The following is a 274202-nucleotide window of genomic DNA, read 5'->3' as shown; positions in this document are numbered from 1 at the left end:
GGTTCACTAAACAGAACAGGTATACAGTGGCGGGTTCACAGAACAGGTATGCAGTGGCAGGTTCACTGAACACAACAGGTATGCAGTGGCGGGTTCACTGAACAGGTATACAGTGGCGGGTCCACTGAACAGAACAGGTATGCAGTGGCGGGTTCACTGAACAGGTATACAGTGGCGGGTCCACTGAACAGAACAGGTATGCAGTGGCGGGTTCACTAAACAGAACAGGTATACAGTGGCGGGTTCACTAAACAGAACAGGTATACAGTGGCGGGTTCACAGAACAGGTATGCAGTGGCAGGTTCACTGAACACAACAGGTATGCAGTGGCGGGTTCACTGAACACAACAGGTATGCAGTGGCGGGTTCACTGAACAGGTATACAGTGGCGGGTCCACTAAACAGAACAGGTATGCAGTGGCGGGTTCACTAAACAGAACAGGTATACAGTGGCGGGTTCACTGAACAGGTATACAGTGGCGGGTCCACTGAACAGAACAGGTATGCAGTGGCGGGTTCACTGAACAGGTATACAGTGGCGGGTCCACTGAACAGAACAGGTATGCAGTGGCGGGTTCACTAAACAGAACAGGTATACAGTGGCGGGTTCACTAAACAGAACAGGTATACAGTGGCGGGTTCACAGAACAAGTATGCAGTGGCAGGTTCACTGAACACAACAGGTATGCAGTGGCGGGTTCACTGAACAGGTATACAGTGGCGGGTCCACTGAACAGAACAGGTATGCAGTGGCGGGTTCACTAAACAGAACAGGTATACAGTGGCGGGTTCACAGAACAGGTATGCAGTGGCAGGTTCACTGAACAGGTATGCAGTGGTGGGTTCACAGCACAGGTATGCAGTGGTGGGTTCACAGAACAGGTATGCAGTGGTGGGTTCACAGCACAGGTATGCAGTGGTGGGTTCAATGAACAGGTATGCAGCCAGACAGGAACAAGTTAAGCCTAACTAATCTTTCCCTGAGAGACAGTCTGCAGCAGCTCGCCCTACTCTCACTAACGCAGGCAGCACACGAGTGACCGTAATGGCCGCCGCTGCCTGCCTTATATAAGGGGGGGGTGGGGCTCCAGGGGCTATTAGGCTACACTGGGCCTGCTGACTGTGATGTAGAGGGTCAAAGTTGACCCTCCATGTGCATTATGGGGCGAACCGAACTTCCGCAAAGGTTCGCCTGCGGAACGCGAACCACCGAAGTTCACGTGGAACCGTTCGCAGGCGAACCGTTCGGCCCAACTCTACTTGTGGACCAGGAAGAATTACCAGCTGCACTTGAGGACCAAGGGGGTGTTCATGACTGCACTGCATTCAGTATTGCAGCAATTAACCCCTCATGTTCCTTATGCGCAGCCAGTAACTGCTCCAGGCCCTAAGTGCAGCAACTATTTACTCCCCTGCCTGCAGCCCATTATTTTTTCCCCTGCCCCTTTCCTTGTTAATTGTTGTGTCCAGGACTTTCAGACCTGTTTTCTCTTGGCATTTCAAGGAAGTATCACTTACCACTGGGTAAATTGCTGCAAATGGGAATGTAACTAATCGTACACACATTACACAGTGTGCTCAGCGTTGCTTGTGACTCGTGTATAAGTCGACCCCTAAACTCTTATTTAGTGAATCAGACCTAAATTTCTAGACTTACAGTCGAGTATATACAGTAATTAGGAACTTTGCGCAGGTGGTACCACTCTATTACCAATTATACCAATGAGTTGCTAGGAATTATAGTCTCGCAGGATTGGACATTGCCACAGTAAAGTTCTGCCTTGTCCACTGCATCCCACCTGTGATAACATTTAGTGACTTGTGTGCTATTCTGCTGGGTGTAATTGTTGGACTGCTCTTGTGTATCAACCTGGCCTGATCTTTTACCTCCTGTTTAATTGCCACTTGGATAGACCTCTATTGTGTACCATGACCTGATCGTCCAGTCCCTTTGGATATCTTGTACCTCTGACCTCCTGTGTATGACCCTGGCCTGCTGGACTACTCTAGAGCTTGACAGATTGGTACTGCACTTTCCTTAGGTTTTCCGTTTGCCAACCTGGACTATCTGACTACTTTGCTTGCCCGTACTTAGCTTGAAGAGTAACTGTCGGGCATAAAATCAAAATTCAATTCTTTATTTTTATCTGGTAAACAAGTAATATGGATGCTAACCAGGCAATCCAAAAGTTAAAAATTACTAACACTTGTTTATAAATGATCATTCCCCAGTTTACCTGACTCTTGTTGGGTACATTGCCGCACAAAGGAAGTTGCAGAGCATGCTGGGTTGTCCTTTTTTGCTTCTCTACTTTCCTCTCAGACTTAACTAATGCAGCCTGATTGGCTGTAGCCTCTTCCCCCTCCTGTTTTCCCCTCCCACACCTCTGTTCCTGTCTGATTGGCCAGTATTTCTCATGCTGAGACAATGCACTTTCTATTGTAGAGCTGAGTGGGAGTGCCTGAAGACTGGGAGAAGGGCGGGCAATGCATACACAATCAGGCAGAGGAGAGTAAGGGAGGAAATAACATCAGGATTGGCTTCAAAATAGCCACAGTTAAAATGAGAAATGCTATGAATGATTTTCTCTTTTTTTACTATAGAAAAATCACTAAAATCAAAACATGGACAGTGCAATACAAAGTACGGTAAGTAGAGTAAGTATTTACTTATCTTCTGCTCTGCGCATCCATGCAGTTAAATCACTTAGGTAAAGCTTCTGTTTGAAAGCGCTGCCATCTCTCCCGCTGTGCAAGTATTTACTTATATTTGTGTTTTTTTCTGAGATAGTATGACTGACATCTCCTCTTTAACAGGGTTTTGGTCAGGAATGGTCGGAAAAGCCGATTTCTGATTCCGCAGAATCTCCAATTTTGGCCAATTCAGATTAACAATTCTGTGGATTTCCATTTTCCAAGTAGCGGAAAACGCACGCGCACTCAAGCACGCCTGCCTTCGGATGCGGTCACACAGCTGAGTGGAGGAAGATGCCGGGTACCCAAGCTGACCTTCGGGAGAGCCAGAACTAGCACTGGAACACTGACTAGGCAAGTTCCTAACAACACAAGAGTAATAAAATAATGACAGTCTGAAGTATGGAAAAATCTACGAAATGGTAAACTGTTGCCATGGTTTCCAGTAAATGACTTATTTTTTGTTCTTTAATTTTTTTTCCCACTATATTTGGAAGTCATAGTAAAATAAAACACACAGTAGCATTTGTGAATTGAAAAAAAAATGTAATATACATGTTTACACATGCTTATAAGAAGAATGTTTCTCCCAGAATAAACTGCACTCAAAATGACTTTTCTTATGTGTTCCTGTCGCTTACAGTAGGCAGTAAAGTTTTGACATCTTACAGGTTTTGGACTAGTCTATCTCCTCATGGGGGATTCTGAACATTTCCTTAATTTTCAGAAGCATTTACTGAACGTCAGTTGCTCAGTCCAACTACTACTGTGTTTCCCCTATTATAAGAGCTACCCCGAAAATAAGACCTAGCTGGGACGCTTTGTGTATGGGGAGTCTTTTACCGCACTTCCCTTGTGGCTGCATCCCCCTCTGTTCTAAGTAACTTTTCCGGTGTCAGCGGCAGCATAATATTCAGGCTGCCCTTTGACCCTCACGCTGACACTATGCAGTACGCGTTGCCGGGGCTGCGCTGGCGCTCTCCTTATGTCATCATGTGCGCCCGGCTGATGTGTTCCAGGCACACTTGATTATGACGAGGAGAGCGCTTCAGCGCAGAGCTGGCAACGCGTACTGCATAGTGTCAGCGTGAGGGTCAAAGGGCGCCCTCAAAGCCTGAATATTGTGCTGCCGCTGACACCGGAAAAGTTACTTAGAACGGAGGGGGACGCAGCCACAAGTAAGGTGCGGTAAGAGACCACACACCTCCCCATACACAAAGCGTTTACTCCTCTCCAGAGAGTAAGCCCCTCACCCCCCCCCCCCATCCCCTGAAAATAAGCCCTAGTACATATTTTTCCCCACAAAAGAATGTAAGACAGTGTCTTATATTCAGGGAAAGATGGTAGAATAGTGTGCGTGAGGAGGACAGCTAACATCTTTGTATGAATGCATTCCAGGCAGTGCTTCTGTAAAATCTAAAGGAGATATCGAGAATTCCCCATAAGGAATGGACTAGTCCAAAACCTGTCAGATCTGTGAGATTTTTACTACCTACTGTAAGCGACAGCAACATAGGGGAACAGTAATTAATAGTGTATTTTAATGTTGGAGTTATTTACTTCCCATAAGTATGCAGCGCTGGATTTGGACATTTTTTTCACTCAAGCCCAACTGTCACCAACCCCATAGTCACCCCCCCCTTCCCCAAACCGCCCTGTCCTGTGCACCACCCATCCTGTGTGCTCTCCCTGTCCCATTTGTTCCCTTAGTCCTGTCCAGTCGAAGCTGGGCCCCTTGACACCCACTCTTTTATTAGTTGGGAGAGGAAGTCGGAAAGGATAGACTTCTAACACGTCTGTACAGTTCCAGATCTACTTAGAATTAGGCAGTGTTCTCACTGTGATGTTCATACCTCTGGCCTGTAGTAGGCACTTTTCTACTTGTATCATTGCATAAGATTATCTGGAACGTTGTGGGTCGTTGATTCCTGTTAGCCCTTGCTAGGAACCCGGAGTGAAGACAATGCTCATGTAGAGGATTGGCAAATCATGTAAATAAACCTGGTTTCAGTTATCCTGCCTCCGTGACTACTGAACACAACAAAGTAGTGAGGATGATGGCTTTAGCTGTACAACAACCTGCACCTTTTCTTCCACGCCCCGGTGAGCGTGCAATGCACATCACTGCTTGGATTTGGATATTTGTAAATTAAAGTGGAACTGAAATAAATGAAAAAAATAAAGAGTTTCACTTACTTGGGGCCTCTACTGGCCCCTTGCTTCCGACCTGTGCCCGCACAGCCACTCACCAATGCTCCGGTCCCCCGACGCGGCTCACTTTCACTTCACGCAGTTCAAGTGCACTTCTGCGCGTGTCCTCGTTCAGCTTTTCTCGTACTGCGACTGTGCAGGACGCTTCTGACTACGGGAACGTGTACGAGGATACACCTGGCCAGGGCGCAGTGGAGGTTAACTTAGAAGTTGGCTTCCACTGTGTGATGAAAAGTGAGCCGTAGGGGGGCGAATTCGGTCCAGGACAGCGTGGGCACAGGTCGGCTGCAGGGGGCTGGCAGAAGGTAAGGTAAGGTGAGAATCTTCTTTTTTTATGTAACCACTTCATCCACAGGTCAGTAGATATACGTCCTCTGTGACTTCATCTAGGCCACGAGTCAGTAGATATGGGTTTTGTAGCAGAAGCAGTGCTGTGCAGGATTGGGCTTGCTCCTGTGCACATTTCTGGCACTATCTGATGCAGCACTAATTGGTGAATGGGAATATATATGTTTCCTGAGCTAATGAGATTGATTCTTACTATTAACCTCCTTAGCGGTATGGACGAGCTCAGATCGTCCATTACCGCCGGAGGCTGCCGCTCAGGCCCTGCTGGGCCGATTCTCATCAAATAAAAAGGAGCACACGCAGCCGGCACTTTGCCAGCCGCGTGTGCTACCTGATCAGCAGCGGCGAAAGAGGGTCCCACAGCCGCCAGAGCCCTGCGCAGCCGGACCAATCAGTTCCGGCCAGCGCTAAGGGCTGGATTGGTGGCGGCTGACATCCATGACGTCACTCCGCTCGTCGCCATGGCGACGAGATACGCAAGACAAGGAGGGCCGCTCATCGCGGCCTTTCTTGTTACTTCTGATCGCCGGAGGCGATCAGAAGTACGCGTCAGGAGCGCCCTCTAGTGGGCTTTCATGCAGCCAACTTTCAGTTGGCTGCATGTAATAGATTTTTTTTTATTAAAAAAACCCCTCCCGCAGCCGCCCTGGCGATCATAATAGAACGCCAGGGTGGTTAAAAATACTTTTTATTTTCTCAGTTCATAGTGAAAAATATACTCTGTAGCATTATTTCAGAATCAAATATCTTCACCATAAATTGTGACAGGAACATAATCTAAGTTTTGTGAAAAGCAGTAAGAATAGACAAACAAAATTTGTGTTTTCTATCTACAGTAGCACTTTTTATTTTGAAACTGGAATTAGTAAAACTGAGAAATAAATGTTTTTTCTATTTCTTTCTTTGTTTTCCCATTAAAATTCTTAGAAAACAAAATTGTTTGAGGGAAAACATGGCATACAATGAAAGCCTAGTTGTCTTGAACAAAACAACATACAGTGGCTTGCAAAAGTATTCGAGCCCCCTTGAAGTTTTTCACATTTTGTCACATTACTGCCACAAACATGAATCAATTTTATTGGAATTCCACGTGACAGACCAATACAAAGTGGTGTACATGTGAGAAGTGGAACGAAATTCATACATACATGTTTCCAAACATTTTTTACAAATAAATAACTGCAAAGTGAGGTGCGTGTAATTATTCGGCCCCCTGAGTCAATACTTTGTAGAACCACCTTTTTCTTTTAGGGTATGTCTCTACCAGCTTTGCACATCTAGAGACTGAAATACTTGCCCATTCTTCTTTGCAAAACAGCTCCAGCTCAGTCAGATTAGATGGACAGCGTTTGTGAACAGCAGTTTTCAGATCTTGCCAGAGATTCTTGATTGGATTTAGATCTGGACTTTGACTGGGCCATTCTAACACATGGATATGGTTTGTTTTAGTCTCAAGTCCAGTCTCAAGTCTTTTGCAGACTCCAAGAGGTTTTCTTCCAAGATTGCCCTGTATTTGGCTCCATCCATCTTCCTATCAACTTTGACCAGCTTCCCTGTTCCTGCTGAAGAGAAGCAACCCCAGAGCATGATGCTGCCACCACCATATTTGCAGTGTTAGTTTTCTGCCACACATAGCGTTTTGCATTTTGGCCAAAACGTTCCATTTTGGTCTCATCCGACCAGAGCACCTTCTTCCACATGTTTGCTGTGTCCCCCACATGGCTTGTGGCAAACTGCAAACGGGACTTCTTATGCTTTTCTGTTAACAATGGCTTTCTTCTTGTCACTCTTCCATAAGAGCCAACTTTGTGCATTGCATGACTAATAGTTGTCCTGTGGTGAGATTCCCCCACCGTCCAGAGTAATGGCCATTACTCTGGCAGCTCGTCCAGAGTAATGGCCTCTTGACTGCATTTCTGATTAGCGCTCTCCTTGTTTGGCCTGTGAGTTTAGGTAGACGGCCTTGTCTTGGTAGGTTTACAGTTGTGCCATACTCCTTCCATTTCTGAATGATCGCTTGAACAGTGCTCCGTGGGATGTTCAAGGCTTTGGAAATCTTTTTGTAGCCTAAGCGTGCTTTAAATTTCTCAATAACTTTATCCCTGACCTGTCTGGTGTGTTCTTTGGACTTCATGGTGTTGTTGCTCCCAAGATTCTCTTAGACAACCTCTGAGGCCGTCACAGAGCAGCTGTATTTGTACTGACATTAGATTACACACAGGTGCACTCTATTTAGTCATTAGCACTCATTAGGCAATGTCTACGGGCAACTGACTGCACTCAGACCAAAGGGGGCCGAATAATTACGCACACTCCACTTTGCAGTTATTGATTTGTAAAAAATGTTTGGAATCATGTATGATTTTTGTTCCACTTCTCACGTGTACACCACTTTGTATTGGCCTTTCACGTGAAATTCCAATAAAATTGATTCATGTTTGTGGCAGTAATGTGACAAAATGTGGAAAACTTCAAGGGAGCCGAATACTTTTGCAAGCCACTGTATATTTCATTTCTGTGTCATAAGTAGGGATAAAGTTATTTCTGATTAAATAAGGACATAGCTAAACTGTCAAAACTGCTCTGGTCAATAAGCGGAAAACAAGGTCTGGATGCGAAGTGGTTAAGTACTTGCTGCAAATGAGAATGTCTTACTTGATCCTGGAAAATGGGCTTTGTTAAGTCACTACCTGGGAGTGGAAGGACATTGTATATTTTACACTTTAAAGATAGCAGATGAAACCTATGCTTCAGCCCTCTTTAAATAATGTAATTGCCCCTAAAGTAAGTGTGGTTGCAGAAAGATATAAATTCCAATAACGCGGACAAAATTCTGGCTAATCCACAGTACTCTATATTGCAGCATTTACCTCTGTAACCTCTGAACATAACCTCACTGATAACTAATTAGAGGTCAGAAAACTCTTGCATAACTGAGAAGCCCTTCAGATTGCAGGGGGCAGATAATAAGTAAAAAAATGTCTGGATAGGAGCAGCATAAACAGTAAAAATAAACCGTGGTCATTAACTTGTGACTGTCAAAAATTTACACTTAAAGTGGTTTAAAACCCTAACATAATATTCAATAAAAACATGTTTACCTACTTTTTATATGCCATACGGTTATCATATTTGCATTTGTGCATAAGTATTATTATTCATTTAGAACTTATAGGTTTCCAAAAGTACATTTTTTTGCTGTGTGAGCTGACTTTGCATTTTATTAATAACTGGTTTTATTCGTTGTTGTTGTTTTGCAGGCAGACATGCTTTCAGTGTCTCTCTGTCTCCACCAGCTCCTGCACAGTCAGAGAATGTGTCACATTCCTCACTTGATACATTTAAGTAAACACAAGATAAAATTATCTAAAGTTCGGATGCGTCTGCAATTCACTGCACTCAACTTTCAAGCTGTGTGTGTAACCCTTCGAATGCTGGTCTAGTAAAAAAAAAAAATTCTGGTTGCATATAATATGCTGTAAATAATGTTTTTGAGCAAAGATGAAATGCAGAGTTATATTCCACTTTAAGATTTTTAACCTGTAGAATCAAAATAAGACTTTAATATTTCAGGAAAGTCCTGTTTAGGTTTAGCACTATTGTTGTTCAGTCTTGTTGGACTCTTTGCGACCGCATGGACCACAGCACCCCAGCCCCCTCTAGCCTCTACTGCCTCTCAAAGCCTGTCTAAGCTCATATTTGTTGCTTCCATGATACTTTATTGCCATTTCATTCTCTGCTGTCCCCTCCTCCTTTTGCCTTCGATCTTCTCCTATGCATCCTGCCTTCTTCAGGTTTGCTGTAGGTTTAATAAACTTATGAGATAATGAATTGAATGTGTAGTACAGCTAAGAAATAGAACATTACTAGCAAAGAAAATAGTCTCATATTGTTTCCAGTACAGGGAGAATTAAAATAAAACTTCAGTTGTTCTTTATGCAAAAGAGCTTCTATGAGCTATTCAACCAACTGGGTTTAACACAGTCCTGTTTTCTGAAGCACTTAAAGGAAACCAGAGCTGTAAATATCAGAAGAGCCGATACTTACCCGCTGCTTCCTCCAGCAGCATAAACACGTGTGAGTCCCTCGCCGTTCTCCCACAGTCTGCCATTCAGCCACGATCAGCTACGGTAATTGGCTCAGTCGGCTTGAGATAAGGTTTTACTGCAGGAGGGTTCAAAGGGTAATTATTTCTGCTTTGTTATATAGCTTAAAGGGGTTCTTTGGGGTGTAAAATAAAACACAAAGTGTCACTTACCTGGGGCTTCTACCGGCCCCCTGCAGCTATTACGGTAAGTCCCACGTCATCACTGAAGCCTCCACCGTTCATCGCCCCCGGTGACCAGCTCATTATTCGTCTAACTAGACTAATAGCTCTGCAGCTGCGCGGCAGTGGCCGCGTGCATCCTCGCTCCCGCACACGTTATGAGTTTACTGCGCAGAAGCAGTGCAAACTTTTCTTGTACTGCGCCTGTGCAGTATGCTCCCGTTGACGTGTTCGGGAGTGAGGACGCGCAGCCGCTGAGCTATTCACCTAGTTAGACGAATAATTAGCTGGTCACTGGGGGCGACGAACGGCGGCGGAGGCTTCCGTGACGGCGTGGGACTTAACCCCTTAAAAAGAGTGTGGCTTCTAAACTCCAAATATGACAGAATGATGCAATATTATAAAAAAAAACAACTATATACTTTAACTGAAAATTAAAAATATTAGACTCTTTTGTTTACTACTTATGTTCTATTCATTATCCATACTACATATACAATTCATTGTATTATAAGGTTTAGTTTTTCACTTCAGATTTGCATTAAAGGGAGTCTGAAGGCAAACCCCCCCCCCCCAAAAAAAAAACACAGATACTTACCTTAGCAGAAGGAAGGCTCTGGGTCCTATAGAGTTATCCTGTCCCTCTCCTGGTCCTGTAGTTCCTACGCTGGATCCCCTGTTAGCAGTCTCCGATTGATTGGTCGGAGACTTCTCTCTTCCACTCTGGGTGGGCCTCGGAAGTCTTAAGGAGCACTCTCTTGCACACTCGCAAATGCGCAGTACGGAGCCGCCCATGTTTGGGAGCACTCAGGCTTCCAAGACTTCCGACGCCTCCTGCGGCAGGAGATTTGAATGGAGGTGCCTGTGGGGGAACGATAGGATGAGGAGAGGAAGGGGAAGACTTTATAAGTCCCAGAGCCTTCCCTCTCCTTAGGTAACTATCTGTTTTTTTTTTGCCTTCAGATTCACTTTAAGGTCACATTTTCCTCGGCTGATGGTTTGTCCTTGCCTCGTGTCCAGCAGCCTAAAGAGTGTCCCGTTTCAGCATCTGAAGTCTTCGCCAAGGAAGATTTACACCTCTTGTCACTTTCTGCCACGGGGATTTGGATATAAAAAAAGAGCGCCCTGATTAATAGTAAACTGTTAATACAAGAGCAATTACATTGCTGGTAGAGGGGGAAGCTGGCACTGGTGATGATCCGTGGAAAGGTGCCATGACACTCTGCCAAGTTCTCATCCAAGAGCTGATTCACAGGAGGGGAGAGAGCAATGCTATCTATCTACTGGGCAAATGTGACAACAACTGTCACCTTCTCTCCATACCTGTCCTAATTATATACCCAATAAAAAGATCTGTAAATATGTCATTTCATTTCGGTGTTTAAAAAAAAAGCAGCTTCAGTGAACAAGTTAAACCATTTTAAAGAGGATCTCCTGACTTGTAGAAAATCCATATACACAATCCTGATCAGCGATAAGCATAAATTTCACGATGTGAAATGGTAATGCAAAATTTCAGGAAAAATGGTAACTCGTTTAGTCTGTAATTGTAATCAGGAACCATCATTTTGCATTTACACGTAATTTTCGCTTAATTTCATGACACATCCCCAATACATGCTAGTGTTACCAATTGCAGTCCACAAGGACCAGCACACTCAGGGATTTCTTTCAAACTTCATAGAAATCTTTATTGAAAAATGTCAAACATTAAAATACATGAGCCAACACAGGGACAATCCAGCAATACGATCACTGCTAAAGACGGTAAATGTCCATCAGTAGCTAAGTCCCCAGATAGACAAAGTGCGCTTGGCTTGAGGATGGGCTGGACACCCGAAACAGCTCTTAACCAGTGTCTGTTGCTGTGATGATTGGACTGCTCATACAATTGGGACTTGAGTCTACCCGACTGCTATAAATACTTTGTCTATCTGGGGACTAAGCTACTGACGGACACTTACCGTCTTTGGCGGATATCTTATTGTTGGATTTCCCTGTGATGGCTCATGTGTTTTAATGCTTGAGATTTTTCAATAAAGATTGTGGACTATTCACAACAATTACAGCACCCTGATACTGCGCTCATATGCTGAGTCAGATGTTATATAGGTCACCTCTAAAAAATGTTTTATATAAAAGATAATGAATCAAACATTCATCAAACATTCATATTACATGTGCTAAATTCTAAGTAAAAAACACAATAGCAGGCAGTAACCACATGTATAATGTCCTTGCTCATATAATAATTATCATGTAGGAGCGCTCTTCCTAGATGCGTGCAACCATCAAAATAAAGTTCTTCAGTAAAAATGGTTAAGCGCTCTTCTCTGCCTGTTCCTTCTTAGACACAGCAAGTATGTCATATAATGAAAAAGCCCCCCCTTCGGGTAGAGACTCACCAGACTTCTAGGCCTCCAAGGCCAATGCTCGCATTCGGGGTATTGGCCACCCCGCAGCCTCTCTGGCAGTCCTCTCTTGGCTATTCCCAGTCTGTGTAAGCAAAAAGCGGATTCCACATCGCGTAAAAAGTAATAAACTGGTACGCTTTTACGCGATGTGGAATCCGCTTTTTGCTTACACAGACTGGGAATAGCCAAGAGAGGACTGCCAGAGAGGCTGCGGGGTGGCCAATACCCCGAATGCGAGCATTGGCCTTGGAGGCCTAGAAGTCTGGTGAGTCTCTCCCCGAAGGGGGGGCTTTTTCATTATATGACATACTTGCTGTGTCTAAGAAGGAACAGGCAGAGAAGAGCGCTTAACCATTTTTACTGAAGAAAGATTGTGGACTGTATACTGGAGGTCCGACCTGGTGCTCTGGCAGACTGACCTTGCACCTCAGTTCATACTGTGGGGGAGCCTGGAGACCCCACTTGGACACTGTCACCAAATGCTACATATGTTAAAGTGGATCCGAGATAAACTTTTACTCATTGCATAACTGTGTTCCTTTCCTTTCCTCAAGCCAAATACTTTTTTTGTTTTGTTTTAATACTCTAATTCCCTATAAACTAAAAGCAAGAAGTTTTGAATCAGGATGATACCATTTATTGGCTAACTTAGAGATGGATAAAGTGAGCTTTCGACTTATAAAAAGCCTTCGTCGGACTGGTTCCTGACCAAAACTGAAAAACACAGCTTATATACACTGACATAAAGAGGAGAAACATTCTTTAGCAAACATAAATGTAATTAGATGCCTTAACTGTTACTGAGGAGGCTTTCCCAGGCATCCTATCTAAATTGATAAGATCAATAGAATCCTCAACATGACATAAAGCAGACTCTGGTGATGGGGAGACATTGTAAGTTCCAAATTCAAATGGTAACTGGCCTGGTTACATGCACCATTAATTCTAAGCTTAAGAGAATTGTGGCATTTAAAGCCAGCACATGAAAGCAAATAAAATGAATAGTGACAGTGAATTCCATCTTACACAGCATATGGCACAAAAATGAATGAAAAGATAGAAAAATTAAAAGAATTGTGGCATTTAAAACCCATCGTACCAGCACAAGAAGTTAGAGTCCTTGTTTAAACCATTTTCTACAGTTTTGAACCAATGTATAAACTTAGTTTCTTGTGTTAGTCTCATGTTTCCCGATTTGAAGCCACCCATTAATGCAGTGATGCAAAAATCGCTTAAACTGTGTCCAGGTAAACAAAAGTGTGTTGGTATTGGGAGATCAGTATATTTTGTAATATCCCTTTTCCTGCTGTTAATAGTGGATCTGTGGTGTGTCATGCGATCACGCAGTGGTTGACTTGTTTCTCCCACATAAATTCCTTTGGGGCATTTTGCACACATGATCACGTATACCACATTAGATGAGTCGCAGGAAAAGGTGCCTTGTACTTTGTATTCCTGTTGTGTACCTGGTATTAGTATCCTGTCAGTGGAATAGATGTGTTTACAGGTCCCACACTTTTTCCCTCGGCAGGGGAATGTTCCATTCTGTTCTTGCCTATTTAAGGCACTCCTCGCTATCATCTGCTTAAGATTGGGTGGCTGTCGGAACGCTAGAACGCTAGGAGGGGAGGTTCAGGGAATATCTTTTTCAGTCTCTGATCCTTGTGTAGAACAGGATGAAGTTCTTTTGCAATCTTTCTTAAGATTTCCAGGCGTGGGTTGTAGGTGACTACTAGTGGGACACGGCTCTCTTCCTGGCTCTGCTTGTACTCCAATAGCTGAGTCCTAGGGATGTTGTTAGCTTTCTTGATTTGGGTCTCAGCCATTAGAGGATTGTATCCCTGTTTTATGAAATTCTTCTTCAGGTAATCCAGGTGTTTGTCTTTGTCATCCTTGTCAGAACAGATCCGATTGCATCTTATTGCCTGGCTGTAAATTCTGGAATTCTTTATATGTTTGGGGTGGAAACTGTCATACCTGAGGTATGTGGACGATCCGTCAGTTTGCGGTACATGGACGTTTGTAAGCTGTTCTCTCTGATGTATATGGTGGTGTCAAGAAAGTTAATCTCCCTGTGAGAGTAGCTCAATTTCAGTTTGATTGTGGGATGGAAGGCCATGAAGTTCCTGTGAAATTGGATAAGATCCTCCTCACTTGCAGACCAGATGATCAAGATGTCGTCGATAAAACAGAAGTAGGCCATGGGTTTTATATGACAAGTATTCAGGTATTCTTCTTCAGTCTTTGCCATGAAGAGATTTGCGTACTGCGGTGCAAACCGTGAGCCCATTGCCACTCCCATTTGCTGTAAATAGAGGTCCTCCCCAAAATTGAAATAATTGTGGGTGAGAACGAATCTCATCAGTCCAGCAATTGAGTTTATAGGTGTGCCCAAACCTTGAAGATATTTGCGACCTGCCGCAATACCATCATTGTGGGGAATGTTGGTGTACAGAGACTCTACATCCATAGTGGCAAGAATGGTGCCTTCAGGCACTGGGCCAATGGCTGCCAGTTGGTTCAGGAGGTGTGTAGTATCACAGGAGCTCAGTCTGGGCAGGAGGAGGGGGAGGTGTTACTAGCCATTGATTTCAGAGGCGGGGGGGGGGGGGGGGGAGGGAGGAGGAGAGGGGACTGGATTTACACAGAGGCAAGCTGATAGCATCTCCTGATAGGTGATAGCAGCCTGTGACAAACAGAACATGTCTGCCCTCATTGTATCACAGGAAGAAATAATCATATTCTGTTGAAGCTGTTGGCAGCTAGATATGCTGTGTAAACTATCTAAACTTTAGGTAACATATATAGACAAGTTACTTGTTATCGTTAGTTTTTCATCTCGGATCATCTCAGAGAATTGTGGGTACAAGGAAAAAATTTATATTTCAGAAAGACCTTGTAGTTTTGAGAAAATCTGTTTGGTGATGTTTTGCTATAGCCTGCACGAAATTACATAAAAATTGATCAAAATCCAGGGGCTGTCCTTTCCCCTGGTCTCCCCTTCCCGTCCTCCTTATTGTCTCACTCTACTTCCCTTCCCCTCATTTCCTCTCATATCCCTCTGTTACCTCATTAGCTTCTCCAGCCCTCTGGAGACCTGTTAACAGAAGAGGTGCTCATGTTTTGTAAAATTCTATTCAGGTGCTTCTCTTTACGTTCATTGGCTTGTGACAAGCCGCTTAGTTGCATTAATGTATCCTGTTGAAACGCAATGCACGGTTATTTGTATCTTGTGTAAAATCAATAAGATATGATTTAAAAAAAAAAATGATCAAAATAACAAATGATTACACAAAATTAATTGAATTTACCAATCATTATTACGTATTGGACGCGAAATTTCACGTATTGATAATTGGTTGATTACAATCATTACTAATCCTGATGCCCGCTATTCAGTGGCGTAGCAATAAGGATGAACGTGGTTTACGTGAGCGCGTGTGTGACGTCATAAACGCATGTTGGATTATTATGGCTCTGTACAAATTAACAAGCTGACACATCATTGCATTCCAGCGGTTCTGGAGATGTGTTTAGCTTCTACGGGTACAATGGTTAATTTGCATATATTCAGCAGTGATGCAATGGGAGACATCTCGAGCTCACTCCAACCTGAATTATCGCAAATTCTTTCTGTTTTAGGAAAGCAAACTTTTGTTTTTCTTAACATCTTAGTAAGGGGGCTTTTAGGACCATTGTAGTCCCTTACACACTCCAATGAGTTCTGGGTCACCATGAGCTTGCTGGTTAGTCTGTACGTCACAAACGCACCCACGTTATCGATCATGACGGCCCAATGTCATGCAGCATTTCCAATCGATACATGCGACCAATATAACCATACAATAAATGCGCTGCCAACCTTTATCACTCTGAAAGGTAACAGAGTCCTGAAATTGGCTATAAAGTCCCACTTAAAAAGTTCCAATTAAAAGATCCACCACTGCTCTGGATGATCCCATCAGACAATTGCCTCAAAGGAAAACATAAAGATATATCATAGCATAGTCTGCATATAAGAGACTACAATACATAAACCAAATAGGGACCCTCCACAATTAGATAGTTCAGTGTCTCTTCAAGTAGGACACCCAGGACAATTTGGTGTAAACCCACCACCACCACCTGAAATACTGCTCACCTGATGTGGTAGCTCTCCTGACCCACAGACAGCACCACAAACTCCAAAGGTGTTCCCCTGGCAATACAGCTACGTCTTGTTATCTTCAATCCTCATAGGCATACAGTACACCCATATACCATCCCGCCATATATCAAATAAATACCGTGTTAGTCACTATATGTAACAACATTCATTACCACTGGCAGGGCTGTTACTTGGGCAGTGCAGGCAGGGCAACCGCTCTGGGAGCAGACCGGCAAGTAGCAGAAGGGGGGGAGCAGGCAGAAGGACATAAATGCTAGGGAGCTGGTGATGCTCAGTGCAGCCAAACGGAAGAAGAAAGATTATCAGCTCGATCACCTTCCTTGACTCCTCCTGAGTTGCCTGCGTCAGACGTCAAGTCATCATCATGTCACCACCGCGTGATGACACCTGATGTCCTGTAACGGTACTGCCGGCTGTCAGTGCGCGGCACCCATGCAGGAGTCGGCTTGCCGGGGCCCTCTTCGCCTGAGTGTTTTCCTGGTCCCTGCTTCCTCCTGGATGAGCGGCTGGTCACTAGTAAGTAGTAGATCTACTTGTGACCTGTGGCTGTGTGACTGTCCCCACAGAGTAAAGGTTCATGAGTCCACATGGGGGGAGGGGGCGCAATTTTTACACCCTCATCCTGGGTGCAATTTAGCCTAGAAACTGCCCTGACCATTGGCATACACATATGCGATAACCATATACAGTATATCCCAACAATGCATGTTCAGCTGTACCTAACCCGTTTTTACTTCTACAAAAACCACTCAGTTAAATATCCCACAAATAAATTACTATTACCACCTCGTGCTATGTAAGAAGGAATTATTAATAATATATACCAACTGTGGCAATTAATTCCCACTACCTAATCTCCAATGTGACACTGATATATACAAAGTATAAAATATACATATATGCATACATCACCCACCCGCCCTCCCATATCTTAGCAACCCAACATTGAGTATAGTCTCCATATACCCCACACATACATATCATAATAATGTGCCCCACACTATCTAATAGCATATACTGCCTTCCCCACAACTTTATTGTTGTAATTAATATTGATATAACCCTTCATATACACCACCCAAGTGAATGTGCCAACTTAGCCTTTTATTCAAAACTTGTCCCTTACATAACAAATTTTTAAATGTGATAACCACACTATCCAGTTCACCCAACCCTGTCAGTAGAGATGGCCCAAACCTCCGATTTTCGGTTCGCGAACTTTTGCGGAAGGTTCGGTTCGCGCGAACTTTCGCGAACCGCAATAGTCTTCAATGGGGAGGCGAACTTAAAAATTTAGAAAAATTTCTGCTGGCTGGAAAAATGATAGAAAAGATGCTTCAAGGGGTCTAATACCTGGAGGAAGACATAGTTGAGTGAAATACACATCAAAAGTCTCAGAACAAAATCTACATTTGACACAAAGCAGTGTTTTAAGGTCACTAATCTCATTGAATGTTCAATTGCAGGCCTATGCTACTTTACAACTTCAGGAAGTGTATTTCCTCCTCTCCTCCTTGTCTTGTCTTCCAGGGAATTGTAGTATTTCAAAAGCCAGCTTACATACCTTGGCTGGGAATTGAACCCAAGTCTGAGTGCATGGAAGGTAGCTCTCTTCACCACTATACCACCACCAACACTACATGCTGAAGCCAGCCTAGCATGTACCATTATGATATATCCAAGAGAAAAATGAGCTTGCTTAAGGATTTGTAGAATGTCAAAAGCCAACTCACATTGGCCAGGAATAGAACCCAGGCCTACCGCTCTGTAGGCTGCTATCCTAACCATTATGCCCCCAACACAACACACTACAATGCTACATGCTGAAGCCAGCCTAGCACGTACCATTATGATATATCCAAGATAAAAATGAGCTTGCTTAAGGATTTCTAGTATGTCAAAAGCCAACTCACATTGGCCAGGAATAGAACCCAGGCCTACTGCTCTGTAGGCTGCTATCCTAACCATTATACCAACAACACAACACACTGCAATGCTACATGCTGAAGCCAGCCTAGCATGTACCATTATGATATATCCAAGAGAAAAATGAGCTTGCTTAAGGATTTGTAGTATGTTAAAAGCCAACACACATTGGGCAGGAATCAAACCCAGGCCTACCACTCTGTAGGCTGCTATCCTAACCATTATACCACCAACACAACACACTACAATGCTACATGCTGAAGCCAGCCTAGCATGTACCATTGTAATATACCCAATCCCTCCGGGAGGAGAGGGGGGAGGAGGAGAGGAGGGAGGAATAACAATCAGCTAGGAACAAGCCTACAAGAGCCTAACTAAACTCTCCCTAGCAGAGTCTGTCAGCAGCTGTCCCTTAACTAATTACTGTAGGCAGAAAAACGACAGGAGAACCTTGCCTTTTATAAGGGGGGCGGGGCTCCAGGAGTGAGTGTAGTCTGATTGGCGACAATGTGCCTGCTGACTGTGATGTAGAAGGTCAAAGTTGTGCTCAATGGAGCATTATGGGGGCAATTAGAACTTCCGCAAAAGTTCGCCAGCGAACGCGAACCACCTAAAGTTCACCTGGAACCGTTCGCAGGCGAACCGTTCGGGCCATCTCTACCTGTCAGCAACCCCATTAACTAGATTAATCATCAGCTATGAAACAATTGATATCCACCTCAACATTGAGGCCGAGAGGCTGCAGTGTCTTCATATTAAATATCCACTGGGTCTCCAACCTAGAGATGTCAGGCTTGTCTGGTCAATGACTATAGGTCAGGCTGTATGCCCATATGACTGAACTGACCTATAGCCCAACCCGTAACACCTGCACAAACTACTACCTATCACAGAACTACAATAACCTTGCAGGTAGATGTAGCATACAGACTGACGGATAGTATCCACCAAACAGAAACAATAATAATCATACAAGGCACAGCATCACAAGTATAATAGTCACCTGAGGCCTGGAGGATGAGGCAATCCAGATGAGAGTCAGATGACTGCAAGCGGAAGGAATGTTCAGGCACTTAAGAGATAGCGTGGTCAGTACTAGCCAGATGTCAGTCCAGGCAGCATTCTTGCAAGTCCTTAACCAGGCAGGGGTTGATCCAGGCAGCAAACAGACAAGTCCAGGTACAATAGCAGAGTCGGCAACAGATAATCCAACAGAGCGTGGTCAGGATACAAGCAGTGTCGGCAACGGGTAATCCAATAGAGCGTGGTCAAGATACAGGCAGAGTCGGCACCAGGGAATCAATCTAGAGTAAGCGTGGTCAAGATACAAAGCAGAATCGGCAACAGGAGACAAATGGTTTGTGAACGCATACCCAGCAACAAGCCAAAAGCTAATGCTATCACGGGCGATGCTATCACATGCGGAGCGCGCACTGAGAGCGTATCCTCCGCCTGCCGGCCTGCGCAGCATGAGTCAGCTGCAGGGCCGGAGGCGGCATGCACATTCCTTACAAGAGATTTCTCTTGTCTTATGGCAACCACCCCATTTATAGGGCAATTTTTGTAAGGCAGTAAATTGTAATTAAGTTGGATACTTATCGTGACACATACTAAAATGTTTAGACAGACTGTACCTCCACCCCCTTTTCAATATTACGCACATGTTCAGATATCCTCTCCTTCAACTTCCAAGTAGTCCTTCCTATATATTGGTACCCACTGGGGCACCGTGCCAGATAAACCACATATCTCGTATTGCACGTAATGCATTTTCTGATCTTATATGTTTGCTTAGTTGGATTGGATTGGACATCTGTTCTCCTAGATCAGGGGTCGGCAACCCGCGGCTCCGGAGCCGCATGCGGCTCTTTTTCACCTTCGCCGCGGCTCCGGTGTCGGTGGCTGCGGCGCGCGTGACGTGTGCTGTCGCTGGCCGGCAGCCTATCAGAGAGGCCGCCGGACCAGTGCAGTGCAGGGCTTCGGGTGGCCATTTTCACGTAGCCCTGCAGTGTAATGCAGACAGGACGTGACGTAGGAAGAGGATCGTGGGAGTTGCGCGCCACAAGGTCCTGACCGGAGGTCGGGACAGGAGGAGATTGTGACAGGAGGTCTTCTGACTAGGTGAGTAAATGGGTTTTTCTTTTCAGATCTGCTGAAGGATTGTGCATATTGGGGTCAGGCCTGCTGAAGGATTGTGCATATTGGGGTCAGATCTGCTGAAGGATTGTGCATATGGGGGTCATATCTGCTGAGGGATTGTGCATATGGGGGTCATATCTGCTAACGATTTGTGCATATGGGGGTCATATCTGCTAACGATTTGTGCATATGGGGGTCATATCTGCTGAAGGATTGTGCATATGGGGGTCATATCTGCTAACGATTTGTGGATATGGGGGTCATATCTGCTAACGATTTGTGCATATGGGGGTCATATCTGCTAACGATTTGTGCATATGGGGGTCATATCTGCTAACGATTTGTGCATATGGGGGTCATATCTGCTAACGATTTGTGCATATGGGGGTCATATCTGCTAACGATTTGTGCATATGGGGGTCATATCTGCTGAAGGATTTTTGCATATGGGGGTCATACCTGCTAAGGATTTGTGCATATGGGGGTCATATCTGCTAACGATTTGTGCATATGGGGGTCATATCTGCTAACTATTTGTGCATATGGGGGTCATACCTGCTAAGGATTTGTGCATATGGGGGTCATATCTGCTAACGATTTGTGCATATGGGAGTCATATCTGCTAACGATTTGTGCATATGGGGGTCATATCTGCTAACGATTTGTTTTATAATGGTTTTGCGGCTCCCAGTTTTTTTTCTCTTTTCGGAAACGGGTCCAAGTGCCTCTTTATGTCTTAAAGGTTGCAGACCCCTGTCCTAGATGGTCTAGTTTTGAGACATGCATTAAATGTTCCACAGGGGAAGAAACCCACCTGACCCAATATACCACCCATCTGTACTTTTGGTCCATCCACATATGTAGGGACCAAAATACTCTGTAAATTATTTGCTTTCCTGTAGATAAATTTTAGACGAGGAGGCAAGAGATGAGCAAGAATTTGGTCACTAAGCAAAACATTCCAAACTCTTCTAATACTATTCTCAAGTGTTTTGTATTGGCTATTGTAATGCAATATTATTGAAAATTCATGTTCACCCACATCAGCCCACATCACCATTAATGGGGGCCTGGCTAGCAATCAGTTGTACCCTCTCAAGTTCTTCAACTTTTGTGTATTCATTAAAGCGGGATTGTCACCATAAAATTCAAATTTCAACAGCAACTGGTCTGAGTGTATTAAGTGATAAAGATGCTAATCCTGCATTCAAAACTTTCAGAACTTTTTCTGCTGTGTTATCACATACCTTAGGAGCACTGGCCCTTTAATAGCCATTGCCATTCAGTTGCATGCTGGGGGTTCTTTTTATCTATAATATATTCCTCCTCTTCCCTTTATTTCACTTTCTAGCTGTCTAGCTGAAACATGATCCCCTGCTCACTTGTGTTTACAAGCAAGGCTGAGGTGACTCAGTGATTGGAGGAGAAAAGAAGCAGACATATTTTTAACATCCTGTGTTTACAAATCAGCTTTCTGCTATGGCAGCCAGCTGACACAGCTGAGAGATCAAATTACAACTTGAAATTAATCACAGATGAGGGGAAATTAGACAGGCTAAACTCTCTAAATACATGCAGGGTACATTTCTATAGGCTTTCCGTGTGTCCTGTGCAAGATTTCAGGTCCACTTTAACCCCTTAAGCTAGTTGCTTCAGTTTACTTGGGGACATTTTTAAAACCTGGTGTTTAGCCGCCGCAAACACCTTAACATTTGGACATTAGAGCTACTGAGCTGTCAGGCAGCATATTTAGATCTGTGCCTGGAGGCGGGAAAGTTGTCATGGTAAAAGTGTCAATGTCCTTCTTTAAAAAAATAAATCATAGCTTCTTGTCTATAATGCTAAAGTCATCTACCCTTTGGGTTTATTCATCGTTTTTCTCTTTTAATTTTTAGTGACAGTTTAGCCATGATCAATGTACAGACATGCTATGGAGGAGAGAGAGAAGAGGATAAGCAGAAGGTGTCTCAACTTGGCAGCTAGCATAAAGACAAGGAATAGAGCGCACTCAGAGAATCAGTGGTAGGAAAAGCCTTTTGTACCACTGCTTCTCTGAGTGCGCTCTATTTCTTGTCTTTATCCTAGATTTCACGGCCACTGAGGTGGATTCTTGAAGGATACCCGAGGTGACATGTGACATGATGAGGTAGACATGGGTATGTACAGTGCCTAGCACACAAATAACTACGCTGTGTTCCTTTTTTTCTTTCTCTGCCTGAAAGAGTTAAATATCAGGTATGTAACTGGCTGACTCAGTCCTGTCTCAGACAGGAAGTGACTACGGTGTGACCCTTCCTGATAAGAAATTCCAACTATAAAACACTTTTCTAGCAGAAAATGGCTTCCGAGAGCAGGAAAGATATAAAAGGGGTCAATAATTCATAAAATTTAGCTCTGGCATACTTCAATGAATGTGTCATTGAGCAAAAACAATAATACAGTTACAGCTTAAAAAGAAGATTTAAACATAAAATAAAAAGTCGTTTTTAGGAGAAGGAATCATTTATTTCATTAGTTTATTTTCGCCAGGGGTGTCCTTTAAAGAGCAGCACCATTACACAAGCCTCACTGATCGCTCCTTCTAGCCATTAAAGTACCTACTTATACCATTGCATCTCAACTTGGCAGATTGCTAAAGAGTAGGCAGCTGACATCAAGGGACACCTGCACACATAGCAGACGTCATCTGAAACAATCATTAAAGTTGTTTCTAGCAATAAATGTCATTTGTAAGAACATATAGCTTAAATAGGAGCTCGAAACTCATCCCAACCAGTAGCCGATGCCCCCTTTGCCACAAGAAATCTACCTTTTCACGAAAAGATCATCAAGGACATCTGTATGGCTGATATTGCGGTGAAACCCCTCCCACAGTGTGATGTCAGGGCCATGGTCCTGACAGTTTGCTGTCTTTGAACCTTGTTGCATTGTGGGAGATAACAGCTATTTCCAACCAAAACCTTTTAGCCTTTCACATTGTTAGTGGGTGTGTTTATAGATAATAGCAGTTGATGTCTCAGTAGAGATGCTGACCTGCAGGCTCAGAATGTATCAAACAACATGAATGAATTACATGGTGAAAATCAATTGTTTCTTGATCTATCTTCTATTTTTTTACTTCTCACTTCGCATAGTTTCGATTTATTTTCCCCCCATACTACTACAGTGGGATGCGGAAGTTTGGGCAACCCTGTTAATCATCATGAATTTACTGTATAAATCGTTGGTTGTTACGATAAAAAATGTCAGTAAAATATATCATATAGGCGACACACACAGTGATATTTGAGAAGTGAAATGAAGTTTATTGGATTTACAGAAAGTGTTTAAATAAAATTAGGCAGGTGCATAAATGTAGGCACTGTTGTCATTTTATTGATTCCAAAACCTTTAGAACTATTGGAACTCAAATTGGCTTGGTAAGCTCTGTGACCCCTGACCTACATACACAGGTGAATCCAATTATGAGAAAGATGTTCACCATCATGGTTTAGGGGAAGGTTACAGAAAGCAGTCTCAGAAATTTCAGCTGTCTGTTTCCACAGTTAGAAACATATTGAGGAAATGGAAGACCACAGGCTCAGTTCAAATTAAGGCTCGAAGTGGCAGACCAAGAAAAATCTCGGATAGACAGAAGCAACGGATGGTAAGAACAGGCAGAGTCAACCTGCAGACCTGAACCAAAGACCTACAACATCATCTTTCTGCAGATGGAGTCACTGTGCATCGGTCAGCCATTTGGGGCACTCTACACAAGGAGATGCTTTATGCGAGAGTGATGCAGAGGAAGCTTTTTCTCCACCCACAGTACAAACAGAGCCGCTTGAGGTATGCTAAAGAACATCCAGCTTCATTTTGGAATAAGGTGCTGTGGACTGATGAAACTAAAATTGAGTTATTTGGGCATAACAAGGGGCGTTATGCATGGAGGAAAAAGAACACAGAATTCCAAGAAAAACACCTGCTACCTACAGTAAAATATGGTGGTGGTTCCATCATGCTGTGGGGCTGTGTGGAAAGTGCAGGGACTGGGAATCTTGTCAAAGTTGAGAGACGTATGGATTCCACTCAGTATCAGCAGATTCTGGAGACCAATGTCCAGTAATCCATGACAAAGCTGAAGCTGCGCCAGGGTTGGATCTTTCAACAAGATAAAGACTATAAACACTGCTTAAAATCCACTAAGGCATTCATGCAGAGGAACAAGTACAACATTCTGGAATGGCCTTATCAGTCCCCGTACCTGAACATAATTGAAAATCTGTGGTGTAAGTTAAAGAGAGCTGTCCATGCTTGAAAGCCATCAAACCTGATTGACCTAGAAATGTTTTGTAAAGAGGAATGGTCCAAAATATCTTTAACCAGAATCCAGACTCTCATTGGAACCTACAGGAAGCGTTTAGAGGCTGTATTTTCTGCAAAAGGAGGACCTACTAAATATTGATTTCATTTCTTTTTTGTGGTGCCCAAATTTATGCACCTGCCTAATTTTGTTTAAACAATTATTGGCACTTTCTGTATATCCAATAAACTTAATTTCCCTTCTCAAATATCACTGTGTGTGTCTCCTATATGATATATTTAAGTGACATTTTTTATCGTAACAACCAACGCTTTACACAGGAATAAGGAGGGCTCGAACCTCTGATTTTAGGGTCGCGAACCTCGAACGTGAATTTTCGCGAACCGCAATACACTTCAATAGGCAGGCAAACTTTCAAAAATTAAAACATTAATTCTGGCCACAAAAGTGATGGAAAAGATGTTTCAAGGGGTCTAACACCTGGAGGGGGGCATGGCGGAGTGGGATACACGCCCAAAGTCCGGGGAAAAAAATCAGGATTTGATGCACAGCAGCGTTTTAATGGCAGAAATCACATTGCAATGCTAAATTGAATGCATAAAGTACTTAACTTTAAACATCTTGCGTGTGTATACATCAATCAGGTAGTGTAATTAGTGTACTGCTTCACACTGACACACCAAACTCACTGAGTAATGCACCGCAAACAGCTGTTTGTGTAGTGATGGCCATGCTGGACTGGTGCGCACCATGGCGAGAGTGCAGGCCATGGCGGTTTTCAAGCCCATATGGTCACAGGGCTGAGGTAGCTCAATGATAGAACAACAGTGACTGTCCTTTCTGACAGGACGCTTGAGGCAGGGCAAGCCAGAAGTTGGATGGCAAATTGTGACAGCTCTGGCCACAGGTCAAGCCTGCGCACTTAGTAGTCCAGGGGTTCATCGCTGTTGTCTACATCCGCTGTTAAGGCCAGGTAGTCAGCTACGTGCCGGTCGAGGCGTTGGTGGAGGGTGGATCCGGTAGGGCTAAGGCAAGGCGTTGGACTAAAGAATGTTCGCATGTCCGACATCACCATGAGATCACTGGAGCTTCCTGTCCTTGCCTGCGTGGACATGGGAGGAGGAGGAAGATTACTAGCAGTGGCACCTTTATTCTGTTGTGCTGTGACATCACCCTTAAACACACTGTAGAGCATACTTGCCAGCTTGTGGTGCAAGTGCTGCATCCTTTCTGCCTTCAGGTGATTTGTTAACATCTCCGCCACTTTGTGCTCATAACGAGGGTTTGGTAGCATTGCCACCCAGTACAGGTCATTTCCCTTGAGTTTTTTTTATACGGGGGTCCCTCAACAGGCTGGACAGCATGAAAGACGCCATCTGCACAAAGTTGGATGCTGATGTACTAGCCATCTCCTCTTGCTCTTCCTCAGTGATGTCAGGTGAGTTTTCCTCCTCCCCCCAGCCACGAACAATACCACAGGAAAGGTGAGCAGCACAAGCCCCCTGTGACGCCTGCTGTGGTTGTCCTTCCACCACCTCCTCAAAAAAAACACCTTCCTCATCTGACTCCTCTTCCCCACACGACTCTTTTTCCTCCTCCTCCCCCCTCCTCTGTGCTGCCGCAGGTGTTGAGGAAAGGAAGAATGCATATGGGATCAAGTGACTGATGGCGCCTTCACTGCAACTCACCAGGTTTGTCACCTCCTCAAACAGCCGCATGAGCCTGCAAGCATTTCGCATGAGTGTCCAGTACATCGTCCAGAACAACCCTAGCTCCCCAGAGCATGACCTTTCACTGTAGTTGTAGAGATACTGGTTGACGGCTTACTCCTGTTGTAGCAGGCATTTAAACATCAGGAGCTTTGAATTCCAGGGAGTCGGGCGATCGCAAATCAAGCACCTCACTGGCAAGTTGTTTCTCTTCTGAATATTGGCCAAGCGTGCCATGGCTGTGTAGGACCGCCTGAAATGCCTACACACCTTCCTGGACTGCTTCAGGACCTCCTGTAAGCATGAGTACTCAGGGCCGGCCCGCCCATGAGGCGGGTTCCTCAGGCGGCAGGAAGTGGAGGGGCGGCACCAGACATAGAGAGGAAGTGACTGGGGAGAGGAGAGAGAGAGTGCAGGCTGCAGTGCAGACGAAGTCCGGCTGATCCTGTGTGGTGCCCGACCTGCCTCCGACCTCGTGCCTGCACACACACCGTGAGTGATCCTCCCCAGCTCCCCTCCGGCTCCGTCGAGGCCGCCCGGACTGTCTGTGAACTTCTGAGACCCGCCCCGCCGCCCCCCATTAGGCTGTGCACCCCCCCCTCGCCACCCACATGATGCCGCCGGGCCGGCCTCCGAGTCTGACGACTCTCCGAGCTCAGCTCTGCAGCCTGCGGCCTCTCCTGGCTGTATCCTCCTCCAAGGCTGTATGTGACGCTGCCTTTGGCGGCGGATGCCGCCCGCTCTGCCTCTGCTGCCCTGCGGCTGATTGTCACGCACGGGCGGCGACGTGACCCGAACGTGGGCGTGACGATGATGAGGCTGGCTCTGGCTGGCTGCCGTCTGCCACCTCCGGCCGCCGCTCACCGGCCCAGGCCAGCGCGAGATCCGAAATGGTGGAGGCGGAGCATGCCCGACGCAGGCCTCAGGCAGCCGTCTGTCCCCTGCCTGCCAGTGCAGGATCATGCATGCATGCATGCGGTGCGGATGCCCGCCCTTCGCCGCCGCCACAGATCCCCGGTGAGTGAGTCAGACTCAGTCACTCACTTGTCACTTACTTTGTTTGCTGTATCACTCAGGGCAGGCTTTTCTTCACGGTCGATTGTGTGGGGGATGATGTAATGTTATAATGTAGACATTAGGGGGGGGGGGGGGCTTGGCAAGGGGAAAAGAAAGAAGCAATGAAGGGGATGACAAAGTCGGGGGGGGGGGAGATGGGGGGCTTGGCAAATGGCAAGGGCAACAGAATCAATGAAGAGGATGACGGGGGGGGGGGGGGAGATGTGGGGCTTGGCAAATGGCAAGGGGAACAGAATCAATGAAGGGGGTGACAAAGGGGCCGGGGGGGGGGGGGGGGGGCGCCTTCACGATCTTTGCCTCAGGCAGCAGAAAGTCCAGGATCGGCCCTGTGAGTACTTATACACAAATCTTTGAATTACTAGATCCAGCACATGTGCCATGCAGGGTACATGTGTCAACTTTCCCAAACTCAAAGCCGAAATGAAATTTGCTGGCGTTGTGACACACCACGTTGCCGATCTCCAGTTGGTGCGGGGTCAGCCACTGATCCACCTGTTTGTTCAGAGCAGCCAGGAGAGCTGCTCCAGTGGGACTCTCCACTTTGAGGCAAGACATGTCCAAGATGGCGTGACACCGTCGTACCTGGCATGCAGCATAGGCCCTGGGGAGCTGGGGGTGTGTAGCTGGAGAGGAGATCACAGCACCAGTCGAGTAGCACTGCCACTCAGCCGAGGAGGAGGAGGATGACAGCGAAGAGGATGTAGCAGGAGGAGTAGGCGGATAAGGAGAGGAGGTGGAAGCAGGCCTGCCTGCAAGCCGTGGAGGTGTCACAACTAGGTGCGCTGCACAGCCATGTACTCCCTGCTTGCCAGCGGTCAGCAGGTTGACCCAATGTGCCGTGTAAGTAATGTCCAAGTAAGAATAACGACCGGGTCTCGACCTGGATTTAAGGCCTGATTGGCCAATTTTTATTGCATGTACCACAGTGCAAAGTAGCACAACGTTTCGACCACATAGGTCTTTATCAAGTGCTTACAGACTTCATGTGCAGTAACCATATATATAGACAGACTCAAATTAAAACACACCCCAGCAGGGGCGGGCACATTACTTAAAGAGACAGACCACATTATTCAAAATTCATAGGAAACATTTTAAATTGTAGGCCTCATTCATGCCATTAGGCGCAAGATTACCCAAATCATATATCCATTTGCTTTCTCTGCGTAACAGGGAGGTTTGGGGATCCACACCCTCCTGCGAGAACACCTTCTCCAGTATGCACCATCTCAGGTCACCCACTGCGTGTCCGCACTCGTAGAAGTGGCGACCTACGGGAGATTCAAATTTATCCTTACATTTTTCTTTCTCCTCTTTTTCTTTTTTATAGTTCCTAATACTACTCCTATGCTCGTTCATCCTCCTCCTCCCATCCCTGGTTGTCTGTCCAACATACCCCATTCCGCAAGGACATTTTATCAAATAAATCACATTTGTCGTAGTGCAGGAATAATTACCCTTGATCATAATCCGTGTCCCTTTTGTGGTATGAGTGACATAGTCACCCCGGATTATTGATGAGCAGTTCTGACAGTTCATGCAGGGGAACGTGCCTTTACGGCGTGGGATGAACTTCGCGGTCGTTGTACTAGGTCCTTTTAGATCAGCCCTCACTAACTGATCTCTGACACTTTTTCCTTTCCTAAAAACCATCCTGGGGGGAGAGTGGAATACCTTGGACAGCATCGGATCTGTTTCCACCATTGACCAGGCTGCACGTAGACATTTTCTAATGTCTGACGCATGATTGTCATATGTTAGAATGAATTGTACTCCATTCTGAGACTCTTTTTTACCATCCTTTCTCTCTCTCAACCCTCTTCTATCCATTCTGGCTACCTGAGCTGCAGTTTCTTCCACCATCCCTCTATGGTATCCTCTCTTCTCATAATCCACTATCATTCTTTTCGATTGTTTCTGATAGTTTTCGTCATTAGATGTAATTCTGCGGGCTCTAATTAGCTGACTTTTGGGGAGTCCCTTAATAAGAGATGGAGGGTGGCAACTGCTCGCCAGTAGCGCATTATTCCTATCTGTATCCTTGCGGAACAGATCTGTCTCAAATGCACCCCCCTTGATCTCTATACTCACATCCAAAAATGCAATTTGGTGGCATTATATTCAATCGTAAACTTTAATGTATCATGGCAGAGGTTGAGACCGTTAAAAAAATCTAATAAAAGTCGCTCAGGCCCTGTCCAACAAAAAAACAGGTCATCAATGTACCTGCAGAAGCCCTTGCTGTACTTCAAAAAATTATCATTCTCCAGCATAAACCTGGCCTCAAACTCTGCCATGTATACATTAGCCAAACTTGGCGCATATGGGGCCCCCATAGGAACTCCCTGAACCTGCAGGTAGAAATCTTGACCACATCGAAAGTAATTGGATCTCAAACAAAATTCCAATAATGTTACAGCAAACACCATTCGATCCATATTTACATTTTCCTTTTTTTCAAACATGTTTCTCACTGCTGCTACACCCTCAATATGAGGGATATTGGTGTACAGACTTATTACATCTAAGCTGACTAAAAACGTAACATCGTCTGCCGTCAATTGTTCCAAATACGTCAAGAAATGAGTAGTGTCTCTCAGACATCTGGAGTTGGACCAAACCTCAGGCTGCAAAATCGAATCTATATACACTCCCAAAGGTTCCAACAATGAATTCACTGCAGACAGAATTGGTCTGCCAGGCGGGTGCATTAAATCCTTATGGACCTTGGGGAGTGTATATAGCACAGGGACCCTATAGGTATCCCTTTTCAGAGCAATCGCCAATTCACTAGAAATTAGCCCATCGTCATACGCTTGAGATAGCAAAGTCTCTATCTCCTCCTTAATGTTCAATAAAGGGTCACTTTGCAATCTTGCATAAGTTGAAACATCATTCACCTGCCTCGCCAATTCTGACAGGTAATCGACCCTTGATTGAGGATACCATAGAGGGATGGTGGAAGAAACTGCAGCTTAGGTAGCCAGAATGGATAGAAGAGGGTTGAGAGAGAGAAAGGATGGTAAAAAAGAGTCTCAGGATGGAGTACAATTCATTCTAACATATGACAATCATGCGTCAGACATTAGAAAATGTCTACGTGCAGCCTGGTCAGTGGTGGAAACAGATCCGCTGCTGTCCAAGGTATTCCACTCTCCCCCCAGGATGGTTTTTAGGAAAGGAAAAAGTGTCAGAGATCAATTAGTGAGGGCTGATCTAAAAGGACCTAGTACAATGACCGCGAAGTTCATCTCACGCCGTAAAGGCACGTTCCCCTGCATGAACTGTCAGAACTGCTCATCAATAATCCGGGGTGACTATGTCACTCATACCACAAAAGGGACACGGATTATGATCAAGGGTAATTATTCCTGCACTACGACAAATATGATTTATTTGATAAAATGTCCTTGCGGAATGGGGTATGTTGGACAGACAACCAGGGATGGGAGGAGGAGGATGAACGAGCATAGGAGTAGTATTAGGAACTATAAAAAAGAAAAAGAGGAGAAAGAAAAATGTAAGGATAAATTTGAATCTCCCGTAGGTCGCCACTTCTACGAGTGCGGACACGCAGTGGGTGACCTGAGATGGTGCATACTGGAGAAGGTGTTCTCGCAGGAGGGTGTGGATCCCCAAACCTCCCTGTTATGCAGAGAAAGCAAATGGATATATGATTTGGGTACTCTTGCGCCTAATGGCATGAATGAGGCCTACAATTTAAAATGTTTCCTATGAATTTTGAATAATGTGGTCTGTCTCTTTAAGTAATGTGCCCGCCCCTGCTGGGGTGTGTTTTAATTTGAGTCTGTCTATATATATGGTTGCTGCACATGAAGTCTGTAAGCACTTGATAAAGACCTATGTGGTCGAAACATTGTGCTACTTTGCACTGTGGTACATGCAATAAAAATTGGCCAATCAGGCCTTAAATCCAGGTCGAGACCCGGTTGTTATTCTTACTTGGACTTTGCTACACCTTTGGTGGATACGGGTGTGACTGGTCGACTCCCTGGTAAGAAACACTTATCTGGGTTGAAGTATTAAGGCATCTTGCTCTGCCGTGTAAGTAATGTACCTGCCCTGACCGTGCTTTGCAGACCAGGCATCTGTGGTCAAATGAACCCTTGACCCAACGCTGTGTGCCAGAGATGACACCACTTACCTTTCAACTTCATGGTACAGTTTGGGTATCGACTTTTTAGAGAAATAATTGCGGCCTGGTATCTTCCACTGCGGTGTCCCAATTGCCACAAATTTTCTGAAAGTCTCAGAGTCCACCAGCTGGTATGGTAACAGCTGGTGAGCTAACAGTTCCGCCAAGCCAGCTGTCAGACGTCGGGCAAGGGGGTGACTGGCAGTAATTGGCTTCTTCTTCAGCTCAAAGATTTCCTTCACGAACACCTGGCTGCTGCTGTGGGCAGAGGAGCAGGAACCGCTCAAAGTGAGAGGCGGAGTGGAGGAGGGTGGCTGTGAAGGTGCAAGGTAGAAAGCGGCTGAAAATAATGCACCTGAAGGAGGAAGAGGAGAAGGAGGGTGGCTTTGATTTTGTGTGCTGCTTTTCCTCCGGTGGTCTTCCCATTGCAGGTTGTGCTTTTTTCGTCATGTGCCTTCGGAAGGCTGTTGTCCCTACGTGGGTCTTGGCCTTGCCACGGCTCAATTTTTGGTGGCAGAGAGTAAAGATGGCATTGCTCTCATCTGCGGCAGAAACACACAAAAATTTCCACTCCGCTGAGCCCTGGAACAATGGCACTTTGGTGGTGGTGTCAGCAGGTGACGTTGAAGGGTATGTTGGCTGGCTGTCCATAGGTGGCAATACATGGCGCCGGACACTGCCATGAGCTGTTTCTGATGACGAGCTCCCCCTGCTTCTTTCAGCAACTCGTATCCTCCTACTCATCTCTGACTTCCCCTCTGAACTGTCCCCCTGGTCATCATGTCTATTAGAATCCCACGTGACATCCATGCCAGTATCATCATCATAATCATCCTCCATAGCTTCACTTGTATCAGACACCTCATAAACTGCACCAACGGCAGGTACTTCATCATCCTCCTCACACCTTACGTCCATAGTGCCGCCTAACTCAGACATAGGAGGAGGTGTAACTTGCTTAGCGCCTTCATATTGTTGAAACAATAATGGCTGTGAATCAGTTAATTCCCCACCAAATAACTCCTGCGAAGTGTCAAATGTAACGGATGTGGTGCTTGTAGTAGCGCTGGTGGCTGCGGAAGATGAGGTGTTCTGTGTTAAATAGTCAACTACGTCCTGACAATCTTGGGAGTTGATCGCACGTGCTTTCTTCTGAGCACTGTATTTTGGTCCAGGGCTGCACAAAATCACGTCAGCATGACCTCGAACAGACCTGCCAGGTGGCCTTCCTCTGGGACTGCCTCTGCCTGTTGTTTTGTCCATACAATGTGCAGTCATGCTCACACAGGTGCAGTGAAAAGATATGCAGTGACTGCTGGTAGAACAATGTGCAGCTGTCACACAGGTGCAGTAAAAGATATGCAGTGACTGCTGGTAGAACCATGTGCAGTCACACAGACAGGTGCAGTAAAAGTATGCAGTGACTGCTGGTAGAACAATGTGCAGTCACACAGGTGCAGTGAAAATGAATGCACTGACTGCTGGTATGTAATACAATGTGCGGTCACTCACAGGTGTAGTTACTGGTATGCACGGACTGGTATAACAATGTGTATAACAATGGTATAACTGGTATAACAATGTGCAGTCACACAGACAGATGCAGTAAAAAATATGCAGTGACTGCTGGTAGAACAATGTGCAGCTGTCAGTCACACAGACATGTGCAGTAAAAGGTATGCAGTGACTGCTGGTAGAACAATGTGCAGCTGTCACACAGGCATGTGCAGTAAAAGGTATGCAGTGACTGCTGGTAGAACAATGTGCAGTCACGCAGGTGTAGTGAAAATGAATGCACTGACTGCTGGTATATATTACAATGTGCGGTCCCTCACAGGTGTAGTTACAGGTATGCACGGACTGGTATTAAACAATACTATGTGCAGCTGCCACACACACAGGTCCAGTGAAAATGAATGCACTGACTGCTGGTATATAATACAATGTGCTGTCACTCACAGGTGTAGTTACAGGTATGCACGGACTGGTATTACACAATACAATGTGCAGCTATCACACACACACAGGTCCAGTGCCAGTGAAAGGTATACAGGATCTTCTCAAAAAATTAGCATATTGTGATAAAGTTCATTATTTTCTGTAATGTACTGATAAACATTAGACTTTCATATATTTTAGATTCAAATACACAACTGAAGTAGTTCAAGTCTTTTATTGTTTTAATATTGATGATTTTGGCATACAGCTCATGAAAACCCACATTTCCTATCTCAAAAAATTAGCATATTTTATCCGACCAATAAAAGATAAGTGTTTTTAAAGAGAAACTCCGACCAAGAATTGAACTTTATCCCAATCAGTAGCTGATACCCACTTTTACATGAAAAATATAATGATTTTCACAAACAGACCATCAGGGGGCGCTGTATGACTGATTTTGTGCTGAAACCCCTCCCACAAGAGGCTCTGGTACCGTACGGTACTCTGGGCAAACTGCCACAATGTAACAATGACACACACAGGAAATGGCTGTTTATAGCTGTCTGTTAAAGCCAGAACAGCTACATAATCTGCCCACAGTAACAATGTCACCATGTAATACATGTCAGAATGTGAATCTGGGAGAGGAAAGATTTTACAATGAGCAAACTCTGACTAAATCATGTATACATAATTATTGTAAAAATTAAGCACCTTTTTATATTAAATTATTTTCACTGGAGTTCCTCTTTAAAACAAAAAAGTCAACCTTCAAATAATTATGTTCAGTTATGCACTCAATACTTGGTCGGGAATCCTTTTGCAGAAATAACTGCTTCAATGCGGCGTGGCATGGAGGCAATCAGCCTGTGGCGCTCCTCAGGTGTTATGGAGGCCCAGGATGCTTCGATAGCGGCCTTAAGCTCATCCAGAGTGTTGGGTCTTGCATCTCTCAACTTTCTCTTCACAATATACCACAGATTCTCTATGGGGTTCAGGTCAGGAGAGTTGGCAGGCCAATTGAGCGCAGTAATACCATGGTCAGTAAACCAATTACCAGTGGTTTTGGCACTGTGAGCAGGTGCCAGGTCGTGCTGGAAAATGAAATATTCATCTCCATAAAGCTTTTCAGCAGATGGAAGCATGAACCCACTTTTGAACCAGAAACAGCGGCAGAAGCGCCTGACCTGGGCTACAGAGAAGCAGCACTGGACTGTTGCTCAGTGGTCCAGTACAAAGTACTTTTTTTTGCATAAAAGCAACTTTTACATGTCATTCGGAAATCAAGGTGCCAGAGTCTGGAGGAAGACTGGGGAGAGGGAAATGCAAAAAAGGCCTGAAGTCCAGTGTCAAGTACCCACAGTCAGTGATGGTCTGGGGTGCCATGTCAGCTGCTGGTGTTGGTCCACTATGTTTTATCAAGGGCAGGGTCAATGCAGCTAGCTATCAGGAGATTTTGGAGCACTTTATGCTTCCATCTGCTGAAAAGCTTTATGGAGATGAATATTTCATTTTTCAGCACGACCTGGCACCAGCTCACAGTGCCAAAACCACTGGTAAATGGTTTACTGACCATGGTATTACTGTGCTCAATTGGCCTGCCAACTCTCCTGACCTGAACCCCATAGAGAATCTGTGGGATATTGCGAAGACAAAGTTGAGAGACGCAAGACCCAACACTCTGGATGAGCTTAAGGCCGCTATCGAAGCATCCTGGGCCTCCATAACACCTGAGCAGCGCCACAGGCTGATTGCCTCTATGCCACGCCGCATTGAAGCAGTCATTTCTGCAAAAGGATTCCCGACCAAGTATTGAGTGCATAACTGTACATAATTATTTGAAGGTTGACTTTTTTTGTTTTAAAAACACTTTTCTTTTATTGGTCGGATGAGATATGCTAATTTTTTGAGATAGGAATTTTGGGTTTTCATGAGCTTTATGCCAAAATCATCAATATTAAAACAATAAAAGGCTTGAACTACTTCAGTTGTGTGTATTTGAATCTAAAATATATGAAAGTCTAAAGTTTATCAGTACATTACAGAAAATAATGAACTTTATCACAATATGCTAATTTTTTTAGAAGATCCTGTACAATGAATGTGCTGGGCTTAGCACAGTATAGCAATTAGCAAGGGCCAGCTGCGACACACATGGCTGTGTCAGTGGCACACACACAAAAAAACCTCACAAGAACATTAGCTCTGAAAAGAGCTCTTTTTGTGGATCTTTTCAGCAACAAATATCAGCTAGGAGCAAGATACAAGAGCCTAACTAAGCTTTCCCTATCTCTGCAGCACGTTGCTCTCCCACTGCAGCACTGCAGAAGCACACAGAGTGAGAGAACATGGCCAACGCTGCTGCTTTTATACGGGGGGGGGGGGGGGGGAGGCTCCAGGAGGGAGTGCAGCCTGATTGAATCACATATCTGAAACAAGCATGCAGCTATTCCAGTCATACTTCAGTTAGAAACATCTGATCTGCATGATTGTTCAGGGTCTATGGTATAAGAGGCAGAGGATCAGCAGGACAGCCAGGCAATCTGCATAGTTTAAATGGAAATACATATGTCAGCCTTCATACCCCACTCACTTCAAGTGTGCTTTAAGTACAAGCATAATAGGATAACTGAATGTTCAAAACATTAGGTATCTATTATTAAAAAAATGTAATCTATAAAGTACTAAAATATTACCCAGCACTGAACAATACATTATTTAGAACTGTAGAATAGAAACTTTACATCACAATACCAAAATCTTGACCCTGGAGGGAAGAGGACCCTAAGAGGGAAATCTGACAGAACTGACAGGTTTCGGGCTAGTCCATCTCTTTATGGGGGATTCTTAGCATGGCCTTTATTTTTTAAAAGACACTGCCTGAAAAAGATTTATTTAAGTGCTTTTTTAAAAATAAAGAAAACTCTGAGAACCCCCCATGAGAAGATGGGCTAATCCAAAACCTGTCGGTAATGTCAGATTTCTACTACTTACTGTAAGTGACAGCAACATAGGAGAAATGTAATGTATGGCTCTTTTTACTCTGGAAGAAATGTACTTATTTGAATTTGTTTTACGTGTATTTAAAATTTTACAATTTTTCCGTCCTTTAAAAAAAATTAAACAGTTGGATATCGCTAAATAAGTCATTTTAGGAGAAGGAGGACAGATTCAATTATTATCTCACCAGTTTATTTTTACCTTGTGTTTCCTTTAAACCATATTTCCTTATTACCAAAGATCTTTGTGTACAGATGTGCCTGTTCACTACAAATCTGCCTAAGTTCACCTATTGTTTTTACAAAAAGGACCTTAGAAACTGGAAATGAGAATAATTTATAATTTTCCAGTTAGATTTTTGTTTCTTTTTTTACTATTATTCCTGTCTCTATGTGATTAAGTATTTTTTTTTAAATAAAGGGTAGTAATTACATTTTGTCCCCCTTCAAAACTGTAACTTGTCACATCCTTCCAAAGACACTCCACCATCTTCCATGTCAGGAGTTAACAGCTCTAGAGCAATATTAACAGCCCCCCCTCTGGCAGGGGGGGGGGGGGGGGGCGAAGGAAAATTAAGAAAAAATTGCAGGATCTTAATCAAAATGCTCCGAAGATGCGATAATTCTCAGCAAAAGGAAATTGCATCTCTTAAACACTGTAGAAACAAATTTCCGAGATGATTCTCTCATTTTTTTAAATGCGAATAACAACAGAGGGAACGGAAAAAAGAATTTAAACATCACGTTCCCCATCACAGCAGACGAAAAAGCGATAAATTATTTGGACCACGTGGCACCCTGAGATGGGTTTGTGACAAAGCGTGGAACAACTTGAAGGAGGGAGGGGGAAGAATAACAAGAAATATGAAAGTGTTTTTTTCCCCGGTGATGGGTGTAAGTAATGGGTGCGGAGGGGGCTGGGTATTTAAAGCAACATATGACATAATTCGTGCATCTCAGCTCATTCTTGCTTTCCCTTACCTCTGGGCTGCCGCTGACTCTATTTGTATTGTAATGGTTCAATTACGGCAAAACCCCACAGAGAAAATTATGGATGTTTGCCTGTATTTTTCTCCCCTAGTCTGGACAACTGGAGATATTTTGTTTTCTTCCCCCCCTTTTTTTTATGGTGGGGGTGGTGCAATTTTCTTTTTCAGTTCGAGGCTAATACTTAGAGAATGATTTTTTTTTTAAAATATTTTTTTGGTCCAGTGTGGTAATAGTGATTTGTATTCATCTGGTCTAAAATCTCATTGCTAATAGTGGCTTTTCAGGGAATAGGACTGAATATTTTTTTCAAGTGTTAAAAGGAAAATATTAAACTGTGTAGGTGTATTAGCTGCTATGGCGCGCATTTGTCATAGTTCGGGATTCTGATTTGATTGCAGCATGTTGTGTGCAGAGACTGCAAAGATATAATGGTCCTTGTAAGCATTATTTTTTCAAGCTACATGTCGGACCTCATTGAACAAACCCACAATTTCTGGTGATGAGCTGTTCACTGCTCTTTTTTTTTTTTTTTTGCAAAACTGTTGACTGCACGGTTTATTTTTATCAAAAATAAAAAAAAATGCTCTTGTGACCCAGGCAGTGGATAGAGATTGCCTGAACGGTTTGCCGGTGGACAGTTCCCGGCCGAAATTCATCTGTCCGTGGCAGTGTGCAAGCACATAGCACGTTCGACCGACCCCTATACCTCGTCATTGGGCTAAACTTTGACCCTCTACATCACAGTCAGCAGATACTTGGCAGCCAATCAGGCTGCACTCCCCCACGGACCCCCCCGCCCCCCTATAAAAACACAGCAGCGCCGGCCATGTTCTCAGTCTTCAACTGCTGCTGTAGTGACAGGAAGGGAGAGACATTGGCCTCAATTCATAAAAGGTTTTGCGGTGAAAAAAATCTGGGAGGGAAAATACCGCATTCTGTATTTTAGACCTTTGTGTGCTAATTCATAAAGAGATTTTCACAGCTGCCTTTGAAGTTCGGTAAATTAACGCAGCCCATTGAGCGGTACAGCTGAAGTGTGGCGATATCGCTCTTTTGTTACAAGCTGTAATTATGGTTCCCTGCACAGATGACTCACACAGACTTCGGCTCCCTGCACAGATGACTCACACAGACTTCGGCTCCCTGCACAGATGCCTCACACAGACTTCGGCTCCCTGCACAGACTCACAGAGACTTCGGCTCCCTGCACAGACTCACAGAGACTTCGGCTCCCTGCACAGACTTTCGGCTCCCTGCACTTTGCATTGTTAAGACCTCACCAGAGGTGTCGGTAACTTGTTAAGACCTCACCAGAGGTGTCGGTAATTATTGTCTGGTTTACCGCTTATTGAAGGCTTTATGAATTGACATTTGCTGACAATTTACTGACATGTGTTGGAGGTAACTACAGCCAAGTCGGTAATTTTCCTCACTGCTCTGTAATTTCAGTTTTTCATGCGGTAATAGCCTTTATGAATTGACACTTTGCTAAGTGCTCGGGAAAGTCTGCTGTTTTCAGCATTACCGCATGCGGTAATGCTTTATGACTTAAGGCCATTGCTGGAGATAGGGAAAGAGTTAGGCTGTTGTTACTGTAGCTATCTCCTCACTATTATTTATTGCTGAAAGAACCCCAAAAAGCCCTTTTGAGGGCTAATATTATTCTAGTGTGTGTGTGTGTGTGTGTGTGTGTGTGTGTGTGTGTGTGTGTGTGTGTGTGTGTGTGTGTGTGTGTGTGTGTGTGTGTGTGTGTGTGTGACACACTGCATATAGCCCACAGTCCCAGCTGGCCTTTGTAGTCCGCCAGCACACTCTATTACCAGTGCATATCTTTCAACTGTATTTGTGATTGAACTTACTATAGCATAGCTCTCTGTGGGTGACACACTGCATACAGCCCACAGTCGTAGCTGGTCCTTGTTGTAGTCCGCCAGCACACGCTATTGCCAGTGCATATCTTTCAACTGTATTTGTGATTGAACTTACTATAGCATAGCTCTCTGTGTGGGTGAAACACTGCTAGGGGCGTAGCAATAGGGGGTGCATAGGTTGTGACTGCAACGTGGCCCTTGGGTCAGAGGAGCCCCGGGGAACCCTCCCTCAACTTCAGTATTAGCTCTCTATTGGTCTTGTGCTCATAATAATCACTTCTATAGATACTTTGAATATTGGTAATCAATAACAAACTGTTTCCTATCCCCTTCTTGCACCTCTGATACTGTAGTTGCCATTGGCAGATGTTGGTGTGCCTTATCAATTGTTATGTATAGAGTGCTTGAGGGGGCCCAATGTAAATCTTGCATCGGGGCCCACGGCTCCTTAGTTCTGTCACTGCACACTGCATACAGCCCACAGTCCCAGCTGGCCCTTGTAGTCCGCCAGCACACTCTATTTCCAGTGCATATTATTCAACTGTATTTGTGATTGAACTTACTATAGCATAGCTCTCTGTGGGTGACACACTGCATGCAACCTGCAGTCACAGCTGTCCCTTGTTGTAGTCCGCCAGCACACTCAATTACCAGTGCATATCTTTTAACTTTATTTGTGTTAGAACTTACTATAGCATAGTTCTCTGTGGGTGACACAGTTCATACAGCCCACAGTCACAGCTGGCTCTTGTTGTAGTCCGCCAGCACACTCTATTACCAGTGCATATCTTTCAACTGTATTTGTGATTGAACTTACTATAGCATAGCTCTCTCTGTGGGTGACACACTGCATAAAGCCCACAGTCGCAGCTGGCTCTTGTTGTAGTCTGCCAGCACACTCTATTACCAGTGCATATCTTTCAACTGTATTTGTGATTGAACTTACTATAGCGTAGTTCTCTGTGGGTGACACAGTGCATACAGCCCACAATCGCAGCTGGCCCTTGTTGTAGTCCGCCAGCACACTCTATTACCAGTGCATATCTTTCAACTGTATTTGTAATCGAACTTACTATAGCATAGCTCTCTGTGTGGGTGACACACTGCATACAGCCCACAGTCGCAGCTGGCCCTTTTTGTAGTCCACCAGCACACTCTATTACCGGTGCATATCTTTAAACTGTGTTTGTGATTGAACTTATTATAGCATAGACACATGCTGGTAAAACAAGAGAAGACACACGGACACCGGGAGCCCGTTCTGGTGTAGTATCGCCGGGTGGAGTATATATGTTAAATAGATAGGAAATATACTCACAAACGTGGGTTGCTCCCTGAGGCAACCACTCGTGTAGGCCTGTAGGGAAAAAAAACATCCCTACTCAGTCTTTTCCAAATGTTATGGTCGATGCTCCTAAAAAAATGTTCGTTGGAGAAGATGGGAATTTTTTTGGGAATCTGAAGAAGGCAAATCCCTGCTTATATGAAATGTTCAAATTTAGACCTGGGGTTGGTGCTGCAATTATCTCCGAAATCACACAAACCAACGTAATACAGCCTAATAGCACATAATTTCTGCGGTTGGACCAGTTGGGGAGAGCGAGGGGGTGTGTGGGGACTGTGGCACCCTCATTCGCCTCCTAATGCTCTTTCTTTCTCCTCTATTTTCTCCTTTCTTTATTTTCTCTTCTTTCTTTTTCCTTTTCTCTGTCTCTATCTGATGTTATATGTTTCATAAATATGAAAAGAGCGAGGGGAAGGGCGCATAGAGGGGATCTGCCATATGTGACGTACAGAATAATATGGACTAGTTTAAACCCGGTATTCCATAGCTGCAGCTTTTTCAACCTGAGTTCTATGTAATATTCCTCATGTCAGCATCTAAATCAACCAATGGCGTCAATTCACCAGCGAGGATTTACTAAGAGAAAAAAGGTAGGTAGTTTATCTCATGAGGCATTTTAACACTCTGGAGTCAATTCACCAGTGTGAGAGGACAGAGAGAAAAGTGTTGGATAGCAGGGGATAATGGAGAGATATGCATGAGGAAAGTGTGAGAAAGCAGAGAGTTAGGTAATCGGTATTAATGATTTACATGGGATACTTTTCCTCTCTGTAAGCTTGAAAGTGAAGCATTGTGGGTAGGAGGCGGAGTTTTACCACTACCTGACCAGAGTATTCCCGCCTTTTACTGCCGGATCATATCATAAATCATATCACGAGCGAGTCTGAACTTCTTCACCACCTCTGTCTCAGTAAAATTATCAAGAACTGTTCTCTCACGAAAAATACGAGGGGCGATTAAACAGACCCTCCTCCTGCGCCTTCGTCTCCTCATAATAGAAGCAAGCTCTAAGGCCTAGTGCACACCAGAGCGGTTCGGCTGCGTTTTGCGATCCGCTTGCGGCTGCGGATACGCTTGGGTAATGTATTTCAATGGGCTGGTGCACACCAGAGCGGGAGGCGTTTTGCAGAAACGCATACTCCCGGGCTGCTGCAGATTTTGGATTGCGGAGACGTTTCTGCCTCAATGTTAAGTATAGGAAAACCGCAAACCGCTCTGAAAAACGGCACTTTCAGAGAGGTTTGCCAGGCGGTTTTTGTTACAGTAGCTGTTCAGTAACAACTTTACTGTAACAATACATGAAATCTACTACACCAAAAACGCTTCACAAAACCTCAAAATGCTAGGAGAAACGCTACAGAAAAATAAGAAAAAGCGTTTCAAAATCTGCTAGCATTTTGCGGATCTGCTAGCGGTTTTTGGTGTGCACCAGGCCTAACAGAATAAGCTCAAAAGGCTCCATCTTCCACAGCAGCAGCAACTGTGTGAAAACCACGATATCTTCAGGTTCATTCAGGGGATAAAGAGATGAAAAAATAACGAATGGCCACACCCCCTTTCTTCCCTGGTGACTTGTGATTTGGAGAAAAACTAACTACTAACTATCACTTATTTATCTCGTACTTATCTCACATTTATCTCTTGCATTTCTCTCTGTCGATATTTTCCCCTATACTTCTGGAGAATTGCTATTTGGAGATATCACAGGAGGTAAATTACCTCCCAAGAGATAAATAGGTTGGTAACCTCTGGTGAATTGACGCCAATTATCAGTGTACACAATCTATTCCATATTTTGTTGAAGAACTCTGTAACTGTGAGATATAACTTTCTGTATGTTGCAACACATGTATTCAAGATGTTTCTCTGTCGCTGTTCACCTTTTTCAATAAAAAGTAAACAATTACAAAAAAAAATGTTCGTTTCGCAGAATCTGCGAAAGTGAACACCCTACGAAGTAGGGTATATTAGAATACACTGGGTATGTGCAGGAGGCGGGCAAAAATATTTTGGTATCAGGATTTAGAAAGTAGATTAAAAAATCTCACTCTAAAGGAGTTGGTAGTAGTGGTACTAAAAGTTTCCAAGTTTATTGTAAAAAACATATAGAGCCCAACGCGTTTCTCGGCGTAAGCTGCTTCCTCTGGTCAAATACGTGGCGGCTCAATGTTGGATAAGTCTGAGTTATCTGACATTGAGTCGGCACGTAGTAGTACCACTACTACCGACTCCTTTTTTTTAACCTATTTTCTAAATCCTGATACCGAAATATTTTTGGGCACCTCCTGCACATACCCAGTATATTACTATAGCATAGCTCTCTGCGTGGGTGACACACTGCATACAACCCACAGCCCACGCAATCATTTGATTGCGCACACTGCTTTTACAACACTTCAGCCTTTTTACAACCATTGTAATATCACAACAGCATATCTCTCTCTGTGTGTTAAAGTACACAACCCAGTGATACACACACACACAGCTGCTGTGTATTTGACACTGATTGTGTGCCTCTTTGTGATTACACCACTATTGAATATTGTTAGCACTGTCAGGAGGTATTCTGTGTTAAAGTGGCACTACAGCGAAAAACTGTAACATTTAAAATATGTGCAAACATATACAAATAAGAAGTACATTTTTTCCAGAGTAAAATGAGCCATAAATTACTTTTCTCCTATAATGCTGTCATTCACTTACAGTAGGTAGTAGAAATCTGACAGAAGTGACAGGTTTTGGGCTAGTCCATCTCTTCATAGGGGATTCTCAGCTAGGCTTTTATTCTTTATAAAGGTATTCCCGAAAAAGAATTTAAACAATGATGCTGGCCAGCTTCCCTGCTCCCTACACATTTTTTTTGGGCAGTTAGACAGAGCAGATGAGAATCCCCTATAAAGAGATGGACTAGTCCAAAACTTGTCACTTCTGTCAGATGTTTACTACCTACTGTAAGTGACAGCAACATAGGAGAAAAGTAATTTATGGCTCATTTTACTCTGGGAGAAAATGTACCTCTTATTTGTATTTGTTTGCACATATTTTACATTTTACAGTTTTTGCTGTAGTGCCCCTTTAACTAGTCAACTAAGTCCTCAGAATTTTGGGGGGTTGAGGGTATATGCCCTCTGAACACTGTGCATTGGTGGGAGGCCGCACAAAACCACACCAGCACGACCTTGAAAAGACCTGCGGGGTGGCCTGCCTCTGCCTCTGCTTGTCATTTTTTCCATATTGGGGTATGCAGTAGTACTAACAATATTCAATAGTGGTAATCAATCACAAAGAGGCACACAATCTGTCAGAAAATTGTATCGTGTGTACCTAGCATAAGCCTCATAAAAACCCAGATATCCAATTTGCCATAACTACTTCCTTTGGTAATATTGTACATTTCACATTTTAATCACTCTTACTGTAAAGAACCCTTTCCTAAATAAAAGGTCTAAAACTTTTTTTCCTCCATGCGCAGATCATGTCCCCTAGTCCTTTGCACAAGCCTAGGGATAGTCCTCATTTGCCTCTTGAGGGATCCCTATGCAAACCAAGAAGCAACAGTTAAAACGGGGAGTGTGGCATAACAGACACAATTGGTAAAGGAGCCGCTCCCCCGCCTCCTGTATAGCGCGGCTCCCCGCAATAGCACGGCCGCAATAGCAGCATAGGGGGCGATATTATGGCTGGGAACGCAAAGAATCACTCGCGTTCCCATGCCTGTCGGCCGGTTATGGCGAACCCCGAAGTGTTCGCCGGCGTGTCCTGGAGCATCGGAGCGGGGCTGCAAGGGCACCGATCAGCTGCAGGGGGCTGGGGGAAGCCCCAGGTGAGTAAATCTCATTTTTTTAATAGACTTAAGGTTCACTTTAACAGTTTCACAGCATCAGAACTTTGTTTCTCTTATCCAAGCCTCATTTTTAGCTGCACAGAAGAAAACTGCCTGGGCATTTTCCCCTGATGTTGTGCAAAGCATGATGGGATTGTTCTCCTTCTGCTGTTTTGGCGCAATTTTTTTTTTATTTTGAATTTGAGATTTGAAGCCTAGCACATGCAGCTGGGAGGGGTGATCAGGACACAGGACAGTTGGAACTGTGTCTCATGCTCCCTGTCACCTCCTTTCAACCAAAAAGATGGCTGCCCCCATGACAAAGATGGCAGCCTCCATGAATCACAAACATTTGCCTGTTCTTTTAAAACAGTGTGGGTAAGAGATTATATTACCTATCAATTGTAATTAACATAACTAATGTAAGGCCTGGTGCACACCAAAAACCGCTAGCAGATCCGCAAAATGCTACCAGATTTTGAAACGCTTTTTCTTATTTTTCTGTAGCGTTTCAGTTAGTGTTTTGCGGTTTTGTGAAGCGTTTTTGGTGTAGTAGATTTCATGTATTGTTACAGTAAAGCTGTTACTGAACAGCTACTGTAACAAAAAACGCCTGGCAAACCGCTCTGAAGTGCCGTTTTTCAGAGCGGTTTGCGTTTTTCCTATACTTAACATTGAAGCAGAAACGCATCCGCAATCCAATATCTGCAGCAGCCCAGGAGTATGCGTTTCTGCAAAACGCCTCCCGCTCTGGTGTGCACCAGCCCATTGAAATACATTACCCTAGCGGATCCGCACCCGCAAGTGGATCGCAAACCGTAGCCAAACCGCTCTGGTGTGCACTAGGCCTAACTTAATGACAGTATGTTTGTTTAGGCTGAAGTTCCCCTTTAACATATCTTCTTCCTGTAAACTTTACTAACAGTGCTTGGTCATTAGAAAATGTATTTTTATAGATATCCTTTTTTATGAAATTATCAGCATTGATTTCAAAATGTTATTTTTTTTTTTTTTGCTAAACATTAAATTCTGAGAAATGTGCTGTATTTTATTTATCAGCTATTCCTTACAGTCAGAAAAGGATTAGGATGAAATGGGGCCCTAGGCAAGACAGCACTCACTGCTGATGATCACCTGGCTATTTTAGTAAGATTTGGTGGGGGTTAGCATCCACCAGGCCCCAAGACTCTCTCCAGGCCCTAGGAATCTGGCTAGGTTTACCGTGTGGATGATCTTAATGTAAGCTGAACTTTACTTTAAAAAGGAACTGTAGTGTTTTTTTTTACAATATTCATTCATAAATTAATTAGTCAGTGCCTATTGTAAAATTTTTCCTCACCCTAATTAACATTCTGAAATGTATCTCAGGTGTCCAGGGCAGTTTCTAGGCCACAGAGTTCCCGGGAAGAGGTTATATAAATTGCCCCTCCCCACACACACACACACACACGAACACACACTTAGGGCTTGATTCACAAAGCGGTGCTAACCTACTTAGCACGTCTAAAGTCTTAAGGCGCGCTAACCAGGGTGCTAAGTAGGTTAGCACCGGTTTTCTCAATTGAGAAATCCGGTGCTAACCTACTTAGCACCCTGGTTAGCACGTCTAAAGACTTTAGACGTGCTAAGTAGGTTAGCACCGCTTTGTGAATCAAGCCCTTAGTCTCGGGCACATTATTGCTATGCAGTAGCAAGAGGTGCCTTCCAGTATTAGGTAGCCCCCAATATCACTAGCCAGAAGCCCCCAGTATTAGTTAGCGGACGTAGCCACCCACCCTCCTTTTCCTGGAAGGTAGCCAGAGGAGCCCCAGTGTAAAGATGGCCACTATTGATCCAATCTTTTTCATACAATCTTAGTAGTAAAAAAGTAATAAATTACGTAGGCAGAAAAAACAAAGTTTTGCAAAACTAAAATCTTTAAATGGCTTAGGGCCCGTTTCCACTACACGCAGTGCAATGCGGGTACATAGCATTGCGCCCGCATCTGCCCCATCTCCTCCATTCGGGGGATAAGGAAGTGACGTGAATGGGGAGCGGAAGTGACGCATAGCCGCATCGCATCCCTTCGGCTCCCATTCGCAAATGGAAATTGGCCCTAACTGATACCTGTCATCTTCATGTTTACTATTTACCTGCATCAGTGTTTTACTTCTGCTAACATCTGGAAATATGCCTGAAGAAGGGGACTAGATCCCAAACAGCTTGCATAATTTAAAGGGGTTCTCTGGTATGTTTAAAAAAGCTAAAACTGACACTTACCTGGGTCTTCTATCGGCCCCCTGCTGCTGTCATGTCCTGCGCTGTCCTCTTACGATGCTCCGTTCCCCCGCGCCAGTAACCTGCTAATTATTCGTCTAACTAGACAAATAGAACTGCAGCTGCGTGACTGTGGCGGTGTGAGTCCCACTAGCATCATCAAGCGCTTACTGCGCCTGCGCAGTAAGCTCTCAAAGACAGGGCCGGATTTCTGCAAAGGCCTCAAAGGCCATGGCCTAGGGTGGTAAAAAAATCAGAAGGATAAAAGGGCGGCAGGACCTGAGAGAGATAAGAGGCTGCATGTCAAAATAAATCATTTCTCCTGCTCTCGAAGCCGCCCCGGCTTTGCTGAACTCACAGTCAGAATTCCAGAGCTCTGTGTATTTTCCTTACTTCTTGGTGTGCAATGAGACAGTGCTATCTCCTGAACATACAAGCTTCAGTTTAATGCCAGGGATGTAGAGAAACATGGATCACCAGTCTGTGACTCTGGTTGTAGACACAATTTCTTTAAAGAGAACCCGAGGTGTGTTTAAACAATGTTATCTGCATACGGAGGCTGGATCTGCCTATACAGCCCAGCCTCTGTAGCTATCCCAAACCCCACTAAGGTCCCCCTGCACTCTGCAATCCCCCATAAATCACAGCCCTACTGTGAGGCTGTGTTTACATCTGTAGTGTCAGTCTCGGCTGCTCCCCCGCCTCCTGCATAGCTCTGGTCTTTGCCCCCATCCCTTCCCTCCAATCAGCAGGGAGGGAAGGGATGCAGGCAGGAACCGGAGTTCTGCAGGAGGCGGGGAGAGCAGCAGACTGACACTATAGAGATAAACACAGCCAGCTCTGACAAGCTGTTTGTCAGCAGCGTGGCTGTGATTTATGAGGGATTGCAGAGTGCAGGGGGACCTTAGGGGGGTTTGGGATAGCAACAGAGGCTGGGCTGTATAGGTAGATCCAGCCTCTGTAGGCAGATAACATTCTTCAAACCCACCTCGGGTTCTCTTTAAAGAGACTCTGTAACATTCAAAACATCCCCTGGGGGGTACTCACCTCGGGTGGGGGAAGCCTCCGGATCCTAATGAGGCTTCCCACGCCGTCCTCTGTCCCACGGGGGTCTCTCCGCAGCCCTCCGAACAGCCGGCGACTGTGCCGACTGTCATTTCAATATTTACCTTTGCTGGCTCCAGCGGGGGCGCTGTGGCGGCTTTCCATTCCGAACTACACGGAAATACCCGATCTCATTCGGGTCCGCTCTACTGCGCAGGCGCAGGAAACTTGCGCCTGCGCAGTAGAGCGGACCCGACGGCGATCGGGTATTTCCGTGTAGTTCGGAGCCGACAGCCGTCAGAGCGCCTGCGCAGGAGCCAGGAAGGTAAATAATGACGTCACCGCTGCCCGGACTCCACGGAGGGCTGCAGCGAGACCCCTGACGGATGGAGGACGGCGTGGGAAGCCTCATTAGGATCCGGAGGCTTCCCCCACCCGAGGTGAGTACCCCCCAGGGGATATTTTTATGTTACAGTTCCTCTTTAAGGTAAACTTTTTAACAGAATTATTTCCACTTTACAACTTAGCTGGGCTAAACAATGTATTGCTGGTTCGACTCTGTTAATGACTTGAGCCATTCCTTCTCCTCTCTCCCCCTGGATTGTAAATCTTAAACAGAAAGATAAGGTTTTGTTTTTTTTCCTTAGAGAGATTTATGACAGCCCCTTCTAAGCTAAATCTTAACCCCTTGCTGGCTCATTTTAAAAGGCAGCAGTACTGTCTGCAGTAGTATGAGATAGACAACTTCTCTATAATTATAATTGCAAATGTACTGTTGTATACTTTTGTATTGTTACATTCTGTTTTGTATACCAAAAGTAATAACATATACTAAAAATTAAGAACAAATATATTTGTACCGTGTTGGCAAACAGTAAAAAAAAAAAACCTGTGAGACAATCAGTACAATAAATAATATAATATAAATGCAACAGATCTGTGATTACAGAAGAGCAGAGAGGGAGATGAACGTCGCTCTGCTACTTCATGCCTGGTACACACCATGCAATTTGCCATCAGATAGACGGGACAAATTGATTATTTCTGACAGGTCCAATCTGATTTCTGATCTTTTTTCTAATCGACTTTGTATAAGTGATCGGAAAATCGATTCAACCCATCTATTTGGTGCGTACCAGGCATTAGGGACTCACTGCTCTAACAGGAAAAACAATCATTCATCATTTTTCAGAGAGAAAACATTCATAGGTATACAAGAGTCACTAAACAGGCATTTCCTCCTGCAAACAAGTGATCGCTAGGGCTCATACACACATCAGACCATAGTCTTTGGAAAATGAAAGATCACAGACCAATTTTACCCCCTTCCATGTAGTATGAGAGCCATACTCTACACAGTCTATTCTATGGAGCTGAGCTCCCCATCAGACAGAAACCTTTGCAAGATGCTGCACACACAGATGCTGCACACATTCAACAGATCAGTATCTGCAAAAGATCTGTTCCTGCAAAAGATCAGTTCCTGCAAAATGCATTCATAGTCTATGATATCTGCAGATCCTCATACACACCTTGTTTAACAGACATTCATCTGCAGATCAGACAATCATCTGCAGATCTGAAGATCCATCCTGGTGGATCTGATCTGCAGATGAATGTGTGTTAAACAAGGTGTGTATGAGGATCTGCAGATATCATAGACTAAAGGTGCATACACACATCAGACCATAGTCTTTGGAAAATGCAAGATCACAGACCAATTTTACCCCCTTCCATGTAGTATGAGAGCCATACCTACACAGTCTATTCTATTGAGCTGAACTCCCCATCAGATAGAAATCTTTGCAAGATGCTGCACACAAAGATGCTGTACACATGCAACAGATCAGTATCTGCAAAAGATCTGTTCCTGCAAAAGATCCGTTCCTGCAAATTGCATTCATAGCCTATGAGATCTGCAGATCATCATACACACCTTGTTTAACAGACATTCATCTGCAGATCAGACAATCATCTGCAGATCTGAAAATCCATCCTGGTGGATCTAATCTGCAGATGAATGTCTGTTAAACAAGGTGTGTATGAGATCTGCGGATAGCATAGACTATGAATGCAATTTGCAGGAACGGATCTTTTGCAGGAACAGATCTTTTGCAGATACTGATCTTTTGTGTCTGTACAGCATCTTTGTGTGCAGCATCTTGCAAAGATTTCTGTCTGATGGGGAGTTCAGCTCCATAGAAAAGACAGTGAAGGTATGGCTCTCATACTACATGGAAGGGGATAAAATTGGTCTGTGATCTTTCATTTTCCAAAGACTATAGTCTGATGTGTGTATGCACCCTGAGTGTGTGTGTGGGGGGCGGTTGGTGGTACCAGGCCTAGGGCACTGGGAAGTCCAAATCCGGCCCTGCTCAAAGATGTGCGCGGGAGCGAGCACGCATGAGCCGCAGTTCTATTCATCTAGTTAGAGGAATAACTAGCAGGTTACTGGCGGTGGGGAACGGAGCATCGAAGGAGGACAGCGCAGGACATGACAGCTGCAGGTGGCCGATAGAAGCCCCAGGTAAGTGTCAGTTTTAGCTTTTTTAAATATATCAGAAAACCCCTTTAACATTATCAGTTAGCCATTAAAATGTATTACTTTTACGACATTTGTTTTTTCATCCAATCTTACTATTTCTATGTAATATAAGGGAACTGCCTAAATTATCCATTTAAAATATTCACTCAGTTTACCCTTCTACTACATAGATTTGTTAAGATTGGATGGAAAAGATTGGATCATTAGTGGCCACCTTTAGCCAGAAGCAGCCCCCCAGCATAGCTAGCCACAGTAGCCCCCAATATTAGGTAGTCGGATGCAGCCCCACAGTATAAGTGACCTCAAGAGCTCCCAGTATTTGGTAGCCACATGCAGCCCCCCACTATATAAGATGCCCCCCCAGTACAGATAGCTAGCCACAGGAGCCCCCAATATTAGGTAGTTGAATGCAGCCCGCAGTATAGGAAACCAAAAGAGCACAAAGTTTTAGGTAGCCACATGCAGCCGTCGCCCCCCCTCTCCCCCCCCCCTCCCAGGACAGGTAGCGAGAGAGTCCCCTCCCCTTGTAGGTTGTCAGAGAGCTCGAAGTGTAGGTAGCAAGGAAGGCCGCCCTGTAGGTAGCAAGAGAGGCCCCATTTAGGTTGCCAGAGAGCTCCCCCATTGTGGAAGTCAGCCCCTGTCTTGGAAGACAGAGAGCCCCCTCCTTTTGGGAGCTAGACAGCCCCAGTTTTGTTTGCCAGAGAGCCCCCATTTTGGTAGTCAGAGAGCCCCTGTTTTGGTAGCCAAAGAGCCCTCCTCCCACGTTTTGGTTGCCAGAGAGACTCCACCTCCCCCCCCCCCTTTGGTAGCCGGAAGGGGGAGACACATGCATAGTGCGCACTGCGCAGCAGTTGCATCTATGTTAGCTCACCTGACGGGATCCACGTGCCGTATTTACTTCTTGGTTCCACCTTGCATCCCGCTTCTCTCACTGGTAACATTTCCCCCTAGAGTGTGCTGTTATTGCTACCAGTGACAGAGACGGCATGCAAGAAACCAGGAAGTAAATGCAGCGCATGGATCTCGACAGGTGAGTTAACTGCGCACTCTGCATCTTCCCCCCACTGCTGTGCCCAGGCGAAGTTCGCGAACCCGGTTCGCGAACTGAAAATCGGAGGTTCGGGCCATCTCTACTCGTGAGGTAAATTATGAGGTAATTTGTGAGGTCATTTACCGAAAATAGCTATTCTCATGGAAATTAAGGGGCATGTTAGCACATAATTTACCGATCAGTTTAAAGGGGCACTTAAGTCTGTGGAGTTTTAATCACCTGGGGCTTCCAGCAGCCCCCTGCAGCTGTATTGTGCCCACGCCGACTCCATCAGATGCTCCTGGCCTCGCCGGCAGCCACTTCCGGTTTCGGCGACAGGAGCCGACAGGCCAGGAACGCGAGTGCCCTCTATGCTGCTATAGCACATGGCACATAGCATATAGCAGCATAGAGGGCGCTATTGTGGCTGGCCTGTCGGCTCCTGTCGCCGAAACCGAAAGTGGCTGCCGACGGGGCCAGGAGCATCTGATGGAGTCGGCGTGGGCACAATACAGCTGCAGGGTGCTGCTGGAAGCCCCGGGTGAGTAAAACTCATTTTATTCCACAGACTTAAGTGCCCCTTTAAGACCTGCCTGTATCTGGAGGTAAAGTCAATTTGTATGCATTTTGCAGTTTTTAGTGGCGTTCCTATTGCTGTTTTAGTGTTGTTTCTATTCAGGCTGCGTAATAGAAAAGAATAGTAGAAATAAAACTCCAAATATTTACTGGAATTTTTTTTTAATAAGGGATGCCTATAAATATGCTTTTCATAGGTTGCTACATAATCAAACACACCTTCCCCCATCAAAAAAAAAAAAAAAAAACTTCCAAAGACTATTCTAACTTATGGAAGACAATTAAAGGGACTCTGACCTGTAAATAAATACAAAATCGGAACTTACCTGGGGCTTTCTCCACCCCATCGTAGGTCGGGAGGTCCCTCGGCATCCCTCTGGCTCCTCTCCCAGGGCCTGGCCAGAAATGGCTCCCGGTGGTTCCCGGCGACACTGGGCTTGAGTGTCGGAATCCTTCTTCCTGATAGGTGACATCAGTCTTCACCACGTCGGCTGCCTCACGTCATCACGGCGGCCGGCGTGACAGTACTGCGCATGCGCAATTAAACCACGCAAGCCCAGTACTATCACGCCGGCCGCCGTTATGACGCGAGACGGCCGGCGTGGTGATGACTGACGTCACCTTTCAGGAAGAAGGAGCCCGACACTCGGGCCCAGTGTCGCCGGGTGCCATTTCTGGCCAGGCCCTGGGAGAGGAGCCAGAGGGATGCCGAGGGACCTCCCGACCTACGATGGGGTGGAGAAAGCCCCAGGTAAGTTCCAATTTTGTATTAATTTACTGCTCGGAGTCCCATTAAAGACTACTATTATTTATTTACTGCATGCTGAAATACCTCACTTTATGCATTTACCTCATGTTTTACCTCATGTTCGGAAATGAAGAAAAATCTTTCAGAATTGCTTAAAAAAAACGAAAATACCTCATAAGGTATTTTACCTACAAAAAAATATATAGCTACCAGAATTGATGCTATTATCTTTCCACCATCTCATTGCATTCTCCTCCCTGTAATTACTATACGTGTCGTCAACACCTCAATAATCTCAACCCACCAAGCCCACTGCCTGGGGGCAGAATAGGCCTCTGAGCTGTCATTCAAGCCTTATATTAACTCATCTGTCACATCCTGCTACCTCAGTTCAAAAATATATCCTGAATCTTTTACAAATGATGCTGCTAATATGCTTGCGCCCATCGTTATATCCCACTCTGACTACTGCAACATCCTAATCTGTGCCACCTCTCTCCCCCTCCTGACCAACTGATGCTACTGTTTTGTTTGTTTTGTTTTTTGTTTTGTTAACAGGTTAACAATACAGGTGAATCTCGAAAAATTAGAATATCGTGCAAAATTTAAATAATTTCAGTAATTCAATTTAAAATGTGAAACTAATGTGTAGACTCATTACATGCAAAGTGAGATATTTCAAGCCTTTAATTGTTATCATTTTGATGATTATGGCTTACAGCTTATGAGAACCCCTCAATATTCTAGGCTCAGTGTCAGACTCTATGTTGAAATCTATTGGATACCTCGCTAAGCTACTCTGATAAGGCGTGTTAACTTTGATAAGGCGTGTTAATGTTGCTAAGGCATGCTATTTGTCTTAGTGAATCAAGCCCATTTTGTTTACAAGTTGTGAAAATATCACTTAGGAGGAATCTCAGGTGAAAAAGTGTATTGCATATGGCCCATAGTGTGAGGGCCGTTTCCACTAGTGAGATGCGATTTCTTTGCGGAAAACGCATAAACAAATTTGCATGCAGTTGCGAATTCGTACGCATTTGTATGCAAATTTTAATGCGAAAATGCGTTAAAATTCGCATCTGTTTGTAAGTATGCGATTTTAACCATGTCAGTGCCTGTGTGCTTTTACATTGATTTTACACGAAAACGTGCGCAAATTCGCATGGAAAATTCGCATAGCGAAAACGCATGTGAATTTCCTGTTAAATACATTACATGCGAGTCGCACACTAACCTTGTGGTGTGTGCGAATTCTGATGGCTCTGCACTACAGATTTTTCTGCACAGTCCACCGCACAGAATTTCTGACAAGTGGAAACAGGCCCATTGACTATTATTGGCTATGCGAATCGAATCTGCATGCAGAAAACGCATGCAGATTCACTCTAGTGGAAACGGGCCTTTAACCAGCCCTTATAGTTTATTTTGCTAGCTGTGATGGATGTACGAGATTCCTTTCAGCATGTATTGTGTACACTCCACCTGTAAAAATACAGCTGCTTGCTCTTATTGCTTGCTGATGCGGTGACAGCTTGGAGCCCCAGGTAAGGGATGTTAATATCCTGATAGCATCAGCCACTTTGTTCCAGAAGTTCATGCAAGATAACTCAGGTTAAAGGTGCAGCATTGCTGCTTAAGATGCTTTGAGAGGTAGTGAAAGCGATAGGCTGTAATCACTTGCCATATGTAAACAAGGAGGGCTGAAGCTGGCCATACAGTGGCTATAAACTTATGAAAAAAGTGTGCTTAAAATAACTCAGAGGAATTTTAGTGAATATAACTGAATAAATAACATTGCTTATTTTTTACAGTATTACTTTAGAAATTACTTATTCAGTCTTTGCCGTTTGTAAAAAAAAATCTTTCCTCACCCTGATTTATAGTCCTACATTTATCACCGGTGGCGACATGGTTGCTGCTGGCAAGGTGCATCTCTGCGGAATGTTTGTTTGTTGTGTGTTCCGAAGGGAGAAGAAATAACACCTGGGCCCATATGCAATTCATTTTTTCACCTGAGTTTTCTCCCAGGTGAAATTTTCAAACTTGTCAATAAAATGCCTTTGAAATCACCAGCAAGCAAACAAATACTTAAAATAATTTTTATGGTACTTTTTCACTGACTTTTTGGTACTTTTTTTCATTGAAAAGTGCTAAAAGGTTATTATAAATCGAAGATGAAAAATTATCTCGTAGGAGAAAAAGTGAATTGAACAAGGGCCCTGGTCCCATATACAATTTTTTTTTCTGCTGAGTTTTCTCCTAGGAGATAGTTTTACAACTTATTTTTAAATAACTTTTCAGCCTTTGGAAATTGAAAAATTACCAGAAAGTACTATCAAACTTATTTTGAGTATTTTCTCCCTTGCTGGAGGCTTAAGGCTAGTTGCACACCAGGACGTTGCGTTTAGGGGACGTTATAGGGCACATAACGTGCCCCTAACGCAACGCCTGGTGCTCTCTGGTGTGGACGTCGGAGTGAGCCGCGTTGTGCAGCTCACTCTGGCGTCCGTGATGCCGTGATGCGTACTCTTGGACGCATGCGGCATCACGTGGTCCCGCCCGGCCAATCGCCGCACAGAGCGGCCGCTCCAGGAAGTAAACACTGCACGTCGCTGAGTGCAGTGAATATTAATTAGTCATGTGCCTGGCCGCTCTCCACTCCTCCCTAACATTACTGAGCATGTGCAAGCAGTCTAACACGGCTCTGCCGCCTAGAACGCACAGCATGCAGCACTTTGCTGCATTACAATGTAACGCAACGTGGGCACTGTGAACAGCCCACTTGTGTTACATTGCTGTGTGTTGGGGGAGCGTTACAGGCTGCACTAACGTGCGCCTGTAACGTCCCTGTGTGCAAGAAGCCTTAAAGAAAATGTATTGACAAGTTGTGAGAATATCACCTAGAAGAAAACTTAGGAGAAAAAGTTAATAGCATACGGGCCCACATGCAATTCACTTTTTCTCCTCCTAGAAGATAATTTTTCATCTTCTGTTTAAAATAACTTTTCAGTACTTTGCAAATGAAAAAGTACCAAAAAGAAGATTAATATAAGTACTATAAAAATTATTTTGAGTATTTTCTTGTTTGTGGTCTAATCACTTTGCATCCAGGCCTTGTTTCCCCCTTATGGACCAGAGCAGTTTTGACAGTTTAGCTATGTCCCTATTTAATCAGCAATAACTTTATCCCTATTTATGACACTTAAATGAAATAATTTTTTTTCAGGGCAAACTAGGCTTTCATTGTATGACATTCTTTCCCTCGAACAATTTTGTTTTCAATGCATTTTAATGGGAAAAAAAGGAAAAAATAGAAAAAACACATTATTTCTCAGTTTCACCAATTCTAGTTTAAAAATAAAAAGCGCTACTGTAGAATAAAACTACAAATTTTGTTTGGCTATTCTTACTGCTTATCACAAAACTTTGATTATGTTCTTGTCACAATTTATGGTGAAGATATTGGATTCTGAAATAATGCTACAGTGTGTATTTTTCACTATGAACTGAAAAAATAAAAGTCTTTTTAATGGTAAAAATAAATCTAATTAGCTCAGGGAACATATATTCCCTTTCACCAATTAGTGCTGCATCAGATAGTGCCAGAAATGTGCACAGGAGCAAGCCCAATCCTGCACAGTACTGCTTCTGCTTCAAGGCGTATATCTACATCCTCGTGGCTTAGATGAAGTCACAGAGGACGTAGATATACTGTAGTGGTGGATAAAGTGGTTAAAGGGCATTTTATTGATAAGGTGTGAAAATCTCACCTAGGAGCAAGCAAGAAAATACCCAAAATAATTTTCATAACGTTTGGGTACTTTTCCAATTGTAAAATGGTGAAAAGTTAATTTGAAGAGAAAATGAAAATGATCTTCTTTCCTTTGACAGCCTGTACTTGTATTACTGGGCCTACCTAACCAGCCCACCATGGCATGATCATGTATCTTGTACCATTTGCCTTGTATAACTTTGTGCTATGTTGTATAACCTTGTTACGTCTGTCATTCTTGTGTCATTGTATATATTTATTGTCCAGCGCTGCGTAATATGTTGGCGCTCTATAAATACAATAAATAATAATATCTTCAAGGAGATAACTCCGGAGAAGAAGTGAATTGCATATGGGCCCTGTCCCACATATGCAACTCTTTTGGGTCCCTTTACAAAGTTTTTATTGCAGACACTGTCTGACTTGCCAGTGCTACAAAGGCTGATTGAAAAATAATGAGTCTGATTTTTTTTTATTCACAATTAAATGACGCCAGAGCAGAGGAGTTCTGTGGCCCTTTTTCAAAATCCAATTTAAATGAACAGATATGTTCTAATCTTTTTTTAACTGTCTAATGTAGAAACAGCTGTGCTGTCTCTCTCCTGCTCCTTTCTAATTATTCGTCTAGTTAAACGAATATTGTGCTGCAGGAAGAGGCAGACCGTTTAGCAGCTGTTCCTCCCTGCTCTCAGCCTCTCCCTCCCCCTGCTGCACCTCATCTGATGAGTCATCCCTGACCTTTCTGCAAGCTCCAGACAGCAGGGAGAGGGAGATCTGCCTCCTGTGGCTTCAGCTCAGCTCATCTCTCAGCTCACAGCAGTACCGGGAGACTGTGTACTGACCGGAAGCACTTTACATTGCAGCCATCTTGCCCAAAGGTTTAAAAATTATATTTTATTAATTAAGTTAATTAAGATGGGGAATTATGGGGGAAACAGTAATATGTTTATTTTAATGGGCTGTAAATTCACCACAGATCTTCTTTAAGATGTAATGGGGCCCTATCTAAGATAGTAGATTTAGGGCCCCCTTTTGGTTCTTTTGGTAAGCTGAAGTAGAGAGGGCTCAGAGAAGGTGGCAGTTGGGCCCCTTGACACCCACTAAGCCCCAAGCACCTGCCTAGGTTGCCTGGTGGATGATCCTGCTCTGCTCCAGAGGTTTGATTCATTTTTCTTCCAGGAAGTAACATTCTTCACTCTGAATTTTTAGAAGTCGCCTTTGTGGTACCTCCTGTGCAGTCACCCCAAAATACAGTAACCCTCCTTGACAACTGCCTGCGTAGTATTAATGTGAACCTGAATCGAGTAAAATGATTTAAAATAAACACATCATATATTACATACTTACCTCACTGTCAGTTCCTCTCAGAAGCTCACCATATTCTTCATACCATGATTCCTTCCATTTCTGACGAGATTTTGCCAGAACTGAAATATATCAGTCGCTGTCAGTTATAACTGAAAGGACAACTGATGAGCAAGGTAATGTCCATATTTCCCTATGGCTCAAGTAGGCGATATTACAGTTTAGCAGTGTGCTTACCTGGAAGCTGTTATGGGGTAATGGCCATTTTCAAAATGGAGGACATTTTAACGTATTGGCACGGAGCACTTTACTGGTATATTTGTAATTGGTTGGTTCACACATAGTACATGGACGTTTTTTCCCCAGAAATGTTTTCACTGTGATTTGTTAGTAGAAAGTTGGTTTGTCTCCCTTTATACGTGTATTCACTATTTTTGGCTCCGGAGGGGATTTCTGACAACAGTCAGATTTAGAAGGTGGATTTTAATATGTTAATTCTTTTGTTGGATAACTCCTTAACCATTGATAAAGTTATTGGCGAATGAATGGGACGTGAAAGTTGCTCAGATGCAAAAAATGATGAATCAGCTGATTTCGGGGCACGGCTCTGACAGCCAAGCGCCGAAACTGGGGGCCGTCATAGCAGCAATACTATAATGCACACCCCGCGTAGTGGTAATTCGGGGCTCCGACGGCTGCCAGACCCCAAATTACATCTCCCTCTGAGTTGCCTCGGGGGGTTAGCGGCAGCAGGGAGAGCCATCATTCGTCTCTCCCCGCACCAAACTGAGCGATGCCGATATGACATGCACCCAAAAAATGAACAACCTTGTGGGCTTAAAGGGTCACTACAGCGAAAAACTGTAAAATTTAAAATTTGCGCAAACATATATAAATAAAAAGTACGTCTCTTCCATAGTAAAATGAGCCATAAATTACTTTTCTCCTATAATGCTGTCACTTACAGTAGGCAGTAGAAATCTGACAGAAGTGACAGGTTTTGGACTAGTCCATCTCTTCATAGGGGATTCTCAGCAAGGCTTTTATTCTTTATAAAGATATTCCCTAAAAAGGATTTAAACAATTATGCTGGCCAGCTTCCCTGCTCGCTACACACTTTTTTGGCAGTTGAACAAAGCGACTGCCATTCAATAAGTGCTTTTGAAATAAATAAATATATCCTTGAGAATCCCCTTTAAAGAGATGGACTAGTCCAAAACCTGTCACTTCTGTCAGATTTCTACTACCTACTGTAAGTGACAGCAACATAGGAGAAAAGTAATTTATGGCTCATTTTACTCTGGAAAAAAGGTACTTATTTGTATAAGTTTGCACATATTTTAAATGTTACATTTTTTCACTGTAGTGCCCCTTTAAGTTTTTAATATGAAGGAAAATGAACCAGGATAGAAAGGACCAGTGTGGTTTGAATTATAAAACATTTTTCTTATGGTTTGCGTGACTAGGGGTGTGGCGGGGGTCATGATCAGGGGTGTGGCAAGGGTGCGGCTTAAGTGTCTTTCTCATCTCAAAAAGTTGGGAGGTATGGTAACAGAGAATTCCATTGATCACAGTGGACAAACAGGACGCAGGAGAGGAGAAAGAGAAAGAGTAGACTATGAGGGAGGCAAATATGACATTTGTATGTTTATTTTGACTTTTCATTTTCAGTTCATGCTTGCTTTAATCCGAGATCCCTCCATGAGAATGAATCCCAGAGGCTGAGGCAGGTGGGAGGAGCTAAGGGAACACAAGCACCTTGATGTTGCTCTCCGAGGCTTTGCTAAGCGCTCTTATATATTGAGCCGTAAAGTTCATTTCACTTCCAGCTCACTAGATTCTAGGCCGCCTGCCACAACATCGCCAGCCTGAACCCACCGCTGCTATTTTTATTGTCAGAAAAATCAATTTCTACTGAATTCTTCTGAAAGAGATTGGCTTCTTCATGAATAAATACGGTATGCAGGGGGAAAAAAAAACTGTAAGAAGAAAATTTGTTCACAGGGGGAGCTGGAAAGCTACTTTGCTAATGTTCTTGCTAAACCCAGACATGCATTAACCTGCAGGGGATAAATATGTGTGCTGTGTCTTTAAGAGGAATAAAGGGGGGAAAAAAACACACAAACTCATGTAGGTGAGAGGGAGCTGAGGAAATTGGCTCAGTAGGTAGGACTGTTATTTAAATGCTGTTGGTACAAAAGTACAGTGAATTACAACACAGATGATAGTGCTGACAACTGCCATTTTATGCTGCTCCCGTCTGCATAATGGAGCTGTAATGCAGTGTGCGGCGGGAGCTGACAGCTTCAACCGCAGAGGGGGGGGAACCAGAGGTGACAGAGAGAGGGCGGGGCACCTCCCCGTCGCCTTGACAGATGGGACAGTCCAGCCCCAGAACCTGTAATCCCGTGATTTCTGCCTGACACCTGATGATTGGGATCTGCAGTGCTGCAGGCACCCGACCGGAGAAAATGCTGCTGGAAACTGGAATTAGAGAGCCTGTGATAGGTGGACACGGGGCGTTATTAACCCCGATGGTGAGCGCAAGCCTTCCCTCGGCTGCCACTCGCGCCGTGATGTTATGATGGCCTCAGTGGAGGCTGGAGGTTAAACCCATAATAGACTCCAGTGATGTCTCGGATGATAGAGTTGTGATCACACATCCTGAGGGGCTGCCAAAGCAGAAACCTCATGTGAAGCCCATCTCCATTGAAAAAAAATAATATATAGGACTTCTTGGTTATGAACGGTGTTAATGGGGCACAATGGCGAAAAATTTTAAAATTTAAAATATGTCCAAACATAGACAAATAAGAAGTACGTCTTTTCCAGAGTAAAATGATCCATAAATTACTTTTCTCCTATGTTGCTGTCACTTACAGTCACTCTTCACAAAGGACTGGCACCACAGCGAGGTATTATAGCTCTAATACGTTAATAGAACATGCAGTAATAGCAACCACAGACTGCTGTTTCGGCCAAACCTGGCCTTTGTCAAGTTGCGCAAAAACATTAAGGTTTTTGTGCAACTTGACAAAGGCCAGGTTTGGCCGAAACAGCAGTCTGTCGTTGCTATTACTGCATGTTCTATTAACGTATTAGAGCTATAATACCTCGCTGTGGTGCCAGTCCTTTGTGGAGAGTGACTATTGTGACCCCGTGGTACAAGGGTGGGACCAAGGCACACATTGATTCTCCTTGCCTAGATCGGTGCTCCTGGGTCCTTTTGTTTCTGCTGTCACTTACAGTAGGTAGTAGAAATCTGACAGAAGTGACAGGTTTTGGACTAGTCCATCTCTTCATAGGGGATTCTCAGCAAAGCTTTTATTCTTTATAAAGATATTCCCTAAAAAGGATTTAAACAATGATGCTGGCCAGCTTCCCTGCTCCCTACACACTATTTTGGCAGTGGCACAGAACAACTGCCATTCACTAAGTGCTTTTGAAAATAAATACATCCCTGAGAATCCCCTATGAAGAGATGGACTAGTCCAAAACCTGTCGCTTCTGTCAGATTTCTACTACCTACTGTAAGTGACAGCAACATAGGAAAAAATAAATTTATGGCTCATTTTACTCTTGAAAAAAGGACTTCTGATTTGTATATTTTTGCACATATTTTAAATTTTAAAATTTTTTGCCATAGTGCCCCTTTAAAAGAGGTTAGAATCTCTGTTGGGGTTTCAATCCACACCCTGAAACAGTTCTGTTTTAGATAGGAGGTGGCCCAAAAAATATAAATATTTAAAGAACAACTGTAACTGTAATGGATTGCGAAGATGCTGCCGCACGGTCTGGCAGCGAGGCGGCTGTCTCTGTGTTCAGACCGGCGGTTTCCGCACAGCAGCATGCGTCTGGTTTGTCTGAGCCTTCTAGTGCACACAGATGGAGAGCTACGCGCGCGCGCGCGCTGGGAGGCAGGACCTTTATGCCAGTAGGAGAGGGATCAGCTGATCAGGTTGATCAGCTGATCCCAGCGCAGGCAGTGATTGGCTGAAGAGAGCTGGGTGGCGCTGAGGAGCACTTCACTATATATAGATCTCGCTGGTCAGTCTCAAGTTGTCTGCCGTTGCGAATACATACGTGTGAGCACTCAGACCATAGTCAGATCCCACAGTGTGTTAGAACCAGGTGGACCTGGGAATTCACACTTAGCCAGATTACGCTTGTGTTATACTTTAGACCAGTTCCGGGGTGTTGTGACCAAGGACCTCACACCCAAGTTTAGGATTACTGTGTCATTGCTGTGTTATACTTTAGACCAGTTCCGGGGTGTTGTGACCAAGGACCTCACACCCAAGCTTAGGATTACTGTGTCATTGCTGTGTTATACTTTAGACCAGTTCCGGGGTGTTGTGACCAAGGACCTCACACCCAAGCTTAGGATTACTGTGTCACTGCTGTGTTATACTTTAGACCAGTTCCGGGGTGTTGTGACCAAGGTCCTCACACCCAAGCTTAGGATTACTGTGTCATTGCTGTGTTATTCTTTAGACTAGTTCCTGGGTGTCGAGACCACGGACCTCACACCCCAGACTAGGACTCTGCTCTATTTCTGTTATGACTATTTGCTCTGTCAACCTCTCTATTGCCTTCTGATTCGGTACCCCTGCATATCTGTCTTCCTGTTGCCAGACCCTGCCTGTACCCGGTTACCGAATCAGCCTTCTGTGTCTGTACCTTATCTGCTCGTGTGTTGCCGACCTGGCCTGCCCGACCTCCCAGGCTGTCACTCACTCCTGGAGTGCTCAGTCTATCTGTACTAGCAGTGACACAATTCCACCTAGTGTCAGTTGCAGCTAGGACTCCTGCTCCTCAGGGAGTCTGGCCTGTTAGCAGCCAGTGGCCTCTTCTCCTGGAGTCCCCTGGCTGCAGTACAGTCTATATCTAATCTCCAGATATTCCTGGTTGCCAGGTCCTCTCTATTCCCTCTCTCTAGGGGATAGTTCCTGCACTTCCCAGGGCCACCTGCCCCTTAGGTAGTTCTTGGTTAAGCTGCCTTTATCTCCCGCCTCTCTGGAGATAGCCTACTGTTACACCAAACACTTACACTTTATTAGGTGTTCAGAGGTTAGTCATACTTGTATTATTGGTGATTCTGCAGATCATCCATAATCAGGTATACATCTGTATTGTTGATTATTCTGCAGATCATCAACAATCAGATTCTCTCTGTGTGCTGACACCGATCGTTACAGTAACGTTTTAGACAAAAAAAAATTAGATACCTACGGGGAGGGAAGGCTCTGGAGGACTTGGATTATACAGGCACAACTTTTTTAATTGACCTGAGGAAGCGGGGGAGTACCCGTGAAATGCGTTGTCTTACCTTTTGTGTTGAATGAAACCTTTTTCTGGTATATTGGTGTCATATCATCTTCAGAGTTAAGCGATTGCCTCTTTTTACCTTCTATGGATATATATAGCTATGGATCCACTATAGATCTCCTGGCCACCTCCACCACAGTAACTAGTGGAGTTCTAGACCTAGAGGTTTTTTTTATAGCTTTACAGTTGTTAATTATAAAGTCTTCCAGGAGAGGGACCACTCAGCATCCAGTTTCGCCTGGACAACCGAGTGGGGACGTTTTTTTCTCCTGCAAGCTTATATGTTGGTTGTAAGGATTGCAACCTGCCTTTGTGGCTGGATAGTGTAATGGTTAAGGGCTCTGCCTCTGACACAGGAGACCTGGGTTCAAATCTCGGCTCTGCCTGTTCAGTAAGCCAGCACCTAATTGGTCAGAGGCCTTGGGCAAGACTCCCTAAAACTGCTACTGCCTATAGAGTGTGTACCAGTAGCTGCAGCTCTGGTGCTTTGAGTCCACCAGGAGAAAAGCGTGATATAAATGTTCTGTGTCTTTGTGAGTATATTTACTTGCACTTCCCTTTACTCCTATACGGTACTGCACCATTGGGCTCCCGGTCTCTCTTCTCCAGGGAGTTGCTGTACCCATCCTAGAGAACTTTGATACTCGAGTTCAGCATACACTCATTACTCCAGTTTTGATAATGGGCAAAAATTCCTTCATTCTGAGCGTAACTACAAATCATGGGGTCCCCCAGTGAAAATTTTATGGGTCTCCTCTAGGTTCCTCCCCTAGCGCAGCAAGGGCTTGATCACAAACCTGTGCTAACTGTTACCGCGGCCGTGGCCGTGCAAGTGCAAAGTCCCGCGATTGCGCACTATATTGTGGACTTTTGCACGCGTTATCGGCACCCGCGTTATTGCGCACAAATGTCTGCGATCGCACGATTGCGGGACTTTGCACGTGAAAAAGTCTGTGTGCGCCACTTCATGTGCTAACTGTTTAGCACGGCCGCGCTAACAGTTATCACGGGTTTGTGAAACAAGCACCAAACGTGGCCAGTATAGATTCCCACCCCACCAAAGCAATTGTTCCCAGTATAGCACCCGTCTTATAGACCCCCTCCCCAGCAATTGCGACCATCAATATAGCACCTACCTGGAGCAAGTGTGGCCAGTGTAGCAACCCTCCCCCATTCCCACTTGCCACTCCTACCTAGTAGGTGTGACCAGGGGCGCCTCTAGGCATAGGCAGTACAGGTAGAGTGACCAGATTTTTGTGGGTCCAACCTAGGACGGGGAGGGGGTGGGGGCGAAAAGTGGGGGCACTGAGGAGCGCGCTGTGACGATGACTGGGGGAGGGGCTGCGGGGCGAAAAATGGGCGTGGCCATGACATTGTATGGGCGGAGCTAACTTAATGATGTAACAGCGAGGCATAAGAAAGCAGTGTTTACACCATGATGTGGTCAAACGAGACTTTGCTTCATGGGTGTGCAGAAACTGTGTGATGCTAATAGTATACTGTAACCACAAAGCAGCAAACATAGCCATCTATGACCATTAAATAATAAATGTAGTAACCCCGGACACCAGAAAATAAACGCAATGGGCAACATGTCAGCACAAAATAAACGCAATGCGGGCAACATGTCAGTATAAAATAAACGCAATGCGGGCAACATGTCAGTACAAAATAAACGCAATGCGGGCAACATGTCAGTACAAAATAAAGCAATGCAGGCAAACAATTCACCAGAAAATAAACGCAATGCTGGTAAACATTTCACCAGAAAATAAACGCAATGCGGGCAAACATTTCACCAGCAAATAAACGCAATGCGGGCAAACATTTCACCAGAAAATTAACGCAATACGGGCAAACATTTCACCAGAAAATAAACGCAATGCGGGCAAACATTTCCCCTGGAAAAGAAAGCATTTACTCACCTGGCAGAAGTCTCCGGCCTCTGACGCGCTGCTCCCGGGACCACATTCCTCCTTCTCTTGTCTCCTGCGCTGACAGGGCTACGGCAAGATGGCGCCCGAAGCCCTGTACTGGAGACACAAATAGTCTCCAGTACAGGGCTCCGGCAGCCATCTTGCCGTAGCCCTGCTCGCCTGCCGGTGTCGGAACACCGGAAGAAGACAAGACACTAAGGAGGCTGGAGCGGGGCTGCAGGCAATGAACTGGCACGGCGTCTATAGACGCCGCTGCCAGTTCATGCAGAAACAGTGGCCAGAGTCCCGAGGCCAGGACGTCCCGCTGCTAAAAGACGTTTCCCGGGACCTCATGCTGCCTGGGACAGCCGACCTCGAATCCGGGACGCGACCCGGGCAATCCGGGACGTCTGGTCACTCTAGTACAGGCCATTGCCTGGAGTGCCATTGGTCCTGGGGGGTGCCATGTTGATGGATTAAGGCCCATCCCCACATTAAGCCCCGCCCCATGGGTGTTCTATTACTTGCTTCTGCTGCATCTACTTAGCGTAAGTTGCAGGCAGCTGCTACCTCTGTGCCTTGTGCATCCTTCTTTCCAACTTTGTGCCTCCCTCTGCCCCCCTTTGTGCCTCCTTCTGTCCCCCTTTGTGCCTCCTTCTGTCCCCCTGGGGGCCTCCTTCTGTCCCTTTTGTGCCTCCTTCAGTCCCCCTGTGCCCCTTTGTGTCTTCTTCTGTTCCCCTGTGCCTCCTTATGTCCCCTTTGTCTTTATTTGTCCCCTTGTGCTACCTCTGCCCCCCTGTTCCTCCTTCAGTCCCACTCTGCCTCCTTCTGTCCTCCTGTGCCTCCTTCTGTCTCCATGTGCCATCTCTGTCCCCTGCGCCTTCCTCTGTCCCTCTTTCTCGCCTAGAGTGACAAAATGGCTAGAGGCGCCCCTGGGTGTGACCAATACAACACTTCTTTTCCCAGCAAGTGATCCCCCTCTTCCCTGGCACCCTTTCCTTATACTGCATGGGAGCACTGTAACAATTTCCTGCTTCAAACACTGGGTTGGGTCTCCTTTTCACTACAGCTGCATGCTGTGCCGCATATCTCACTACAACCTCCAAGAGTTCCTGCAAGTCACGTGACATGCATTGGGAGCTGTATACAGGTAAGCTGTGCAGTGAGTAGCTACAGTAAAGGGAGGAGACCCAGCGCTGCAAACAGGCAAATGTTACACTTCTCCATTGTGCTACTTTGCAAATTGAGTGCAAACACTGGAGGAGGGAAAGGTGATGGGGAAGTGGAGTAGCAGCATCCTAGTCCTTGAGGCCCAATGTTGTTAGGAAAGAGGCAATTGTTATTGTCACATTCGTTTCTTCATCCTCTGACTGGAATCCTTGAAGGTTAAATTCTACTTTTATTAAGATAAATGAATCCCTTCAATGTCAATGGTATTTCAGCTTGCTTATGTAGTTGAATACAGCTGAATATACAGCTTAGTGTGTCACAGGCTGCTGCCAATCACTCAATTAAAGTGGATCTAAACTCATAACTTCCTCTCTGCTCTAAAAGATTAGCCACAGCATAATAACCTTGAGGCCTCGTTTCCATCTGTGCACTTCTGTCCGCTTTTCAGCAACATGTAAAACATTGATGTGCTGATAAAAGCGGACAGAAGCGCACTGGAAACAAGCCCTCTCAGGGCTTGTTCACATCTAGCCAATGCAGATGGCTGTGCGATTGGAACACAGCGCATGCGATCGCACGCCATCTGCGCCCCTGCGCTGCTGATCCCATCCATTGACAGTGATGGGATCAGCTCTGTGCTTCAAAATGCAGGCAGCAGTACGCAAGCGCTTCCCAGCGCATCGTACTGCTGCGCAGCGCAGTAGATGTGAACGGTAGAAGGGCAGTCTATGCCCTTCTGCCGTTCTTGCATTTCAGCACATCATACGCGCTTCCATATCCACACGGAAGCGCATATGATGTGAACGAGGCCTTATTAGGGGAAAACAATCTTCATTACTGTTTACAGAAACTCTAAAAGAAAACCCATGAAGTTTTAACTGGATTAACTTACCAGAGAGCACAGAAAGGGTTAAACCGAAGTCTTTCAGTCTTTTTCTGTGCAAGCTACTGATTTACGCTACTTATAAGGCTGATTACACTCTGGTGCAACTAAACAAATACCCAAATCTCAGTGCACTGAATTTCTACAACATTTATATGTGGAATGAAAACATTTCATTGTGTGCTGCACAAGAGTTCTGATGCTCTTTTAAGCAGGTGTGCAAACAGAGCAAAGCGGGCGCCTTCTCTTTGCAGCTAACTAGTCATGCAGGAAATTAGGAATTTCTGGACAGTCTGTACTCCAAAAAGAGAACTGCTGTCATGCTTACAAAAAAATTGCAATTTGATATTAGTGTCAGATTTTGAAACCAGATGTCAATGTAAATGTCAATTTAAAAAAAAAATCTGTTTAGGGTGACTTTTTTTTTTTTTTAGAGGAGTCTCCCTTTAATGCCTTTATGTGCCTTTTTAAGAGCTCCTCTACATGCCTTGCTGCCCACCTACTCCAGCGTCCGTATGTTTGTTTAGCCAGCCGCGTGTGTTTGCGGAAACAGACGAGGCCGCGGGTAGCGGCACAATTAGCTAACAAGTGGCTGTTTTGTACAGGATTGTGGTTGATGTGTTTTAAGTGGCCCGTTGAGTGGGAAATGTCTGTGCCAGCGAGCTAACAGACAAAGGCAAAGTGCATTAGGTTTTATTGGTCTGCTTTGCACACATGTGTCGCTGCTATATGAGGCAACGTCAATCCAGCTTTTTGGAAGCGGAGATGGCGGGGGGAATAAAGAAAAGCTTAAAAAATAAAAAGAGGAGAAAAATAAAAAGGCATGAAAAGATTCCTACCGATTCCGGAGATGGGATAATGGGCTAAGAGACCGCGGAGTGGTACTGACAGATGGGGCCCGCCATTGCAACATTTTTTTATTTTATACTTTTTTTTTTATTTGGAGAGAGGGATTGCTTTAAATAACAATACGTATACAAAAGCAGAATAAAACAGTATAAAATGATTAGCGAACTATCATATTGTTAAAGACATAATATGTTCTCCCTCCCCCCATCACAGCCAACTAAGCTTTTTTTCTGAGTACATTACTGCAATTTTCTGTGTTTGAACCCTCTCAAGGACGCTCTTTGCTGATAAAAGGATGTGTTTCTCAAACTGCTCAGCGTTAAAAGGCAAAATCGGAGATGGCGCTTGGATCAGGTGTAACTTGCGACCCTTCCCCTTTCCATGTCTGCATTCTGGTTAATTAGGTAATTAAATGGCTGCTGTACCCATAGTATTTAACCTTCTTGGCCTGGTTCATGTTAAAACAGCTTCGTAACGGTCATGGATGGTATGGATAGGTAAAAGTTTTATGGGGTTATCAGAACGGAATGTATTTAAAACTGACATTCAGGAAACTGGATGTCAGTTACAGGGGTCTTGAAGTGAAAGGAATATGGAGGCTGACATGTTTTTTTTTATTTTTTAATTTTCAACAATACCAGTTGCCTAGCTGTCCTGCTGATTCTCTGCCTCTAATACTTTTAGCCATAGACCCTGAACAAGCATGCAGCTGATCAGGTGTTTCTGACAAAAATCTGACAAGATTATCTGCATGCTTGTTTCAGGTGTGTAATTGGCTTTAGGTTCCCTTTTCGCTATTGAGCGGAGCAGTGCTTTTCAGCGCCGCTAGATTTGGGCGCAGCCAGCGCCGCCATAGACTATAAAGGGATTCAGTCTATAGCGGCGCTCAGTGAGTAACGTCGGAGCCGTCAGAAGACGGAGCCGAGGTTGCTTAAAAATCATAATAATTCGGCTTCATTCATCCCCCCACTATCCATGGTGGCCTGGAGGGGGAATAGTAATTAGTTCGGCCCGGACTTGTGCAGAAGCAGGATCAGCCATATACCGCTGTATCCTGCGCCCAAGTCTACCGGCGCCGAATTCAAATGTACTCCTATTGAGGAGGTATTCCCCTCAATTCCACTGATCTGTATCTTGATTTTTTCTCCCAGCCAATTAGGATTGTACATTTTGCTAAAAATTATTTTTATATTTATATTTTAATCGGAAAAATAAGAAAAAAATTGAAAAAATTGAATATTTTTGTTTTTAGCCATTATAGTTTTAAAATAATACATGCTACCATAATTAAAACTCACACATTTTACTTGCCCATTTTTTCAGTTTTGCGTCCATCACTAATTACAAGCTCATAATTTCAAAAATAACATTAATATAGCCTCTTGACATACATATTAAAAAAGTTCAGTCCCTAAGGTAATAACCATCTATGCATTTTTTTTTAATTGTAATTTTTTTAATGCATATACTTTATTTGGGTAACTATGGGAGAGTGTGGGAGGTAAGGGGTTAATTTTAATGGTGTATGTGTGGTATCTGTAGGTCTGTTTATTAAAAAAATGTATGTAGGTGTAATTTTACTATATAGCCACAAGATGCTCTTGCTTATAATCTTTCTGCACGTACTATTAGTACGCGAACAGGAAGTTATGTGTGGTTGTGTAACTTTCGGTATTACAAGGACCGCAGGCATCTCATTGATGCCGGTAATCATTGACACAAAGACTTAGATCAATGAATCGGAGCAGTATTCCAATTCATTGATCTCTCCTCTAACGTGTGGCAATGAGTACCCATACGGGAATGAGCGGCAGGCCAACCGCCGCAATAGGCGATTATCTAAATTCCTGAGCAGTAACTGCAAAACTGCAAGACGTAGATAATCCATCTCAAACCACATAAGTGGTTAAGGACCCATTTCCCCTAGGGCCAAATTTGGCACAAATCTGCACCGTATCAGCAATTTTCCCCTGCAGACAAGTCGGGAAACGCTGTGTCACGGTCACTTACGTGTCCAGGTAAGTCGGGGGCTACAGACTGGTGTCCGTGGGCGTCCTGGTGTGGGTGGCCGGGCTCCTGGGGGCCTTGCTGCCCGTGCCCGTGGGCGTTATGCGCGTTAGCATGGCATGGGCGTGGAAACGCGTCCATGTGGGTGCGGACGTGCGTGCGCCCGTACAGGGTGTCCACGTGTACATGCATTGATTGATGTGCACGTGCGTGGCATGATGCGTACTGACGTACGCATGCGCGGCGTGATGCGTATTGACGTGCGCATGCGTCGCGTACGTCACTTCCGTCCAAAGGCCTATTTAAACCTGGAGAGACTAACGATCGGTGCTGTAGTATTGCAGCTTGTCCGTTCGTGTTATTTGTCGTGTCTTCCGTGCTTGATCTTTGAATCTGTCCTCTGCTCCTGGAATGCTGACCCTGGCCTGGCTGATTACCCGCTCTGTTGCTGAACCCTTGCCTGTCCGACTATCCGCTCTGATACTGACCTCTGCCTGGCTGACTACTTGCTCCAGTATTGGATCCCTGCTCGTCTTCGGATCTGCTTCACTAAAGAACTCAACTTGTGCAACTAAGACTGAGAAGCCTACAATTGAACAGTCATCCTCTGGGGTTACGACCTGCAGAATACACCAATCTTGCTGCAAGGTCATTGCACAACCCCCGTGGGAGTGCCGGAGAGTCAGTTTGGTCACGCTTCTCGACGTCACACCGGCTGTCTCACTAGCGCTCCTGCTCCTTGTCTCCCACTGGTCCCTGTTTCATCCTCAGGGCCTGGGGGTGGTAAGTCGCAGGGGAGGCTGTCCTCTACAAATCGGCCGTACCTGCTCCAGGTACGTAGTTATTCTTGTGACAGAATACTACAGCGAAAAAATGCAGGCCGAAGAGGCAGCTAAAGTTTTGTCCACGTTATGCCAGCAAGTGACTACATTGACCGAGGCAATAAAAGAGCTCTAGTCCAGCTACCTTGCTCTGGAAGAAAGAATGAACACCCTAACCGCAGCTCCTGCCGCACCTGCAGTTCCTGCTCCAGTGGAAGCTCCAGTTCTTCCGCCAGCTCCTACCGAACCTCCAGCTCTTCCAGCACCCGTTAACCTCCCACCAGAACCTCGTGTTCCACTTCCTGATCGGTTCTCAGGAGAACGTTCCAGTTTCCGAGCCTTCTGTCATTCCTATACTTTGTACTTTGCTCTTCAACCCCGCACCTTTGCCAATGAAGGAACCAAGGTGGGATTTATTATCTCCCTATTACAAGGAGAACCCCAGTCCTGGGCACACCAACTGTTAGAGCAGAAACATGTAGCCTTAGCTTCTACTACCACCTTTCTTGAATTAATGGCCACATTATATGATGATCCTCAACGAGCTGTCACAGCGGAAACCATGCTTCGCAATCTCAGGCAAGGGCGAAGACCTGTTGAGGAATACACCTCAGAATTTCGGCGATGGGCTGCGGATCTTGACTGGAACGAGGCCGCTCTGAAGTCTCAGTTCCGGATTGGACTTGCAGAATCTTTAAAGGATGAGCTAGCCCGTGTAGGTGTTCCTGAAACATTAGAGGCCTTAACTCTACTTGCTATACAGATTGACCGAAGGTTCAGAGAAAGACAGGCAGAAAAGACTGGTACAGGACGTCAGCCTTGGTCTTCAGGGGCTTCCTTCAATCCTGCTCCAGTTGTTGGGCCTATACCCGATCAAGTTGAACCTATGCAATTAGGTGTCATGCGTCTAAGTCTGACTGCAGAAGAAAGGATGAGGAGGAGGAAGGAAAATTTGTGCCTTTACTGTGGGGCAGTGGGACATTTCTTAAGGACCTGTCCTGTGAGACCCACAGGTAAGAATGTGAATTATCGGAATCTCGCCCAAGAATCGGCTATTGCACCAACTAATCACTTTGTTGTGCCTATCTCGTTTCAGTTTCCCGGAAGACTACTTAGAGCCTTTGCCATCATCGATTCAGGAGCTTGTAGTTGCTTCCTAGATTCCAACTTCACCGCCATCCATCAATTTCCCATCCGGCCCCGTCAGGAACCTCTTCATATCCGATTAGCCGATGGATCTTCTATTTCTTCTGGTCCAGTTCTCAGTGAATCTGTTCCTGTTATGACTTGTGTGATGGATCAGCATCAAGAGCTGTTACGATTCGACCTGATTACTTCTCCTATGTACCCTATCATCCTAGGACTTCCCTGGTTAAAAGCACATAACCCTGATATCAACTGGTCCACCGGCCAAATGTCATTCCCATCGACCTACTGTAACAACCATTGTAAGGACAACAGTGGTCAAACTACTGAGGGATCTTTACTTTGTTCATCTCTGCCTCCAGATAGTCTTGTTCCTGTTTGTTATCAAGATTTCTCAGATGTTTTTGATAAGAGAGAAGCTGACCAATTGCCTCCACACCGCCCCTATGATTGTCCGATTGATCTGTTACCAGGATCCCGAATTCCGTTTGGAAGGATGTTCTCCCTTTCTGAACCTGAACAGGCAGCCCTTAAACAATATATCGATGAAAATCTGGAAAAAGGGTTCATCCGCCCATCAACATCACCTGCGGGAGCAGGCATTTTCTTTGTGGGAAAAAAAGACAAGACATTACGACCTTGTATTGACTATCGAGAGCTTAACAAGGTTACAATCAAAAATCGATATCCTCTACCCCTGGTTACAGAATTATTCCAGAAACTCAGAGAGGCAAACATTTTTTCTAAACTCGATCTGCGTGGAGCCTATAATTTGGTACGAATAAGAGAAGGAGATGAGTGGAAAACGGCATTCAGATCACGATACGGGCACTATGAGTATTTAGTTATGCCTTTTGGATTGTGCAACGCGCCAGCAACGTTTCAACACTTTATCAACGATGTCCTTAAAGAATTTATCGACCATTTTCTTATTGTTTACTTGGATGATATCCTAATCTTTTCATCGTCTTTGGAGGAACATCAACAGCAGGTACGGAGGGTGTTACTACGACTCAGGGAGAATAATCTGTATGTCAAGGCCGAAAAGTGTGAGTTTCACAAGTCATCAGTCCAGTTTTTAGGTCTCATAATCTCTACCGAAGGTCTAACTATGGATCCACAAAAAGTGCAGGCCATTTTGGATTGGCCTCCACCAGCAAATAAGAAAGCAGTACAGAGGTTCGTGGGATTTGCAAACTTTTATCGGAGATTCATTAAGGGGTTTTCTGCAATAATCCTTCCTATTACCCAGCTAACACGACAACATGTTCCTTTTAAATGGAGCCCTGAGGCACAGGCGGCCTTTGATAAGTTGAAGAAATTATTTACTTCTGCTCCTGTCCTTAAGCATCCTGATCCTGCTCTTCCATACAGCTTGGAGGTGGACGCTTCTGATTCCGCTGTGGGAGCAATTCTTTCACAAAGACAGGGACCCAAGTCTGTTCTGTATCCACTGGCCTTTTTCTCCAAGAAACTATCAGAAGCAGAGAGGAATTATGGTGTAGGAGACCGTGAACTACTTGCAATTAAAGAAGCATTAGAGGAGTGGAGATATCTGCTGGAGGGAGCACTTCAACCAGTCCTCATTTTTACAGACCATAGAAACCTTGAGTATTTGAAAACAGCAAAGAGACTTAATCCACGCCAAGCAAGGTGGGCTTTATTTTTTTCACGTTTTTCATTTCACATTACTTACCATCCGGGTTCGAAAAATATAAAACCAGATGCACTCTCCCGCATGTATTCAGAAGAATCTCAGCCCATCATTCCTGATACAATCTTATCTACTCAACATTTTTTGCTTCTACACACAGATCTAACTCAACAACTTCAACAAACAAGAGATCTTCCCCCAGAGGAATTCCGCTCCAAGTTAGTGCTTAAGAACGGATTGTGGCTTTTTGAAAACAAGATCTTTGTCCCTGAATCACTTCGAATTCAAGCCTTCTGTCTATCTCATGACCACCCTTTAGCTGGACATTTTGGATATTTCAAGACGTTAGATCTGCTACAACGATATTTTTGGTGTCTAACTTTGAAGATATACTGCAGGAAGTATGTTGACTCTTGTCCTACGTGTAACAGATGTAAAAGTAGCAACAGTAAACCATGGGGATTATTAAATCCACTTCCAGTTCCCTCTCTGGCATTCCATCTCTATGGACTTCATAGTGGATCTTCCTCTATCCGAAGGATATAATACAATTTTCGTGATTGTGGATAGACTTTCCAAGATGGCTCACTTTGTTCCGATGAAAGGTACTCCTTCGGCCCGAATGACTGCATCTGCCTTTGTCAAGGAAATTATCAGGCTACATGGTGTGCCCAGTGACATAGTCTCCGACAGGGGGGTACAGTTTACCCCAAAATTTTGGAAAGCATTATGCAAACTTCTTAATATTCAGCTATGTCTTTCTTCAGCATATCACCCACAATCAAACCGACAGACTGAGCGAACGAATCAAACCCTGGAACAATACCTTAGAGGCTTCCTGAACAGTTTACAAGACAATTGGCTTCAGTTATTACCGTTTGCAGAGTTCGCCTATAATAATTCAGTTCATTCCACTATGCAACAATCACCATTTTTTGCAAATTATGGTTATCATCCAACTCCGTTACCCGACCTTATTTCTGAGACTACTGTACCAGCTGCTGACGAACTTATTAAATCCATATCACAGAATTTCAAAACTTTGCAGAGGTTTATGACCAAGGCTCAGGAGGATTTTAACCACTTAACGACCGCCCCCAGCCGATGGGCGGCGGCAAAGACCGGGCCCAAACGACCGCAATACGCCCATCGGCGGGGGCGGCTGCAGGAGTGGCTATGCGGCGATCGCGTCATTCGTGACGCGATCAGCCGCCGGGGACTGGCTCCGCCCACCGCTCGTAGTAACCCGCCAGCCGTTCGGAAGCGCCGGCGGGTTACTAGCACCCGGATCGCCGCTGAAACAATGTATAATAGGCTTTGTAATGTATACAAAGCCTATTATACTGGCTGCCTCCTGCCCTGGTGGTCCCAGTGTCCGAGGGACCACCAGGGCAGGCTGCAGCCACCCTAGTCTGCACCCAAGCACACTGATTTCCCTCCCCCTGCCCCCTGATCGCCCACAGCACCCCTCAGACCCCCCCCCTGCCCACCCCCCAGACCACTGTTTGCACCCAGTCACCCCCCTAATCACCCATCAATCACTCCCTGTCACTATCTGTCAACGCTATTTTTTTTTTATCCCCCCCCCCTGCCCACTGCCCCCTCCTGATCACCCCCCACCCCTCAGATTCTCCCCAGACCCCCCCCCCGTGTACTATATGCATCTATCCCCCCTGATCACCTGTCAATCACCTGTCAATCACCTGTCAATCACCCGTCAATCACCCGTCAATCACCCCCTGTCACTGCCACCCATCAATCAGCCCCTAACCTGCCCCTTGCGGGCAATCTGATCACCCCCCCACACCAATAGATCGCCCGCAGATCCGACATCAGATCACCTCCCAAATCCATTGTTTACATCTATTCTCTCCTCTAAACACCCACTAATTACCCATCAATCACCCATCAATCACCCCCTATCACCACCTGTCACTGTTACCCATCAGATTAGACCCTTGCGGGCACCCAATCACCCGCCCACACGCTCAGATTGCCCTCAAACCCCCCCCTTATCGATTCGCCAGTGCATTATTTACATCCGTTCTTCCCTGTAATAACCCACTGATCACCTGTCAATCACCCCCTGTCACTGTCACCCATCAATCACCCCCTGTCACTGCCACCCATCAATCAGCCCCTAACCTGCCCCTTGCGGGCAATCTGATCACCCACCCACACCAATAGATCGCCCGCAGATCCAACATCAGATCACCTCCCAAGTGCAGTGTTTACATCTCTTCTCTCCTCTAAACTCCCACTAATTACCCATCAATCACCCCCTATCACCACCTGTCACTGTTACCCATCAGATTAGACCCTAATCTGCCCCTTGCGGGCACCCAATCACCCGCCCACACCTCAGAACGCCCTCAGACCCCAGCCCTGATCACCTCGCTAGTGCATTGCTTGCATCTATTTCCCCCCTCTAATCACACCTTGAGACACCCATAAATCACCCCCTGTCACACCTACCCATCAGATCAGGCCCTAATTTGCCCCGTGTGGGCTCCTGATCACTCGGCCAAACCCTCAGATCCCCCTCAGACCCCCTTTCGATCACCTCCCCAGTGCATTGATTGCATCTATTTTCCCCTCTAACCGCCCCCTGAGACACCCATCAATCACCTCCTGTCACCCCCCTAGCACTCCTATCCATCAGATCAGGCCCAATACATCCTGTCATCTAAGAGGCCACCCTGCTTATGACTGTTTCCACAAAATTTGCCTCCTCATAGACCACCTGTCATCAAAATTTGCAGATGCTTATACCCCTGAACAGTCATTTTGAGAAATTTGGTTTCCAGACTACTCACAGTTTTGGGCCCGTAAAATGCCAGGGCAGTATAGGAACCCCACAAGTGACCCCATTTTAGAAAGAAGACACCCCAAGGTATTCTGTTAGGTGTATGATGAGTTCATAGAAGATTTTATTTTTTGTCAAAAGTTAGCGGAAATTGGATTTTTATTGTTTTTTTCACAAGGTGTCATTTTTCACTAACTTGTGAAAAAAATAAAATCTTCTATGAACTCACCATACCCCTAACGGAATACCTTGGGGTGTCGTCTTTCTAAAATGGGGTCACTTGTGGGGTTCCTATACTGCCCTGGCATTTTAGGGGCCCTAAACCGTGGGGAGTAGTCTAGAAAACAAATGCCTCAAAATGACCTGTGAATAGGACGTTGGGCCCCTTAGCGCACCTAGGCTGCAAAAAAGTGTCACACATGTAGTATCGCCATACTCAGGAGAAGTAGTATAATGTGTTTTGTGGTGTATTTTTACACATACCCATGCTGGGTGGGAGAAATCTCTCTGTAAATGGACAATTGTGTGTAAAAAAAATCAAAAATGTGTCATTTACAGAGATATTTCTCCCACCCAGCATGGTTATATGTAAAAATACACCACAAAACACATTATACTACTTCTTCTGAGTACGGCGATACCACATGTGTGACACTTTTTTGCAGCCTAACTGTGCTAAGGGGCCCAAAGTCCAATGAGTACCTTTAGGATTTCACAGGTCATTTTGAGACATTTGGTTTCAAGACTACTCCTCACGGTTTAGGGCCCCTAAAATGCCAGGGCAGTATTGGAACCCCACAAATGACCCCATTCTAGAAATAAGACACCCCAAGGTATTCCGTTAGGAGTATGGTGAGTTCATAGAAGATTTTATTTTTTGTCACAAGTTAGCGGAAATTGATATGTATTGTTTTTTTTTTCACAAAGTGTCATTTTCCGCTAACTTGTGACAAAAAAAAAATCTTCTATGAACTCACCATACCCCTAACGGAATACCTTGGGGTGTCTTCTTTCTAAAATGGGGTCACTTGTGGGGTTCCTATACTGCCCTGGCATTTTAGGGGCCCTAAACCGTGAGGAGTAGTCTAGAATCCAAATGCCTCAAAATGACCTGTGAATAGGACGTTAGGCCCCTTAGCGCACCTAGGTTGCAAAAAAGTGTCACACATGTGGTATCGCCGTACTCAGAAGAAGTAGTATAATGTGTTTTGGGGTGTATTTTTATACATACCCATGCTGGGTGGGAGAAATCTCTCTGTAAATGGACAATTGTGTGTAAAAAAATCAAATAATTTTCATTTACAGAGATATTTCTCCCACCTAGCATCTGTATGTGTAAAAATACACCCCAAAACACATTATACTACTTCTCCTGAGTACGGCGGTACCACATGTGAGGCACTTTTTTGCACCCTAAGTGCGCTAAGGGGCCCAAAGTCCAATGAGTACCTTTAGGATTTCACAGGTCATTTTGCGACATTTGGTTTCAAGACTACTCCTCACGGTTTAGGGCCCCTAAAATGCCAGGGCAGTATAGGAACCCCACAAATGACACCATTTTAGAAAGAAGACACCCCAAGGTATTCCGTTAGGAGTATGGTGAGTTCATAGAAGATTTTATTTTTGTCACAAGTTAGCGGAAAATGACACTTTGTGAAAAAAAAAACAATTAAAATCAATTTCCGCTAACTTGTGACAAAAAAAAAAAAAATCTTCTATGAACTCACCATGTCAGCTAGTGGAAACCGGTTTTAAAGGATATGTCTAGGTAGCTTAGAAAATCAAAATCTACTTACCTGGGGCTTCCTCCAGCTGCTGGCAGCTGTCCTGTGCCCTCACCGCAGCTCCGGTGGCTCCCTTCCTCCCCTTGTGCTGCGTAATTCTTATTTATCCCCCCACCCCTACTTCAGATATCTGAATATTAAGGCTCGTACACACGACCGGTCGTTTGGACGTTTAACATCCGGTCGTTTGGACGTCAAAACGGGCGTGCGCATGGTCAGTCGTTTAGCTGATAAGTCGGGTTTTGACGGATCCACTTGGCGGATCGTACAAATCCAGTCCAGTCTTATCATCTGAACGACCGACCTTACACATGCCCGATTTGACATCCAAACGACCGGTCGTTTGGAAATATCCGACGTGTGTATGTACCTTTACACCTCCCCACCTTGGTGCCTAACCTTAGGGCTTTCCTCCTGGAGCTTAATCTTAATCCACCTTGTGCCTCAGTTGGTGCCTCTCTTTAATCCCTGTCTATTGCCTAGATCACTACCTTAACAACTTAATGGCAAGCTGACTTATATAAACGTCCTGCTAGAGCCTCTTAACCTCCTTGCCGGTTTTCCCGACCTGAGCTCGGGGTAAAAAAAAGAAGCTGTTAGCGGTGATCCCAAGCTCAGGTCAGGGTAGGCAGTGCAGCGCTTTACCTATCAGTTTTGGAGTCCCGCGTGCGATCGCGCTGTGCAGCGGGACTCCAGCCTCTCTCCCCGGCAGTGTGGGGTCTTTCCCTGGCCGCCAGGATCCCCATGTCCCCGCTATTCTTCCGGGGACCCGGCGGCCAATTGGAGCAGCGGAGCGGCGTGACGTCATCGCGCTCCCGCGAGTGCACGTGCATTCCAGTGCACGTGCACGTGAAAATAGTGGGGGAAAAAACCCACCATAGAAAAAATACACCTTTATTTCCAAATACTATATTGTCACCATACTTTGTACTAGGGACATAATTAAGATCTTGTTGTGATAACCAGAACAAATAGGCAGATACAATGTGTGGGTTTTATGCACAGCAGCAGTGTTTATATAAAAACTATAGGGGATTAAATTGGAGAAATAGTGTATTTTTTCTTCTTGTTTTTCCCTTTAAAATGCATAGAAAATAAAGTAATTACTGAAAACAAATATTAACCCCAAAAATCCCAATTGGTAGTGAAAAAAACAAGATACAGATCATTTCATTGTGATTAGTAGTGATTAACCTATTGGCAAATGAAATGGATGAGTACTGAAACTTGAAAATCTCTCTTGACCGTTAGGGTAAAAACCGCTTTGGGGTGAAGTGGTTAAAGAGGAACTTCAGCCTAAACAAACACACTGTCATTAGGTTACATTAGTTATGTTAATTAAAATAGATAGGTAATAAAATCTCTTACCCTCCCTGTTTTAAAAGAACAGGCGAATAGGCGAATGTTTGATTTCATGACGGCAGCCATCTTTTTGGTTGAAAGGAGGTGACAGGGAGCACGAGACACAGTTCCAACTGTCCTGTGTGCTGATCACCCCTCCCAGTTGCTAGGCAACGTGACTAGCAACATAAAAAAAACCCATCATGCTTTGCACAACATCTGGGAAAAAAAGCCAGGGCAGTTTTCTTTGATGGGTGGAGCTTAGCTAAAAATGCAGCTAAAAATGATGCTTTGGTAAGAAAAACAAAGTTCTGATGCTGTGAAACTGTTAAAGAAACACCAAGCCTTTTCAGTTCTGCTGAGTAGATTTTTAGTCCGGAGGTTCACTTTAACAACATCTCCGCCTGTTGCCTTACTCTGATGACTTTTACCCTACCCTTTAAAGAGGAGCTGTTAGGTATAAGGTCTCAGAGAAAATAAACACATATATCAGTAGCTAAAGATTGGCTGTACTTACATTACATATGCATTTCACTGTCCACGTTTGGATTTCACAGAATTTGTATATAGTATATGCAGAGATAGATGCTCCTGACAGCTCATGGCAGGCTCCATGTTTTTCTGTCAAATGTGTCGTCATGTCCTGCCTGCTTCCTGATCACAGATAAGCTTGTACTAAATAACACAGTGTGCAGTGAATATTAATGAGCCATGTGGCTAGGAACAATAGCTGACTCCTGCAGTGTAGTCTGCCCGAGATTTATCAGTGCTACGCGATTACAAGCTGCTGTAACGTCTCATTAGCAGCCGAGGGGAGAGCCCCAGAATGCTTTGCAGTATGGTATGCGGCTTGCGTCTTCTTAAGAATAACAGACTTGCTGATAAGCACACATCAAAGGTAACTGAGATTTTTATCTTCACTAATTGCTTTTGGGCTTCCTTCTAAACTGTTTAACACAGGAGAATAGAGGTTTAAATTAGCTTCTGCAGCCTGACAGTTACTCTTTAAAGCTGAGCTCCACTAGTTGGAGCTTTAGGTCAGTGGCGTAACTACAATTCATAGGGTCTCCAGCAAAACTTTAATAGGGCCTGCCAATGGTCACACCCTTTCCCTTGGTGCCCTTAACAGCTTTGGAGACAGACTTATAAGGTCATAAAACAAGTGTGGCCATCATGATCTTCACGAAAACCACCTGATGTGAACGATGGTCGCCTGAGGAAGAGAATTCTACTAGTTGGGTCCCCCCACAGCTCTGGGCCCCCCTGCAATTGCAGGGGGTGCTCCCTCTAGTTACGCCCCTGCCTTAGGTTCACCCTAGTTTAGGTGGTGGTCCTGTTTGATAGGTAGCCTTTTTTGATAAAAAAACTGACCACTACAAAGAGTTTCTTGTGTGACTATAATGGGCATAATAAAGTTTAAAGGATACCCGAAGTGACATGTGACAGGATGAGATAGACATGTGTATGTACAGTGCCTAGCACACAAATAACTGTGCTGTGTTCCTTTTTTTCTTTCTCTGCCTGAAAGAGGTAAATATCAGATATGTAAGTGGCTGACTCAGTCCTGACTCAGACAGGAAGTGACTACAATGTGACCCTCACTGATAAGATATTCCCCTCTTTTACCTCTTTCTTGCTCTCAGAAGCCATTTTCTGCTAGGAAAGTGTTTTATAGTTGGAATTTCTTATCAGTGAGGGTCACGCTGTAGTCACTTCCTGTCTGAGTCAGGACTAAGTCAGCCACTTACACACCTTATTTTATTTTCAGGCAGAGAAAGAAAAAAAGGAGCACAGCATAGTTATTTGTGTGCTAGACACTGTACATACACATGTCTATCCCATCAAGTCACATGTCACTTCGGGTATCCTCTAAAGCCAATGGGTACCAATTTACAAATAAAAAAGTCAGTTACTCACCTAAGGAGAGGGAAGGCTCGGTCCTAATGAGCCTTCCCTCTCCTCTCCCGGTGCCCTCGGTGCTGCGCTGGCTCCCCCGTTCGCGTCCGCCGCCGCAGGGACTTCGGAGGTCTTCGGGAGCACTCGGGTTTCCGAAGACGGGCCACTCCATACTACGTACGCGCGAGTGCGTCATAGAGGGCGCTGGCACATGCGTACTATGGGGCGGCCCCGTCCTCAGGAGCCCGAGTGCTCCCGAAGGCGTCCGAAACATCCCTTCGGCAGCGGAAGTGGCAGTATTTGACCGAACTGGTCGAATACTGCTATGGGGGATCCTGCGCGGGACCGGGCACCGGGAGAGGGAAGGCTCATTAGGACCGAGCCTTCCCTCTCCTTAGGTGAGTATCTGACTTTTTTATTTTTAAATGGGTAAACATTCACTTTAAAAGGTTCTATGCCTTAAGCTACATACACACGGGGGACAATTGTCCTCCATTGCATGCGCGCACGCGAACAGGGAGCGACAGCTCCCTGCCGGCGACAGCTGTCCACACGTCTCGCCAGAAAGACAGAGACGCGGCGGAAGCTGTTTGTGAATGGAGCATCCCCCGGCCGGATGCTCCATTCACTCGCGTAGGTCTCCTGTCGCTAGCCCGCGTACTCACGTGGGACTAGCGACAGTTCCGGCAAAGTTGCGGCGACAGCTGTAGCCGGCGATTAAACATGTCAATCGCTTGGCGACAGCTCCGACGGGCGACGGTTCGGGGCGCGCGCATCATACACACGGGCAACCTATCGCCGCAACACGCGCGTGCCACGTGGTTGCGGCGACGGTCGTACCCCGTGTGTATGGGCCTTTAGAACTCCCGTTTGGTCCTATGGTCATTTGATTGTAGTTTCTACCACGTGTAACGAATATAATTCAAACTTTGAGGTCATTTTATCAAACCAGAGCACACAAAAATAGTGACGTTCCCTTGCAATGTTTTGATCTTTTGAATCTTTGCCCTCTGGCTTTCAGCGCAACAGTGTGATTGAGCCTTTTGTAAGAGGTCGATCAATATATTTGTAAACAGAAAAAAAACATTTTAAAATCCCCAACTAAACAAGTCAACATAAGCTGATAACATACCCCGACTCCCCCTCAGATCTCTAACCTCCCCCCCCCCCACCAGCCTTATGGATGGATCGATCCACTTGGATAGAGTCAGAATCCACAGCAGGTCAGAGGTTTCGGAACACATCTGTCTCTTGGCATGCCGAATCGGGCATCAGGGGGTGGCCGGAGTGTACTCTGATATGGCTCAAGGGGGACAGGACTGAGGCCAGAGTGCTTGAGAAGAGGTCGGTAAAAACAGATCAATAGTGAGATAGAGAGGCATGGCGTAACCTTTGAGACCCGGCGACCTCCAACATGCTTAATGTGTGACAGTAAATCTGTGTTATGATTAGCTGTGGTGGAAAGGGATGAAACAAGGCAGAGATTGAACAGTCTTTAATAGGAACATGTTAAATCAGCTCTCCAATATTCAAACTGATATAATGAAGTCCCTTCAGTGTTAACTATTTTCCCTAATGAAGTCATACTTGTGGGGTTATCCGACAGGGCCAAGGAAAAGACTAGGACTATGGGCAGAGCAACCCAGGGTAATATATTTCCCATAGAGGGCTGTGAGCTTTGTAGCAAAGAACTGAATGTACAAATAGTAACTCTCTTTACTTACTTTTACTTTACTGTTAAATATAGTAGAGTGGCTGCATATTTGTTTTTTGCATTAAATGGGATTGTCACCATAAAAATCAAATTTCAACAGCAGCTGGTCTAAGTGTATTATGTGATAAAGATGCTAATTCTCCATTCAAAACTTTCAAAACTTTTTCTGCTTTTATGGTTTGGAGTTATTCCATACTTTAGGAGCACTGGCCCTTTAATAGCCATTGCCATTGCCATTCAGTTGCATGCTGGGGGAATTTTTTTATCTATAATCCTCCTCTTCCCTTTATTGCCCTGCCTAGCTGCCTAGCTGAAACATGATTCTCTGCTCACTTGTGTTTACAAGCAAGGCTGAGGTGAGTCAGCGATTGGAGGAGAAAAAAAAAAAAAGTTTAGGGAAGAAATGACATCAGTATTTAGCCTCAAACTGTGGGCAAAAGACATGGTTCCCACCAGGAACAGAATTCTCTTCATTTACTATATAAATTCACTGAAATCAAAACGCGGACAGTACAATACATGTGTTATGTAAGTAGATCAAGTATTTATCTACTTATATATGTGTCTTTTTCCCCTGGCATAGTATGGCTAATCCGCATGCATTAATTATGTGTAGCACTTTTTTATGTAAATGTTATTTTTTTGTAAAGGATACTTTAGTATCACCGTACACTAATTGCTGTAAAAGTGGAGGCAGCCAGGGAGTCCGTAACAAGAAATCTTAACCAAGGATTGAACTTTATCCCAATCAGTAGCTAATGCCCCCTTTCCCATGAGAAATCTTTACCTTTTCTTGAATAGATCACCAGGGGGTCTGTCTGTACAGGGCCGGCGCTACCATAGAGGAAAAAGGGGGAAATCGCCCCAGGGTCCCAGAACCTGTAGGGGCCCCCAAGGTGTCTCCTCCCTTAACTGTTGCTCCCTGTCTTTGTCAGAGTAGTGTCTCACCTGTGCTGGTGAGCAGATGATAAGACGCAACACTGCCAAAGGGCCCAGGGGAGAAATTTGGCTGATACAAAGGGCCCCTAATGCCACTTTTTGGTCGGGGGGGGGGGGGGGGGGTTGTGTCTGTTGGAGGGTCTCCGGGTTCATTTTGCCCTAGGGGCCCCACTGTTACTAGAACCGGCCCTGTGCCTGTATGGCTGATATTGTGGTAAAACCCCTCCCACAGCTTGATGTCATGACCATGGTCCTGACTCTTGACAGTTTGCTGTCTGTGAACCTCATTGCATTGTGGGAAATAGTTGTTTTTTTTTTCAGCTGCCAGGCAAGCAGTGTCTCCCTCTGTGCATAGAACTCTCATTCCGTACAGATCCCCTGGCAAGGACTAAAGATATCACCACCAGCGATACATTTCAGAATGTAAATCAGGGAGAGGATAGATTTTACAATGAGCAAACACTGGCTAAATAATTAATATATGAATATTGTAAAAAAAAACAAAACAATTGTATTCATTGCGTTATTTTCACTGCAGTGCCTCTTTAAAGAAAACCCTCTGGGGGATACCTACCTCTGGGGGGGGGGATCCAGAACTGGCTCCCCCGAAACCTCCTCGACAAATCCTGACAAGGTGCAGTAGCGGCAGTACCGGTCTAGGCGGAAATAGCCGAGCCCGATCGGGGGGGGGGGTAGCAACGCTGGATTGCCGGGACTGAGGAGGACGAGGGGAAGCCTTGTTTGGATCCAGAGGTAAGTATCCACCAGAGGGTGTGTTTTTTTAGTTACAGGTTTTCTTTAAAGCTTTTAAAGCAAACCTGAAATGAAAATTAAAAGTCAAAATAAACATACACAGTTCATACTTACCTCCCGAAGAGTCTACTCATCATCCTCTTTCTCCTCTCCTGCATCTTGTTTGTCCACTGTGATCAATGGAATTCTCCGTCCTTCATTTTGAAGATGGCCGTTACCCAATAACAGCTTCCTGGTCAGCACACTGTTAAACTGTAACATCGCCCACTAGAGCCATAGGGAAACATGGACATTACCTTGTTCATCAGTTCTACTGTCAGTTATAACTGACAGCATTTGATATATAACTGACAGCAACTGTTATATTTCAGTTCTGACAAAAACAAACCTGTCAAAACTGGAGGGAATCTTTGTAAGCAGAAAATGGTGAGCTTCTGAGAGGAACTGATGGTGAGGTAAGTATGGAATATTCATTTGCAGGTACATCATGTGTTTATTTTAAATAATTTTACTCGGTTCAGGTTGCAAGAAAATAAAATTACTGAATGGATGATAATTGCATTTTTGATCAGAGGGCAATTTTGGGTGGATTTAGCATATTTTACGCTACAAGTGCATTCATCCTTTAAAAACACAGCCAGCTTTGCAGGTTCCTCACTTCAGCAGGTGTGACCTCCTGGCTCTCTCCGAGTCGCCCCTCCTCAGTGATCTCTTACATACCAGTCACAAACGGTTACCTGTCTTGTGCTATTCACAAAGCCGTCACCTCTTCCTCTCCTTTTGCCCCTGGGGTCACGGAGGCAGCCTAGAGGGGCTGGGAACTCTCCCTGTGTTTTCTAAGCCCCGTGCACTGAGTGACCAGATGGACATCTCGGTCTCTGCCGGCTTCTATGAGGCCCTTGTCATCTTTGTACACTGTAACTTTGACTGCTGTCCCCCGAGGCAAGATCTTTGTGATGTGTGGATGTGTGTGTATTTGGCCTGTTAAATCTCTGATCCCGGGGATACCCCCCTCCTTGTCCACATCAGCGGCCTGTCCCAAAGGCTGGAGGATAATGTGCTCTTTCAGAAGGCACTAGGCCGAAGCTGAGAAGTGATCAGTAGGCCATTGCTGAGGAATCTAAGAGCGGCCGGTACAAAGCCACCTTGTTCATATGGTTCTGTGAGCGGCATGCGATGGAAGTTCAACCCCCAGCCTCACTGGGAAAACACTCACCCGAGCCAAGCAGCGGCAGAGGTTACGCTTTGAAAAGGCGTCTTCTTGTGGTACGCATTGAGGGAACATTTATAAACTTGTCCATCTAACCACCGAGGGGTTGACTAAAAATTAGCATAGGGAATATTAAAAGGCAGGCAGCTTCTGCAGCGTGGCAAAAATGTGAAATTGATACAGTGAATTATAGTGCATTTAAAGAGAACTTGTCCCGGCTCTGCCCAGGTATGTACAATTTTCTCAGGTACAATTTAAATAACCACCGACGCTTATTATATAGTGCTATTTATAGAATATGGAAACATTTACATATCACTGTGCATACAATTTAGATTTCCCCCAGATTTTTTTTTTTGGAGGGGGGGGGGGGGGCTCAAAAGGGGCTCAATGGTTGGCAAGAGGGGCTCATGCCAAAAATGGGCGTGGCCACACACACACACACCAGAATGTGGGCGTAGTTATGGGTGGGGCCAAATATACACGACCTTAGCAGTGGTGTAAAAGGTCTGCCAGGGAAGTTTGAGCTCTGCCATAGTGTTTTCCCCCAAAATACATGTAATTTGACAGTATTTCACCAAAAATACACGTAATTTGGCAGAGGATCTTCCAAAATACAGATAATATGGCAAACCGCTTAAACTGTACTTACTGGAAGTAGCAAAGATCGGCGCACACTGCAGCTGGTTTACTATCAGTACAGGCACAGAGTCACAGCTTATACTGTACATACTCCCCGACCCCAAGCCACTAAAATGGTCCCCTCCTGCTCCTCCGTGCCAGTAAATGCCCCCTCCATACAGGTAGCCCCCCCCCCCCTTCTCCCCCATGCCACTAAAATGACCCCCTCCTTCTCCCCATGCCACTCTTATGAACTTTTTTTCTCCCCCATGCCACTAATGTCCCCTTCCTTCTCCTCATGCCACTAATTTCTCCCCTCCTTCTCCCCCGTGCCACTAATGTCCCCCATCCTTCTACCCCATGTCACTAATGCTATCTAGTCCACCGTAAACCCCCCCCTTGCTGCAGCTGCTAAAATGTACATATTTACAGCCCTACTGCCCGTACTGCTGCTGCTAAACCACTTACACACCTCAGATCAGCGATAAGCAAGAGATAGGAGACAGCTAGACCGGCGCATGGCAGCCGCGCGGTGAATTCAAATGCAGGAAATGAAATCATCAGTCACGTCCAGCATTTAAAGTCCACCGCACAGTTGCTATGCGCCGGTCTGGCTGTCTCCTATCTCCTGCTTGCCGCCGATCTGAGGTCTGTTGGTTTAGCGGCGACAGCACGGAGGAGAAGAAGAGGAGCTGTAAATATGTATATTTTAGCAGCCGCAGCATGGGGAGAAGAGGGTTTTTTTTTTAAAAAAAAGCCCTCTCTCAGCTCCAGGCCCCCGCCCCCCTGTGGCGACTCAGGAGGGCTTTTGAGGAGGCTTTCAATTTGTCAGCTGGGGCTTGCGCCCCGGCAAGCCCCAGTGTAGCGCCGCCACTGTATACCAGTGTAAACCCCCCGCCATGGAGGGGTATAACTACAGGGGAACAGCCCATGCGACCTGGAGACACAGAGCTGTAAGGGGGCCCCCAACTACCACTTAATTCCCTCTAATAAAAGGGTCCACCCACAGTGTTTTTGTGGCTACACCTGTTATAGGTGTGAAGATTACGATGTTCACACTTTTATGACCCCATCTTGCAAGATGGGCCCCCTAGGCTGTGAGGGCCACCAGGGAAGAGTTGCCAAATCATCCCTTTAAATACTGACACAAATATGTTATACAGGTTCTGGGCTACTTAGACATAATCAGTGCCTAAACTGCATCTATCTAGCCACAAGACCTGTATATTTCATATGTGTCCGCATTTAACCACTCTGTGACTGCCTTACGCAGGATGACAACCGCAGAGTGGCTCCCTTGTTCCTCCGTCACGCCATATAGCGTCATCTCGCTCATCACGACATTAGATGGAAGCCTGCGCTGGCGAGAACATGAGCGCATGTAAACAAACGTGCAGGGCTCTGTGATCAGCCTGCCAGCGCGTGATGACGGCTGGCAGGCTGTTAGGAAATAAAAAACACAGACCATTTGTACAGCGCTATGATCTAGCGCAGTGATGTACAGGGGACTCCCTTGTCACTGAACTGTCCCCAGGAGTGGCTCACAATCTAACCCTAGGCATCAGCCTATGAGAGGGTAGTGTAGTATAAGGATCTCGCAGTCAGAACCAAATTTAGGGGGGAAGAAGAGTAAAAAAAGAGGATTTTTTAAATAAAAAAAGTACTTTTTCAATTAATAAAAAAAATAAAAACAATTGCAGCAGCAATCAGAGACCAAAAAATTGCTCAATTTGTGGCAAGAAAAGGGTGTAAAATTAATTTGGGTGCTAAGTTGTATGGATGTGCTATAAATCGTTAAAGCGTCGAAGTGCTGAATTGTAAAAAATCGCCTGGTCACTTAGTGGGGTATAAATCTGTGGTCCTCAAGAGGTTAAAGGGATGAGTTGGCAACACTGCACCAGGGTTGCGCAACGGAAAGAGTATGAACATGGGGGGACCTAAATTTTGCTGGGGGACCACATGATTTGTAGTTACGTCTCCATCCTCCCCCCATATTGCTAGTCACCTGTTTCACGATCAGCCAGGTCAGATCACTTTGCCCCGTGTCATTTGTCCCTGCAGGAGTTACCAAGGATTCCCTACAATGTGGGAGGGAGGATGACACGTAGTTTAAAGAAAAAAAAGAGGTAGTTTATTTAAAAAAAACAAAACAAAAACACCATACAACGCATTTCACAGGAGTCAATCCGCTTCCTCATGTCAACAAATAGTTTTTAGGGAAAGTATCACACGGCTTGGAGCGTCTGCAGACTACAGCCATGATGTGCACTTTTGAAATTTCCAGCCTCACCATTTGTTAAAAAGAATAAATAACAAATCAAACATTCAGGTATAATTTTATTCTTGGAGTCCATTTCCAATGCTCAAAAATTTAAATCCTTCTGTTGAGCAGAACGGAAGTGAAGATCAGCACGTGTTTACTAGTCCATACAGTTAAAATCTGAACCAACAGCATCAACTAGGCCACAGTGCCGGTTGCTGAAACCAAGTCTAAGGCTATGTATTGGGGTCACGCTACATTCCTGTGTCTCTTCTTGTCAGGTGTGCTCCACCGTCCTGGGATATAATGGTGGCATTTTCTGACATGAAGGCTCCTCCACAAACACTGCAAGATGGTAGGAGGGAGGCGGAGCAGTGACCTGTAGCTCATGTCATGGCGCTTGCTGAGTGCATCCAGGATTCGGGACCTCCTGGGCTGTGCCGAAGGAGATTTTATCAGTATCACAGTTGCCTGGTGATGCCTGCTGTTAGACCCTGCTGTTTCTTGGAATTAATTTTCTGCACAACCGGTTCCCTTTAAAACTTATTATCACTGCCCCCACAACTCAAACACCCCAGGTTCGGCTATGCTAAAAAATGAAAGGCCAATTTTTAGAGACTAAAGCCCATAGACAGGGATCTCTCTTCATCCTTGACTGATAGGAAAGGTCATTCACTCTCCAGGATGTTAGCAGCCAAAGACTCTTTTGACATGAGCATAGAAGTGTGGGCTGCACACTTTCCCGTAAGGTTTTTTGTAGTTCATGCACTCTCTAAGATAGTGGCCATGACCTCCTATGAAAGGACTCTCTTTAACTGAAGGAACATAGACGTGTGGACAACACTCCTTTCCATAAGGTTTTGGGTACGTCATGCACTCTCTAAGATGGTGGCCATGACCTCCTACTAAAGGACCCTCTTGAACTAAAGGAACATAGATGTGTGGACAACACTCCCACCCATAAGGTTTTGTGTAGGCCATGTACTCTTGAAGATAGAGGCATGACCTCATACCAAAGCAATGTCTTAAACCCAAGGGGCAGAGAAGTGTGGACTACAAACCCTCCCATAAGGTTTACTGAAAGGCCATGCACTCTCCAGGATACTGGTCATGGCCTCCTACCAAAGGGCTCTCTTGAACTGAAGGAGCGTAGTAGTAGTAGTAGTAGTAGTAGTAGTAGTAGTAGTAGTAGTAGTAGACTACATACCTTCTCATGAAGTTTTGTGAAGACCATGCACTCTCCAGGAGACTAGCCATGACCTACTTCCAAAGGGCTCTCTTGAACCTGTTGAACTGCAGAGTACACACCCTCCCTTAAGGGCTCATTTCCATAAAGCTCTTTCAGGCGCACTTATGGAAATGCGATTGCAGGGACAGCAGACAGCGCATAGACGGCACTGTTTGCCGTTTCCATACATGTGCGGTGATTCGCCGCTGCATCGCCGCACATGGTTTGCTGCATTTCTGGTCGATTTCACCCACGATCCCATTCAGTATAATGAATGGGATCGCAAGCTCCGCCCCCAGCGTATGACACACAATGCAGAATCACACAACTCTGCGTTATTTGTGGAAACAAGCCCTATGGCTCTGTGAGAGGTAGAGAAGCACTACGCCAGTCACATGTCATGTCTAAAGTGGTAGAGGACGAAGGAGAGAACACTCGACAGTGGCCATGTGACTGCAAACTCTAATTTCTGAACAGAGTATTTGGAAACGGGTTTATTTCAAACATTGCTTTTTTTCTGTGCTACAGTATATGTATGGTAGGCAAAGCAATGATAGATATGTATAACATCCTGGACATTTATGTTAAATAACAAGAAAAATTATTTATTGCAGAAGGCCTGTTTTTGTAGCCACTCCCATCCTCAGCTGAGCTGTTTTTCCCAATTTCTAATAGAGAATCACTTCCAATTTAACCATGGCAGCTATCACACCTATTTAAGAGCTGGAGTGAGGTCACTTGTGGCCTTGGTCACTTTGCGCCATTGAATTTCTAAGTGTTATTTATTTCAAAGTGCTTTACAACTTACCAAGAATTTACCAAGAATTCAAACAGGATTCAACAGCCACAGGACTCTGCTGAAATAAGAAAACTAATCTGCATCCTGAACTGCCTCCAATGCTGTTGCTGCAAATGCCACAGCTGAATATGTTGCACAGCCAAGTAGAATCTGCTCCTGCATTTACACAGGTTTGCTTGCACTACCTGCATAACCATATAAACTGTTTAGTGGTTGGAAATTTCCTGCGTATAATCAGAGGCACTTACCATGTTTACTGCACTTTTTCTTATGTTCTGCTTGTCTGCTAACATCTACAAGTTGCATTGCTACATGCTCCCTCCCATTGTACCACACTCCATATTCATTTCACCTGCTCTGCCTTCCTCACCTTACTCAGCTTCTCATGAACTGTTGGCTCTCCCGAAATCTCTCCTTCCCCCCCAGCAGCTCAAAAAACTCATAAACATTTAAATCTCATTCACATTTGCTTACTCTCTCCCTCCTACTCTTACTTGCAGCTGGTGATATATCGCCTAGCCCAGGGCCACAGCCTGCTGCCAGCCAAACATCCCCTGCTCACTTGCTTCACACACCTCACAGTTCTCTGTCCACTAATAGCCTCAACATCCATCCTCGCCCCAACCTTATTTCCATCCATCCCACCCACAAACACATGCTCCCCCTACCCTGCGGTCTCTGGATGCCGGATCTGTCCGCAATAAACTTACAGCGGTCCACGACCTCTTCCTCTCCAAATCCCTCACCATCCTCGCCAGAGTCGGGACAAGGTCCACCAGCACCAAAGGCTGAGACACCAAAGTGCGCCCCCCCCCATCCCTCCCACCCCACCACCCCAGCCGTCACACACTGATTGCTATTAGACTAAGAGGCGCCCCAGGGCCCCCAACACCTTACTCTCTAGTTATCTGGCTTGCAGTCACTGTCATGTGTCCCCTTCTCTTATTTCTCTCTGCTTCAAACATAAGAGGGGAATGATAGCTGAGTGAGTTGTGTGCCCCCCTCCTACACTGCGCCCTGAGGCTGGAGCCTCTCTCACCTCTGCCTCGGCCCGGCCCTGATCCTCACACTCACTGAGACATGGTTCACTACCTCTGACTCTGCCGCAGAGGCTGCCCTATCTTATGGTGGGCTTCACCTCAGTCACACCCCCAGACCAGACAACAGGACCGGGGAAGGGGTGGGTCTGCTCCTCTCCCCATCCTTCACCTTCCGTGTCCTTACCTCACCTCCCTCCCTACAGTTGATATCATTCGAGGTCCACACCATCCACCTCTACTACCTCCTCCAAGCCACTGTTACGGTCTTATATCGCCCTCCATCGAGCTCCATTCAACACTTACTGAACAATCTTGCCTCCTGGCTCCCACACACCCTCTCCTCTGACCTCCCCACCATCATCCTCGGGGATTTCAACATTCCCATCGATATACCCAACAACTCCGTGTTGACTTGGCTACTCACCATAGCCAACTCCCTTGGTCTAGTACAACACACCAACACCCCCACCAACACTGCAGGTCACACTCTCGAGGAGTCCCCCAAGGCTCGGTCCTTGGCCCCCTACTGTTCTCCCCATACACATCCTCCATTGGCAAGGTTATCTCCTCCATGGGATTTAATTATGATTTGTATGCAGATGCCACCCCGATCTATCTCCACACCCCTGACCTATCCACCACTACCATGGACAAGGTCTCCTCCTGCCTATCAGCCATCTCCTCTTGGATGTCTGCTAGGTTCCTGAAACTAAACCTGGACAAAACATAATTTATGATCTTGCCACCCCGGCCATCCCTGACCCTCCCAGAGTTGCATGTCACTGTTAACCACACAACCATTCGCCCTACCTCTCAAGCCCGGTGTCTGGGTGTCACCCTAGACTCCGCACTCTCCTTCACCCCCCACATCCAAAACCTCACAAAGTCTAGCAACTTCCACCTCCATAACATCTGCAAGATCTGCCCTTTCCTGACCTCTTCCACCACCAAACTCCTCATCCATGCCCTCATAATTTCCTGCCTTGACTACTGCAACACCCTTCTGGCTGGTCTCCCTATGACACGAATTGCCCCGCTGCAGTCCATCATGAATGCGGCAGCCAGAATTATCCACTCCTCCCATCGCTCCACCATGGCTGCTTCCCTTTGTGAATCCCTCCACTGGCTTCCTATCCAGTCCAGGATCAAATTCAAGATACTGTGTCTGGCCTACAAATCTGTCCACAAAACTTGCCCAACCTACATTTCCAATCTTAGCCAGAGGTACACACCTAGCTGCTCACTCTGCTCATCCAATGAACTTCACCTGACTGTACCCCGCATCACTCAATCCCATGCATGCCTCCAGGACTTCTCAAGAGCTGCTCCAACACTATGGAACCCCCTACTTCCCCCCATTATGCCCCCCCCCTTCAACATCTTCAAGAAAGCCCTCAAAACTCACCTTTTTACTCTGGCCTACTCCCCCCCCCCCCCCCCCTAGTGCTCTAAAACCGAAGCTGAACTCTGGTCCCCTACCTTTTGCTCCCCACCTCTCCCTCTAGATTGTAAGCCTTTGGGCAGGGTCCTCCTCCTTATGTCTCCTACCTGTTCACGCACCTCCATTACCGTATACACCCATCCTATGGATCTGAGTGAGTTTGACTTGCCTAATCTACATGCTCCCATCCAGTGACTGACTAAGCATTACCTTGTACTCATACTGGATCTGTTTTTTCTTGTATTCCTGTATTGTCTTATTGATGTACGTCAACCTTAAATATTGTCTGTAACCTTAATGTACAGCGCTGCGTAATATTTTGGCCCTTTATAAATACAATAAATAAGAAAAAGAAGATATAGGCTGGTAGACTTCCCACTTCAGATACATTTTTGAGCGGAGATTCAAGTTACTATAAATAATTGTGACTGGTTCTCTTTCATATTCCAAATCTACCACTACTACTACTACTACTACCCAGAGCTGGTTCTAGACTTTGTCACTGAGTCATGGCACTAAGTCTATAGAAAGGTCCTGATTTTGCCCGTTTTGGGCTTGTCACCACCACCCCAGAGGCGTAGCTAGGGTTTTCAGCGCCCGGGGACATAGACAGTTTTTGTGCCCCTCCCCCCCCGCTCTGGACAAAATGGGCGTGGCCACACATCAAAATGTGGTCATGGTCATGGGTGGAGTCAGAAGTTATTTAGATAGCTATATGTGCCCCCTCACCCCATTCAGATAGCCAGATGTGCCCCCCTTTAAATAGCCAAATGTGTGCCCCTTTAGTTAGCCAGATGTGCTCCCCTTCACCCTATTTAGATAGTCAGATGTGCCCCCTTTAGATAGCCTTATTCTGCTGCTGCTAACACTTCTGCAGAGGGAGGGAGAAAAGCAGGGAAACTACAGGCAGCCAGCGAGCCGCCTCTCATGCACGTGGGGGTGCAATGGCCATGCTGAGCGCCCTTACAGTGCTGCACCCGGGGACATATGTTCCCCCCTGCCCACCCATAGCTACTCCTCTGCCCCACCCTCTCATCCCAAGTGAGCAAAAAACATCCTCTAAATTGTTTCTCAAACTTGTCCTGGTGACTCCCCAACGGTGCACGTTTTGCAGGCAACCTCCTTTATGGCGTAACTATAGTGACAATGGGGGGCCTGCTCCTACCCCTTCTCCAGAGTGCTTTTGAAGGAAGAAGTTTAATATTTATCTACTCCAGTGCTGCTTCAAGTCTTCTATGATATTTCGTGCCCCAGCATGCTCCAAATAGTATACTTACCTAAGTAGAGGGAATTCTTTGAATAATCTCTAGAGGCTCCCCCTTGCCCCTGTTTTCCTCACCGCTTCAGCTTGGCTTGTGGATGGAGCTCAGTCGGGCTGTGCCAGGCAAAGACAGTTTGCGTCTGCGGAGTAGCACGGAGCAGAACGGAATCGGGTTTTTCTGCTAAGCCTGTGCCTGCGCAGTGCAACCGCTCTTGTTCACGTACGGGACTGGGGCTGCAAACTTCTGGGGGTCCCAGCGTTGAATCCGTGGTCAGTAGGAGGATGTGGGAAGCCTCTACCAAGGTAAGGATCTAACTTTTTGCACAGCGGAAGTCACAGGTTTTCTTTAAATGCTTCTCACATTACATATATGTCATTTGAGTCGTACATTGTCTTCAGCTCATCAAACCTTTTTTTTGTTCCCTTTTCACACAGGTCATTCTCAATGTAGTTTATCAAGCCAGACTCATATGTATAAGTTCTATGCTAAGCGGATGAATGAAATTCCCTCTGGGAGCCTAGGGGTTAACCTATAACCTAGCCATTAAAAAGGTGTTATATGGTTGGCTGCCCCCACTTACATTGCCTCTCAGCCGAGTTGTAGCCAAGCAGGTCTCGCAGCCACTGCTCTCCTATTCCCTCTCCTGCTAGGGACAGTGGCGCCTCCCAAAGATCCAGGACACCCGCGGTGACAGTACAGCTGAGGGAGATTAGCCTTTTCCACAAGAGAAGAGCCATTACTGGCGTGCAATAGACTATCACTTCCGCTAGGAGAGGCCCAGAGATGAGATATTGATCGAGGTCATCCCGGCGGGCCTGACGCGCTTACAGATCAGCCTGAGAATCCGCCGCTCCGGGGAGTAAGATAGCAGGGAGCCCGTGACCTGCGAGCAGCCAGGCTGATTGTACAGGGGGATTGTGGGTGACGAGCGGGAATACAACCAACAAAATGGCTTCTGCAGGAAACTGACTCCACAAAGCAAGTTAGCCAAGTTAAAGGGTTACTCTACTTTTGTACACAAAGTGATATGGGATATATGATTGCTGAATGCCATTAAATATTTTTCAACTTCAGTCTGCAGCTGTTTTAACTTTTTGGGTGGAATCTTGCTGGAAACTGTGGAAACAGTATACAGCTTGGTATGAAAAATAACCAGAATTCTCCTCTGTCTGTTTGTCTCATCGGTGTAAAAGTCTAAACAAAGCAGTAACTGTTAAAGCGGTTTAAAATTCTGACAAAATGTTTTCCTACTTTTTATAACCCACACAATTATCATATTTGCTTTTGTGCACAAGTATTATAATTCATTTATAAATTATAACTTCCCAAAGTTCAGTTTATTTACTTTGAAAGCTGCTGGTGCATTTTATTCATGAGGGCTCGTTTCCACTAGTGCGGTGCGGAATCGCCTGCATTCCACCGCGGATGAAATCGCATGCGGGTGCGATTCCGCATGCGTTTTTGCCGCGATTTCGCATGCGATTCCGCATAGGTAAGGTATATGCGAATTTAACCATGTCACTGCCTGTGTAAATTAACATTAATACCTATGCGAAATCGCATGCGATTTCGCGGCAAAAAACGCATGGTCACCCCGCATGCGATTTCCCTATTAGATACATTAGCGCCGATTCGCGCACATTCCTTCTGCACGCGAAATCTGACGGCTCTGCCGTGCAGATTTCTGCCGCCCCAAAAAACGCTCCCGCAGCCGCACAAGTGGAAACGGCCCCATCCACTTACATTGCCTATGCGAATCCGCATGCAGTGCCCGCATGCGGATTCGCTATAGTGGAAACGAGCCCTAACTGTTGTAATTCTGTTTTAAATGCAGCCATCAGTGATTTCTGACCTGTGTTTCACTCCAGGACTCATTAGCATAAGTTTCTGCACAGCCAGAGAATGTTTACTAATTGTATCAAGTAAAGAATGTATACAGAAGATAAGCTAATCACCAGTTCAGTTGCAGCAGCCCCTGCAGAAGAAAAAGTCAGTCCTGTGATGTAACCCTTTAAATGCTGTTTTACTAAAAAAAAAAAAACATTGTGTTAGTACATTATAAGCTGTAAATAATCTTTTAGAGCAAAGAAGAAATACTGGGTTATATTCCACTGTAACTGTTTTTAAAGTGACGAAAAACTTAAAATGCTGTCTACACATATGTGTAAGTTGTACATTTATTTCAGAGTAAAATACACCACAAATCACTTTCTCCCTATGCCGCTGTCACTTACAGTGTTTTAGCAACAATATTCAGGAGGAGCACCAAAGGATATCCAAAGATCAGTGTGCCACGATCAAGAACTCTGTGCCTCTAGAGATCTGCAGCAATCAAAGAACAGGTAGGACTGGCACCACTTCAGAAGTTGTATTGAAGCTCTTTTATTCAATCATGGATGGCTCAGCAATGACAGACGCTGTTTCGGGCATAGCTCTTTCTCAAACTGCAATAGCCTTGGCAAACACCAGTGCACAAATCTTTAAATAGCCCACCCCCTCTAAAAACACCAATCAGTGTCCTGCTGGGCGTGGTGTGCAAAACGGACCTGATGGGGAACTAGAAACATAGTATGCAAAACGGTTGTATAGTAATAAGCCATTTACCTGTCACCTGTGTATGGAAGTACGTATGGATATGAAAAAACCAATCGCCGGCATGGAGGAAGGAGGAAATGATGTTTACCATCCTCTCCGTGCGCCGCTTCACCAATAGGCGGCCGCACGCTAACAAGGAAGTCCGCTATCGTCATTGGAGCGCAACACACTGCGCTCCACTTGCCTCCCGAACATCCGGAATATCCGGAAGTGACGCGCCTCCACCATGCTGGGTCCTGCGGTAACCAGGTAACCAACCTGCACGTAAATAGCCGGACCCAGCAAAGGCAATAATAAGAGATGCCGATCTGCAGGGAGACCACAGCGGGGAAGAGTGCCCCGAACATAAATACTTAAATATATATCCAGCCTACCCAACCACAAAAATTACTATGTGGTATAACACGAGACCAGAATAGGACAAAAATATCAGGGCAACCCCACCATGATCCCAGCGCAGACAGGCATAAAAAAAAATAAAAAAATAAAAATACAAAAAGGCAAAATTCAAAAAAATGAGAAAAAAGAAAAATATAAAGAAAAATTTAAGATTATTACAGACAGGCAAATGGATCATCATCTCACCACCACCAGGTCAGCATCCCACACAGCCCAGGGGTACCCTAAAAAAATACACAAGAGCAAGGTTAAATAACCAAAAAGGTATATAAATACATATAAATATGAATTTACAGATGTATAGATAAACAGACAAGATCACTCCCCCCAAATAACAACTACTGTTCAAACAAAGAAATGATGCTGTCCCATAACAGACAACGCATCATCGTGGGTGAATACAAAAACTCAAATCGTATTCCCGGTTCAACCCCCCCGGTTCCAACGTCCCCAGTCTCCTAATCCAAGCTGCCTCCTTCTTTAACAAGGCCGTTTCCCTATTCCCACCCCTCCAGTTCACAGGGACAGAGTCAATTACCGTCACTCTAAGTTGTGAAACTGAATGTCGCATATTAGTAAAGTGTTCTGCGACCGACTGGCCCCGTAATTTATTGCGAATCGCCGATTTGTGTGATGAAACCCGATCTTTTAATCTTTGAGTGGTCATACCTATATACGCAAGGCCGCATGGGCACTTGAGCATATAAACCACAAAACTGGAGTCGCAGGTATAACGTCGGAAAATAGAAAAAGTAGTGCCCTGGGATGGATGGGCGAATGTATTACCTTTCAACACCATTCCACACATATGGCACCCCAAACACGGAAACATACCAGCATTTCTAGCACCAACCACCGTTCGTTCTCTTGGGGTCAATTTGTCACGGATAGTGGGTGCTCTCTTGAATGACATAAGCGGGGGGAAAACGGAACTCCGGAACAAATGGAAGACCATCCGTGAGAATCCTCCAGTGCCTGCGAATGACCCGAGACACGGCATCACTGCAGGCACTGAAGGTCGACACAAACGGCAGACGAGGGCCAATCGGTTTACGTCTCTCCCTGGAACGAGGTACCAATGTGGACGAAGGGTATCCCCTCTTTCTGAACTTAGATGTCACTTCTTCTATGCGTGTTGTGCGTCGGGATTCATCACTAACTATCCTCTCGACCCTCCCTATCTGACTGTGTGGAATACTGTTCTTAGTTCCAATAGGATGAAAACTATTGTAATGCAACAGAGAGTTACGGTCTGTATCCTTGACATAAAGGTCAGTGGAGAGACTTGCCCCCACTCTAACAATCAAAGTATCCAAAAATGAGATTGACGTCAGATCACAGTGAGACGTCAAGCGTATAAACGGACATGAGTCGTGTAACCGTGACATGAATTCAATTAGGGTCGAATGTGGCCCCCTCCAAATGCAAAAAACATCATCAATATAACGCCACCAGCACATCGCGTGCTGGTGGAAAATAGAATTTTGATAAACAAAGGCCTCCTCATAGAGGCCCATGTATAAATTAGCATAGGAGGGGGCCACATTCGACCCCATCGCCGTACCACGGCGCTGTAAATAAAACCGACCTTTAAACTCAAAGTAGTTACATTGCAAGACAACCTGAAGCAGACCACAGCAAAACCTTGCATTTGCAAAACCTCCTCTGTTCGTCCGTCATATCCGTCTGAGTCATCAAAAACCAGTCCACCGCCTCTACACCCCCATCGTGAGGGAAGGAGGTGTAGAGGCTCTCAACGTCAAGGGTCACTAAAAGCACATCTTCCTCAGGAAGTGAAATGCCCCCCAACCTTTCAAGAAACATGGAGGTATCTTTCAAATATGAAGGAATCGCCTGGACCAGTGGCTGTAAAATAGAGTCCAAAAATTTAGCCAACGGTACAAAAATAGAGCCTACACCGGCCACAATATTATATGCTGTAAATAATCTTTTAGAGCAAAGAAGAAATACTGGGTTATATTCCACTGTTAATGTTTTTAAAGTGACGAAAAACTTAAAATGCTGTCTACACATATGTGTACGTTGTACATTTATTCCAGAGTAAAATACACTATAAATTACTTTCTCCCTATGCCGCTGTCACTTACAGTGTTTTATTCTGATGGTTCTGACCCACTTTCTGACAAGTTTTGGACTAGTCTGTCACCTCATGGGGGATTCCCAGCATTCTCTTTACCTTCAAAAGCACGTACTGAACAACAGTTGTTCAGTCCAACTGCCAGAATAGTGCACAATCCCTTGTAGGGACCCTTTCCTGGGAGTGCATTAATAAAGGTAACTTCAGGTACTCTGCATAAGGAGATGGACTAGTCCAAAACCTGTCAATAACAGGCAAGAACGATCAGATTAAAAATACTGTAAGTGACAGCTACATAGGTATAAAGTCATTTAGAGCAGTAGTGTATCTAGAGGGGTGGAGGCCTGCCTCCTTCTCCCTTATGCTGCACTGCAACACTGGGGGATGCCTCTCACTGTGGCTGAATAGAGTACTGGTTAAGGGCACTGCCTTTGACATGGGAGACCAGGGTTCGAATCCTGGCTAGGGTCAGTACCTATTCAGTAAGGATTTCAAGGCAAGACTCCCTAACACTGAGACTCCCTAACACTGCAGGGTGGCCTCTTGAGCGCGTCCTAATTGGCTGTAACTCTTGAACGCTTTGAGTCCAACAGGAGAAAAGCGCTATACAAATGTTTAGATTATTATTATTACCTGTACTGGGGGACACCACTCATCAACTTTATTGGGGGTAAACCTCTCACCACCTATACTGGGGGCATCTTTCACTACCTATACGGGGGGGGGGGGGGGGGGCTACTACTTATACTAGTGGGACATTTTCTCACTACCTGGGGGAGGCTATGTTAGATGGACACCTGTCACTACCTATACTGGGGGGGGGGGGGTGTACTTATACAGGGGACACATTTTACTACCTATAATGAGGGGACACCTCCCACTACCTATAATGGGGGGCTACTTATACTGGATGGACACCTGTCACTACCTATACTGTGGGGGGATGGGGATACTTATACAGGGGACACCTTTTACTACCTATACTGATGGGAAACCTCCCACTACCTATAATGGGGGGTTACTTATATTGGTTGGACACCTGTCACTACATATACTGTGGGGGGGGGGGGGGGGTACTTATACTGGGGGACACCTTTTACTACCTATACTGATGGGACACCACTCACTACCTATACTGGGGCGTTACTTATACTGGATGGTCACCAGCTATACTGGGGGGGAAAGGGCTACTTATAATGGGGGACATTTCTTACTACCTGTACCGAGGGGACACTTCCCGGCGCCTGTACTGTGTGTGTGTGTGTGTGTGTGTGGGGAGGGGCTACTTATACTGAGGGGACACCTCTCATTACCTATACTGGTGGGCTAATTATACTGGGGGGGGGGACACACTTTTCACTGCCTATCCTAAAGGGGGCTATTTATTATAATTACTAGCTGATGACCCGGCGTTGCCCGGGTATGTATTTGGCTGCTGTTGGCTCTGCCCACTTTTTCTAACCCTAACACACAAACACTCAATGACCAAGTTTGTGAGCTTTGGGGTCCTTGGCACCAATAATTTATATTTTCCCAGTAAAATGAAACAAATCTGAATGGCTGGTTGCGGCTCCGCTCCCTTTTCTGAGTTTGAACCCCAATGACCAACTGTACCAGGTTTGAGGCTTGTGCCAGTAACATTGCAAGAATGGCAGCAATTTTAATATTTCCCTTGAAAATCTACAGATTAATTTTGATTGGCCTTTTTAGGCTCCACCCACTTTTCTGAATATTAATCTCAGTCACTCAGTAACCAACTGTACAAAATTTGAGAACCCTGCCATTAAAAGTGAAGAACGGCTGCAGTTTACATTTTCCCGGGGAAATCTGTTTTTGACTCCTCACAGTTTTTGTAATCTTGACACACAGTCACTCAGTGACCAAGTTTTTACGCTTTTGGGTTCCTGGCATCAAAACTGTGTAAATGTAAGCAGTTTATCCAGCAAAGAAATCTGATTAGCTGTTTGTGGCTCCGCCCCTTTAGTGAATTTGAACCCCAGTCACTTAAAGAAAACCTGAACTAAAAATGAAAAGTGAAAATCAACATACACAGGTCATACTTACCTCCCGTGTAGTCTACTCCTCAATCTCTTTCTCCTCTCCTGCGTCCTGTTTGTCCACTGTGATCAAGGGAATTCTCTGTCCTCCATTTTGAAAATGGCCATTACACCATAACAGCTTCCTGGTCAGCACACAGTTAAACTGTAACATTGCCCACTTGAGCCATAGGGAAACATGGACACATCAGTTCTCCTCTCAGCTGTAACTGACAGCAACTGATATATAACTGACAGCAACTGATATATTTCAGTTCTGACAAAATGTTGTCAGAACTGGAAGGGATTATTGTCAGAAGAAAATGGTGAGCTTCTGAGATGAACTGATTGCAAGGTAACTATGTAATGTTCAATTGAAGTTACCTCATGTGTTTATTTTAAATAATTTTACTCAGTACAGGTTCTCTTTAAGCAGATATGAGGCCTCTGCCATTAACAGTGTATGAATGGCAGCAGTTTCAATATTCCCCTTGAAAATCAATAGGTGAATTTTGATTGGCTGTTGTAGGCTCCCCCCACTTTTCTGAATATTAATCCCAGTCACTAAATGATCTACTATGTCAAGTTTGAGAACCCTGCCATTAACAGCGTAAGAATGGCTGCAGTTTATATTTTCTCACGTAAAAAATGTGTTGTTTTTGGCTCCACCCACTGTTATTAACGTTGACATACAGTCACTCAATGACCAAGTTTATGAGCTCTGGGATCCTTTGCATCAATTAGATGCATTTTCCCATTGAAATTAAACAAATCTGATTGGTTGTTTGTAGCCCGCCCCCTTTTCAGAATTTAAAACCCAGTCTCCCAGTGACTGACTGTAGCAGATTTGAGGCATCTGCCTTTAAGAGTGTAAGAATGGCAGCAATGTAAATATTCCCCTTGAAAATCAAATTAATCAAAGTTAGTTTTGATTGGCTGTTGTAGGCTCCACCCACTTTCCTGAATAGTAATCCCAGCCATCCAGTGACCAACTGTGTCAAGTTTGAGAACCATGCCAATAACAGAATGGCGGAAATCAATATAACAAATCTGATTGGCTGTTTGTGGCTCCACCCCCGTTAGTAACTTCGGACCCCAGTCACCCAATGACTGACTGTACCAAGTTTGAGGCCTCTGCCATTAACAGTGTAAGAATGGTAGCAATGTAAATATTCCCCTTGAAAATCACTAGGTGAATTTTGATTGGCTTTTGTAGGCTTCACCCACTTTCTGAATATTAATCCCAGTCACCCAGTGGCCAACTGTGTCATTAACAGTGTAAGAATGGTTTCAGTTTATATTTTGCCATATAAAAAATGTAGTTGTTGGCGCCACCCACTTTTTCTAACTTTGACATACAGTCACTCAATTACCAAGTTTATGAGCTTTGGGGTCCTTGGTATCAATAATTTGTATATTCCCATTGAAATTAAACAAATCTGATTTGCTGTTTGTAGCTCCGCCCAGGTGTGCAGGGGTGACGCGAGACCCCCAGAACATATCATCTCAGGTAGCAAGCGATCTGTATACCAAGTTTCGGTCAAATCGGTCGAGGCGTTTTCGAGTGATCGCGGCACATACACACATACATCCGATTTTATATATAGAGATTATTATAATATATTGTCCAGATACGCCCCTGATTTAGAGTGCATTTTACTCTGGAGCAAATGTACATCTTTTATATATGTATATACATATGTATGTAACGTTTTTGTTATAGTGCCCTTTTAATCAAACCAGTCCAGAGTTCCTGGCGCACTAAAGAGGTCCACAATGGGTATCCTTGGGGGATCAGTGGTGATGTCATGCTAAATCAGGCAGAAAAAGTATTCTAGCCAGAGGACAAAGCCAGACAGACAATCAGTTTGCATCTCCAGTAGGCAGTAATTAACAATAGCATCATTCATGTCTCTTGAATGACAGGTCTGCTTTAAACAACTAGTGTGTTCAGGGACACATTTACCTCTCCATTATAGCAGCACATGAAGCCTGGGAAACACTCATTTAGCATTGCTGAGTGTAAATCCTATGCCACTGCTACATATCCAGGCTTTCATTACACCTATCACTGGTAATGTCAGTCTGCAGGGGGTCCGTCTATTGGTGGAGCAATCAGTCTCTGAGAAGCAGACAGGATTCCTGCAGATGGACTGCCTATAATGTGACATTACCAGCTAATGTAGGATTGTAATTCAGCATCTTTCTGTTTAGCTGTAGAGTTATACATAAACAATGGATGATTTTTTATTTAGAAGCAGGGCCGTAACTGGAGGGGGCCCATGCGACCACAGGGGGCCCAGAGCTATGAAGGGCATCAAGTACTAACCTTCTCTTCCTCCGATCGGGGCCGCTGCTTCCATAGAGGCAAAGGAGGCAATTGCCCCAGGCAGGGCCGGGCCGAGGCAGAGGCAGGAGAGGCTCCAGCCTCAGGGCGCAGTGTAGCAGGGGGCGCACAATTCATTCAACTGTCATTCCTAATCGTGTATGAAGCAGAAAGAAATAAGAAAAGGGGATACATAGCAGTGACTGCAAGCCAGATAACTAGATATTAAGGAGTTGGGGAGGTTGTGGGCCCTGTGGCCCTCTTAGTCTAATAGCAAGCAGTGTGTGACAGCTGGGGTGGGAGGGATGAAGGGGCGCACTTTGGTGTCTCAGCCTTGGGTGCTGGAGGACCTTGTCCCAGCTCTGGCCCCAGAACCCCAGAACCTGTGCCCCCCCCCCCCCCCCCCCCCAAGGTGCTCCTCCTCCCCTCCGGCTATGGTGACCCATGACAGTGGGGATGCTGTTTTTTACTGTGTATAAGAAAAGAAGGAGGTGAAAAATGGGAATACCATAGGGAAATCCTGCTAACGTGATTGGATGGACAGCTCCTTCTCAAACTTCTAGGTATGATGTAGGTTGTAGTAATATTATGCCCACACTATTCAGCCAATTAGAATGCTTCAAGTGAATGCTCCATGTTTTAGACATTGGCTTGCAACCTAATGTATTCTGTACCTGAATAGGTAATATTGGAGCGAGGTAATCAATATTATTGACTTCACATATTAGACACATTTGTATTTTTTACCATAACGTGCTCAGGTGTCAAGAAGTGCAAACATTTACTGTATAAAATGTGTGAAATGGAATGTGGCTGTCTAAATTAGGTTTGCTTATTATGAGTAGCTACTTCCTCGTAGCTACTCGTAATCAAAATTTAAATGAGATCGGGCTGCCCTCGGCGGGGGGTGAATTACCCAGGCTCCGATGCGCTCCATTCACGTCTACGTCTCGTTCCACGTCACTTCCATACTTCTTCTTCTAGGTTAAGGAAGCATGGAAGTGACGTGGAACGTGACGTGGGATGTGAATGGAGCACATCGGTGCATAGGTAAGCTACCCCTCCCACCCCCGCCAAGGGCAGCCCAATCTCATTTTAATGACGAGTAGCTACGAGGACATAGCTACTCGTAATGAGCAACCCTACTCTCAATATTCACTGATAAGTACCAGAAACTCTGAAAGAGTGCTGTATCCATGTTGGGTTGATGTGGCTCTTTAAAATTCATAAGCTATGTAGCATATATGGCTTCAGGGGGCATAAAGAGATGATTTCAATATTCCGAAATGATGCATCATGGGGAAGCACAGTTGCTCATTTAAAGTTTGAAGTGAACCTCCAAAATACAAATCTACTCAGCAGCACTGAAAAAGCCTGTTGTTTCTTTAACAGTTTCTCAGCATCAGGACTTTGTTTTTCTTACCCAAGCCTCATTTTTAGTTGCACAGTAGAAAACTGCCCGGGCATTTTTCCCTTGATGCTGTGCAAAGCATGATAGGATTTCTGATGTTGTTCTCCTTCTGCTGTTTTGGTTCAATTTTTTTATTTTTTTATTTTGCATTTGAGATTTGGAGCCTAGTGCGTGCAGCTGGGAGGGGTGATCCGGACACAGGACAATTGGAACTGTCTCATGCTCCCTGTCACCTACTTTCAACCAAAAAGATGGCTGCCCCTATGAAAAAAGATGGCTGCCCCCATGAAATTACAAACATTTGCCTGTTCTTTTAAAACAGGGTGGGTAAGAGATTATATTAGCTATCTATTTTAATTAACATAACTAATGTAACTTAATAACAGCATGTTTGTTTAGGCTGAAGTTTCTCTTTAAAGTGTTCCTGAGATAATGACAAAGAAAAAATCCTAAACCGTCCTCCTGGATCGTCCGGTGGAAGCTCCGGTATCTCTGCAAGTCGGCCCCATTTTGGCGCAAGAGCAGTCCAGCCGTGGGCACTCGCCCATGGCTGGGAGCATTCTGCACCTGCACAGTAGTACTCTGCTGCTACTGACTTGCAGAGATACCGGGGCTTCTACCAGACGATCCAGGAGGCGGAGGAGGATGGCGAGGTACCAATTAGCCTGAAATAGGCTGAAGGAAAACCTCAGGTATATATAAAGTTTTTCTTTGCCTTTATCTCAGGTTTACTTTAAAGAGGAACTCCAGTGAAAATAATGTACTAAACATTTTTTTTTACAATAATGATGTATAAATGATTTAGTCAGTGCCCATTGTAAAATATTTCCTCTCCCTAATTTACATTCTGACATTTACCACATCATAACATTTTTACTGCTGGCAGGTGATGCTGCTTGCTTTTTTGACAGTTGGAAATAGCTGTACACAGCTGTTATTTCCCACAATGCAACAAGGCTCCCACAGTGTGATGTCATGGTTCTGACATCACACTGTGGGAGGGATTTCACCATAATATCAGCCATACAGAGGCCCCCAGATGGTCCGTTTGTGAAAAGGAATAGATTTCTCATGGGAAAGGGGGTATCAGCTACTGATTGGGATGAAGTTCAATTCTTGGTTACGGTTTAGAGAAGCTATCACCCAGGATTGAACGTCATCCCCAATCAGTAGCTGATACTCCCTTACCCATGAGAAATCGCTACCTTTTCTCGAATAGATCATCACTTTGCAATGTATTGATTTGTTTTTTCACCTTTTCACTACAGTCCCTCTTTAATTACTGCAAATACCTTCTGTTTGAAGAAGGCAAATTATACTCGGTGATGATTTTTAGTAAGAGAGATTTTCAGTCTCTTTCAGACCCTTGTATTTTCCTAGTTGTTCTGCGACACTGTGAGTTATCTGTGTATTCTGTCAATATTCAAGTGATACTATGGAACTATGGAAGGAACCATGTTGTGTGTGTTTGGCTGGAAAGGCCTCACAATTTATACACAGACACACACGCTCTCTCAGTTGTATCCATCAGCCATGCATGGGGTTAAGGTAGCCCTACCCCTGTAACCCAATTATCCAGATCAATGATTTTCCCTGATTGAAAAAGTCATCAGTGGAACAGTGATCAATTCACCACAATGCAGCATTCAATCTCAATCAGTTGTTTTTTTATGAAATAGGAAAATGATTGTACTGCTGACCTACTAGTTTTACACTGTAAAAGAACATGACGTGTATTAAAGGACAACAGACCTGAGAGGGATATGGAGGCTGCCATACCGTATGTATTTCCTTTTTAACAATACCAGTTGCCTGGCAGTCCTGCTGAGCTTTCATGCATCAGTAGTGCCTAGATCACACACCTGAAACAAGCATGTAACCAATCCAGTAAAACTTCAGTTAAACACCTGATCTGCTGCATGCTTGCTCAGGGTTTATGGCTAAAATATTAGGCTGGGTTCACATATGACATATGGCCTCAATTCACTAAGATCATGCTGGAGATAAGGCAAGAGAAAACTTACCTCCACACAGGGAGAGAGTTATCTTATCTCCTCATTCCTTAAAGAGAGTCTGAAGCGAGAATAAATCTCGCTTCAGACCTCATAAATAGCAGGGGCATGTGTCCCCCTGCTAAACCGCCGCTATCCCGCGGCTTAACGGGTGTCCCTGATCCCCCAAATCCCCTCGGTGCAGCGGGGGAGCGCTTCCTGGTTGGGGCAGGGCTAACCGCCGCAGCCCTGCCTCACGCGCGTCTGTCAGCGCGTATCTCCGCCTCTCCCCTGTCCCTCTCAGTCTTCCTTCACTGAGAGGGGCGGGGGAGAGGCGGCGATGCGCCGCTGATAGACGCGACTGGAGGCAGGGCTGCAGCCGTTAGCTCTGCCTCCAGGAGCGACCAAGTGTTGCAGTGGGGGGTTTGGGGGCGAAGGGACCCCCGTTTAGCGGCGCGATAGCGGCGGTTTAGCAGGGGCACACGTGCCCCTGCTAACTTTGAGCTCTGAAGCGAGATTTATTCTCGCTTCAGAGTCTCTTTAAGTTACCTCCTCTGTAGTTGTTACCTTCTCTGTTGTTATTTCCACAGCCAGTTATTATTATTATTTATTGTATTTATAAAGCGCCAACATATTACGCAGAATTCTGAAGTTATTTTAAAGACAGAAGAGTTAACTTTAGGTTTGAGGTAAAATGTTTCCTGAATACTACATGCCTCATCACCATGGTGATAACTCTAGAAACGTTTTTAAAGACAGGAGATAAGCTTAGTGAATTGAGGCCTTTGTATTGCGGTTTTAATTTGTTTCGCGTTTCACATCTGCGAATCGCAGGTGCCTTTTGACTGCGTTTGTTTGTGTTTCGCTGTTTCAAATCGCAGATGCATTTGTGTGCGTTTTGTTGCATTTTTTTTCAGAGGGGGGGGGGGGAAGGTGGGTTATTACCTTTTTGCCACTCCATCCAGTATGAAAGAGTACTCTTGCAGCATTTCTCTTGTGGGTTTTTGATGAAGAGGTTCAAAGTGAGGTGCTGTGCGTTTTTGGTGCGTTTGCGGTCCACTAATTAAAAACGCATTTGCGTTTTGTATGCATATTGAATGCGTTTTGAATGCATTTTTTTCCCTGTGTTTTATGCAAAATAACCAGAAGGTAAAGAGGAAGCAGAAATACAACATCACAATTTACATACCAAAAAACGCATGGAAAACGTATTAAAACGTTATGGATATGCGTCACCATATACTTTCATTATGTGCGTTTTGGCAGCCATCCTGAATAATATGCAACAAAACCAGCGTTCGCGAAATGCATACTTTAAATTGCAGATCTCCGCATCTTTTTCGGAGTCTCATAGACTAACATTGCTACATAAAATGCAGTGTTTTATGCAATGCTAGCGTTTCTGCTATGTGTGCACCCAGCCTTAAGGTGGCCACACACCATACAATTTTTTAAATATCTGTTCAATTTAAGAATTGCAATCAATTTTTCTGACTGATTGTAACATTTCAAAAATATGACCAATGTACCACACACCTATGTTCAATTTTTCCCCCAATTATGATAAAAATGATTGGATACTCTGACAAAATTGCTAGGGTGTGTATATTAATAAATTGACAATCCAACACACACCATACAATCTTTAGATCTTTAGAAAGATTGCAGAAAAATATCTGGCAGTCCGGATCGATTAAAATCGAAGAAAACGGGAATTCCGATCGGATTTTTCAGTCGAATGAAAAAAAAGCTTTCGATTTTTTCGGGAAATACGATCATTTTTATCGAATTACTGTAAAATCGGATCATTTTATTGTATCGTGTGTGGCCACCTTTAGGAGGATCAGCTGGACAGCCAGGCAAATTTGCAGTGCAGGAAATAAATAGGTCAGCCACCATATCCCTCTCAGGTAAGTTGTCCTTTAAAAATAAAAGTGCAAAAATGTTCAGTGTTTGCATTTGTCTTTTTTTACAATAAAAATTGCAGCTCATCACAGCTGGCAGGCTACAGTCTACTCTAGCTCCCCGAATCCTCTTCCCTCCCCAAACGTTAGGATTATATTCTGAGCAGGTTTTGAGCAGTGAGGTTAACCGGGTACATATTATTTCGGCGCCGCTCAGTTCGGCGCGGGGAGAGCCGAATGACAGCTTTCCCCACTGCCGCTAAACTCAGAGGCGCCGTTAAATATCATTCCCCCTCCGAGTTGCCGCAACTCGGAGGGAGATGTAATTCAGGGTCTGGCAGCTTCTACGCGGGGCGCGCATCATTGCATTGTTGCTATGACGGCGCCCAGTTTCGGCGCTCGGCTCTTAGAGCTGCGTAGCCACGCCTCTCTAGTTACTGACAAACTTATTGGAGATGCTAATGATCATTGCATGGAGCAGGGCCAATCCAAATCGACAGGAAGTTTATTTGATTTGCTACTTTAGTGGACCCAGCAGGAAATCTCATAGGGAAATTCAGCTAATGTGATTGGATGGCCGAACCCTCTTAACTGTTAGGTTTCCAATAGGTTGTAGTAAACCACGCCCACACTATTCGGCTGAAAGAGGGAACTGTGATTGGAGAACTGTTACCTACGAGGTTTCCTGCTGGTTCTCCTAAAGTAGACTAGTGCCCTTATCTTTCACTGTTAAAACTATATTTTGCACATTTATTTTGAATACTGTCTGTAAAATGAAATTATACAAATCAGTATATTAGGGCTGCACAGCCAGAGATCGGCAAGGCATCCAGGCAACCATCATTTTCCCCTGGACATGGTCGGCAATCAGGGCCGGATTTACCATAAGGCACTGTAGGCATGTGCCTACAGGCGTCTGATGATGGAAGGGTGGCTCACTCCTCTTCCTGAGCACCTCCCTTCCTCGGAGCAGTACTTTTCAGCGCAGGTAGATTTGGGCGCAGCTGGCGCCACCATAGACTGTATAGGAATTACAGCTATAGTGGCGCTCAGTAAGTAACGTCGGCGCCGTCAGAAGATGGAGCTGAAGTTACTTTTAAAACATAATAATTCGGCCTCCAGCAATAGCTGGAAGACGAATTATATCATTCCCCACCATCCATGGCGGCCTGGAGGGGGAATAGTAACGTGGCCGGGACTTGTGCAGCAGCAGGATCTGCCATAGACCGGCTGTATCCTGCGCCGATTTCAAATGTATGCCCCTTCCCCCCTATGCAGAGTCCTCATGAGAGTGTTACTCACCTGACTCTCTGCATATTACTAACGCGATCCCTCTTCAGTCAGGAGCACCTCTAGCTACTTGATACGGAGGATCCTATAACTACTTAGTACTTGGGGACACACTTAAAGCAGATCCGAGATGAAAAACGAACTATAACAAGTAACTTGTCTATAAATCTTATCTAAAGTGTAGATAGTTTACTTAGCAAAACTAGCTGCAAACAGGTTCAACAGTTTATGGTTATTTTTTCCTGTGATACGAGGGCAGCCATGTTCTGTTTGTCACATTACACACAGACAAGCTGATCTGTATCTCCAGCCCTCAGCCTGTGAAAACTCCCCCCCCCCCTTCCTATTCCCTCCTCCCCTCTCCCTCTGAGATATCTGGCTAGTAACCTCCTCCTTTTCCTGCCCAGACTGAGCTCCAATAAGCCCTTGCTACTAAGGCTGAGAGTGCCAGGGCTCTCTGGAGAAGCTGTGGGCGAGGCTTGTTTAGTTTATAGGGAATTAGAGTATCAAAACAATACAAAAAAAGTATTTGGCTTGAGGAATGCTCAATAAACTATATGAAAGGAACACAATTATGCAATGAGTAAAAGTTTATCTCGGATCCACTTTAACACTGAGCATCCTCTAGCTACCTAATACTTGGGGGCAGCCCTATCTACTTAATACTGAGGGTACTTCTGGCTACCCAATTCTAATGGGCACCTGTAGCTACATACAGTATGATAGGCAAGGAAACTAAGGTGCGGTGATAGCTGGGCAAGCCAGAACACTTGCAGAGCCATTCAGTGGAAGTTTGTAGGTTCATGGAGGGTGAAGTCTAAGGTGCCAGGACATCTGTGCCTAAAGGCTCCAGTGAGGATAACCTGGGCCTGTCGGCAATGGTAAACTAGGGATGGTCTGAAATGCCGATTTCTGATTCCGACGGAATTCTGCTTTCTGAGAAGCGTCTTTCCGATTTCTGCAGATTTCCATGGAAACCCAATTTCACATTTCTGCGAAATGCAATATTTTTGTCAATAAAATTAGTTAATTGTAAAAAAAATTGTACGCTATAGCACATTTCAAACAACCGCTGTAAACTTCTGCATTCTCTGTTTGTCCTAATACTTCAGGGTCTTTTGATTGGCCTAAAAATTTTGTGATAATCTGATTTCTGTGGTATATTTATTATTATCATTTAGTATTCATATAGCGGCAACATCTTCCCCAGCGCTGTACAGAGTATATTGTCTAGGGATGATCATTGAGATACAAATATTTCCGAGTTTATGCAAATTTATGTACATTTTTATACACATACATGCAGCTTTAAAATAGACCAATCAAGTCCCACCTAGGTTTAAATTGATTGGTCCATTTTCAAGCTACATATATTTGCATAAAAACTAGCATAAACTCAGAAATAATTGAATCCCTAATATTGCCTTGTCACTAACTGTCCCTCAGAGGGGCTCACAATCGAATCCCCCCCAGAGTCATATTGTCTATGTATGTATTGTGTAGTATATGTATCGTAGTCTAGGACAAATTTTAGGGGGAAACCAACTGGCCTCTCTGTATGTTTTGGGGATGTGGGTGGAAACCAGAGTACCCGGAGGAAACCCACGCAAACACAGGGAGAACATACAAACTCCGTGCAGATTGCTGCAAGGCAAGAGCGCTAACCACTACACCACCATACAATACTGATTCTCTGATTGGATCAATGCTTCAGTCTTGCGATTGGCCTAAAATTTCCAAGTTTCGATAATGCATCATTTCCGTGGAATTTGGATTTCCGCATATAATTTCTGCTGCAGAAAGCCAATCTCCCATCAGAAACTCTGATAAAGGAATTCCCCAGAATTTCGGAAGCTCATCCCCAGTGTTGGACTGGGATGTGGGAAATCTGAGGAAGTCCACTTGCTGGCCAAGCATGAGTAATCGGGTGTTGCTGCTAACAGTGAAGACTTGCTGCAGGTTTCTATTTGGAGTGATAACACAGGGTTACTGCTGCTTGGCCAGCAGGTGGATTTCCTCAGCTTTTCCAGCTCCAAGTCCGACACTGCTCACCCCTCTAGTAAACTTTCATTATTTCCCGGCGTGAGTCCACTTTAAAAAGACGCAACCAAACACAGCGCCTCCTCAACACAAATAAGATTACAACTCGAAGAAATGGTGGATAGTATTTGCTGTTTTATATATTTATTTTTTTCTACCGGAACAATTTCCTTTAATATCTACGTATTAGTGGCAAGTTTAACCCATTAAACCCTACCAATTCCCGTAATTGCCGTTCGGCGAGACTGAGAGGAACAAGCGGCGGGTCTCCGCTAACCTGTGATTTAGCAAACAAAAGCCCGTAACGATCACACAAAACTAATCAATGAACCTAGGAAAGCAGAGAAACAGGATGGCGGGTTAAACCGCGCCGGCGAAGGGAATTGTTCCGTTGCGGCATTGTGTTGATTCTTTTTTATTTCTTTATTTTCGTCGTGTTTTCATTTTGTTGAGCCTGTGACCTTCTTCTGCACACGCTGATATTCTTTTAACCTGTAAACCCGCAAAAGAAAAATAAAGAAGGGAGGAGGGGGTGGGAAAACGTAAATTAGCAAAGGTCGTTCTTATTCATGCAAATCAATGTCAGCCACAGAACAAAAGTCACAAGGTCAATTTTATTTTGTTAATAAGTCAAGGAAGAGCTTATTAAAATGTTGTATGAATTATGCCTCGTGTTTTTTTCATTCCTCAATGCCTTAAAAAGCGGGACGGATGACTGCAGACAACTTGTGTGAATCAAAACGCTTTGAATAAAGCTAATTAAAGCAGAAAATAGCCTTTTATGTTAATACTGAGGACTCTTGTGCAGTATTGTCAGAAGTGGCATTGAAAGAACAGGTACACAACACTGTCAGTTCGGAGGCATCACCGCTAAAGAGATTAAAAAAATGTGGCGTGTAAGTTTAACCTTGTACATGCCAGCTGATGAATAATGAACGCTGTGGTTGTGGAAGAATTGCCTATTTTGCATGTGTTATTGCTATGATTAGATATTATATAGCAGCAACACATCGGTGCCCCCAGTATAGGTTAGCCAGCCATCGGTGCCCCAGTATAGGTTAGCCAGCCATAGGTGCCCCGGTATAGGTTAGCCAGCCATAGGTGCCCCGGTATAGGTTAGCCAGCCATAGGTGCCCCGGTATAGGTTAGCCAGCCATAGGTGCCCCGGTATAGGTTAGCCAGCCATAGGCGCACCGGTATAGGTTAGCCAGCCATAGGTGCCCCGGTATAGGTTAGCCAGCCATAGGTGCCCCGGTATAGGTTAGCCAGCCATAGGTGCCCCGGTATAGGTTAGCCAGCCATAAGTGCCCCGGTATAGGTTAGCCAGCCATAGGCGCACCGGTATAGGTTAGCCAGCCATAGGCGCCCCGGTATAGGTTAGTCAGCCATAGGTGCCCCAGTATAGGTTAGCCGGCCATAGGTACCCCAGTATAGGTTAGCCAGCCATCGGTGCCCCAGTATAGGTTAGCCAGCCATCGGTGCCCCAGTATAGGTTAGCCAGCCATCGGTGCCCCAGTATAGGTTAGCCAGCCATCGGTGCCCCAGTATAGGTTAGTCAGCCATAGGTGCCCCAGTATAGGTTAGCCAGCCATAGGTGCCCCAGTATAGGTTAGCTAGGTATAGTTGCTCTCAGTATAGGTTAGCCAGCCATACGTGTTATTGCTATGATTGGACAATTATATAGCACTGACACATTTTCCACAGTACTTGTGCGGAGTGCAATGAGTGCATTGGTAAGAAGGGCTCTCACTCTAATATCCCCACAGTAGTCTAGGGTCCAGGGGTTTAGTGTAGTTGGTACAGAAGAAACCCCGGCACCCATTAGTAAAATGGCAACAGTGAGGGATTGGAGTTCCTATCTCAAAGAGGCACTGTAGTGACATATAGTAGAATGCAGTTAAAGAGACTCTGAAGTCTCCTAAAAACGAGGTTTTTACTTTAAAAATTGCCCCACCTAAAATGCTGCATCCCCGCGTCTGACAATGCCATAAATCACCCCAAATTACCTGGAGGACATCGTGGGGCTCCTTCCGCATAGAGGCAGAGCTTTCAGCTGCAGCTCTGCCTCTCAGCGCGTCCATCAGCCCGGATCCCACCTCTCCCCCGCCCCTCTCAGTCTTCCTTCACTGAGAGGGGCGGGGGAGAGGCGGAGATACACAGTGATTGACGCGCATGGAGGCAGAGCTGCAGCTCTGCCTCTACACGCGTCCATCAGCGCGGATCGCTGCCTCTCCCCCGCCCCTCTCAGTCTTCCTTCACTGAGAGGGGCGGGGAGAGGCGGAGACACACACTGATTGACGTGCATGGAGGCAGAGCTGCAGCTGAAAGCTCTGCCTCCTCCAGCAGCAAAATCCACGACCAAGAAAGTCATGGATTTTGCCGGGGGTAATTAGGGGTGATTTATGGCGTTGTCAGCCACGGGGATGCGGCATTTTAGGAGGGGCAATTAGGTTAAAGAGGTTTTTAAAGTAAAAACCTCGTTTTTAGGAGACTTCTTAGTCTCTATAAGCATTCAGGATAACCACTTTTACAGTAATTGTCCTGCTTTCAGCATCAGAAACACTTCACTGTATCTATATATTGCTGTACATCGGTATGTAGCCCCACCCTCCTAGTGATGCTTAGCCTAGGCTGTTAAGCTATGCGGAATTCTCCTCCCCTCCCAGAGCATTCTGGGAGAGTAGGCATTGTTTTCACTTGCTTCGGAATTTCCACTAATAGACGTTCTGCCGAGATCAAATGATAGGACTAAAGATGTCACCAGCTGTGATAAATTTTAGCATGTAAATAGGGGTGACAAAAGATTTTACAATGGGCGAATACTGACTAAATGAATTATAAATGAATATTGTAAAAGAAAATAAGCAATTTTATTCATTACATTATTTTCAAATCAGTTCCTCTTTAAAGGACCACTATGCTAAAAATTATAAAAAATTTAAAATACGTGTAAACGCATATGAATAGGAAGTATGTTTCTTCTAGAGTAAAAATGACCTATAAATGACTATTCTCCGATATTTCTGTCACTTACAGTAGTTATTAGAAATTTGACAGGTTTTTGACTAGTCCCTCTCCTCATGGGGGATTTAGTCCATTTCTTCATGGGGGATTATCAGTATTTAATTTAACCACTTAAGGATCACAGGCTTACACCCCCCTGGAGACCAGGCTATTTTTTTTTTACAATTCAGTGCTCTGCAGCTTTAACAGCTCAAAAAGTCTAGAACCGGCCCTGGGTGGAGATACTATAATCTTAGTGTTGTGTGTCAGTCTAGTAATGGGCAGGATAGTGTAAAGTTCCGTATACATGCTAGATGAATCGGCCACCTCTGCCGAGAATCCAGCATGATTGGAGCAGCCACTAAACAAGCTTGGTCACCGATCCGCCTGGGGAACTGCTTTGGTCAAGCAATGGCCGAGCGAATTATCCTCCCTGCTTACCCCAACTTCTGCTCCCCCCCCCCCCCCCCCACATGGGAACAGAACAGGCTAGCAATACATCTGCACAGCCTCGGCCCTCAGTGCTGAGACAACGCACTTGTCTTCCCTCGGCTGACCAGGGACATGCCAGTGCCACACAACTTGGCCTCAATTCAATAAGCTTTATCAAACGCCTTACCGAACGTTTGATAATTTACCTCATGAGTAAAATCTCATTTTGTAGATTAGATAAATCTATGACACCTTAGTGAATTCAAAATTAGATTTGACTCATGAGGTAAATTATCAAACGTTCGGTAAAGTGTTTGATAAAACTTAGTGAACTGAGCCCAAGGTGAAGACTGAGGAGGAGATTGGGGCATAGGAACTGAAATAAGATGGTGGATCCAGCAGGACTCACAGGCAGGCTCAGCACTAAAGCCACTTCAATTACAAGTACAGTGGGTTGCAAAAGTATTCGGCCCCCTTGAAGTTTTCAACATTTTGTCATATTACTGCCACAAACATGAATCAATTTTATTGGAATTCCACGTGAAAGACCAACACAAAGTGGTGTACACGTGAGAAGTGGAACGAAAATCATACATGATTCCAAACATTTTTTACAAATAAATAACTGCAAAGTGGTGTGTGCATAATTATTCGGCCCCCTTTGATCTGAGTGCAGTCAGTTGCCTATAGACATTGCCTGATGAGTGCTAATGACTAAATAGTTCACCTGTGTGTAATCTAATGTAAGTACAAATACAGCTACTCTGTGAGGGTCTCCGAGGTTGTCTAAGAGAATATTGGGAGCAACAACACCGTGAAGTCCAAAGAACACACAAGACAGGACAGGGATCAAGTTATTGAGAAATTTAAAGCAGGCTTAGGCTACAAAAAGATTTCCAAAGCCTTGAACATCCCACGGAGCACTGTTCAAGCGATCATTCAGAAATGGAAGGATTATGGCACAACTGTAAACCTACCAAGACAAGGCCATCCACCTAAACTCACAGGCCGAACAAGGAGAGCGCTGATCAGAAATCCGAGGCCCATGGAGACTCTGGATGAGCTGCAAAGATCTACAGCTCAGGTGGGAGACTCTGTCCATAGGACAACTATTAGTCATGCACTGTACAAAGTTGGCCTTTATGGAAGAGTGGCAAGAAGAAAGGCATTGTTAACAGAAAGCATAAGAAGTCCCGTTTGCAGTTTCCCACAAGCCATGTGGGAGACACAGCAACCATGTGGAAGAAGGTGCTCTGGTCAGATGAGACCAAAATGGAACTTTTTTGGCCAAAATGCAAAACGCTATGTGTGGCGGAAAACTAACACTGCACATCACTCTGAACACACCATCCCCACTGTCAAATATGGTGGTGGCAGCATCATGCTTGGGGAGTGCATCTCTTCAGCAGGGACAGGGAAGATGGTCAGAGTTGATGGGAAGATGGATGGAGCCAAATACAGGGCAAACTTGGAAGAAAACCTCTTGGAGACTGCGAAAGACTTGAGACTGGGGCGGAGGTTCACCTTCCAGCAGGACAATGATCCTAAACATAAAGCCAGGGCAATAATGGAATGGTTTAAAACAAAACATATCTATGTGTTAGAATGGCCCAGTCAAAGTCCAGATCTAAATCCAATCGAGAATCTGTGGCAAGATCAGAAAACTGCTGTTCACAAACGCTGTCCATCTAATCTGACGGAGCTGGAGCTGTTTTGCAAAGAAGAATGGGCAAGGATTTCAGTCTCTAGATGTGCAAAGCTGGTAGAGACATACCCTAAAAGACTGGCAGCTGTAATTGCAGCAAAAGGTGGTTCTACAAAGTATTGACTCAGGGGACTGAATAATTACGCACCCCTCACTTTGCAGTTATTTATTTGTAAAAAATGTTTGGAATGATGTATGATTTTCGATCCACTTCTCACATGTACACCACTTTGTATTGGTCTTTCACGTGGAATTCCAATAAAATTGATGCATGTTTGTGGCAGTAATGTGACAAAATGTGGAAAACTTCAAGGGGGCCGAATACTTTTGCAACCTACTGTATGTCAGTGTACTTGAGGAGCAAAATGGCTACCATGTTGTAAGCAGAAGTGGGTGGCGTAAGTTTTGAAATGCCACATGTAAATGTATCTGCAGGCTTCTAAGGCCTAGTATCTCCCTTACCTGACAGCATTGATCTTGATGAATCCAGTCGCATCACACGGTTCATAATCCCCCTGCTTGTCCATGCTGTGTGGAAAAAGAACACAAATAAGAAGAGTATTGTGAGTGGATTTAAATACTGTTCACTTTAGGTGAAAGCTTGCCTTTAACACTCCCTGAATCACTGATAACAAACAAATAAGCAGATCTGGAGTTCCAACTCCACCAGAAGAGACGTTCGGAATTCTGAATCCAACAAAATCACACAGAATTCCAAACAAATTCCACATTTTGAGGATTTTGCATTGCAAAATTGTAATTTATTGCAAATATGTGAAGTTATGATAAGATTAATTTTGGTTAAAGAGGCACTGTGGTGACATTTAGTAGAATGTAGTAAGTTATTCAGAATACCCACTTTTACAATAATTTTCCTGGTTCGGGCACCAGAAACACTAGGCATATGGACGTTAGGCATTTAGCAGCACTGGAATACACTTGGACATTCCTCTTCCCCCCTTATCCCCGCCACCCCCTAAAATGTACCCCGCACACAGCATACTACACCACTGTTTACTACCTGGGCATCGTGCCCACTGGCATGTTGGCATTAATAGAGATTTTACACAGGAAGGAAGTCACTGGGATTCCCATCAGTCTGCGCATGCGCGCCACGTCACACCGTGCTCCATCGTTTACATGCGTCGCTCATAGACTTGCATTACCCCAAGCTCTGTGCACGTAACGAAGTCCTTGTGGCAACACGCAGCAGCCCTTGTGTTGAATCGGATACTTCCCGCACACTACAATGGACCAAAGTAAGTGTGAAAGCCTCCGTAGACTTCCAATGCGCTTTCGGCCCTCTATGGTAAAATAGAGTATCGCAACGCAGGTTGCACCTGCAAGTGTGAAAGGGGCCTGAAGGAGTTGTTTTATCCGCTCTGTTTCACTAGTAGGAAGTGGGGTGGGGGAATTACCACATTAGGATTTATTTCAGAGGGTTGTAACATCCAAAGATAAAAAAAATACCCCAAAAATAGTTAGTGCCCCAAAAATATATGTAAAAAAAACCATTTTTCTAAAGTGGGTCCCTTTAGGTCTCCCTTTTTTTTAACCTGATCTGGTTGCCTTTGCCTAAGGGCCCGTTTCCACTAGCGCAGAAAATGGGCCGAATCCGCAGTTTCCCTGCAGGCAAATTGCGCGGGGAAACTCTGACATAGGGAAAAATGGTGGCTCCGGCCTAATCACTTGCCAGAGTGATTCGGGCCAGCATTGCTGTCAATTTTCGTGCGAGTGGCAGCGAATCCCATAGCATTAAAATGTGATCTAATATGTCTGTGTCTCTGATGAAGCAGGGCTAGCCCCTGCGAAACAGCTGTCAGACTTGTCCTTCCCCCCACTGCTGTAAGCTTTTTTGTGTCAATCCAGCCACAATAAAGGGTATTTTAGCAGCTGTGCCCATCTCCTTCTCTTCTGATTGAAATCATGGACTACCATTGGAGCACGCTGCAGGTAAGCCCAGTGTGACAGTGTCCACCCCTGCTGCATTTTGTGCAAGTGCTTTTTCCTCTCCATATTTGCATTGACTGATCTAATATGTAATAGGACAATGTGGCAAAAGACTAATATCGAGTAAACACCAATCTCTAAGGCCCCGCTAGCGATTACCACGGGTGTTTTGCGGGTGTGATTTTTCCACGAATAACGTAAAAAAATCACTGGACAAAGTAGCGTTTTGGGAATGATCGCGATTAGCGGCTCTATTCATGCTTATCGCGATCACTCCAGAATCGCTGCCAAAACGCTGCATGTAACGCTAATTGCAAAACGGCCGCGATCGTGGCAGTGAGAACACTGCTAAGCGGTCGTGGCAGTGATAACAACTGCTAAGCGGTTAAGCCGCTAGCGGTTTGCAGAGAGCGGGAATCACGCGATTCCCGCTCAGAGGTGAACGGAGCTTTACTGCTTGTTGCTTGGAAACAGGATAGAGAGATATAAACAGAGGAACACCAAGAGCCCCAATAGTGTAGTATGTATTGACAAAGGGGGTAATGACAAAGAGTAATAGTTGTTATACTCACAAACTTGGGTCACCAATAGGCAACCACTGTAAAGGTAGGTGGGGAGATTATCCTGACCCCACTCAGGAATAAGAAGTCGCTCTCTGTAGATAGTAGAAAGGGACGCAACCCTCCACCCAGGGTGGATACAATATTATATAAGAGAGAACAGAGGCGCCAAAAGGATAAAAGGGGTTTTAAAGGAGCTTAAAAGCCAAAACTTGGTAATTAGAGGAGGCAGTGGTGGACTTACCCACTCCAAGCAGACACAACACGACTGTACATTCAGTCTATTTATTAACGAACTCCAGATAAAACAAAGCAACGCGTTTCACGGGTCAGCGCCCGCTTCCTCAGGCAATAGAAAAAGAAGTTACAGCATCTAGCAAAACAAACGACACTCAGCGCCTCTGCCTGAGTGTCGCTGAGGCGCTGAGTGTCGTTTGTTTTGCTAGATTACCAAGTTTTGGCTTTTAAGCTCCTTTAAAACCCCTTTTATCCTTTTGGCACCTCTGTTCTCTCTTATATAGGATAGAGAGATATGATCACGCAACCGCTTGCTGGAGCTCAGTTGGCCATTAAGTGCTGTGGCTGGCCGTGAGTCTTGTAATGTGTTCCATATAGTGCAATAAATGGGATAGTATGGAACACGTGCGGATCTTCAGCTATTTTTTTTCTAAACCATTGCTACCAGCCATTCAGAGACTTACAAGCTAGACATTAGGATAATCTAATCCACACATGTCAAACTCTTGGCCCAAAGAGTCATCACATTTGTCCCGCAAGTGGTTTACCCATTTTGCATTACGTTTGGCCCACTGTGGAAGCTATAATGGGGGTGAAGCCCTAGATCATCAGGGAAGCCATATGGGGGGGGGGGGACCACTAGACCCCAGGAAACTGTATATGGGAGGGAGGGGTACCACTAGAACTGTACAGGGGATAGGAGGGGGACCACTATACACCGGGAAACTGTACAGGGGAGGGAGGGAGATCACTAGATACCAGGGAACTGTACAGGGGAGGGAAGGGGACCACTAGACACCAGGGAACTGTGTAGGGGAGGGGACCACTAGACACCAGGGAACTGTATAGAGGAGGGAGGAGGCACTGAACAGCAGGGAACTGTATAGGGGAGGGAGCCAGTATACACCAGGGAATTGGGGGGGGGGGGGGATTTGACACCAGGGAAATTTAAAAGGGAGAGAGGTGGTCACTAGACATTGAGGTTGGCCCGCAACTTGGTCCCAGTGTTCAAAGTCGGCACACTTTGTGTTTGAGTTTGACACGTCTAATCTAATCAAATTATGTTTCATGAATTGTCCTCTAGAATCTTTGTAAAATAAACTGAATATCTTTATGCGACAATCGAGCTCAAGTACAGAAATACGTTACATGAACGTAATAGTACATGAACTGAGCACCAACGCTCAGCTAATTGATGTACCATGGCCAATACATGCCTATAAATAATATCCCATTGCCACTGCTCAAATCAAGTGCCTTGTCGTAGTGCTCCCAAGTGGCGCAAATTTGGCCTGGAATAATAATGCACTTGGACCCAATATGAAATAAGGTAGGTCCTATCCTTTGGGAAGTGGGTGCGGGCGGCCCTCCCTGGCGGTGGCAGCGCTTGGGGGGGCCGCCCCGCACTTCTTAACCTCGCCCCAGGGGGGCGCTGCAGAGTCTCTGAGCAGTGAGTGTGCTTGGAGTGCCCTGTTGGCCCCCCTTTTCCTGGGATCCTGGGGGGGCCTCCACGTGGCGATCCTGGATAAGTGCTAAATGCTGAGCGAACGAATCCCCCACAGGGCAAAAATTTTGCGGTGAGTTAGTTGGCAACACCCTGCATATCCTGGCATGCAAAAGCGAATGCAGATTTACTTGAGAAGTGTCTCATGAATAAGCTAATTAGGCCTTATCTGCAAAGCCAGGTATATAAGGGTTCACTTGGTGTTTGATGCACACACCCTTTTTGCAATACGATATCAAATCAAGTGCCCACCCCCCAAAGCGGCATATTATTTGCAGTAGGAGAATAGTGGAGCTAAATTAATAGGCACGCTATTCGCCTGCTTCACACCTACCATTCTTCTTTATATACAAGTCTTAGGCAGTTTAAAGGTGAAATGCAGAACTATATTAACCACTTCCCGACCGCCTAACGCACAGAGGCGGCCGGGAAGTGGACCCCGCAAGGACCAGCTCATGCCCAAAGGCGGCGGTCCTTGTAGGGGCATGGGCGGAGCGATCGCGTCATCCGTGACGCGATCCTCCGCCGGCGCCTGTCACCGCTCGCCCGCCGCAACATCCCGCGATCGCCGCATACAAAGTGTATAATACACTTTGTAATGTTTAGAAAGTGTATTATACAGGCTGGCTTCTGCCCTGGTGGTCCCAATGTCCAAGGGACCACCAGGGCAGGCTGCAGCCACCCTAGTCTGCACCAAGTACACTGATTTCCCCCCCCCCCCCCCTGCCCCAGATCGCCCACAGCACCCCTCAGACCCCCCCCTGCCCACCCCCCAGACCCCTGTTTGCACCCAATCACCCCCCTAATCACCCATCAATCACTCCCTGTCACTATCTGTCAACGCTATTTTTTTTTTATCTCCCCCACTGCCCCCTCCTGATCACCCCCCCCCACCCCTCAGATTCTCCCCAGACCCCCCCCTAGACCTCCCCCCCCCTGTGTACTGTATGCATCTATCCCCCCTGATCACCTGTCAATCACCTGTCAATCACCCATCAATCACCCCCTGTCACTGACACCCATCAATCAGCCCCTAACCTGCCCCTTGCGGGCAATCTGATCACCCACCCACACCAATAGATTGCCTGCAGATCCGACATCAGATCACCACCCAAACGCAGTGTTTACATCTATTGTCTCCTCTAAACACCCACTAATTACCCATCAATCACCCCCTATCACCACCTGTCACTGTTACCCATCAGATCAGACCCTAATCTGCCCCTTGCGGGCACCCAATCACCCGCCTACACGCTCAGATTGCCCTCAGACCCCCCCTTATCAATTCGCCAGTGCATTAGTTACATCTGTTCTTCCCTGTAATAACCCACTGATCACCTGTCAATCACCCATCAATCACCCCCTGTCACTGCCACCCATCAATCACTCCCTGGCACTGCCACCCATCAATCACCTCCTGTCACTGCCACTCATCAATCAGCCCCAAACCTGCCCCTTGTGGGCAATCTGATCACCCACCCACACCAATAGTTCGCCCGCAGATCCCCTCCCAAGGGCAGTGTTTATATCTGTTCTCTACCCTAAACACCCACTAATTACCCATCAATCACCCCCTGTCACTGCTACCTATCAGATTAGACCCCTATCTGCCCCTAGGGCACTCAATCACCCACCCACACCCTCAGAATGCCCTCAGGCCCCAGCCCTGATCACCTCGCCAGTGCATTGCTTGCATCTATTCCCCCCTCTAATCACACCTTGAGACACCCATCAATCACCTCCTGTCACCCCCTAGCACACCTACCCATCAGATCAGGCCCTAATTTGCCCCGTGTGGGCTCCTGATCACTCGGCCAAACCCTCAGATCCCCCTCAGACCCCCTTCCGATCACCTCCCCAGTGCATTGATTGCATCTATTTTCCCCTCTAACCACCCCCTGAGACACCCATCAATCACCTCCTGTCACCCCCCTAGCACTCCTATCCATCAGATCAGGCCCAATACAACCTGTCATCTAAAAGGCCACCCTGCATATGACCGGTTCCACAAAATTCGCCCCCTCATAGACCACCTGTCATCAAAATTTGCAGATGCTTATACCCCTGAACAGTCATTTTGCGACATTTGGTTTCCAGACTACTCACGGTTTTGGGCCCGTAAAATGCCAGGGCGGTATAGGAACCCCAGAAACTGACCCCATTTTAGAAAAAAGACACCCCAATGTATTCTGTTAGGTGTATGACGAGTTCATAGAAGATTTTATTTTTTGTCAAAAGTTAGCGGAAATTGATTTTTGTTTTTTTTTCACAAAGTGTCATTTTTCACTAACTTGTGACAAAAAATAAAATCTTCTATGAACTCGCCATACACCTAACGGAATACCTTGGGGTGTCTTCTTTCTAAAATGGGGTCACTTGTGGGGTTCCTATACTGCCCTGGCATTTTAGGGGCCCTAAACCGTGAGGAGTAGTCTAGAAAACAAATGCCTCAAAATGACCTGTGATTAGGACGTTGGGCCCCTTAGCGCACCTAGGCTGCAAAAAAGTGTCACACATGTGGTATCGCCGTACTCAGGAGAAATAGTATAATGTGTTTTGGGGTGTATTTTTACACATACCCATGCTGGGTGGGAGAAATCTCTCTGTAAATGGACAATTGTGTGTAAAAAAAATCAAACAATTGTCATTTACAGAGGTATTTCTCCCACCCAGCATGGGTATGTGTAAAAATACACCCCAAAACACATTATACTACTTCTCCCGAGTACGGCGATACCACATGATTGGCACTTTTTTGCAGCCTAACTGCGCTAAGGGGCCCAAAGTCCAATGAGTACCTTTAGGATTTCACAGGTCATTTTTGTTTCAAGACTACTCCTCACGGTTTAGGGCCCCTAAAATGCCAGGGCAGTATAGGAACCCCACTAATGACCCCATTTTAGAAAGAAGACACCCCAAGGTATTCTGTTAGGAGTATGGTGAGTTCATAGAAGTTTTTATTTTTTGTCACAAGTTAGCGGAAAATGACACTTTGTGAAAAAAAACAATTAAAATCAATTTCCGCTAACTTGTGACAAAAAAATAAAAACTTCTATGAGCTCACCATACTCCTAACGGAATACCTTGGGGTGTCTTCTTTCTAAAATGGGGTCATTAGTGGGGTTCCTATACTGCCCTGGCATTTTAGGGGCCCTAAACCGTGAGGAGTAGTCTTGAAACAAAAATGACCTGTGAAATCCTAAAGGTACTCATTGGACTTTGGGCCCCTTAGCAGTGGCGTAGCTAAAGAGCTGTGCGCCCCGATGCAAGTTTTACAATGGGGCCCCCAAAGCACTCTATACATAACAATTGATACGGCGCACCAAAACCTGCCAATGGCAACTACAGTGTCAGAGGTGCAAGAAGGGGATGGGGAACAGTTTGTTACTGATTACTACTATTCAAAGTATCTATAGAAGTGATTATTATGAGCACAGGACCAATAGAGAGCTAATACTGTAGTTGAGGGAGGGCCCTTTGGGGTCCCTCTGGTCCAAGGGCCCCGATGCGGTCGCTACCTCTGCACCCCCTATTGCTACGCCCCTGCCCCTTAGCGCAGTTAGGCTGCAAAAAAGTGCCAATCATGTGGTATCGCCGTACTCGGGAGAAGTAGTATAATGTGTTTTGGGGTGTATTTTTACACATACCCATGCTGGGTGGGAGAAATACCTCTGTAAATGACAATCTTTTGATTTTTTTACACACAATTGTCCATTTACAGAGTTATTTCTCCCACCCAGCATGGGTATGTGTAAAAATACACCCCAAAACACATTGTACTACTTCTCCCGAGTACGGTGATACCACATGTGTGGCACTTTTTTGCACCCTAACTGCGCTAAGGGGCCCAAAGTCCAATGAGTACCTTTAGGATTTCACAGGTCATTTTGAGAAATTTTGTTTCAAGACTACTCCTCACGGTTTAGGGCCCCTAAAATGCCAGGACAGTATAGGAACCCCACAAATGACTCCATTTTAGAAAGAAGACACCCCAAGGTATTCTGTTAGTAGTACGGTGAGTTCATAGAAGATTTTATTTTTTGTCACAAGTTAGCGGAAATTGATTTTTATTGTTTTTTTCCACAAAGTGTCATTTTCCGCTAACTTGTGACAAAAAATAAAATCTTCTATGAACTCACCGTACTACTAACGGAATACCTTGGGGTGTCTTCTTTCTAAAATGGGGTCATTTGTGGGGTTCCTATACTGTCCTGGCATTTTAGGGGCCCTAAACCGTGAGGAGTAGTCTTGAAACGAAATTTCTCAAAATGACCTGTGAAATCCTAAAGGTACTCATTGGACTTTGGGCCCCTTAGCGCAGTTAGGGTGCAAAAAAGTGCCACACATGTGGTATTGCCGTACTCAGGAGAAGTAGTATAATGTGTTTTGGGGTGTATTTTTACACATACCCATGCTGAGTGGGAGAAAGATCTCTGTAAATGGACAATTGTGTGTAAAAAAAATTAAAAAATTGTCATTTACAGAGATATTTCTCCCACCCAGCATGGGTATGTGTAAAAATACACCCCAAAACACATTATACTACTTCTCCTGAGTACGGCAATACCACATGTGTGGCACTTTTTTGCAGCCTAACTGCGCTAAGGGGCCCAAAGTCCAATGAGCACCTTTAGGCTTTACATGGGTGCTTACAAATTAGCACCCCCCAAAATGCGAGGACAGTAAACACACCGCACAAATGACCCCATTTTGGAAAGTATTCAGAGAGGGGCATGGTGAGTCCATGGCAGATTTCATTTTTTTTGTCGCAAGTTAGAAGAAATGGAAACTTTTTTTTTTTTTGTCACAAACTGTCATTTTCCGCTTACTTGTGACAAAAAGTAATATCTTCTATGAACTCACTATGCCTCTCAGTCAATACTTTGGGATGTCTTCTTTCCAAAATGGGGTCATTTGGGGGGTATTTATACTATCCTGGAATTCTAGCCCCTCATGAAACATGTCAGGTGGTCAGAAAAGTCATAGATGCTTGAAAATGGGAAAATTCACTTTTTGCACCATAGTTTGTAAAGGATATAACTTTTACCCAAACCAATAAATATACACTGAATGTTTTTTTTTTTTAATCAAAAACATGTTTGTCCACATTTTTCGCGCTGCATGTATACAGAAATTTTACTTTATTTGAAAAATGTCAGCACAGAAAGTTAAAAAAATCATTTTTTTGCCAAAATTCATGTCTTTTTTGATGAATATAATAAAAAGTAAAAATCGCAGGAGCAATCAAATAGCACCAAAAGAAAGCTTTATTAGTGACAAGAAAAGGAGCCAAAATTCATTTAGGTGGTAGGTTGTATGAGCGAGCAATAAACCGTGAAAGCTGCAGTGGTCTGAATGGAAAAAAAGTGGCCGGTCCTTAAGGGGGGTAAAGCCCTAGGTCCTCAAGTGGTTAAAACCAGTTCCAACCCATTTTCTGGATTCCCCCCCCCCCCCTACTTTTTTCCATTGAGCAGGAGGTGACGTGGGTGACTACCTCCTCCCACTAGAGTGAGGAGGAGGTGACTAGGCAACAGGGGGAGGGGCTGGCACCAGCTTGCATGTTGTGGCTCCACCCCATTGGAGACGCACCATTATTACACAGTGCAACATGGTACCAGAGGTGATCAAAGTGTCGGACCTTGTCTGACACTTTGATCCACATCGGGTGACGCTGTACTGGACTAGATACGCCCATGTAATACAGCAAAGTCCCCTTTATCCAGAACTCCGACAGCTGGACGTCTCAACTAACCGGCATGCATGAGGGGATAATGGACAATTATTTGGGGTTTTTGGGCATAAAATACTTGCCAAGCCTCCAGGCGGTGTCTTCTACCCTTTGTGTAGCTTCTGGTGGATTGGAAGGGGTTAAAAGGCCAGTGAACGAATACAGACCCCCCCTCTTCATCTTCCAAGCCCCACAGCAACCTCTATAGTTGCTATGGCTTTAGCCCCTCCCTCAGCCTTGACCACATTGCCTCCATTTTGTACCGGTAACCATTGCCTTTCCCTGCATCTTTTGAGGTTCTGCTGTGATGTTGTTTCCCTTTTCCCCACTCCCGTCCTCACTGGCTCCCCCGCTTGCTTTTATCGTCGAAACTAACCATTACCGCTAGGCCCGAAACACGGGGATTGTAAAACACAAACTGGTGCCTTGTGCCCGCCAGCGGCGACTACCCCTCCCCAATATAAATTACCACCAGCCTTAAATTGTGGAAGGAGGAGAAAAAAAAAATGACTGGAGAATGATTTTACCTCCCTTGACGTGAAAGTAAAGTATGAAGGAAAAGAGAGACAGAGAAGAAAACCGTTGCCTTTTATTTTTGCTCATTGAAGTGACTGTGACCTGCTCTATAATTACGTTACTTTATACCCACTGTGCTGAGGCATTTCCACCCTGTGTTAGTTGCAGCAGCTTTGCTCGCTCCCCCTGATTCCCGTTACGCTGTCATTCAAAAGCTTTCAAAGCAGAAATGCAAAAGTCAAAAAGAAGAAAGGCAAATGGTTGGAGGCACGGTGAGTATAAAAGCCGGCTCTCTCCTGATCGCGCACACTTTAGTGTTTTTTTTTCCTCTTCTTTTGACTTTATTCATTGAATCTCCCTGAGAGAGAGAGAGTGACATAATGAGGGGGGTGGAAGTGGTTTGAGAAGCTGCTGATTTAGAAGCGGATGAGAGGAGGTGGGAGGAAGGTTGTGGTGGGGGGGGCACCCAAGATAGGTGGCAATAGGGGGATAGTATGAGATCCTCCTTACACTCTACCAGTGATATCAACATTATTGATTCACAGGTTTTGCTCTGAGGTAAAGCAACTAAAAACTAGGAGTACAAAATGGGGTCGGTAATGTCATCATGCAGTGTGTGATGGTTTCATGACAGTACACAGGGATTGATCTTCTAAGGCAGTGGTGGCCAACTCGTCAGATGTGCAGGGCCCTTGCAGGGACATAACTACAAACCATGGGGCCCCTACAGCATGACTTTGATTGGACCCCCCCAATGGTCACGCCCTTTTCCCTTGCCTACCCTTGTTGATACTTGCAGCCTGGGGGCCCATCTTGCAAGGGTCATAACAAAAGTGTGACCATCATGATCTTCCCACCCATAACAAGTGTAGCCACAAAAACACCTGCTCTGAAGGATGGACCCCTTTATCCAGAATCAGATTCAAGATACTGTGTCTGGCCTACAAATCTGTCCACAAAGCCTGTCCAACCTACATTTCCGATCTTACTCAGAGGTACACACCTAGCCACTCACTCCGCTCTTCCAATGAAGTTCGCATGACCGTCCCCCGCATCACCCAGTCCCATGCACGCCTCCAGGACTTCTCAAGAGCTGCTCCAACACTATGGAACTTCCTACCTCCACCCATTAGGGCAGCCCCCTCCTTCAGAATCTTCAAGAAGGCCCTCAAAACTCACCTTTTCACTCTGGCCTACTACCCCTCACAAGTGCTTTAACCCACAGCTGAACTCTGGTCCCCTAACTTTCTGGTCCTTACCTCTCCCTCTAGATTGTAAGCCTTTGGGCAGGGTCCTCCTCCTTTGTGTCCTACCTGATCATGCACCTCCATTACTGTGAACCCATGCTATTCATCTGAGTGAACCTAACTTGCCTAATCTCCATGCTCCATCCAGTGACTGACTAAGCATTACCTTGTACTCATACTGTGCTGTGTGATCTGGTCTTTCTTGTATTCCTGTATTGTCATATTGCTGTATGTCACCCCTAAATATTGTCTGTAACCTAAACTAATGTCCAGCGCTGCGTAATATGTTGGGGCTTTATAAACACAATAAATAAATAGGAAGGAGTGAAGTAGTAGTTGGAGCCCCCTTACAGCTCTAGCCCCACCCCCCTGCTCCCCTGTATTTATGCCCCTGGGCCCTTGACATTACCAGAGGGAAGCCCATTGTATTTCAGAGCTAATGATAACTGCCTATGTGGTCCACGAGTTTTCACAGGGATATATATTCTGACTTCTGAAGGTGTGGCCATACATCTAATTGGATGAAAATTGGTGCTGCCACAAGCATGCCCGGTCAACGAATCGACTGACTGATTTTGGGCTGCAATTGGTTGAATGTATCAATCCGACATGCTAGGAAATCTTGGGCCGACATGGTCAAATGGGTGCACGACTGCATGTGTGATGTCACACATGCACTGCAGGTGCTATAACACTGGCAGCCACGTGTGTGTGTGTGTGTGTGTGTGTGTGGGGGGGGGGGGGGGGGGGGGCAGCAATGTGTAAGTATAATGGACACTCGGGAGACAGCATGACAGGTAAAGTAAGTATAAAACATTTGGGAGAACGAAGACGATTTGATGCGGAATCAGCCTGCGGTGTATGTGCAGCCAACAGATCTCACCCTGATCCGATTCGATTAGAGAGAGATTTGTCTCTTGGTCGAAACTGCCCATCATCGCTAATGTGGTCATATTTAAAGAGTAGTTTCCAACTGCACTAAATAAAAGTATTTTACAAGTGAAAGGGAACCTTAACTGAGAGGGATATGGATGTTTCCTTTTAAACAATACCAGTTGCCTGGCAGTCCTGCTGATCTTTGGCTGCAATATTGGCTGAATCATACACCTGAAACAAGCATGCAGCTAATCCAGTCTGACTTCAGATCTGCATGCTTGTTGAGGGGCTGTGGCTAAAAGTATTAGAGACACAGGAACAGCAGGAGAGTCAGGCAAGTGGTATTATTTTAAAAGGAAAAATCCATATTTTTCTCAGTTTAGGCTCCCTTTATATCAGTATTTGCAAACACCTTTTTCTTTTCTCCGTTGTTTAAAATTTACTTGGAAAATCAATAAAAACTGTTTTTTAATCATTGAAAACTTTATGCGTTTTAGTTTCAGCATAAATGCACATCCAGGAGGGTTGACAACTGCAGCTCCTACAGAAGCTCTTAGGCCCGGTGCACACCAAAAACCGCAAGCAGATCCGCAAAACGCTAGCGTTTTTAGCTGCGTTTTTTCTTATTTTGAAGCGTTTTGCTAGGGTTTTGCGGTTTTGTGCTGCGGTTTTTGGTACAGCAAATTACAGATATTGTTACAGTAAAGCTGTTACTGAACAGCTTCTGTAACAAAAACACCTGGCAAACCGCTCTGATTTAGCATTTTTCAGAGCAGTTTGCGTTTTTCCTATACTTTACAATGAGGCAGAAGCGCCTCCGCAATCCAAAATCTGCAGCAGCCCGGGAGTATGCGTTTCTGCAAAACGCCTCCCGCTCTGGTGTGCACCACCCCATTGAAATACATTACCCTAGCGTTTCCACATCCGCAATCGGATGTGAAAACGCTGCCGAACCGCTCTGGTGTGCACTAGGCCTTACAGAGTCTATTGCTCTGCAAGGTGACTATTATATTTTGACCTATCAGTCAAGCTATCTGTTTGTTTAACCACTGAGGGGTTTTAACCCTTGAGCACCAGAGCAATTTTCCCCTTTCAGCGCTCCTTCCATTCATTCGTCTATATCATTATCATTACTTATCACAATGAAATGAACTATATCTTGTTTTTTTCGCCACCAATTAGGCTTTCTTTAGGTGGGACATTATGCCAAGAATTATTTTATTCCAAATGTGTTTTAATGGGAAAATAGAAAAAAAAGTGGGAAAAAATTCATTATTTTTCAGTTTTCGGCCATTATAGTTTTTAAATAATGCATGCTACTGTAATTAAAACCCATGAAATGTATTTGCCCATTTGTCCCGGTTATAAAACCATTTAAATTATGTCCCTATCACAATGTTTGGCGCCAATATTTTATTTGGAAATAAAGGTGCATGTTTTTCAGTTTTGCGTCCATCCCTAATTACAAGCCCATAGTTTATAAATTAACAGTGTTATACCCTCTTGACATAAATATTTAAAAAGTTCAGTCCCTAAAGTAACTATTTATGTATTTTTTTTATTGTAATTTTTTTTATTACAAAAAATAAAATAAAATTGGGGAGTGTGGGAGGTAATGAGTTAATTTTTATTGTAAAACTATTGTATTTGTATATGAAAAATGCTTTAGGGTGTAGATTTACTATTTGGCCACAAGATGGCCACAGTAACTTTTTATTTATACGACCTGCAAGCGTACAGGAAGTACGCTTGCAGGAAATGTTATGAGCGATCATTTTTTCACAATGATCGCTGCTTCTCATAGAAGCAGCTGATCATTTCGGGGGCTTAGATCAACGAATGGGAATGGTTTTTCCCATTCATTGATCTCCGGGCGAGCGGGCGGCGGCGTGCACGAGCGTGGGAGCGCTTGCACAAGTGAGCGGGAGTGCGGGCAGCGGCGGGAGGTGCGGATATCTCCGTCCCTGGGGGTGAAGGGATGGAAAAAGGGACGGAGATATCTGTACCTGTAAGGGGTGAAATCGTTAAAGGACAGGTGCGAGGAAAACAAAAAAACAAGATCTACTTACCCGGGGCTTCATCCAGCCTCGGGCAGCCGATATCTCGCTCGCCGCAGCTCCGGTGGCCCGGGGTCCCCTCTGTTGCAGATGCCGACTTTTCAGCATGAAATCTACTTAAAATCAATCGAACCGCAGTGTTGACTGCTCAATTCCTGGCAGATTAGATCAGAGTGATCGAGTCCGCCTGGAATTAAACTGGGAATGATAAGTTTTTTTGTGAAGTTCCCCCTGACTTGAATATTTTCATACCAATCTCTGTCCTGTGGCATTCTGGGAAACAATTGCTTACCTCACCAGCTCCTCGTTATACAGTGACTGTGGTGCCTCTCTGCCCAGTATATAGACTTGCCCCTTCAGGACAGACACCTGCACTTTGCCCTCCACCAGCTCCTGGGATTTGGCGATACACGAGCGGACAAAGTCGCACTCTGGGCTGTACCAGAAGCCTGCAAGGAAATAAAATTGTTAGAAAGTAGATTTATAGGCGGTTTACAATGTATCTGTGTTGAACAGACAGTGCATTACATTACTGAGCAAAAGTTCATACAGTATAAAGCTGTTTTAAGCACACCTAATAAGTACAGTAACATTTTATTGATGACGGGCATAAAACTATCACAAATGAAGGAATACATGTTTAATCAGCAGTTGGCTGATGGTGTAATGGTTAAGGGCTCTGCCTCTGACACAGGAGACCAGGGTTCGAATCTCGGCTCTGCCTGTTCAGTAAGCCAGCACTAATTCAGTAGGAGACCTTTGGCAAGTCTCCCTCACACTGCTACTGCCAATAGAGCGCGCCCTAGTGGCTGCTGCTCTGCTCTGGCGCTTTGAGTCCGCAAGGAGAAAAGCGCAATATAAATGTTATTTGTCTTGTCTTGTCTTAATGAAAAAAAAATGAAAGGGTTTGTTATTTAACACTTATTAACAAGGTGAGAAACAAAAGATTTGAATTCAGGCAGTAAAACAGACGGCCTGCCTTCCCCTTGGGGTTGTACCAGTCACACATATAGACCTCAATTCACTAAGGTTTATCAATCACTTTATCAAATGTTTGATCATTTACCTCATGAGTAAAATCTAATTTTTAATTCACTTAGGTGTTATAGATTTATCTAATGTTTTATCGATAAAATGTTCAATAAATCTATAACACCTTAGTGAATTCAAAATTAGATTTTACCCATGAGGTAAATTATCAAACGTTTGATAAAGTGTTTCATAAAGCTTAGTGAATTGGGGCCTATATAGTGTTACAGGAAAGACAATTTATTACATATTGACTCACAAAGCGGTGCTAACCTAGTTAGCACGCCTAAAGACTTTGGGCGTGTAAAGTAGGGTGCTAACTAGGTTAGCACCGTTTTTAAAATGAAGTCGCGCGCAAAGTATCGCATGCAAACCTTTGCACATGCACAGCGCGGTGCACGCGAAACGTTGCATCGCGGTGCGACGAACACTGCGCACCCGATGCGCCTATAAGGTCGCATGCAATGTTAAGTTCGCACCCCATGCGACCTCATAGGCACATCGGGTGCGCCGTTTTCGTCGCACCGTGATGCAACGTTTCGCTCGCACTGCGCTATGCGCGCGCAAAGTTTTGCGCACGATACTTTGCGCGCAAGTTCATTTTTACATGCCTAAACTCAGTTTAGGAGTGAAGAAGGGCTTTTCACAAGTGTTCTCACAGTTAGCACCGCCTTGTGAATCAAGCCCTAAATATCAGTGAACGCTTTTAAAAAACGCAAGTGCTTTAAAAAGCGCTTGGCTAATGTATTTGAATGGGATGTATCACACCAGAGCGATGTGATTTTCTCCCAAACGCAAACGCGGGTCCTGCAGCATTTCTGCGATTCAGCCTCAATGTTAGGTGTAGGAAAGTAGAAAATCGCTCTGGAATGCGCTAGAACAGAGAAATTTTCCAAGCGTCTTTGTTACAGAAGCTGTTCAATTCCAGCTCTACTGTAACAAAAAATAAAAAAAACGCTACACCAAAACGCTCCACAAATCCCTAGGCATGATTAGAAAATCCCTAGGCACACGCCTAGAATCGCATAGAAAAAATCACTTCAAAAAGCGATGAGCATTTGCGATTACACTGGCGCTTTTTGGTGTGCACTGGCCCTAAGGCTCCCTGCACACTGCAAATCCGTATTCCGATTCCAATTCCGTTTCCGATTTTCAATTCTGATTTTCCCTGAATGCAATCAATAGAAAGACGGAGTCAAAAACGCAGCATGCAGTAACGATTAAAAGTCGGAATCGGAAGTAAAAACCCATCAAAAATCGGAATCAGAATCGCCTGCAGTGTGCAGGGAGCCTTAGAGAAAGAGTTCGGATTCAGATTATTTCAACTGCGTTTTTGTGACTGACCCTATGTGTAGCTTTCAGCGACCGTTTGAAGGACAGAGGTTATAAAATCAGCACAACTGATGAAAGATTTACTATGAGGTACTAGAATTGCAAATTGAATGAAAAATAATGCATAAGCAAAGAAAAAAAAAGAAAGAAAAAAAGAGTTATTGAATAAAAAGGAAAAAAACTCAATGACAGCTAAAATCTACTTTATTTCAAACAGGGGACAACGAGGCAAAAAAGTCAAAACAGAAATTTTCATATGAATTGGTGCTGTAAAAGGTCTCGCACCTCCACGTTTCAGTGACATTTTTCCCCTTTTTGTTTTGGGAGGTGACAAGAATAAACTGGAAACGCTTTGCAAGCACTGAGGAACAATTGGTAAATCACTCTTTATAAGCCAAGGTGTTCTTGCCTGACTGCACAGGACGATGTACTGCAAAGCATAAGCACAATGCGAAATAAGACCTGCATGTGTTGTTTGCAATGAGGGCAACTACAAGCAGGGCCGGGCCGAGGCATAGGCTGGAGAGGCTCCAGCCTCAGGGCGCAGTATAGGAGGGGGCGCACAATTCATTCAGCTGTCATTCCTAATTGTGTTTGAAGCAGAAAGAAATAAGAAAAGGGGATACATGGCAGTGACTGCAAGCCAGATATTAAGGTGTTGGGAAGGTTGTGGGCCCTATGGCCCTCTTAGTCTAATAGCAATCAGTGTGTGACGGCTGGGGTAGGAGGGATGGAGGGGCACACTTTGGTGTCTCAGCCTTGGGTGCTGGAGGACCTTGTCCCAGCTCTGTAGTCTACAAGGCTGCACAAGCCTCAGGAAAGTCCTGTCCAACCAGGTAGTGCAGCCAGCCATCTGCCCTGTCTTTACTCCTGGGCACTGTAGCAAATAGACAGGCCACAACAGGCTGATTTGTCTGTGGAAAGCTGCAGCACACTGATGAGTCATCCCTGTGGGCTCTCTCCTGTCCTGTTACAGAGCAGGAAGCCTCTGTGTGCTCCAGAGACTGCCTGGTTTCTTCTACAGTCCACCATACCAACTCAGGCCCCCTGTATACCTACTTGATCCATGCCAGTTGAATAGGTTTCCTTTGGTGCCATGGAAAAGCGCATCCTGATTGAGCATGCGCCAGGTGGATTAAAATACAAAAACGGGATACTTACCTAACAAGAGAGAAGCCTCAGGATCCTCTAGTCTAGAACAGTGCTGTCCAACTTCATGGGCAGGGGGCGTTTCTAGCACCGAATTTCTTGGCTGGAGGGGACAGAGGCAAGCGCAAGGTGGGCCTGCCAGAGGAGGGGGCTGACGCAAAACATAGACTGGGCAAGCAAATGCGGCCACCAGGTATGGGCTTTTGAGTCCACACTCGAATTCGTAATTCAAATGAAGTCTGACTTCAGGTGTGACTTACCCAGAAGTCTTGGCGAAGTCTGCATTCCATTACGCCTAATAGGCATAATGAAAGCCGCGTTCCACCACTCACTTTCGTGCTTGAAAGAGGAAGCACGGTAGTGAGTCATGCAACGCGGCTTTCATTACGCCTATGACACGTACTGAATCGCAGACTTCCCAAAGACTTCTGGTTAAGTTAACCCCTCTACCCTGCTGACAGGTAAGCTAGGGACCATTATTATTATGTTTATTTATAACTGGTTCTCTTGATGACAGCTTGATTGTATTCACGGTAAAGCAGAAATCTATCGCTAAAGTTGACCAAACTGGCCCCTGTGTTCCCGAAGACGTATAAGCCGATCACAATGACTCCCCTCTCACGTCTCCGTTCCCTTCCCCTGTGGCCTGCAGATGAAAGACGCCAGGCTGCGGCCTGACCTCCAGCTTTATCAGGGTCAGGAATCAGGGCCCATATGGGGCGGCTGTGGTTTGAGAGGCTGCTCAGGTAAGCTCACCTTCCATAGCCTTCTCCTGAGGTAACATTAGTCGCCACAGGAAGAAAGGACTGAGGCTTGTCTCCCGGGAACCGAATACCACAGCACATCTGTCCCTGAGACTCGGGCAGAGGGCTCCTTCCCTCGGGCCGTGAAGGCCTTATCTACAATACCACTTGTAGCTGCATAAATGGGGGGGTTTGTGAGAGGCCGAGGAAAACAAACTTTCATTAACTAATTTTATACTTTTTAAGTTTATCGGCGTAACACAAGCCAGTCGCAGCAACCAATCCCGTACAAGGTATTTTATTTCTTTTTAGAAGAACCACTATCGATAAAAATGTTAAATACATATAAACACATACAGACGTAAGCTATAAGTTACTTTTCTCCTATGCTGCTGTCACTTACAGTAGTAGAGATCTGATGGAACTGACAGGTTAAACGACATGTAAATTAGGATATGAGCCACTTTGTTGGTCAGGATGTCTGAACAACTTGTTGTTTGCACTTCAAGTTGTTCAAACGACCAGTTTAAACGACAATCAGGCATAAAGTTGGAGGTGTGTACGCACCTTTACTCCAGTCAATGAAAAGTCTGAACTACCGGAGTAAAAGGTGTGTTGTGCTGTTGCCAATAGCAACCAACCTATAGGTTCTTACAACTTCCTGTTCCTTTCATGAATGTCACAAGAGACAGGAAGTGAGGAGAAATCTCAGAGACATTGACAGTAATAACATACTGACCTTTGTTCTATGGTTCACACAGCCCATCTAAAACTAAGCTTTAATTGGAACTGCATAGCTCCCAATTGTCCCTCTTTGGGAGCCCTGTCCCTCTTTCCTCCTCATTTGTCCCTCTTTCAGGACTTTGTCCCTCTTTCTATGTAAATATATATATTTCTCTACTGAAAAATGTGTTTAAGTAACTCTAAACTTTATTCCCATCTTTTAAATTAATATATTACTTATTTTCAAATGTCAATATGAAGGAAAATAAATTAGAATATAAAGGACCAGTGTGGTTTGAACTATAAAACAACATACTTTTTCTTATGAAATCTTTAGGTATGCATGACTAGGGATGTGTCGGGGGCGTAATCAGGGGTGTGGCAGAGGGCGTGGCTTAAGTGTCCCTTTTTCTCGTCTCAAAAAGTTGGGAGGTATGGAACTGGGCATTAAAGCAGGCCATACACTGGCTCGATTCACGGCCGTTTCGACAGCAGATCCGATCCTGGGATCGAATCTGCTGCCAATCGCTTGCGCTAAACGCACCCGCCGATCCGATTACCTCCCGAAATCGGATCGGTCCGTCGATCGCGCCGTGCGGGAAATTACCCTCGATCGCCCGGCGGTAGGAGCGCGTCGCTTGCGGCGTACGATTCAGGCCCGATCCGAGCATGTATACATTACCTGAAGCTGGCTCCGGGGTCCTCTTCTCCTCGCTGCACCGCATTTCCGCATGTCCCAGTGTACGCTTATACTTCCTGTGTCACTCCGGTGACCAGGAAGTTGAAATAGAGGGCGCTCTATTTGAACTTCCTGGTCACGGAGTAACACAGGAAGCGCCGGGATGGAGCAAGAACAGCGGTGCGGTGCAGTGCGGAGAAGACGCCCGGGAGCCAGCCTCAGGTAATGTATACGGGGGGAGGGACAGGCGGCAGGAGCAGCTGAACAGATTGTGATCGGTTTCAGGCTGAAATCGATTCACAATCTGTTTGCAGTAAAGGCAGCCATACGATCCCTATCTGATCAGATTCGATCAGATAGGGATCTGTCAGCTGTTCGATCTAATGGCACATCGACCAGTGTATGGCCACCTTAATTGTTCAAGCTATCTGGCCCAAGGTCTGCATTCTCTTTCAAACTTAAAAGCCAGTGTTGCAAAAAATTGTAAAATATCAAATACTTACATAAAATGTAGATTTCTCCCAGAATAAAATTCATTTCAAATTACATTTTTCCTACATGGCTGTCACTTACAGTAGCTAGTGAAAACCTGACACGTTTGACAGGTTTCGGATTAGTCCATCTCCTCATGAGGAATATTACTTTATTCACAAAAGCACTTACTAAATGGCAGTTGCTCAGTCCAACTACCAAAGTTATGTGCAAACGAGTAGGTGGGCAGGCGGGCATATTTGTATAGATATAGGCCCTTTCAGGGAGTGCTTTTGTAAAGAATAGAGGAAATACTGAGAATCCCCTATGAAATGGAATGGTCCAAAATCCAGTAACTGGAAGTGTAAGTTTTGTATTTTAGGGTGTAAAAGCGCTACAATTTTTTCATGTGCTTTTAGACCCTAAAAGCAGGGAAAAGGCATACTACAGAAGGATCTGCAGCAGCCCCTGCACTTACTCACCTGCCCGGAATCCAGCGCTGCAATTCTTCTCCCTGTCCTCCATGTGGCGTTCTACCCCTATGTTGAGATCACTGTCTGTTATCATGTGACAAACAGCAATCTCCTCCAAGGGATCGAGAGCATCCAAGGACAAGAAGAAGGCTGGCAGCCAGCGTCTGGATCATAGGATGGTGAGTTACAAATGCCCACTGCGCAGCAGGTTCTGCATAAACCTACCAGCGGCAACTTCAAACCAAGCTCAGAATTACAACTTCCAGCATGCTTTTTTTCACCCCAAGCTTGTCTCCATGGAGGTTAAGCACTAACATGGCCATTGCGTTTCTTGGGACCTCGCCTGCTTCTTCAGGTCTATACTACAATAGTGCCTAAAATGCAAATATACATACTGTAAGACTCAAATAATTAAAATGGCCCAAACTATATATTTTTTGAAATGTATATAGTTTGGGTCATTTTAACTTTGTAAGATTTAGTACATATGTATATTTGCATTTTAGGCACTATTGTTGTATAGACCTGAGGAAGCAGTTGAGGTCCCAAGAAACGTGTTGCCCATTTTAATGCTTAATAAAACTTCTACTTCCAGTAACTGCTGGCCTTTTTCTACAGCAGAGGTAAGACCAACGCTACCTCTCCTTTGTAAACGGTTTTAAGTGTTTTAATATATTGGGCACCTCTGAAGTTGTCCTTGTACCTTGTATTGCGCCTCAGTTGGGAGGTTGTAGTTGTGTTTTAGTTGGCCTTAGAAAACCACTTAGGAGTACGACTATCCTTTTCCTGTATCACAGTACCTAAAAAAAACGTGATCGGGGGCAGGCATCTCTGCGCGGGCTTTATGGCGGTTGCAGTTTTCTGCAACCTACCTTCATGGGTATAATGCAATTTCCCGCCCCATCGATGGGTGATCGGATGTGAAGTTGCTTCGCGTGTACATGTCCAAAGTGCACCCGATCGATAAAGCGATTGATTTTCCAATTATAAGTCCGCAAAATTGATCACTTTATCGATCGGGAGCCGAATGATGTCGGAAATAATCGCCAGATTCAGTAAATTGCATTGTGTGTATTAGGCATGAAATTTTAATCTTAATCCAATTTTTTAGACATATTGAACAATTTGGCTCCTGGTTTTACTTTCCCAGATGTTCTGGGAAGTCTTGGAAGCACCAGGAAACACTGTCTCTATATCAACAGGAAGGATGCTCTCCAGAAGCTGAGACAAGAGGTGGAATCACGTACCGTTGTAGACCTGCTCCGAGAACCTCAGCGCCAGTAGCTGCTTTATTTTCCGCACCTCTCGGTCCATGGTGAAGGTCTCGATGTCTAAGTGAGCTTGGTGCAGTATGGTTCCAGCCGGCGTCTCGTAGATCCCTTAGCCATTTTTTTTCCAGACGACGAAGGAGGGAGGAGAGAGAGAGAGAAAAAAAAGAGAGAAAGAAAAATAAGAGAAGGATACATGAAGCCGAAATTGCTGTCAAATGACACTATTAATGAGGCCTGTGACAGCAGAACTGCAGTCCGACTTCATTCACTCTCAGCTTGCCACAAAGTGTTATGTGTCATTACTCCCCTGCTGGGGGCAAAGACAGACCACTTCGCACCTTGTGGTGAAAATGTGTAGATTCCCCCTTTTTGAAGAGGCTGAAATGACAGGTTTCAGGAACTGATCGCTTCACCGTCTCGAGCCCACTGGACTCCCGCAGGAAGGCTGTAATTAAAGCCCGGAGTAGGAGAACAGACATGGCGAAGAAGGGCCTTTAAATAACAGTTCTCTTTGTACCCCCTCCAGGCCTCCCCTCCCTTGCAATCCCCCTACTTCACTCTCACTTTCGCCCAAGCATAAGCGCTTTTCGGAAATAATACTATTTAAAACAGGAGTGATTGGAAGCCTGGTGGCTCACGTTGTGACTGAGAGCTGAGGAGGCAGCAACAAAGCTCTAGACGGATCTCTCCTGAGGATTATTGCTCATTTAGATAAGTGTCCGTAGGCTTGGAAAAGGAGCCTGTCGGAGTGACAGGTTAATTCTGAGCCTGTCAGAACAACTATGTTGGACACAAAAAAAAAGCCCTTGTAAGTTGCTTTGGCTTGCTGTGTCGCGCCAGCATTAGCGGGAATAGTGACTGCAGCCAGGAGACGGGTCTCACGTAGCTGACATTATCTCGGCCTTTTTTCAGCTCCCAAAGCGTTGCACTTTTGTTGAGAGTATGGCAATACCTTCACTTTCTTTAGCCAGTGGCGTAGCAATAGGGGGTGCAGAGGTTGCGACCGCACCGGGGGGGCCTTGGGCCCTCATCAGCAGTATTAGCTCTTTATTGGTCCTGTGCTCGTAATGATCACATCTATAGATGCTCTGAATAGCACTAATCATTAAAGTAAACACAAGGTGAAAATAAACTGGTGAGATGAACAATTGTATCAATCCTTCTTCTCCTAAAAATGACTTTTGTAGATGTCCCACAGTTTTTTTATTTTTACATCTACTTTTTAAGTTTCTACTGTTTCATTGCCTCTGCTCAATGACACATGCTTTGAAGTATGCCAGAACGAAAATATATGAACTATTGACCGTTTTTATCTCTTTCCTGCTCTCAGAAGCCATTTTCTGCCGGAAAGTGTTTTATGTAATTTCTTACCATTGAGGGTAACACTGTAGTCCGACCCAGTCCCGACCCGGACAGAAACTGTCACTTGCATACCTGATTTATAGCTCTTTCAGGCAAAGAAAGAATAAAAGGAACACAGTCGTATTATTTGTGTGTTTGGCACTGTAAATACAAATGTCTATCTCACCAAGTCACAAGTCACCTTGTGTGTCCTTTAAAGAGAACCCGAGGTGTGTTTAAAGAATGTTATCTGCATAAAGAGGCTGGTTCTGCCTATACAGCCCAGCCTCTGTTGCTATCCCAAACCCCCCTAAGGTCCCCCTGCACTCTGCAATCCCTCATAAATCACAGCCCTGCTGTGCGGGCTGTGTTTACATCTGTAGTGTCAGTCTCAGCTGCTCCCCCGCCTCCTGCATAGCTCCGGTCCCTGCCTCTGTCCCTTCCCTCCAATCAGCAGGGAGGGAAAGGACGCAGGCGGGGACTGGAGTTCTGCAGGAGGCGGGGAGAGCAGCAGACTGACACTATAGAGATAAACACAGCCAGCTCTGACAAGCTGTGTGTCAGCAGCGTGGCTGTGATTTTATGAGGGATTGCAGAGTGCAGGGGGACCTTAGGGGGGTTTGGGATAGCAACAGAGGCTGAGCTGTTTAGGCAGATCCAGCCTCTGTATGCAGATAATATTCTTCAAACCCACCTCGGGTTCTCTTTAACAAACTGTTCCCCATCCTCCGCTTGTTGGGTAGTGTAAAACTTGCACTGGGGTCCAAAGCTCTTTAGCTACGCCACTGTCTTTAGCTCTATAGATATTGTAAGGATAAACTGCTTTCTTTTATTTTTTCATTACTTTGTTTAGTGTTAAATAACAACAATCTTGATTACAAAAACTGTCGGATAGGAATGTCAGAGCTTTGCTGCCACTATTATGAATAAGTATTTATATAGCACTGACATCTTCCGCAGCGCTGTACAGAGTATATTATCTTGTCACTTAACTGTTCCTCAAAGGGGCTCACAATCTAATCCCTACCATAGTCCTATGACTATGTATGTATCGCAAGGGGTGTTGCTAGCCCCAATGATCAGTGGCACATGCCCCGGATCTATTCTGGTGTGCCCCGGATGTCCCCCAGGCATGAGTAGAGGCACCACAGCATGACACGACACAGTACCCAGCATGCCCCACAGAGGCACCAGAGCACCCAGCATGGCACTACACAGCACCCAGCATGCCCTATAGAAACACCACAGCACCCAGCATGGCACTACACAGCACCCAATATGGCACCAAAGCAACTAGCATGCCCTGTAGAGGCACCATAGCACCCAGCATGGCACCACAGCACAGCAATGGGGGGTATGCTGGGTGCTATGGTGCCTCTATGTGGACAAATTGGGTGCTGTGGTGCCATGCTGGGTGCTGTGGTGCCTTTATGGGGGCATACAAGGATCTGTGGTGTGGGAGCATGGGAGGGGGGCGACTAGAAGGTCAGGGAATGATTTGGGGGGACTGCCAGACAACCTGGCAGCAGAGTAGCATGCCCATCAGCAAGCCAGACCAGCCAGCACAAAAGCCAAGTGACACTGTTTTTGTGATTTGCTGCAGTTTTTTGTTGTTGTCTGTACTCCAGACGGAGTACTGTTGCCATGGTTGCACACAAGGCCAACTTTTCAGCTTTACAAAGTCTTAAAGGGTTGAAAGCTGAAACGGAAAGCTAATTTTTAATGATGGTAAATTACAAAAATACTTGTGCAACACCAATCTATAACAAGTGGACAACAAGATTAGGCAAGCCGAGGAGCTTAAAGGACAACTGAAGTGAGAGGTATATGGAGGCTGCCATATTTATTTCCTTTTAGACAATACCAGTTCTCAACTATTGTGTGGGATATTCACATTGCGGTGTAGTTGATGATCATCATTGACGAGTGGGCAGAAGGCAGCAAAGTACATTGTCCCTTGTGGGGCTACTAGCAAAGACCCATGGTCACTAAAGCTGGCCATATATTACTGATGTATGGCCAGATTGACCATTAGATAAATCCCTCTCTGATTGAATCTGATCGGAGAGGGATCTATTCCCTGCCCACACAGCACTCCTCAAGATCATCTGACGAAGGCAATGATTGCCGAAACGCGTCATCACGCTAGTGGCACGTTCTAGAGCAGGACACGCCCCTGTGCTAACGGACCGTCCTGGACATCAGACGCCGCGCTGTTGGCCACAGCCCGGGGAATTCTCTGCCACACTGCGAGGGGAGATGCTTCCTGGATGTTTTATATGCAATCTCTGATCTTAGATCCTGTAAGTAACTTTTAAATTGTGTCAATAAATCTTGCCCTGGTAATACACTACAGTGTCCTCCCCAGATTTTTTTCCCAGCCGGGTGGCATGAAATAGTATCCCGGGTGGCATGTAAAAGTATCCGGGAGGCGTGTGATGAGGGAATGCAGGGCTGGTGCTTCTGCGCGCAACTCTGCTTAAAGAGACTCTGTAACAAATTTTTCAGCCTTAGTTCTAATATCCTATAAGTTCCTATGCCTGTTCTAATCTGCTCTGGCTTACTGCAGTCTTTCCTAACTGCACTGTCTCTGTAATAAATCAATGTATCTTTCCTCTGTCCTGTTTGTCGGGCTAAAGCTTGATTGTGTGGAATGTGCAGGGCTGCTTGTGATTGGTAGAAGCGATACACACCCTCTGCAGGCCCCCTGCATACTCTGAATGACTCACACACTATGCTTAGCTGAGCCTATTAGAAGCTGGTTAGTTTGTTTGTAAACACTGCCTAAAACTGTTAATTACAAGCCAGGATTGCAGCAGAGAGTGGCAGAAACAGCACAGAGGGGCACAGGAGAAAATAATGAATAGAATGGTATGCTTTTTATTGTAAGAGTACAGATTCTCTTTAAAGCATAGGAGGAGATGAGCCGATAACAGCCGGGTGCTCACCAAAACTAGCCGGGTGGAGCACCTGGCTAAAAGAGCCTGGGGAGAACACTGCACTATGGAGCACTCTTTTTCCTTTACCAGATTGCTTTCACATTCCCAACATTGAGAGCAGCCCCAGTGACGTATACCAGGAAGTGGGACTTTGTGGAACCCTTTTGTTTTGTATTAGCTATAGGCATGCTATACGCCACCAGTTCTGTATGTGTACCAAAAGCCGCATCTACACGAGTAGATGCGGCCGCGATGCTCCTTATCAATCGAGCCGCTGATGCGGCTCGATTGATAAGATCCGACAGGACGGATCTCCGCACCGCCGATTCCCTGCTCGATCCCCGCGAGGGGACAATGGCAGGGAATCGTGCGGGAGATAAGCGGCGCCGGCGGGGACGAGCGGGGAATTGAATGCGGCGCACGCGCGACGAGCGGGGACGCGCAAGAGGCCGCCGATCGCCACAATATCTCCCCAACATCTCCCCATGTAGACGGGGCTTAACTTTAGGGGCATAAAGAGATGATCTGCATATTCAGGAGTGAGAATCAGAAGTGGTTAAAAACAACAATAACAACAACAACAGACACTCACCTAAGGAGAGGGAAGGCTCTGTGTCCTGTAGAGCCTTCCGATTACTCCTACAGTGCCCGCGTTCCAGCGCTGGCTCCCCCATATGCAGTCTCTAACCGATGGGTCAGAGACTGCTCACTTCCACCGCTGCTGGAGGCTTTGGCAATCTTCAGGAGCCCGATTGCTCCCTAAGAGGAGCAGCTCCATACTGCAGGAGCGCGAGAATGTGCCAAATCAGATTCTCTTTAAGAGAACCTGTAAGAAAAAAAAAAAGAGCCCCTAGGGGGTACTTAACTCGGGAGGGGGAAGCCACTAGATTTTAATGAGGCTTTCCCCTTCCTCCTGTGCAGCACCGATCCAGCAATGGGACCCCGGACAGCAACAGATGGCAATATTTACCACCGAGATCCAGCGCAGGTGCAGTTCCATATTCCCCCTCAGGGTGAGCTCAATCAGGTCCACTCTACTACGCAGGTGTCTTGTGCCTGCACAGGAGAGCGGACCCGGCTATTTCCACCGGAGCAGGAAGACGGTACTGCACCTGTGCCGGATCCCAAAGATAAATATTTTTTTTTTTAACAGGTACATTTTTATTGAAAATTTCCTTTTTTTGGTTACAACATAACATAACATACTATAGGACCCAAGGGGTCCAACTTATCTACCATAACTGAACAATGGGTCATTACATCATTGGTAGGAAGTCGAGAGAAAGAAGAGGATAGATTCTTCAACGAGAAAAGTCGTGAAGAAGAAGAGAAGAAGAAGAAAAATAATCTCACCATATCATTACATGTGACTGTCATCATTATCTGGAGTCTCATTCCATTGCTGGATGTTGCGAATGATGATTGAATCAGAATAAAAAGAGCTTGCCTGTATAAGTTCTAGAGTTAAGTCTTAATTACACTAATTCCTGATTGTGATAGTCAGGAGAGACCATCAAGGCCTATCGCCCTGTGTATTGTAGTGCATGTACCCCCCTCCCACCAGATCCCGTCCGCAGCTACAGCCACACCATAGATTCTCATTAATTATCACATAAGGATATTCCGCAGAGCCTCTGCACAAGTTTTGTATGCAAGTATTTATGTTGTTTGTTGTTTTTCCTGCTGCACCTCATCCGGATTTGTAGAACTATATTAGTATTCCTAGCCTGTTAGCTGTGTTCTAAACGTCAGTCAGCACATTCCTGCAATATCTGTCACACCATCCCGACCAGATGTTGTCAAATTTAGTGGGACAGTTCCTACTTTTATAAGTCAACTTGCATAATGGTAGCATTTTGTTAACCCAAAGATAAATATTGCCACGTGCTGCAGGCGCTCCTGCACACATCCGCTGACAAGGTTGTCGGTGTATTTTCAGGGGATCCAGTACTGGATCGGGGCTACACAGGAGGATGGGAGAAGCCTCTTTATAATCCAGAGGCCTCTCCCTCCCAAGGTAAGTATCCTACATGGGATTTTTTTCCTTATAGATTCTCTTTAATTATCGCAAATACTGTCTGTTTTAAGAAAGCACATAAGTGCTGCTTTTTAGATGGAGGGCTTTTCGGTCTATTTTAGGTCCCTATACCTTCCTAGCAGATATGGGGCCTGATTCACAAAGCTTTTCTGTTAAAATATCTCACCTTATTTATTAACTCACAATTTATCTCTCCTTAAATGACTTAACTCATGATTTACCTCTCCTTATCTAACTTAACTCATGGTTTAGCTCTCCTTATTTGACATAACTCATGGTTTAGCTATCCTTATCTGACATAACTCATGGTTTAGCTCTCCTTATTTGACATAACTCATGGTTTAGCTATCCTTATCTGACATAACTCATGTCCTAGCTCTCCTTATCTGACATAACTCATGGTTTAGCTCTCCTTATCTGACATAACTCATGGTTTAGCTCTCCTTATTTGACATAACGCATGGTTTAGCTCTCTTTATTTGACATAATTCATGGTTTAGCTCTCCTTATCTGACATAACTCATGGTTTAGCTCTCCTTATTTGACATAATTCATGGTTTAGCTCTCCTTATTTGACATAACTCATAGTTTAGCTCTCCTTATCTGACATAACTCCTGGTTTAGCTCTCCTTATCTGACATAACCCATGGTTTGGCTCTCCTCTATTTATCTCATGAATTATCTCTCCTTATTTGTTTATCTCATGCATTAGCACTCCTTACAGTTAAGGTGAAAAATAAGTAACCTTTTTGAATCAACCCCATGGTGACAAGTTTAAGTGACCCTCGAGCCTAAAATAAGTACCTCCCAGGGGAAGCGAATCCACGCGTTGACAATCTATGTTACAGAATGATTTTTTTGCCAGTTAGTAACTGTGGCTTCATCGGAAAAGCTATCCTTCCCTTTTCATTTATAAGCTTCTCCATTTTCCTCTGTTTCAGCAGCGATAGTGCCGCACAACCGATCATTTCTCAACTCCTGTCCTCTCCAGCAGAGAATTCTATTTCAGCTGACCTAGGCGACATCTTGAAAGCTTATTAGAGACTGTTGTTGTCGCAAGAGAGCGTGTGCTAAGTCAACTGCAAAACTGGCTTCCAGCATGACGAGGTTAAAACCTTCCTATTTTCAGCATCTCTAAATTTACTCTTGATAGACTCGGCTGAAGTCCAGTGTTGTGTCAAAGTGGGGGAATTGGAGAAGAGACAATGTACAACTGACTCCTGTCTAACAACCCCCCCCCCCCCCCCCCATCTTCTCTGTCTAGAAGGCAGAGGGCTAAACACACACTTTCAGGAATTAAGAGCTGGTGTTTAGCAAGCCAGCAGAGCTGAGTTTGTGCAATGTCATTATATAGACAGTTTTCGCGATTACATCTGCTCCTGTACCCCCCCCCCCCCCCCCCACACACACACACACATGGTAAGTGGTTCATATCTGCCAACTTCAACAGAGCCTAAATACCATTTTTACCATGCACTTGTGGTGAGGTTGTTTCTGAAGTGGTATATGCATGTGTTATGGACATTTTTATCTGACTGCAGGACACACCCCTTTTGTCTTTCATTTTTCTATTGTGTGGTATAATTCTCTTCCCCAGCTCTGGTTGTATCCAGGTGGATCAGGGGATTTCGATGAAAGCTCAGCTCTCTTCAGAAGGAGTTATATACACACAATCAGACACAAGCAGATAAGAAAACTATGTAGTACACTCAGACCTGGATTTACATCACAGAAGCCTATAGGCAGAGATGTCGCGACTCGTGGCACACTAGACTTTGCCCTCCATGAACCTACAAACTCCCACTGAACTGCACCACAAGTGTGCTGGCTGGCCCTGCTGTCATTTCCCCTTCATAGGTAGCTACAGGTGACCCTTACTATTAGGTAGCCAGAGGTGCCCTCAGTATTAAAGAGACTCTGTAACAAAATTTTCATCCTTATTTCTTCTATCCTATATGTTCCTATACCTGTTCTAATGTGCTCTGTCTAACTGCAGCCTTTTCTAGTTGCACAGTGGCTGTATTATCTCTGATATATGATCTAATCTTCTCTCCCCTGTCGGTTCTGTCGGGCTCAGGCAATTCAGGCTGGAATGTGCTGCTCTGCTTGTGATTGGATAGAAGCTATACACACCCTCTCCAGGCCCCCTGTAGGCTCTATATAACTCACACACTCTGCTTATGTGAGCCTATCACAAGCTGGTTAGTTTGTTTGTAAACACTGCCTAAACCTGGCAATTACAAGCCAGGATTGCAGCAAGGAGTGGCAGAAACAGCACAGAGGGGCCCAGGAGAACATAATTAATAGAATGGTATGCTTTTTATTGTAAGAATTTAGTACAGATTCTCTTTAAAGGGAAGGTCCAAGCAAAATAAAAAAATGAGTTTCACTTACCTGGGGCTTCTACCAGCCCCATGCAGCCATCCTGTGCCCTCGTAGTCCCTCACTGCTGCTCCAGTCCCCCGCTGGCAGCTTTCTGACCTCGGAGGTTGGTGGGCCGCATTGCGTACGTTTTTACGCATTCCCGCTAGTGCAAGAACATTAACACATACATTTTTACGCGTTACTGGTTCAATGCGTACATTTTTAAGCATTGAACCAGTAATGCGTAAAAATGTGTGTTAATGTTCCTGCACTACTGGGAATGCGTAAAAACGTACGTAATGCGGCCCGCCGACCTCCGAGGTCAGAAAGCTGCCAGCGGGGGACTGGAGCAGCAGTGAGTGACTACGAGGGCACAGGATGGCTGCATGGGGCTGGTAGAAGCCCCAGGTAAGTGAAACTCATTTTTTTTATTTTGCTTGGACCTTCCCTTTAAGTAGCTAAATGTACCCCCAAGTAATAGGTAGCTAGAGGTGCCCCTGACTGGAGGCAGATCTGGTCAGTGGAATGCAGAGACTCAGGTAAGTAATCTTTCATTTACACTCTGCTCGGCTCTCTGCATAGGTAAGGCAGGAGCGAGACACTAGGGGAGGGGACTGAGCCACCTTTCCATCATGAGGCGCCTGTAGGCACGTGCCTATAGTGCCTTATGGTAAATCCGGCCCTTTGTGATACGCTATGGCGTCCTTCTCCTTCAGAAGGGGGTCAGAGACCATCACATAGGCCTCGTGAATGGCAGCAGAATAACTGCAGGAGCCAATGAATACAATTACACTTTATAATAGGCTATTTGACTTCTACCTGGCCATTCTGAATGCTGCATGGGGCTTTTGGGAGGGGCCACATACACTAATACCTTGCTTGCCTGATTACAAAGTAAAAACTGATGCCATGTGTAGGGAGCCTTTGGCAGCACAAGTGAGGTTGCCCCCTTTTATTGAGGCAGGGAACACACTTGACTGTTTTCGTGCGCGTTTTCTGCACAGAAAAAATGAGAACTCATGTTAATCAGTGGGCTAGTTCACACTTGATATGTATTTTGCGCACAGAATAAAAACTGACCTTCTGCATGAGGACTATGCACATTCTGGGCTTGATTCACAAAGCGGTGCTAACAGTTAGCACGCTGGTGAAAAGCCCTTTATAACGCCTAAACTCAGTTTAGGTGTGATAAGTTTAGGCGTGATAAGTTTATGGGGTGATAAGTTTAGGCGTGATAACTATAGCACCAACTGGGTTAGCACCGCAGTGCACAGCTGATCAAAAGTTTTGCGCTAGCAAAGTCTGGTGCACTTCGCATGGAGTTTAATGGCGCTGCTTTGCGTGCGGGACTTTGCGCGCGATCTAAACTTATCTAAACTTATCACGCCTAAACTTATCACGCCTAAACTGGCTTTTCACCAGCGTGGTGCAATGGTTAACACGCCTAAAGTCTTTTAGGCGTGCTAACTGGGTTAGCACCGCTTTGTGAATCGAGCCCTCTGTCAGTTCTCTCTATCATTTACATTAGCTGCTGTGATAAAACGGATGCGGTTTCATGCATAGAAACACTTGGTGTGCAGAAAAAGTATGCAGTAAAACACTTGCAGAAAACTGAAAGACAGGTGTGTTTCCTGCCTCAAGGTTGTAAAGTTGGTGCAGAAGTCTTTAAAATATCAATCTTTGCCAACGACACCATATTCTCTCTATCAAACCCAGAGGTGTCTCTTCCCAATTTGTACACACTGCTGGACGGGTTTGGCAAAGTTTCAGGGCTTAAAGTGGATCCGAGATGAACTTTTACTCTTTGCAGAATTGTGTTCCTTTCCTATTGTTTATAGGGCATTCCTCAAGCCAAATACTTTTTTGTTTTAATACTCTAATTCCCTATAACTAAACAAGCCTAGCCCACAGCTTTTCAGAGAGCCTTGGCATTTTCAGACAGTAGCAAGGGCTCATGGGAGCTCAGTGTGGGCAGGAGGAGGGGGAGGTATAACTAGCCAGAGATTTCAGAGGCAGAGGGGAGGAGGGGGGATTAGGTTTTTTTCACAGGCTGAGTGCTGAAGGTACATATAAGCTTGCTGTGAGTAATGTTTACAAACAACATGGCTGCTCTCATTGTATCACAGGAAGAAATAATCATTTTCTATTGAAGCTGTTTGCAGCTAGATTTGCTGTGTAAACTATCTAAACTTCAGATAACATACACAGACAAGTTACTCGTCATAGTTAGTTTTTCATCTCGGATCCGCTTTAACGTGAACCACTCCCCGAGGCCCTCCCTATCTGTCTTACAGATAACCAGATATTGGCCCTATCCCATGTTTTTAAGTTTACACGGAAGCCAGGAGGTCTGAAGTGCACAGGGCTGGTATTTTTGGAGAGGCCACAAAGGCCCAGGCCTAGGGCGGCTACAAACCAAGAGGGCATCCGGACATGAAAGAGGAGGCTGCGAATGGGAAGCAACACATGAAAAAGGGAAGCTGATGCTCAGGGTAGTTGTACATGAAAGAGAGGGGCTGCAGTACGTGAATGTTACACATGGAAGGAGGGGGCTGCATATGGAATGGGAGGGGGCTGCAGTACATGAATGTTACACATGGAAGGAGGGGGCTACACATGGAATGGGAGCGGGCTGCTGTACATGAATATTACACATGGAATGGGAGGGGGCTGCTGTACATGAATGTTACACATGGAATGGGAGGGGGCTGCTGTACATGAATGTTACACATGGAATGGGAGGGGCGCTGTGGCTTCGTCATACTTGGCCTAGGGGTGGAAAAAGTATAAATCGGCCATGGAGGTACCTGGGAGTCCAGCTTTCCTCCAGTCATGATGCGCTATATGTATAAACTCCTCCTTAGGAGTTTACATTTCTTACTCACTTCCTGTATGGACAATAAATATCTCTGTTTGGGCGCATCAACACAATAAAAATAAATATTGTTCCTAAGATTCTATATTTCTTCAGGGTACTCCCCAATGCTATTGTTAGGAATGATAGTCTCAAACTCCAGTCACATATCCTGAAATGTATTTGGCAGGGAAAACACCATATGATTAGCTCTAAGGCCCAGTGCACACCAAAACCGCTAGCAGATCCGCAATATGCTAGCGGTTTTGGGAGCTGATTTCAGAGCGATTCTAGGTATGTTTAGAGAGGTTTTCTAAACATACCTAGCAGTTTTGGGAGCGTATTTGTGTAGCAGATTACACATATTGTTACAGTAAAAGCTGTTACTGAACAGCTTCTGTAACAAAAACGCCTGGCAAACCGCTCTGAAGTAGCTTTTTTCAGAGCGGTTTGCGGTTTTCCTATACTTTACATTGAGGACGAAACGCTTCAGAAAACCGCAAGCGTGCAGCAGGAGGCACGTTTGCGGCTGGGCAAAAACCTCAAACCGCCGGTGTGCACCATCCAATTGCAATACATTAGCCAAGCGTTTTTACAGGCGGATGCGGGCGGCGGATCGCTCCAAAAACCGCTCGGTGTGCACTGGGCCTAAATACTTATCTAGGACCAAGCTACAGAGTGGTATAGGTCTCCCTAATTTATTTGCTTATTATAAGGCACTGGCCCAAAGTTTGCTATGCTGTCTGTGATTTTTTTATGTCTGCTAGTAGTAAATATGATGACGTGAAGGCTGATTGTGGATCAAACAACATGAACAAATAACATGGCGAATATCAATCTTTTCTTGATCTCTTTTCAATTGTTTAACTTCTCACTTAGCAATGAATTGATTTATTTTTTCCCCTTTTTAAGGACTCCCATTCAATTACCCTTTCTCCTGAGTTTTTTTTTTTCCAGGAGATCATGTTTCATTTTAACTACAAATAACTTTTCAGTGAAAAAAATACTAAAAAGTAGTAGAAAATATTAAAGCGGAATATAACCCTGCATTTCAACTTTGCTCTAAAACATTATTTACAGCATATTATATGCAAAAAGCATTTTTTTTTTACTAGACCAGCATTGGAAGGGTTAAACACAGAGGTTTAAAGTTCCGTGGAGAGATATGCAGAAGTTCAGATAGATACATTCTATTTAGTTAAATGTATCTATTGATAAATGTTACACACTCTTTGGCTGTCCTCCAGCTCCTTCTCAGTCAGAGAGATGAGTCACATTCAACACTTAAGGTGGCCACTAACTGTCCAATTTCTAGCGAAAAATCGTTCGAGCGATCAGAAATTCTGATCGGACGAAAAATCGTTCACTACACCACCAACTAACCAATCTTTGCTTCCTATCTATCACGACCACCAAGAAAATCCAAATTTTCGTTCGACGAAAATTAATTCGGGCGACATTTTTTTCACTCGTTCATAATCGATTGTGTCCACCAATGGAGATTATTAACAACCAATCCGATCAGAATTTCTGATCGCTCGAACGATTTTTCGCTAGAAATTGGACCGTTAGTGGCCAGCTTAAGATACATTTAAGTAAACAAAATGTATCTATCTCAGCTTCGGATGCGTCTGCAGAAATCTCCAGGAACTTTAAACCTCTGTGTAACCCTTCCAATGCTGGTCTAGTAAAAAAAAAAAATGCTGGTTGCATATAATATACTGTAAATAATGTTTTAGAGCAAAGTTGAAATGCAGGGTTATATTCCGCTTTAAAATGAATTTGAGTATATTCTTGCTTGCTTTGGTTTAAATCTAGTTTTTAAGTTTTTACTCTTTCATTGTCTCTGCTCAATGACACCTTCATTGAACTATGACAGAGCTCATATCTATGAATTATTGACCCTTTTTATCTCTTTCCTGCTCTCAGAAGCCATTTACTGACAGGAAAGTGTTTTATGTATAGTCTGACCCAGTCCAACCCGGACAGAAACTGTCACTTGCTTACCTGATATTTAACTCTTTCAGGCATAGGAAAAAAAAAGGAACACCGCCTAGTTATCTGTGTGCTTGGCACTGTACATACACATGTCTATCTCATCATGTCACGTCACCTCGGTTGTCCTTTAAAAATAAAACCTATTTTAAGCTTGCAGCGTACATACAGTATAGAGAAAAGAGATGGGCTAGTCCAAAACCCGTCAGTTATGTCAGATTTCTATTACCTACTGTAAATGAAAGCAACAGGAGAATGTATTTTAAATTTTGTGATATTTGTGATAGTGGTCCTTTAAGTCTTATAAGCGGCCCAATGCATGGAGTGGCAGTTAACCACTTGCCGACCAGGGCTGTATTGGCTGATCTGTGCTGTGTGGGCTCTCCAGCCCGCAGCACAGATCAGTATTATGCCAGGGCGATCAGACTTCCCCCCCTTTTTTCCCCACTAGGGGGATGTCCTGCCGGGGGGGGGGGGGGGTCTGATCACCGCCGGCCATCTGCGTTTTGCGGGGGGGGGGGGGGGGCTCCTCAAAGCCCCCCTCCGCAGCCATTTCCGCACTCTGCCTCCTTACCTCCCTCCCTCCCTCCGTAATGCGCAGGACGGAGTTCGCGCATTGAAGGATAGGCTTCCGCCTATCAGATGCCGGCGATCCCCGGCCAATCAGAGGCCGGGGATCGCCGATCTGCCTGTGCAGCAGCGCCGTATGATGTAAACAGCGGGGATTTCTTCCCCGCGTGTTTACATTTTGCCGGCGAGCCGCAATCGGCGGCTCTCCGGCTGTTCACGGAGACACCCTCCGTGAACTGACATGGAAAGGCTGCTCCCATGGTAACCCACAGACGACCAGTTTACGCCGATCTGCGTTAGCTGGTCGTCAAGAGGTTAAAGTGACGTGTGCAGGCAGCGCACAGCAACTTCACCAGTGCTAACAGGGGGAATTGCAGCGCATGTTGCCCTATAAGTGCAGTGTGCAGTACCGGGGTAACACACGCATTGACATGGTAATAATGCATGGCAGATAAACTGTGAGTTAACCACTTGACCACTGAGGGGTTTTTACCCCTCTAGGACCAGAGCAATTTTCCCCTGTCAGCGCTCCTCCCATTCTAACGCCAATAACTTTATCACTATTAATCACAACAAAATGATCTATATGTTGTTTTTTTAGCCACCAATTAGGCATTCTTTGGGAGGTACGTTTTGTTAAGATTATTTTATTCTAAGTGCATTTTAATTGGAATAATAAGTAAAAATTTAAAAACTTTATTTCTCAGTTTTTAACCATTATAGTGTAATATAAAATAAAACGTTCTACTGTAGATTAAATTCACACATTTAATTTGCCCATTTGTCCCAGTTATTGCAACGTTTACAGTATTTCCCTAGTACAATGTATGGTACCAATATTTTATTTGAAAATAAAGGTGCATTTTTTCAGTTTTGCATCCATCACTAATTACAAGCCCGTAAATTAAAAAATAACAGTAATATACCCTCTTGACATACACATTAAAAAAACTCAGTCCCTAAGGTAACTATTTATATATTTTTTATGTATTTGTATGTATTTTTTTTTTCCTATACAACAAGAAAAATGTTTGAGTACTATGGGAGAGTGTGGGAGGGAAGCAGTTAATTTTAAATGTAAGGGTTGGTATTTTGATGAAATAAAATGTATTTAGATGTAATTTTACCATTTGGCCACAAGATGTCCTCACGCATTGTTTACTATTCACGTACCTAAGTATGTGAATAGGAAGTAATGTGTGGCACTGTAACTCTGGAAGATACAATGATGCAGGCATCTAATAGATGTCAGCGTTCATTGACACGGGGACTTAGATTAATTAATCGGAACTGTGTTCCCATTCATTCATCTCCTCACTATCGGGCGGCAATGGGAGCGTGCAGGAGCGAGTGGCGGTCATCCACCGCTGAAGACGAATATTCACGGCCCTGGAACTTCAAGTTAAGTTTTCCCAGGCCTTAAAGAGACACTGAAGCGAAAAAAAATATATGATATAATGAATTGGTTGTGTACTATGAATAATTACTAGAAGATTAGCAGCAAAGAACATATTCTCATATTTTTATTTTCAGGTATATAGTGTTTTTTCTAACATTGCATCATTCTATAATATGTGCAGATTACACAACACTCAGCATTCAAAATGATTCTTTCAGAGCAGTTTCAAGTAAACAGTTGAGATAATAAAAGTCAGAAAACAGCCCTCTCCACGACTTTGAAAGTCATAGAGCTTAATGGCTTGTTTGTATAGAGATAACAACTGGAGTTTCTTAACGCTTCCTGTACTGGAAACAATTAGACTGATGTATCTGATCTTAATGTTTTATTTCTTAGCTGTACTACACATACAAATCATAATATCATATTTTTTTTTTCGCTTCAGTGTCTCTTTAAGTATATTGCACCTGGTGTAGTAAGTGGTTAATACTGTATATTCTGGCGTATAAGACTACTTTTTAAAGCTTACAAATCTTCTGAAAACCCGGGGGTCGTCTTATACGCCAGGAGTATTTGATGCCGGGTGATACACCATGCTGATAGGTGATGCGCATATGGGACATAGTGAGGTTTACGCGATGCACATACGGGACATGCTGATGATTAATTACCGGGTACTTGAGATTCAGCGGTTGCCGCATATGCTGGGGGAAAGCTTATTGCTGACGCTGCAAGGTCTGGGATGCCCAGGGTATGGAAGAAAGCGATCACGCTGTACCCATAAAACACGCCTCTTCCACCCGTCTGGCCCGCCCTATCCTGTTACCGCCTCAGATCTCGCTGCTCAGGACTGTAGTGAAGCAGCGCAGGCAAGGCCAGATGGGTGTAAGAGGCGTGTTTTATGGGCACAGCGTGATCTATTCTTCCATACTGCTCTGATAAACAGGTAGAGCTGACCAAACCATTTTAAGACAGGTAAAGCTTACCAATCCGCTTATGGAGATTGGAGAGGGAGAGTTGGCCAATCCAACCAGTCAATTACCTGTATACTGTTATATACTGGGTACCACATACAGTAAAGAACCAGTATCTATTCATCCATGGTACCAGTATATTATGTTTTTTAATTTTTATTTGGTGTGCGTTGGAAGAGGGGGGTAGTCTTATACGGCGAGCATATCCCAAACTCTATATTTTAACTGGAAAAGTTTGTGCGTCGTCTTATAAGCCCAGTAGTCTTATACGCCGGAATATACGGTAAGCAGAATGAGATCATTCATAAGGTAAGTTTTGTGAATTAGACTCACTGGGGTTGCTTCACTGAACCGTGCTAATGCATAGCACCTCCATGCTATGCGCTTAGTGTAGTTTTATGCACATTAACGTAGTACAACCTGTGCTAAACCCACCAAACTCTATTTAAATCGCGCGCGGTGCTATAAGCGTTATGCTGTACGTCCGTAATTATTAACGCAGTGCACTATTTCCTAACACGAGTGCTATAAAATAGCAAGGTTTAGTGAATCAACCCCACTGTGAGCTGTGATTTGTTTGACGGGAAAGTGCTGCAGAATAATAATAATAAAATAATAATAGTATAGTAATTGCACTGTGCTGCAGTAGTACTTCCCCACTTAAAAACTGTTCTGATTAGTGAAGGGGTGTTGTAGCTAAATAATGCATCCTATCATAGTGTGGCATGCTCTCAACCCACAACTTACAGTGCTGCTCATAATTATTCATACCTCGGGCAAATTTTGACTTAACGTTACTTTTATTCAACCAGCAAGTAATTTTTTGATGGGAAATGACATAGGTGTCTCCCAAAAGAAAATAAGACGATGTACAAGAGGCATTATTGTGGGAAAAACACATTTCTCAGCTTTTATTTACATTTGAGCAAAAAGTGTCCAGTCCAAAATTATTCATGCCCTTCTGTCACAGTGTGTGGGAAAATCCAAAGTTCTATACCATTCCAAATAGTCCAAGCTGTTCTAAAGCTTCTTAATTATCCTGATTAATTGGGAACAGCTGTTTTATTCAACTCAACAGGTGAAAAACAGCAGCTCTCTGTAGTTGGTTTATGGATAGTCAAGACTAAGACAAAGGTGCTCAGTGAGGACTTGTGACTGCGCATTGTGGCTGCTCACAAGTCAGGAAAGGGCTACAAGGCCATTTCTAAATGTTTTCAAGTTCCAGTGGCTACAATGCAAAGTATTATTAAAAAATACAAGATGTTCCCCACTGTGGGAAATTTCAGAGGATGTGGTCGGAAGTAAAAGGTGACACCTGTGCTGGCCAGGAGGATAGTGAGAGAAGTGAAAAAGAATCCAAGGATCACCACCAAGGCCATCCTGGTGAATCTGGCCTCTGCTGGTGGCAATGTCTCAAGGCAGACAATCCAATGGACACTGCACACTGCTGGGTTCCATGGAGGCAGACCAAGGAGGACGCCACTACTCCAGATAAGGCACACAAAAGCATGCTTGGCCTTTGCAAATGCTCATCTGGACGAAGAAGAAGACTTCTGGTCTTCTGTGTTGTGGTCAGATGAAAGAAAAATTGAATTGTTTGGTCACAATTATGTTTCCCTCATTTGGCATAAAAAAGGAGTAGCCTTCAACCAAAAGAACATCATCCCCGCTGTCAAACATGGTGGTGGGAACCTAATGCTTTGGGGGTGTTTTTCAGCCAATGAACCAGAGAACCTAATCACAGTAAATGGCACCATGGAAAAACAGCAATAAATGACGATTCTCAATGACAACATCAGGCAGTCTGCAGAGAAACTTGGCCTTGGGCACCAGTGGACATTTCAGCATGACAATGACCCAAAACACACAGCAAAAGTGGTGAAGAAATGGTTAGCAGACAACAACAATAACGTTTTGGAGTGGCCCAGCCAGACTCCTGACTTGAATCCAATTGAGAATCTGTAGAGGGAGCTAAAGATCAGGGTGATGGCAAGAAGACCCTCCAACCTGAAAGATTTGGAGCTCATTGCTAAAGATGAATCGGCAAATATACCTGTGGAGACATGCAAAAAGCTGGTCTGCAATTATAAGAAGCGTTTGATTGCTGTAATAGCCAATAAAGGCTTTTCTATTGATTTTTGAGAAGCGTATGAATAGTTTTGGACTGGACACTTTTTGCTCAAATGTAAATAAAAGCTGAGAAATGTTCTCCCTGCCCCCCCCCCCCCCCCCCCCCACACACACACACAATAATGCCTCTGGTACATCGTCTTATTATTTTCTGGGAGACACCTATGTCCTTTCCCCTCACTAAATTACTTGCTGGTTGAAGAAAAATAACTTTAAAGGGATACTGTAGGGTGGTCAGGGGAAAATGGGTTGAACTTACCCGGGGCTTCTAATGGTCCCCCGCAGACATCCTGTGCCTGCACAGCCACTCACCGATGCTCTGGCCCCGCCTCCGGTTCACTTCTGGAATTTCAGACTTTAAAGTCTGAAAACCACTGTGCCTGCGTTGCCGTGTCCTCGCTCCCGCTGATGTCACCAAGAGCACACAGCGCAGGCCCAGTATGGTCTGTGTTTGCGCAGTACACTCCTGGTGACATCAGCGGGAGTGAGGACATGGCAACGCAGGCGCAGTGGTTTTCTGACTTTAAAGTCAGAAATTCCAGAAGTGAACTGGAGGCGGGGCCGGAGCATCAGTGAGTGGCTGTGCCAACACAGGATGTCTGCGGGGGACCATTAGAAGCCCCGGGTAATGTCAACTCATTTTCCTCCGACCCCCTACAGTATCCCTTTAAGTCAAAATTTGCCAGAGGCATGAATAATTATGAGCAGCAATGTGTATGCACAAATCTCAGCTTATTGCTGCAATGAGTTGTTATGGCCCAGATGCATTTCTATCCAGACACTTGCTACACCAGGCTTTTTAACCAGGTTCCCAGGGGGCAATTTTTTTTATAGCTTTGCTTGTCTTTCGTGATCTACACAGAAAGGGATTCTGGGAAGAGTGATTAAGGCATCACGTTTACATGAAAGAAATACATCTTTGTTATTTGTCAATATTTTTTTTCTTCCCTAGGTGCGAGTCCCTTTTCACACTCACAGCAGGCAAAGGAAAAGGAAAGGGGGGGGGGGGGGGGGTAGAAATTATTTCTATATTTCCAGTGCTGTGACAGCTGTCTGAGGTAAAAGGCAGCAGGCTGTATGTGCTGACAGCAAGGGAGACATACATCCCACGCACTCGTCATGATAGGGTGCTGTCAATGTGACACTACAGGGCTGCTGCCTGTAAGGATAACATGCATCTGAAGGGAGGAGAATACAGTAGCTGGAACTCTTGTATCTACATCCACAGTGATTGCATTTACTAGAGTATGAAAAATCGACAGGCCCAGCCATACAGCGCTAATGTGTACTGTATTTATTCTTAAAGGATACCCGAACTGACATGTGACATGATGAGATAGACATGGGTATGTACAGTGCCTAGCACACAAATAACTATGCTGTGTTCCTTTTTTTCTTTCTGTGTCTGAAAGAGTTAAATATCAGGTATGTAAGTGGCTGACTCAGTCCTGACTCAGACAGGAAGTGACTACAGTGTGACCCTCAGTGATAAGAATTTCCAACTATAAAACTCTTTCCTAGCAGAAAATGGCTTCTGAGAGCAGGAAAGAGATAAAAAGGGAAATTTCATATCAGTGAGGGTCACACTGTAGTCACTTCCTGTCTGAGTCAGCACTGAGTCAGCCACTTACATATCTGATATTTAACTCGTTCAATTATATGGTAGAGGAAGAAAGCCCTTAAAAAATAGCACCTCCCGCAGCAAAATTTGGAAAAGAATAACAAAAATCTTTATTCAACATTGGGTATATTAATAATCACAGTACTGATGATTCAATAAAGAATAAAACCACTTAAAAACCAAGCAAATATTCCAACATGATCCCTGCTGCATATAAAACAATCACTCTAAATGCAATATATTGTATAATGACACAATGCTGCTGTCAGATGTAAAACCCCACAGTAGGCTCAATATTGAGGGGGAGAACCCGGGTTCAGTATACAACCTAGTGTGATGCAGGACCAATAAACAACACCTGTGCAATGAAAAAAAATCCTCTCTCCTTGATAAAGCGAGGTGATGCTCGCGGAACTAGTGGGATCTTGTCCTCTGAGGGGGTTCCTTGTTCCCTGCTGTGCTGCTGAGATTGACTTCACCATTTCTGGGCTAAGTATCTCCTATTTTTTGCACTACTCCACTTTATACCCTTTTTCCTATGGGCTGCACCTTTGCCTTAATTTTTTACTAGGCATCTTATCACTAGTAATACTGTATACTTGGATAGCAATTGTGCACTTTATTTCATAATCTTATATATGCAATATTTATTCGTGTTTTTTTTTTCATTGCACATATGCAGCAGGGATCATGTTGGAATATTTGCTTGGTTTTTAAATGGTTTTATTCTTTATTGAATCATCAGTACTGTGATTATTAATATACCCAATGTTGAATAAAGATTTTTGTTATACTTTTCAAACTTTGCTGTGGGAGGTGCTATTTTTTAAGGGCTTTCTTCCTCTACCATATAATTGCTCTTGTTTTGAGCCCTAGCACACACAGTTATTTGGTTGAGGTGTTGCAGACACTTCCTAGAAACTATTTAACTCATTCAGGCAGAGAAAGAAAAAAATGAACACAACAGTTATTTTTGTGCTTGGCACTGTACATACACATGTCTATCTCATCATGTCACATGTCACTTCGGGTATCCTTTAAAGGGATACTGTAGGGGGGGGTCGGGGGAAAATAAGCTGAACTTACCCGGGGCTTCTAATAGTCCCCTGCAGACATCCTGTGTTGGCGCAGCCACTCCCCAATGCTCCGGCCCCGCCTCCGGTTCACTTCTGGAATTTCTGACTTTAAAGTCAGAAAACCACTGCGCCTGCCCGGCCGTGTCCTCGCTCCCGCTGATGTCACCAGGAGTGTACTGCGCAGACACAGACCATACTGGGCCTGTGCCTATCTCTCCTGGTGACATCAGCGGGATCGAGAACACGGCAACGCAGGCGCAGTGGTTTTCTGACTTTAAAGTCTGAAATTCCAGAAGTGAACCGGAGGCGGGGCCGGAGCATCGGTGAGCGGCTGCGTGGGCACAGGATGTCTGCGGGGGACCGTTAGAAGCCCCAAGTAAGTTCAGCTCATTTTCCCCCAACCCCCCTACAGTATCCCTTTAAAGAGGAACGAGGAATGTATCACAGCCTGTCCTGTCTGCAGAATGTTCATTCACTGAGAGTTCTATGCACAGAGGGAGAGATTGCTTGCTTGGTAGCTGGATAAAGCCATTATTTCCCATAATGCAACAAAGTTCACAGACAGCAAACTGTCATGAACATGGTCATGACCAGGGGTGTAACTAACAATAACTGGGCCACCCTGCAAAGGCTTAGGATGGGACCCCCCCCCCCCTCCTCACTTTCTGCACAGGTAAACTGAGAACCAATTCCATTCAACTGGCTAGTGCACACTTGAATGTGTATTCCCCATGCAGATAAAAGCAGACAGCAGTGAAGCACCGCATGCATTTTCTCTATCAATTACATTCGCTTCTGTGATAAAACGTGCATGTTTTCACACATATAGTCACACAAGGGTCTTGATTCACTAAACAGTGATCACAGTCGCGCTAGCGTTTTCGCACTCAATCACGATTTTTTGCGTGCATAAGTTTGCACGTGTAAATTCATGCGCTCAAAAACGTGAAAACGAGCGCTAAAACGCTAGGGGGCAGTGCTATGGGTTATCACGGTTTAGTGAATCAAGCCAGAAAATGCACACATAAACCGACAGGCGAATGTGCTCCCAGCCTCAGCTTATTACACTCACTCTGTCCTCTGATGGAGCAGAACTGGCTCTGCAGACCAGCATCACTACAGTACAGAGCACTTGGGGAGGGGTAGAGAGGTTTTGGGCTGGGCGCTGTACACAACAGCCTGCTGCATACTGAATAGGGACCGTCTATAAATCTTTGTCTATAAAACTTTGTATGATTCGTTATCAGTGGCTGAGCAGATGCAGTCATTAGAACAATTGTGCAGAGACCAGAAAGCTTTTCCTCTCCCTGCCCAGGCTCCTCAAGCATCACTACAGTACACAGCAATTGGGGAGGTGTAGAGAGGCTGGGGGTAGAGCAGTGCTGTACACAAGACCCCGCTGAACACTGAATAGGGACTGTCTACAAATATTTGTCTGCACAACTGATTCCTTATCAGTGGCTGAGTAAATGCAGTCATTAAAACAAGAGTAGAAAGTTTTTTCTCTCAGTACCTTTAGTTGTCCGTCTCTCAAGACAGGTATAAGAAACTTCTCACCCACGGGGCCCATGCTAACGTGGGAGCCAGCGCTGGAATGCGAGCTCCATAGCAGGAACGGGAAGGCTCTACAGGACACAGAGCCTTCCCTCTCCTTGGGTGAGTATGTTTTTTTTTTTTATTTTAACTTCAGACTCCCTTTAAGGAAAGTGTGTGTTTCCAGCTTAGCATCCTCTGCTGTAAAGGAATTGCCCTCCCTACACACACACACAAACTTCTCCGCAGGAATGGATTTTGGAGAGCCAATTTAAAAAAAAAAAAAAAAAAAAAAAACTTTTCAAAAACTTTCAACTAACACATTAAATTAAATCAACCTTTCTTGTCTCCCCCTTAAAGGCTTCATTAAAGGAGATAAAGAAACGGGAGACAAAAAGCAGGGAAATTAAAAAGGCAAGGAGAAGAGAAAATAACCCCGTCTTTTGTTCTTTCAGCAGAATTAAGAGCCGCCACGTTCGGCATTTCTTCCCTCCCACCGATTTAATTTACTTCACTTAATTAGGCCTCCTTCAGTGCAAAAAAAACATAATTTGATAATGAGGTTGTGAAAAGACATAATATGCATCAAATCTATTGCAATTTTAGCTGCCCTTACGTTCCTGGAACGCGGAATGGTCTATTGTTAGGGGAGCGCCGGCGAGATCCGCGAGACATGCTGTCACACAAATGCTCACACCGCCGGCGGCACGCACACACACACACCTGCGCCAGCGCCCTGCTCCCTCCTGCCTCACCGCTACCTGTGGCTGACATTAACCCCTCTGCCGCCGCTGCGCTGTTGAAAAGCTTCACAGAATTGCTGTCAACTTTGGACGAACCAGAAAGTGGAAGCATTGAGGCCTTTTTGTAGTCTCGTTTTTCAAATCTAAATGCTGCTTATTTTTAATGTCATATTTCTAAAATAGCGATCAAATGTAATATGATAGTGAGCAGTGCACTATAATTAAGGAGGAAATGTAACAGGGTATAGTAGAGTGCAGTAAATTATACTGGACACTGTTGCAGCAAAACACTTATAAGGTATTGCACAGTTTGCCAAAGTGCACCTTATATCACCATAGCAGTCATCAATACATCAAGAGATTGCCCACTCTCCTTTCCCGGCCAGGTTTCGGGCAGAATCACCATAGCAATCACCAATACATCAAGAGATTGCCCATTCTCCTTTCCCGACCAGGTTTCGGGCAGAATCACCATAGCAGTCACCAATACATCAAGAGATTGCCCATTCTCCTTTCCCGACTAGGTTTCGGCCTTCCGCCACCATCAGGGGATCACTAATCAGGGGAAATTGTGCAATACCTTATAAGTGTCTTGATGCAACAGGGTCCAGTGTGCATGGACTCACCATGTGAGTTTATGTTTTGATTTTATTGTATTTTAGAACTTAAATAAACTGTACCTCCTCGGTGTGACGCAAATAGCCTGACTGTGGTTTTATATACCTGTGATGGTGGCCACATTTCCCTATTGTTGAGCACTGGGTGACTACACAGAGGTTGGACCCTTAAAGAGGGATTGTCAGCCACAAAATCAAATTCTATTTACGCACTGCACTGTGTTCATTATGCAGCCTACAACCTCACCCTGCACTCCAATCTATTCATAAATGTTTCTGCTGTAATAAAACTTATCTCAGTCAGACTGGCTCTATTTGGTACATTGCCGAGGAGAGGGAAGCTTCTTATCTCCCCTCCCACATTCCTGCTCCTCACTGATTGGCTGAGGGCAGTTCAATGTGAAGCTGAAATAGGATCTATGCTGCTGTGCTCAAAGGTTTACAAAGCAAGGTAGCTAGAGCAGATTCTAGGAGAAAAAAAGTAAGGGAAATGACATCAGGATTGGCTTCAGTCAGAGGGATTCAAAATGGCAAATGCCAGGAACAGAATTCTCCTTATTTACAAAATAAAATTCACAGAAATCAAAATGTGGACAGTACATTACATCTGTTATGTAAGTAAAACTGGTAGTTATCTATCTATATGTGTGTTTTTTTGTCTTGGCATAGTGTGGCTGACCCTGCTGCTTTAAAGATACAGCGCCAAGGATTATATACTATCTTGTTTATTGTCCACTGTGGATTGGAAGCCTCTGGCTGCTATTGTGACTTCGATCCGTGTTCATATCGTCCCAGTTTACGAGTGAGCAGTAGTGTCTGCATTTGCTTTTAACACTTTGGAGTTCTGTCACCTGAAACGATCGGGATCACCACTCTCTGATCTGAAGGTTGCCCGGTTTCTGCAGATCATTGTGATGATCGCCACTTTATAGATCGCTAAATTACAATCGCTACATTGAAAGTGGAATGTTTACTTCAGTAGAGCTGAGTTGAAAACAAGTTTTTGTATTTTTTGTTCTAATATTCAGATCGCAATAGCAGTCAATGCCATTTAACCAACTTATGACTGGTGTTATGGGCAGCACGGTGGTGTTGTGGATAGCATTCATCTTGCAGCGCTGGGTTCCTTGCACTATCTGCAAGGAGTTTGTATGTTCTCTCCGTGTCTGTGTGGGTTTCATCCGGGCACTCTGGTTTCCTCCCACATCCCAAAAACATACAGATAAGTTTATTGGCTTCCCCGTAAATTGGCCCCTGACTATGGCAGTTATTAGATTGTGAGCTCCTCTGAGGGACAGTGAGGATATGAGCCCATTACGCAGTTGAGCGCAGTTGTGTCCGCTTTTCATCATCTGTAACATTGATGGGTTTCTGAAAAGCGGACACAACTGCGCACAACCGCGTTAGTGGGCTCAGGTCCTCAATGACAAGTCTATATACTCTGTACAGCACTGCGGAAGATAATAATAACAGTACCTGTTGAACCAAGATCTAAGAAGACAACAGGATGGTCATATTTCACCATGTTTCAGAGCTATGCTAGAGACTTACCACGTGACTTCATCCCAATGTAACGGTTCTCAACAATGTCTATGCGGCCAACACCGTGCTTCCCTCTGCAATAACAAAGAAGACATAATGAAGAGGGATGATGAAGAAGTGTTTTATTATTATTAAAGGACACCTGAAATGAGAGGGATATGGAGGCTGCCATATTCATTTCCGTTTAAGCAATACCCATTGCCTGGCAGCCCTGCTGATCCTCTGCCTCTAATACTTTTAGCCACGATCCCTGAACAAGCATGCAGCACATCAGGTGCTTCTGACATTATTGTCAGATCTGACAAGATTAGCTGCATGCTTGTTTCTGGTGTGATTCAAACACTACTGCAGCCAAATTGATCAGCAGGGCTGCCAGGCAACTGGTGTGGTTTAAAATGAAATAAATATAGAAACCTCCATATCCCTTTCACTTCAGTTGTCCTTTAAAGGGATACTGTAGGGGGGTCGGGGGAAAATGAGTTGAAGTTACCCGGGGCTTCTAATGGTTCCCCACAGACATTCTGTGCCCGCGCAGCCACTCCCCAATGTTCCGGCCCCGCCTCCGGTTCACTTCTGGAATTTCAGACTTTAAAGTCTGCAAAGAAGGGATCAGCTGGCACCATCCAGTATAAATGCTCTTTATTCTTCCATAATCATAACAGCCATAATTGCAACGTTTCAGAGTGTCACCTCCTTTCTCAAGCTAAGCTGTATGATGAATATATCTAACTACAACTCTCACTCACTATTTATCCTAAACATAGTAGAGTATTAGCCAATAGCGCTGCTCAACAGCTCTCTCCCAATCACAGCAGTCCGTGCTCTAGCCGGACCTGATGGGGAACTGCGCTTGCTATCTACCTATTGGTCGCCACATGAAGGTTACCACCTCCTCTCCTTTTCAAATATACTGGTCGGACGCATGCGTACAAACTGCCGCCTGGGCATGCGTACTGCCGTCGGTCCACCCACTGCGGACCTGACGGGGAACTGTACGACATGACGCGTGCGGAGGACGCGTGTACCCGTCGCATCCGCCCACACAGGCTGGCCACCAATGACGAGGGAGCTGGCATATGGCCACCCCCCCCCCCCCAGGCATCAGGATGTAAACAAAGGTTTGCAACGCATGCAGCCGATCAGCCAAAGTTAAACATCCATAAAATTAAGCACAGGAGAACTGCAGGGGACAGGGAGGTGATCATGGAGGAATATTACCACACATATTAAATATAAGTATAAATCCAATATAAAGAGAGGCAGCGTCCACCTGCCTGAACGCGCAAAAACCGCGCATACATGCGTGCGAACACCCCTCACCCAGAACTAGCCAAAGTCAGGGGAAACTTTATCGCCAACAGGCGACACCAGCAAGAACAATATATTGAGTAACCTAAATGGTTCAACAGAAAAGGGGGGGGAGGAAAAAGAAAAAAGGGAAAATTAGGGTCAGATCTAGTTCCCGATTAAGGCCACGAGGTTCCATTGTATCTAGTCTTTTTATCCATACTGCCTCCCGCCAAAGTAATTTTTTAATGCGGTCACCTCCCCTTCTAGGGGTCGGGACCTGTTCAATTATCATGTACCTGAGCTGGCTAACATTGTGTCTGGCTAATGAAAAATGATATGGCACGGCTTGATCGACCAAGTTCTCACGTATTGCGTGTTTATGTGACGATAATCGTACCTTAATTTTCTGCGTTGTCTGACCTATATATAGCAATCCACACGGGCACTTTAAAGCATATACTACAAACATGGGGTCACATGTGTGACATCCCTGGATTTTAAATTTAGTGCCCCTGTGTGGGTGAATGATTTCATCACCCCTGATCACCGAGCTACAGTGAACACAATTCATGCAGGGGAATGTTCCCTTACGTGAGAGTCTTGGTCCACCACCCGCGCCCCCTCTATCTGCATGGACTAGCCGGTCCTTAAGATTAGGAGCCCGGCGATACGAAAAAATTGGCAGATTGACAAAATGTTGTACATAAGGAAAACTATCTGCCAAGAGATGCCAGTGCTTCCTAATAATTTTATTGACATGATCACTGACTGTGGAATATGTGGATACAAAAGGTAATCTATCCTGTTGCTGTCTATTCTTTCTCTGTCGGCTGGTGTCGCCCGTTGGCCTTTCACGTGCCATTTGTACTACCTCGATTGGATAACCCCGCTGTCTAAACTTAGTTTGCATCTCATCAAGTCTCCTATTCTGAACCTCCTGATCCTCCACAATAGAACGGACCCTCTGGAATTGACTGATAGGCACCGACCTCTTCGTAGCCCACGGATGGAAACTCCCATAGTGCAATAGGGAGTTCACATCCGTGGGCTTGACAAAGAGGTCGGTAACCAAACGGCTTCCCCGTCTCACTACAACAGTGTCCAAAAAGCTGATTTGCTCCTCGGACGTGTGTAAAGTTAGCTTGATCTCCTGGCACTGTCCCATAAGTTCCGACACAAATGTTTCCAGGGTCGAATGTGGTCCCGCCCACACGCAAAAGACATCATCTATATATCTAAACCACTGTATGGCATGCTCCTGAAATAGCCCATTAGTATAAACATACATTTCCTCATACATGCCCATGTAGATGTTTGCGTAGGACGGGGCCACATTCGACCCCATAGCTGTGCCCCTAAGTTGCATATAGAACGTATCTTCAAACAAGAAATAATTACATGTAAGTACAATCTCCAAAAGCGTACAAACAAAGGCAATCTGGGCCTGCGTATAATCAGAGGCCACCTCCAACATATGTCGGACAGCCTCCACACCCCCATCGTGTGGGATGGAGGTGTAGAGGCTCTCCACATCCATAGTTACCAATAAACATTCGCCCTCTAGGGGCTGCATATTACGTAAAGCCTCGAGAAACATTGGTGTGTCTCGTAGGTATGATTTTTGCGACACCACATAATGCCTAAGTATTTTATCAAGGTATTTTGCAATAGGGGCAAAAATTGAATCCACCCCGGCCACGATTGGTCTGCCGGGGGGATTCTCCAGTCTCTTGTGAATTTTAGGACAAATGTACATCACTGGTGTGATAGGGTTGGTTTGTATGAGATAATTTGCCAATTTGTCATCAATTATTTGTTGCGACAGAGCCTGAGTGATCACTTCCGATATTTTACTTTGTATGTCTCTCAGAGGGTCCTTTGATAGAGCTCGATATGTATTATTATCCGCCAGTTGTCTAAGTATTTCTCCACGGTACATCTCAGTGTCCATTACTACGATGGCTCCGCCCTTGTCGGCTGGCTTGATTGTTATCATTGGATTTTCTGCCAATTCCCTGATTGCCAAGTTTTCTGCACGTGAGATGTTGTTCTTGATCTTGTGATCCCATGTATTGCCTCTCATGAGGACATCTACATCACCCTGTACTCGCTTCATAAAGAGATCAATAACCTGGCAGGATGGTGGTTGAAAATTACTTTTTGTGCGGAGTCCCGCTTCACTGAGCAACAACCTATCATCATCCCCCACCAGGTGACTCACAGAAGCCGGAAAGTCTCTGGGGGTAGAAAAAAAGTATTTTAATCTGATGTTTCTAAAGAACCTCTGTAGTTCAACGTCCATCTCAAGGGCATCAGGGGTATGTATTGGAGCAAAGGACAGACCGTGGTTTAAGGCTGACCACTGTGGGGGAGCCAGGACAGCAGAGGAGATATTGACAACTATGTTGTTCTCTTGTACGGCTTGTTCTGTCGCGATCTCAGTCGCTCTCTGATGTTTCCTCCATCAGAGACTTTGGCTAGTTCTGGGTGAGGGGTGTTCACACGCATGTATGCGCGGTTTTTGCGCGTTCAGGCAGGTGGACGCTGCCTCTCTTTATATTGGATTTATACTTATATTTAATATGTGTGGTAATATTCCTCCATGATCACCTCCCTGTCCCCTGCAGTTCTCCTGTGCTTAATTTTATGGATGTTTAACTTTGGCTGATCGGCTGCATGCGTTGCAAACCTTTGTTTACATCCTGATGCCTGGGGGGGTGGCCATATGCCAGCTCCCTCGTCATTGGTGGCCGGCCTGTGTGGGCGGATGCGAAGCGTACACGCGTCCTCCGCACGCGTCATGTCATACAGTTCCCCGTCAGGTCCGCAGTGGGTGGACCGACGGCAGTACGCATGCCCAGGCGGCAGTTTGTACGCATGCGTCCGACCAGTATATTTGAAAAGGAGAGGAGGTGGTAACCTTCATGTGGCGACCAATAGGTAGATAGCAAGCGCAGTTCCCCATCAGGTCCGGCTAGAGCACGGACTGCTGTGATTGGGAGAGAGCTGTTGAGCAGCGCTATTGGCTAATACTCTACTATGTTTAGGATAAATAGTGAGTGAGAGTTGTAGTTAGATATATTCATCATACAGCTTAGCTTGAGAAAGGAGGTGACACTCTGAAACGTTGCAATTATGGCTGTTATGATTATGGAAGAATAAAGAGCATTTATACTGGATGGTGCCGGCTGATCCCTTCTTTGCATTACGTGGACCCAGGAGTGCTGCCAGGTCCAAGCCACGGCACATCACCTGTTACTTTGATTGAGTGGTGCTTCACTACCCGTTTGAATCTAGACTTTAAAGTCTGAAAACCACTGCTCCTGCGTTGCCGTGTCCTCGCTCCCGCTGATGTCACCAGGAGAGTACTACGTAGGCCCAGTATGGTCTGCTTCTGCGCAGTAAGCTCCTGGTGACATCAGCGGGAGCCAGGACACGGCAACGCAGGAGCAGTGGTTTTCAGACTTTAAAGTCTGAAATTCCAGAAGTGAACCGGAGGCGGGGCCGGTGCATTGGGGAGTGGCTGCGTGGGCACAGGATGCCTGCGGGCGACCATTAGAAGCTCCGAGTAACTTCAACTCATTTTCCCCCGACCCCCCTACAGTATCCCTTTAAGTTTTTTCTTTTCTCTTTTTCATCTCAGTTTAGGTTTCCTTTGCAATAAGTAACACAGGATTTTTTTCCACTAGGGGGAGCCCATGACCAGAGCAAAACCACTTTGACCGTACATAGGAACTAAATTAATAAACCTAACGTGTATTTGATTGGGCAACTATACCAATAATGATTCTCTATTTACATAGAACTGACATATTCCACAGCGCTTTAACCACTTGAGGACCACAGTGGTAAACCCCCCTAAAGACCAGGCACATTTTAACTAAAATGGCTACTGCAGCTTTAAGGCCAAGCTGCAGGGCCGCACAACACAGCACACGAGTTATCCCCCCCTTTTCCCCCCACCAACAGAGCTCCCTGTTGGTGGGCTCTGATCGCCCCCAAGATGTTTTTTTTTTTTAATAAATATTTATTTGCGTGTTTTTTACAAAAAAAAAAAGCATTTTTTTTGTTTTGTTATTCCCCTCCCTCCCTGCATCCAGCCAATCCTGCAATCAGGTGTCATAGGCTTCTGCCTATGAGAGCCGATCGCTCTCCTGTCCCCCAGGGGGACAGCCGTGTCACACGACTGTCCCCAGTACTGCGCTGCTGCTGATCGCAGCACTGTACTATGTGTTTAGACAGCGATTTCGCTGTCTAACAGTCTCGCAAACTAAAGAGGGGGCGGAGCTCCGCTCCCCCGAGCAGGAGATGTGCGCGCAGCCTGCGCGTGATCTCCTGCAAAACAGAGCCCCCGGACTTGACGCCGGTCCTGGGGCTGCTGCCGCGGCCACGCCCGTTGGTGTTAGCCGGTCGGCAAGAAGTTAAACACTACACAGTGATGTCACTAAAGGTGGCCGTACATCAGGCACAAAACCTGTTGTGGAATTGCTACACCACTCGGACATTCTGTCAGAGTGGGGGATAAGCAAAGACCTCCACCTCGACTGGTGATAGCTACAGATATGTGTCTCTCCCCAAAAGAGTCGCCTAAAGGGGCACTCTGATCTGACTAAATAGTCTTTTCATGAAGAGTGACCAACTCTATTTTTACCTATAGGGACTGTCCGCACGGACGTAGTGTCTATATATTGTTTTCCCTGGTACCTTATATCTCAGAAAGTGTATGTACATCAGGGACTTGGCAGCCGATCGACTATCTGATTCAATTATCATAATCGGATGAAAATCGGTGCTGCCAAGAGCATGCCTGATCAAAAATTGCGACCAATTACGGGCCGAAGTTGGTTGCATGTATCGATTGGACATACTGCAAGATGTAGGGCCAACCTGCTCGATCAGGTGTGCAGCAGTAACGGCGTGTGGAACGGGGTGGGGACAGCGCAGAGGGCTGAGGATACGGCATCACAAAGCCGATTCCTGCGAAATTTCATGGTGAAATCAATCTGGAATTGGCCATATCAGACAATGTCGGGCAGATCGACCCAGAGGCAGATCTCTCTCTGATAAAATCTGATCGGAGAGAGATCTGTTGGCTGCGGTATATGGGCAGCCAACAGATCTCTCTCCGATCAGATTTGATCAGAGAGAGATCTGCCTCTGGGTCGATCTGCCCGACATTGTCTGATATGGCACCTTAAAGTGTCACTGAAGCGAAAAATACCCTATGATATAATAAATTGTATGTGTAGTACGGATAATTAATAGAACATTAGTAGCAAAGAGAAGAGTCTCATATTTTTTATTTATTTTTAGTCATATAGCTTTTTTTTAAATAATATTACAATACAATAATACAATAACATTTCTATAGCGCTTTTCTCCCATAGGACTCAAAGCGCTTAGGCTCTCTCAGATTCAGTAATTAGTAGGATGAAGTATTCACACAACAAAAGTTATATTTCTGCAAATGCCAAACTGAACAGGTGGGTTTTCAGTCTGGATTTAAACACGTCCAGTGATGGAGCTGTCCTGATCTGTTGAGGTAAGGAGTTCCAAAACGTAGGGGCAGCATGACAGAAGGCTCTGGGACCAAAAGTTTCCAAGTGGACTCTGGGTATGACTAGATTATTAGAACCTGTTGATCTGAGAATGCGGGGATTGCTACGCAGCTGCAACATATCTTTCATGTATCCAGGGCCTAAATTATTCAGGGATTTAAATGTCAGTAGGCCGATCTTGAATAGGACCCTCCATTCTATAGGTAGCCAGTGAAGGGAGTGCAGGACTGGCGTTATGTGGCAGTGACGGGGTTGGTTGGTTAGCAGTCTGGCAGCAGTATTCTGTATCAGCTGTAGTCGGTACAAGACCTTTTTTGGAAGGCCAGTGTAGAGAGCATTGCAGTAGTCCAGTCGGGATGTGATGAAGGCGTGGACTAAGGTTGGCAGATCTTCTGGGGGTATGAGGTGCTTGATTTTTGCAATGTTCTTCAGGTGAAAATAGGATGATTTCACCACAGCAGAGATTTGAGTTCTGAACTTTAAATCCCAATCAATTAGAACTCCCAGGCTACGCACATGATCAGAGCTGCGCAGATCCGTGCCTCCTATTCCCAGTGGTGAAGACTGCAAGTTAAGTTGTTTTGTTATCATGCTCTGCCCTCCTATCAGAAGGACTTCAGTTTTGTCTGCATTTAGTTTCAGCCAGTTGTCATTCATCCATTGCTGTAGTTCACGTAAGCAATATTGCACCATTCTCTAATATTTACAGTTTACACACTACACTCTGCATTTTAAAGTATGAAACAGAGCAGAGCTAATGACTCTTTAAACTTCACTGCAGTAAAATCTTATCTGAAGTTGTCTTTCACTGCTTCTTTGATGTATAAGTGCTTCAGAAAACAGCACTGTAGCCAAACAAGTTTGGTTGGAGAGCTCAGAGAAGCTCTTTTGCATAGATAACAAGTGACGTTTCTTAACTCTTCCTGTACTGGAAACAATATGAGACTCTTCTTTGCTACTAACGTTCTATTTCTTAGCTGTACTACACACATAATTCAGTATCTCATAAGGTTTATTTTCCCTTCAGATTCCCTTTAAGTGAGTGTTCCTCGGAGGAGCTCACAATCTGATGTCCCTAACAAACACAGGGAGCATATAAAGCTCCATGCAGAGTATCCAGGCTGAGATTTGATCCTGCACGTTAGAATGCTGCCGCTGCGCCGCCCTCATTCTGGTTCCCAGGGCTGGGCCGAGGCAGAGGCAAGAGAGGCTTCAGCCTCAGGGCGCAGTGTAGGGGGGCGCTCAACTCACTCAGCTATCATTCCCCTTTTGTGTTTGAAGCAGAGATAAATAAGAAAAGGGACTATATTGCAGTGACTGCAAGCCACATAACTAGAGGTTAAGGTGTTGGGGGAGGGGGGGGGGCATGGGGAGCTTCTTAGTCTAATAGCAATCAGTGTGTGATGGCTGGGGTGGGAGGGATAGAGGGGCGCATTTTGATGTTTCAGCCTTGGGTGCTGGAGGACCTTGTCCCAGCTCTGCTGGTTCCTCTCCGTTTGTCTGACATTAGCTCTGACGCCTATAAAATAAACAATATCCTTTTATTCTGCATTCCAGGCAGTAGATGCCCTGCATAGGAACACAACGCATTGTTTCAGCAGGCGAATGTGAAGGCCCTCCAGCTATGGGCTCTGTAATGTGACATTGAAGATAAGGATAATGAGTAGCTACATAGTTACTGGACTGTTGCTGGGGTGGAAAGGGCCTTCCACTGAACTCAATTCATTCCTACAGTGCAAAACAGTCATAATACAGGAGACTGCATGTCGCACAACATGAGCCAGGTTTTCCACTAAAAGGTTCTGCTTTTAAGAGCTGTCAGAGCTACTGGTCCCACCACATTGTCACCCAGGTTATAGAACTCCCCAACGGGGATACACTAGCAGTTCTGTAAACTGGAGGCTGTGCCCTGAACACTAAGTAGGGTTCCCTGCAGGGGCGTAGCAATAGGGGTTGCAGAGGTTGCCACCGCATCGGGGCCCTTGGGCCAGAGGGGCTGTTTCTGCACATTTCGGTGGCCCAGGGAAGACGCTTTTTGCCTCCCTCAATCTCGTGAATAGAAAGTTCATAGACTACATTAATTACTAAATACAGAAATTAGGTTTTTTTTTCACAAAACAAGTCCATAAAGTCAGAGCAGAAATCATGTTGCCTTGATCAAGCTGATAGGCTATATGATTTTTATTGAAATGTATATTTAAGGCTGTATTTGCACATTGCACTCTTAGCACTGAGCACTTTTTTCCCCCTGACGAAGCCCCCCTTTGAGGGGGTGAAACATGTTGGGTTGGTGAGGGGTCTTTATGTATATATATATATATATATATATATATATATATATATATATATATTTATAATAACAGTTATGTTTGATGTCAGTCCTCCTCAATAGGGTTAATAACTGTTTACTAATTGAATCAGAACGGAAACAGAACACGCATACGCAAGGTGGATGTATTCCATTCATTCTGCATCCACTTTACGCAAACAAACCGTTCTGCAGAGTCGCTACATTGGTCTGCATGCATCGCCGCTCACCTGTCTCGCTGCCACTGCTGGTCCCGCCGCTTGGTCTCTTCCACAGCCTGGAGGCCAGCAGAAGCATGCCTCTCGATAGGCTGCAACGGGCCAATTCTGCCTAGCAACAGGGAGAATCTTCATTGGTTCAACATGAACCAATGAGAATTCTCTCTGTTGCTGAGGATTCCAATTGGTCTATTGCAGCCCAATGGAGAATCCCCATGCTTCTGTCGGCCTCCGGACTCTTCAGAATGGACCGATCGGTGGTGATGGATGGCGGGACACATGAGTATGATGTCAGGACAGAGATGGGATGCGGCCGAAATGGGTGACGCGGATTAGTGAGAGCAGACAGTGTCCGTTCTCATAGGCTTGCATTGGACACGTTTTCCAGTCTAGGAAAAAAGAGTCAAATCCGGATTCTCCGTGACGTTTTCTTTCCATGGAACACGGATCCGTGTGCGATCCGTGTTTATGCACGAGTGAAAGCGGGTCCTATTTTAAACATAGGATCTGCTCCCAGTGTTTCCGCAGAGCTTTTAAAACGTTTTTAAAACAAGTGTGAACCGAGCCTAAGTCAGTACAATACTGCTGCTTACTACTTTCAAAACCGATAGTGTGAACAGCTCCAAAGAAGAAATGAATACATGTATTCTATACCAATAACTGCATCTCATTCGCTGACTCTGTGAAAGTCATCACATTTGCAGATGACACCACCATCATCGGCCTTATTGGTAGCAATGGGGAGCAGGAGTACCGCAGTGAAGTCGAGAGAATATGCAACTGGTGCAAGGACAACAACCTAGTCCTCAACGCAGCAAAGACTGTTGAACTAGTGGTAGATTTCAGGAGGAACCCTACCCCCTTCCCACCTGTCCTCATTGGGGGTACAGAAGTTTCTAAGGTGACATCTGTTCAGTTCCTCGGCACAACTCTCACTAACAAGCTGAAGTGGGAACAAAACACCACCAAAATCCAGAAGAAATCTCAGCAGAGGCTGTTCTTCCTGTGGCAACTGAAGAGATTTGGCATGCCCAGGGAGCTGCTGACCAGCTTCTATACTTCCACCATAGAATCCATCCTCTGCTCCTCTGTCATTGTCTGGTATGCTGCCGCAACGGCCAGTGACAAGCACAAACTTCAGAGGGTCATAACGGACGCGGAGAAGATCATCGGATCTCCTCTTCCACCTCCCAACCTCCTCCACTCTGCTAGGATAAGGAAGAGGGCCACCATGATCTCCCGTGACCCCACTCACCCAGGCAGCCACTACTTTAAGCTCCTCCCGTTGGGCCGTCGCTACAGGACCATACCATCCAGAACCACCAGGCGGAAGAACACCTTCTTCCCCCAAGCAGGGCCGGTTTAAGCAACAATAGGGCCCGAGGGCAAAATAAACCTGGGGGCCCCTCCCCCCCAACATATACCCTGAAACAAAAATCGGCATTAGGGGACCTTTTTTGCAGCTGGTATAGTCAGGGTGTGAAGTCCCAATCGGTCAGAGCTCCACATTCTGGCTATCCCAGCCTGCATAGGGGAAAAGGGGTTAAAAAGTTTCAGGAGGGGGGACCCCACATAGTTTAAAAAAAAATTCCCCCAAAATTGGGAAAATAGGAAAAAATGCCAGGGATCTTCATACAGCCATATTGCGGCTGTATAGCGATCCCTGGCCAAAGCACTGCGGCTGCGTATAGACCCCCTGGAAACCCCGTCAGGAAATTTATTGCGCTTTCGTTGGTGCATGTAAAATTACACTATCGTTAGGTTTGCTACTAAAAGTGACATTTACCGCATTTAAAAGTATACTTTTTTCCTTCGAAACTTTAAAATCAATTTTCTCAAAAACTATAAGGTCTTTTTAAAAAATTGTTTTTTCCTCTTATTCCTAATGATCTCTTTAACATATCCTGCAAATTTAGGGTTTCTAGCACTTAAGGTGGATTTGCTATTAACCATTAAATTCGGCAGGTTTTTAAATGTGTATTTTTTTTCCTTTGAAACTTTAAAATCGATTTTCTCAAAAACTATAAGGCCGATTTGAAAATTTTTTTTTCCTCTTGTAGCCACTGGGGGCCCCTACAAGCTCTGGGGCCCTGGGGCAGCTGCCTCCTTTGCCTTAATGGTAGCGCCGGCCCTGCCCCCAAGCTGTCCAGTTACTGAACTCCAACCTCCCCCTGACGGGCTCGCATACCATCGCGCTCTAGCTGGGTCGATCAACCGGTCCCCGCTGCTGCCTGCCTGGCCTATCCAGACAGACTTGGGGCCACTACCTGCATCCTTATTATTATTATTGTTATTATTATTACCATCATTATTATTATTACTATTATTATGGCGACTTTTACTGGGCTGTAGTTGCACAGCAGTGAAATGGACGATATGAACTGATTACTGCATTTTAAACTGTACGTGCTGTGCTTCTGTCTTATACTCTGTCTATGCCATGTGAACCACAACTAATTCCGATTACAGCTCCTGCTATACTTGGCGAAATAAAGTGATTCTGATTCTGAAGAGTTGCAACTTAAAGTACAACTGAAGTGAGAGGAATATGGAGGCTGCCATATTTATTCCCTTTTAAACAATACCAGTTGCCTGGCAGCCCTGCTGATCTATTTGGCTACAGTAGTGTCTGAATCACACCAGAAACAAGCATGCAGCAAATCTTGTCAGATCTGATAATAATGTCAGAAACAGCTGATCTGCTGCATGCTTGTTCAGGGTCTATGGCTAAAAGTATGAGGGCTTGTTTCCACTGTTGCGACGCGATTCGCCGGCATTCCGACGCTTGTAAAAACGCATGCGGATGCGTTTCTGCATGCGTTTTTACCCGCGATTTCGCGTGCGATTTCGCATGGCAGGGTGCCATGCGAAATTAACCATGACACTGCCAGGGCAAAATAAAATTGAAAAAGGTGCGAAATCGCACGCGAAATCGCGGGTAAAAACGCATGTAACAAACGCATGCGTTTTTACTATTAAATACATTAGCGGCGATTCGCACGGATTCCCGACGCAGGCGAAATCGTTGCCTCTTTTGTGCGTTTTTCTCCGCAACAAAAAACGCACAACGCCACCGCAGGAGTGGAAACAGCCCCATCCACTCACATTACATGTGCGAATCCGCATGCGTTGGACGCATGCGGATTCGCGATAGTGGGAACGAGCCCTTAGAGGCAGAGGATAAGCAGGACTGCCAGAAAACTGGTATTGCCTAAACGGAAATAAATATGGCAGCCTCCATATAACCCTCACCTCGGGTTCACGTTAACGGAACACTCCATCCAAACAATGCTTTTTACCTTAGGGTGAATTGAGAAATGGACGTGTTTAAATCCAGACTGAAAACCCACCTGTTCAGTTTGGCATTTGCAGAAATATAACTTTTGTTGTGTGAATACTTCATCCTACTAATCACTGAATCTGAGAGAGCCTAAGCGCTTTGAGTCCTATGGGAGAAAAGCGCTATAGAATTGTTATTGTATTATTGTATTATTATTAAATGATGAATTGACTAATATCTTCTTTTATCTCTCATGACCTCTAGTGGTAATACTATGTCACATCAACAGAGTTCTCAGTCCTGTCCTCCAATGCAACCAGTGTGAAAGTAAAAAGGAGGAATTCTCCATAGAATACACAGAACAGCGGTTCTTGTTCTTTTTATGATAACAACCCTAAATGGACACCCATGCCCTAATTCCCCAGATGGTTGCCATCAACATCATCACCAGTTGAATTAGGTACCAGGATGACTGCAAAAGAGGCCAACAGCTTGATTGTACAGTACTTTACATAAGGATAGCTAGAAACAGAAAAGGTGCAAAAATTGTAAGGATTTTGTTATATTAATTAAAGAGGAACTGTAAGAACCCTTCCCCAGGAATACTTACCTCGAGAGGCGGAAGCCTTTGATCCATCCTCTTTGGATACAGCTGACATCCTGCAATATTTACCTACCGCGGTCCAGCACAGGCGCAGTATCGGCTTTCCGATCAGGCTCAGGTGGACTAATGAAGCAGCGTGCCTGCTGGGACAGGTGAGTTGGTATGCTGACAAAAACTTTGCTGGGTTCCCAAGGAGCACAAGTTGAAAGGGGGGGGGGGGGGGGTAACCCGGGGAGGCCCAAAGGTACTCAGGGGCTCTGAGGCAACTGTCCAGGTTGCCCCTATAGTAGGTATGGCCCTGAGGGATGCATTAAGCTTTGTACTCTGTAGACTTATGAACTAATGAGACAAACAGAGAGGAGATTACTGGTTGTCATTTTAATCAAGCCATATACTGTGGCCATATGTTCCAGCAAAGTTCCTAAAATGGCAGCTGCAGACTTAAAGGGAACCAGAGAGGAAGCACCCTTGTGTATTTTACCATGTATATCAGTAAGAACATTAGAGAAAACACTTACCATGCTCTCTGTTTCCTCCTCACTGCTAAAAGTGTCTGTTAACAGCAGTCACAAGAATCCCAGACTGAGCAATTAAATCTGGCTTTGCTGGGAATGATTATAGCTGAGTCATTATAGCAAAGCCACAAGGGGGCAGGCTTGGGCTTGAAATAACACCACAGAAGACAGACTTAGCTATAATCTTTCTGTAGCAAAGCTAGACGGAGCAGCCTGACTTCTCAGTCGGGGATTCTTATCAGACGTGATAACAGTCAGATTACACAGAGAACAATGAAACAAAGGGCAGATTAGGTGTTTACTGTCATGTTCCCACTGATTTATAAGGTAAAATACAAGAGGGTGCTTCATCTCTGGTTCTCTTTAAGTTAAAAGATAGCATTTATTGCCGTTCGGCAGTGGCGGCGCTACACTGGGGCACTGCCCCGCCCCCTAGAAATGACTGTGCTCCTCTGAATGTCCCCCTGCTCAGTAACATAGGCTTCCAGGCTCCAGCAGCATACACTGAACAGGGTATGTCAAAAACTCTCCATGTCAGCTTGAGTAGTAGCCAACCAAGGGTCTTATCCTGATTCAAGACTTCCTGTCTGTAAAATACATGCTCTAGTCTGCACTTGCAGCAATGCCTAGCTACAAAGATAAGGAATTACACACACACACAGTGTTTTTTCCCCCCCGCTCTGCCCCCCCCCTCCCCCCTTGCTTGTACAGTCATCAGACACAGGTTGAGGGCTGGAGTGATTTGTCTGATCTGTCCACACTAGCCAAGTACATCTGTAGGTAACGTTTCTTCCATAATAGCACCATCATTCGGACAATCTGCTCTGCTCAAAAGCCTCTGAGATCTGTTTGTGATGTTTACAGTTGGTTCATATATTTGCTGAACTAGTTACCATTAAAGTAAACCTGAACCAAGTAAAATTATTTAAAATAAACACACGATGCACCTGCAAATGAATATTACATACTTACTCCGTTGTCAGTTCCTCTCAGAAGCTCACCATTTTCTTCTAACGATTCCTTCCAGTGCTGACAAGATTTCATCAGAACTGAAATATATCAACTGCTGTCAGTTATATATATATATATATATATATATATAAGTTTCTGTCAGTTACATATATCAGTTGCTGTCAGTTATAACTGAAAGGACAACTGAAGTGCAAGGTAATGCCCATGCTTGCCCATGGCTTAAATGAGTGATATTACAGTTTAACAGTGTGCTGACCTGGAAGCTGTTACAGGACAGAGAATTCCATCCATGGCAAACAGGACACAAGAGAGGTGGAAGAGACTGATGAGTAGACTACACAGGAGGAAAGTATGACGTGTGCATGTTTATTTTGACTTTTCATTTTCAGCTCAGGTTTGCATCAATTTTATCACCTGAGTTAGGTAAAAACTATCTAAAGCTCGTCATGCATTAAAGGGCATCCACGGCTATAATTATTAGGTCATTCCCAGGAGAGTTGATCCAGGGATTTATCTGACTGCCATCTGGAGTCGGGAAGGAATTTTTCCCTTTAAGGCCAATTGGCCCAGGCCTTGTAAGTTTTTTTTGCTTTCCCCTGGATCAACTGGGATATACGCAGGTTTAGGATGGTGTTTTTAATTTAATTTTTTTTCTGGTTGGACTTGATGGACGGATGTCTTTTTTCAACCAAACTAACTATGTAAACATTGATTTTGAACACCCAAATGGGCCCCACCAGCCAGCCATCGTGCCCCCTATGCCCCCCCAAAAATGTAAAGCTGTACCACTGGCATCAGGTTACAGCATGGCTTGTGTAGTGGTCATGTGTTATATACATTTTCTTTCACTACAGTGGAACTTACGCAATGTCGTTGAGATAGTAGTAGAGCTCCAACGGGGTCCGATATTGCGTACCGTCTTTCACGTTGCTGACTTGTATGGGGACACCTGTGACAGAGGAGAGGCATAGACATAACATGTGGGCACAGGAGGGGGGAGGGTGTGTGTGTGTGTGTGTTGGGGGTATATGTTACAGACACAGAACCCCCCTCGGGGGAACAGAGCACTTTCCAGCCAGTGTGGCGAGGCCCCTAACACAGCACACGGCATTAAATGGATGAGACAGTTATGAACTCTAAGTAACTTCTTAAGTATCAGAAGGCGCTGGGGGGTGGCGGAGGGGGACAGATTCAGGCCAAAACAGAAAATGGCAATAAAATTAAGAACCCCACCCCGCTGCCTGTCTCCACTGTCACCCTGTCCATTCATTCCAAGCACTGTGAAATTGCAACCAGCACCATTGCTAATTACATTTCACGCTCTGCCTTTGTCTTATGGCCCAGCACCTTCTGTCCCACTACTCCGAGATGTGAGCCTGACAAATGGGAACAGAAGAGGAGGGGGGGGGGAACTGGTGGCCTGTTTGCACGGTGAGGCATTTGCTGCCCACCCGCCCATAATGTCTGTTTCAAAGGGCGCCAAGCAAGTTCTGAGGCTGTCACAGCTCAAAAAAAGGGGGGGGGGGGGTCTGCTCTCATCGGCGAGAAGTTAAAGCCTCCTTGGCCAAAAAGGAGACCCTATGAATTAATTATTACACCTTCTACAAAAAAGGGTGTGGTGATCGGATTGGGCCTGGTGGGCAGAAAGGGAGGGCGGGGGGGATTTGGGGATGGAAAAGGGCTACCGGTGGGAGGGAGAGGACAGACTATGAAAAGAAAGGGGTTATTCTTCCTTTTTTAAACTGAAATGAGCAATAAATGTATTAGCAATCTGACAAGGAGTTGTTCCACCACAATGCAGGAGCCAGGCCTGGGTTCGGCGCTTAATCTGCGCCCATCTGTTCCCCCTATTAGCATTGATTGGCCTATTCACTGCCAATCAACTCTTAACAGTCCACTTTCACTCTCTTAAGCTATTAAATGTAATTCTTTTCGCAATAATGAACTTTAAGCCCCCTTTCGTCAGTCTGGGGATCCGATTTAATTTTTTTTTAAAGGGGTCTCGCCTCTCTCTTTTTTTTGTACATTTTATTCCCCCTTCTGCGCGGACGGGAATCCCGCTCGTTTGCTTTTTGCGCTCTTGCTCCCTGATCTGCGGCTTACAGATTTCAAATAGTCAATAATTAGATTAAAAGTTCAAATAAATGAAGTAAGGCTTGAATGGGGAGTTTGATGGAGCGGGGTGAATGGGGCTGTCATTGTGCCCTTATGAGATGATGACTGGATTTTAATGTCCTACGGATAGGCTGTAACAATGTCCTTAGTCTCCACAATGCCAGCGCGTGTAAATAAGGGGGCTAGATGGGTCTTTCGGCAGGTCGGTGGGCTCCCGGCAGCTGCTAGGCTTCGTTTTCGAGTCCGTGCTCTACAAGGGACGCTCAAAGTGAACCTGAATCGAGTAAAATTATTATTTCAAATAAACTCATGATGTAGCTGCAAATGAATATTACATACTCACCTTCTTCCATAATAGCACCATCATTTGGACAATCTGCTCTGCTCAAAAGCCTTTGAGTTCTGTTTGTGATCTTTCCATGTGGTTCCTAATAATTGCTGAACTAGTTAGCCTTAAAGTAAACCAGAGACTAATAAATAGCACAAATCGATACTTACCCAGGACTTCCTCCAGCCACATAAGTATGGGTGAGTCCCTCACTGTCCTCCCGCAGTCTGCCGTTCAGCCGCGATCAGCCCTGGTAACTGGGCTGATCGCTTCCTCCAGTCTCATAAGCATGGTACCTAAATGCCCCCCTGCAGTCTTTTCTGGGTGGGCGAGTCACACACAGGCGCTGGCCGGGCTGTGCGCATCCTACATGGTGCGGCCACTGTCAGGAGCGGTACTTTTGGTATGCGCATGGCGTTGTTGTGATGTCATGCACATGTGCAGTGCGCTCCTGACCGCGTGCGCGCAGTCTAGGGTGTGCGAAGCCAGGGCAGCTCCTGGGCACTGCTACCTGAATTGCCAACCTGGAAGAGGCTGCCGGGGAAGGGGGAGGGGGGTCCTTAAGTAAAAAAGGAGGGGGATAGAGTAGAATGGGGGGGGGGGTTCGGTGAGCATTAGGACAGCTTCCCATACATGCCTGCGCCCCCCGTTTTTCCAATTGCTTTTCGGTATCCTTTAAAGGGAACCAGAGACGAAGCTAATGAAAAAAATGAAAAAGCTTTTATACATACCTGGGGCTTCCTCCAGCCCCATAAGCCTGGATCGCTCCCACGCCGCCGTCCTCCGCTGCCTCTATCGCCGCTACCGGGTCCCGTCACTTCCGGCGGACGCGGCCAATTTTCCGCATGCACAGGGGCTCCCTCCATATTCTTACGCATGTGCCTGCGTAGTATGGAGGCGCATGCGTAAGGATATGGAGGCAGCCCCTGTGATGCGGAAAATTGGCTTCGTCCGCTGGCAGTGACGCACTGCTTTTGCGTCGACTGGCTCGACTGGCCGAAAGTACGGGACCCGGTACGGGCGGATAAATGCAGCGGAGGACGGCGGCGTGGGAGCAATCCAGGCTTATGGGGCTGGAGGAAGCCCCAGGTATGTATAAAATCTTTTCCCCAACGTCTTTAAGGGCCTGTCTCCACTCGTCAGTTTTTCTGCATGAGTTGTCTGACAGTTTTGCTTTGCTGTCAATTGTTTTCCTGCATGTGAAAAATGCATTCTAGTGTGAACTAGCCCATTGATTAACATTGGTTGAGACAGGCCCTTAGGGCTCTTTCACACCAGAGCCCATTTGCTGCGTTTTAAGGTAAAATCAAAGTCCATAGACTTTCATTTTACCTTTCACACCCGACGATGCGTTTCGATGCGTTGCGACGCACCCGGGAGCTTTTAATCCTTGGGAGCTGACATTTTCCTGTCGGGTTAATTAATTACTATCGCTGCTGATTGCGCTGAACCGCAGCATCCCGACGACACACTGCAGGGCATATAATGCGTGCAGGAGAACGGCTCCTGCACGTGTTCTAGATGTCAAAGAACCCTAAGCAGGAATGCAACCATCCAGTTGCCAAAAAAGGAGTTTTAAATACTAGCCCCAAACCAACCACATACAAAGAGTTCTATGCACACAGGTGGAGGCTGATGCTCATGCCAGTACACCTGAATGCGCCAATTCCCAACCACAGCTATAAGGTTTCAGACAGTCACTCACATATAAAACAACCACACTTGGACTCAGGGCCGGCGCTACCATAGAGGCAAAGGAGGCAGCTGCCCCAGAGCTTGTAGGGGCCCCCAGTGGCTACAAGAGGGAAAACATTTTTTTCAAATCGGCCTTATACTTTTTGAGAAAATCGATTTTAAAGTGTCAAAGGAAAAAAAAATACACATTTAAAAACCTGCCGACTTTAATGGTTGATAGCAAATACACCTTAAGTGCTAGAAACCCTAAATTTACAGGATATGTTAAGGAGATCATTAGGAATAAGAGGAAAAAACAATTTTTCAAAAAGACCTTATAGTTTTTGAGAAAATCGATTTTAAAGTTTCAAAGGAAAAAAGTATACTTTTAAATGCGGTTAATGTCACTTTTAGTAGCAAACCTAACGGTAGTGTAATTTTACATGCATCAAACGAAAGCGCAATAAATTTCCTGACGGGGTTTCCAGGGGGTCTATACGCAGCCGCAGCGCTTTGGCCAGGGATCGCTATACAGCCGCAATATGGCTGTATGAAGATCCCTGGCATTTTTTCCTATTTTCCCCAATTTTTTTTAATGTTTAGAGTGTGGGAAGTTAAAAAAAAAAAAATTATGTGGGGTCCCCCCTCCTGAAACTTTTTAACCTCTTGTCCCCCATGCAGGCTGGGATAGCCAGAATGTGGAGCTCTGACCGATTGGGACTTCAAACCCTGACTATACCAGCTGCAAAAAAGGTCCCCTAATGCCGATTTTTGTTCCGGGGTATATGTTGGGGGGCCCCCCCAGGTTTATTTTGCCCTGGGGCCCCATTGTTGCTTAAACCGGCCCTGCTTGGACTAGCTGATTGCCCAACCAAGCCAGGGCTAACTTACTGTGTCACTAACTGCTAAATCTAGCCTGGTTGTTCGAGACGTTCTCCTTTTTTTCCCTCCTGTGTTTTATTCACCTGGCTGGAAAAGTGCCCTGTCCTGTGTATGGTGAACATATGGATGCTTACCATTCTTGAACTCGATTTCCAGAATATCTGGTGTGTTGGGTGCAGTGGCAGGATCTTTAGTCTTCATATACAGACCCTCTGGGGCATGGTTCTGAAACAAAAGGCAAAAAGCATTGTTGATATAGTATGTCTAAATCCAGTAAATCACTTATCCACATGTACCAGTATGTATAGTACATGACTCGGCTTACAAACAAACTTGACTTACAAACAATATCCCGAAATGGTACCTGTATATAAGCATGGAGCTGTCTGTACAATAGTCACGGAGGGGAAGGCATGAGGATCAACACAACAAACAAGGGTCTTGATTCACTAAGACAAATAGGGCACCTTATCAAAGTTAACATGAATTATCAGAGTTAGCATGCCTTATCAGAGTAGCATAGCGAGTGCTACGAACTTATGTCTGCTAATTGGCAATGACGAGAGCTCCACTTATCCTGCCCTGAACCCCTGCAGGTCCAATCACTTCAAAGGACATTATATCTGCACTGTGATTGGCCCAATAGGCTGCCTGTCACTTGATAGGAAACTTGACAGGACAAGTGGAGCTCTCGTCATTGCCAATTAGCAGGCATAAGTTTGTAGCGCTCGCTATGCTACTCTGATAAGGCGTGTAAATCCTGATAAGGCGTGTTAACTCTGATAAGGCTTGTTAAATGTGTGTTAACTCTGATAAGGCATGCTATTTGTCTTAGTGAATCAAGCCCAAGGAGTGAAAGGTATACAGTAGATGTAAAAAGATAAAACGGGTGTAGCTAGAAATGGTGGAACCCCATAACAAAATTTTGATTGTCTCCCCCCAAAAAATTATAAGGTACCTCTGTGCCCCAGCTAGCCCCCCCCCCAGTATAGGTAGCTTTTTTTAGGGGGGGGGGGGCAGGTAGTGGCAAAACAGGCAATTTGGGCACCGGTTAGCACCGGAAGTTTGTGCACCGCCATAGGTGCCTATTGAAATAATAATTTGGGGTAATTTGGGCGCCTGTGCCCAATAAATAGCAGCTGCTGGTACTATTTATCAGGTGTGGGGTGGGGGGTTTAGGTTTAGGCATCAAGTAGGTAGTTTGTGTGAGGGGAGATTAGCGTTAGGTGTCAGGTAGGTAGTTTGTGCGGGGGGGGGGGGGGGGAGTTTGTGCGGGGGGTTCAGGGGTAGGCGTCGGGTAGGTAGTTTGTGTGTGTGTGTGTGTGGAGGATTAGGGTTAGGCGTCAGGTAGGTAGTTTGTGTGGGGGGGAGGTTAGTGTTAGGCATCAAGTGGGTAGTTTGTGTGGGAGGTTTAGTTTGTTCGTTTGTGCGGGGTTTGGTGTGTTGGGGGTTGGGCACCAGGTAGGTAGTTTGTGCCTTGTAGGGCTAGGAGTCAGGTAAGTAGTTTGTGCGGGGGAGGGGGGGGTTAGGGTTACGCTTCAGGTAGGTAGTTTGTGCGGGGGTTTAGCGACAGGCACCAGGTAGGTAGTTTGTGCGGGGGTTTAGGGACAGGCACCAGGTAGGTAGTTTGTGCGGGGGATTTAGCGTTAGACGTCAAATAGGAAGTATGTGCGGGGGGGGGGGGGGGGAATTGGGTTAGGTGTCAGGTAGGTAGTTTGTGCGGGGGGGGGGGGGGATTAGAGTTAGGCGTCAAGTATGTAGTTTGTGCGGGGGGGGGGGGGGATTAGAGTTAGGCGTCAAGTATGTAGTTTGTGCGGGGGGGGGGGGGGGGGGGCTTCGGGTTAGGCGTCAGGTAGGTAGTTTGTGCTGGAGGTTTAGGGTTAGACATCAACTAAGTAATTTGTGAGTTTGTGCAGGGTTTTGGGTTTTTTGGGATAGGCACCAGGCAGTGGTGTAGCAATAGGGGGTGCAGAGGTAGCGACTGCATCGGGGCCCACCTTCAACCACATTATTAGCTCTCTATTGGTCCTATGATGGTAATAATTACTTTTATAGGTGCTTTTATTAGTAGTAATCATTAACAAACTGTCCCCCATACCCTCCTTGCACCTCTGACACTGTGGTTGTCCTTGGCCGGTTTTGGTGTGCCGTATCAATTGTTATGTATAGAGCGCTTGGGGGGCCCCATGTAAACCTATGCACCAGGGCCCATAGCTCCTTAGCTATGCCACTGGCACCAGGTAGGTAGTTTGTGCAGGGTGGGCGGATTAGGGTTAGGCGTCAGGTAAGTAGTTTGTGCGGGAGAGGGGGGTGTTTATGGTTATTCGTCAGGTAGGTAGTTTATGCAGGCGTTTTAGGGTTAAGCGTCAGGTAGGTCGTTTGTGCAGGATGGGGGGATTAGGGTTAGGCGTCAGGTAAGTAGTTTGTGCGGGAGAGGGGGGTGTTTATGGTTATTCGTCAGGTAGGTAGTTTATGCGGGCGTTTTAGGGTTAAGCGTCAGGTAGGTCGTTTGTGCGGGGTTTAGGGTTAGGCACCAGGTAGGTAGTTTTGTGCAGAAGTCTTTGGGTTAGGTTTAGGTAGGTAGTTTGTGCAGGGTGCGGGGTTTAGGGTTAGGCACCAGGTAGGTAGTTTTGTGCAGAAGTCTTTGGGTTAGGGTTAGGTAGGTAGTTTGTGCAGGGTGGGGGGATTAGAGTTAGGCACCAGGTAGGTAGTTTTGTGCAGAAGTCTTTGGGTTAGGATTAGGTAGGTAGTTTGTGCAGGGTGGGGGGATTAGGGTTAGGCACCAGGTAGGTAGTTTTGTGCAGAAGTCTTTGGGTTAGGATTAGGTAGGTAGTTTGTGCAGGGTGGGGGGATTAGGGTTAGGCACCAGGTAGGTAGTTTTGTGCAGACGTCTTTGGGTTAGGGTTAGGTAGGTAGTTTGTGCAGGGTGGGGGGATTAGGGTTAGGCACCAGGTAGGTAGTTTTGTGCAGAAGTCTTTGGGTTAGGGTTAGGTAGGTAGTTTGTGCAGGGTGGGGGGATTAGGGTTAGGCACCAGGTAGGTAGTTTTGTGCAGAAGTCTTTGGGTTAGGGTTAGGTAGGTAGTTTGTGCAGGGTGGGGGGATTAGGGTTAGGCACCAGGTAGGTAGTTTTGTGCAGAAGTCTTTGGGTTAGGGTTAGGTAGGTAGTTTGTGCGGGGAACAATATAAATAAGCTGTGCTGAGAATTGGGATATGAATCTTCTACCTCTGAAATCTTTGAGAACCACAAGAAGTCAGCACAAGATTTAACTTGTGAACAACCACGGCAAACAGGAATGAAAGGAAAAACAATAGAAAAAAAAAAAACAGTTCACCGTTGAGATGGTCTTTAAAAGCTTTTAGCTTGTTCTTATTTCTTTCGTTTTGCTGATAAGCTGAGTTTTATGTGCAGTCTGTGAGCATCGGATGATGGACTGACACACAGTGACTGCAGCCTGCTACGGCCACAGCGAAAATGAATTCCAGAATACGGCAGAGACAAGGTTTCTGCATAAAGATGGGGCCCCGTACGGTGAGCACTAGTTTATTCTGCAAAGATGGAGAAAAAAATCAGGTTGGGTGACCCCAGCAGGTGCTCCGCTGGAACGCACTCGTACAGTGTCCCCGAGGTTAATACATCCAGGGGAGCCGAGAGGAACAAAGCCAAAACTCATCTAAAAACACATCAGCCTAATTCCAGCCTTGGCAGAGTTACAATAAAAGAGGCGCCTTTCTCCAGCACTCATCATTCACGGCCTTTCTGGGTTAGTGGCTAAAATCCTCTCTGGCCCGTTTGATTGCTTGCTGTCCCTGACTTGTGGGCGTGTTAATGCCTGTCAATCACCTTGGCACCCGGCATTCTCTACCTTGTCTGCTATGAATTTCCGAAGTCATCTACTGTATTTTGTGGGCCGGGTGCCTCCCGATAGCGGCTCGGAGAGCGGGACTGACTGTAAATACAGCAGGTGATGCAGGTTGCCAGAAACAAAAACAAACAAAGTTTCGGACTTGAGATCGAGGGAGCTGTGAACTGAAATAGCAGTGAATCAAATAACTTACTTTAGGTTTAACTGATCTCTAATCAGGCCATTTTTTAGCACTCACGGCCTGGAGCGACAGTGCTTTCAGACTGTAATTTTAGCATTCATAGTATTCAAGGAGTTCTCGATCTGTGCCAGGGTTGTACTCTAGGATTGTTCATGTTATAGACCATGATTTAAACAATAATATTCTGTATTAAATAACTGAAATTGTTCTGTCCCACAGGTGTAATTGCGACCATACTTAAAGAGAACCCGAGGTGTGTTTAAAGAATGTTATCTGCATACAGAGGCTGGATCTGCCTATACAGCCCAGCCTCTGTTGCTATCCCAAACCCCACTAAGGTCCCCCTGCGCTCTGCAATCCCTCATAAATCACAGCCGTGCTGTGAGGCTGTGTTTACATCTGTAGTGTCAGTCTCAGCTGCTCCCCCGCCTCCTGCATAGCTCCGGTCCCTGCCCCCGTCCCTTCCCTCCAATCAACAGGAAGGGAAGGGATGCAGGCGGGGACTGGAGTTCTGCAGGAGGCGGGGAGAGCAGCAGACTGACACTATAAAGATAAACATAGCCAGCTCTGACAAGCTGTTTGTCAGCAGCGTGGCTGTGATTTATGAGGGATTGCAGAGTGCAGGGGGACCTTAGGGGGGTTTGGGATAGCAACAGAGGCTGGGCTGTATAGGCAGATCCAGCCTCTGTATGCAGATAATATTCTTCAAACCCACCTCGGGTTCTCTTTAATACACCCAATAGAAGGACATTGATAAGACCTGCCAAATTTCTCATTCCTGTCTAACAATATTGGTCACATTCCAATCTAGAATCTATCTCAGGTACCAGGGGCTGTGGAGTTGGAACAAATATCATCTGACTCTTCAGTTTATGAAACCACCGACACTGACTCCAGGTACCCAAAATTGCTCCGACTCCTTGACTCCAACTCCTTAGTCTAATATTTACCTGGGTTGTGGCATTAGTACAAAAATCATCCGACTCCTCAGTTAATGAAACCAGTGGAGCTCAACAAGATTTCGGATATCAAAACTACCCAGATAATCCAAACTTTTTCCACTATCTGAACTTTGAATAGCAATTCGGATATTTTTTTTAAATTCGAAAAGATTATCCGAGCAAACTCGGATTTCCCATCTGAAATCCGGGCGGATAGTTAGTTCAGATATCCGAGCAGAAGCCAAAATCACCTGAGAGAGAGAGAGAGAAAGAGAGAAAAAAAGAGAGAGAGAAAGAGAGAGAGAAAGAAAGAGAGAAAGAGAGAGAGAGAGAGAGAAAGAAAGAAAGAAAGAAAGAAAGAAAGAAAGAAAGAAAGAAAGAAAGAAAGAAAGAAAGAAAGAAAGAAAGAAAGAAAGAAAGAAAGAAAGAAAGAAAGAAAGAAAGAAAGAAAAAGAGAGAGAGAGAAAGAAAAAGAGAGAGAGAAAGAGAGAGAGAGAGAGAGAGAGAGAGAGAGAGAGAGAGAGACCTCTGAAAGGGTTTTTTGCCATTTGAAGAGACTTTTGGAAGCATTTTAAGCAGGGCCGGCCCGCCCATGAGGCGGGGTGAGGCGGGTTCCTCAGGCGGCAGGAAGTGGAGGGGCGGCACCAGATGAATGGCTGTGACTGAGCGGGGGGGGGGAGCCAGAGCCGCGGTGAGGGCAGCCCTCCCTCTCCCTCCCTCTCCCCGGGCCGCCCTCCATGCTCCCCCCTCGGACTTTAGGCAGCAGAGTTAGCGCGCAGGGAAGCGCTGCTGTACACAGTCACAGCCTGTTACTCACCTCCCTGGATCCGATCGCCGCTCCCGCCCTGCTGGTCTCCTCTCTGCAATGTAGCCGCTGATACATTACACACGCGGCTGCTTCCTGTTTACACAGGAAGCAGCCGCGTGTGTATCAGCCGGCTAGGCAGAGAGGAGACCAGCAGGGCGGGAGCGGCGATCGGATCCAGGGAGGTGAGTAACAGGCTGTGACTGTGTACAGCAGCGCTTCCCTGCGCGCTAACTCTGCTGCCTAAAGTCCGAGGGGGGAGCATGGAGGGCGGCCCGGGGAGAGGGAGGGAGAGGTCGGGCTGCCCTCACCGCGGCTCCGGCTCCCCCCTCCGCCATTATGAGGGGGCACCTACCTGGGCAAGCAACCTATCTATCCTATACTGGGGGGCACCTACCTAATCTAACCTGTTTTGGGGGCAGCTACCTATCTATCCTATACTGGGGGGCACCTATTTAATCTAACCTGTACTGGGGCAGCTACCTATCTATCCTATACTGAGGGGCACCTACCTAATCTAACCTATACTGGGGGCCAGCTACCTATCTATCCTATACTGGGGGGCAGCTACCTATCTAACCTATACTGGGGGGGCAGCTACCTATCTATCCTATACTGGGGGGCACCTACCTAATCTAACCTATACTGGGGGCCAGCTACCTATCTATCCTATACTGGGGGCACCTACCTAATCTAACCTATACTGGGGGCCAGCTACCTATCTATCCTATACTGGGGGGCAGCTACCTATCTAACCTATACTGGGGGGCAGCTACCTATCTATCCTATACTGGGGGGCACCTACCTAATCTAACCTGTTTTGGGGGCAGCTACCTATCTATCCTATACTGGGGGGCACCTACCTAATCTAACCTGTACTAGGGGCAGCTACCTATCTATCCTATACTGGGGGGCACCTACCTAATCTAACCTATACTGGGGGCCAGCTACCTATCTAACCTATACTGGGGGGCAGCTACCTATCTAACCTATACTGGGGGGCAGCTACCTATCTAACCTATACTGGGGGGCAGCTACCTATCTAACCTATACTGGGGGGCAGCTACCTATCTATCCTATACTGGGGGGCAGCTACCTAATCTAACCTGTACTGGGGGCAGCTACCTATCTATCCTATACTGGGGGGCACCTACCTAATCTAACCTGTACTGGGGGGCAGCTACCTATCTAACCTATACTGGGGGGCAGCTACCTATCTAACCTATACTGGGGGCAGCTACCTATCTATCCTATACTGGGGGGCACCTACCTAATCTAACCTGTACTGGGGGTAGCTACCTATCTATCCTATACTGGGGGGCACCTACCTAATCTAACCTGTACTGGGGGCAGCTACCTATCTAACCTATGCTGGGGGGCAGCTACCTATCTAACCTATGCTGGGGGGCAGCTACCTGTCTAACCTATGCTGGGGGCAGCTACCTATCTAATCTATACTGGGGGCACCTACCTAATCTAACCTGTACTGGGGGCACCTACCTAATCTAACCTATACTGAAGGGCAGCGACCTAATCTAACCTATACTGGGGGGAAGCTACCTATCTAACCTATACTGGGGACACTTATCTAACCTGTATTGGGGGCACCTACCTACCTAGCTAGCCTATACAGGTGGCAACTATACTGGCTACCTATACTGGGGGCACCTACCTAACTAACCTATACTGGGGGTACCTACCTATCTAACCTATGCTGGGGGCAACTATACTGGCTACCTATATTGGAGGCACCTACCTAGCTAACCTGTACTGGGGGCACCTACTTATCTAACTTATACCGGGGGGGGGGGGGGGGGGGGGTGCCTGCCTATCTAACATACTGGGGGCAACTATACTGGCTACCTATACTGGAGGCAACTACCTGGCTAACCTATACTGGGGGCAACTTTACTGGCTCACCCATGCCTGGCCACCTATACTCTGGGGGGACCTATAGCTGGTTACCTATACCGGGGGGGGGCGCAATTTTTACACCCTCGCCCTGGGTGCATTTTAGCCTAGAAACTGCACTGTTGCCGCCGGCCTCCGAGTCCGATGACTCTGAGCTCTGCGGCCTCTCCTGTCTCCTCCAAGGCTGCATGCTGGTGACGCTGCCTAGTGCCTAAGCCTGCTGATTTGATGGCGGCGGCTGCCGCCCGCTCTGCTGCCCTGGCTGCGGCTGATTGTCACGGTCAGTCACTGAGCAGCGAGCGCCGCCGACGTGTCGATAATGATGATAAGGCTGGCTGGCTGCCGCCGGCCGCCGCTCATGTTTTGTAGAAATATTGGGGGGGCGCCTTTACGATCTTTGCCTCAGGCAGCAGAAAGTCCAGGACCGGCCCTGATTTTAAGCCAATTTCAGGTAACTTCCGGTTTTCTATCCGAATATCTGAATCCGGCCGGATATTGGGTTCGGATATCCGACTTTACTCGAATACCAAAAAGTCTGGATTCGGATATCCGATTCGGATCCGGATATCTGGGTATCCGGATCCGAATCAATTCGGATTTTAAAGAGAACCCGAGGTGGGTTTGAAGAATATTATCTGCATACAGAGGCTGGATCTGCCTATACAGCCCAGCCTCTGTTGCTATCCCAAACCCCCCTAAGGTCCCCCTGCACTCTGCAATCCCTCATAAATCACAGCCACGCTGCTGACAAACAGCTTGTCAGAGCTGGCTGTGTTTATCTCTATAGTGTCAGTCTGCTGCTCTCCCCGCCTCCTGCAGAACTCCGGTCCCCGCCTGCATCCCTTCCCTCCCTGCTGATTGGAGGGAAGGGACGGGGCAGGGACCGGAGCTATGCAGGAGGCGGGGGAGCAGCTGAGACTGACACTACAGATGTAAACACAGCCTCACAGCACGGCTGTGATTTATGAGGGATTGCAGAGTGCAGGAGGACCTTAGTGGGGTTTGGGATAGCAACAGAGGCTGGGCTGTATAGGCAGATCCAGCCTCTGTATGCAGATAACATTCTTTAAACACACCTCGGGTTCTCTTTAAAAAGGGGTGTCCGAGCACCCCTGAATGAAACCACCGACTCCTACTCAAGGCGCCTGGCAACCAACACAGGGGTGCTGGGTGTGAATTTGCTGTGGGTGGCGTCAGGGGAGCCCCCAAAGTATTTTTGCCCCAGGGCCCCACTGTAGCTAGAACCGGCCCGCATGTGACCTCATCCTCAGCATGATGTTCAGAAATGCGGAAAAATCTTTCAGAGTTGCTAAAAAGAGGAAAATACCACATGAGGTATTTTACCAACAAAATGTTTTTTACCGCACATAGCTATGAGAATTGAGGCCTCTGGGCCTAACAGTGCTGCTCAGACACCTCCCCATCCAACAACCCTGTGTGCTGCACCCCTGAGTGCTTCATGCTGATCCAACAACAGTTTGACCCCCTCCCCCCACCTCTGGCCTCTTACGTATTTTTACACCCCTGGTGCTGTTCTGAGGGGTGGAGGCGAGTGGCTAACTCCAATCGATGGTGAAAAAAAAATGTTGACTGGCATGAGCACCACATCCCCTTTCTGAAGTGATAGCTGGGAGCCAGGTTACTTTGATGATGCTGCAGCCATCCTCCTGAAGGCGATGGAGACCCAACTGAAAGTCCCAGCATGATATCATCACTAGAGCATCCTGGGTCAAGACTTTTTTTGTCACCCTCTACTTCACCAGACCTACTGTCCAATTACTGAGCATAACTGAATGTGATTAGAAGCAGGCTGGAGTATAAGGGGTCACAAGAAGAGCCATGTTCTTGCAGAGTGCAGTGGGTGTAGCTGGAAAGAAGAGACAATTTGGAGGGAACACACCCTGACTTCTCTACCATTGCTGAGTGCCCAGAAGAAAAATGAGGTCAGGATGCTCATTACATACTTGCATGATGGGGCCTTTCCAATAGGTCCAGGGGATGAGTGATATGGTAACATCACACTGCTCCAGTGAATCTACAAGACCAAGCATCAGATAGGTTGATGATGATGTTATCCATTCAGTCGTATCCGACTCTTGGCGATTCTCTGGGTTAGCTCTCTCCATGCTGTCCGATCTTGTAACATTTCTGCCAGTTGCCTTAAGCTCAATCCTGTGTCGGCTTTGATGGTGTCAAGCCAACGCGTTCTCCGGCGCCCTTGTCGCCTTTTGCCACTGACCAGTCCTAGCATTATGTCTTTCTCTAAAGAATTTGATCGCATCACGTGGCCGAAATATGTGAGTCTGAGTCTGGTAGTCTTGCCTTCCAGTGACATGTCTGGTCTTATACCTTCCAATACTTCTTTGTTCGTCATCCTTGCGGTCCATGGAATGCAAAGCAACCGTTGCCAGCACCATAACTCAAAGGAGTCGATCTTTCTTCTATCTGCTTTTCTTAGGGTCCAACTTTCGTAGTCATACATGGTTATGGGGAAAACAATGGCATGAACCAGTCTACATTTGGTCATAATGCTAATATCTTTGCTTTTCCATACTACTTGGTTCATGCTTACAATCACGTTTCTGCTGAGGGTTATCCAACATTTTATTTCATGACTACAATCACCATTTCGATCGATCTGAGAGCCGAGGAAGGTGAATTCCTGCACACACTCAATCTTTTCATTGTCAACTGCTATCTTGATATTGCCGTCATCTATTGTTGTCACGATATTGGTCTTTTTGATATTCTGGTGGAGGCTGAACTTTACAGCTCTCCATAAACAAGAGTGGTCTCCCAGCACTCTGACAGCAGCAGTGCAAAACACTGCAAAGAAAATTGGAAGGAACCTGGTATGAAGCCTTGCTCTATATTTATAAAGCGCCAACATATTACGCAGCGCTATAGCCTTTAATAAACAGACCCCAGTGTTGATAATATTGTTGTTTTTGTAACAAACATGACCACTGAATTTAAAAAGGTGAGTTCACCTTTAAAAAGGCATTAATAATCATGATCTATCCTGGGAAATGTGAGCGCCCACTTTCTTAAGGCAGCCATACTCTGGTCGATTGCCACCAGATCGACCAGCAAATAGATCCCTCTGTGATCGAATCTGATCAAAGAGGGATCTATTGGCTGCCTACACTGCAAACAGATTTTGAATCGATTTCACAATGAAACAGATTCACAATCTGTGGAGCTGCCGCTGCCCCCCCCCCCCCCCGCATACATTTCCTGATCCGGCCGGAGCGAGTCCCCCGGTCTCCGCTGTCTCTTCTACGCTCTGGGCTCCAGCTTCACTTTACTTCCTGTCGGGGGAAGTTTAAACAGTAGAGGGCGCTCTACTGTTTAAACTTCCTGTCGGGACAGGAAGAAGTGAAGGCAGCCGAATCCCAGCGTGAAGAAGAGACAGCGGGGACAGCAGGGACACGCGCCGGCGGAACAAGTAATATACTGCCGCTAGCGTCGGTTGTTGGACATTAGAACGCCACTATCGACGCACTCCCGACCCGCCGGCGATCGAGCAAAATCTTCCGCTTGGACAGATCAACGGAAATCAGTCGTTCGGTCAGCGTTTGTGCATCGATTTCACAGCAGATTCGATCACAGTGATCGAATTTGCTGTCTATCGGCAGGAAAACGTTTAAGTGTATGGGCACCTTTAAAGGACAACCGAGGTGACATGCGACATGATGAGACAGGCATGTGTATGTACAGTGCCAAGCACACAAATAACTAGGCTGTGCTCCTCTTTTTTCTTTTTCTGCCTGAAAGAGTTAAACATCAGGAATGCAAGTGACAGTTTCTGTCTGGGTCAGGACCAGGTCGGACTGGGCCAGACTATAGCATAAGCCTCACTAATAAGTAATTACAGCCATAAAATACTTTCCTGTCAGTAAATGGCTTCCTGGAGCAGGAAAGAGATAAAAACGGTAAATCATTCATAGATTTGAGCTCTGGTATACTGCATAGAAGGTGTTATTGAGCAGAGACAATGAAATAGTAAAAATGTAAAACTAGATTTAAATATAAAATAAAACTGGGAAATCTAAAAAACTCATTTTTTAGGAGAAGGAGGATGGATACAATTGTTTTTCTCATCAGTTTATTTTCACTTCAGATGTCCTTTAAGGAACTTCGGCGCCCCCATAGGCGCCATTATAAATAGCGGCTATAGTGTGACATTTGGGCACCCGATAAACTGCAAATTTCACACTAAGTGGGTTAACTTGTAGTCAAATATCTGTATTATTTTCCGACATTTTACTACTATTATTTATTCTTATAAAGCGTAGAATATCAGTAAATTTTAATGATACTCCACTAACCAAAATTGGGCACAAAAATTTCCTTGCGCCCCTTTTTCATGCACGCCCCGGCTGACCCTATTAACCCCCCCCACCCCAACTCTGGCTGGCAATTCACGTTGGGGTACCACGGGTTAGGGGAAGAGAGAGAGTGTACTCATGATCTTCTCAAAAAGTACTAAATCAGTACTGCGTTATAATCACCTTACCAATTTGGGGGCCATTTGAGAGTAATAATCATACACATGATAGATAATCCACAATAATGTGTGCTTACAGCTGTGTTGTGAAGCCAAAAGGAGAGGTAGCATTGTCCTCCTGTATTCTCCACGCTAATGGACGCTGCTTGCACATTTACTTCCATCGTCCCTCCCTCTCTTTCCATAGAACAGTACACCCTACTTACATCAGGGAAGAATTGGCAGCGCTCTAAAACCAGGCTGCATCTGAAATGACTACCAACAGAGGCGTGCAGTGCCCCCTAGAGGCAAATACACACCTTTTATTCAAAACAGAGGCTAAACTAAGCACTAAGTCCCTAAACTCAGAATAAAAACAGAAAGCAAACTTTAAATAGAAAATGGGCGCAGCTAGCTATAAAGTAAACTTACATGATTTATACAGCAGGGCGAGGTGGCAGCGCTCTCCAAGACAGGCTGCATCTAAATGACTACCACACATCTTGCATTCAAAACAGATGTACTAAAATTAACATAATGGAGGATGTTAGCTTCCAAACACAGTTTGCAAGCAGATTGTTCCGTACTGGACCCTTCCACTGCATGGAGGTCATCTTTCCATTCAGATGCAGCCTGTCTTGGGAAGCGCTGCCACCTCTCCCTGCGGTATACAACCTACTTACCTGCTGCCAAAACTGGAACCCAAACAATTAACAAACATTTAGAACAACGGAAATTGAGAGCGTGTACCACCGTTAAGCATGAACCAAGTATGGAAAAGCAGAGATGGTAGCATTACGAACAAATGTAGACTGGTCCATGCAATTGTTTTCCCCATAACCATGTATGGCTGCGAAAGTTGGACCCTAAGAAAAGCAGATAGAAGAAAAATCGACTCCTTCGAGTTGTGGTGCTGGCGACGGTTGCTTCGCATTACATGGACAGCAAAGATGACGAACAAAGAAGTATTGGAACGTATAAGACCAGATATGTCACTGGAAGGCAAGATCACCTGACTCAAGACTCAAGAAGATTTTAGCCATGTGATGCGATCAAATTCCTTTGAGAAAGACCTAATGCTAGGACTGGCCAGGGGCAAAAGGCGACAAGGCCGCCAGAGAACGCATTGGCTTGAGGCCATCAAAGCCGACACAGGATTGAGCTTAAGGCAACTGACGGGAATGGTACAAGATCGGACAGCATGGAGAGCGCTAACCCACAGAAACACCAAGAGTCGGATACGACTGAATGGATAACATCATCATCATCACCACCGTTTAGTTCAGTAAGGGTCTTCAAGATGTAACACCACTGAACACAAACTGCCAGATGGCCGGACCAGTCACAAATCAACAATTTTGAAGTTTGCCACTTACTGTTTTGTTCCAAATGACACAAAACTAAAAAAGAAACGTTCATGTTTGGCGAGGTCAGCCTGAGTGAAAGGAAGTCGGGCCAGGAGGGCACAATTGAAATACCCAAATTCAAACCTCTTTACTAAACCTTGGAAATCAAAGTCACTTAGAGGCCAATTTTCGTCACCCTCAGCTGCTGACAACCTCTATTAAATAAAATAACCAAATAGAAATAAAGTGACGACCGGTCTTGCCATCGCCTTTCATCGCCAGCCACGTCTGCGCACTTTTTTTTTCCCCTTCTCCTTATTTTTCTTTTCAAAGCCTTCGGTTCAAATGACATGTCACCGGCGACACTGTATCGCCGGCTTTTCCATTTATCCGGCCCGGCAGGGGGGCGGCTGCGGCGTTGTCATCGAGGAAGGAACAGAGGCGTAAAACAGAGAGAAGGAGAAAAATAAAATATATGCAGCTAAAAAAATAATAAAAAATAGGGGGAAAAAAGTGTCAGGGTGGGGTGGGTTGAGGAGGAATGGAAGCCATAAGTAGGAAAAGAAAGAAGAGAGAGGTGGGGAGGAAGAAAATAGTGCGTGAGAGAAAAGGGGGAGCGGGGGAGCACAGAGGGGAGAACAGATTAGCAGCAAATGGGCCATGAAGTGAATGCTAGTGTAAGGCCGCTTGTGCCATCAATGGTTTTATTCACCCCGTTGATGTTGTTGTGTCCCGCTCTGAATGAACTCTTTCAAAGCACCATATGAAGTTAAAGCAAGTAAATTTCTATCTCTCTAACATTAGAATGCCTCATTGCCCCTCAATCAGGTCTCATGGAGGCAGAAAATGACCCAACCATCTGTTTTTTTTTCCCTCTCCTTTTCTCTTCCTTTAGAAAGCTTTGCAGTTGGCAGCATACGGCCCTGGGAGGACCAGGTAGCCGAGGGAAAAGGAGAAAGAATGGACAGAGTGGTAGACAAATAGATTATTATTACGCACTTACGTAGCAGTATATTGTGTCTTCTTTCACTGCGATTTACAGAATGCACTGAATATTTCACATCATTGACCCTCCCTCAATCTAACTTCTGCCATGGCCTTATATAGCTTTTAAAGTGGACCTTGTAAAGAGACACTGAAGCGAAAAAAAAATATGATATAATGAATTGGTTGTGTACTATGAATAATTACTAGAAGATTAGCAGCAAAGAAAATATTCTCATATTTTTATTTTCAGGTATATAGTGTTTTTTCTAACATTGCATCATTCTATAATATGTGCAGATTACACAACACTCAGCATTCAAAATGATTCTTTCAGAGCAGTCTGTGAACTAATGACCTCTCCTGTGGCAGAGAAAAAGTAAATAGTTCAATAACAGTTGAGATAATAAAAGTCAGATAACAGCCCTCTCCACGACTAAGACTTAATCGGAGAGCTTAATGGCTTGTTTGCATAGAGATAACAACTGGAGTTTCTTAACTCTTCCTGTACTGAAAACAATTAGACTGATGTATCTGATCTTAATGTTTTATTTCTTAGCTGTACTACACATACAAATCATAATATCATAATTTTTTTTTCGCTTCAGTGTCTCTTTAAAGCTTTTAAAGGAAAAGACAGAGAAATGCTCCCTGTATGTATTTACAGAGGTTATCCTGTCTAATTTCCCCACTCATCTGTGACTAATCACAACAGTAATTTGATCTCTCAGTTGTGTCAGCCGTCTGCCGTCTGCCTCGGCAGAGCAGGTAATTTGTAAACACTGGATGTTAACCCTATGTTTGCTCCCATGAAAGCAGGAAGGTGACACACTGCAGATTCATTGCAGGATTTGTATCAGCTGTAACAAAGAAATTACTTTATGCTGTTGCTTATAGTTTAGAGCAGAGAGGAAGTTCTGAGTTCAGGTCCGCTTTAAGAGCTGTACACAGGTTGGATTACAATTGGCTGGGTCGGTCCGATAATGACTGCGTCAGGAAGGAAAGTGTGTGTACAGGAGCTCCCAGACTTTGTCGACTAAAAATATTCACGAAAGGACAGTGAATGTAACGTGTGCAGACAGCACAGATTTCGTTTATTGCGATTTACGCAATTTATGTTGCTAGGTACGCCAATTGTGTAATTCGCTTTATACATGCATCATTTAAACGGAACCCGAGGTGAGAGACATATGGAGGCTAATATCAATTACAAATAAAAGTACTCGGGGAAATATAGTATGAATACGTATCCCTAATGGGAAAGGCGCAGTGAGGGTTAAAAATTAACTTTTATTCAGTTCAATTAAAATCTAAATAGCAGCGCAATACGCATATGACATGACAGTGCTGTACATTCATGTGTTCATGTGTAATGACACACATTGTATGTGAGCGAGGGGCACGCAGGTGTCGTGTAAGCAAACCTGCTACCCCTTCTCTGTTGCAGGTGTCCACACAGGCCCAATCTATATCACCCTGGGAGGAAACACAACTATACACTCCCTATGAGAAGGTGTAATAAATACTACTATTCAAAGCATCTATATAAGTTATTATTGCCAGCACAGGACCAATAGAGAGCTAATACTGCGTTTGATGTAGGGCCTCTAGGGGCCCCGATGCGGTCGCACACTTCTGCACCCCCTATTGCTATGCCATTGAACTTAACTTTTGTAGGACAGAATATTTATAAATTAAATGACGTTCTTTGAAGAGAAAAAAATGCCCCTGGGGGGTACTCACCAGTGGGAGGAGGAAGCCTCCTCTGTCCCATGGTGGTCTCGCTCTGGCCCACAGAAAGCACAGCACAATTTGTCAGGCTGTGCAATACTTACCTTCCCTGGCTCCAGCAGGGGCGCTGTTGCGGCTCTCCCCTGGGAAATAGGTGAAAATAGCCGATCTCAGTCGGGTCCGCTCTACTGCGCAGTAGAGAGGACCTGACTGGGATCGGCTATTTCCGACCCGAGAGCCGCTACTGCATCTGCGCTGGAGCCGGTAAGGCAAATACTGTATTTACATGGCCGCCGTTCTTGGACCTGTAGCGAGACCACTGCCTTATTAGGATCCAGAGGCTTCCGCCTCCCGAGGCGAGTACCCCCCAGGGGCATACTTTTTTTTTCCTTACAGATTCTCTTTAATACCCAATCTGAGTCCTTTAAAATATTTTTAGTGTTAGAAAATAAAGCCTGATGTCTGATTAGTAGATCAAGATCGGCAATAGAATCAAATCACTTTTCTCTCGTCACTCATGTTACAATTTCTGTGATGAGCTTTAAACGAGGTCATATTTACAATGAAAGAGGCAGCTTGGAAGGGCCAGCAGTGTCCAGGTGGCTGGCTAGTGTAATGGTTAAGGGCTCTGCCTCTGACACAGGCGACCAGGGTTCGAATTTCAGCTCGTCCTGTTCAGTAAGCCAGCACCTATTCAGTGAGGAGACCTTGGGCAAGACTCCCTAACACTGCTACTGCCTATAGAGCGCGTCCTAGTGGCTGCAGCTCTGGCGCTTTAAGTCCGCCAGGAGAAAAGTGCGATATAAATGTTCTTTGCCTGTGTTTGTTTCCAACTCTCCCTCTTCAAGTAAGCAGAGATGCTCTGCTGATAATATTTGTCTGTGTAGGATGCCTCTCTAGGGTTCTGGGCATCACTGGAACTTCCCATAGTTCCCCTGCAGGAAATGACATCACAAGTGACAAAACTGCATACCTGCCAACTTTTGGAGCCATGAAAAAAAAGACCCTAAGTCCCACCCCTGCCACACCTTTAGCCACATCCCCAATTTTACATGTGACACTCCCCCTATGCAGTTCCATGGTGTCTAGTGGTTCGCCCCCTCCCTTCCCAATAAACTTTTTCAAGTGTCTAGTGTCTTCCTCCGTCCCAATAAGGCTTCCCTCGTGTCAATTGGTTTCATCACAGACATCAGCACAGCTTTCCTGCTGAACTCAGCATGTCACATGCTGAGTTCAGCAGGAAAGCTGTGCTGATGATATGAGAACTTGTGTTATTTGTGTACTGTATCTCTAGACGGGGGGCAGACAACACCTAAGGGTGCTCTAGGCTACACAACCTGTAAATGTAGCTATCCTGTAAACCTTACTAACACCACCCTTCCTGCATCAGAAGGTAACGTATCTGCACGTGAGCGCAGAGTGCGCTGTGTGCCTGCGTGCCAGGGTTAAACAGGCCAGCAGCCACTTGGGCTGACAAGCTGATCACAGACTGAAATGTTTATCATAATATTGGAACAAAGTGGATTCTTCCTCCTGCCACAGCACAGCTCATCTCCGAGCCCCTTCCTTGCCCTGCAGGCTCATCGCTCCCTCTGACTGATAGTGTAATTAGTGCTGGCGGATCTTTTGCCTAGCTCTCAGTGACTGCCAGAGCATGAAGACCGAAGACTTGTTTCACTCAGTGTGCCGCACCCCTCCCTGGCTCTCATTATAGATGGTTAGCTCAACAGGACAGCGAATGGATCGCCGCTTTAATGGATAAACGCAGATTTTAAAAAAATCTATTTTGTAGGCCCGGGAATAAAAACACGCAGCTGAAATACAGTGCGTGTAAAACGTCTTCGCTGTTCATGTTTGGTAATGCTGTTCAGCCGATGCTGTGATTGCAATGTCTCTAGACTGCCCTGCTGACAGCTCCAGACCATACCATTCCTCACAGCAGACGGGGGAGGACGAGCGGTACATTGATGGGTCATTACTAAGATCTCTGCTCCAGTAAAAATGCCCTCAGTGTGAAGCTACATACAGGCAAAATAATTACTAGTGAGTGTTTTGACTGATAGTCTACTATATATTGTCCCCTGACAGCCTCCTCCTCAGCAATCTAACTGCTCATCCCCCCCCCCCCTTAAAGAGACTCTGTAACAAAATGTTGAGCCTTATTTCTTCTATCCTATAAGTTCCTATGCCAGTTCTAATGTGGTCTGTCTTACTGGAGCCTTTCCTAGTTGCTCTGTCTCTGTAATAAATCTTATCTTCTTTCCTCTGTCGGCTCTGTCGGGCTCAGGCTGGAATGTGTGGAATGTGCAGCACTGCTTGTGATAGGCAAAAGCTATACACACCCTCTCCAAGCTCTGCATGAGTCACACAGTAAGCTGTTCTCAGCCTATCACACTCTGGTTAGAAGCCATGTCTTGTTTGTAAACACTGCCTAAAACTGGCAATTACAAGCCAGGATTGCAGCAGGGAGTGGCAGAAACAGCACAGAGGGGCCCAGGAGAACATAATGAAGAGAATGGTATGCTTTTTATTGTAAGAATTTTAGAGTACAGATTCTCTTTACAGAGGAACTTTAGCGGAAAGGGAAAAAAATAATTTAATACAATGCAAAGTGAGAAGTTAAAAAATAGAAGAGAGATCAATAGATTATTGATATTCGCCACGTAATTTGTTCATGTTGTTAGATCCATAATCAGCTTGCACATCATCAACTTTACTGCTGGCAGACGTGAAAAAAAAAAAACAGACAGCACCAACTGCCATTATCTAAAATCACACCCCCTAACAATGTGATAGGTTAAAGGTTGTATTTTTTTTAGAGCTATATATATGCACAGAGGGAGATACTAGTTACTTAGGAGTTGGAAAAAGCTGTTATTTCCCACAATGCAACTAGGATCACAGACAGCAAACTGGCAGGAACAAGGTTATGACATCACACTGTGGGAGGGGTTTCACCACAATTTTAGCCATACAGACCCCCTTGATGATCTATTCGAGAAACAGTACAGATTTATCATGGGAAAGGGGGTATCAGCTATTGATTGGGATGTAGCTCAATCCTTGGTTAAAGTTCCTCTTTCAGTGGACCAATGGGCATTTAGAAATTTATTACTGGTGGTGACATCTTTAGTCCTGCCAGGTGATCCGTACGGAATGTTTGTTATTGAGAATTGCATTGCTTGCTTGGCAAGTGGAAAAAGCCGTTATTTCCCACAATGCAACATGATAAAAATGGCATCAACACTCACCTTTGGATTCTCTAAGATTCCCGCCTCATAGCTGTAAAGAGAAGAGTGCAGATTAAAAACGGTGTTCTGTTGTCATACAACATAAGTTGTCGGCAAAGTTAAGAAGCTCCCCGAAAAAAGAACTGGTTACCTAATGTGCATGAGGTTCTCATCCATACTCCAGGGGTTCTTGGGGGTCACAGGTACAGGGATTCCGTGTTTCTGAAAAGAGATTGAGATTATTTTAATTAGCCCTGTGGTAACAAAGCTTCGGTCACTCACTGGACAGGGAGGATGCCATATGAGACAAAGCAGTTCATTTTGGTGCTACGGCTACCGCCGCATTTTGGCAGCCTCATTCACTGCGATATAAATGGCGGCTATGAAGCGCCAGGGTGCTCGATTCTGGCATAACTATCGGTAAGCGGCGCAAGTTTTCGGCAAGCAGTGAGTGTTTGAGTTCGGCGTGGGCATTAGTAAGTGTTTGGCAAGGCAGCAATAAGATGCATGAGTGTTTGGCAAGTGGCGGCGAGGGGTTGCTAAACAGCATGAGTGTGAATGCAAGCAGCATAGGGTGTTTGAGTTAGGTAAGGAGTACAAGTGATCAGCAAGCAGTGACAGCAGTAAATGTGTTAGGTGGTGTAGGAAGGTTAGTATGGTAATGGCAAGAAGGTTAGTATTAGGCATATCAGTAGGAACGTTAGTGTTAGGTGTATCGGCAGGAAGGTTAGTGTTAGGCATATCAGTAGGGGAATTAGTGCTAGGCATATCAGTAGGGAGGTTAGTGTTAGGCATATTGGCAGAATGTTAGTGTAAGGTGTATTGGTAGGAAGGTTAGTGTTAGGCATATCAGTAGGGGGGTTAGTGTTAGGCGTATTAGTAGAATGTTATGCTGGGCATACACGGCATACTCAATTCTCCCGCTGGATCGACGGGGGTTAGTGTTAGGCATATCAGTAGGGGGCTAGTGTTAGGCATATCATTAGCCAACTCTCTCATGCGCACTATGGAGCTGCCCTCCTTCGAGAGCTTTCGGGTTCCCAAAGCCTTTTGCGGCAGAAGTGATCAGGTCCATTTTAATACAGAGTTCATGCTATGTATATAGAGTGGGGTAGAGTACTGTATTAGCTAGGCCTATTTTTAACATTGAGTCTCAAGCAACCAAAGCACACTTATCCGGCATCATGAGGCCCGTCAGTGCCGGATAACCGATATATATTAACTCTCTAACATGCTAACATTTACTTTAAACAGTAGGAGAGAGGTCAGAGATGGAAAAAACTAAATAATTGTATATATACTATAAAACTGAAAAAAGATCAGTACAGCAACCATATTTATAGATGAATTTGGTAATGGTAGCCTCCAGATTCTTCTCACCGTGGGTTTTCTTTGCGCCTCTCAACTCCGGCTTGCATGTTTTCTATTTAATATAAGCCTAAATGGCTTCTATAGCTCCACAGCGAAGCACAGAGATGAAGCGTCCACCACCAACCTATGCATAGTAAGCGGGCTGTATGTACAAGTGAGCGAGCACAGACATATAGCAGTATGAATAGTCAATGGGTTCTATGCATTATAGAGGCCGGCGTGGTCCCTCTGTGAATTTAATCACAAGTCCGGCACAAAAACCTCACACTTCATGTAACATCGCTGATGTGTTCCTCCCGTACACAAAATAAAAACCTCTTCTTCTTCCACCCCTCCCACATCGCCATCCACGTCCGCAGCACTCCCACCGCTCCGACTAACCGAAAATTGCTTCTGTCTCAGTGGGGCCGCTAATATGTTAACAAACTCATAGCAGGGAGATGAGGTCCCCAACTGGGGCCTAGGTGGGTCCCCTTAGGTGGTCCTGCAAGCTCTCACAAAATGTGTCCCCCTGACTGGGCCGAGCAATGAAGGGTAAGCAATAAACAGGAAGACAAAGGCCCCCCTGCGTCCCCTCCCGAGGCCTTTTGTCTTATTAGGCGCACAGCAATGCCACCCACATCCGAAGAAAGGCGTCCAGGGCTAATGTTTAGCTCGGGGGATTCTGTAGAGGCATTCAGAGTTATGAGCTGCCCAGTTTATCAGAAGAATGCCCTGGGCTGAAATAATGAAGATGTCACAAGCCCTAGGACACTTCATTGTTGCCTCGACTTGTCCTCGGTCACAATGCGCCGCGGATCGCACTTGTCAGCAGCCCGGCGCTCTCCATCCGTCTCCCTGGCCCGCGCTGAGCAGGCAGATAATACCAGCACAGATGGTCAGAGGGTAGCTAAAGTTGGGAGATGATTGGAAAGTCGCTATCTCACGTTTGTGGGCTCCAACAGACATCATCCGTTTACCACTTTTAGGGAAACGAATCAAGATACTCATCGATAGCCCAAATCTAGGCAAAGGCCCTACTTAACCCACGGGTGTCAAACACAAGGCCCGCGGGCCGAATGGCAGCCTCCATAAGCCTCTTGCTTCCGTTGTCCTTTAAAAGACAAACAAGGTGACATGTGACATGATGAGATAGACAGGTGTATGTACAGTGCCAAGCACACAAATAACTAGGCTGTGTTCCTTTTTTCTTTTTCTGCCTGAAAGAGTTAAACATCAGGTATGCAAGTGACAGTTTCTGTCCAGGTCAGAACTGGGTTGGACTATAGTGTAACCCTTACTGATAAGTAATTACAGCCATAAAACACTTTCCTGTCAGTAAATGGCTTCTGAGAGCATGAAAGATTCATAGATTTGAGCTCTAGCATACTTAAATGAAGGTGTCATTGAGCAGAGGCAATAAAACAGTTAAAACCTAAAAACTAGATTTAAATATAAAATACAATTGTGGGATATCTAAAAAAGCCATTTTTAGAAAAGGAGGATAGATACAATTGCTTTTCTCATCAGTTTATTTTTACCCCGGATGTCCTTTAAGCACAGCAGAGCCAGCCTAAAAAGTTGGCCTTCACCACTGTGAGCACTGCTGGTCATTTGTTCTGGTTGGTTGACACCGCTGGTTAGTGGAGTTCCGGGTAACCGGGACTCTACTGTAATACAAGTATAGCATTATAACCTATTATAACTTATCAGGGTATATTTGGGATTGGAGAGGAAACACACAAAAAGTGGGGAGAACATACAAGCTACAAGCAAATGATTCAGGCCCAGAATTGCCCTCTAGTGCTGTGAAGGAAGAGTGCTATCCATTATAACACCGGTGTGCCCCTTTAGAAGGGCTCTTGCCTTGCAGTGCTGGGTCCCCGGTTCAAATCCCAGCCAGGCTCTATCTGCACAGAATTTGTATGTTCTCCCCATGTCTGTGTGGGTTTTCTCCAAGCACTCTGTTTTCCTCCTCCATCCCAATACATACAGATAAGTTAATTGGCTTCCTCCTAAATTGGCCCTAGACTATGATACATAAACTACATGATACATACATAGACATATGACTATGGTAGGGATTAGACTGTAAGCCCCTCTGAGGGACAGTTTAAAGTGAACCAGAGACGAAGCACCCTCATGTATTTTACCATATATATCAATGGGAACATTAGAGAAAACACCTACCCTGCTCTCTGCTTCATCCTTCACTGCTCAGCCTGCCTGTTACCAGCCCTGATAAAATCCCTGACTGAGCATTCAGTCTGGCTTTGCTCAGGAATCATTATAGCTGAGTCATTATAGCAGAGCCACAAGGGGGCTGGCTTGGGCTTGAAAAGACATCAGAGAAGACTGACTCAGCTATAATGATTCCTGAGCAAAGCCAGACTGAATGCTCAGTCGGGGATTTTATCAGGGCTGTAACAAGCAGGCTGAGCAGTGAAGAATGAAACAGAGAGCAGGGTAGGTGTTTTCTCTAATGTCCCCACTGATATATATGGTAAAATACATGAGGGTGCTTTGTCTCTGGTTCACTTTAAAGCAGGGGTCTCAAACTCAATTTACCTGGGGGGCCGCAGGAGGCAAAGTCAGGATGAGGCTGGGCCGCATAAGGAATTTCACAATCACCGCGCATCGCCGCCTCTGCCCGCCACAGAGAGGGGCTGGGAGAGGCGGCGATCCGTGTGGCGATTGACGTCAGGAGGGGCAGAGCTGAAGCTGAAAGCTCTGTCCCTTCCAGGAAATGCCGGCGGATTGCCCCCCGGGCGATTTGGGGGCTCTGCAGCCCTCGTTTAGCGGCGGGGATGCGGCGGATTACTTGGGAGCACTGAAGCGAACTATAAGGAAGCTTTTGCCGGCGAGGGACACAAAATATTGTATCGAGGGCCGCAAATGGCCCGCGGGCCGCGAGTTTGAGACCTCTGCTTTAAAGGATACCATAGGTGACATGTGACATGATGAGATAAACATGGGTATGTACAGTGCCTAGCACACAAATAACTATGCTGTGTTCCTTTTTTTCTTTCTCTGTCTAAAAGAGTTATATATCAGGTATGTAAGTTGCTGATTCAGTACTGACTCAGACAGGAAGTGACTATAGTGTGACCTTCACTGATAAGAAATTCCCCTTTTTATCTCTTGCTTGCACTCAGAAGCCATTTTCTGCTAGGAAAGTGTTTTATAGATGGAATTTCTAATCAGTGAGGGTCACACTGTAGTCACTTCCTGTCTAAGTCAGGGCTGAGTCAGCCACTTACATACCTGATATTTAACTCTTTCAGGCAGAGAAAGAAAAAAAGGAATACAGTATAGTTATTTGTGTGCTAGGCACTGTACATACCCATGTCTATCTCATCATGTCACATGTCACTTCGGGTATCCTTTAAGTGACAGGACAACATACTCTGTAGGAAAGATGTCGGCACTATATAAATATTAAATAACGTGTATATGCAGAGTGTGGTGCCATTGCTGAGCCGTCACAGGCCCCCACAGAGCACGGACAGGCAGATTCCTCGCCACCTACAGTTTACTACCAGTCTTTGAAATCAGGGTGGGGAGGCATTAATCAACAATAAAGTCCTCTTCCTAATTTGCGTATCCCCTTTTTTCCCCTTAACGACTTCCCAAAAATACCACTCTGCGTTCTCAATAGCCGTCCCATTGTCCCCGCAAGGTTTTTATAACCGGCCCATAACAAACTCCCAATTTGTACCCTTTCTTCGTGCTGTCAGTGATTGGCCTCTCTCGTGAATGGCAGAGAGGGACCATGGAATGCATTGACAGGCAGTCAAAGGCCTGCAGCCCGTGTGAATGTTGGTTAAAGTTACCTCCAGTTAATAAATAGCCAGGCCCCAAGTTAAGTGAGAGCTTTTTACATGTCCGCCGACAGATCCCTGATAAATCTATGGCCTGGGGCCTGATGGGACAGTTAGGGTTTATCTCAAGTTATTTAAAAGGGGAAGAAAAAAAAGGAAGGGAGGGTTATAGGTGAAGGAATGAGCCTCTTAAAGAGAACACAAGGGGTTTCTCTGATATCGATCTGTATAAACTCCTTTCTCACTTGCCCAAAGTCTCTTGTGCAAAGTGGACAGAGAAGTTTCCTTTGAAAAAAAAAATTGCTGGAAGGCGCAAAGAAAAAAAATTCGGCCATCAGGAGAAAACAGAAGGACAGATGGGGTGTGAGAATGATGGGCACAAGCTACGGCCAAAGGAGAAAAAATAGAGTTTGGATGTCTGAAAAATAAGGAATGGAAAAATGTCTATTTAATGCTAACCTGAAGCGGAAAAAAACTTATGAGATCACGAATTGCATGTGTAGTACGGAAAATGAATAGAACATTAGGAGCAAAAAAACCTGTCTCTTATTTTTAGTTATATAGCCTTTTTTTATATAACATTGCATCATTCTGTCATATTTGCAGTTCAAAAACCACACACTGTATTTTAAACTATAAAACAGAGCAGAGCTAATGACCCTTTGAACTTTCCTGCAGTAAAACCTTATCTCAAATTGTCTTTCACTGATTCTTGGTTGTTTAAATTCTTCAGAAAACAGGACTGTCTTCAACCCAAGTTGGTAAGACGCTGTTTTGCGTAGATAACTGAAGTTTCTTAACTCTTTCTGTGCGTTTCGCCGGATGCAGCAAACTTCATCAGGAAAAAAAAAAGTAATTTTGTAAGGACCACTATAGCGAAAAATTTTACAATTTAAAATACTTGAAAACACATAAATAAATGTGCTATAAATTACTTTTCTCCTATGTTGTTGTCACACACAGTAGGTATTAGAAATCTGATAAAACTGACAGGTTTTGGACTAGTCCATCTCCTCATGGGTGACTCTCAGAGTTTTCTTTATTTTCAAAAGCACTTAGCAAACGGCAGTTGCTTGGTCCAACTGCAAAGTGGTAAGGGGAATCTTAGCCTGCAAGCCTGCATCTTTGTATAGATCCTTTCCAGGGAGTTGGTTTGTAAAGAATAAATATAATACTGAAAATCCCCCATGAAGAGATAGACTAGTCAAAAACATGTCAGTTTCATCAGATTTTTACTAACTACTGAAAGTGACAAATAGGAGAAATGTAATGTATAGTGCATTTTACGCTGGAAGAAACATACTTCTTATTTGTATGTTTTTACATGTATTTAAAATTTTATTAGTGGTCCTTTAAAGGGAACCAAGCACCTCTTTTGTTTCCTGGTTTCTACGGTAATAGCGATAGGAGCGGCCATGTTCCCTCCTCCTCCTCTGGCTGCCCATTATTTATCCAGGGGTAGGTGTGAAGATAGCAGCTGTGGCTTCTGTAAACTCTTTGAAGTACAGTGTACAATATCTCCACCCTCCCCTTCCCGCCGATGAACTGCTATTGTGTGCAATGAAATAATTATAGTAGTCCTTACCTGTCTGAAACTTCTGAGGTCATAGAAAGGAGTAGGCTAATAAAACCCTCTGCTAAACTTTTAAATGTAAAAAGAAGAAGTAAAATTTACGGTTTTTTTATTAATGAGCCACATTGTTGGCATGCATATTAAACATGCTAATCAGATGGCCTAGTTGCTAAAAATGGTGCTTGCTTGGTTCCCTTTAATGTACAACTGTAATGAGTTACAGTTGTCCTTTAAAGAGACACTGAAGCGAAAAAAAAAATATGATATAGTGAATTGGTTGTGTACTATGAATAATTACTAGAAGATTAGCAGCAAAGAAAATATTCTCATACTTTTATTTTCAGGTATATAGTGTGTTTTCTAACATTGCATCATTCTATAATATGTGCAGATTACACAACACTCAGCATTCAAAATGAGTCTTTCAGAGCAGTCTGTGAAGCAATGACCTCTCCTCTAGCAGAGGAAAAGTAAATAGTCCAGGAACAGTTGAGATAATAAAAGTCAGATAACAGGCCTCTCCACGACTAAAGGTAGCCATACACTGGTCGATTTGCCATTAGATCGACCAGCTGACAGATCCCTATCTGATCGAATCTGATCAGAGAGGGATCGTATGGCTGCCTTTACTACAAACAGATTGTGAATCGATTTCAGCTTGAAACCGATTCGCCATCTGCTGAGCTGCTCCTGCCGCCTGTCCCCCCCCCCCCCCCGTATACATTACCTGAAGCTGGCTCCCGGGCATCTTCTCCGCGCTGCACGGCTCTGTTCCGGCTCCATCCCGGCGCTTCCTGTGTCACTCCGTGACCAGGAAGTTCAAATAGAGCGCCCTGACACAGGAAGCGCCGGGATGGAGCCGGAACAGAGCTGTGCAGCGCGGAGAAGATGCCCGGGAGCCAGCTTCAGGTAATGTATACCTGATCGGATCGGCCGCCGCTCCCTACCCGCGGGCGATCGAGGGTAATTTCCCGCACGGCGCAATCGACGGACCGATCCGATTTCGAGAGGAAATCGGATCGGCGGGTGCGTTTACCGCGAACGATTGGCAGCAGATTCGATCCCAGGATCGAATCTGCTGTCGAAACGGCCGCGAATCGGGCCAGTGTATGGCCACCCTAACTTAGTTGAAGAGCTTAATGGCTTGTTTGCATAGATATAACAACTGGAGTTTCTCAACTCTTCCTGTAATGGAAACAATTACACTGATGTATCTGATCTTAATGTTTTATTTCTTAGCTGTGCTACACATACAAATCATAATATCATCATTTTTTTTCGCTTCAGTGTCTCTTTAAGCACAATGAAAAGTGTGACTATAGGATGAAGAGAGAAGGGATGTCTCTGAAATAAGGGATGTCTCTTCAAAAGAAGCAACGTTGGGAGTTATACACAACGGCGATGGGGGCTAATATATGTGGTACACCAGAGCTCCTTTTATCCTGGCCTCATGCACATAATGGAAAAGGCAGAGGGAAAATGCTCTTTCTCAGCAATATTATGAGATGATCCCAGATGGGGCTGCTGGTCTTCTGTGCTAATGTCCCCTTGAGTCTCTGGTGAAGCCTCATGCTCCATTGCCCGCACTGCTCTGGGGCTCTCATTAGTTTTCAAGAGCTTGTTAGTCAATTAATGCCGCTCTTTGTTTATTCTGAATAGGTAATAATCACCAGCTCAGGGTGTGCCAGAGGGCATATCTGTCACATGTACACACACAAGCTAATGGGAATCCCACACACAGCCTAACTTGCTGACAAAGCAAAGCCTTGTGTGAATCTGCACAGTGAAAATACTGGCTTGAGTTACCTAAACCTCTGACAGACAGACATAAGTGTTCATCAGCGGAAAGGATCATTAGTGATCACTTCAGCCAACAGTTTGCTGGATGCGTAGTGACAGCTCAGGGGTAGAAGGAGGCGTATATTTCATTTTTAACTACAGTGCTTAATCATTAAAATGTATTTATTTTAAGTATTTATATAGAGCCGACATATTACACAGCGCTGTAAAGAGTATATTGTCTTGTCACTAACTGTCCCTCAGAGGAGCTCACAATCTAGTCCCTACCATAGTCATATGTCTATGTATGTATCGTGTAGTGTATGTATCATAGTCTAGGGCCAATTTAGGGGGAAGCCAATTAACTTATCTGTATGTTTTTAGGAAGTGGGAGGAAACCAGAGTTCCCGGAGGAAACCCACACAGACACGGGGAGGACATACAAACTCCTTGCAGATATTGACCTGGCTGGGATACGAACCGGCGACCCAGCTCTGCAAGGCGAGAGCGCTTACCATTACACGTGTGTGTGTGTGTGTGTGTGTGTGTGTGTGTGCGTGCGTGCGTGTGTGTACACTCCAATGAGTTCTGGTCCATGACCATGAGCTTGCTGGGTACTCTGTAACTCTGGGTGTTTCAAGTCCTACTCCATAGAGCCACATTAATCCATGCCATGAACTGATGAGGATCAATCATTCTGAAACAGTCTGTATGCATGTTGGATTATTATGGCTCTGTACATATTAACAAGCTGACACATCATTGCATTCCAGCGGATCTGGAGGTGTGTTTAGCCCACAGTAAAAACAATGGGTGATTTGCATATTTCAGCAGTGATGCATTGTGGGAGAAAGCTCACTCCAACCTGATTTATTGCAAATACTTTCTGTTTTAAGAAAGCAAATTTTTGTTTTCCACTAAATTATCCTTTGTTACTTATATTTCTTTAGTTTTCAAAAAAATGTTTCTTCTTTATCTGTGGCACTTCTACTCAACATTAAGCCAAGTACGCATAATTGTCGCCTATATGGGATCGGGAAACAATCCCTCGGACAATTAGTGGGAACGATGTTGCACAGACATATCCCTGGCCTTGTGGCTAGCGATGTGTTTGGTTGCTATGGAGGGGCGTGGAGGGACAACGATAGGCGCATGACAGAACTTCATATATTTTTGTATTAAAATGAATATACAAATGTCTGAACTGGGGCTTTAAGCACCATAGGTTATGGCGTAAGTGTAATAAGAGTAGGTTATGGAGTAATGGCACAATAGGGTACTTAAGGCCGGTTCCACTTAACCTCCCTGGCGTTCTATTAAAGATCGCCAGGGGGCAGCGCAGCGCTATTTTTTTAATATTTTTTTTTTCCAAACATGTAGCTAGCCTAGCGCTAGCTACATGATGCCCCCCTCCCTTCCGCATCCCTCCCACCCCTCCGATCGCCGCCGGCGCTGTTAGCCATAAGGAAATCCCGTTCTTGAACGGGATTTCCTTTAGGGCTTCCCCCGTCTCCATGGCGACGATCGTGATGACGTCATCGAAGTCGTGACGTCATCGGGAGTCCCGATCCAACCCTCAGCGCTGCCTGGCACTAATTGGCCAGGCTGTGCAGGGGTCTCGGGAGGGGGGGGGGGGGGGGGAGGCCCTTACGCGGCGGGTAGCGGTGCATCGGCAGCGAGTGGCGGCGATCGTATACAACACGCAGCAAGCAAAGTGCTTGCTACGTGTTTTTTTTTTTTTTTAATTATGACAATCGGCCCAGCGGGGCCTGAGCGGCGTCCTTCGGCGGTAATGGACGCAATAATAAGGAGGTTAAAGAGGAACTCCAGTGAAAATAATGTAATAAAAAAAGTGCTTAATTTTTACAATAATTATGTATAAATGATTTAGTCAGTGTTTGCCCATTGTAAATACTTTCCTCTCCCTGATTTACATTCTGACATTTATCACATGGCGGCATTTTAACTGCTGGCGTTAAAATTATGACAATCGGCCCAGCGGGGCCTGAGCGGCATCCTTCGGCGGTAATGGACGCAATAATAAGGAGGTTAAAGAGGAACTCCAGTGAAAATAATGTAATAAAAAAGTGCTTCATTTTTACAATAATTATGCATAAATGATTTAGGCAGTGTTTGCCCATTGTAAAATCTTTTATCCCTGATTTACATTCTGACATTTATCACATGGCAGCATTTTAACTGCTGGCGGGTGATGTCAGTGGAAGAAGATGCTGCTTGCATTTTTGGCAGTTGTAAACAGCTGTTATTTCCCACAATGCAACAAGGCTCCCACAGTGTGATGTCAGAACCATGGTCCTGACATCACACTGTGGGAGGGGTTTCACCACAATATCAGCCATAAAGAGCCCCCTGATGGTCTGTTTGTGAAAAGGAAAAACATTCTCATGGAAAAGGGGGTATCAGCTACTGATTGGGATGAAGTTCAGTTCTTGGTTACAATTTCTCTTTAAGGTTAGTTTAAAAACACGCGCATTGCCATAGACGACATGACACCGTGGCACCTAGTTTCGCCGTGCGCCAAAACCACCTGCTTCGCCTCGAAGGGTCGATCAGTGACTCTATAAAGTGCTGGGGAAGATGTCAGTGCAATACACTGTAAATATTAAATAGTAGATTGGGCTCCTGGTCTGCATTCCCAGTACTGAATATATTCTGGGGCTGGTATAGGTGATTATCCTTTGACTGTCTAGAGAGGGAGAGACCACTTCCCAGCTTTACCTGTCCCCGAATAAAATCTTATTTAGTAAAAATAAAAATCAAAAAAAGTGTTAAACTGATATCGGTATTGCTTTATACGCATCTGTTTCTCTGTCTTGCACGATAACCGCAACCTCCAAGTTCTGCTCGGCGAATCCCGCTAGCCGCGCCGCCGCGATTAATCTGTCAGTTACCACTTAGCATTACCGTTATTCCACTTTTATCGTTAAAAGTGAAAGACCCCCTTTAATTTCAAATTGCAGTCTTAAACACTGTCTTGTCTCGCGCGGCTGTCGCTTTACATGTCTGCCACGTTTCCATTAAGAGTCTCAATGAACAGACGAGATGGGCTGCCAGTCTTTATCTGCCGTCAACATCCCCGCGTATCTGAAAGCAGATAATTGTGGTGTGCAGCGCTGACACGCCGCGCGCTAAATGCGGACGAGGGGAGGCGAGGGAGAGGCGCTGCTGCAAATGAAGACATAATCTGCGACGGTACCTTGGCGTACTCCATCAGGTCAGTGCGTCCTCGGAAACGGTTGTAAAATTCCGGCATCCTCCAAGGAGCAATAATCTGCAAGATGAAAACAAAACAAAAACAGTCATGCGGAGGTTAGGAAAAATATCATTTCAAAAAATAAAAAGTTGATAAGAGCACTAAATATAATACCTACTCAAGCAAATCTGAGCAAGAAAAATAGAGCACATGATGAAAAAATAAATAATAACCAGAGATTACATCTCACGACAACTGCTGGTTAAAGTGAACATGAACCAAGTAAAATTATTTAAAATGAACACAGTGTACTTGCAAATGAATATTGCATACTTACCTTGCCATCAGTTCCTCTCAGAAGCTCACCATTTTCTTCTTACAATAATCCCTTCCAGTTCTGACAAGATTTTGTCAGAACTGAAATATACCAGTTGCTGTCAGTTATAACTGAAAGGACAACTGATGAGCAAGGTAATGTCCATGTTTCCGTTTGGCTCAAGTGGGCGACATTACAGTTTAGCAGTGATGGGGTAATGGCCATTTTCAAAATGGAGGTCGGAGAATTCCATCGATCACAGTGGAAGAGCAGACTACACGGGAGGTAAGTATGACCTGTGTATGTTTAATTTGACTTTTAATTTTCATTTCAGGTTTGCTTTAAAGCAAATCTTAAGCCGAAAAATTATCTTTAGGTTTTATACACTCTTATGCAGAGGGAATACCATAGAGGCCAGAGATTAATTAAGATGTAATGGGGCCCTAGCTAAGATAGTAGATTTGGTGCCCCCGTGTGGCTCTTTTGGTAAGTTGAAGTGGAGAGAGGTCAGAGAAGGTGGCAGGTGAGCCCCTTGACAACCATTAGGCCCCAGGCACCTGCCTAGGTTGCCTGGTGGATAATTCTGCTCTGCGTAGAGCCTTCCTGGTTGTCACTCCATCCCGTCGTTCCTGCGCTGCCCCCAGTGGAAATTATTCGACCTGCTAGGTCTCTCCTCATTCAGCCCCTCGGAACTGTTCCGAAGATGAGCACACCTGTACTGCGCATGCACAAGCTGGGACTTGCACACGTGCAGCATTGGATGCGCAGGTCCTCAGAAGCACTCAGAGACACAAGTAATTCCGAAGTCTGCACAAGGAGTGCTCAAGAGATATTCGGCCTAGCAGGTCAAATAGCTTTACCAGGACAGTGCAGGAAGGATGGGACAGACTTGGGACCAGGAAGTGTCTATGGTATCCAGAGCCGGCCCTCTACATAGGTATGTATCAAACCTCAAGTCAATTCTTCACTTCTGATTCCCAAAGCCCCTTTTTACACTTGCCTTGCAAGAGTGCACAATATGGGGAAAAGAGGTGCCCTGGTGTGTGTATAAAACCATTTAAAAAAGGGCTACCTTCCTCTTCTGGAAGGCTTTTTTTTCAATTGGCACTTTTATTGGCCTGAGGAAGTGGGCTCAGACCCGCGAAACGCGTTGCCTGTGCAAAATGAAAACTTTTTGTTTACACAAAGTTTTTGTCACTGAGGTAAGAGTCCTCAATCTTTTCCATTTTATTCTGTTTTTAAATGCTTTTATACACACACCAGGGCGCCTCTTTTACCCATATTGTGCTTTTGAACACCCAAAAGAGTCTGTTGGTGGGGTTGAGACAGACCACAAGTGGTCCCCACCACAGTGGAAACCTGTCACTTTTATCTAGGAGAGCGACCACATCCAGGTCCATCTGGACCACCCTGAGTGGAGTCGGGTTCATTGTCTCCACCTTCTTGCTGTGGGTGGCTGCACTACTGGGCTCCCGTTTTGTTTCCTGTCATTTTTCTTTAGGGTGTCAAGACGCCCCCACTACTCTACTTGCAAGAGTGTGTTGTGTTACCCTGTTTTACCGCAGGATAACGCAATGCAAGGCAATGGGGCCTACAACATTCGTGATCGGCAGCAGACCAGCTAGCGATTCAACAGCACGGTATCATCGGACTTCCACGGCGACGTGTTGGCGGAATGCATGCAAATCAATAGGCGACGCAGACATTTTTGGCGCCATGCACGGAACGACATGAATACAACGGGAAACCCGGAGATCCCAGTGACGTACTTCCTGTCCAGCAGGGAGTATGTCACGCAGCGAAGTGTGGCGAGAGGCTCCGGCGCTATGCATATGACCCTATCAGTAATTCATATAAATTCAGTTTTTGGCATTGCGGTGCAATGGGGGCGGAGCATCCCACCACAACGCTATGGCCAGGTGTAACTGCACTACTTCATTCAAGGGAGTGAAGCTGAGGATCGCCACTTGAGGGTGATTATGGCAAATGATTCAAGTGCTGAACACCACTGAAAAAGAAAGATGATCACCTCTTTAAAAAATGTCCATCTTATACCAATATTAATTGTTTGCACTCAGAAATACGCACACTTACTTGTAAAACATACATTGTTTAAAGGATACCCGAAGTGACCTGTGACAGGATGCGATAGACATGAGTATGTACAGTGCCAAGCACACAAATAACTAGGCTGTGTTCCTTTTTTTCTTTCTCTGCCTGAAAGAGTTAAATATCAGGTATGTAAGTGGCTGACTCAGTCCTGACTCAGACAGGAAATGATTACAGTGTGACCCTCACTGATTAGAAATTCCCCTTTTTATCTCTTTCTTGCTCTCAGAAACCATTTTCTGCTAGGAAAGTGTTATATAGTTGCGATTTCTTATCAGTGAGGGTCACACTGTAGTCACTTCCTGCTGAGTCAGGACTGAGTCAGCCACTTACGTACCTGATATTTAACTCTTTCAAGCAGAGAAAAAAAAAGGAACACAGCATAGTTATTTGTGTGCTACACACAGTACATACACATGTCTATCTCATCATGTCATGTCACTTCGGGTACCCTTTAAAAAAAAATATACAAAAGCTGTTAAAATACGAGGATAATCATTTCAAAAATCTGCATTGTCAAGGTGAACTGACCCAATGCAAAAAAACAGCAGTTATTTTATTTTTTTACTAATATCCTCCAGTTTAACAAGCTTCGTGTTTTTTTGTTTATTTTAATGATTGTCTAAGTGCAGTGTGTGTATTTGTGAACGCAGAGGGTCAATACTGGCCAGTGTTTCATTTGGCCACACCCCTTCGCACCTGCCCTTGCCTTATCTAAGGTCTCTGACTGAACAAGTATGGCTTCAATTGTCTATAAATACGTTGATTTTAACAGGGTGTCCTGAATTTCAAAACACAATTACAAAAGGAAATGATTATCTGTGGGTAGTTTGTCAATTTTTCCTAAACAGAAACCACTTCAGTGTTGTCAATAATTTGCCTTTCGTTTCACAGAGGGCTGTGGATGGCCATAATGAGGTTGCCCTGTGTTTCCATTGATGGTACAATCGGTGCTTAGCCAAGCGTCTCCTGAAGCACGTGTTGATTGACATACAGATATTTAGGTTTTGAAAAGTTACCTTGACCTCTGGATACAGACAATAACAGGTCAGCTCAAAGCGAATTTGATCATTCCCCTGCAAGACAGAAAGGGGCAGAGAGAAGGATGAGGAGGAGGAGAGCTGAGAAACAGATGGTCGACACACATAGCACAAGGCGACATCTGTGAGGGCAGCACAACTTCAAAGAATATACATAGATCTATTGCAACATATCTGCACTGATTACGCTCCCACTGTAATGCTTATCCCATGTATCCCAGCCTTTACTTACAATCCAATTTTACACTTTGACTGCATGATGAGATGTGGAGGCAGGGCGGCTATACAGGGGCTGCTATCTGCAAGCCATGGAGCCCAGACCAGCTCTGTCTGTGGTTACGGGTTAACAGGATTGCATAGAGCCATTAGGGAATCTGAAGTGAGAATAAACTTATGATATAATGATTTGTATGTGTAGTACTGCTAAGAAATAGAACATTAGTACAGATATGAGTCTCATATTGTTTTGCAGCTCAGGAAGAGTTAAGAAATTTCAGTTATCTGTGTAAAAAGAGCTTCTCCGAGCACTTCAACTTGGGTTGGCTACAGTGCTGTTTTCTGAAGCACTTATCTAAACCTGTCTCTCACCGTTTCTTGTTTGTTTAAAGGGGAACTGAAGTAAGAGGTATACGGAGGCTGCCATATTTATTTCCTTTTAATCAATACCAGTTGCCTGGCAGCCCTGCTGGTCCATTTCTCTGCAGTAGTATCTGAATAACACCAGAAACAAGCATGCAGCTAGTCTTGTCAGATCTGACATTAATGTCAGAAACGCCTGATCTGCTGCATGCTTGTTCAGGGACTATGGCTAATAATATTAGAGGCAGAGGATCAGCAGGGCTAGCAGGCAACTGGTATTGATTAAAAGGAAATAAATATGGGAGCCTCCATATACCTCTCACTTCAGTTCCCATTTAAGGTTTTATTGCAGGAAGGTTCAAAGGTTCATTAGCTCTGCTCTGTTTCATAGTTTAAAATACAGAGTGTAGTTTGTAAACCGCAAATATTAGAGAATTATGTTATAAAAATAAAGCTATATAGCTGAAAATAAAAATATGAGACCCTTTTCTTTGCTACTAATGTTCTATTAAGTATCCGTACTACTCATACAATTCATTATATCATACGTTTTTTTTTTCTCGCGTCAGTGTCACTTTAAATAAATATTTAGGATCTTATATTGATTTTTGCCCCAGAAGATGTGTCCGAACTTATTTTCAGGGGACGTCTTATTTTTCTCCTTCGTTCATTCTTCAGAAGAAAATAAATCATTATTTATTCAAATATAGTCATGTCATCACATTCTGGAATATCATCACAATTCTCCACACACAGAATTCCACCACAAATTTCTTTATAAGTATCTTTACTTCCTTTTTCTACTTCCAATAATCTGCATTTACTGAGAGCCCGGCACTGGCCAACCCTTATTGGTGGCTGGGTAGTGTACTGGTTAAGGGCTCTGCCTCTGACACAAAAGGCCTGGGTTTGAATCTCCGCTCTTTCTGTTAAGTAAACTAGCACCTATTCAACGAGGAGACCTTGGGCAAGACTGCCTACTGCATATAGAGCGCGCCCTGTTTGCTGCAGCTCTGGTGCTTTGAGTCGGCCAGGAGAAAAGCGTGATATACATGTTCTGTGTCTTGTCGGGTCTTCTGAGATGTCAGATCAGATCTCACCACAGATCCAATCTTAAAGGGACTCAGAGCTCCCCCCCCCCCCCCCAAAAAAAAAAAAGATTTATACTGTGTACATGCCTGGGGCTTCCTCCAGCCTCATCAGCTTGGAACGCTCCCACGCCGCCGTCCTCCGCTGTCTGCAGCGCCGGTATTGGGTCCCTGCACTTCCGTCAGTCGAAGCCAGTCTGACGTAAGGGAAGTGCGCCCTCTACGTATGTCTCCAGCAGCTGCTGGAGAGATACGCAAAGAGCGCACTTCTGCTGCATAGACTAACGCCGACTGACGGTAGTACAGGGACCTGGTCCGGCGCTGCAGACATCGGAGGGCGGCGGCGTGGGAGCGATCCAAGCTGATGAGGCTGGAGGAAGCCCCAGGCATGTATACATTTTTTTCGGGGGGGGGGGGGGGGGGTAGCTCTGGAACACTTTAAAGGTTTGTACACTGAAGGATGCTCAGCACTTGCGATTTGTAACGTGAACTGGGCCTACATCAATAAAACCATCAATTCATTTTCAACATATCTTTGTTAGATTTGATAAGTTAAGTGTATCTATCATGTAGTCCACTATTTATATCTCATTTCTCATAGTGTGCAATGGCCTTTATTGAGCTAAAGCAATGCATTACCGGGGTCACTTCTCTTTGTTCATATAAAGTTGGATACTTTCAGAAGACTCCTCATTTAGAGGAAAGTTCAAGTGAGGGGGAAGTGAAGGCTGCACTTTTTATTGATATTAACAATACCAGTTGCCCGGCAGTCCTGCTGAGCTTACTAGCATCAGTAGCCTTTGAATCACACACCTGAAACAAGCATGTGGCTAATCTAGACAGACTTCAGTCAGAAACACCTGATCTGCATGCTTGTTCAGGGTCTATGGCTAAAAGTCTTAGGGCGCGATTCCACTAGAGCGGCGCGCGTATGCGAGATGCGCGCCAGCTCTTCCGGGTCTGCGGGGAAAGCAGACGAATACCATCAGCCGTGCCATGCACGGCTATGGGATCCGCAGTCTCCCGCGCCGATTCGGATGGAAAAGCCGATCGAATCGCTAGCGGTAGCGATTCGACCAGCGTTACCATTGCACCCTATGGCAGAGTTTCCCCACACTATTCGCCTGCGGGGAAACTCTGCGGATTCGCTGCGCTGTCCGCTCAAGTGGAAACGCGCCCTCAGAGGCAGAGGATCAGCAGGACAGCCAGGTAATGTGCATTGTTTAAAACAGTGGCCCCAAACTAAGGCCCGCGGGCCGAATGCGGCCCCCTGAGGCTTTTTTACCGGCCCCCCACACGCAAAATGTATTACTTGTAGATGCGGTCAGTTACATATTTAAATATTGGTGGTCCGCATGTAGAATAGCAGGGCTGGCACCACCCATCCACATGGAAGCCAGAAAGCAGTAATTTTGCTGGTTTCCAATCAAATTCCACATCAGGTGACACTGTTGTCCAATTGGACTTCAGTTTCTCACCTGGGTATGCATCTCTGTCTGGCCCGCAAAGACATCATTTTATGTATACTTCGGCCCCCCAGCAGTCTGAAGTATGTTGACCCGGCCCCCGGCCCAAAACATTTGAGGACCCCTGGTTTAAAAGAACATAAATATGTCAACCTCCATTTTACTCTCCCCCCTGTTGTCCTTTAAGAAAGCTGTTTTTTTTTGTTTTTTTTTAATGTTTTGAAGTAAGGGGCTTTTCAGGTTTTCTTTTGAATGACTACTACAAAATTCCACCTTATTGTGGATACACTTGAACACATTATTTCACCGTAATGCTTTTTCATAAGACAATGAAACACAGAATAAGCCCTGGATGGAAATCAAGGAAAACTGGTCTTTGTCTCCCTCTGGTGGTGAAACACTGAACTCACCGAGAACTCAGAAAAGTAGTCTTCAAGAGATACTAGAAAATGCTGTCGGATTATTCAAAAAATAAACACTAGCTAAGAAAACTGCAAGCTGAACGTGCGTTTCGTAATAATCAGTGGCAAGTAATAGAAAAGCAAACAACCTCTGCGCAAAGATGGATTAAGATGTAATGGAGCCCTAGGCAAGGATATAGATGTGGGCCCCCTTGTGGATTTTTTGGCAAGCTGAAGTGGAGAGAGCTCAGAGATGGTGGCAGCTGGGCCCTTTGACACCCACTAGGCCCAAGGCACCTGCCTAGGTTGCCTGTGGATGATCCTGCTCTGTCTCCACCCCCTCAGCAGGGCCGGTTCTAGTAACAGTGGGGCCCCTGGGCAAAATTAACCCCCGGGGCCCCCAATAGACACCCCCCAATAAAAAAAAAATCTGCAATAGGGACTTTTTATTGCAGCCAAATTTCCACCAAAGGACCCTGAGGAAGGGGCTGACACCACCTGGCTCACCTGAAAACTTTGCAGAGGCATTAGGGAACAACAGTTAAGTTGGGGGGAGACACATTGGGGGCCCCTACAGGTTCTGGGGCCCTAGGGCAATTGCCCCCTTTGCCTGTATGGTAGCGCCGGCCCTGCCCCTCAGAGTAGGCACTGCTAGTCGATGCTATGCAGACAAGCTAGGTGACTACTGCTGGTGCTTTGATAGAATCCCGGTAGAATCACTACCCGCATGGGGTTTGTATTTTTTCCCTGTGCTTACAATGACTTCCCCTGAGCACTATGGTTTTCTCCAATGTTCAAACACATATGCAATTCATTTTTTCTCCTGAGTTTTCTTAGGTGAGATTTTTAAACTTTACACACATGTGGCAATAGTTTGGAAGTATACAGAAAAGCTGCATGACCATTCGCAAAGATGTTACCTCATGCAGTATTGTATTTCATTGGCTTTTGTAAGCAATCATGCAATATTTCAATCGATATTAGGTAGTTCTTAAAGGGGCACTACAGCAAAAAACTGTCAAATGTAAAATATGTGCACACATATATACAAATAAGAAGTACTGTATGTATCTCCCAGAGTAAAATGAGCCATAAATGACTTTTCTCCTATGTTGCTGTCACTTACAGTAGGCAGTAGAAATCTGACAGAAGCGACAGGTTTTGGCCTAGTCCATCTCTTCATAGGGGATTCTCAGCAAGGCTTTTATTCTTTATAAAGATATTTCCTAAAATGGATTTAAACAATGATGCTGGCCAGCTTCCCTGCTCGCTACACAGTTTTTTGTCAGTTGAACAGAGCAACTGCCATTCACGAAGTGCTTTTCAAAATAAATATATCCCTGAGAGTCCCCTATAAAGAGATGGACTAGTCCAAAACCTGTCACTTCTGTCAGATTTCTACAACCTACTGTAAGTGACAGCAACATAGATACAAAAAATTTATGGCTCATTTTACTCTGGAAAAAATGTACTTCTTATTTCTATATGTTTGCACATATTTTAAATTTTACAGTTTTTCGCTGTAGTGCCCCTTTAACTTTCTTATTTTCCTGTATCGTTTAATTAGTTTTCACCTTTTCTCTGCTTTGTTTCTTCCCTTCTATCACCTTACCAAATGGCTGATTGTCAGTTACCGACAGCTCCAGGCTGGAGATAAATAACGAACATCTCACTTGTTTTACATCATGCTCTATTCTTTGTAAATTGACATTTAGGGCTCGTTCACACTAAGGGCGTTTTTGACCTTTTTTCCAGCGCAGACGATTTTCAAAATCACTCACAAAAGAGTGTGCCATGAATCTCTATGAGAAGGTTCATATCAGCACGTTGCGTCTGCTTTGCGGTCCGCAAAGCGATGTCTGTAACATTTTTGGGGTCTTTTTGCTGTAATGGAAGGTATAGGAAGAGCGCTAAACGCTCACAAAACCGTTTTATGCGGCAAATGCCTTCACTTTTTTTTTTAGAATAAATACATTATATTTATTATTTTCCAGGTCAAAGAGTTCACTTCCTGACTTGCGTCAGGGAGTGAATGACAAAACCGCTCTGGAAAAGCTCTTAAAAAAGCACTTTTACCAAAAACGCAGCGCGCAGTGGAGTGCCGGGAGGTGAAAAAAAATGCAGCGCAAAATTGCAAAACCCTTGCGTTTACGTTTATGATTTTAGATATAAACCAGGCCTTATAGATGTACAGTATATACCTCACAAGTCCATAATTTGCTTCACTAGTCAGTTATTTCAGTTTTCCATGCGGTAACAGCCTTAAAGGAGTACTGTAGGGGGCTCGGGGGTAAAAGAGTTGAACTTACCCGGGGCTTCTAATGGTCCCCCGCAGACGTCCTGTGCTCGCGCAGCCAATCATCGATGCTCCGGTCCCTGCCCCTGGTTCACTTCCGGAATTTGTGACTTTAATGTTGCAAACCAATGCACCTGTGCGGCTGCGTCCTAACACTGACCTCACCGGGAGCGTACTGCGAAGGTTCAAAACGGTCTGTGCCTGTGCAGTACGCTCCCAGCAACGTCAGTGGGAGCGAGGATGCGGCTGCACAGGCGCAGTGGTTTGAGACATTAAAGTCGCAAATTCCATTATTGAACCGGTGGCGGGGACTGGAGCATTGGTGACTGAATGTGTGGGCAGAGAAAGAGACGGTCAAGTACTTGATAATTTGCATGCAAGCTATTATGGAAACCAACGTCCTCTAATGCTAATTTGGTGCATGTGATTTGAATGTAGGGTGTACATGTTGTCTATTAGTAGGCTCTGCACACTCATGCAGCTAGTCTTTGGGAGCAGTTTGCAGTAGCACAGTCTTTCTCAGCTGTGTACAAACGTTTGTTGACTGTCTAGTATTGCCAATGCTGCTCCTGTCTTTGGAGCTGTCCATGTACAGTGGTGCTGAAACAGAGATCCTATGCAGAATTCACAACTGATTAAATGTCTCCATGATCCAAACACATCTGACTCAGTCATGCAACTAACCAGTAGGTTGTAGGAAAATCATTCCTGAACTGAATGTTGACAGAATAGATTACATAAAAATTCTTTGTGATCTTTCCTTCATGTGTGACCCAAATATACCTGTTCCTAGTGCAACATTTTAACAGTGCTATGATTAGGACGTAAAACATAGAAGCCAAGAATTTCTCACAAACTCAGATTTCAGGATTACTGCATGACCCCTAAAATCTCCAGAAATCCCTAACCTGTCTCCTGAAGTAGCTATAAACCTACCACAAAAACTGAAAGTAGAGGGATATGGAGGGTGCCATACTGATTTCCTGATTAACAATACCAGTTGCCTGGCAGCCCTGCTGTCCCTCTGTCTCTTTTAAAGAGAACCCGAGGTGGCCTTGTATTACGTTAGTGGGGCACAGAGGCTGGTTGGGCACACTAACACCAGCCTCTGTTGCCCCATCGTGTGTCTCAAAGACCCCCCTGCTCGCCGCTATACCCCCGCAGTGCTGGCGACACGCAGCGTGTCGCCAGCACAATGTTTACTCTAGCGCTGTCTGTCAGCGCCGCTCCGCCGCATCGCCGCTACCCGCCCTCGTCCCTTCCCTCCCGCTGATTGGAGGGAAGGGACGAGGGCGGGTAGCGGCGATGCGGAGGAGGCGTGGGAGCGGCGCTGACAGACAGCGCTAGAGTAAACATTGTGCTGGCGACGCGCTGCGTGTCGCCAGCACTGCGGGGGTATAGCGGCGAGCAGGGGGGTCTTTGAGACACACGATGGGGCAACAGAGGCTGGTGTTAGTGTGCCCAACCAGCCTCTGTGCCCCACTAACGTAATACAAGGCCACCTCGGGTTCTCTTTAACCATACACCCTGAACAAGCATGCAGCAGATCAGGTGTTTCTCACGATATTGTCAGATCTGACAAGATTAGCTGCATGCTTGTTTCTGTTGTTTAGACACTAATGCAGCCAAATAGATCAGCAGGGCTGCCAGGCAACTGGTGCTGTTTAAAAGGAAATAAATATGGCAGCCTCCATATTCTTCTCACTTCGGTTGCCCTTTAAACCTTATCCAAAGAGCTGAGTACACTCCATGCAATTTTCACTTCTAATCCTATTTCCGATCAAGAAAATGATCAGATCAGACAAAACTATTTATATAGCCTACTGACTACCACTGACCGATCCCAGCTCAAAATCAATGTCTTTCTTGACTGGAAGCTGATCAGACGTGCTGAAAAATATTGTTTGAAATAATGGGACTATTGTTCCATGTGTATGGCCTTTCAATTAATTTTCAATCAATATCCATTTGGAAATCTGATGGGAGTTTGCAAACAAAATTTTTTTTATATGCATGTATGACAGCTTTCTTTTACTTCCAATCGATGCCAGATCTGATTACTTGCTCAAATCGGATCTGAAGTGAAAATTGTTTGGTGTGTACACACCATAACATGTTGTGTGAGTTTACCATTAATGTCCCCCAAGCTACCGTAACCTTCCCTCACCATCCTGCCCCTCCAAAACGTCAGAACTTACCAAGGTCTATAAAAACGATAGTTTCTGGTGGACATTTTAAAACTACCTACTTTCAAATTTCACTACAGCATCTGAGGCCAGGTTCACAGTGGTGTGTTGCATAAAACACATGTTATAATGATGGTGAACTGCAATGGAGACTGAGCATAGACTTTATTGCAAAGTCTGCATGCAGCGAGTTAGAATAACGTGATCAGGTACAATGCACTACCTTGAACAGTCCCATAGGATTGTATGGGCAGTGGGTTGATATGCAGTTATTCAGCAGCCCAACGTTCTTGTCATCCGATGTTTCAGGTAAAAAGGGCACCATATGGTCGAGGACATTTGCCACAGCAGGGTGAGATGTTTATCGCCTTCACCCTGCGCCCGGATTTTGCATCACTTTTGTTTTACATGGATGCTTCAACCGATATGGCTATATCTGTCCTTTGCCAGAAGTTTACTGAGAATGCCAAAATCATTCAGCAAAAGTTAATGTTAAAACTTAGTCTATGTCGCCATCTAGTGGTTAAACTATAAAAGTGCATTTGCAATATACATAATATACATTCTGCAAATCTCTGCAATACAGAGAAGATTGAACAATGCATATCGGTCTCTGAAAGTGTAAGGCATTCTTTTACCTTTCAAGGTAACCTAATGTGCCCTCACAGTCACTGAGCGATCCTCTGGTCCCTCACAGCGCCCTCTTTTGGTTCTCAGCAAGTCGATGGCCACTGCACCTGTGGGGTTTCGTAACAACCGTCCTCAATCGCGTTTCCGTTGCCAGAAGCATAATGCGCATTCATAGAGCACTCCAATTCCGTCCTGGCGTGGACCAGGGCCGCACATCCACAAGAAAGAGGGGTGCTGCGGGTGGCGTGGAGTGACGGCGCGGGCACAGCACAGCTGAAGGGGGCTTTTAGAAGCCCCAGGTAAGTTAAACCGGCTTTTAAAAATTTACTGTAGGTTCCCCTTAACAGCTTGAGTTTTTTTTTGTGGCATGGATACCAGAATATGTTGGAAACATTCCTTAGAGACATATCCATGCTAACACGCATGCATCAGTTTCTGCAGGTGTGTCCGCTACACATTCATTCCACAAATGTCTCATTTTACAGGGGTGGATCCTGACTTGGCCGGATGTTTTGTGTGGTCTGATATGATTTTCTGCTCAAAAGAGTTGTAAAGAGTGCTTATCTGAGTTACTGTAGCATTTCTGTCAGCTGAAATCAGTTTGTCCATTGTCCTCTAAATTCCCTCATTTACATGGTGTCTGACCAGCTGAACTGACGCTACTAACATACAACTAGCTAATGGTAAGGTAAATGGTCTGTGGCGTTACCTTTCCTGTAGCTCCATGGGACACAAACTTTGCCCCCTCTTTCTTGGCAATTTCCACCTGTTTCCGGGCAATACAGGGCCGTGCCAGGGAGGTCCCCAGGAGATATCGGTCTTCATAGATGGCATTGGCTTGGACTGCTGGCCAGATGAATTCTTCCACAAACTCCTTGCGCACATCTTCTATGTATACCTGTTGGTGAGCATTGAGGGTGATGGGCATTACAGATCCGGGTAACGGCACATTTCTCAACAACTTTGTACGAGGCTAGCCCATAAATGAGCAAGTAAGAGTCCAGGAACATCAGTTTGGCAAATGGTTTCTTTTATTGGTATTAGCTCTTCAAAATACTGTGGGGATATTTATGAAACTGTTAAGTTCCATTCCATTTGGGAACAGTGGGGGCCTAGAAATCTGCAGCTGTTAACCTGGTCAACTTTTGTTCAAATATAGCCAAACTCCAAAATGGCTGTGGCTTGCTTGCCGATCGCCAGCAATCGGCTAAGCGATGCAACAGGGGATAACTCCACTGCAGCTTTGCGATTGTGGAGCAGTTGCAAAAGCGCTGCATGCAGTATTTTTGGAGCAATTCCTAAGTGATCGCATTGAAAGAATGCAGGGGCACATTGCATTCACTCATGATCACTCCGGGAATCATGCCACAACTCGCGAAGTTTACTATTTTGAAAACAGAGGATCCTGGTCTTAGTGTTAGACATAGGTAGAGAGGAGGATAGTTTTAGGCTTAGGAAGGGGGGGACTTAGGGTTAGGTGTAGGAAGGGGGCAAGTTAGTATTAGGCACAGGAAGAGGAGAAGTTAGTATTAGGCATAGGAAGAGAAGTTAGTATTAGGCATAGGAAGAGGGGAGGTTAGTGTTAGGTGTACTGAAGAGGGAGGCTAGTATTAGGCCTAGAAAGGAGAGAGGTTAGTGTTAGGCATAGGAAAAGGGAGGTTAGTGTTAGGCATAGGAAGGAAGAGGTTAATCTTAGGCGCAGGTAAGAGGGAAGTTAGTGTAAAGCTGGCCACTAATGGTGCAATTTCTAGTGAAAAATCGTTCGAGTGATCAGAAATTCTGATCGGAATTGAAATATTGTAATACATCATTCACTACACCATCAACGAACCAATCTTTGCTTCCTATCTATCACAACCAACAAGAAAATCCAAATTTTGGTTCGACGAAAATTCATTCGGACGTCATTTTTTTCACTCGATTATAATCGATTGTGTCCACCAATAGAGATTATTTATAACCAATCCGATCAGAATTTCTGATCGCTCGAACGATTTTTTGCTATAAATTGGACCGTTAGTGGCCACTTTTAAGCCTCATCTACACGCGTAGATGAGGCGGCGATGTGGCTCATCAATCGAGCCGCTATTGCGGCTCGATTGATAAGATCCGACAGGTCGGCTCTTGCTACTGCCGATTCCCTGCTCGTTCCCCGCGAGGGGACAATGGCAGGGAATCGAGCGGAAGATAAGCGGCGCGGCGCGGGGACGAGTGGTATCGAACCCGGCGCACGCGCGGGCAAGCGGAAGAGGCGATCTGGCGGCTAATCGAGCCGCCGGATCGGAGCCTCATCTACACGTGTAGATGAGGCTTTAGGCATAGGAAGGCAGCAGGTTGGTGTTAGGCTTAGGAAGGGGAGTGGGGTTAATGTTAGGCGTAGTTAAGAGGGAGGTTAGTGTTAGGCATAGAAAGGGGGGAGGTTAGTGTTAGGCATAAGAAGACGGAGGTTAATGTTGGGCGTAGTTAAGAGGGAGGTTAGTGTTAGGCATAGGAAGGGGAGGTTAGTGTTAGGCGCAGGTAAGAGGGAGGTTAGTATTAGGTTTAAGTAGGAGGGGTAGTGTTGGGGGATAGGGTAGGAGGATGGCATTAGAAAGCGACAGGAATAGCAGCACGCAAATTGCCAACGCTAAGCCATTATTTGAATATCATTTACGGTATTCAAATAACGTTAACACCCAGTGCCCAAATCACCAGGTGCCTCTTTTAATTAGATGCCCCCCTGTCATCATCTAACAGTACAATTAAACTATTAGTGTTTGTTACAAGCACATCTAGTCACTGCAGCACCAGCTGACAAACGTGCCTATTTAGACAAAGGGCTAAAAATGGTAATCTATTTACCTATATGAGTGACAGGTGCTCTTTATTTTACTGGAAGCAAAAATGGAATAAATATAGAATAGATAGTTCGACAGACAGACAGAGCCCATCTGTTTTACCTTCTTCGCTCCAAGCATCAAGGCCTTCTTCCGAGCTTCTTCAAAATCTTCATTCTGACCAATGTTTGCCTAAAATCAAAAGTGAAATAGAGAAGTGACACACCAACACTGACAGAATCCAGCCAGCTAAGGGATAAAAGCATTGTATACTACTGTATATATGGTAGCCTGTCTTGTTCCTTCCACTAGTTAAAAAGCAAAACTTCCCATGATGCAACACAGCACAACAATGCTTCTGGTAGATATGTGGGTAAGCTCATCCATCCCCACCACTGGTATCCAGAGTTGGCTACACAACAGCCTCTGGGCACTGCTTACAGACCCCCACTAACACCCCCAGTAGTTCGACTTCGGCCGAACCCTGGCACCCAAGTTACTTAGTTGGTGCTGACCAGGGTTGTTGCTAGCCCCAAAGATCAGTGGCACGTGCCCCGGATCTATTCTGGGGTGCCCCGGATGTCCCCCAGGCAGAGTCAGCTGTGGTGCCTCAAGGGTGGGCATTTTGGGAGCTGTGGTGCATCGACTGGGGATATGCTGGGTTCTGTGGTGCCTCTATGTTGGCATACTGGGTGCTGTGGTGCCATGCTGGGTGCTGTGATGCCTTTCTGGGGGCATGCAAGGAGCTGTGGGTCTTAAATGGGTGCATGCTGGGAGCTGTGGTGCCTCAATGGGAGGCCCCTGGGAGCATGAGAGGAGGTCCACTAGAAGGTCAGGAAATACTATGTGGGGATTGCCAGAGAACCTGGCAGCAGGCCCGGCAGAAAGCCAGACCAGCCAGCACAGAAGCCAAATTAATCTGCCTACCTACCTGCCTATTACACTGCCTATTACACTGCCTATTTATGTGTTATGTTTACTTTTTTTTTTTTGTATTAATGGAGAGGGGGGCTTCATCAAAAATTTTGCTGGGCAGGCCTACTAAGACCGCTCTTAGGTTTATGTAAATTTGACTCCACCCATGGCCACACCCACACTTCACTGCGTGGTTACACCCATTTTCCGTCTGGAGTGCCCAAAAGTGCCCCGGATCTCTTAGGATCCTAGCCACGCCCCTGCTGCTGACATAGCCAAGGATTATGTCGTGGTCTATGGCAGTGCCTAATTTACTGGGGGGTGTGTGTGTGTGCGTGCGTGCAGGAAAAAAGGTAATTTAATAGTGCATTGTATTCTAAAAACAATCTGTGGTTCTTTAAAGAGGAACTCCAGTAAAAATAATGTAATAAAAAAGGTGCTTTATTTATAAATAATGATGTATAAATAATTTAGTCAGTGTTTGCCCGTTGTAAAAGCTTTCCACTCCCTGACTTACATTCTGACATTGATCACATGGTGACATTTTTACTGCTGGCAGGTGATGTCACTGGAAGTAGCTGCTGCTTGCTTTTTTGGAAGTTGGAAACAGCTGTAAACAGCTATTTCCCACAATGCAACAAGGTTCACAGACAGGAAACTGCCAGGACCATGGTCTTCGTAGTTTCCTGTGGGAGGGGTTTAACCACAATATCAGCCATACAGAGCCCCCTTATGGTTGGTTTGAGAAAAGGAAAATATTTCTCGTGTGAAAGGGAGTATCAGCTACTGATTGCGATGAAGTTCAATTCTTGGTTACGGTTTCTCTTTAAGTGAGGCAGATCCTGAGATGCTGCGCCCCTTTATTCTGGATGCAGCCAGCGCTGTAAGAGGTGTATGGCGCGTACGTTAAAAAGGGGCGCTGGGAAAAAAGGGCGCCGGGTTTTTAACGATAAGCATGGATAACGTTTAAAAATGTATTGTACTGTATTTCGTTTAAAATTAATATTTTTAAAGTTATAAATCATTAAATAATGTGCATTAAATCGGCAATTGTAAAAACGTTAATCTTTCGTTTAAATAGTGAAACGTATAATAACGTTTAAAAAAAAAATTACTAAGTAACCCTCCCTGTACCTACCCCTAACCCCTAGACCCCCCTGTTGATGCCTAAACCTAAGACCCCCCCTGTTGGTGCCTAAGTAACCCTCCCTGTACCTACCCCTAACCCCTAGACCCCCCTGTTAGTGCCTAAACCTAAGACCCCCCTGTTGGTGCCTAAACCTAAGACCCCCTGTTAGTGCCTAAACCTAAGACCCCCCTGTTGGTGCCTAAATCTAAGACCCCCCTGTTGGTGCCTAAACCTAAGACCCCCCTGTTGGTGCCTAAACCTAAGACTCCCCTTTTGGTGCCTAAACCTAAGACCCCCTGTTGGTGCCTAAACCTAAGACCCCCCTGTTGGTGCCTAAACCTAAGACCCCCCTGTTGGTGCCTAAACCTAAGACCCCCCTGTTGGTTTTTTCGTTTAAAAATAATGTAAAAAAAAAAAAAAAAAAAAAAGTACTGTTTTTTTCGTTTAAAAACAATGTTTGTTAAAAAAATATTGTACTGTTTTTCGTTTAAAAATAATATTTAAAAATGTATAAATCATTAAATAATGTGTAATCATGAGAAACAGTAATAAAACATTAAGTCTCCGGGCGCCGCTTTTAAAACGTTAGTTTTCTCCGGCGCCCTTTTTTCCTATCGGGCGCCCATTAAACGATATTTATTATAGGAGTGAATGGCGGCGCCCGATTTGTCCACTAGCCTCAGGCGCCCGAATTTACTGTTACCGTGTATGGCATCCTGGGCTCAGTATATTACGCAGGTTCTGTAGGAACATGTTCTGTTAGCCTCCCTCTCAGAGACAACAAAAGGAAATGACTGTAGGGTCATTAGTGTAATCTTTGGGCTGCTCCCAGCAGACTGCTGTGTGTGACACAAGAAGCAGCATCTACAGTCACTGCTAAGCCAGCTGAACCCCTCCCCGCCCCGTGGCTTCAGGAAGTGAGCAGCGGAAACCTGTCTGGCTTCCCCTGAAAAGTAATAGGAGAGTGGCCATGATGCAAGTTTAGGTGTGGTTATGAAAGTTAATATAAATGCAGATAATAGCCAGTATTTTACAACTTTCCCAAAATGTGAAATAGCAAGCCGTCATGGGAAATTCCACCTTCCTTATAAAAACTACCATAAATATAGATTAGATTTTTTTGTTATGGAGGCTGCTATATTTATTTCCTTTAACCCCCCCCCCCCCCCCCCCCAGCTGTATGATTATTTCTAGATTTTAGGATCTTTTTAAAAGGTTTCAGACCCTAAAATCAGGAAAATAATAATGCCGGTAGAGTCTCTGCAGCAGCCCCTGCTCTCACTCACCTCCCTGGGCTCCAGCGCTGCAATTTTACCTCCATCCTCTGGGTGGCGTTGTAACTCTTTGGAGAGATCAATGAGGACGATCTCACCAGAGTGATTCAGAGCCTCGGAGAAAAGGAAGGAGAATGGCTACCGATGTCTGGATCCCCCGGGAGGTGAGTAAAAATGCCCGCTGTGCGCTATACGCTGCATAGAGCTCCCGGGGGCTAGCCCAAACTACACTCGGGATTGCTGCCAGGGAGGGTAAAGTGGTATTATCATGAAAACATCTCTAAAACATTAAACACACTAAAAATAATTGTACAACACTTTAACACTGCTCTGATGACTCTTAAATGCATATTTGAGCCTCACTAAGAGCTCAAAACCACTAGCAGTCACACTAAAGGGGCCCATACACCTAACGATTTTCCCGCCGATATACAGCAGATTCGATCACTGTGATCGAATCTGCTGTGAAATCGTTGCGCAAACGCTGACAGAACAATCGATTTCTGTCCGAAATCAATCGTTCCCGTCGATTCCCGTCTGTGCAGAAGATTTTGCTTGATCGCCGGCGGGTCGGGAGTGCGTTGATAGCGGCATTCGAATGCCCGACGACCGACGCAATACAGCGGCAATACATTACCTGCTCCGCCTGCGCGAGTCGCCGCTCTCTCCACTGTCCTCTTCTCCGCGCTGGGCTCCGAGTTCGGCTGGCTTCACTGAACTTCCAGTCCCGGCAGGAAGTTTAAACAGTAGAGTGCCCGCTACTGTTTAAACTTCCCCCGGACAGGAAGTTCAGTGAAGCCAGCCGAACTCGGAGCCCAGCGCGGAGAAGAGGACAGCGGAGACTGGGGGACTCGCGCCGGCCTGATCAGGTAATGTATAGCTGGCGGGGGGGGGGGGGGGGGCGGCGGCAGTGGCAGCTTCACAGATTGTGATCGGTTTCATGCTGAAATCGATTCACAATCTGTTAGCAGTAAAGGCAGCCATATGATCCCTCTCTGACCAGATTCTATCAGAGAGGGATCTATCTGTTGGTTGATCTGATGGCAAATCGACCAGTGTATGGCCACCTTTATGGAGGATGTTTGCTTCGAAAATAGTTTGCATGCAAAAGATTTTGTACTGAACCCTTCCAATGTGATAAGATTCCCTAACACTGCTACTACTGAGCGTGCCCTTGTGGCTGCAGCCCTGGCGCTTTGAGTCTGCCAGGAGAAAAGCGCAAAATAAATGTTCCCTTCCGACAGAATGAGCTCATTGCGATGGAAGGGACTAGTACAAAATCTTCTGCATGCAGACTATTTGGAAGCAAACATCCTCTGTAACATTGTAGCACCTGTTTCAGCTGTAATAAGCACAGTTGTGCCTTTAAGAGGCTTTGCAGCCCTATGCAGGTAGAGTTGGGCCGAACCTCCGATTTTAGGTTCGCGAACCGGGTTCGCAAACTTTCGCGGAAGGTTCGGTTCGCGTTAAAGTTCGCGAACCGCAATAGACTTCAATGGGGATGCGAACTTTGAAAAAAAAAATTTTATGCTGGCCACAAAAGTGATGGAAAAGATGTTTCAAGGGGTCTAACACCTGGAGGGGGGCATGGCGGAGTGGGATACACGCCAAAAGTCCCCGGGAAAAATCTGGATTAGACGCAAAGCAGCGTTTTAAGGGCAGAAATCATATTGAATGCTAAATGACAGGCCTAAAGTGCTTTAAAACATCTTGCATGTGTATACATCAATCAGGTAGTGTAATTAAGGTACTGCTTCACACTGACACACCAAACTGTTCACTGAACAGAACAGGTATACAGTGGCGGGTTCACTGAACAGAACAGGTATGCAGTGGCGGGTTCACTGAACAGAACAGGGATACAGTGGCGGGTTCACTGAACAGAACAGGTATGCAGTGGCGGGTTCACTGAACAGAACAGGTATACAGTGGCTGGTTCACTGAACAGAACAGGTATGCAGTGGCGGGTTCACTGAACAGAAAAGGTATACTATGGCGGGTTCACTGAACAGAACAGGTATGCAGTGGCGGGTTCACTGAACAGTACAGGTATGCAGTGGCAGGTTCACTGAACAGGTATGCAGTGGTGGGTTCACTGAACAGGTATGCAGTGGTGGGTTCACAGAACAGGTATGCAGTGGTGGGTTCACAGAACAGGTATGCAGTGGTGGGTTCACTGAACAGGTATGCAGTGGACCAGTGGTGGGTTCACTGAACAGGTATGCAGTGGTGGGTTCACAGAACAGGTATGCAGTGGTGGGTTCACAGAACAGGTATGCAGTGGTGGGTTCACTGAACAGGTATGCAGTGGTGGGTTCACTGAACAGGTATGCAGTGGTGGGTTCACTGAACAGGTATGCAGTGGTGGGTTCACTGAACAGGTATGCAGTGGTGGGTTCACAGAACAGGTATGCAGTGGTGGGTTCACAGAACAGGTATGCAGTGGTGGGTTCACTGAACAGGTATGCAGTGGTGGGTTCACAGAACAAGTATGCAGTGGTGGGTTCACAGAACAGGTATGCAGCCAGGGACAAGCTAAGCCTAACTAATCTTTCCCTATGAGAGAGAGTGTGCAGCAGCTCGCCCTACTCTCACTAATGCAGGCACACGAGTGACCGTAATGGCCGCCGCTGCCTGCCTTTTAGTAGGGGGCTACACTGGGCCTGCTGACTGTGATGTAGAGGGTCAAAGTTGACCCTCATGGTGCATTATGGGGCGAACCGAACTTCCGCAAAAGTTCGCCTGCGGGACGCGAACGCGAACCACGGAAGTTCGCATGGAACCGTTCGCAGGCGAACCGTTCGGCCCAACTCTATATGCAGGTAGTGTCAGTCAGGTTCAGCCTGGTTTTAGATTCGCTGCCATTTCTTTCTACTGTGTGCAAAACTGTAAGCTCAATTTGCCTTTTATGTAACTGGCCTCCTCTTCAGAGATTCGATGGGACAGATCTCTCACACTGCATGCTCATTGCTCCTTCAAAGTTTATACAGCCTGGTGTCACACACCTATCCCTCCCGCTACTCTCTACATAGAGCAGAACACGTGTCTGTACAGCCCTCATTCCTATACTCCCGCCCAAAATGATCTGTAAAGATCATTTCAGGCAACACGTGGATTCGCAAACCCTTACTCTTTTGGGACAGGTCACAGTAGATCTGCCTACTTACTAGTGACCAGCCGCTCATCCAGGAGGAAGCAGGGACCAGGAAAACACACAGGCGCAGAGAGCCCGGAAAGCCGACTCCTCCATGGTCGCCGCGCACTGGCAGCCTGCAGTACCACTACAGGACATCAGGTGTCATCATGCAGGGGCGACATGATGATGACTTGATGTCTGACGCAGGCAGCCTAGGAGGAGTCAAGGAAGGTGATCGAGCTGGTAATCTTCCTCCATTTGGCTGCACTGAGCATCACCAGCTCCCTAGCGGTTATGTCCTTCTGACTGCGCCCCACTTCTTCTACTTGCCGGTCTGCGCCCGCACTGCCCCAGAAACGGCCCTGGTTGTCAGACACGTCATTAGGCAGTACTGTGGTAACAGCACATGTGTAGACAATAGGCAGCCATTGGACTGTCATATATGCCTTCCAGGGAGAGAAAAAGATGGCCATATACCTGCCACCAGATCGAACATCCCTCTCAGATTGATGCTGATCAGATCGGAAATCATCCCAACTCTGCCTGCTGTGCCCCCCATGCCTGGGTTGAGTGTTGCAGGTTCACCTATCAGGCTGGCATTAATCCTCCCCTCCTCCTGTGTTCAGTATCTTTTTGAATTGACACCGCGAGCACCCATACCATGTCACACCAGGGCATGTACGGACGTCACTGCATGCGGCAGTGTCACATGGTATGGGCAGTCACCGGAGGAGGCGAGCAACATGACAGGTGAGCATGCAACACTCTTGACAGGTCTGTAGGGGACATATGCATTTGGGGGGAGACCTGCTGGGGTCCCGTGGTGGTCAAGAATTTGAACATCTTTATGGCTGCACACCTGATTGAGACCTTGCAAAAGAGATTTTCCAGCATGTCGGATCGATCCTTCAGCCCAATTTTTGATGAAAACTTGAGCAAAACAATTGATTAGATATTGTGACATCGATATCTGCCAGGTTTGATCATTATGATCGAATCAGCCAGATATTGATGCTGAAAATTGAGTAATGTATGGGCACATACCATTGCATTATTCATTAAGAGGCAAACTGGTGAGGTTTTGTCCGCACTACGATATGTCAGAGTGACATTGCAGTGAATGGAGAAAGTGTGCACAAAGGCGACACCTTATCACTCGCACTCTCAGCACTTTTGCAGTGAGTATTTGGTTTGTAGACAGTATCAGCATAATTTCACCTCAGCGTAGAGATTACACATGCAAGCCTCACACACTGACCTGCATAGAAAAAGCGCAAATCAACAGAGACACAGCTATCAGCAGTAAACTTCATGTGTGAGGGAAAGTTAATGTTTGTCTCTGGTCACAGAAATAGGACAGTATTGCTTCCCTTGCAGCCAGGCTAGAATAAAATTGCCTATTGTTACTTTGTATAAAGGCTAAAGGGCCCTTTTCCACTAGCAATCGCTAGCGTTCATGCTGAACACTAGCGATTGCTGAATCGCAAAGTGCAGGAAAGTTCCAGCGATTGCGTTCACGATTTTGCTACGCTGTAGTGTGCATAGCAAAATCGCGGCAAATATCGCTCTGCAGCGCGATCGCGTTTGAGGAAAAAACGAATCGCGGTAGTGGAAATAACCCACCGCGATTCCTATGTTATTTAGCAAACCGTAGCGATTTAAAAAATCACTAGCGGTTTGTGATTTTGCGATTCAGCATCGCAAACGCCGCTAGTGGAAAATGGCCCAAAGAGGCACCCAGAGAAGATAAAATGTGTTAAAAACAAATAAAATGAAAAAAAGTGAGGTGACTTACCTCATTGAAGACAAATTTACGCATTAATACAATTTTATTGCACTGGCAATGAGTTTTGTGGGTGCATACCCACTTCTTCAGGCCAAATAACAGTGCCTAACAGCGCTTGTAGCCACAAATAAGGCGCCTCTGGCACCCACGAAACGCGTTGCCAGTGCAATAAAAGTCTATAGTGAATTTGTCTTCGTTGAGGTAAGCCACCTCACTTTTTTTCATTTTATTTGTTTTTAACGCATTTTATCGTCTCCGGGCGCATCTTTCCTCTTTATCCTGTGCCTTCACTCTCCTTTCGGAGGGGGATTATCCCTCTTTAACCAGTTTAGATCATTTGAGGTTTGCTTGCGACCATCACCAGTCTGGTCACCCGAGTGGAGGCGGGGTTATACATCTCCACCTGCTTCTAGTGGTCTGTTGCCCTTCTGCAACCCACCTTTGTGAGTATAATCCATCCGCATATTTTACATACATCTGGTACAGTGACATACTGCACCATTTGGGCTCCTGTTGTCTCTGTGTTTTCTTTTTGCAGGGTGCAATTTTTATTATCCCTACTTTTTGTCCTATTGTTACTTTGTTTTGTTTTTATTTATTAAGCCAGTACACACATAATCAGTACCCTATCCCTCGGGATATCCGGGCCCAGGCTGTAGAGACCAGTGTGGTGGAGAAGGGGGGGGGGGGGGAGAGTGGTGTGGGCGTGATGTCTCACAGCAGGCAGGGTGAGTAGGGAGAACAATGCTCTGGGACAACGATCTTTCCTCCTCCTCTATCTGCTGAGTTCCTGCTATTAGGAGCAAGAGGTGGGGCTTCTACTAATCAGGGGTTGGGTCAGTTGCAGACAATCTATGGCTGTGATGATGGAAGCCCTGCCCCAACTAGCAAGAGGTGGGGCTTCCTCTAGTCAGGGGTTATTTCAGTTGTAGTCTATGGCTGTGATGAAGGAAGCTCTGTCCCAACTAGCAGGAGGTGGGGCTTCTGCTAATCAGGGGTTGGGTCAGTTGCAGTCTATGGCTGTGATGATGGAAGCCCTGCCCCAACTAGCAGGAGGTGGGGCTTTTGCTAATCAGGAGTTGAGCCAATCACAGTGTATGGCTGTGATGATGGAAGCCCTGTCCCAACTAGCGGAAGGCTGGACATTTTCTATTCGGGGGGTAGGCCAGTTGCAGGCTATGGCTGTGATGATGGAAGCCCTGCACAGTTTGAAAAACTTGAACCTCCTATTTACCTCCCAGCATCTCTAGGTAGACAGGAAGTGACATCACTGTTGTTTACAATAACTGGAAGTGCACAAGGCTGCAGTGGCCACATCCTGAGTAGGGTCCCAGATTAGTTGTTTGATGCACTTAGGGAGGCACACAGGTAACTGTGCTTATGTGTGTAACTGTAGTCCTCCTTTAAAGCAGACTTTGCATTGAGGAAAACTTGCTGACTGCTGGAGCTTTCAGGAGAGTCACATGGCCCAGATAACACTCCTATCTCCCCCTATGGAGACATATTATGTGTTTCTCAACTCACCAGATAAGCAACAATATCATAGCCTTGCTCCTTCAACCACACCAGAATGCAGGATGTGTCCAGACCCCCACTGTAGGCCAGAATCACAGTGCCTTTCTGAGACATGGTGCCCTGGGGAGAATAAAATAAAGTTATATCCAAATTCCCATATATGGTAATGATCATTAAAAAGAAAAAGTAGTTGAGCGCAATGAAAACTGTAGGTAAAAAAATTAGAAGCCCTGATTAATGAAAATGATCAGAATATTTCAAAAAATTTTGATTAGCGGAGCTCAAATCGTGGCTTAATGACCTAAGTTCTAATAGAGTTGTTTTTTTGCATATGGATTTAATAAAGCATTATTATAAAATATGCACGAAGACGTTTTGTAAATAAAGTTGCGGTTTTTGAAACTCATATCGCACATAGTTGTTCATCTTCCCCTCAGTAATGTCAGGCTGTCTGATCATTTTGAAGCAGGCTTTCTCAACCAGGGTTCCTTGAGGACTCTGCAGGGGTTCCTTGGCATTTTACCCCATCGTGGGGGAAGTATACTAGAGCACACTATAATAGGTGGTACTGTAACAAGAAGCACTAAATTGGAGGGTCAGGAGACAGTATAATGAGTGGCAGTGTAATAGGAGATAGTGAAATTAGCAGCCTAACCTACTTTTAGACCATGCCTCCTGAAAAATAAATGTAGGGGTTCCTCGAGACCAAAAAATTGTTTACAGGGGTTCCTTGAGATCCAAAAGTTATTTGCAGGGTTCCTCCAGGGTAAAAAGGTTGAGAAAGGCTTGTTCTGAAGACATGACCCCCCCCCCCCCCCCACTTACCCCACCCCACAGAGCCTGAGAGCAAGGATAGGCTAATAATCAGAAGGCCCGGTCCACATTAGCAGAGCAAAAACAATGCTTTTGTTGGATCGGAAGGCAGTGGATCAATGGATATCCGTTGATACATGTCCTTTGCCAATCGATCAATTGCTTCAGTTTCCTTCTATTCCATGTAGCAGTGTTCCCCAACCCTGTCCTCAAGGTCCACCAACAGTGCATGTTTTGTGGAAATCCTCAGAGGTAGGTAATCCGCTCTGCTGAGACACTAATTACCTCACCTGTGAATGTTTGTGGTTTTCTACAAAACATGTACTGTTGGTGGGCCTGGAGGACAGGGTTGGGGAGCTGTGATGTAGCGGACTGCATGGCACAGTAACAGCACATCCGTTGTATCACGAATGGCAGGAAAATGAAAATTTGTTGACAAAACAATTTAGGAATAACTTATTTAGAAACATTAAATGCACATTAAAGAGTAACCCTAACCAAGGATTGAACTTCACCCCAATCAGAAGCTGATACCCCCTTTGCCATGAGAAATCTTTACCTTTTCTCAGATCATCAGGGGGGTCTGTGTGGCTGATATTGTGGTTAAACCCCTCCCTAGGTCCTGACAGTTTCCTGTTGCACTGTGGGAAATAACAGCGGTTTCCAACTGCCAAGCAACCTGTATCTTCCTATGTGCATATGTATATTTATTAAAAAAACTTTTAGCCTATTGCATTGTTAGGGGGTGTGGTTATAGATAATGACAGTTGGTGCAGTCTGTTTTTTTTCTTCATGTCTCCCAGTAGTAAAGATGATTATGTGCAGGCTGATTGTGGAACAAATAATATGAACAAATTACATGGCGTCATTTCTTGATCTCTCTTCTGTTTTTTTAACTTCTCATTTTGCGATGTGTTGATTTATTTTATTCCCCTTTTTGCTAAAGTTCCTCTTTAAAGCAATATTGTAATGGGTCATATTAACAGGCCTATTTAAAAGCAGTCACCACATATCAGAAAGAAACTTCAGCCTTTTTATATTTGTTAATAATGGATTAGGCTGGTTTCACAGTAAGACGTTACAGGCGCACGTTAGTGCAGCCTGTAACACAGCCCACCGCACAGTAATAAAAAATCAATGGGCTGTTCACAGTGCTCACGTTGCGTTACATTGTCTACATAACGTACTGCATGCAGTACTTTACACGCGGCTAAGCCGCGTTAGACGGTTTGCACATGCTCAGTATGGTTTTTTTTTTCAATTTATGGGCGGAGAGGAGGCGGGGAGAGGCCGCTACGTAGCCAGGCACATGGCTACTTGACATTCACTGCACTTGCAGTGTTTACATCCTGGAGCGGCCGCAGATTGGCTGGCGGGACCACGTGATGTGGAGAGTTCCGATAGTGTGGTCTCCGCAATGCCTCCGACAGAGCAGGCGCACCAAGAGCTGCTTGTAACGCGGCTCTTGGTAGCGTCCTGCTCCAACACCACCAGGCGTTGCGTTAGGGGCACGTTATGCGACCATAACGTCCCCTAAAACGCAACGTCCCACTGTGAAACCAGCCTTAAAAAGAATGGTTGATGTATGTCACATGATATTGGAGACATCATGTGACATGCATGATTAATGACAGAATGCAAACCTATATGACCTACTCACTGAAAACAACGCCTGTGATTGGTCAGTCAGCCCTAAGTGGGAGGAGCTATACTAATTTTCAAATGCAATGCCTTTGTCTTTAGTGCTTGCAATGACTTGTTTACTGCAGTTTGCGTACACTAGCCCATACTTGTTGATTACATACAGTTTTCACTGCTGCGCAACATAATTTATAACAATAATTTATAATGTGTGCTGCGTTCAGTTATTTTTCCGTGCGCAGTAAAATTTTAAACAAATGAAAAATGCTCATTGATTTTAAAGATTGGATGCGTTTTGCATCTGCCAAAAATTGCTGACAGACGGATATAGTGGAAAACACAGACACACTACAGGGGGGTAACTAGATTTAATATAGCCCCCCCCCCTGCAAAAATGATAGCATGGGGGCCCCTCGTCCCAGAACCACATGAGGGTCACGTGATCGGGAGCTAGCAAATGGCAGCACAGAGTGTTCTGTGTGAAGTAGCATCTGGAAGCAGGAAATAATTACACAAGCTCCTAGAGCACACAGTTTCCGTGAATGAAGGGTGCTGGAGGGGGACAGGCAAAAATGGCGCACAGCGCCAATTGTGTCAGAATGGCGCTGCATTACAACGATATTTATCGTTTTATATGTTCAATTTTTTTAGCAGGGATCGGGCTGGAGAGGCAGCGGGCTGGCAGCGGGGTCGGGCTGGAGAGGCAGCGGGCAGTAGGCTGGCAGCGGGGGTCGGGCTGAAGAGGCAGCGGGGTGGAGGGAGGATTACGCAGCATGTGTATATTGTGTATACATTACCTTGTCCCGGCCGGCGATCGCTCCTTCACTTCACTTCATAGCTTGCACGAGTTCTGCATCCAGCCAATCACCATGCGGAAACTGAAGCCGCATGGTGATTGGCTGGATGCAGGACTCCTGTAAGCTATGGAGTGAAGGAGCGATCGCCGGCCGGGACAAGGTAATGTATACACAAAATACACATGCTGCGTAATCCTCCCTCCACCCCGCTGCCTCTTCAGCCCGACCCCCGCTGCCAGCCCGCTGCCTCTCCACCCTGACACCGCTGCCAGCCCACTGCCCGCTGCCTCTCCAGTCCGACCCCCGCTGCCAGCCCGACCCCCTCTGCTAGTTCCCTGCATTTTTCAATGGCGCACCGGTCTGCTGTTTTATAAAACGCTATTTACCGTTTTAATGTATTTATATTAAAACGGTAAATAGCGTTTTATAATCGGCAGAACGGTGCGCCATTATTTCCTCCGCGCCATTTTTTACTGTATGCGGGTGGAGATTTCTTTGCTAATTGGCTGCGCTTGAGGTTAGAGAGAGGGAGGTGGAGGGGCCCCCCAAAACCTCTGTGCCTCCCTGCGACAGCAGGGGTGATTGCTACACCCAGGCACACAAGTACACTCTGATCAAGTTCTCGCCATTAGGACGGTTTTACACTTATGTTTTGCATTGTGGTGGCGACGCAATGGTCCTGCCGCATCACACCGCAAAAAATAACAAAACTATCACCCCGTGGCAGAGTATGCTGACAGTGTCATATGCATAGCTCCCCCCCCCCCCCCCCCCCCACACACACACACGCAGGAATGTACTCCCTTCTGGGCAGGAAGTACGTCTCTGCGACTTTGCATGGGCTCGGCAGTGATACGGAAGCTTTCGGCACAACACGGTAATTGCGTAAGGCCCCATACACTTTCATTGCTGTAGCGTTGATCTGCGGTAAAACAGAGTAACACACAATGCACACTTGCAATGCAAGTGTAAAATGGGGCCTGAAGGCTGGAGATAGCCTATGGCCTCAATTCAATAAGCTTTATCGAACACTTTATCAAACGTTTGATAATTTACCTCATGGGTAAAAAGCTAATTTTGAATTCACTAAGGTTTTAGACATTTATCGAATGTTTTATCGATAAAACATTCAATAAATCTATAGCACCTTAGTGAATTCAAAATTAGATTTTACCCATGAGGTAAATTATCAAATCTTTGATAAAGTGTTCGATAAAGCTCAGTGAATTGAGACCATAGTGTTTTGGATTAATATACTGAAGTTTTTAAGGTGACACTGAAGCGAAGAAAATAGGTATGATATGATGAACTGTAAGTGTAGTACATCTTAGAAATACATTAGTATCAAAGAAAAGAGTGTCGTATTTTTATTTTCAGAGATATAGGTTTTTTTTTTATAACATTGCATCATACGGTCATATTTGCAATTTCAAGCCACACACTGTATTTTAAACTATAATGCTAGGTACACACTATACAATTTTCTGTTAGATTTACCTGCCAGATCGACTTTTTACAACCTGTCCGATTTTAATTTTGATCGATTTGTCGATCAATTTTCCGATCGATTTCCGTTTACTTCTATGGAAATCGAATGGAAAAGCGATCAAAATTAACCACTTCACCACTGAGGGGTTTTACCCCCTGACCACCAGAGCAATTTTCACCTTTCAGCGCTCCTTCCATTCATTCGTCTATAACTTTATCATTACTTATCGCAATGACATGAACTATATCTTGTTTTTTCCGCCACCAATTAGGCTTTCTTTAGGTGGGACATTATGTCAAGAATTATTTTATTCTAAATGTGTTTTAATGGGAAAATAGGAAAAAAATTGGGAAAAAATGTATTATTTTTCAGTTTTTGGCCATTATAGTTTTTAAATAAAGCATGCTACTGTAATTAAAACCCATGAAATGTATTTGCCCTTTTGTCCCGGTTATAAAACCGTTTAAATTATGTCCCTATCACAATGTTTGGCACCAATATTTTATTTGGAAATTAAGGTGCATTTTTTTCAGTTTTGCGTCCATCCCTAATTACAAGCCCATAGTTTATAAAGTAACAGTGTTATACCCTCTTGACATAAATATTTAAAAAGTTCAGTCCCTAAGGTAACTATTTATGTATTTTTTTTTTATTGTACATTTTTTAATTTTTTGTTAATTACAAAAAAAAAAAAAAAAATTGGGAGTGTGGGAGGTAATGAGTTAATTTTTTGTGTAAAAGTAATTTATTTGTATGTGAAAAATGTTTAGGGTGTAGTTTTACTATTTGGCCACAAGATGGCCACAGTAACTTTTTGTTTAAATGCGACCTTCCGGACTCTTGGAGGAAGTACTAGGAGGCTGGGTAAGTGTTTTTTTTTTTTCACAATGATCGCGCTGCTCATCGGAGAACAGCGGATCATTGCGGGGCTTAGATCAACGAACGGGAATGGATTTTCCCGTTCATTGATCTCCGGGCGAGCGGCGTGTTTACGAGCGGCCGGCGGCGTGTTTACGAGCGGGAGCACGGGCAGCGGCGGGAGTGCGCAAAGTACGGATTTCTCCATCCCTGGGGGTTAAAGGATGGAAAAAGGGACGGAGAAATCCGTACGGGCGGGGGTAAAGTGGTTAAGATTGGACATGTTGGAAAAAAATTGATCTGGCAGGTAAATCTACTATAACAGAAAATTGTATGGTGTGTACCTAGCATTGAACAAGCAGAGCTAATGGCCCTGTTCAACTTCTCTGCAATAAAACTCTTATCTAAATCTGTCTCTGGCTGTTTCTTTGATATATAAGTGCTCCAGAAAACAGGACACAAGTTGGGTCGGAGAGCTTAGAGAAGCTCTTTTGCATAGATAACAACTGATGTTTCTTAACTCTTCCTGTACTGGAAACAATATGAGACTCATATCTCTGCTACTAATGCTCTATTTCATAGCTGTACTACACATACAATTCATTATATCATAAGTTTGTTTTCGCTTCAGATTCCCTGTAATTAGCTGTGTGTTTTTATTTGTACATGCCAGCTTCTGGACTGTTATTGTGTTATTTGACACAACAAAGATTTGATCATGTGTAATTTTGGCATCTGATGAAGCAGTCGGTGAACCTTGAAACGTGTGTCATGTTGATTTCAACATCTTGGCTGTATCAACAATTGCGTAGAGATTTGCCTTCTCTGACCACAAGGGAGTTTAGATTTCACATTCCTGACTCCAGAAAAAAACAAAAACATTTTATTGCCGTACTTTGCTTGTTTGAGAGTCACTCAATGTGATGGTGTCTTTTCCCATCTATGACTTAGCATGATTGGGAGTGGCGGGAAATTTCAGCAAGATTGATTGAAAGCTGCATAGAATTGCATCGCTCCCAACTGTCCCTCTTTTGGAGGGGCAGTCCCTCTTTGGGAACCTAATCCCCCATCCCTCTCTTCTTTATTTGTCCCTCTTTCAGGACTGATGTACAGATCTGTGTGAATATATTTTTCTACTGAAAAATGAGTTTAACTGACTCTCAACCTTTTTATCCATCTTAGAGGCGTATCTAGGGTAAACAGCGCCTATGGCAAACACTGAAATCCGCCCCCGGGGAAGGGGGTGCACCGTCCTAATATTTAGTCTCTGTTGAATTGGTTGTGTCCAAGTTGAGGTGAAGCATGGCCTGTAAGAATGGAGTATTGCAATAGGTCAGCCTATACATATCCCCCAAATAACAGTTAGGTAGCTTGTCCCCCAAAAGATGTAAATAGGCAGCAGAATGTCCCCATGATAAAAACTAGTATTTGTATAGAGAACACCAAGGATGCTAGGGAGCAGCACCCACCATAAGTAGCGCCCATGTCACATGCCTTACCTGCACCCCTGGAGATACGCCTCTGTTCCCATCTTTTAAATTGATATTTCTCCTTTTCAAAGGTTAAAATGAAGGAAAATTATTGTTGATAGAAAGGACCAGTGTGGAATGATGAATCTAAATCTTTTGCTTCTGAATTCTTTGTTATACACATGGTAAGGGGTGTGGTGGGGGCGTGTCTTAAAGTGTCCCTCCTACTAATGTCAAAATGTTGGGAGGTATGCTGCAGTAGTGTCTGAATCCCACACCTGCAACAAGCATGCAGTCAGATGTTAGGGCTGATGCACACCGAGCGGCTTTTTGGGCGTTTTCAGATCCGCTTGCGGCTGCGGATCTGCTTGGTCAATGTATCTCAATGGGCTGGTGCACACCAGAGCGGGAGGCGTTTTGCTGAAACGCATACTCCCGAGGTGAGGCATTTTTTGGATTGTGGATGCGTTTCTGCCTCAATGTTAAGTATAGGAAAAACGCAAACCGCTCTGAAAAACGCCTGTTCAGAGCGGTTTTGCAGGCGTTTTTGTTACAGAAGCTGTTCAGTAACAGCTTTACTGTAACAATATATGAAATCTACTATACTGAAAACCGCAGCAGCAATCCGCAAAACGCTAGCAAAACGCCTCATAAAAATAAAAAAAAGCGTTTAAAAATCTGCTAGCATTTTGCGGATCTGCTAGCGGGTTTTGGTGTGCACCAGCCCTTAGGCCTCGTTCACATCTGCTGCGCTGAAAAACGTGTTAAAGCGCAGGGTAAAAAACGCATGCGCTTGTGCGCGCTTTCGTCCGCGTTTCTGTGCGTTGCGCTGCGCTTCTTTAAAGCACGTTTTGCTTACTGTAGCAGCAGCAGTTGTCAATAAAACTTTGTTTTTGTATGTAAATGTATTTTTTTCTCCAATTAGGGGTAAAAAACGCATGCGCTTCTATGCGCTTGTACGCGCTTCTATGCGCTAAAAAAGCGGACCCATTCACTTGCATTGCTGTGCGCTTTCCAGCTCAACGCACAGAAATGCCTGCAACACTACGTTTCTGTAACGCTGCTCAGCGCAGCGCATAGATGTGAACCAGCTACATTTAGTTACATGGAAAAATCAATACCTTGCTGATCGCACAGGGCAGTGCGCTGTGAAAAGCGCACAGAAACGGCCCTGATGTGAACGAGGCCTTAGTCAGAAATATCTGATCTGCAAGCTTGTTATGGCTATGGGTATATAGTAGCTAAAACTATTAGGAGGCATAAGATCAGCAGGACAGCTATGCAACTGGTATTGTTTAAAGCAAAAACAAAACTAGCTGTCGGCGGGGGACCGGAGGCTCCGTTAGTGACTGCGAGGGCACAGGACAGCTGGAGGAGGCTGGTAGAAGCCCCAGGAAAGTAAAACTGATTTTTTTATTCCTGGCTTAAGTGTCTGAAGTGAAAAGAATATGGAGGCTGCCATAATTATATCCTATCAGTTGCCTGGCAGCCATGCTGATCTATTTGGCTGCAGTAGCGTCTGAGTCACACTAGAAACACACATGCAGCAAATCTTGTCAGATCTGACAATAATGTCAGAAACACCTGATATGCTGCATGTTTGTTCAGGGTCTATAGCTAAAAGTATTAGAGGCAGAGAATCTGCAGGACAGCCAGGAAACTGGTATTGCTTAAAAGGAAATATATATGTCAGTTTTCATATCCTTCTCAGTTCAGGTGTCTTTTAAAGGTCAACTGTAGCAAAAGGTATACGGAGGCTGCCACATTTATTTCGTTTTAAACAATACCAGTTGCCTGGCAGCCCTGCTGGTCTATTTGGCTGCAGAAGTGTCTGAATCACACAGATGAAACAAACATGCGGCTAATCTTGTCAGATATGATAACCTGATCTGCTGCATGCTTGTTCAGGGTCTACGGCTAAAAGTATTAAAAGCAGAGGATCAGCAGGACTGCCAGGAAACTAGTATTGTTTAAAAGGAAATAAATATGGCAGCCTCCATATCCCTCTCATTACAGTTGTCCTTTAAGACCTGAATTCTAACATGTGGCTTATTGTCTCTCAACCAATCCATTCAGGCTGAGAAATAGTTGCCTATAACTGTACAGTCTTCAATGGACGCAGTATGGTCACCGATGATGACAACGAATGTCTCCATGCTTTCTAGGCCCACTTAGAAAGCAGAAAACGAAGAATTAGCAAATCAAATCTTTCAGCAGATGAGTCGTTTACTCGGTGTCTGTTATCCAGCGACAGCTCCAGTCTGCCTCCCATTTGAAGCTAATTACCAAATAAAGTTGACCATACACACATAAATTGCCAACCAATGTTGCAAGCAGAGCAATCTCACTTAATTCGCATCTGATCAGAGAGGGAACTATTGCTCCCACACACAGGTTTTTCATGCTGAAATCTACTGAAAATGTATTGATCCGCAGCATTCAATGCAGTGGAACGCTATGGGCAGACGATCTACCACCTCAGTCAACACCGATCGATTGAGATTTCACATCCAGTCCCATCAATGACTTTGATCAAAATTATAATTGCTGCAGCACGTTGTGTTAAAGATTCCCTGCAGATTCAATCAGAGTGATCAAATCTGCCAGGAATCGATGTGAATGGGCCTTAACCACTTCGTCCACAGGTCAGTAGATATACGTCCTCTGGGACTTCATCTAAGCCACGAGTCAGTAGATATACGTCTTGTAGCAGAAGCAGTGCTGTACAGGATTGGGCTTGCTCCTGTGCACATTTCTGGTTCTATCTGATGCAGGACTCATTGGTGAATGGGAATATAGGTTTCCTGAGCTAATGAGATTGATTTTTACTATTAAAAATACTTTTATTTTCTCATTTCATAGTGAAAAACACATTTTGTAGCATTATTCTAGAATCAAATAGCTTCACCATAAATTGTGACAGGAACATAATCTAAGTTTTGTGATAAGCGGTAAGAATAGCCAAACAAAATTTGTGTTTTTTATCTACAGTAGCACTTTTTATTTTTAAAGTGGAATTGGTAAAACTGAGAAATAAATGTTTTTTCTATCTTTTTCTTTGTTTTACCATTAAAATTCATAGATAACAAAATTGTTCGAGGGAAAAAAATGGCACACAATGAAAGCCTAGTTTGTCTTGAAAAAAACAATATATATTTCATTTCTGTGTCGTAAGTAGGTATAAAGTTATTTCTGATTAAATAAGGACATAGCTAAACTGTCAAAACTGCTCTGGTCCATAAGTGGGAAAAAAGGTCTGGATGCAAAGTGGTTAATTATCACCTTTGGCTCAGATATGGTTGTGGCAGCCGCTATTGCCCCCTACTGACCTTCTATGTGGTTCTGCAGCAACTGGTGATTGTGGTGAGCAGAAGATGCTATCCGGAGTGTCCTGGAAACAAGAGAAAGAGAACATAATTAGGTCAGACTGGCGCAGCTTTCCAGGAACTGTATGTACTGTTACAGTAAATAGACAAATTCCAAGGTTTGATCTAAATCTGCTTGACCACCACTGATACAAGGGAGATAGCTCATATTCACAGAAATCGATGATACGCAGATGCTGGTCACATGACTGGTCACATGACTTAGCCAAGTCGCACACTACTGCACATGTTCTGGACCAATGGTGCACCTCCACCATCTCGCTCCTGTGACCAGAAGCGATCTGCAACTATGAGTCTTATCATAGTGTGTTTAAGGGGGCAAACCGGCGGGCCAGCACATGCACAGCAGTGCACAACTTGGCCGATTTGGCAACTCTATCGGGCCAATCAGCGGATCGAGGAAGAGGACCAGGAGGACAGCAAGAGACCTACAAGCCTAGGGGGCTGGAAGGTAAGTAAAAGAACATTATTTATGTCAATCTCGGGTATCCTTTAAAAGGAAATAAATATGTCAGCCTCCATATTCCTCTCCCTTCAGGTGTGCTTTAAAGAGAGCCTGAGGTGGGCTCAAAAAATGAAAAAAAGTGCGGATCAGGTAGCCACAAAAAACACTGCTCCTGTGGGCTAGGCTGGACCGCTTTCACTTTTGTGACCTGTAGGTCACAACGCTGCAAGGAGGTGTCTCTCATAGCGTGCAGGGAGGTGGGGGGAGTGGCAGGGGGCGTGGCCAGGGAAAGAGCTGCCCAATGGCAGCTCTGGAAACCCTGCAGGAGTGCCCCTTGCGGGCGTTTTGAGCAGGGAATCCCTTTTCCTTGTGTTTACCTCCGAGACAGTGACAAATATTGTCGCTAATCTCGGAGGGTGGAGGGGGGGCAGAGAGCAGCGGTGTGGGGACACAGAGGCATGTCATGAGGCAGAGTGCATGCCTCTGTACCCCATCTATCCACCTCAGGTTCTCTTCAATAAAAATTGTGCAGTGGGAAGGGAATTTAACAAAGTGTAGTCAAAGTTTCGGAAAGCCCCCATTATTATGCCTTGTTTTGTTTAATCTGATAAATACTGAAGATTATACTGCAATCCCAGAAGTATTGGAAGAAATAAGCTTACACCCTCTCACCTAGCAACCGAGCGTCTTGACAAATGTGTAAGGGACGGGATTTACTGGCTGGGTGGAGATTGCTGAGGTGGAAATTCTCTAAAGGAAAGAGGAGGAAGTAGAGTAGAGATATTCCCCAGGCATATTGTTCTGCGGATGAAAATGAAGTAGCGAGACACTAATGACTGTAATATTATATTGTGGTCTGTTTTTCCGGTTGTTCCTGTTTGTGCTCCTTGGCCAAAGACACGTTTAAAAAGTGAGAAAACTCACAGAAAGCTATTGTGGAGACACCTGGGAGTATAATGGTGAGGATAATACTGTGTGCTATTTACTGAGCTTTAGCAACAGAGGAGGTGGTTGTCGAATAAAGCCTGGTACACATATTTAATTTTGACTGGCCAATTGTACTAAGAAACAGAGCGGATGGATGGGGACAAGCCCGGTTAATACTTTACTAGTTGACCTAAGCCCATTTAAAAATGGGCTATAGGTCTCTTCACGCGCCACCGCCGCCAGTCAGTGCGCGCGCACGCACACGCATGCACGCACCTGCCCGTCGCCCCGCCCTGTCCTCCTGTCCCAACAGTTGACTGCACATGCACAGTACAAAAAATCACGGACACACAGGCAGGGAAAGAGGATGACGTAGGGACAGTTAGGTTTTATTGTATAGGATGTGCCCCTAGGGCAAGTATGTTGTGGCCCCCCTTTTATGTGCAGCAGCCCCCTCCCATTCCATGTGCAGCCCCCTCTTCCATGTGTAACATCTGTATATGCAGCCCCTCTCATTCATAAACAGCTCCCTTGGGCATCAGTTTCCCCTTTTCATGTGTTGCTGCCAATTTCCAGCTTCCTATTGGGCCGCCCAAGGCCCAGGCTTTTATGGCCTTTAAAGAAATTTGGCACTGGACAGTGAGGGAGGCAACAAAGTACACAGGGCTGGAGGAGGTAAGTATAAAAGCTGTTCAGCTCTTCATCTTAGGTACACTTTAAGGGCCCTTTCACACTGGGGCGTTGCGGTACCACGCCCCCAGGCAACGAAAGTCTATGGAGGAGTGCCCTATCTAATGCGCTTCCAAACTTACATCACCGTGCGGCTCCTGCAGCGAACCAAGTCTATGGCAACGTGTCTGTCTTTAAAAACCTGCCACAGTTTTGCGCATAAGCATATTTTAAAAATACGCTTCCCCGCATGTCATCGATTGCCTACCAGGAAGGGAGTGTCACTTCCTGTTGGCCGGATACCAGACAGGGATTACCGCATACTAACGATGACAATTCGGGGACCAACGATGTACATCACTACCCTTCAATGCGCTCTGTTGCTATGGAGGGGGGTGGAGGGACGGTGATCGGCACACAATAGAGCAGATTCCTGCAGGTACGGAGAGCAAAAATAACATTGCCATCGGGGCCTGCTCCTGACACCCGAGCAGGATTGATCGGTGGTCGCTGTACACACAGATTGATTGATGGCTGAAAATTTCGTTATCGGCCATTTTGGCAATTACTGCATATGCGTACGTTCTTTGAGTGCCTGTAGTGAAAAGCTGGGTTTAGGGAATTAGGTTAGTAATATCAGTCAGGGTTAGGAGGAGATTAGGGTTAGACATCAGGAGGAAGTATTAAATGAGGAGGTTAGGGTTAAGTGTCAGTAGGGAAGAGCTGGATTTGAAGTATTGGGTAGGGAAGGTTAGTAATATTAGTTAGGGATAAAAGGTAAGGGTTAAGTAGCAGGATGTTGTTAAAGAGGAACTCCAGCCTAAACAAATATACTGTCATTAAGTTACATTAGTTATGTTAATTAAAATAGATAGGTAATATAATCTCTTACCCACACTATTTTAAAAGAACAGGCAAATGTTTGATTTCATGAAGGCAGCCATCTTTTTAGTTGAAAGGAGGTGACAGGGAGCATGAGACACAGTTCCAACTGTCCTGTGTCCTGATGACCTCTCCCAGTTGCTAGGCAACGTGAATAACAACATAGGAAATCCCATCATGCTCTGCACAGCCTTGGCCTTTTTTCTTTGATGGGTGGAGCTTAGATAAAAATGCAGCTAAAAATGATGCTTTGGTAAGAAAAACAAAGTTCTGATGCTGTGAAACTGTTAAAGAAACACAAAGCCATTTCAGTGCTGCTGAGTAGATTTTTAGCCCAGAGGTTCACTTTAACCTTAAAGGAAACCTGAGATGTCTCTTATGGGAGTATTTATACTTACCTGGGGCTTCCACCAGCCCCATGAAGTGCATGGGCCCCCTCGCCGTCTTCTCCAGCAGCTTGGTTATTTTTTAATCCCCCCTGGTAATCTTGCCGGCTGTGCTCTTCTGCACATGCGCAGCTCGGCTGTGCAGCACTCCCCCCTCCCGTCCCCCGTCGCGCTCTATTGCGTGAGAGTGTACTGCGCCTCTGCAGCGCAGAACGCGCACAGCTGGCCATGACTGGCCAGATTACCAGGGCGGATTACAACACAATGGAGCAGCCGGAGAGGACGGTAAGAGAGCCCACTCACCTCATGAGGCTGGAGCAAGCCCCAGGTCAGTATAATTATCCCCATTAGGGACATCTCCAGTACACTTTAAAGAGACACTGAAGCGAAAAAAAAATATGATATAATGAATTGGTTGTGTACCATGAATAATTACTAGAAGATTAGCAGCAAAGAAAATATTCTCATATTTTTATTTTCAGGTATATAGTGTTTTTTCTAACATTGCATCGTTCTCTAATATGTGCAGATTACACAACACTCAGCATTCAAAATGAGTCTTTCAGAGCAGTCTGTGAAGTAATGACCTCTCCTCTGGCAGAGAAAAAGTAAATAGTTCAATAACAGTTGAGATAATAAAAGTCAGAAAACAGCCCTCTCCACGACTTTGAAAGTCATAGAGCTTAATGGCTTTTTTGCATAGAGATAACAACTGGAGTTTCTTAACTCTTCCTGTACTGGAAACAATTAGACTGATGTATCTGATCTTAATGTTTTATTCTTATCTGTACTACACATACAAATCATAATATAATAATTTTTTTTCCGCTTCAGTGTCTCTTTAAGGGAAAAGGTTAGAGTTAGGTGTCAGGAAGTGGTTTTCCATCATGAGAATTGGCTACTGTTATCTGAACAACAAAGGAGAGCTGAACTATAAATTGCCAACAAAAACAGCATCATCAAAGAACGCAAACAGAGAGAAACCGCTGTTTGCCCTGTTGCATAGCTTACGGATCAAACGAAAACGGCGCATGCGGCAAATTTAAAAAAATAACAAACACACATTACTTAGCATGTGCAAACAGTCTAACGCAGCTACATACGAGTATAACGCACAGCATGCTGCACTTTCATTTAACGTGCTGCGTTATACTCAAACGCAACATGGGCACTGTGAACCAGCCCATTGATTTTTCATTACTGTGAGTTGTTCTGCATTACAGGCTGCTGTAACGTGGGACTTTAACGTCGCACTGTGAAAGCAGCCTCAATGTTTTGTCTGATGAGGTGTGTTTAAAGGCTGCTTTTGAAGGTTTCAAAGTTAAGGGAGTGGAGAATAGATTTTGGACAGAGTTCCAGACGAGAGGGGAAGCATGTGAGAAATCCTGTATGCAGGAGCAGGACGAGGTGGTTAGGGTGGATGAGTGAAGAAGATCATTGGATGATATCTAAAAGTAGTATGTTGATGTATGGTGAAGCCTCAGTGGATCAGAAGTTTGCAGATAAGATGCCTGAATAGTATCTATTACTTGATGGGCTCTGAGAGGCGATAATAGTCACATATTAAGTGTTTATTATACGATATCCAGCTGCATCCTGTAATTTGGTATCCTGGAGGAAGATTTTGCACGTCAGCGCGGTTAAAACATAGAAGCAGCCATGTGTGAACACAACGGGAAGTACAAAGGGGCATCGTGTCGCCTCGGATTAGAGACGGGAGGCTGCTCTCGACTTCTGCCAAAGCCAGACTTGTATTACCCAGGATGTGCTGGAATGTGGCCGCAGCCCAGCTATAGGATGAATAGGTGCATCTCGGCAGATGAACTTCTATGGGAAGGGTGCGGCCCATCTGTCAAAACTCATCAGTCTGACAGGTGACTTCTCAGAGTGAGGTCAGGCGGAGCCCCTCCCCTCAGCAATGCACTCTTCTAACCAAAACTCTTACTGTGTTCCAATATAAAGAGGAACCATAACAAGATATAGTAAAATGCTTTAACGCTAAATATTCGGCATAAGAAAAACTTCCTATAGCTATATATTGCTGTATGTAGCCCCACCCTCCCAATAAGGCTTAGCCTAGGCTGTTTATTATGTGTCCCCCTCCCCCCCCCCGAGCATTCTGGTATACCTTTTCTACTGGCTATAGAATGCTCAGTAAATGAACATTCCACAGGGATCACCTGCCAGTAGGTGGGAGAGGAGGGTTAGGGTTACGGAGCCTCCAGGGGATTTGTGAGGTGTCCACGGGGAGGGGGATTAAGGCTTGGCGCCCACCAGGAAGGGGGGGGGTTGAGGCAGCAGAGCCAGGACATGGTCCTCCAGCACCCAAGGCTGAGACACCAATGTGCGCCCCTCCATCCCTCCCACCCCAGCCGTCACACACTTATTGCTATTGGACTAAGAGGTGCCCCTGCCCCCCCCCCCCCCCGCCCCCCAACACCTTAATCTCTAGTTATCTGGCTTGCAGTCACTACCATGTGTCCCCTTTTCTTATTTCTCTCTGCTTCACACACAATAAGGGAATTATAGCTGAGTGAGTGGTGTGTCCCCTCCCTCCTACACTGCGCCCTGAGGCTGGAGCCTCTCTCGCCTCTGTCTCGGCCCGGCCCTGGGTTAAGGTTAAGCCACCACTGGGTGGGGTCAGGTGTCGGCACCTCCAGGAGGAGTTCTGTCTGAGAGTAGGAAGAGGTTTGTTAGGTCATAGTGAAATATCGGCAAATATAGAATATAATAAATTTACCAATGTTCTACTACCTGCTATTTCCTGTGGCCTTTAGACCAATTTTTTTTTTCGGTAAAGCCCCTGCCCAAATTAGCTTGTGCTGTTTTTGGAAGTACACAACACAATAGGGCTTCTCACTGTACTTGTGTTTCAGTAAACCACCCCATGTGTTCTGCCTCCACTCTCTAATGACCTGGCTAGCAGTAAAATTCGATGACCCGCTTGCAGTGGCGTAACTAAGGAGCTTGGGGCCCCAGTGCAAGTGTTACATGGGGCCCCGAGCTCTGTATTGATATGGAGCCCCAAGACCAACCAAGGACAGCTGCAGTGCCAGAGAGGTGTAATCGGAGTAAGGAAACAATGTAATTGTTAATGATACCACAATGCAATGCACATATAGAGGTGTTCATTACCAGCACAGCACCAATGAAAAGCCAATCAGATGGATGGAGGGCCCCTAGTGGGCCCCTCTATTCCAGGGGCCCCAGTGCGGTCACAACCTCTGCATCCCTTATTGCTACGCCACTGCCTACTTGCATTGAAGTGGGGATTTTTCTAGCCAGCTAGCACTGCAAATAGAGAATGCCCTATTTAGGGCTCATACCCACCAAAACGATTAATTGATCGTTTTTCTGATCGATTTCCATTCACTTCTTTGAGAAATCGATCAGAAAAACGAATGAAAATAAGATCGGGCCTGTCAGAAATTATCTATTAAACCATCTATCTGCCAAAAAATCTCATGGTATATTCCCAGAATTCAGCTGGGAATACACGGCTCGATTTTCACGCTCGATTCTGCAGACGATTACCGGTATCTTATCTTTTGATCATTTTTCTTATATTTTTCCATTGTCTCCCATTCAGAATTGAGCGCGGAAGCGATCGGGCGGGAGATCGGACGTGTCGGCAATAGCCGCCGGATAGACGCCCGCCGCGTCCCCGCTCGTCCGCGTGGATCGACTCCCGCTCGTCCCTTTCGGCGCTTCTTATCTCCTGCTCGATTCGCCGCTATTGTCCGCCCGCGGGGATCAAGCGCGGAATCGATCCCCACACTTTGGATATTGTTAATCGAGCCATCAGGCTCGATTGATAAGCATCCCCTCGACGCCGTGTACACCCAGCATTAGACTAATTTTTAGAAAGGCTATGGATTTGATTCAAAAATCATCCGACTCCGACTCCTCCATTTATTGAAACCACCGACTCCGACTCCAGGTACCCAAAATTGCTCCGACTCCTTGACTCCAACTCCACAGCCCTGATTTCAGATTCCCTTTCAGTCCCACGCAGCTAATCGGTGATGTTTGTTTACAACCAGAGTACAGGGGTGAGTTACTTCTCTAGGAGTTGCATGGCCGGCTTTTCTCTGTGTTTAGGAATTCCCTGACTCAGCTAGGTCAGTCCCAGGCACACAGCAACCCCAGACTGAAGGTTAGGAGCTTTTGTAATCTGCATGATTAGGAAACTCTGCATGGCTGATTGCTGCAGACAAGTCAGAAAAACATGGGCTACATCTAGGGAACCAGGAGGCAAATATCTAAGAACTAATTCAGACGAACGACTGCTGGCGTCCATCACGCTTGTGGTTCCGTATCCCCCTAGAGGCTCAAAACACGATTTTTCTGTAGCAGAAAATTGTTTAGCATTGGCTACATGAGACGCCAACAGCTGGCCGTGTGAACCGGCCCTAATGGTATGTACACACACTCAAATTTCATTGGCCGATGACTGGACAATTTTACCACTACCATGTATAAGGGCCAAGAGATTTTTCCTACTATGAACATGGAAGTGGCAAAATTGGCTAATCATTGACCAATCAACATTGGATATGTGTACACACCCTAAAGGCTGGTACATACATCCAATTTTGGTTGTCCAATTTTCACTGAACAATTTTACTACCTCCATGTTGTATAAGAATTTACCTACATAAAATTGTTCATAGTATTCAAGATCTGTTGGCCCTCATTCTACATGGAGGTGGTAAGATTGATTAATCATTGAAGGTGTGTACCAGGCTTAAGTTTGGGAGAAAAATAAATCCCACCTTGGTGCTTCACAGCCCGAAAGTCTGTCTCTCTGCTACAAATTCATTATTTCGATAAAAACAAAACAAAAAAAAACAGTATACAGTCCCCTCCCCAATGACTGAGACTGCATGTGTGGGGCTAAATCACCTGACCAATATCAGCCTACATGGTTCCTGATGTAAGGGGGTACAATGTAAGAGGGGTGGGGGATGGAAATTATTCCCTAGTCTCGCAAAAGCACCCTTGTCCAATGTCAAGGACAAGGGACCTGTCTCAACCTCTGATGCCCTAGAGGAGGTGGGGGTAATACTATGGGTGGGAAGTTATGGGGAAATCTGTAGCCCTCCTTTCTGTTTTAAGAAAGCAAACTTTTGTTTTTCTTAGCATTTTAGTAAGGGGGCTTTGAGGACTGGTGTAGCCCCTCACACACTCCAATGGGTTCTGGTTCACCATGAGCTTGCTGGTTAGTCTGTACCTCTTAAATAATGAGGTCCACTAATATCAGGCCTCTCTCTGCACCCCTTACCTATTCCCACAAATAGAACATTTTAAAAAATAAACAACCAAACAAAAAAAAAATGTACACCTAAAAATATATATTTTAGTAGACTATGACTTAGGCTTCTTTCACACTAAGACGTTGCGTTAGGTGCTACGTTAAGGTCGCATAACGTGCCCCTAACGCAACGCATGGTGGTGGTGGCAGAGGACGTTAGCAAAGAGCCGCGTTAAGCGTTAATGTGTCCGTGATGTGTACTATAGCACGCATGCGCTGGTGGAGACCACGTGAGCGGAACACTCTGCATCACGTGGTCCCGCCAGTGACGTCAGCACAGTGCAGTGAATATTAATTAGCCATGTGGCTAATCACTGCGCCTGTGCAAGCGGGCTAACGCGGCAACGCCGCTCTAACGCCGTAGCATGCTGCACTTTAGATTGACGTGCAGCGTTACAATGTAATGTGGGCACTGTGAACAGCCCATTGCGGTTACATTGCTGTGCATTGGGGAGCGTTACAAGCTGCACTAACGTGCACCTGTAACGTCCCACTGTGAAAGCAGCCTAAAAATACGATACTACTTTGTTTGCTACTAATGCTCTATTAATTATTCGTACTACACATACAATTCCTTATATCATCATTTTTTTTTTCCGCTTCGGTGTCACTTTCATAAGGTCCTTACGCTAGACTACCACACCCAAAGAGGAACACCTACACAACTGATTCCTTCAAGAATACGGAAGAGATGACTAGTATGAATAAAAACGAGGCATTTCCAAGAATGAGAAAAAGGAAGGATAAAAGATTCCAATGTATCACGGTTCTGAGAAGATGAGCTCATCAGGAAATACTCTGCGTGGTCATTTCACAACAAACATGAGGTATTTTGAAACTGAAACAACTCTGCATCTGTGGTTATCATTTGCTACAATTATTATCCAATCATACTCATGCGTAGGTGGATACAATGGACTGTAGTGCACACTGGCTTATAGCTGTGTACACACTTTAGATATTCCTTGGCCCTGGTCGCTGCTGGCCAGGATGGAATTCTCTTGAAGCATTTTGTTCTTTTGAAGTTGTGCAGCGTGGCCCCTCCCCCTCACCTCCCTTTCATAGAATAATATGTGCATTACTGCCAAGAGATAACTAACACCTATACGCCACTTTTACCCAAAGTGCCACCCAACAATTGTTTTGAGAAACAACAATGGCAAGTAGCAGCGTGTACAAGGCTACACACATATAACGGTTCTTGACTGAGAATCTAGTGTGTGTGTGTGTGTACAGCGCCCCCCTCAACCCCTCCCTCAGTGCGTCGGCGGTCAATCCACCATGGTGGATCCACCCGCCAGAGGGCTGACCAAGAGCATTGTTCTCTCCCTCCCCCCCTTCCATAGTAACAGAATGAGTCGCTAGCTAGGAGGCTTGCACAGTATCTGTACAGCCTGTACTAAACAATCGCATGAGGGATCAAGTCTCTCTCCCTTCCACGGCCAACAATCTTCATATGTACAGTATGTACCCAGCTTTATGCTGAACAGAACAGATAGGCCTACCTTTGCAAGACCTAGAACAATCTTCAAGAAAATTTGCACAAATTAATTCCTAATATAGCCCATCAGAGTCTAGGGTCAGTTGAGTGCAGGGTTGTCCAGTAATGTCAACTAATCTAAGATTTAAAGGTGCCCATACACTATGCAATTTTCCCCAGAAGATTTGTGATCAAATCACTGTGATCAAATCCGTTGAAAACTGATAATCCAAAATGGGCTGCCCAATCGTAAATTCCATTGGTTTCCCTCTGTAAAAATCAGAAATACAGATCGGTCAGGACGGTAAATTGTGGTCAAAGTGGCGTAAGGCGGGGACATGACAGTATTTATGCCGGTGACCCCCGAACCCCCCCCCCACGCACACACACCTCCTCCCAGCTAATACTTCTCCCCTTCCCCCCGTACACTTGCAGGATATTAGTGGCAGTGGAGGGCGCTCACCACTCTGCCCAGCGCTCTCTCCTGTGTCCTATCATCGCCCGATGCCCATACTTTGTGACCCGGCTGTGTTACATACTGTAAGTATGTACAAGCCACGGAGTATGAGCACAGTTATGTGTTGGTGTGACAGAGGTGCTTGGAGCTCAGTTTTGTGTCTACTTGGCACTGCTATTAGCCTGAGGAAGTGGGCAGAGGCCCACGAAATGCGTTGCCAATGTTTAATAAACTTAGTATCATCCTTTGATATTTTTCGGGGGGTTTTTCAGAAAACAACTACTTTAATAGACGCACCGTACTGAAAATCTATACGACACAAACATATTTATATTGCATAGTGAGGAAGCTGCCTTTTACGTCTTCAAAACTACACTAAAAACTACACTAAAACCAAGTTGCATCAGCCATATGGACTTCTCATGGGTGACTACGGAATGGAATCTGAAACTTACAGTGACTAATATTATTCTTTTTAACTACACAGAGAGCTAAAAACATCAAATTTGACAGGATAAGTTTATTTGTAACTAATCTGCTTGTGTTAGGCCCCATACACACACTCAATCGGATCAGTGAATAATGGCGCACAGCGCCTATGCATAAAAATGGCGCCGCATTAAAAAGATACACTTATCGCTATTTATCGTTAGTACTGCATAACGAGGCAGGAAAATCTGGCGCATAGCTCCGCAGCTACTTTCTGGCGTGCCATTCAAATGTATGGAAAACGTAATTTACCGTTTTCAGGTGGCATCGTTGCTGGATGGCTGCCTGTGGTGGAGTGGAGTGGGAGAGTGCATTGCCCAGCTGCCTGCGGTGGGGCGGGAGGAGGCAATAGCTGCCCGGGGAAAAGTGTAGCAGATGGGAGTGGGGGCCAACTCCTACCCTCTGTTCCTCACCTCGGGAGCCCCCTCCTTTTATTGGCAGTCAGCGCGGCGGAAGATACAGCTGATCACTCACCTCCCCAGGCTCCGGTCTTCAGCAAACGTTAGAGGTGCAGGTCTATGCTGTCTCTTCTCTCTGCAATGCCGATTACACTACCTCCTGATTTGTGTAGGAGCTCACAATCTAATCCCTACCAGAGTCCTATGTCTATGTATGTATCGTGTAGCGTATGTATCATAGGGCTCGATTCACAAAGCGGTGCTAACCCAGTTAGAGACTTTAGGCGTGATAACCATTGCACCACGCTGGTGAAAAGCCAGTTTAGGCGTGATAAGTTTAGGTGTGATAAGTTTAGGCATGCTAAGTTTAGATAAGTGTAGATAGCGTGCAAAGTCCCGCACGCAAAGCAGCGCCATTAAACTCTATGCGAAGTGCACCAGACTTTGCTAGCGCAAAAATTTTGATCAGTTGTGCACTGCGGTGCTAACGTAGTTGGTGCTTAAACTTATCACGTCTAAACTTATCACTCCTAAACTTATCATGCCTAAACTTATCACACCTAAACTTATCACACCTAAACTTATCATGCCTAAACTGAGTTTAGGGCCTCGATTCACAAAGCGGTGATAACCCAGTTATCACGCCTAAAAGACTTTAGGCGTGATGACCTTTTCACCACTGAGTTATCACCGATTTTTCCTGCTCTTCGCGCGAAGTTACCGCGCTTACGCGCGGTAACTTCGCGCGAAGAGCAGGAAAAAGCTCGCGCAAAGTCCCATAGGGCTTAATGGGAGCTTCGCGCGAAGCGTCGGGTGTTGCGCGCGTACGCGCGAACGCGCGGCAACTTCGCGCGAGTTTCTTCTTATCATGCCTAAAGTGACTTTAGGCGTGATAAGGGCCTTTTCACCACGGTGCTAACACTTTGCACCGCTTGGTGAATCGAGCCCTAGGTGTGATAAAGGGCTTTTCACCAGCGTGCTAACTGTTAGCACCGCTTTTTGAATCAGGCCCATAGTCTAGAGCCAATTTAGAGGGAAGCCAATTAACTTATCTGTTTGTTTGTTTTTGATGTGGGAGGAAACTGGAGTGTCCGGAGGAAACCCACACAGACACGGGTAGAACATACAAACTCAGTGCAGATAGTGCCCTGGCACTTAAATCATTTATAATAATAACAGCTGTGGTAGAAGGTGACCAATAAACCTAAAAAAGAAGAACGCAGAGAAAGCGGGAGCTCAAATGATGCAGTTCGTCACAGATTGGTTGGTAAAAGCGGAAAGGAAATTGTGGTGCTCACAAAGGAAGATTGCATAAGGGGCAACCAACCACTGAAAGCAGGTGGAGACCTATGATCCGGATTCCACTCAGGTGTCCAGTTCGAACTGGATGAGGTTGCACTCTTGGAAAAACAACAAAGGTCCTTAGGCAGCACACCACTTGGTACCAAGGTCCACCCCTCCAGAGGAGGGCGAAAAGCACAAAGGGATTAAGAGGCACCCAATGGCAGATAAAACTGCCATAAAAACAATTCAATTAGAAAAAGAGGTGGCTTACCTCATATAAATATTAATCTTAATAAGCACAGGCAATGCGTTTCGTGTGTTTGCACCTACTTCCTCAGACCAAATTCAGTGCTAAGAGTGTGTAATGAGTCAAGAACAGAGCCACAAAACGCGTTGCCTGTGCTTATTAAAATTCATATTTATCTAAACTTGTCGTTATTGAGGTCAGCTACTTCTTTTTTTCAGTTTTTAGCCCAGTTTTATCTACCATTGGGCACCTCTTAATCCATTTATAATGATAACAGCTATTGGATTGCAGTCTGGCCACAAGGAAAGCAATATTGTCCTATGTATGACCTGAAATACAAGTTAATGAGGTACTGCAGTTTTCCATAACTGGTTTTCCAATTGCCAGCAATTCCAAAAGCGCTAGATTAATAACAACAAAAGGAGAGATGCATAGTTGGCACTACAGCATAAAACAGCTGACACTGGAGTGGTGCGGACAAGATTCTTGCACTTCTTATCTTGTGGTGCAACCTGCGTGCTCTGATATAGTTGAGAATCACTAATGCATAAAAATGAGGAGAAGGAGGTATTATCGGCACTGCAGGTGCTTTATTCCATATTAGCATTTGGTAAAACCATACACAAACAAACGGAGTGTCACAGGAAGTCACATATCATATTTAAGTAGTGCGGTGGTGCTGGGCACAAACTGCCTGACGGCCGTTTCGCGCTATGTGTGCGCTTCAACAGAGGCAGTCTCCGTTGAAGCGCATACATAGCGCGAAACGGTCGTCAGGCAGTTTGTGCCCAGCACCCACCGCACCACCGCACTACTTAAATATGGTATGTGACTTCCTGTGACACTCCGTCTGTTTGTGTATGGTTTTACCAAATACTTATATGGAATAAAGCACCTGCAGTGCCGATAATACCACCTTCTCTAGATTAATAAGAGCCAATGGAGGTGGTCCCACAGTAGCGATTCAGATTCCCCCGAAATTGCAGTGTCTGCAGCATTTCTGGAGCGCTTGATCTTCAATACAAAGTATACGATCGCTACAAAATCGCTTTTCAATTGCCCTACAAAGTGGATTGGCAGCACTTTTACTACCAAAGCTATGGAGATCGCAATTCCCTACGGCAATCGCAATCACTGTACAAATCGCTTGCATTACATTTAAAATCATTTCAAAGACGTCAGGAATCTCTCTGAAAAATGTTACCTAAAGCACTCAGCGAATGTGAAATTGATTCCCGCTTACCAGTGGGTTGAAGCCCTAAAAGAGAGCCTGAGATGAAACAAACAAACAAAAAAATTCATACATACCTGGAGCTTCCTTCTGCCCCCTTCAGCCTGATCACTCATCTGCCGTCCTCTTGGAACCTCCGTAAGGGCTCCTGGTAACTTCAGGAGCCGGGGCTTACTGCGCATGCGCGGCCTAGCCTCTGTCGCCGGGAGCATTCTGCACCTGTACAGACACCGAACTCTCCTTGCCACAGGAGTGCGACAGGGGAGCGCGCATGGCCGCACTGCCCCTGCACCGACTGGCCCAAGCCAGGAGCCCTTACGAAGGATCCATTAGATGGAAGAGGACGGTAGAGGAGCAATCAGGCCGAAGGGAGCTGGAGGAAGCCCCAGGTATGTATGAATTTTTTTAGTTCCATCTCCGGTACACTTTAAGGCTCGTACTCGCCTCACGATTTTGTACGTGATTCTGCCAAAGAGCGGCAATGTTTTCTTAGCGATAAGCGATAGTTTCCGCAATCTTGCAACGTGGTTACGAGTGCGCGATTAGCCAGACGAGATGTGCGGTAATAACAACCATCACGGCTGATCGGGTCTTTAAAGTGAGCCTGAACTCGGAACTTCTTCTCTGCTTAGATAAGCAACAGCATAATAGCCTTTAAAGAAAAACATGTCTTTGTTACAGCCGATGCAAATCCTGCAATAAATCTGCAGTGTGTGTACTTCCTGCTTTCATGGAAGCAGATATATTGCTAATATCTTGTGTTTACAAATTAGCTGCTTTGCCGTGGCAGAGGAGATTCCTGAGCTGACACACAGGCGAGAGATCAAATTACAGTTGTAATCAGTCACAGATGAGGGGGTATTAGACAGGCTAAACTCTCTAAATACATACAGGGTGCATTTCTCTGTTTTCATTCTGTCCTGTGCAAGAATTCAGATCCATTTTAAGATCAACGACTGCCGCGCTAACTGCCGCAACGGTTTTGAACTCTTGTTCGCGCCTGTTGCATGTTTTCCGAGGGCTAAAAGATGGATCGGGAATGCTCACCGTGGGGAGATCGTTGTGATCCATCTCCCTGTGTCTGATTTGGTGACATCATTATTCAGTGCACTCTGTGATGTGCAGTGGAAGATATCAGCACCATATAAATGCATAGCAATCATATATCAGAGTTCAATGTCTGTTGCTGGAAGGAACGTACACTGAGCAGAAGGATAGTTTGAGTCTGATTTAGCATAGATGTATAATCTAGACATTCCCAGGAGCTGATGTTCCGCTAGTATGGGAGATCCCTAGGAACTTCCCCTGACTCCTGGATTTCCCAGCCCTGCCGGTAAGGTATGTGGCCAGCCTTGACGCCTGTTTTAGCTTGTCTTTATATAGAACCAGGAAACACAGCTGTGACATGCATGTGAGCAGCCCCTACACATGGATGGTAGAAGAAGGAGCAGGTAGAGCAGGAGAGGGACAGCAGCCAGCCAGAGGGAGCAGAGAGAAGAGATCAGGAGTGGGTGATAGAGACCTGGCAGCAGCAGTAGTGGAAGAGGAGATGCAGCACTACAGTATATGAGATAGCTGCTGCAGGTATATTACAGTACTCAGTACTCACAGTGCAGACTGGTCTGGCTGTCAATGTGCAGCCTGTGTCTTCCAGCCATCCTTACATAGTAGGCAGTCGCAGGGGAGGGCAGGGGGTGGGGACATGATGAGGTCACTGCCAGCACCTGCCTTGCCTATTCTAGCTGTTACATCACCCAAAATCTCAGCTACAGAGGAGCAGGAGGCAGCCAGCAACTGGTGTGCAGCACTAACACCTGGCCTACAGGCTAGTCCCTGCTTGTCAGCATTACTGACTGGTGGTGCTGGATGGAGCTACTTATATAAAAGGGTAACTCCACTTTCATTAATAATAATATCAATGCTATAAAAATCATCTTCCAATTTAATGTTACATTTAAATGTAAAGGGATCCTGAACTGAGAGGCTATATGGTGGCTGCCATCATTTCCATTAAGGCTTTGTTCACATGTAAAATCGATTTTCTGCGCAATTTTTTTCCCCCTCCCGGCACTTGCACGTTGCAATTTTGTGTAAAGTGCTTTTCAAAGCGTTTTTGCAGAGCGATTTGTTTTTTTACTTCCAGATGCAAGCCCTTAAACAATACCAGTTTCAGTAATATCTGAATCATACACCTGATAAAAGCATGCAGCTTATCTATTCAGACAGAGCACTTGATCTGCATGCTTGTTCAGGGTCTATGACTGCAAATATTAGGGCCCGTTTCCACTATGGCGAATTCACATGCATTATCTGCATGCAAATTTGCATAGCAATGTATTTCAATGGGCCTGTTTCCATTACAGGTGAAATTCGCTTCTCCCGCAAGCAAAAAAAAAAAAAACACAACTGTCCGCCTCTGTAACAATTTTCGCGCGGTTTACACGTTTTCACGTGCAGAAGTCAATAGCAATGAATGGCGACAAGAAAACTGAGAAAAAAATAAATAAAACTGCTTACGCATATGAATTAGCATGAAAAATGCCTGCAAATGCACGCAAATTCGCATACATATGGAAATCCGCAAGCGTTTCTTTCTATGTGGATTCGCCTACGTATAGTGGAAATGGGCCCTTAGAGGCAGCCAGGCAGGTGATCAGCAGAACAGCCTGGTAATGTGCACAGTTTAAGACCCCGTTTCCACTTGAGCCAGCGTTTATCTCTAGAACCGACGCCGGTGTGGCATCAGAATGCCCTAGATTAGCAGCGTCTCCTTAATGCGATGATCTCACGTCATTACGCCAGCACAGCGTCACTAATGCGCATGCGCAATGGGACGTACAGGCCATTAAACAGCTGATTAGCAGCAGATGCCAGAAGACCTGCGCAGCTTAAGCTGACCGCACACCGGAAGCTTCAAATGTACTACACCACTTCTTTGTATGGGGGTTTCGTTCTCCATACAGAGTGCTCCATTCTTCCTGCGCACTGCTCCATTCTGCCTGCGCACTGCCCCATTCTCCCTGTGCACTGCTCCATTCTCCGCCTGCGCACTGCTCCATTCTCCCTGCGCACTGCTCCATTCTTTCTGCGCACTGCTCCATTCTTTCTGCGCACTGCTCCATTCTCCCTGCACACCACTCCATTCTCCCTGCGCACTGCTCCATTCTCCGCCTGCGCACTGCTCCATTCTCCGCCTGCGCACTGCTCCATTCTTTCTGCGCACTGCTCCATTCTCCCTGCGCACTGCTCCATTCTTTCTGCGCACTGCTCCATTCTTTCTGCGCACTGCTCCATTCTCCCTGCGCACTGCTCCATTCTCCCTGCGCACCGCTCCATTCTCCCTGCGAACCGCTCCATTCTTTCTGCGCACTGCTCCATTCTCCCTGCGCACTGCTCCATTCTCCCTGCGCACCACTCCATTCTCCCTGCGCACTGCTCCATTCTCCCTGCGCACTGCTCCAGTCCATCTGCGCACTGCTCCATTCTCCCTGCGCACTGCTCCATTCTCCCTGTGCACTGCTCCATTCTCTGCCTGCGCACTGCTCCATTCTCCCAGCGCACTGCTTCATTCTTTCTGCGCACTGCTCCATTCTTCCAGCGCACCTCTCCATTCTCTGCCTGCGCACAGCTCCATTCTCTGCCTGCGCACTGCTCCATTCTTTCTGCGCACTGCTCCATTCTCCCAGCACACCTCTCCATTCTCTCCCTGCGCACTGCTCCATTCTCCCTGCGCACTGCTCCATTCTCCCTGCGCACTGCTCCATTTACCATGCGCACTGCTCCATTCTCGTTGCGCACTGCTCCATTCTCCCTGCAACCTGCTCCATTCTCCCTGCAACCTGCTCCATTCTCCCTGCACACTGCTCCATTCTCGCTGCACACTGCTCCATTCTCCCTGCTTCATTCTTTCTGCTCCATTCTTTCTGCACACTGCTCCATTCTCCCTACGCACTGCTCTATTCTCCCAGCGCACTGTTCCATTTACCATGCGCACTGCTCCATTCTCCCTGCGCACTGCTCCATTCTCCCTGCGCACTGCTCCATTCTCCCTGCGCACCGCTCCATTCTTCCTGCGCACTGCTCCATTCTTTCTGCGCACTGCTCCATTCTCCGCCTGCGCACTGCTCCACAGGGATGCTCGGATGTGCCTCATCCACGAATTCGGCAATCCGCGTGGTTGCAAAAAAAAAATCCGCATTCGGCCCCGCCGCATGCGGATTTTCGTCCGCAACCACGCGGATTTTTTCCCGTGAATGGCGTAATCACGCGTGGATTCACGCCCGGAGGCGGATTTTCTTTTAACGTTAATAACAAAGCCCCCATACATGCTACAGTCCCCCAAATAGCATGGCTTATCGAGGTGATAAGGGGCAACATAACTTCAACATAAAAAATTCCAAATTGTTTTTTTTTTCTAGAGAAAATGGATTTTAAAGTGAAATCAACACTTTAAATGGGGCTATTAATTGGTAATAAGTGGTTTTAAAAAGGGATATACGCGTTAAGCAGTCAAAGAGGTGAAGGCGAGTTCCAATGGCACTTGGCGGCGAAGGTACCGCTGGAGGAGGATGAGTGGCTGACGGCAAAAAGGCTCCAGAGAGGTTTTTGTAATTTTTTTTTTGCAGCAATTAGCAATGACATCGCAGCAGAGTTGTCAGTGGACACGGGCAGTGTGAACGCAGAGTGCAGTGGTGGTAGCGACTGAGTCAGGAGAAGGACTATGCGGGCGGTCAGTTCAGCAGCACAGAAGGACCACGGCAACATACTGGTGGTAGTAGTAGCAGCACAGCGTCATAGTGCTGGCCAAAAAATGAAATGCACCCGGTGACCCGGGCAGTGTGAACGCAGAGTGTAGTAGCGACTGAGTCAGGAGGACAAAGCGGGTGGTCAGTTCAGCAGCAGCAGCACAGTAGTAGTAGCACAGCGTCATAGTGCTGGCCAAAAAATGAAATGCACCCGGCGACCCGGGCAGTGTGAACGCAGAGTGTAGTAGCGACTGAGTCAGGAGGACAAAGCGGGCGGTCAGTTCAGCAGCAGCAGCAGCACAGTAGTAGTAGCACAGCGTCATAGTGCTGGCCAAAAAATTAAATGCACCCGGCGACCCGGGCAGTGTGAACGCAGTGTAGTAGCGACTGAGTCAGGAGGACAAAGCGGGCTGTCAGTTCAGCAGCAGCACAGTAGTAGTAGCACAGCGTCATAGTGCTGGCCAAAAAATTAAATGCACCCGGCGACCCGGGCAGTGTGAACGCAGAGTGTAGTAGCGACTGAGTCAGGAGGGCAAAGCGGGCGGTCAGTTCAGCAGCAGCAGCACAGTAGTAGTAGCACAGCGTCATAGTGCTGGCCAAAAAATTAAATGCACCCGGTGACCCGGGCAGTGTGAACGCAGAGTGTAGTAGCGACTGAGTCAGGAGGACAAAGCGGGCGGTCAGTTCAGCAGCTCAGAAGGAGGACCATGGCAACTTACTGGTAGTAGTACCATAACACCAAAAAATTAACCAAGGTAGGCACTAGGCAGGTAGTAAATGTCTTTATAAAGGCAGGCATAGTTAACAACAGCACATGCAGCAGCCACTTCATGTCCCCCTGTGTCCGACAAAAGGGGCCAGGAACTCACCTTCCGCCCAAGCCTGGTTGATTTTCAGGAAGGTGAGTTTATCCACAGAGGCGTGGGAGAGCCGAGAGCGCTTCTCTGTGACCACGCCACCGGCCGCACTAAAGCATCTCTCTGAGAGGACACTGGAAGGAGGGCAGGATAGGAGTTCCAGGGCGTACTGGGAAAGCTCGCTCCAGATGTCCAGTCTCTTGACCCAGTACTCCAAGGGGTCCACGGGGCTGTCGGTGTCATTGAGCCCGCTGGATGACCCCATATAGTCAGACACCATGGTGGTCAGTCGTTGCTTGTGCTGGTTGGTGGTGGATGCTGTGGCGGGCACCTCTGTTCTGGGCTGCTGCACTGCATACAGGCTCTTGCTTAGGCTCTTCAGGTCTCCGGGGCGCCAGTTGCTGCTGCTGCTGGTGGTTGTTGTTGTGCTGCTAGTGGCAATGGCAGGCACCTCTTGCTGGCTTGGCAGAGCAGTTACAGTGGGGGTGGAAGGCTGGGGGAATGCTTCCAGTAGTCTGCGCACAAGGGCCTCCTTCAACTCCCTTGTGCGTTGCTCGGTGGTGGATGGCGTCATGAAGTCTCCCAGCTTCCCCTTCAGACGGGGATCAAGCATCAAGGTAATCCAGATGTCCTCCCTTGAACGCATCTGGATCACCCGGGGGTCCCTGCGAAGGCAGCGCAACATGTGCACAGCCATGGGAAACAAGTGGGCCCTGCCAGCAAGATCTTCCTCGTCCTCGCCATTGTCCCATAACGCATGCCTGTCCTCTTCCTGTGCCATGTCGTTGTCCTCCTCAAACCGCCATCCACGTACAACGCCTGCTGCACTCTGCTCCTCCTCCTCATTCAGGTTAGGGATCTCCAACTCTTCCACTACCTGCTGTGAGCCCTCCTCTGAGCTGGACTGTGCTGCCATCTGCTCCTGTTCTTCCAACTGCCTCAGGGCTTCATCCCCACGCTCAATTAAATTGTCCATTGCCTGCTCCAGTAGACAAACCAAGGGCACCCACTGGCACACAGAGGCCCGCTCCTCACTGACCATCTTGGTTGCCTCCAGGAAGGGACTCAGCACCAGGCATACTTGCTGCATCAGTGTCCACTGAGTGGCAGTAATCATGGGGACTTGCTGGTTGCTGGGGACACTTGGGTCTAGCATGTAGGCCCTAAGAGCCAGCCTGTGCTGACACAGCCGCTCCAACATGGCCAGAGTCGAATTCCAGCGAACTGGCATGTCGATGATCATCCGGTGTTGTGGCCTTCCATACTGCTGCTGTAAGGTGGACAAGAGTGCAGAAGCAGTGGCTGACAGGCGGAAAAAGCGTACCACCGCCCGGGCATCCTGCAGCAGCTCGCTCATCCCCTGGTAGGTGCGCAAGAAGCGCTGCACCACAAGATTGAGCACGTGGGCCAAGCAGGGGTTGTGCTGGAGGTTTCCCTGCTGCACTGCTGCCACCAGGTTGGCCCCGTTATCGGCTGCCACATACCCCACTTCCAGGCCTCTGGGGGTCAGCCACCTCCGCTTCTGCTTCCTGAGGGCGGCCAGGACGTTGGTGGCCGTAAGCCTCTCCTTCCCCAGGGTCACCAATTTTAAAAGGGCTTGGCAGTGCCGAGGCTTGGCGCTGCTGCTGCCGAGGCGGGCTTGCTTTCCGGGTGCTGAGGGAGTGTCGTGACAGGACCCATCTGCATCCCCCCTGATCCCGCGTGGTGGCACCACTAGCTGGGCTGATGCGCTCTTGTCCTCCCTCCCTTCCATCAGTGTCACCCAGTGGGCCGTAAAGGACAGGTAGCCACCTGTCCCAAATCTGCTACTCCACGAGTCCATGGTCACGTGGACCCGCTTGCCCACAGAGTAGTCCAGGGAACGGGGCACGTTTTCCACCGCAAACTTGTGGAGTGCTGGGATCGCGCTCCTGCTGAAATAGTGGCGACTGGGGACTTGCCACTCGGGGATGCCAAATTGGAGCAGCGTCCGTATGGCGCTCCCCTCCTGCACCAGGGAGTAGGGAAGCAGCTGTGATGCCATGGCCCGGGCCAGCAAGCCATTTAGTTTGCGGATCCGCCTGTGGCTTGGAGGCAGAGGCTTGGTCAGACCCTGAAAGGTGTCGCTCAGCAGGGTCTGACGACGCTGGGATGCAGGGGAGACAGAGGAGAGAGACGAACACTGGCTGCCAGCCTCAATGTCTGTGTCCTGAGTAGCCGAGGTGGAAGAGCGCTTGCGTGCTACTACTGCTGCTGCTGTGGGGGATTCACGACCCTGA

General features: G+C 45.5%; 1 protein-coding gene across 2 annotated transcripts; it reads right to left on the bottom strand.

Moving 5' to 3' along the window:
- Nucleotides 1-112742: 112742 nt before the first annotated feature.
- ASS1 (argininosuccinate synthase 1) lies at nucleotides 112743-267995 on the bottom strand. Of its 2 annotated transcripts, XM_068248839.1 has the most exons (16): nucleotides 267952-267995; nucleotides 252077-252138; nucleotides 241690-241800; nucleotides 232049-232117; nucleotides 229819-230007; nucleotides 220443-220499; nucleotides 217002-217076; nucleotides 205413-205483; nucleotides 205283-205313; nucleotides 185915-186005; nucleotides 181646-181730; nucleotides 166046-166110; nucleotides 140277-140408; nucleotides 132723-132879; nucleotides 118218-118283; nucleotides 112743-113107 (listed from the first exon to the last, which is right to left on the bottom strand). In XM_068248839.1, exons 3-16 carry the CDS (start codon nucleotides 241792-241794, stop codon nucleotides 113056-113058), a joined length of 1245 nt encoding a protein of 414 aa, XP_068104940.1. In that variant the 5' UTR covers nucleotides 241795-241800; nucleotides 252077-252138; nucleotides 267952-267995; the 3' UTR covers nucleotides 112743-113055. The 2 variants fall into 2 exon arrangements, with proteins under 2 accessions (XP_068104940.1, XP_068104941.1); XM_068248840.1 differs by lacking the exons at nucleotides 252077-252138; nucleotides 267952-267995 and adding an exon at nucleotides 243053-243074.
- Nucleotides 267996-274202: the final 6207 nt, after the last annotated feature.

This window comes from Hyperolius riggenbachi, chromosome 8 (assembly GCF_040937935.1).
Source record: "Hyperolius riggenbachi isolate aHypRig1 chromosome 8, aHypRig1.pri, whole genome shotgun sequence".
In the NCBI taxonomy this organism is placed as follows: Eukaryota; Metazoa; Chordata; class Amphibia; order Anura; family Hyperoliidae; genus Hyperolius; species Hyperolius riggenbachi.
Note: the sequence above shows the minus strand (reverse complement) of the source record. Positions and strands in the feature narration are given on the sequence as shown.

What these genes read in the sequence shown, in the direction of transcription:
- ASS1 (XM_068248839.1), bottom strand. Translation starts at nt 241,794, where the DNA reads ATGTCTCAGAAAGGCACTGTGATTCTGGCCTACAGTGGGGGTCTGGAC. An exon ending in GGAAATCGAGTTCAAGAATG is followed by an intron (nt 181,731 to 185,914) that starts GTAAGCATCCAT and finishes CCTCTGTCACAG; the next exon opens with GTGTCCCCATACAAGTCAGC. An exon ending in CTCGGAGCAGGTCTACAACG is followed by an intron (nt 132,880 to 140,276) that starts GTACGTGATTCC and finishes ATTTCCTTGCAG; the next exon opens with GCTTCTGGTACAGCCCAGAG.